Below are 288,358 nucleotides of genomic sequence, written 5' to 3' on the forward strand. Positions count from 1 at the left end.
TTGATTTAACAGCATGCCACAACGCATTTCAACAATCCATCTTTTTCAAGTGGTTTCAGCTGTCACTCTCCATTAATTGCTGTTGTCATGCTTTATATATGCATTGAGGTATTCTGGGATTAGTAGTTCATTTTTTTATTTCTTTTTTACAACTCTCAAGTTTTTATGGCCAATTTTATACTGGCCATAGAGTTGCACATTACCAGAGTGTCTTTAACACATGTAACAACCCTCTCTACCAATTAAACTGTGACTTTTATTAGACCGCCGCTGTTTTTCTGTGTGGATGCTCAACAGTTTCTCTTCAGTGACGGTGAGACAGTTTTTCTTGTCTCATTTTCGATACATGTCTAGACTCTGTTGTCATATATTTCGAACATGACTTATCTTTATATGAAATGTGTTAACACATAACTTGCTTTCCTGATTTATAATATTCGTGTACGATATTTAATATAAATTATCAGAACTTAAAACAGTAAAGTACTTTAAGTCCACTGTATAACAGAGTACTGCATGTATTTCAGCTTACTGCTCTCTCTTCGTTCACCAAACCTTCCAACTGACTCCACATGTTTTGATTCCAAAAGGTGACCATGCTGCCTGTTTGACTGTCAGAGCTTCCTACTTCTCATTCTCTGTCATTGGTGAGGTGCAAGTTTTAGTTAGCTCAGGTAACTATAACTGGTGAATTTCTATGGTTTTGAGTGAATGAAATGTGAGCCTAACTATAATTTCCCTGTAACCTTTGTTTTTTTAGTGAACTTCTAAGTTTTGTTTATTTGATTTCCTAACTATAATGTCCCAGTAACTAGGCCTGGGTGAAAAACTCAGCTCCACTTACGGAGTATGCGGAATTCAGCAACTCCCAGTTTAGCAGAGAACACGGAGTTGCCAATAGACTCTGCACTCCACAATGTAGCAGAGTTTTTTCTGTTTTTCCTAGGCTTGGGCGAAAAACTCAGCTCTGCTGGCAGAGTTTGTGGAATTCGTCAACTCCGCACTTCGCAGATAACGTGAAGTTACTGATAGACTCCGCAACGTAGTGGAGTTTTTTTCAGTTTTTCCCCCATTGGCGCGGGCTTTCTGTCATTTCACATGTGTGAGATATCAGATGAAAGACTTCTGCTCTCTCGTGATCACAAACAAGATTTTTTTACCCGCTCATGAGAGTTAGCACTGCACCAGTGACTTATGGTGTTCTTTTTTGACGTAGGCGAGCGTGAGTGAGTGCGCTCGACTGCTGCTGCAACCTGGCAAAGCTTAAGCATCTACACCTTCAAGTGAAACATCTTCCCTAATTGACTGCTCGTGTTGATAATGTTGTGCGGGGAGTACTTTTTGTTTCTCAACAACAGGAAGTGACCCAGAGACTCCAACTTCCTGTTCCTGTCCAGCAGGCTCCTCCCACTGCTTTGTCCATCTGCTGGTCACTTTTCACTTGAATTTCGAGCTGGAAGGATCACTTTTTTTGTCTCCTCAATACATCATTGGATTTAAGGGCTCAGTTTTCACAAGTAAGTTAAAAAAACACATATATAAGGGTGTTGTACAACTTGTTTGTTTGATAAGGGGCATGCATGAGGATTTATCTATACTTTTATTTGATTTTTTACATTTATTTAGGTGGGTGGCCTGCATTTGGGACCTAATTATAGTTTCACTTGTAATTTTTGTTCCACGTTTTCTCCATGTTTTGTTTTGTAAATTTGCAGTATTCCTTAAATTGAATGTTAATGTTAAGCGGCGTAGCCTGCTAACATAATAGGCCTTCCAGCTGTAGGCCCAGTACTAGTCATGGGTGCGTGATGAAAAAACAACTGTTTGTGGTGTCTGTGGAAATGAAACACCATGGATGGCATTGGATTAAAGATAACAAAAAGTAGTTTGGGGGTATTTCAATTTTTTTTTCTGAAAACAGTGTATGGAGGGGTTATAGTACTCAATGCCTTTGCATGATGTGTTTTGTTGTTCTCAAAATGTTTAGTCCCTTTAATTTTAGTTTTTGGAATTACTAATACTGACGTAATGCTGTTTTTTCTTCTGTACAAATGCCTTCTTTTTCTGGCCAGTGTGTGAGAGTGTTTGTCATAGACCATTATTTGTCCTTGTTCACCATGCCATGTGGCCAGGGGGCCTTTTTGTATAGTCAAAATGATGGTCCTATACCTATATGTGTTTTTTTATTTCTATTCATCCTGCTTATTGTTGGATGTGGCTGGTGGCCATTTTGTTTAGGCAGTCAGTAGTCCTTCCTGTGTTCCTCTTTGTTGTGGTGGCCATGACTCCTTGCTGTTTGACCATGTGGCTGGCGGACATTTTGTGTAGGCAGCCAGTGTGTTTTAGGGCTGCATGTGTTCTTCTTTGTTGCGGTGGCCATGCTTCCTTGCTGGTTGTTGTTTGACCATGTTGCCATTTTGTGTAGGCAGCCAGTGCACTTTAGGCCTGCATGTGTTCTTCTTTGTTGTGGTGGCCATACTTCCTTGCTGGTTGTTGTTTGACCATGTGGCTGGCAGCATTTTTGTGTCTTTATTCAGGCCTAGTAGGTCAATGCTTATTACTAAATGTACTGTATGAGCAGTTTTTTATATTTTATTATATACTTTATTTTTATTTTTCACCTCCACCGCTCCTTGCCTCCTAAAACCCTGTGGCATTTCATGCTAGTCCCCTTCCCCCAGTACATGAGCAATCAATTAATCAATCAAAAAATGTATAAAGCGTGCTTTTCACCCGTGAGGGTCTCAAGGCGCGGGGGCGTTTTACTGTTCGAAGAGCCATGTCTTGAGGAACTTTCGGAAAGACATGAGGTCCTGGGTCTTGCGAAGGTCGTCGGGAGGGAATTCCAGGTTTTGGTTGCGAGGTAGGAGAAGGATCTGCCTCCTGAGGAATGCGAGGAACTGTGGCGAGGGCGAGGTCGGCGGAGCGAAGGTGGGGGGTGGGAATGTGGAAGTTCACTCCTTCGTTGAGGTAGGCTGGTCCAGTGTTGTGGAGGGATTTGTGTGTGTGGATGAGGACTTTGAAGATGACCCTTTTGTCGATAGGAAGCCAGTGGAGGGATCTGAGGTGGGCAGAGATGTGTTCATGTCGTGGGAGGTTCAGGATGAGGCGAGTGGCTTTGTTTTGGATCCTCTGCTGAAGCTTGACTGTGGTGCCGGCGTAGAGGGCGTTTCTGTAGTCTAGCCGGCTGCTGATGAGTGCCTGGGTGACTGTCTTTCTAGTTTGTATGGGTATCCATTTGAAGGTTTTTCGCAGTATGCGGAGGGTGTTGAAGCAGGAGGAGGTGATCGAGTTGATTTGCTGGGTCATGGAGAGAGAAGAATCTAAGATGACTCAGAGTTTGCGTGCGTGGGTGGCGGGAGTTGGAGGAGGTCCTAGGGTGATGGGCCACCAGGAGTCATCCCATATTGATTTGTTGGGGCCGAAGATGATGATTTTGGTCTTGTTGGAGTTTATCTTGAGGTGGCTTGCGGTCATCCAGTTGGCGGTATCTAGGAGTCCGGCGTGGAGGTTGGTCTTGATGGTGGTGGGGTTCCTGGTGCGGGAGATGACGAGCTGGGTATCATCTGCGTAGGATATGATGGTGATTCCGTGTGGGCGGAGGATGTTGGCGAGCAGGGCCATGTAAATGTTGACTCTTGGGGAACTTCGCAGATGATCTTGGTTGCTGGAGATTGGAAGGGAGGGAGACGGACTCTCTGGGTCCTTTCGGCGAGGAAGGAGGCGAGCCAGTCCAGGGCCTTGTGTCGGATTCCTGCATTGTAGAGGCGTGTGCGGAGTATTTGAGTGCAGACAGTGTCGAAGGCTGCGGAGAGGTCCAGGAGAAAGAGTGCGACGGTCTCGCCTTTGTCGACTCTGGTTCTGATGTCGTCGGTGCAGGCGATGAAGGCGGTCTCAGTGCTGTGGTTCTTGCGGAACCCAGACTGGGAGGTGTTGAGTGCATTGTTTTCCTCTAGGAAGTGAGACAAGCGGGCGTTCACTAACGTCTCAGCAACCTTGGCGGGGAAGGGGAGAAGGGAGATATGGTGGTAGTTTGAAAGGTCATTAGGGTTTGCTTTGGGGTTTTTCAGGAGATCGGTTACTTCTGCTATCTATTTTTAAAAAAATCTATCCTTTTCTTCTAATTTTTTTCACAACCTTTACTTTATTTAAATTTATAATATCAGTCTATTATAATAATATTAAATATTTCGTAAACATTTTTTCTTGCTTTTTGGTTTACAATTTTTTAAATTATTATTCTTTTTTCCTATTTCCCCCATTAGCCCGATGTCTGCCACAGGCGTACAGTTGCAGTACATTACATAACATTACATTATTCAAGTATTATTATTATTCCATTTGTGACCAGCACCTCCCTGAGTGCCACATGCCAAGCTTATGCAGTCAGATAAAGCTAAAAGTTACATTCTGTATGTTGTAGTTGCTGCTCTTTCTTATCCTTCCTGACTGTACATAATAATGAAAGTTAATATTGGTTTGTTGTTTTTACGAATGGATACACTGTATTTCATAATTATTTATAAGTTTATTTAAGTAACCATTCTATGATATTGTTTGTTTCTCCTACTAACGCAACTGCAACAACAATGCCACGTTTCACTGATCCTTCTTGCAGGTTTGCTTTTAGGTGCACGAAGAGAAAAAGACATCACCCACAATACTGCCGGACAGAAGGCCTGTGCTTGGCGTGACACGCGACCACGCTCATGACCACACAGACATCTTTTCAGCTTGTGAAGCTAAGTGCTACAACCACCTGATAGCTTCAAGATGGCCCCAAAGAAAGCTGCTACTAAGAAAGCAGTCAGTGACAAGAAGGAGCTTCCCACTACTGGTATGTCGCCGAAGACCTGTTTTGGGCAAAGACGTTTGCCTGCCACACCAGCCTATGGGGAGCAAGCTGGGAGCACCACTCCCACATCAGCAGCCCCATTCCAAAGTAGGTCGAAGCCCATGTCTGCCACAGAGGCAGCTTCTCTGATCACAGGAACACCAATGAGCCTTGACGTTGAATTGGACTTCTCTCTTTCTCAAAGTAGTACCCAATCATTGCCGGAAATGCAGGCCAGTGAACAACAACAGCTGCAGCCTGCAATAGCAGTTCCTCCCAAAGTAGGAGTACATCAGGATGTTGAGCTTCACACAGAGGAAGCCAAAGAAACCCCTCTTTCACAAGATCCACTCTCTTCCGGGTCTCTGCCATCTTCTTCCTCAAGCCCCTCTTCTGATGATCAAGACTCCACTTGGATGCCACCTCAGTCTGGGACACGCCAGGGGAGGCAAGGAGTGAAAAGGAAGGTTCCTGAAAGCCTTAGAGTTATGGATAAAGAAGAAGAGGGTGACACGTCTGAAGATGAACCAGTCATCATGGATGTTAGCCCAGCCCCAGTGGAGTCAAACACTACCCCATCTTCTCAACCAGCTCGGAGAGAAGTGGCACAGATACTACCTCCTCCACTAACTTCCATATTTACAAGGCCCCGGGTGCGACCTACATCCCACCCACCTCAGTAGAAGAAGGCACTGCAGCGAGGCAAACATCATTAAAACAACATCCACCTACCTCCACTTCTTCAGACATTGGCAGTAACACCAGTCTTAGAAAGTTGACCTCCCCAGTTTGGGACTTCTTTGCATTTAGTGAAAAGGAACCAAACATTGCCAAAGGCTCCATTTGCTGAGCAAGTGTTAGTCAGGGTAAACTTGGTACAAAACATGGAACCGGAAGCCAAACTACCCATTTGAGAAAACACCACGCAATCCGCTGTGAGGTGCGGCTTAGTGGCCAAAAGGAAAAGCCTGCAAGTGGTGTTAGTGAAGGTGTTGAAAGCATGGAATCTGATCCGATCATGGTGGAAGGAGAAGGTGAAGAAGATGGTGACAATTTTGTTACACAGGAGTTAAGGCAGGAGGGGCAATATGAACGCAACCCCCCAACAGCATGTTTGTGAATCGGGAGCCTGGCTAACATGTTAGCACTGGACCTACTCCTTTTTCTTTTGTGGAAGGAGTGGGTTTTCTAGAATTTGTGTCAGCTATCTGCCCGAAATTGAAGGTTCCCAGCCGGACCTCTTTTGCCAGAGTTGCTGTTCCAGCGCTATATCACAATATGCTGGAATTGGTTTGACAAGCTTTGCAGCAAATCGATGTCCAGACAATCCACCTGACGACAGACATGTCCACCAGTTGACAAGACTCTGATTGCATGTGCATCACTGCACACTGGATCTCCTTTGTGGGGGTTAGAGAAATGGTATCTGCAGGTGTTGACACAGCTGAACTTTTTAAAGGTGCTCGGAAACATGCAACAGTAGCTATGTTTGCCATGGAGAAATTCCTTACAGCTGCAAACATCTTGGATGACTTTAACAACAAGGTCTTTGAATGGCTACAGCACACAGAGCTTAAGGTTGGATTTGTTGCCATGGACAATGTCAGTAATATAGTTAAGGCCATGTCAGATGGTGGCTATTTCAGGGTCCTGTGTTTGGCGCACTGCATAAACATCATTGAACAGGACTTCCTCTAAAAAGAGCCTCGAGTCAGTAACTTACTGTCCACATGCAGAAGAATCTACACCCATTTTAGCCATTCTTTTAAAGCCTGCAAGCTGTTGAGGATTATCCAGCATGATAAAAGAATGCCAGTTAAAACCCTCATACATGAGGTGGAGACACGTTGGAATTCTACTTATTACATGTTCCAAGTTCTGTTTGAGCAGCACAGACCAATCAATGAATATGTCATGCAAAGAGGGGATGCCACTGTGAAAGGCAAGATCTTTGAGATGGACCAATGGGGCTGGGTCAAATGCCTGACATAGATGCTACTTCCTTTTGAAATTTTTACACAGAAAGTCAGCAAGGAGGACTGTACCATGGGTCAAACTATCCCATTGGTGCATATGCTGCAGAAACAGCTAAAGGAGGTGTCTGAAACATACATAGGTGTGGATGAAAAACAGATGTGCTAGAGTTGGCGGAGAGCTTAATCCTCTGCTGAACTATTAATACAAGGCAATAAAGAGACATTGTGTCATACAAACATTATTTCTGTGCCACAATTCTTGACCCACAGTACAAACAATTACTGGCCACTTTTATTATTTTTTCAGATAGGGATGTTTTAACCTACAAGACATGGATTGATGAGAAAGCCAGAGACCTAGTAAAAGAACAGCTGGAAATTACAGGCCAACTCATGGGCAGAAGTTTTAGGGTGCAGCCTACAACTTCCATAGAGCCTGCAGACAGTGCTGAGGGCTCAGAGTAGCCACAATCAACACCAGCAACAACAATAGTGACAGGAGCAGCAGCCCCAAAATCTGCATTTGATTGGTCTCTAGTGGCAGATCTTAATTCCACTGCAGAGGCGAAGGAAAAAGAGCTTGAGCAAGATGGAGCACCAATGACTACTGAGTGGATGGTCCAGGCCTACCTGGTTGACCTATCGGAGGTCTATCTGGATCAAAACCCTTTGGTGTATTGGTATGGGAAGAGGCGCAAATGGACAGTACTCAGCAGGCTGGATAGAAAGTTCTGGCTTCCGCTGTAGCAAGCGTGTCTGCTGAGCATATGTTCAGTGCAGTAGGTGTGTTTGTGACAGTGGAAAGGACCAGTCTCTTGCCCCAAAATTTTGAGAGATTGACCACGATCAAAATGAATCAGTACTTTATATCACCAAATTGCAGCATACCTGAAGTACAACAGGAGGTGGACAAGGGTGATGATTTGTCGGACACGGGTCATGGTGGTGTGTTAGCTGACCAATTTCTAGCTGAACCACCTGAGTTTGAGGACAAACTCTACTTCCCTGACTAGACCTGGGGCACCATAGAGCTTTCTACTATGAACAGCTTTGAGGGAAAAAGAAGTAGCTAGCTGTGGGAACCTTATTATTGTGTATTGCTTGTTTCTGTCTAAATGACTAATGAGCCGCAACTGTTTAAGGCACACATATGGCTAAATTGTAATTGGACCAGTATGCACTGAAGAACCCCTAAAACCCTCCAAAATCACTTGAAGGAGATTTGAGAGACAAAGCCTGCCTCCATTCTGCACCTATCCTTTCTTTTTTCCTCTAGCAGGACTGTCCCAGATATTTGATTTATAACTTACTGGCCAATGTGTGTTTTGTTTCCTGAATCGAAGGGGATCAGCAATGTGCCACTATGCTTGATTGGAACAGGTAAGTAATATGTGCCACAACGATTGATATAAGGGATACTTGTTTCAATGTTGAGAATTGAGATACTTTGTGTGACTCATCATGTCTAGTGGTGGCAGAGAGCGACAGTGGGTGTTTATATTGTTCAAATATATTACGCTGGCTTGTGTTTGTGTTGTGATAGATTTACAATGTTGGTGGAATAACAATAATGGGTGATAATTATTTTTCCTGAAGGTGTTTTTTTCCCTTCCCCTTTCACACTCACCAAAATGTTTTGCCGACTTTTTCATACTGCTTTGTTTTCTTTTCTAGTGCTCTGCTATCTGGTTCAGATTTGTCAAAGAAGACTCGACCAGTCCATTTAGCTAACAAACAAAATTCTAGTCTAGTCCATGTGATATATGAAAATGTCAAATAATGCTGTGCTCTAGGCTAAATGTTATGATGAGCATGACAGTTTCGAGTTTGATCCTCCCGATACATGCTGACACTTGACTGTGATTGTTGGTGGAAGATTGCAAAGGTCTTTGCTCTTGCTCTGCCACCTCTGAGCTTTCTAGGTACACTACTCCTCATGAAGCTTACTTTCCATCCTTCATGATTCTACAATTTCATGATGATAATCAATTCTGTTTTATAATCCACAGGTCTTCTCTTCTCCTGCACCATAACATTCATGCTTACCTTATTGGACAGCTTCAGATAGGCACCCAATAAGATTGAAGGGACAATCCAAGAAGATTACAGATGCACCACACAATTTGGCAACACAGACTAGTATAATTTTTCTTTCAATATTCTTTTTTTTTTTTAGAACTAAGGGGCATATTTATACTCCGTCTGCGCCGATTGTGCGTCAAAATGTTTGACGCACAATCAGCGCAAACGTTGCCCCGTATTTCAATTTTGACGCCCGAGCCCGCGGATGACAAAATTCCGCCGTGTGCATAATTTTTTGGATGCCGCAACCCGCCTTGCGTTAATTATATGCAAGGTAGGCGTTCCCGTCCAAAAAATGGCTTAAAGGGCCGTGCGTCGTATTTATGCTTTCGGGCAAAAATGACGCACGGCCGGGAGGCGGAGCCAGAAAATGACGCACAGCCCAATTTGCATCCAAAATTAACGCCTGGGTCAGGGCAGGCGTTAAAATGAGGCAAACACACCTGTATTTAATCAGAACACACAGAACAAACAGCAGAGCAGCAGAGCAGCAACAGGGAGCCAGGGAGGTGATACTAATCCAGCGTGCACGCAGACGCAGAGCCCAGCAGCAACAACAGCAGCTACAATAACACCAGCAGGGACCCCAAAGGCAGTGCAGAAGGCAGGAGAGGATATTCCGCCCAAGAACCACGCTTCAGGGCCTCAGGGAACACGAAATCATACAGAGGTACCGGTTGAACTGGCAGGCCATTTAGCAGCTGCTGCGCAACATTGAACAGCAGTTGGCCCCCACTTTGGTGACACCCCGCACCATCCCAACAGAAACAAAGCTGCTTGCCGTACTTCATATGCTGGCAAGTGGCTCTTTCCAAACAACTGGTGCCCTGGTTGGCGGAATATCACAACCATCATTCTCCGCCTTTTTGCCCAAAGTACTGGATGCCATCATTCGACTGACACCCGCCACATCTGCTTCCCTAACACACTGCAGAAGCAGCAGGAAACAAAACAGGGGTTCTACCTCATCAGTGGCTTCCCACACGTCCTTGGTGCAATTGACTGCACACATGTACGCCTTGTGCCACCTGCTGCAACTGAACACCTCTACCGCAACAGGAAGCACACACATTCCATCAACGTGCAGGCCATAGTCGATCACCAGGGATTGATCACCAACATCGTGGCCAAATATCCTGGGAGTGTACATGACTCATACATCTTCCGTCACTGCACCATCAATGAACACTTCCAGGATGGACGGTATGGCAATGGACTACTTGTTGGTAAGTACAAAAACCTACTTATATACACACTGCATAGCAACCCTCTAGGACACACAACACATACACCACAACAGCAACATGTGAACAGGAACACACTGAGGTCGTGACATCGCTAGCCATGTTTCTTAAGTCACCATTGAACCTGTCACACATCGGAAATTACTGTACAGCCTAATGTTAAGACGTCAATGAGTGTGGTTGCCTAAATGTCACCTTGCAAATATCCATTGCATAAGTTTCAAGGTATGGGATGTCCAGGGTACATTGATAGGAACATGTTAACAACACTTTCAATTTTAACTGTGCATGGAACTATCATCTCACCCCATTGAAGACACACAGACACCTGTATCACAAGTCACAATGCTAGGGATGGCACACTATACTGCAAATCCCAAAACATACTGCTGACAAACGGTTAGCAGACAAACACTCGTTCGGCCAAGGAAACAACACAATGCAGATGCTACAGCCTACAAGCATAGGATGCCACATTAGTACACAAAAGAGTCACAGACAACACAAGACAACTACTGCCATGAAAGGTCTTTTCAATAGTGCCAGCTACATCAACATGATCCCATTCATTTTCTCTTGCAGCTGATCAGGGGTATGGCATCCAGCCATGGATTATGACACCATTTGGCAACCCAAGTACTGCTGCAGAGCGTGCATACGACGCCCACAGGAGGACACGCAGCATTGCCGAGTGGACCTTCAGCATCCTCAAGTCTAGGTTCCGCTGCCTCGACATCACTGGTGGTAGCCTCCTATATTCCCCCGAGATGGTCTGTAGGATCATCCTCACATGTGCAATATTGCATAATATTTGTATCAAAAGAAACATTCCCCTCCTGGAACCAGAGCCACACATGCCTGAAGAGGAGGAAGAGGAGGATGCTGGCCTGCAACAGGAGGGGGAACTACAGAACACAGCCGCTGGTATATGCAGGCGGCAACAGATTGTAAATAATTTCTTCTGAATATGATCACCTTCACCACTTTAGTTAACAAATTGAAATAAACACCTATTCTAATCACCATATCATGGTCTGGCTATTCCTTTTTGCACACCTTCATCTCTACTTATCAGAATAAGAGTGTTGCCTCATGGAGCATTGCTGAGATACTGAGTAGGACACGGAACACCCTAGAGCTAATGTGTTGCCTAACATACAATGGTCACATACACACACCCTTCCACCCACAACTGGCCCACCCCATCCCCAAACAAATGTCCATTTCCCCAACCAATGTTCCAAACAAAAAAAAAATCCATTTGACCATGTTGCATGTCCTGCCAAAAGTCCTGCCAAAACCCATTCCCACCCTCTTCACCCACAACAAGTCCCACCCACCAAAACAAATGGTAAAAAGGGGTAGAGGAGGGCACTAAAGGCAGGCCAGGATTCTCCTGAGGAGCCCCTCCACACATGCCTGACGGGCCTCTAAATGCGCCAGCCTCTGAAGGACGCTGCATTGGAACATGGTCTCCGAGGGGGTGGCAGGGATAATATGATGGCAGGTGGCTGCCCTGGCACTGCGGTGGAGGTGTTGCTGGGCTGGAGGTGCTGGGGTCTGGCTGGGACCCTGAGTACTGACAGCAACTGCTGCCACCTCATACTCTTCTTGCTCAAGGATCACAAGCTGCTGGTACTCAGCCCCTATGGCCTCCAGCTTTGTCCGCTGCAGCCGGATTACTATTTCCTGCAATGATGGTGGACCAGCAGGAATAGCTAAATCAACAAAGAGGAAAAGAGACATTGTAAACAATGCTGTGAGCATAACACTTGTTTCAAATCATGCAGTGTAGTGACACAGTAGCAGTACATTTGGTGCTAAGCTCAGGACATTCAATTTTAAGGTGATAACTATCACATCCATAATTTGCAATATGGAGTACAAGTATTCTGCTCTCTCCTGTTGTGCTAAATTAATGGTGGCATTGCTAGCTCAGCTGGAACTAGCTCATCTCTGCAGCTGGGGCAGCTTTACTACAAAATATTTTATTCCAATGGCTCTGTTCTTCTTTGCACCTGGACTACAAGGTCGATGAATACTAAGAATGAAACACGCCACATGATATAATCAATCATAGAAACATCCAGTCTGCCATAAGTAGGCGGTGGGAGAAGCAATGCACTGCAGTATAGGGAAAGGATTAAGGAATGGCATATAAATTGTATTTAGGTGCATTTGCATCCCCACAGGCTATCCCATTCAGGAAAATTAAGGCACTTACTTATGGACCACTTTACTCACTGTCCTTAAGCCCCTCCTCTACCACACATTTGTAATAACTTCTTTTTCCAAAAAAATACATTTGCTTTGCAGTAAGGAAAGGAATCTTCATAGCATACTCAGCTGTAGGGTAAGGTAAAGTGGGTTAGGATGGGTAGGTAGAGTACACACTTCACAGATCAATCAATTCCTCATCATCATCATCATCATCATGTGCCTAAGGTTTGGCTAGTAGTATGACTCACTGTGGTTAGCAAAGGTTGAAAGGGAAAAATTAGAACAGAAGTAATTCCATTATGGAAGCAATAATGAGTTATATTTATCACTTGGCTTGAAAAATGTGGTGCAAGCGAAGATTTTTCTTTACAAATTATTCAGAAGTCTGGAACAGAACTTAAGAAAGATTAAAGGAGTGAAATACTAGGAAGTAGCTGACACAGTGGGCACTGGGAGTAAAAGGAAACACACCTTGTGTGTGCATTGCCATGTACTGAAAAGTGTTTGATACATTAACTTAACTTAAGCTGACAGATGCACATTACATAGTCAACATTGCAGTGCCGATTCTGACAAATTTAACCATGCAGCTGTTAGCTCATCATGGGTGGCACCAGTGAAAGGCCATAGCAAGGGAGAGAGGCGATGATAAATGGATGCTGGGACACATAGTACCTGCCTTGCTTGAAAAATACTGTGAGTCAAGGGAATATTCTGAAATACCATCCAAACCTTTGAATCAAACTTTTGATAAAAAACATTCCAAGCAAGTAAAGTAGGTGAGAAGAAAGCCCCTATCCAGAAGAGCTCCCTTGTTTCTTCATTCCAACCTTTTATCTATTCATCATTGCAAATGTCTTCTTGTAGTATTCTTGTTCTTCACCCTTGCTTTGACACACAGCATTTAAGCTAAGCTTTACATTCTCTCATCCAGTTCGTCGCCATTCAAAACCATCCAAATTCCAAACATGGCTCTCTACTAACCTTTCCCAATAACCACCCATTCAACCTTTCACCCATCCAAGAGATCAAACCCACCCGAGGAGTCCGTCCACCCATCCAAGCATGGAATCCTTTCACCATACCCTTTTACCCACCTGGGCTGGCATCCTTCATCCTTTTTATACATGTAAGGCACCCCTAGAGTAGGCCCTAGGTAGCCCCATGGGCAGAGTGCAGTGTATGTTAAAGGTGGGACATATACTGATGTGTGTGAAATACTGCTAAATTGAGTCTTCACTGTTGCAAGGCCTATCTCTCTCATAGGTTAACCTGGGGGCTTCCTTTAAATATTATTAAAGTACAGATTCCATTTGAGAGCAGATAGACATGTGGAGTTTGAGGTCCCTGAAGTCACAATTTAAAAATTCATCTGATAGTCAAGTTGGTTTTCAGATTGTTGGTTTGAAAATGCCACTTTTAGAAAGTATGCATTTTCTTGCTTAAACCATTCTATGACTCTGCCTGTTTCTGGATTCTCTGTCTGGGTCAGTTTGACAGTTAGGCTGTTTGTGAATCCCCGCTAGACAGTGAGACAAAGGAACTGGGGTGTAGCCTGCATATCCTGATGAGCCTGTGCTAGAATGGAGGGAGGAGTGGTCACTTACACCTGAATAGGTCGTGCCTGTCCTCTCACAATGCAGTCTCAACCCCCTGGTGTGTGTCTGGGGCCTGGCCAAGGCAGGTTCTTGTGATCCTTTAAAATGTGCCTACTTCAAAGGCAGAAAGGGGTATATGTATTGGACCCAAAACCCCTGAAAATTAGATTATTTTAAGGATTCAAGAGGAACCTCTGCCTGGAGAAGAGCTGAGGAGAAGTGCTGCCCTGGCCTGTGACTGTGCTTAGTTGGGCCATCCTACAGTTGCTGCTTCTGCCTGTGCAAGGGGACAGAGACTGGACTTTGTTATGCATTCCTGCTTGAGAGGTATCTCCAAGGGCTTGGAGTAGAGCTTGCCTCCTGTTTTGACGCCTCAGGGACAGCAAAGGCTTCACCAACCAGTTCTGAGTCTGCATGCTGTGGACTCTAGCTTACCCGAGGTTGCCACTCCAGTTCCTGGGCCCCTTGAAGCGAATTTCTGGAGAAAACCTGTCTAACAACGGGCAACAACGCTGTGTGGTTTTGCTAAGGACGCGCTGCATGGAGACTGTGACGCCACCTGCCCTGAAGCCGTGGACCTCTCAGAAGCGCGACAACCCCATCAACTCCACAAGCTTTGCGTCCCCACAGCCGTTGACTCTGCACAAATTCACAAAGATCGTAGTGTTGTAAGTCCGACGTCCTTGACACCCGATGCCATCGCAGCACCTGTGGGACTGTGACATCATTGTGACGCCATGAGGTCCCCCCTCAGCAGTATAACTTCGTATCTGCTGGAACCAAGGGGCCGACACCTAGCAACTGACGCCGCCTCACCTACACTGCTCTGCAGTAAGCACCCGATGCCGCTGTGCGATGCCTCTGCTCCTCTACCCCGTAGCACCAGAACCAACGCCGCATTGGATCCAGCGATGTCTCGTTCCCAAACTCCATGCACCAGCATGTTTTCTACTTGGTTTACAAAGGTACTGTACCTGGGGGTCGTACGACTCCATAAATGGCGCCAGTGGAGTCTCATTGTAGGAAACGACTCCGTCACAATGCTACTTAATATCAAATTGCAGTATTTGTGCTTCTAGGCACTATTTTTATGTTTTTAATTGCTAAAATCATATTTTTAATGGTGTATTGTGGATTTATATTGTATTTGTTCTTGTTTATTTAGATAAAATATTTACTATTTTTCTAAACCTGTGTTGTGTCATTTTTTTAGTGGTTCACTGTATTACTGTGTGTTGGTACAAATACTTAACACATTGTCTCTGAGTTAAGCCTGTCTACTTGTGCCAAGCTACCAAGGGATTAAGCAGTGGTTAAAGAGTGTGATTCTCTTTTACCCTGACTAGAGTGAGGGTTCTTGCTTGGACAGGGGGCAACCTGACTGCCAACCACAGACCCCATTTCTAACAAGGACATATGGTCTTGGTTGGCTAATCCTCATACTTCAACCATGGTGCACGGTCATCAACTGCTAGTATATTAATATAGGTAAGTGTCCTCTTTCTTGGCATGGTTACTCCCTGTGTCTGCCTGATGCCAATGTGTTTGACTGTGTTCACTGGGATCCTGCCAACCAGGACCTCAGTGATTATGCTCTCTCTCCCAAAACTCTGTATTTCATCCACAATTGTCACACCGGTGCACCATTATAAGTCTCTAGTATATGGTACCTAGGTACCCAGGACATTGGGGTTCCAAGGGATCCCTAAGAGCTGCAGCATATATTTTTCCACCCATAAGGAGCCCAAGAAAGGGTTCTGCTGGACTGCCATTGCAGCCTGAGTGAAAAGGTGCAAGCACCCTTTCAATGCCATGTTTCCACTGCACCAGGTCACTTATAAGTCACCCCTATAGCAGACCTTCTAGACCAGAGGGCAGGGTGCAAAGTGCCTGTGTGTGAGGGTACCCCTGCACTAGCAGAGGTGCCCCCATGAAGTTCAGGCCCATTTTCCCAGACTTCGTGAGTGTAGGGACGCCATTTTACGCTTGTACTGGACATAGGTCATTACCTATGTCCAGCTATATAATTGTAATGCTGAACATAGGCATGTTTGGTATCAAACATGTTAGCATCATACCCCAATACTTTTGCAAGCAGTGGTTGTATGATTCCATGCACACTCGGGGCTCCTTAGATGATCCCCAGTGTTGCTATTACAGCCTTCTGGGGGTTTCCGGGCAGCCCAAGCTGTTGTCACCGCCCAGACAGGTTTCTGTCCTCCTGTTGCTTGAACAGCTCAAGCCCAGGAAGGCAGAACAAAGGATTTCCTTTGGGAGAGCGGTGTTACACCCTAAGTCTTTGGAAAAAGGTGTTACAGGCTTGGGAGGGGGTAATGTCCCCAAGCCACTGGCTATGCTTTAAAGGGCACAATTGGTGCCCTCCTTGCATAAACCAGTCTACACCAGTTCAGGGACCCCCAGTCCCTGCTCTGGCGCAAAACTGAAGAAAGGAATGGGGAGTGACCACTCTCCTATCCATCATCTCCCCAAGGGTGGTCCTCAGAGCTCCTCCAGAGGGTCCCTGGTTTTTGCCATCTTGGATTCAAGGTTGGCAGGGAACTCTGGGAGCATTTGAGTGGCCAGTGTCAGCAGGTGAGGTCAAAGCTCCCTCCTGATAGATGGTCACCCAGCTAGGTGACCAATCACCCTTTCAGAACTATTTTGGGTCTCTCTCTTGGGTGGTTCCTCAGATTTGAGCCCATATTTATACTTTTTTGCGCTGCATGTGTGTCATTTTTTGACGCAAAAATGGTGCAAACTTACAAAATATCATTGTATTTTGAAAGTTTGCAATGCTTTTGCATCAAAAAGGGTTGCAAATGCGGTGCAAAAAAAAGTATAAGTATGGGCCTTGGTTTGCAAGACTCCAGCAGGAATCCTCTGCAACCTCCACTTCGACTTCTAACCGAAGAAACTGCATCTGGACTCTCCAGGACCCTACAAGCTGCAACAAAGAAGGAAGTCGCCTCCTGCAACATTGTATCTCCAGCTCCTTCCATCAACTGTAACATTTCCCTGGTCATGTATCCTCTGAGAACAGCCCGTTTCAAACTGCACCAGAAAGAAGAAGGAATCTCCCTTGGAGTGAAGGAGTCTCTTCCTGCATCCGCAGGCACCAACTGCAACAACGACCGGCTGTGTTGATCCCATCTCTTGCTGAGCTGCATGGATACTGCATCATGGGTAGTAGACTGATGTGGTCCTGATGGCCCGCACTTCCAGCTGTCCAACTTGGGTGGAGGTAATCCTTTGCCTGCCCGCGCAGGACAGTACCCCCATGCACCACGTCCTTTGCAGATGCCAAGACTTGTTGGCATCTTTTCCAAGGGTTCTTCAGGCATCTTGAAGCTCCAGCCCCCAGCACTCTTTCCTGCGAAGCACAGCTTCCTGAGTGGTTATCCTGCGGCGTGGGACCCTTTTTCGTAGTGCTGCATGGGCTCCTTCTTCATCTTCTGTGTCCCCATCCTGCGGGACTCCTGTGGGTGCTGCCTGTGCTTCTGTGGGCTCTCTGTGTTGCTGAGGGTCCCCTCTAACTTCACCTCCTGGGTAGATTCCACCTGGTCCTTCCTGGTCCCGGACACCTCCACTTTCCGCTAACCACAAGTTCTGCGTGTGCCAAGACTTGTTGGCAGAACCCGAAGAAGCAAACCCAACTGCAAGCCCCCTTCCGTGTGGGACATCACCTGCATCCTCCAGGAACTTTACTATGTCTTCTTTGGTGCAGTGCTCTCTCCCCTTCTTCACCGTCAACTCACTTCTTGCACCATCAGTCTGATGGGTAGGGGCTCCAGCCCTTCCTGGACTCTGCTGTGCTTCTTGGACTTGGTCTCCTTCTTCCATAGGTCCGCTTGTCCAGGAATCCACTGTTGGTGTCTTGCAGTCTCTTCTGTGCTTTACATTATTCTTCTTTTCCTCAAAGTGGGTGTTCTGGGGAATTTACAGTGATTTACTCCTGCTTTCCTGGTTGCTGGGGTGGGTTGTGGTACTTATCTTCTGGCTTTCCTAGCACTCCCAGCTCCCCTCTACACACCCCATTTACCTAGGTGGGGGACTGACTCTTGCATTCCACTTTCTTAGTATATGGTTTGTGCTCCCTCTAGGGCTATTTCTATCTAGCACGATTTTCACTAAATGCACTGTTTCCTCACTTTTTTTATGCCTATTTCTGCATACTAGTGTATATGATTTGTGTGTTACTTATCTCCTAAGGGAGTATAGCCTCTATGGTATTTTTGGTATTTGTGTCACCAAAATAAAGTACCTTTATTTTTGTAACACTGAGTGTTTTCTTTCATGTGTGTAAATACCATGTGACTACAGTGGTATTGTATAAGCTTTGCATGTCTCCTACAAAAGCCTTGGCTGCTCATCCACAGCTACCTCTAGAGAGCCTGGCTTATAGACACTGACTATACTACACTAATAAGGGATACCTGTTATAAGGTGTAAGTATCATAAGTATCCACCACATGCCAGGCCAGCCTCCTACAACTAATAATACATGCACAGTATTGGAGGGTACACACATGACCATATTCAAAAACACCTTTTTTTATTTATTGAGCTGGAGCAATAAAAAAAGCCTTCTCAGGAAACATGTGCAAAATACCTCACATGGGCATGCAATCTTCAGTACATGTGTTCTCTGAGCCTTACCATCACTCCATAAGATAAGATACATGAGGGGAGAGAGAAAGCTCATTGACAAAGCAGAAGAAAGAAAGCTCGAGACATACTAGCATAGTCAGACAGTTTGAAGTAAAGAAACTTGAAATTGAGAAAATAAGTAAATAGGATAATGCAGGAATTAGAAGAATTTATGAAACAGATAAATTGAATGGAGCTGGAAAACAATTAGGAGACAGGCACAGTAAAAAGGTAGAAAATAATTCTAAGTGTGGAGCGGTAAAAGTTAGGGAAATAACTATTAATATTAACAACAGGAGGACCTACTGGGGCCAGCAGAGCCACCTGCCCCGGCACTTGTGGATGGGCCAACTTCAGCTACCTCGCAAACTTCAACACCAGCCCTCCTCCTGCCCCTGGATGCTGGATGATGAAAGAAAAAACAATTTTCAAGGAAAATACAAACACAATAACATTTCTACATCAATCAATCAATATTTTTAAAGTGCGGCTACTCACCCGTGAGGGTCTCAAGGCACTACGGGTGAGGGGAGGGGCCTCATCCGAACTGCCACGTCTTGAGGTTCTTCCTGAAGATGGTGAGCGACAGGCTTTGTCTGAGGTGCAGGGAGAGGTTATTTCAGCTCTTTGCTACAGTGTAGGTGAAAGATCGTCCTCTGGTGGTCGTTTTGCAGATGCGAGGGATGGTGGCCAGTGCCATCTGGTTGGACCGGAGGGATCTGGCGGCGGTGTGGAAGGAGACGCGGTGGTTCAGGTAGGCTGGACCTGCGTTGTGTATGACCCTGTACGTGTGAGTGAGAAGCTTGAAGGTGATTTGCTTCTCAACCGGTAGCCAGTGGAGGGTCCTCATGTGCTGGGAGATGTGTTCTCTGCGAGGAAGCTCCAGAATGAGTCGGGTGGCGGTGTTCTGGATGACTTGAAGTTTTTTGATGTTCCTAGTTGAGGTGCTGGCATAGAGGGTGTTGCTCTAGTCGAGCTTGTTCGTGACTAAAGTGTGGGTGACTGTCCTGCGACAGTCTGCTGGGATCCATCTAAAGATCTTCCAAAGTTTGAAGAGTGTGTGCCAGCAGGAGAAGGCGACAGAGTTTACCTGGCAGGTCATGGATAGGGATGAGTTGAGGATGATTCCTATGTTGCGGGCATGCTTGGTCGGTGCGGGGCGGGGGGTGCTGAGGGATGTGGGCCACCAGGAGTTGTTCTAAGCTGAGGTGGCGTTTCCGAAGATGATTAGCTCCGTCATGTCAGAGTTCAGCTTGAGGCAGCTTTCTCTCATCCAGGAATGGATGGCTTCCATTCCTGAGTGAAAGTTCCTTTTGGCCGTGTCCGGGTCTTCGGTGAGGGAAATGATGAGTTGTGTGTTATCGCCATATGACACGATGTTCATACCGTGACTTCTTACGATGGCAGCAAGAGGGGCCATCTATATGTTGAACAGTGTGGGACTCAGTGAGGATCCTTGGGGGACTCCGCAGTTGACTTATGTGGGGCTAGAAGTGTAGGGCAGGAGTCTGACCCTCTGCGTCCTCCTGGAGAGGAAGGAGTGGATCCATTCCAGGGCTCTTCCGTGGATTCCTATGTCGTGGAGTCTAGTGTGCAGAGTGCTGTGGGAGACAGTGCCGAATGTTGCTGAAAGGTCAAGGACCATGAGTGGTGTGGTGTGGCCACAGTCTATGAGTAATCGGATGTCATCGGTGGCTGCCAGAAGTGCCGTCTCTGTGCTGTGATTGCTGCTGAAGCCGAACTGGGAGCTGTCTAGGGAGTTGTTGGCCTCGATGAAATTCCGTAGTTGTGCATGGATTGCTTTCTCTAGTACTTTGGCAGGGTAAGGTAGCAGCGAGATGAGCTGGAAATTCTTTAGCTCTGATGGGTCGGCTGAAGGTTTCTTCAGGAGAGGACGTATTTCGGCATGTTTCCAGTCCTCAGGGAAGGTGCCCGTGCTGATGGAGCAGTTGATTGTGTTATGAAGCTCGGGGTGATTGATGCGCAGGCTCTGATGTATATGTGGTGCGGACAGGGGTCTGTGGGGCTCCAGAGTGGGTGCTGTTCATGATGTTGACTGTTTCCTCTGTGGTGAGCGTGGCCCCACTGTGGATGGTCTGGGTGGGTTCTGGGGGGGTGGGTCAGTCGTAGGTTCAGGTGCCAGGATTTTCCAGGCAGAAGCTGTCGTAGATGTCCTGGATCTTGTGGTGGAAATAGGAGTCAAGTTTGTCACAGGGGTCCTGTGACAGGAGGATGCTGGTGGCTTCGGAGGTGGGATCTGTGAACTCGTTGATGACTGATAAGAGTTCCTTTGAGATTGTGATGAGGAGTTGATGTGCTCCCAGAGTGCATCCTTCCTTGCGTTCTTCATTTTTCATCAGTGGGCTGCGGTTGAAGTTCTGAATGAAGCAAGGTCTTAGCTGGATTGGCTATTCCTCCATTTTTTCTCTAAACGTCTGCGGGTACACTTTGATTCTTGGAGTTCGGTGGTGAACCAGCTGGCTTTCTTAGGTACGCGTTTGGCCGGTGTCAGCCAGAGAGGGACTAGAGTGGCGGCGCCTAAGGTGACCCATGCGTTGAGACTGAGCGTTGCTATGTTGGTATTGTCAGAGGGGGGAGGGAGCGATTTGGTGAGGAGGAGGTAGTCAACTGATGCCAGGGTCTGGGGGTAGCCATGTCTACGACGTTGTCTATGAAAGCAGGGCGGGGGCCAGGTGGCCTGTACACCACGGTGCCACGGATGGAGGAGTCGTGGTTGGAGTGGACCAGGAAGTGAAGGTGTTCCATGGTGGTGCAGTGTTCTTCTTGGACGGCCTTGACACGTAGTGAGGACTTTTGTACGATGGCGAGTCCTCTGCCCAGGAGGGAGGGCTGGTCCCTTAAAATGCTGTAACCATCATGAATGGCAATGGTGATGTCTGGACCCAAGGTGGGGTTGGTCCAGGTCTCGGTGGGGAAGGCGATGTCCAGTTGGCTAGTGTCGAACAGGTCCCAGAGTTTGGTGGTGTGTTTGTGGAGGAAGCGGATGTTCAGGAGCAGGCAGTTGATGGGGTTGTGGAGGTTGTTGTTATCTTTGTGTGCGGAGAGTACCTTTGGTTTAATGAGGCTGGCGCTGAAGTTGCAGTTCCTGCAGGTGAAGGGTCCGTGGGTGTCCTTGGGGGGATTTGGTGCAGCAGTTGTTGAGATGTCCGATGTTGAGGCGGAGGATGGTCTCGGAGTCATAACAGAGGCAGTTCATGGGGTGGTTTAACGGAGATCCAGGGTTCCTGGTGCTGGGCATGGTCCAGGCGCTGACGGACAGAGAGAGGCTTGCCTGTGGCACGCCTCTGGCATTCCAGCTCCACAGCCACGCTGCAGCCATCATTAAGAAGGGGAAAGGTGGGGGGAGCATCAGAGGTTCAGAATGCCTATATAGTAATAATAATAATAGTATCATGGATCAGCCTATTCCAAATTTCCTAACCCTATTCCTAAACTGCATTTTGGAATTACTAATAAATTGCAATGAATGACTTCTACAGTTCTCATATCATTCTCAAGCTCTCAATGCATAGATTGGATGTATGCAAAACTACTACACATCACTGGGATCACTGGGAAATTGGTTGGCAGTTGGCACTGTATGAGCTACAAAAAAGAAAGGCACGGGGAAGTGAGAGAACATGCAAAATCACTAATACTAATATATTAATGATGACTCTCTTAGACAGGGTACAGGAGAAGTCTCTGCACTACTTCCTAATCAGACCAAGCCAGTGCCAAAAACAAGTACAATTAGGTAGCGCTGAGCACCTGTCTAGATGATGATCACATAATATGAAATTTTTTACATAAAGTTGACTTACCGGCATGTGCGCAGCATGTTTGCTATTTGAGAAAAAGCTATTAGCATAGAGCACAACTAATAATTAATTTTTACTCACGATCCCTGCAACCTCGACGCCTAGCAGGTCAAGCAGGTTCATCTCCCGATCTAGGATGTCAGCCCTCCGGAGCTTCCGCTGTTGCTGGATGCGCTGAACTTCAGAGCTGCAGCGCACAGCCTGGCACACCCTCTCCCAGTGCTGCTCGCACTCCCGGTGGCCGTATCCAGACCCGGACTTGCTGCCAAGGTGGAGGCAAGGTGGCGCTGCACATAGAACACTAAGGCAGCCACCTACACCTCGGAAAATATGGCATGGGGCTGGATCCTTTGACGTCGCCGGCACCCGCAAGGAAGGCAGCTGACGGATGGGGGCCTGGCACTGCCGCTCCTGTGCCTCAGGGTGGAGAGATAAGGAAGGATTAGGAAAAAACTAACGGAAAAAGAAGAAAGCAAAAAATAAAAAAGTTAAAAAGTCACCAAAAAAAACACAAAAATAAGGAGAAAAGTTTAAATATAAAAAGAGAAAGAGAAAAGGTAATATAATAAAAATAGGTTTTATAACAGAGGTTTGGGAGAAATATATAGGGATAGAAAAGTAGGCCCCAGCACCATAACAAGCAAAAAAAACAAGATGGCAACACCCATGCAAACCGCATGGTACCGTTTGCACCAGAATTCCAATGCGAAGAAGTACTTTGCGTTGCCGGTGATGTTAAACGTTACTCGAATGGGCACAGCAAGAAATTCTGCCCACTAGCAGAACTCCGTGTCTCTAGAAAGAGTTTTTTACTCCCCGTAGCTCTGTGTAGCTCTGCTACGTGAACTCCGACCAGGCCTACCTGTAACCTTTGGTTTTTTTCAGTGAATTTCTAGGATTTTTGGATCAGTGAAATGTGCAAGCAATTTTTAGGTTTCGCCTGCACAGCACTTGCGCTGTGCTTGTGAATCTATTGTATTAAATATATTTTAATAGGAGCTTAGATCCCTCCCTTGCTTTGCATTGGTTCCTGTGCTTGCCACTAACCTTTCCTCCATTTCTATAGGCTGTAGCATATTACCTGCCTTTACCAATGCTTGTTCCTCGTGTGTTTGCTCTGATTAGTGTCCCAAAGACCAAGTACTGTTTTCATCCACTTTGTGGGACTTTTTTTAAGCTGTTTTCTCCACAGCACTTGTTTACTTAATGTCTCTGTGGCTGCAAGCATACCCAGCACAGCGCTTGAGCTGTGCTCATTTTTATATTTACCCTGCACAGCACTTTGAATTTGCCCATGGCTGCAAGCATTTCAACATTGCGATACACGCTTGAAATGCATGCAGCCACGGGGAGGTAAACAATGCAAGCGATGTGCTTGTTTACCTAATCTCCCCATGGGAGGCACATGTCAAGCATGTCAAGCTTGAATGTTAAAGGCTATGTTGAAATGCGTGCAGCCACGGGCAGATTCAGTAAACAAGCACAGCACAAGAGCTGTTTACCTAATCTTCCCGTAGCTGCACGCATTTTATGATTGCCTTAAATATACATGCTTGAAATGCGTACCGCCACATGGAGATGAAGTAAAAAAGCACAGCACTAGTGATGCAATAGAAACAGGGATATGCTTGTTATATACTTACGGTTTGCACTGTCTAAGGAGGGTGGGCCCTATATGTGGACCTGCTGCATGTTGCTTCAGAATCCCAAGATTGTTGACTTTTTTTATTCTCACTAGCACTGTGTGAAATATTCAGCGTGTACTGTGCACATTGCATTCCAATATCTTTGCAACAGCTCTAGCTGGTGGACTCTGAGGACATTACACATTCACCACTGACTTAAAAAAGAACACGAAAATATTCTAGAACTGTCTATGGCAAGCATTCCAAACACAAAACAAAACTTATAAGGGAAACACAGGGTAGGGGGGACAATTAAGTTTAAAATTCTTTATTATGTGTTTTAATAACTATTGCAAACTATGTCCTCATACGTACTTTACAAACGAAATTAAAAAACATAAATTCAGTTTAGTATATCCCAGTATACACACCTTCATCGTTATCTATTCTGTCCTCATTACAGTTTAAATGATTCTATTTTAACTGCAATCAATGCTGAACCAAATGTTTTACATGGAGTAATATGTTTGTTCCTAAAGCTATGTTTTTCAACATAACAGCAATTAGTGACACCTTTATAGCGCACAGTTCATTTTTTTTTAAGCACTGTAAAACATGGATATGTTGTTGACTAACTCAATGGTGTTCAGTTTAGTGACCCCTGGGGTAACACCAGTCCTGCCTGTATTAGAATATGCAGGCATGAGATTACATGCTGGTGCCTAATTCACTGATCTGTCTCACAAACTTCCATTCATAAAACCATAGTGCCAGATCACACTGGGAAGCAAGTCTATTTATCTCTCTGTGTCTGTCCTGGCCCATAACCCCATCATGTTACTTTTCTTTCATGCATGTGGTTCTCCAGAGAGCACATGTATGTGGCTGCCAGCTGTGTGCTAGGTTTCTGTTTGTGATCTATTTGCAATACATACTGATCTTATAGGCTATATTGTTTCTTTTGTGCTTACCTTTGTAAACGCCAAACAAAGAGTGACTTATGAATATAAAAATATAAAAATAGCTTCCTGCAGACAGTTTCTTTTAACAGCATTGCATTAGCAAAGTGCCTAGTGTTTTAGAAACAGGCAACTGTTCTAGTCTCATTTATCATTTCTTTGTCCCACCCCAAGCTATGAAGACATTAATAATTGGCCTTTCCCCCAGCAAGCATGTTGGTCCCTCTTCTTGATTCAAACACTGTGATGGAAGCAGGATCAAAACTCCATTAAGGCAACAACAAGCCACTGTTGTATGCTGCCAACACAAGTGGGCTCAAGAGTGCAAGTTAACATTTAATTGAGGCACTTTTGCGTATGGAGGCTGAGCACAAAAATGGCAAATTGTTCTTTAGCCGAGGGCTCAAAATCGTGGCACTGATGCTGCTGTGTTTCTTTCTAGCGGAGTGTCCTTAGCTGGTCCATCAAAAACGGATATAGTATTGTTTGCTAAAAGCACATATCAGGAAACACACTCCACATTAAACACTAAAGCAGTTAAATTGATATTTGGGCTTAAAAATCTACATTGTAGCTAAAGAAGTCCCAGCATTTGCTCCAACTATCTAAGCAGATAGTGATATTGTCCAATTTTTCTTCGTACTGGGGGTCTTTTTGATGTATTTTGATGAACTGTGCCATTTTAACCTCTAAAGCGTAGTTCAGTTTATTATCTTCATGTACTAAACATGCTTTCTGATCCTCTTTCTACAGTTATGTTACCTTTCTAAATGTGAAGGATGCGGGCACAAAATAATCTAATTATTAATAATCACATAGGCGAAACCTAATGCATTTACCAATGCTTGTTAACCTCTTCCTACGAGATGTGATAAAAAATATGTTGCAACGACCACATGCTGGTAGTTGTTTCTTGACATACTTTTTTTGCATGCCCGATGACATCGCAAAAAAAAAAAAACTGCAAAAATCTAATGAATTGTACATAGTGCTTCATAATATATGTGTGCTGCTTCTAATCGCTGTAAGTTACAGGTGTTACGGTTTCACAGTTTCTCTTTACACGATGTACTGACCTCGAAAACATGAAAGGCTAACTTGGCCTCTTTGGGATTCTAATTTATGATTTACAGGCGCTACAAAGCATTTACAAAGAACGGTTGTGCCGCTGAGCAACTTTGCCAACTGGAAGAAGGGTTCTTGATATTTGTGGTTGAGAAAGGAGGTGGCGCTTGAAAGTTGCTAGTTCATGTACAATGTAATTGCTTAATATAAACCTGGCTGTAAGTAAGTCTGGGCCCAATTTTTACTACTCAGTTCATTGGATTCTGACGTCAAATAGGAGTAACGCGACTTTTACGAGTTCAATGTTATCTAGATCACATGCCAAACAGTCATCAATCCCCACTGCCAGAAAATTAATTATTAAATAATTCATCCTCGCCTTCTGGGATTCAAGCTTGCTGTCAAAATACCGAATGGCCATTTTTAGGGTTGAGCGCGTGCAAGCACTCTGGACCAGGTTGTAATCTCTCTGTGGGCTTCTAACAACGCCCAAGTCACGCCCGTCACTTTCATTAGTTTGTGGGCTTGCTTTTAGAAAATAAATTGATTCCATTTGTGAAAGACATGCATACGTCATGCCTTTTCTGGTGTTTAGCCCTCCTCGAGCGCACCAGTAAACTATTGAAAACATACGAGGTTCCTGTTTTCAGAGGGTTTCTGGACTACTTTATCTTTTCATTTCCTGTGCAGTGCAATCTCGCTGGGCAGAGGTCGAGCACTTTGCATGACATCGATACTGTTACATGGATAATTGCACTTTTGCAGGTAAGTTTCACTGCGAGCAAACTTCTGTTTCCTTTTCTGTGTCTCCTTTACGCTCATCGCAACCATTGCCTCGCAAATGTGAAACTGTTTTACTTTTCATTATTAGTTTATGTGGCAAGAAAAGTCCGGTTAGCAGTTTACAACGCTGGTAGCTCTAATGCGAGCAAATGCGAGACCCGTTGCATTGCAAATGTTGTTATGATTTTTGTTCATCACTCTCTTACTTTGCTTCATGTCCTGTTTTCCTGTGTTTCAAATCTTACCAGCTAGAATAATAAATAGCTTTTTCGTTGCGCCCGTCAATCGTTTCTAAGCACTTTAATGAAATAAAGTATTACTATTACCCAACGTAATGGCGCTACTCTTACCCAGTTTACTCCTATGCATAGAATCCAGACACGATCTTGCTCAACTTTGACCTCTTGATCCTGCGATTAGCGAATCTTTCAACGGTGCTCGTTGAACTTGCTGAGCCACCTTGAGGATTATTGTTTTTTGACGCACTTTGCCGGCGGATGACAGGGTGCGCAGGACAGCCCCTGGCTGTCGCTCAGGTTATTATTGTGTGGTTTTGCGCACCTCGAAGCCTCGCTCATGATGACAAAGTGCAGTACCATGATGACAATGGTCGGCGTGGACATTATATAAAAGTGTGGGATGGGAGGCGGCGGAAGTGAGTTTTTCACAGCGGAGAATTGTTGGGGAGGTTATTGGAGCATGTCTGGATTTTTTTTTCTTGGGATAGCTGCCATTATCTCTCGCTGACTCCCTCTGAATTCTCCCTCCTTGCTGTGCTTCTCTCTCTCACTATCATCCCTTCACCTTGAATCACACATGTATGTCCTCACAAGCAAGCACGCACACTGCGTTGTAACGTTGTGTATACTGTATACAAGTACATCGCAGGGCTAAGACTCCATGACTATCTGTGAGATCTTTCAGCGTCTGTCCATCCATCCATCCATACAACGACATCTCCTTATTACAGCCTCACTCAAAGATACAGGTGTATATTACTAACACAAAAGGATATTATCATAGGCCATGCGGACTAGAAGACAACAGCGAAAGATGCGTCCAGCCTGGCTGTGCGGAGCCCCTTTACCTCTGCTCCGCAGTATGTTGTCCACCATTTCTTGAAGGCCAAGATCACCCCGGTGGCAGCAGTCAAGCAAAGATCACACAAAGGCAATAAGCGGTGCTCCAAGACTTTTTAGCTAGGATCACGCAATAACTGAACTAGCATGCTTCTAGCTGCACACAAACACGTCATCATCCACGACTCGGGCGCTGAACCCCCTGCAGCTAGTTCACCAATGTGGCCAACGGGCTCCACTTCAATAACGACGCTTACCTGGCCATGCTCGCTGCTCCGGCACCTTGGAAACATACAAAATATGTTTTGTAATCACTGCCTTCTTGCATACCCACACTATTCCGAATGATGCGTTTATATGTTTAGCGCTTCACCCTGCACGTGTTCCGTTTCTAAGCTCTGTAAGTAACGTATTAGCGGGTGTCCCTGAGAAAGCAGTTCATATCGGGTCAAAGTCAGAAATGTGATGTGAGCTGGCCGAGCTCCTGCTTTATGTCGCCAGCCCTTTTCTCTCAGAGCTATGGAGGACTCGGCAGCACTCTGACTGTCTCATCTTGCCCTGAGCCAGTTCTTCGATTCGTCTTCGGCCAGCACTGAAAGAAATCACCCCGCAGTGACATTGTAACTCCTGGTTTTCCACATCCATGACTAATGAGGCGCTAATCTATTTTGTGTTTCCCTGAATGGTTGTTGGGTGCACTGTCTGGCTCACATCTATCACTCTAGTGGGTGCACTCCTGTTGGCGGTCTGTCCATGCTGAAGGATCCCTTTGATATGTATATCTAATATAGACATATAATTAGCAATACCCCCACCCCCCGGACCTGGCCCAACTGAGGGCTAAACTGAAAACAAGCGTGGGAGTCTCCGATTTGTTTTTTTAAAAATTGAGAGTTGCGGATCCGTCGTGATTTCTGGTGAACATTTTATAAAACAGCTTTTTTGACCTGGCGGGCCCCTCTGGAACCCCACAACCAGAGCTAAGGGGTCAGGGTATTCTTAACCTGCCTCCTTTCTTTTTTTTACATTTTTTCTGGGATTCGGCTGAAGCTAAGTCCAAAGATGACTGCCAGCACTTCCTGGTTGAAGTGCTGGTAGCCACAGTATTGGAAGGGTTCGTAGAACATTTGAGTTCCTATATATACAAATTTGATTTTTCTTTAATATCTCAAAAACTTCTGAACGGCTTTACACTAAATAACAAAAAGTGTTCTTTCTGGACCAAGAGCTAGCTTTCAGACAAATCTGGTGTAAATACGACCAGCGGTTCTGGCTGTAGTTGTGTTCAAATTCCCTATGGAAATAAAAATGGGAAAAATGTGTTTTGGAACCCCCCCTTTTTCTCAGCCCCCGCTTGACGGATCACCCCAAAACTTTCCAGACAGCAGCTGAAATGAGTATCCACATTTTTTAGAAAATTTTGTGATGATTCAACAACAGGCGCCAAAGATATAGGCGAGTCAAAAAATGCTTTTTTTAATAGAAACTAGGTCCCAATTATAACTACCTAATGGCAGTTGCCATGAGGTTGTTATATTTAGGGCCATTTTTACCACAGATGGGGCATTTTTAGTTTTGACAATAACTTTGCCACTGTTTAATGAATCTTCACAACATTTTCACAACTTTTACTTTGGTCAGTTCAGCTGCTATCTAGAAAGTTTTAGGGCGATCTGTCAAGAGGGTGCTGAAAAAAAGTGGGGTCCCAAAACACTATTTCTTCATTCAGTGTCAATGGGATTTTTCAAATTTTTTAACATGACTACAGCCCAAACCCATGAATGGAATTATACCAAATTTGGCAGAAAGCTAGCTCTTGGTCCGGAAAGCACGCTTTTTGCGGCTTGGTGTGAATCAGTTCAGTAATTCTGGAGAAATTAGAGTTAAAAAATATAGATATATAGTGACACGGATCCTCTGCATAAGCGACTTTCCCCATGCAGATATCTGATTGGCTGTAAATAATTCAACAAGTAAATGCTGGCAGCCATCTTGGAACTCGGCTTCAGTTGAGTCCCAGAAAAAAAGATTGAAAAAAGGAAAAGGGGCCAGGGTACGGACACCCTGACCCCTTGGCTCTGGTGCTGGGTTCAGAGAGGGACCACACCAGGGCTTAAACGCATTTTTTTTAAACACCCGAAAAATCTGCAGATGGGTCTGTGTATTTTTCCAATATTAAAAAAACAAACAGGTGGTATCCTGCCCTTTTAATGTAGCCCCTGGGTGGGCCTAGAACCGGGGGCATGCCAAAAACTAAGGAGGGGGCTCCCCTCCTGGGCTTGCCAAAGCCCTAGGGATTGCCACATCCCTGGGGCTAAACTAATAAGGTATGCAAGGGCCACTTGGATTTCTTGCTGCCCCAGGGACCGCCACCTCCCCAGGGCTAATGTTTAATTAAAAGTGCGGGCTGTGCAGCCTCCCTGCAGCCCCGGGAACCATTACCCCGCTATGGCTACAATAAAAGAATGAATGAGGTCTGTTGTGGACCCCTGAGGCCTGGGTACCACTACCTCCCTGGGGCTATTTACATTGGAGGAGCCACAGCCCCCCTCCCCTTTCCAGGACCAGCTCCTGCTATGTTCCGGGGTGCCCACCACCAGGACATAGCTGGTTGCAGTGGCTTGGCAGCAGCTTTGACAGCTGCTGCCAAGTCACAGCAAACACTTTGCTCGCAGTATGGGAGAGCTGTTAAACAGCTCTACCTCACTGCAAACAGATGTTTCCTCTGTTTCCCTTTTCCCTGCCCGTGAACATGCAGGTAAGGAGACAGAGGAAGCAATTGCTATCACAGAGCATTTTTTTTACCAAATGTTGCCGCAAATGTATGCGCTTGTTCTTTTTAAAGCCCCCTGGTGGGCTGGAATCCTGGGGCATGTGATAAATAAGGAGGGGGGCTCCTCCCCGGGACAAACATTAAAAAAAGAAAAGGGGTCTGTTTCGGACCCCTGCAGCCCTGGGAACTGCCACCTTCCCCGGGCAATTCGGTAACTGTATGAGAGGTGGCTGCATGGCCCCCGCAGTCCCAGAGACCACCACCTCCCCTCCCCGGGGCATTCATGTAATTGTATGCAGGGGCACACAGCCACCTCAAATCCCGGGGGCTGCCACCTTCTCAGGGAGTTCATGTAATTGTATGCAGGGCGAGCAGCCCCATCAGCCCCCTGCCAGCCCCTGGGGACCACCAGCTCTCCAGGGCAAACATTTAAAAAAGGAAGTCTGTTTGGGCCACCTCCTCAGGGAAATTTAAATTGCGGGGGGGCACGCGTCCCCCTTGAGGAGCCATAGATGGCCCTGGGAACCGCCACCCCCCAGGGCATGCTCCTGCTATGTCCAGGGGTGCCCATCCCCGGGAAATAGCTGTTTTGCTGTGGCTTGGCGGCAGCTTTGACAACTGCCGCCAAGTCACATCAAACAATCTGCTTGCAGCGATCTCGCTGGAAACATACGTTTCCTCTGTTTCCCTGCCCAAGAAGATGCAGATAGGGAGACACAAGAAACAATTGCTCTCACAGAGCATTTAAAAACAAAAAATGTTGCAGCAAATTTATGAGATTTGCGAATTCACTGCAACATTTTACAAAAAGAAAAGCGGGTTTAAAACTATAAGTGAAACAATAGCAGTCAAATGTTTGAAGAAAACTTTGTGCATGGCGAGTGCACAAGTTATAGTTATCTTAGGGCGCAAGTTATAGTTACTTGAAAGAACTATAACCGCTGAATTTCTATGGTTTTGTACGTGTAAATTCAGAACCTAACTATAATGTCCGTGTAAACTGTTTTTTCCCAGTGAATATATATATATATATATAAAATATGCATATATATTAACATATATACACACACACACACACACATATATATATATATATATATATATGTATATTACCTAAATGAGGGCGCCACTGGATAGTTCTAGTACGACCGAGTTTTGAAAGAAAGAGCTTTTTTGTTTTGCCTATAACTTTAGCGCCACTTGACAAATCTTCAAGACTTTTTTAACACTCATACTTTGATAGGATCAGCGTCTGTCTTGAAAGTTGTGAGGTGATCTGTCAAGCAGGGGCAGAGAAAAAGGGGGGGTCCCAAAACGTGTTTTCCCCATTTATTTTCCATAGGACCTTTAGGCACGCATCCAGACCGAACCACTGAACAGAATGACTCAGAATTTGGCATGAAGGTAGATTCTGTTGCACAGATAACACTTTGTGTGATTTTGTGATTTTGTAAATCTGTTCAGTAGTTTCGGAGTAATTTAAGGCCAAAAAAAATAAATATATAGGGACGCGGATCCAACGCGGGTCGGTCTGCAGATCCACGCACCACAATAAGACAATGATTAGCTGCCCGCAACCTGAAAGAAATGTTGTGAATGCCATTTTCTTTTGTCGATAAATGGTCCCCGAGGATGAAATGTGGGGGGCAATTGAGTTGATGGGGTCAGGGTATAGGTTCCCTGACCCCATAGGGTGATTTAGTTGTGGTGATGTGTCAAATAATGGCTTTGAAATGCAGGAAAAATGTTTTTTTTTTTTTTACGCCTTGCAAGATCCGCCAGTACACAAGATCTGCGGAGCCATTCCCGGATCCGAGCGAGATTTGAAAAAAAGAAGTATATAAATATAAATATATGTATATGGATAATGGATTGGCTCCGAAAAGAGCCTTTGTGCTTACGATGTGTAGGTGATTACTACACATAATAGAGGATACAGTCTCTCAAGTTATGCAGGAACAGTTTGTTGCCTTTCTCTGTTAGGTGAACTCCGTCATTTCTGTATATACCCTCCATATCAAATCGTAAGTTGTTGTGGTACATAGAAATCATGTAATGGTCCCTGAGGAATGCAGAAATAGTTTTATTGACATGTTTTCTGGATTTCTCTATTTGTGTGTAGAGCGGAGTTGACCAGTTCAACTTCTGCCTTTGGCAAATGTTTGAAAAAACTAAGGCAGTGTGTGGGAAGAGTGTCATTAATTTTCCAAAGGTATCTTTCATTAGGACTTCCAAACCAGCTCCTTTAACTACACCCAGGTCATTGTCACCACAGTTTACAATCATAAGGTCTGGATGTTGGCAATCCTTAAGAGTTTCAACCAAAGGAAGTAATTGATGCCACTTTAACCCTCTCTGGCCAATCTAAGTAATTTCCACATTAGCCAAACCTAAGCCCCTGTCAATACTACTTCTTTTTGCACTCCCTCTGGCCCAAAACACAAAGCTGTGACCCACAATCCACACTCTAAGCATCTTTGAGGTAATCTCGAGTAGCACCCAGGAGAAGGCTGCATGTAAATGCGGCTGGTTTGAAATGGAGGTAGTAGGTGCAGTCTGGAAGAACTGATTCCATTGGCTGTTGTAGATATTGTTTTGGTGAAGGTAGGTAGTGAGGTTATGTGACTTATAAGTATATGTTGGATTGGGTTTAGAATAATTGGAAAACAGTAAAAATAGCTGTGAAATGTTCACTGTGAAAGATTCAACCACACCTGCTAAAGGTGGTTTGAAAGTAAGCATGCTCTAGTCAGAAACTGTTATGAACTTGTGACCTGCTGCAACAGAATGTTGCAGACTCTGTAACCATGGTAAAAGAGCTAGAGGAGCATGAGGGGGAAGGGAATACAGAAAAAGACTACACTGTGACTTTGTTTTACCATGTATTGAGGTAGTAATGATTCATAATGATTATTTAATGTTATGATTTGGTTTTGTGTTGTAAAAAAAAAAGTGTTTATATGGATGTGTATATTTTATAAGATCAAAAAATAATTTACAAATTTCCCTGTGGATCTGTGTATCCACTTGTGAATTTACACAAGGAAGCCGCGCTGAGCGTCGCAGTGGATGCGCGGATACGGCAAAACTCACATCGTATTGGCTAACTTTTCATGAGCACTGCAAATGGTTAACTATAGAAACCAGTGGGAAGTTGTAGAACATTATATTAACATTAAAGGGAGATTGTGATTGGTTAACTGACTTAGTAACCTTCAAAGGAGAGCTGAAGAGGTTGCCATTACTGGTTGCCGGAAATGAGAGTGGACTCCCATTCTTGTAGTTGTTTTTTTGAGCATTTTTTAGTGAAAGGAAATGCTAACTGATACTGAAAGAGAAACATAGAGCACAACAAAGCGAATCATCAGGTATGTATAGTGAAATGCAGTTTATTTGACAAAGCATTAGTATATGAATAAATTAATATTAGGTGAAAGAAAGTGAGCAGTGTGTTCATAAAATGCTATAAAAGATAAATACTATGTTTGTGATTTATGTAAAGGAATTATTCAAGTAATTCAATATATAAGAAAGGTATTCAACTGAATTTGGGTTTTGTTAGCAATGGGGTCTTTGGTTGGGTCAGGTTACCCCCTGTCCAAGCAAGGACCCTCACTCTAGTCAGGGTAAAGGAGAATCTTCCGCAGCTAACCCCCGCTCACCCCCTTGGTAGCATGGCACGAGCAGGCAGGCTTAACTTCAGAGTTTTGGTGTAAAGTAGGCAGCTGTCTGAGACTGCAGGGGATGGGCTGGAGCCTCCCCTCACCACTGCCAGCACCGCCACCAGCACTGCCAGCAGCAGCCCCACTGGGCAGCTGTCCGAGGCTGCAGGAGCTGGTCTGGAGCCTCCCCCACCACTGCCGCCACCAGCACTACAACCAGATGGACAATGATGCATTGACTGAGACACCCAGGTGTACTGTGATGCATACACTATAATACCTAGGTGACAGTAATCCATACACTGACACATCCAGAGACACACTGACATATACACTGAGACACCTAGGTATGCAGTAATGCATGCAGTGGGAAACAGATACACTCTTTTCTATACACTGACAGAGCCAGGCACACACTGATGTATACACTGACACATACAGACACAGACTCTTACATATACTGAGACATGCAGGGATGCAATTATGCATGTACTGACAGATCCAGGCACACATTGGTGCACCCAGGTACACAGCCAGGCGGACACTGATGTATTCACAGAATCATCCCGATCTACACTGATGTATATACTGAGACACCCAGACAGAGAGATGGATAGTGTGACACACACATCTAGGAGCACACTGATATATACACTACCACACAGACACACCAATGCACACAGTGATACACTCAGGCAAATATATAGATATACTGAGACACTTAGGTACACAGTGATATTTAGAGGTATACGGGTAGGTACACACTAGTACATACACTGCCATACTGAGGGACATATTGATTCATACACTGAGACAGGTAGCTACACACTAATGAATAGACTGATACATCCAGGTATATAGCTATGGAGAGGCTGATATACCCAGCCATGTGTTGATGTATATAATGATGCACCCAGAATTGAATACTGTCAGATATCCTGAGAGAGATTTATAGATACAGTAAGAGAGTAAGCGAGACACATATACATAGAGTGACACAGGTGGGAGGACATTAATCCATATAGAAAAGCTTTGAAGAAGACAGTGATACATGTAGTGACGTGAACAAGGTAACACTGATGAATATTTTGAGGCAGGTAGATATACAGTGTTACATTGACTGGTAGGTGTAGGAAAAAGTCTTGTGTTCACTGATGCAGTAATACACAATCTAAGATTTAGCCTCAGAGACACCGGGAAACAGTGATGCAGTGTATGTTTGTAAAGTTACTCTGAAGTAAACTTTGTATTAGAAAATGTTGTTGTTAACTTTTTTTCCATACGTGTAAATGTATTCTTTAATTGGTTTTCATGCGGTTTTCATGTATTGATTTCTAATTAAGTAAGAAGATTGAGAATGCTCAACAAAAGAAGAACAGGGAAAAAAGAAACAACTGTACTATCTGCTCAAAACTGACAGCAAAAAACAAAATAAGGTAGAAAATGTTCAGAAGATGAAAAGGGATACTGGTAACAGTACTAAATATGGCATAAAATGTAAAATGATAGAAAGACGTTTATTAAAAGTAGAAATTTAGAATGTAGTGATGAACTGCAACGAATGGATGTTGTAAGAATTCAGAAATCCAATAAGAAGCCACAGACTTTTAGACAGCAACAATTTAAGGAGTTAAGAGTAAAGATGTTTCAAAACAGAGTATGGGAGAAGATGAAGAAGTATAGGAGGAGAAGTGCTATTATAAAACAAAAGCATCAAATTGAGAATGTATTAGCCAACGCATTTGTCGTGAAGAGGAAACTGTTTATTTTAATATTGAATAGAATGAAGACAGTAGATAAAACAGTCATGTCCACGAAGAACAGAAGTTTAAGAAAGAGAATTATTAACAAAAGCAATTTTTGCAAAGTTTTTAAAGATGAAAGGATGCACACATTTAGTACAGACAGTTTTTTTAATGAAGAGAGTTACTTCCAGGGGAATGCATTAGTAAACACAGTTGATACAACTGGCCATTGTTATGAAGTAAAAGATGGTAATCCTGTAGAAAAAAAAGAGATAGTTGCTAATAATGTAGAAAATATGAAAGCTGAAGAACTACAAGGAAGATATAAACAGGTTCCTGTGTACATGTGGAAGTGTATTAGTATTTGTAGTATCCATCAGGATTCAATTAATAAATTGAAAAACATCTTAAAAGAATTTTCATGGACATGTCTAAAACAAAAAATAAAAATGCTTCAAGAATTAGATCCTTGCAGAGTTAGAAAATATACTAACTTACAAGGGCATTCATTGGCATGTCTTTCAAATAAAGTGTGTCAAAATAATTTTCAGCACTTTAAAATGCTAGCTTTGCATTATTCAAGAATGCAAAATTTAGTAAGGAGACTATATAATGTGAAGACTCCAGCTTTATGTTTAGCAGATTTGAATAGAGATCTCTTACACAGTACAATAGCAGAGGTTTGAGAAAGTTTCAGAAGACACTCAGTTCCGTTTCTTTGGCCCTGAAGAAGAAAATAGGGAAAATGACCAGATACTGATTAAAGCTGTAAAGGAAATAGACACAGAAATTAGTTTTGAAACGTTTAGAAAAGAAATAGACAAATTCAATTCAGTGTGTTCTGAGAAACCAGTATATTTGTATCTCTTGTCGACGTGCTCACTACAAAAACCCAACTCGTTATGTAGATGTATTTTCTAAAACTGAGGAAGACGATAATGATAAGTGGCAGGAATTTGGTGCATATCTATTTGTAGAAGAACGCTTTGATTTAGGCACAAAGCAAATAATATGTAAATATTGTTATGATAAGTTACAAGAGAATAAAATGCCAGCTAGAGCAATTCATAACAAATTAGAGTTGGTACCTATGCTAGATGAACTTAATGAAATAAATGTGTATGAATCAATTTTAATACAAACTGTACATCCATTTCAAGCAATTGTTCGGATGCAGCCAAAAACAGGGAAACTGCCACCAACAGAACAACAAAAAGGTATGAAAGGAAGAGTAGTATATTTACTTCTAGATTTTTAAAAAATGGTGATACTGTGGGTGGTGAAAAAGACGTAAATGAACCACTGATTATTCTAGTAAATGGAGTTCCCACAAAAAGTAAAAACATCTGGCAAGAATTAGCAGATGTCAATAAAGTAAAAAAGCAACAATTTAAAAGAAAATATTCTTTTTTATACTAACGTTGATATTACTGGAGATGTAATCTGTGTTGAAGATGAAGTACTATGATCTAGTGTACTGATTGAAAAAGTGGACAAGCAGAAGTCAGAAGAAATATATTAACACTTTATCATACATCCCCTTCATTCCAAAGATGTAGGGGATTCTATTGATTTGTTTAAAATTAAACAAGCTAGAGGAGCTCCTTTGAGTGTCTGGGAAAAAGTTTAGAGCCTCGTTGCTTTCCACATCTATTTCGTACAGGATTAGGTGGCCGTTATAATTACCGACCTGTACAAATACCAGCAGCTGAGTACAGGTCAACAAAACTATCTTCAGAGGATCCTAGGTTTCGACAATGTATTCCTTATATAATCCATCTGTCATTTGAGTGTGATTTGTCCAGACTCTCATATGCTGTTAACAATATTCTTAAAAGCTTGGCAGGGATCACTGCTCCCACCTGATGCGTTGCTGTTCTCTTGCAGGTTCTTTGAAGCAGGAGACAAGCCGGTAGGGCTGGGGCCAAATCAGTTGTCGTCTTCCTTCTTCTCTGCTGGGGGTTTCAGCTTAGCAGTCCTTCTTCTTCTTCTCAGGTCGCAAGGAATCTGGTGAGCTGGGTTAAAGAATGCCCTTAAATCCTAGATTTAGGGGCGTTTTAGGGGTCAGAGGGCAGTAGTCAATGGCTACTGTCCCTGAGGGTGGCTACACCCTACTTGGGCCCATTCCCTTTGGGGAGCGGGACACAAACCTAATCCTATTGGTCCCTGTCCTCCAAACCAAGATGGAGGATTCTTCAGGGAGGAGGTCACCTCAGCTCTGGACACCTTAGGAGTGGTCCTGGCTGGCGTGGTCACGCCCCCTGTTTTCCCTAATTTTCCCGATGGACTTGCCACAAAAAGTGGGGCTTTGTCTGGGGGGCGGGCAACTCCACTAGCTGGAGTGCCCTGGGGCAATGTAATCCGAAGCTTGAGCCTTTGAAGCTCACCGTCAGGTGTCACAGTTCCTGTATGGAGGAGGTGTAAAGCACTTCCACCCAGGACAGGCTTTGTTTCTGACCACAGAGTGCACAAAGGCACTCACCCCAGGTGGTCAGAAACTTGTCTGAAAGTGGCAGGTTGGCACAGACCGGTCAGTCCTACACTAGCAGTTTGGCTAACATACAGGGGGTATCTCTAAGATGCCCTCTGTGTGCATTTTTCAATAAATCCCACACTGGAATCAGTGTGGGTTTATTGTGCTGAGAAGTTTGACACCAAACTTCCCAGTATTCAGTGAAGCCATTATGGAGCTGTGGAGTTCGTAATGACAAACTCCCAGACCATATACTCAATATGGCTACACTGCACTTACAAGGTCAGAGAATGGACGTAGACACTGTAGGGGCATATTGCTCATACAGCTATGCCCTCACCTGTGGTATAGTGCACCCTGTCTTAGGGCTGTAAGGCCTGCTAGAGGGGTGACTTACCTATGCCACAGGCAGTGGTTTGTGGGCATGGCACCCTGAGAGGGGTGCCATGTCAACTTTGTTGTTTTCTCCCCACCAGCACACATAGGCTTCAAGGCAATGTACATGTGCTGGGTGAGGGGTCCCCTAGGGTGGCATAATACACGCTGCAGCCTTTAGAGGCCTTCCCTGGCTACAGGGTCCTTGGTACCATGGGTACCTTTTACAAGGGACTTAACTGTGTGCTAGGGTTGTGCCAATTGTGTAAACAAAGGTACATTTTTTAGGAAAGAACACTGGTGCTGGGGCCTGGTTAGCAGGATCCCAGCACACTTTCAATCAAAGTTGGCATCAACACTGGGCAAAAGGTGGGGGTAACCATGCCAATAGTAGCATTTTCTTACATGGACATGCAGTTTATTGTTGAGAATTCTATTGCTGTTGCTCGGTATGTCACTTTATACATCACTAAGTCAGAAAAAACGGAGATAAAGGAAGCATGTGAGGACATTTCTGCAGAAAAGTCTCTATCAAAAACAAAATTGTACAGTTTCAGCTTGAAAATGCTGTCAAACAGAGAGATAAGTTCATATGAGTGTTGTGATAGGTTGGGTTCAGCTAGCTTGTTATCAAAGTCTAGAGGAATTGTTTGGGTTAGCTTATGCCTTGCGAAAACATGAAACAGATTTTTGAAATCTTTTCCAGTAATTCAGTACTTACCAGAAATTGATACAGAGAATACAGATATTGTAAAAACAAATATGTTAGACACATACTATCCAAAAAGAAGTGTACACCTTGAAAATATGTGTTTTTATGAAATTCTACTACACTATAGGTATAGAAGTAATGTTTCAGAAAACTTTGAGGAAGGCAAATATAGTGTAGCTGGTTACGATGGTCGTTTAGTTTGGCAAAGGGTAACTAAACCATAGAAAACTTACTTGTCAAACTGCTGAAAAAAGAGAATGTTTCTATTTGCACTTCTTCAGCTATTCAAACCTTGGCGATCTGAAACAGAGTTACTTGGAGAGTTTGACAGCTATGAAGACTCTTTCAATGCTGTGAAAGACACTACTCAGTGTGCAATATTTCCAAGCTATATGAAAATGTTAAATGAAGAAATTCAACAAAAAGAAACAATTGCTACTGAGAGTGCAGAGGAAAGTTCACAAAGCGTCCAAAGCTCTGCACCTCTTAGTCAAGATCCTCTTGGTCAGCCAGTAATAGAAAATGGAGCTGCCATAGCAATGAATGAAGTGGAGACAGCAATGCAACAAGTATGAGAAGAAAATGTTACGTTGGGAGATTTAGTAGACCAACTCAATAGTGAGCAGAAAGAAATATATATGGAAGTCAAAGAAAAAAAGACCACTGACTACTACATGAAAGCAATCAATGTAAGTGTTCAAGTTTTAAAACAATCCTTTTATATGTCAGTGGACAAGTAGGTACTGGAAAAAGCTTTTGAATACAAGTTCTAACAGCATAACTATAGAAGACTACAGTAACAGCCCCAACTGGGTTAGCTGCACACAATATCAAAGAAATTACCTTGCACCGTTTACTAATGCTCCCTGTAGAACACAACTATAAATTTGAATACCAAAAGTTATATGATGAAGCTTGCCATGAAGTTTCCAGAATTTTGAAGAAACAAAAGCTGTTAATTATTGATGAGGTGAGTATGGTGTCAAACTTAGGGGCATATTTAAGAGTCCTTAGTGCTTCCTTGCACCACAATTACCATTATTGTTTATGCTAATGTGGCCCAATGAGGTCAAAATCACTGCGCCATATTTACAAAGTAGCGCAATGCATGCATTGCACCATTTTGTAACCCTTTGTGCTACATTATGCCTGCGCTAGGCATAATGTATACAATTGGGGCGCTCCCCCATTAGGGGGGACAAAAAAATGGTGCAAAGAATTCTAAGATTTGTTTGCGTCATTTTTTACAGCACTTTTAGCGTGTGCTCAGAAAAGGCGTTAAAAGGAGGCGCATCATTGATTAAAATAGGCATCAATGGGCTTTGCAGGATTAGCGTCAACATTTTTTACGCTAATCCTGCAAAGCTCTGGACTAGTGTAAATAATTATGATGCTAGTCCCCTAACTACTGCCATGGTGTGCCCTATTTTAAATACGGCGCTTACATTGTGGCATTAGAGGGGCGCTACGGGGCACAAGAAAAGTGGCTCTACACTGTGTACACTTCTTAAATATGCCCCTTAATACTTGCTTTTGTGCATTTGAGAATGCAACAGATTTTAAAAACTGACAATGATGTGCTCTTTGGAGGAAAGCATGTGATTGCTTTTGGTGATTTACTACAACCTACCCCTGTGAAAGAACAACCTATATTTAAGACTCTATCACATGAAACTCATATGCTCAGATTTAAGAGGGCCTAGCGTCTCCTTGCTCCACATTAGTTTAATTTTTTATGGCACTAATGTGGCCCAATTCGCCACGCCATATTTACAAAGTGGCGCAATGCATGCTTTGCACCACTTTATAACTCCTTGCACCACAGTATGCCTGCGCCAGGCAAAATGTATGCAAGGGGGGCGTTCCCCATTAGGGGCACCTAAAAAATGGTGCAGTGGAATCTAAGAGATTCCACTGCACCATTTTTAGCAGCAATTTTTAAAACCTGAACAGAGCAGGTGTTAAAAGGAGGGTATACCATTGTTTTCAATGGGCCCCTATGTACTCTGCAGGGTTAGTGCCAAAATGTTGGTGCAAATCCTGCACAGTACATCAATAGCGTCAGACATTCTTATGCTATTAGGGACAATAGGGACCCTGCGCCATGGTGCACCATATATTCAATACGGCGCACACATGGTGGCAGTAGGGGGGCGCAAAGGGGAGCAAGAAAGTGGCGCTGCACTGGATGAAGCACCCCTTTTCTTAAATTCAGGCCATAGTGTTTTTAGGAAGTATTAGAACTGTACATATTTGGTTAAATGTTCAATACAAAGAACTGATTACAAACATACGTCAAGCATCCGATAAGCAATCCGGAAGTATTTTGAAGGATATTAGAGTCGGAATACTATAAAAAGAAGGAAACCATTGTCTAAAAATAAGACTTATAAATAACATATTTCCTTCAAAGAAAGTGCAGCAGAGTTAATGTTTGAATTTATTCAAGAAAAATAGTAAATTCTCTGCTTAATGCCTACCATTCAAGAATGCACAAATTTGAATGAACTATGGAACGAGCAAATATTAGAGTTTATATCAATTGATAAAATAGAACACCAAGGATTAACAATACTATTGAATGATAAATTACAGACAAAACTGGATGCTTTGAAAAAATCTGTTTCCAAAACTGCGGAATTAGAAAAGTGTTTGCATGTTTGTAAGAACTGTAGAGTAATTTTGTGGCATAATTTAAATATCGAAGACCAATTAAATAATGGAGCTATTGGATTTTTTTTTTTTTTATTCTTTATCCAAACAGAAATGAAGTTCAGTATCTAGCAATAAAATGTCATGATCTTGAAGATGTAAAACAGATAGCAAGATCTGGTGCACGTTTCTAACTTGTGAAAGACTTGTATATACATAGAAAGCAGTGTAGGAAGTTGGCTCTGTATGTACTATTTCAAAGTAAGAAATAGCATGCTAACTAACTAAGATGCCCTCTGTGCATTTTTTAATAAATCCAACACTGGCATCAGTGTGGGTTTATTATTCTGAGAAGTGTGATACCAAACTTCCCAGTATTCAGTGTAGCCATTATGGAGCTGTGGAGTTCGTTTTTGACAAACTCCCAGACCATATACTTAATATGGCCACAACTGTACTTACAATGTCTAAGAATAGACTTAGACACTGTAGGGGTATATTGCTCATGCAGCTATGCCCTCACCTGTGGTATAGTGCACCCTGCCTTAGGGCTGTAAGGCCTGCTAGAGGGGTGACTTACCTATGCCACAGGCAGTATTTTGTGTGCATGGCATCCTGAGGGGGATGCCATGTCAACTTTGCATTTTTCTCCCCACCAACACACACAATCTGCAATGGCAGTGTGCATGTGTTAGGTGAGGGATCCCTTAGGGTGGCACAACATATGCTGCAGCCCTTAGGGACCTTCCCTGGTCTCAGGGCCCTTGGTACCACTGGTACCTTTTACAAGGGACTTATCTGTGTGCCCGGGGTGTGCCAATTGTGGAAACAATGGTACATTTTAGGTGAAAGAACACTGGTGCTGGGGCCTGGTTAGCAGGGTTTCAGCACACTTCTCAGTCAAGTCAGCATCAGTATCAGGCAAAAAGTGGGGGGTAACTGCAACAGGGAGCCATTTCCTTACAAGCAGGTTCCAATATCTCTAGCATATGCTGTAACAATACATAAGCCTCAAGGTTTAAGTGTAGATGCAGCTTTTATTAATATTGATAGCACTGTATTAAAGGAAGGTATGCCTTATGTAGCATTATCACACATAAGAAGTTTGTCTGATTTGTAATAATAAACTTTGATGACAGTAAAGTAAATTCTGATTCCAGTTGTCTATTGGAGTACAACCGCTTAAGAATCCTGCATGCTCTCCATCTAGAGGAGTATCCAGTTTACAAAAAGTCTACTATCTTACCAAAACAAAAAGTTCAAAAGATCTGACTGATGTTCCTGAGAACAAGAAGAAAAAAGAAAATAAATTAGTGTCAGAGAAAAACAAGAGTAAAAGTGATGGTGAAATTGTAGGTTACCAGTTATCAAATTTATCTGGGGTCAATTGCTATGCTAATGTAGTTGTTAATGCACTATTCTCCTTACCTACTATGGTTCATGAACTTAAAGAGAAAATGGAAAAACAATTATGCTCTGCACTATTGACTTTGTTAGAACGGTTGACTAGTGATAGAACAAAAACATACTCTGCATATTGCATCAGAGGCATTGCAGATATGTGCTTTGGATCTGTACACTTTAGGCAAAATAGTCAATAATTTTTGATGGTCCTACTAGGTATCTTAGACGAAGAGATGGTACCTATTGATTAACTATATGGACTCAGTTACTTATGGCAGCATGACTTTGAAAATTGTTCCTTTTTTTCATGAACAGAAATAGATTCAGAATGATTAACCTACCGAACTCTACCAGATTAAAAAACTCTCAATTTTGAACAGTTATTAAAAGATGCTTCACAAAATAATACATGCATGAAGTGCAACCAGACCTCCTTTCAAGTTTGAGCATATGAAAAACTGGGAAGTATATCATCTTGATGCTACAACAATGCAAAGCAGAGGGAACTAAATTGGAAAGTCAAATCAAAAATTTTAAAGCAGGATAAATCTAAGTTTCTGGTAAAACCTATATCTGCACAGCTGTTATTTTCCATGAGAGAGGAAGCGTTACATCTGGACATTACACCATTTACACAAAGAATACAACTGGATAGAAAGAGTGTTATGATAATAAGCTTACATTTAAGCAGAGATTACCGTATAAATTACCAAATTCTTACCTTCTGTTTGTTGAACCAAAGTTCTAAGTAAGATTTCTACTGGAGGAATGGCACAGTAAATATATAGGAGTTTTAAAAGTAGAATATAAGGCATTATACGGACTAACACAAGTGACTGTTTTTCTAAGGGTTTTTAAATGTACAAATATTCTTGAATTGGATGGAAATTGGACACATACTACTAAACTGAAAATGGGCATTACAATCGGTGAACTGCAATATACATTTACTGAAGATTTTTTAAAAACTGATGATATATTATAGACTTCTTTAATGGATGTGTGGAGTTTCTGTCATCATGCGGTCTACCAAGGGTGATGTTTTCAGACACTTTTTAAACTTTAACTTTTGGTTAATATTACTAGTGAGTACCACACATAGTAATGTTAATTTGAAATAACTTGCTTTGAACTTTTTAAAGTGTTTATGACTATCCCCCCCAACTGTTCAAGGATGAGTATCTATATGCATTTATTGTGTAGTGCAAAAGTATAGTAGCTGAGAACAGTGGACAAGGAAATTTAACATACATTTGTAAATTTATATATCCTGGCACATATTTGTCATGTGTTAAAATGTGCTATATTATTTTTTATTACAGATTGAAAACTTTGAATGGATAACTTAATAGAATGAAAGTTTAACTTATATTTCTGTTCTGGGTATTTTTATACACGTAAAAAGTTGATTTTACTGCAGTAATGTAGGTAAGTAAGTACATTTGTCTCTATCCATAAATATACGCAGCTGCAGATAGGTAATCATAGTAATAGAGAAATACATTAATGTAAATACAGGTGTTTTTAGATATCTGCATATACTAACACACTCACAAAACATTGATGTTTAACTTTCGAAACCTTGAGAAAGGCTATCACATAGACGGATATATTGAAGCTTACACAGGAATAGACTCTCAAACATCTAGTCACACACTGATGCATTCATTTAGACACAGAGGTGCACTCTCATGTATACACTAAGACACCCAGGGACACTTTTATGCATAGAATGAGATACACAGGCACACAATGATCCATAGACTGACATACCCAGGCACACTCTCATGCACATACTGACACACCCAGGCAAACACTTATGCATATGCTAACACAGCTAGCTAGACTGTCATTGGTACAATGACTCACCCAGGTACATACTGGTGCATACACTAATACATACAGCCAGAGACTTATGTTAACACTAACAGAGCCACATAGACTGCCCAGCACACACTGACAAATTCAGTGACACTCTTATACATACACAAATACATGAAGGCACACAATGATCCATACACTAACACACCCAGGGACGCTCTCATTCGTACACTGACACTTCCAGGTACACAATGATCATATACTATCACACTCACCCAGATACTCATGTGTACAGTGACACACTCAGGTAAACTCTGTAGTTTACAGTATCGCACTCGTGTACACTACCATGCACATAGTTACACACCCAGGCACACACTTATGCAGATACTAACACAGCTAGCTAGACTGTCATTTGTACACTGACACACCCAGGTACATACTGATGCATACACTAAGACATCCAGCCAGAGACATATGTATACATTAAACACAACCACAGAGACTGCCCAGCACACATTGACACACCCAGGGACACTCTTATACATACACTAAAACACAAAGGCACACAATGATCCATACACTAACACCCAGGTACACTCTCATGCAGATAGAGAGACATATCGGCAGACACTTATGCATATACTAACACACCCAGATACACTCTCATTCGGACACTGACATTTCCAGATACACACTGATGCATATACTAACACACCCAGCCAGACACTTATGTATACAGTGACCCACCCAGGTACACACTGTAGTATACATTAACACTTGAGTACGCTCTCATGCACATAGTGACAACCCCAGGCACACACTTATGTATATACTAACACAGCCTACCTACACTGTCATTTGTACACTGACACACCCAGGTACATACTGATGCATACACTAAGACATCCAGCCAGAGACTTATGTATACACTAACACACCCACATAGACTGCATTGCATACATTGACACACCCAGGAACACTCTTATACATACACTAATGCACAAAGGCAAACAATGATCCATGCACTAACACACCCGGGTACACTCTCATGCAGACAGAGACACACCCAGGCAGACACTTATCCATATTCACACTGATGCACATACCAACATACCCAGCCAGACACTTATGTATACAGTGACACACCCAGGTACACTCCATAACATACAGTAACCCACCCAGGGACACTCTTACACATACACTATTACACAGAGGTACACAATAATCTATAAACTGACACACCCAGATACACTCTCATTCACATAATGATGCACTCAGATACACACTTATGCATATACTAACACACCCAGGTACACTTTCATTCATACAGTGACACACCCAAGCGCACACTATTGCATACACTGACAAACCCACATGGACACTGATGTACACATTAATACATCCAAATACGTATCAATACATATACTGACACACCCAAGCACACACTGATGCATACACTGACAGCCAGGCAGAAACTCATACATACACTAGCTCAGACTTGTACAAATGTATACAATCGCTGATACAGCCATACAGATACTACTGCACTACCCAAATGCAAAACCATGCATGCACTGACACAATCAGGCTCACATGATTGCATACACTGACACACTCAGATGCACGCTGATGTATAGATAAATACATCCAGAGACACATTAATACATACACTAACACACCCAGATACACACTGATCCCTACACTGAGAGACCCAGGCAGACACTAATGCATACACTAACAATGCCAGTGATATAGTAATGCTTCCATTCAAACATCCAGGTACACACTATCATACACACTGACACAACCAGGATCAGACATACATATACACTAACACACCCATGGACACAATTATGCATAGATTGAGACACCAAGACAGAAACTGATGAATAAACTTCTACATGGAAATGAAACGTTATACATGCTCTCACACAGGTATGGAAATACTGATGAATAATAAAGACTCAAACACAGGTCTTTGTTTGATTCAGTGGTGGTTCTAAGAAGAACAATTTTGTTTTGCAGTTTTTTATAGAACAAGTTTTTTTTTCTTCAGAAAACGTATTGGAAACTTGGGAAAAACTTAAATGCAAAACGTTTGCATTTTGAAAGCAAAACAGTGTGCAATAACAGTTTGTTTGGAGAAAAACATTGTGAAAAAAATTAGCAACAGTGGTTTTTCACCTGCAAAAAGAAATCATTGACATCTTTTGACTTTAGCAACCACAAGATTATGGCAGATGTTGCAGGATGTTACCATTCAACCTAATTTGATGCATGTGGCTAGCATACTGATATTCTGAGCAGTAGCTTGGCTAGATGATTATGTGCCAGGTTCAGCATCGAAATGTGTCAGTTATTTTTCCCTCATCATTCATCAATATGCTCGTTTGTGAATTGTGCACTGATGCTTCCACATACTTGACGTTCCGTGGCTATATTTCTTTGATGTACCACAAGACAGTTCTTTTTCACAGAGGTTGCATTTTAAAATTCTTGCATTGACTATTTTTTCTCCACTAGGTATGTGTATGAAGCGGGCTCTGGATATACTATATCAAAATGAGATATAGTGTGCACAGAGTCCAGGGGTTCCCCAGAGGCTTGACAGAGGCAAAAATAGATAATACTAATGCTCTATTTGCAGTAGTGTGGTCGAGCAGTTAGGCTTATCAGACGGTAGTGTTAAGCATTTGTTGTACACACACAGACAATATGAGAAACACACACTCAATGATTAAATTCCAGGCCAATAGGTTTTTATATAGAAAAATATTATTTAGTTACTTTATTGCTAGAACCACAAGATTCAATTCAGAAATAATTACTGTTGCAGGTAAGTACTCAACATAGGTATCAATGCAACTTTGTTTCACTTTAGCAAAGAAAACAGTTTTTAAGTAAACAGAGAATATCTATTTCAAAAGTGGACACTGCATTTTTCAGAACAGTTCCTGGGGGAAGAAAATAAAGTACAGTTTTTAAAGGTAAGTACATGATTTACAGTTCCTGTCTCTTGGGCCACAGTTGGGGGTTCCAGTTAACCCTGAACATCCACCACCAGCAACACAGGGCTAGTCGGGTGCAGAGGTCAAAGAGGAGCCAAGTTAACGTGGGACCCTAAGGAGACAGGGGGTACTCGGAATTTGGTCTGCCAGCAGGTAAGTACCTGCAGCTCGGAGGGCAGGCCAGGGGGGATTAGAGGAGCACTGGAGGGGCCCCAAGTATGTCACGACCTGAACGCTTCTTACTGATGTAATCTGCCAGTCTCTGAGCACCACCAGGTTCCTTGCTTGTTCTGGATTGACCAAGGTAGGGTCGACCTTTTCCAGTAGCCACGGTGCTGCCGATAATAGAACACCAAGCAGGCCGTAACCACCAGGAGTCCCAGAGGGAAAAAAACAAACTTGGGAAAAACCTCAGATCAAGGAACTCCTGAAAAAGATATAAAGAAAAGAAAAAGTGAGGCACAAAAAGGTCTGAAACAAAAACTGAAGACAGGGAAAATCACAGGATACAGGAGCAAGGAGCACAATCAGAACGGAAGTGTTTGCAACGCAAGGAACAGAAGACCAACTGTGCTTATATACTAACAAACAGGAAGTGACATACAGGAAGTAATGAAGACACCATCTTGGATATGGCCAAAGAAGAAACAAAAGAAAAAGAGAAAAAAGAAGAAAAACAGCAAAAAACAGCTAAGTAAAAACTAGGGGAGCAAAGGTGGGCGCAGCAGGAAACAGAGCCCAAAGGGAAAGTTTCAGGTCACGCTGTGGCCCAAAAAAACAGGTCGCAACCCGAAAAGCGGCCTGCATCAGAAATGGCCGTCCGAGATGTGGACCGCCTATCTGACCGTGGCCCGCAAGTGAGGTCCCACATCCTTAGCAGCACTGGGGCGGCTGGGTGCAGGGTGCAAACAGGGCATCGGGTTTCCAAGAAAACTCTATGAGGGGACCCCGGGGGTCACTCAGGGGCTGCAGGCGAGGTCCAGGGGGGTGTCTCGGGCACACCACCAGTTGGACCGGGAAGAGGGCTGCCTGTTAATCGCTGCTGCACTGGGTGACGACTTCTCCAAGGCCTGGGGGCTTTGGGTGCAGTGGGTCCTTTGGCCTCGGTTATCTTTGTCCAGGGCAGTCGCGGTCAGGGGGGGTCCTCGGGATTCCCTCTGCAGGCATCGTCGTGGATGGTCAACCCAGGGTGGGCACTTGGTCGTCGTCATCTTGGGGTCCTCTCTGGTCAGTTGGGCCACCTGGACTCGGGCCTTGGGCATCGGGTGGTTAGGACTCACGCTCCGGGAGTGAGGTGGGAGTCCTTTAAAAGCTGTTTTTTCTTCTTTTTTTTTTGGACAGGGCCGCTGTCCACTGTAGTTTCTTGATCCTCTGTGATGCAGGCAGTCCTCTGGAGGTTCTTCAGAGGTCGCTGGACCTGCAGGATGTATCGCTTTTCTTTTGCAGGTTCTTTGAAGCAGGAGATGGGCCGGTAGTACTGGGCCCGAGTCAGTTGTTGTCTCCTTTCCTTCTCTGCTGGGTTTTCAGCTCAGCAGTCTTTCTTCTTCTGAGGTTGGCAGGAATCTGACTAGCTTGGATCAGGGAGCCCTTAAATACAAGATTTAGGGGTGTTTTAGTGGTCAGAGGGCAGTAGCAAATGGCTACTGTCTCTAAGGGTGGCTACACCCCTCCCTGTGTCTACTCCCTTTGGGAAGGGGGGCACATTCCTATCCCTATTGGTCCCTGTCCTCCAAACCAAGATGGAGGATTCTGCAGGAAGGGGGTCACTTCAACTCTGGACACCCTAGGGGTGGTCACTCCTTGTTTTTCTCAAGTTTCCAGCCGAACTGGCCTCCCAAAGTGGGGCTCTGTCCAGGGGGGCAGGCATCTCCACTGGCTGGAGTGCCCTGGGGCACTGTAACACGAGGCCTGAACCTTTGAGGCTCACCACCAGGTGTTAAAGTTCCTGCAGGGGAAAGGTGTGAAGTACCTCCACCCAGAGCAGGCTTTGTTTCTGGCCTCAGAGGGCAAAAAGGCTCTCACCCCATGGGGTCAGAAACTTGTCACTTGGTGCACCCTGCCTTAGGGCTGTAAGGCCTGCTAGAGGGGTGACTTACTTATGCCATAGGCAGTATTTTGTGGGCATGGCATCTCAACTTTGCCTTTTTCTCTCCACCAACACACACAATCTGCAATGGCAGTGTGCATGTGTTTGGTGAGGGGTCCCTTAGGGTGGCTCAACACATGCTGCCGCCCTTAGGTACTTTCTCTGGTCACAGGGCCCTTGGTACCATTGGTACCTTTTACAAGGGACTTATCTGTGTGTCAGAAGTGTGCCAATTGTGGAAATGATGGTACATTTTTAGGGAAAGAACACTGGTGCTGGGGCCTGGTTAGTAGGATCCCAGCACACTCTCAGTCAAGTTAGCATCAATATCAGGCAAAACGTGGGGGTAACTGCAACAAGTGCCAGTTTCCTACAATATGGTAAAAAATTGCCATACATCACTGTAGATGAAGAAGGTACCTGTTGAGTATCATCTTCTTCAGGACTACCTTGAGATTGTGCAGCTGGTGGTGGAGCACTCAATTAAGCCATTCTGGAAACTTCTGTAGCAGGAGGATCACAGCTAAGATGCTTCTCCATCAACAGCTAGTAGAATAACAACTGTGTTAGGGAGTGGCCCTTCCCAAAACTAGGTGTGATTCAAAAGTAACCAATGAAATGCCAGATTACTCTTCACACGTTGTGCGGTTCCGAACTGGAGTCGCGGTTCCACAAAGATTGTAAAATAAGTTTTGTGTTATATTGTAAAGAAATCAAATATGTTTGTGAGTTGTAAATATGTCCAAACTTCAATTTATATGGTAAAGAATGGGTGCATATTGCAATTTTTTTTTTAAATATCACAAATCAGCGGATCTGAACTGCAGATTAATTCCGGTCACGTGAAATCATAGAACTTTGCCACTTTGCCTCTGAGGAACCGCAGATGGTGAAGCGGTTCCAATATTAATTAAAAAAACTAAACTACTACTTCAGAGGTTTGTAAATACTGATTAAAGTATAAAACAGTATCAGAACCACTATTTTGAAAAGGATTGGGCCTGTTCAATTCAACTTGCAACACTGTACAGTGTTGGTGTATTTCATTGTGGGAGACAGCTTAATGAAAGGATTCCCAATACCTTTTTCCCCAGACTTCTTGGTTAATATCTAAGTATGTATGAGAAAAATATTATAATTGCCTAAAGAAAGCAAACATTATACACAATATATAGTTATGAAATACACTTAAACAAACCTTAGAAATTCAATGAAAATACGAAAGGTTAAAGGGACATTATAGTTAGGAAATAGAATAAAAAACAGAGACATTTTACAAGGACATTATAGTTAGGAAATAGAATTTAAAAAACCTTAGAAATTCACTGAAAAAACAAAGGTTACAGGGACGTTATAGTTAGGAAATAGAATTTTTAAAAAAAGTAGAAATTCCTTGAAAAAAACAAAGGTTACTTGGACTTTATAGGTAGGCTCTGAATGTACTCCTACAAAACCTGAGAATTTCAGCAGTTATAGTTACCTGAGTTAACTATAGCTTGCATTCCCGTAATGCACTGCTTATGACCTCACATATTACATCACTCATGCCATAGTCAGTGACATCACTAATGACACCTCAAATGACATCACTGATGACATCATCCACACAAACACTCACAGACTCACTTATTTGCTCATACAAACTCGTGTATACCCACACACACTTCTACTCACATACTTATTCACAGATGCATTAAAGTAGTGCTATACAGACACTCATTCAGTCTGTATAGTCACTGACACAACCCCTCAGTCACCCATACAGTACTAACGGAGACTTATACATTTACTTACACTTACATTGACACACCCACTCATACAGTCACTCAGACAACCCATTATTAGATTGCTCATCTACTCACAGATTCAGTCAATCAGGTGTAAAAGCACTCATAAACCCACACACTCACCCATACAGGCACTGACACAGCTACTGACTCATCAGTACAGTCGCTTACACACCCAATCACTCAACTATGCAACCATTCACACACCCACACATTTACATGAACGGGCACTCACACACTCACTCAGTCACCCATGCAGCCACTCACACAGCCACTCACTGACCAAAACACATTCTCACACATCCACTCGCTCTTCCATATAAAAACTGACACACCCACTGACTTTAGGATACAGCCACTCATACACCCACTCACTCTCCCACAGTCACTCACACAGCCACTCAGTTATACTTTCAGCCATTCATACACTCACTGACTCATCCTTACAGTAACTGACTCACTCACAGTGACAGCCATTCATTTACCCAGAGAACCACTCTCACACCCACTCACACACCCGTACAGCCACTCACACACCCACTTACTCAACAAATTGCAGTCACTCACACAGTTGCTTGCTCACCCATACAGCTACTCACACATCCACTCACTCTCCCATACAGCAAATGATTCAACCACTCATTCACCCAAACACCCACTCACACACCCACTCACACATAGATACAAGCACTTACACTCACTGGATGATATCATCAGTGATGTCATTTAAGATGTCATCAGTGATGTCATCAGAGATGTCACTGACCATGTCATGAGTGACGTAATATGTGAGATCATAAGCAGTGCATTACAGGAGAGCAAGATATAGTTAGTTCAGGTAACCTTAACTGCTGAACTTCTACGGTTTTGTACGAGTAAATTCAGAACCTACTATAACGTCCATGTAACCTCTGTTTTTTTTCAGTGAATATATATAAAATACACAAACACACACATATATATATATATATATATATATATATATATATATATATATACTTACCTATGGATGGTCACCGGTAGGTACTTACAGTTAAGACCTAGTTTCCACATACAGAACGGTTTTGGTTTTGCTAATAACTCATGTGCCTTGAAGAATCGTCACAAAAGTTTCAAAACTCATTTGCTACTCACTTCAGCTGCTGTCTGGAAAGTTTCAGGGTGGTTTGTCAAGCAGGGGCTGAGAAACGGGGGGGGAGCAAGAGGCATTTTCCCCATGCAAATTTCTATTGGTGTTTTGAACACAACTATAGCCTGAACCGTTGAACAGAATTACACCAAATTAAGCAGAAAGCGATATCTTGGTCCAGAAAGATCTCTTTTTGTGATTTGGTGTAAATCCATTCAGTAGTTTTTGAATTATTAATGAAAATAAATATACATATCTAGGGATGCAGAGGGCCAGTGGATCCCATAGCTCTCAACATGAGACACACAGGAAGTGGCAGCAGCCATCTTGGGACTCGCACTCAGCCGAGTCCCAAGAAAATAAAATAAAAAAATGGAAGACAGGGTGGTTGGAATACCCTGACACCCACGGAACCCCACAGGGACACCACTGGGGCCAAAAAACATTTTTTTTAAAGTTTTACTGCAAATCCACAGAAGATCTGCAAATACAGGCAACAAAAAACAAGCAAGGTTCTCACACTTGTTTTTTAATTGGCCCCAGGGTGGGCCAGGTCCGGGGGGAATTTGTTGAATACATATGGTGGGAGTGGGAGCACTTTCGGGTCCAGGGACTGCCATTCCTCGGGGCACATATGCACCAAAAATGAAAAGCAACAGCAGTCCAAAAGTCAATGAACCTTTCCTGTGTTTTTAAACAATTGCACATCCAGAATTCATTCAACATTTGTATGCACACACTAGAAGCAACTGCTGCCAAGATGCAAACCTTAGAACCTGGGCATTATACAAAGTAGAGGTGCACCACAATCATGTATAAACAATGAATTCCCAATCAGATTCCAAAGTATATTCAGTCATTACTATTTTTATGTAGTCATTCTTTTAAAACATCACATGTCCACAATAAAGAAAGCCAACACATTTTGGCCCTCATTCTGACCCTGGCGGTCTTTGACCGCCAGGGCGGAGGACCGCGGGAGCACCGCCGACAAGCCGGCGGTGCTTCAATGGGGATTCCGACCGCGGCGGTAAAGCCGCGGTCGGACCGGCACCACTGGCGGGGTCCCGCCAGTGTACCGCGGCCCCATTGAATCCTCCGCGGCGGCGCAGCTTGCTGCACCGCCGCGGGGATTCTGACCCCCCCTACCGCCATCCAGATCCCGGCGGTCGGACCGCCGAGATCCGGATGGCGGTAGGGGGGGTCGCGGGGCCCCTGGGGGCCCCTGCAGTGCCCATGCCACTGGCATGGGCATTGCAGGGGCCCCCGTAAGAGGGCCCCTACATGTATTTCACTGTCTGCTGCGCAGACAGTGAAATACGCGACGGGTGCAACTGCACCCGTCGCACAGCTTCCACTCCGCCGGCTCGATTCCGAGCCGGCTTCATCGTGGAAGCCTCTTTCCCGCTGGGCTGGCTGGCGGTCTGAAGGAGACCGCCCGCCAGCCCAGCGGGAAAGTCAGAATTACCGCCGCGGTCTTTCGACCGCGGAACGGTAACCTGACGGCGGGACTTTGGCGGGCGGCCTCCGCCGCCCGCCAAGGTCAGAATGAGGGCCTTTGTCTCTATAAATGGACTTCTTCAGGGATGTAATACAATCCATATAAGCAATACATCAATTTAATTTTAAAACAATCACACAATACCCTGAAACAAGATAAAATACATGAAAACACATTTGAACCCTGTGAAGGACAGGCACAAACATTACCAAATGTTACTCCTTGCTAGATCAAAGACAAACCACTGAATTCCACAACCTCTCATTAAAATCACTAAAGCAGCACAAAAATGTGTAATACATAAAACCCAATTGTACAATCATTAAAAACGCAGCTTAAACAAATTGTGGCTCACACTAAGAAAAGCAAATATATCCCATCATTAAATTACATCATGTACTTCATCATGCTCTCCACATAATTTCCACACATGTTTTCCGTCATTCTTAATGATGGTGTTACTGAGAAGCAGTTTAAAAGAGGTTGAAAAGGAAACGTATTAATCATATTCACATCACATATCCTCCTATTACGATGCAAAGGGTCAGATATGTCATGTTGTTGAAATGTAAAAATTATCTACACCAGGGCAACGCTTAATTATACTGAGGGACATACAGTCAGGTTTACGACCCAATTATTACTGCTATAGTAAAAGAGAAATTAGGGAGAGGACAAGTGAATGAGAATTACACAATTAGGATAGTTTGTGGTTGGATTGTAGAGCCTCAATATATCAACCCAATCTCCCCATTAAACCTTAGCAACCCTAATTCATACCTAAAATTACTCCTAATGCGGACCAAGAGCCCTGCAATATTTAAATGCCTACCACAATCCATTTCACTGTTTACATTTCCTCTTCAAATTCACATAAGCAGAACCACTTGTCATCCCACGGTCATTGATGTATAAAAGGTTACTTGTGTACCCAACCATTTTTTTTACACCAAGGATAATCACCCTCATGAGGGCACATCCATAAATATAAACCCCAACAGCAAAGCTCAATGAGTAAAGAAAATATATATATTATTTACATCTTGTGTGTAATCTGTCATATCCTAAAGATAATTGGGTCTCACCTAGAGTATCACAAGATGTCTGACATTCCCACTACATCTAACAATCAAACTCCAATGGGAATATCACTATATTTGTAATCAATAATCATGGGCAATAGCCCACAGCGTACGAGCACTTGTAAATGAAAAAAAGAGGCATCATAAGGGTCAAGTCTTAGATCAGACCTCAAAAGCAAACCCCCCTCGTCGACGCATCATTGCTGCAAATATCCAGAGGCCAAAATACACCCCAAACTTATACAACCTACACCCTGTAGCAGCAGGACTTATTTATCAGACCCCCATATATGGTATGGGTGCCGACAAATAATTATAACAGCATGGCACCGAGGTCCCCATAATCCCAACTTCACAACTCATGCCACCACTCTGTTACAATCAGTACTTCTGATGTTAAATAGGTGCCAATAAAAAGTTCAACATCATGGCACAGAGGTCCCCATCCTGATTAGTCAAACCCCAACATTACATAGGTGTTAACAAGAGTGATGACACCAGGACACCTAGGTCCCCGTAATCACTGGTTCACATCCCATGGCACTACTCCATTTCCATAAATTTCCAATGTTAAATTGGGGCTGACAGTAAGTACACCATCATGGCACAAAGGTCTTCATACTTACAACCTCACATACTATGGCACCGTCCGTTTACAGTCAGAACCCTCCAATTGTAGACAGGTGCCAACAATATGAGCACCACCACGCTGGGAGGCTTTGAACTTGTTCTATTTACTTCAATTGGTGCCGGAAGCTGCAAGCCAATAGCCCACTCCTGTGTGTCCCGTGCAGGGAAGTGGAGCAAGAAACTGGGGGGCATATTTATACCCTGTTTACTCTGAATTTGCGTCATTTTTATATTTAGATGCTAAACCCATCTAATGTCAAAATTTAGAAGATAACGTCATTTTTGGATGCATGAAACCACCTTGCATCAATGAGTCCGTAGCACCTTATTTATCCTCCCGTGCAAAAAAGGTGCACGGGTGGGAGACGGGCCTAAATAATGGTGCTGAGCCTGTGTAGCACTATTATTTAATGCCTGGGTCAGACCTGGCGTTAGGGGACCTGTGGACCCATTTGCATGGTCAAACACCATGGAATGGGCCCACAGGGTCGCACCTCAAAACCCAGAAACACACCCACCCACACCAGAGGGACACCAGAGGATGACACCAGAGGATGGGGGACCCATCCCAGGTAAGTAGGGTAATAATGGGTAAGTATTTTTTAAAAAGTTAAGTGCCATTGGGGGCCCTGACATGGGCCTCCCTGGATGGCACTGGGATCAATGGCCAGGCCCAGGGGACACTGGTCCCCTGTGCTGGCCATTGGTGTGGTGGGCATGACTCCTCTCTTATATAAGATAGGAGTCATGTGGTATGGATGGTTTTGCATCAGGAAATGGCGCTAGGCTGGTTAACTGCTTTTTTATTGCCTCTAACCAGCCTAGCGTCATTGTTTGAGGCAAACCCCCCCCCCCTTCATCCGTACCGCCACCCCCACCCGCTAACATCATTTTTACTGACACTAGCCCAACCTTAGCACCGGCTTGCGGCATTCCATAAATTTGGCGCCTGGCTGGCGCTTTGGAATGACGCAAGCCTGCTCTATACTTTTTGCCGCAAAACTGCGTTTGCGCAGTTTTGCAGCAAAAGGTATAAATATGGGCCTGAGTGTTCTTCCATTTCTCCTCTTATAGTGACCCATACTCATCACAAATGCCTCACTCCTACCCACAAAAAACTCAACTAGTATATCACTTCATTCACAGGCACATCCTGGATGGGAATTGGGTTGGCCATCTTGGAATAATGCCCACATTAAGGCCATTCCATTCCGGACAAAAATCATCCAGTTAGAATCCCGTCCGCCATATTGAAATGATACTAGATCCAATGTACAATGTCCAGACAAGCAGAGACAAGCCTTCAGACATATTGAAAATGCCCTAAAAGTATCTAGGGCAAGTATAGGATGTAAACAAACATTATCCTTTTGATGCATGTTATTATTTCATTTGATAGCCCAACATCAATGTAAATGCCTCACAACTGTCTACTCAGGCACCTGATTGGGGGACTAAAGCAAATTACGGAGAAGTTGATGGTTAGAGTCACTTTGGCCATTTATGGCTAATGTGCTTAATAACACCGACCACATTTCCAGCTTGCAACATGTCAAATATGAATCTGCTATATTTGAATAGTGTCAACATTTGTTGCCACAGTGCCGAGCCATACCAGGAAATGTCGACCATATTAAGCTAGTGCCCAAAAAAACGGGGTAATATGTTTAATCGGATCAACCAATTTTCTGGCAAATAGATAAGTTAAGATGGCTAATGTGCTTAATAATATCTACTAAATTTCTGGCCCACAACCTGTTAATTATATATCCACCGTATTTGAATAGTAACAATATTTCTTGCCATAGTGTGGAACCATACCGGGAAACACTGGCCATATTAAAGTGATACCGAAATTAAGGTGGCAATGTGGTTAATACTATCAACCAGTTTTCCGGCCAGTAGTAAGTTAAATATGCATTCACAATGTTTGAACAGTATCAACATTCATTGCCATGGTGCCAAGCCATGCCGGGTGCAGGGGTCCCTAAGTTTTCCGAAATATAATAGTACTTCATATTATAGTACTGTATTCAAAACTCAATATCTAAGGTGCCCAGCCAGCACCCTTATTCCACAAAACTTAATGCATAAAGAGGTCAAGGGTGTCCTTCTGCCAACCACAAAGGCCCTAAACGTAATTGAATCCGGAAAGGTGACAATCCCAAAAGAGAAGTATATGTTTTTTTTTTATTTCCATTACCTCATTGATCAATATAATGTTGCATTATTCTGTACACAGAAACACATAGAAAGATATATTCCAAATCTAAGGGTTACCACAATAGCAAATCTAAGGGTAACAACCATAACCACTATTCAGTATCCTGACACAAATAGGAAGTGAAGAGATACTCAATTTGTTTCATGACAATAATCAGAACTACATATATGTAGAGAGTCATATTAAAAACAGATACACATCAACCTTATCATAATAGTCATAAGAAATAATGAAATTCATCATCAGTGTTATGACCCATCTCTACACTGTGTAAGCGACATATTCAAGCCGCTTCATTCTGCCTCAAAGAAAGCTCCATATCACCACCTTTTGGGTTAGGGGGGTACATGGTCAGCACCATAGAACCATGTCTCATTATTATCTGCATAGTGTTCCAACACATGAAATATCAAAAGCTATTTCATGTCCTTATTTTATATGGCCCAAACATGTTCCTGGATGTGAAGTTTAAGAGATCTCATTGTGCTTACTACATATATTAAGTTGCACCCACAGCCAATAATATAAGTCACAAAATTAATCTTACAATCAATATGGCACTGAATGTCATAAGTTCTGCGAGTACTATGGCAAAACTGCTTCATTCCATTCCTTCCAAATCTACACTTGTTACATTCCTGACACATATAGAATCCCTTGACCGGCCAGGAAGCCATGTGCTACCCTGCGCTGTAGGTATGTAGCTGAGACATATCCAATCCTTTATGGTCCTACCCCTATAAAAAGTTACCTTGGGTTTGTTTGACATGTTGCCCCTGAGCGCAAGGATAGCCGTTAATAAACCCCGGTGCTTCCTTAAAATCCTGTAAATCTCATCACTGGGCATGGTATATGGGGTGACAAAGGCCATATTACTCTGCTTCCTCCTTCTGCCCCAGTTTGGATCTTTATTCAAAGTGTCACACCTCATCACCCATCCTATTCTGTCTATCGCTTTATGCAGAATTTTCTCATCCGCATTTCATACTGCCAATATTCTTAGTAAATGAATCTACAGAGCTGCAATTTCGCTTGATGTGCATCATCTCCTCAAATGGTATATTGTTAATAACTGATTTGAGATGAGCACTGGTGGCATGTAGAATACTATTGCAGGCTGTATCCTTTCTAAATAGAGTACCCTGTACAGAGCCATTTTCCACATTGAACAGGATGTCCAAAAATGCAATCCTCTCTCTACTGAAATTCAAAGTCAGTCTGATATTATATGTATTGTCATTAAAAAAAAAATGATATTCAAAACGTTGGTCCACCGTCCCATTCTACAGAATGATAATGTCTTTAATATAGCTACCCCAAAAGACCATAAAATCCATCCAGGGAGCGGTACATAGGCCTGTGCCATGCTTCCACTCCTACCAGCCCATAAAAGTGCTAGCATAGGAGGGAGCAAACCTAGAGCCCATAGCAGTGCCCTGCTTTTGATGGTACCACTGTCCATCATGAAGAAAGTAATTTCTTGAGAGGGTGATATCAATCATGTGCACAATCACATTGTTATGCTCAAGATGGCCAGCAGTCTTGGTGTGAAGGAAGGATTCAACAGCTCTAATTCCAAATTGTTTTTATACAGGTGTCAAAACGTGTAACATCCGTCGCTACAAACATTAAATCCTGTGACCAGGTAACATCATCAAACTTGTTCAGTATGTCCTTACTATCTTTTTTGAACGCTGGTAGATCGAAAACAAACATTTGCAAAAACGTGTCCACATATTCAGACAGTCACTCTGTGGGTGAAGAAATATGATTGGTCTCCCGGGAGGAAAATCCCCCCTTATGAATTTTGGGCAATATGTATATGCATGGGGCCATTTTTGGCCCGGGGAACCCCATCCCCCGGCTGCCTGGCCATGCATTAAAATGGTGAAGGGGCTGTGCAGGGGGAAGAATAGGGGTTGTGATGATGATGTGGATGATGGAGTGGTCTGTCAATGTGAGTTTGGTGGTGTGGCTGCATTTGGTGCGGTCGCTGGAGGTGAATATGTAACCTGACTATGGCACTCATTACAACTCTGGTGGTCGGTGATAAAACAGCAGTACTACTGCCAACAGGCCGGCAGTAACCAAAATGGAATTATGACCACGGCGGAAACCGCTCAGACAGACAGCCACTTTAACACACCGACCGCCACAGCGGAATCAACAAGCACCACGATGCCAACAGCCAGGTAGAAGACAATGTACCGCCCACACTATTACGACCGGACTATCCGCCACCTTTTCCAGGGTGGTACCAACAACATCAAACGCCTGGCAGAAACACTGCACAAAGGCATCAGGTCGAAAATACACAGGCACCTCAGGGGGACGGGAAATGGGGGGGCACCTCACCCGGAAGATGGTACAACATCACTGGTCCTGGAGGGGGCTACATGCCCTGTGCGATGTCCTGGGGAGTGCAAGGCCACAGTCTCTCAAGTGGGTGGTTTGCCCACTGACTTGTCCTGGGGAGTGCAAGGCCACAGTCTCTCAAGTGGGTGGTTTGCCTACTGCTTGGTCCTGGGGAGTGCAAGGCCACAGTCTCTCAAGTGGGTGGTTTGCCCACTGCTTGGTCCTGGGGAGTGCAAGGCCACAGTCTCTTTAGTGGGTGGGTTGCCTACTGCCTTGTCCTGGGGAGTGCAAGGCCACAGTCTCTTTAATGGGTGGCTACTTCCACTGGTTCTGGAGGGGGAATTGTGCCCAGTGTGCTTCATCCTGGGAAGGATGGGGTGAGTGGATGGATTCTTCCACTGGTTCTGGAGGGGACATTGTGCCCAGTGTGCTTCATCCTGGGCAGGACGGGGTGAGTGGGTGGCTTCTCCACTGGTTCTGAAGGGGGTATTGTGGCCAGTGTGCTTCATCCTGGGAAGGATGGGGTGAGTGGATGGCTTCTCCACTGGTTCTGGAGGGGTCATTGTGCCCAGCATTGTGCCCAGTGTGTTTCATCCTGTGAAGGATGGGGTGAGTGGATGGATTCTTCCACTGGTCTGGAGGGGGCACTGTGCCCTGTCATGCAGATCTTGGGGAGTGCGAGGTCACAGTCTCTCACCTGGGTGTCAGACCCACAGGATTTGCAGGCGCCAGGCCGCACAACAGCCCATGGAGGCAGGACTACACACTGTCTGCTTGCGGTGATGGCTGCTCAGTGGTGGCAGTGCTGGTGTCGGGGCTAGCAGTGGTGGGAGGAGGCTCCAGCCTCGGACGGCTGCCCACTGGGGCTGCAGCTGCTGGCAGTGGTGCTGCTGGTTGAGCTGGTAGTGGTGGGGGGAGGCTCCAGGCCACCCCCTGCAGCCTCAGACAGCTGCCCACTGGGGCTGCTGCTGCTGGCAGTGGTGCTGGTGGCGGTGCTGGCAGTGGTGGGGGGAGGCTCCAGCCCTTCTCTTGCAGCCTCAGACGGCTGCCCACTGGGGCTGCTGCTGCTGGCAGTGGGGCTGGTGGCGGTGCTGGTGGCGGTGCTGGCAGTGGTGGGGGGAGGCTCCAGCCCTTCCCTTGCAGCCTCAGACGGCAGAACCACCATGGTTGATGGTGGGGGCTCCGAATGAGTCCCAGCACCAGACCTCCTGTCCTTCCTGCCTGCTGGTGCAGGCCCCTTTCCCTTCCTGTCAGCAGCCGGGGATTGCCCCTTGCCCTTCTCTATAGCAGCTGGTGGTGCCTCCTTGCCCTTCCTAGACGCTGCTGGTGGTGCCTCCTTGCCCTTCCTTGTAGCAGGTGGTGGTGCCTCCTTGCCCTTCCTAGATGCTGCTGGTGGTGCCTCCTTGCCCTTCCCTGTAGCAGCTGAAGGTGCCTCCTTACCCTTCCTAGACGCTGGTGGTGGTGCCTCCTTGCCCTTCCCTGTTGCAGCTGGTGGTGCCTCCTTGCCCTTCCTTGAAGCACCTGGTGCAGACACCCTTTCAGTGTGGCTGCCTGGTGCCCGGGATCCTCTCCCACCTGCAGTAGCTGTCGACACTACTGTGGCCGGGGACTACGTGGCTGAGGTGCTCGCCTGGGTTCTGACCACCCTGGCCAAATGTGAAGGACAGGGACGGGAGTAGTAGGGAAGAGGTCAACAGTGGAGAGGAAAAGCTTCTTAGGGACATTGGGGCACGAAAAGGGTGAAGATTTGGGAGTGGAGGGAGAGGAAGTGATTGTAGGAGGCGTCTGCTGATTTTGGGTGCAGGTGCATGGGCTGGATGCTGTTGTGAGATGGATGGCTGTTGGGTGTCTGAGTGCTTGCATTTGTGTACTTTAGGAGGAGGGGGCACAGACACAGTGGGAGAGGACACAGGGGACCTGTGCATGGATGTGGGGGTGGTGACTGCCAGTGAAGGGTGTGCACTGATAGGTGTGCTGGTGATGGAGGTAGTGGATGAGGATGTAGTGCATGCAGGTGTGAGTGTAGATGCTACTGGGAGGGAGGTGGATGACTAGGAGGAGGGGACACAGTGGAGGCAGTGGATGTTGGTATGTCTGCATCTGGATGGTGTTTGTGTGAGTGCCTGTGGGATGATGTGTGGTGCTTGCGTTTGCCTGAACCACTCCTATGTGTTGTCCTGGGTGCATGCTGGTCTGCCTTTGTGCGTGGGATAGTTTGGGGTTGAGGGGAATGGGATTGGGTAGAGGAAGTTGGAGGGTGTGTGCTAGAAACAGGGACAATGGCTGCCATCAGAGAGGAGGCCAGAGCCTGGATTGATCTCTGTTGGGCTGCCATGACAGAGTGAATGCCTTCCAGGAATGCATTCATTTGTTGCAAATGGGTTACCAGCCCCTGGATGGCATTCACAATGGTTGACTGCCCAACAGAGATGGATTGCAGGAGGTCAATAGCCTCCTCACTCAGGGCAGCAGGGCTAACTGGAGAAGGACCTGAGGTGCTTGGGGCAAAGCAGATGCCCATCCTCCCGGGTGAGCAGGCACAGGAAACACTCTGAGGGGCTTCAGGGAGGGCGGTGCTGGTACGGGGGTGGCAGCTGTACCTGTAGTTGGGGTGGGTACAGAGGTGTCTGCCATCATCAGGGAGCTTCCATTGGAGAAGGTATCACTGTCAGAACTGTCCCGTCTAATCTCTGTTGTGGTGCTCCCCTCGCCCTCCGTCCCACTGGTGCCCTCGCTGTCAGTGGATTTGGCCTCCTGGGCCCTGTGGGATGCAGCTCTCCCTGTCACCAGTGCCTCTGCTCCTCTGCCAGATGATGCTAATGCACATAAGGACAGGGTGACAAAACAAGAAGTGGGAGGAGAGACAAAGGATACACTTGGTCAATGGCGGCAACAACACCACTGTTGGCATACACGACACACACACAGGGAACAGCCCTATGCACTAGGCAATGCACTAACAGTCACAATGCTAGTCACCAGCCCATGGACAGGGATACCTAATGCCAACTGAAGCATACCTGAGACCCACAGACCCCTGCTCAGAAGTGGATGCCTACTACCTTGGTTGGAGGAGGTTTACATCAGACCCCGCCCAACATGGGACTTACCCTGCAATGTCCGACCTGGCCTAGGGGCACCCACCGGTCCACATCCCCCACCCGGATGCCACCCCACCACGCGCAAGTAGTATATTTGGGCACTGTACTCACCCCCTTGTGGCTGCTGTGATGCCCCCAAGCGCCCATCCAGCTCCGGATAGGCCACCGCCAGTATGCAAACCATCAGGGGGGTCAGGGTTCGACGGACTCCCCTTCCTCATTGGGAGGCCATCCCCGAATGCGCCTCCACCGTCTTCAGTGCCCAGCATCTCAGGTCCTCCCACTGTTTCCGACAGTGGGTGCTCCACCTGCAGTAGACCCCCAGGGTCCGCACGTCCTTGGTTATGGCACGCCATGTACCCTTTTTTTGATGGGCACTGACCTGCAGAGAAATACACATAGGAAAAGGTATCAGTCAGACCGTCCTGCCTGTTACACTCATGGCCCACCATAGCCCTCACATCCCCTTACGCACAGACATGGCCCACCATACATGCAGCACGCTGCCCAAGGCCCTTTCACCAACCCCCCCACATGAGGCCCTCACACACAGCACTCCATGCATTCATGCACCATGCATCTTGCTCACAGTGTACTCACCTGTTGGTCTTCAGGCCCATACAGCATTTGGTACTGGGGTATGACCCCATCCACCAGTCTCCACAGCGGTGAAGGCAGGGGCCCTTTCCCTAGTGACACGAGCCATGGCCGGTTCCAGACACAGCAGCACTTGCAGTGTAGGTCCTCTCCTGCTTAAGGTCAGGTAGCAAGTGAGCGAACAGATAGAAAATGGCAGTCACGTCCACGGCGGTGCATACTGTCACACTGGCGTACATCCCCATTGGCCACTGTAACCCATAGGGCCCAAAGGTATCCAATGAGGAGCTGCACTGCGGTTATCGACCGCCTCCAGCAATGGCGCACAACGTCAGTGGAATTACCTCATTTCCACATGTCCCTCCAGCTGCTCACCGTTTTCCCCCCTAGATTGCAACCGCCACAGATGAATAGGAGATGGATACATCCCCCGTGTACAGGCCCCTGATGGACCTGGCAACAATGGAGGACAGGCACATTATCCTCACCTATAGACTGGACAGGGCCACAATTACAGAGCTGTGTGCCCAATTGGAACCTGACCTGATATCTGCTATCCCCCCTCTTGTGCAAGTCCTATCTGTACTCCATTTCTTGGAAACTGGCTCCTTCCAAGTGACAGTGGGCTTGGCAGCAGGAATGTCTCAGCCAATGTTCCCAATAGTGCTGACCAGAGTGTTGTCTTCCCTGATTAAACACATATGCAGCTACATAGTTTTCCCCCAGGTGGAGGATTTGGCCACTGTGAAAGCTGACTTCTCATGCAATGGGACATATATCCAACATCATTGGGGCAATAGATGGAACACATATAGCATTTGTCCAACCCCCCCAGAGAAATGAACAGGTGTTCAGAAATCGAAAGAGCTTTCACTCCATGAATGTGCAGATAGTGTGCCTGGCGGACCAGCACATCTCCCATGTCAATGCAAAGTATCCTGGGTCTGTGCATGATGCCTTTATCCTGAGGAATAGCAGCATCCCATATGTGATGGCTCAACTCCAGAGGCACCGGGTGTGGCTAGTAGGTGAGAGCTGGTTCCCACCCAGTGGATGTTGGTGTATGGGTATGGTGTGGGCAGTAAGGGTTAGTGTGTGGCTAACAGTTGTCCCTCGATATTTGCAGGTGACTCTGGTTACCCCAACCTCTCATTGCTACTGACCCCTGTGAGGAATCCCAGGACAAGGGCATAGGAACGTTACAATGAGGCACATGGGCGAACAAGAAGAATCACAGGTTTCGTTGCCTCCATCAAACAGGTTGATCCTTGTACTACTCACCCAAGAAGGTCTGCCAGATAATCATGGCATGCTCTATATTGTACAACCTTGCCTTACGTCGCCAGGTGCCTTTTCTGCAGGAGGATGAGGCTGGAGATGGGCGTGTGGCAGCAGTGGACCCTGTGGACAGTGAAGATGAGGAGGCAGAGGATGAGGATGAGGACAACAGAAGTGCAATAATGCGACAATACTTCCAATGACACACAGGTCAGTCATTGTAACTTCACTTTTAATTTACAGTTTTGTGTTTGACATTGTCACTGGCAGGCTGATTTTCCCCACTTCTATGGCCACTTACTGTGCCCTTTGGAACGTCTATATGCAGATATTTGTGCCCCACTATCGCTCCTGGTGTGTTGACTGCAGCCAACTAGAGGTCATTCCTATGTATACATTACTGTACAGTTGTATTGCATTGTTTAAAGCTTGTTAAATGAATACATAGTTAAATCATTTGACAGACTCCATACTTGCATTTTTTCAAATGGTGTTTATTTCAGTGCTAATAAGTAGAGGGGTGTAGGAGGCTGGACTGGCTTGAAGTGGGTACCAAGGGGTACTTACACCTTGCACCAGGCCCAGGTATCCCTTATTAGTGTAGAGGGGTGTCTAGCAGCTTGGGCTGATAGAAAAGGGAGCTTAGCAGAGCAGCTTAGGCTGAACTAGGAGACGAGTGAAGCTCCTACAGTACCACTAGTGTCATATGCACAATATCATAAGAAAACACAATACACAGATATACAAAAAATACAGGGAGTGCAGAATTATTAGGCAAGTTGTATTTTTGAGGATTAATTTTATTATTGAACAACAACCATGTTCTCAATGAACACAAAAAAATCATTAATATCAAAGCTGAATATTTTTGGAAGTAGTTTTTAGTTTGTTTTTAGTTTTAGCTATGTCAGGGGGATATCTGTGTGTGCAGGTGACTATTACTGTGCATAATTATTAGGCAACTTAACCAAAAAAAAATATATACCCATTTCAATTATTTATTATTACCAGTGAAACCAATATAACATCTCAACATTCACAAATATACATTTCTGACATTCAAAAACAAAACAAAAACAAATCAGTGACCAATATAGCCACCTTTCTTTGCAAGGACACTCAAAAGCCTGCCATCCATGGATTCTGTCAGTGTTTTGATCTGTTCACCATCAATATTGCGTGCAGCAGCAACCACAGCCTCCCAGACACTGTTCAGAGAGGTGTACTGTTTTCCCTCCTTGTAAATCTCACATTTGATGATGGACCACAGGTTCTCAATGGGGTTCAGATCAGGTGAACAAGGAGGCCATGTCATTAGATTTCCTTCTTTTATACCCTTTCTTGCCAGCCACACTGTGGAGTACTTGGACGCGTGTGATGGAGCATTGTCCTGCATGAAAATCATGTTTTTCTTGAAGGATGCAGACTTCTTCCTGTACCACTGCTTGAAGAAGGTGTCTTCCAGGAACTGGCAGTAGGACTGGGAGTTGAGCTTGACTCCATCCTCAACCCGAAAAGGCCCCACAAGCTCATCTTTGATGATACCAGCCCAAACCAGTACTCCACCTCCACCTTGCTGGCGTCTGAGTCGGACTGGAGCTCTCTGCCCTTTACCAATCCAGCCACGGGCCCATCCATCTGGCCCATCAAGACTCACTCTCATTTCATCAGTCCATAAAACCTTAGAAAAATCAGTCTTGAGATATTTATTGGCCCAGTCTTGACGTTTCAGCTTGTGTGTCTTGTTCAGTGGTGGTCGTCTTTCAGCCTTTCTTACCTTGGCCATGTCTCTGAGTATTGCACACCTTGTGCTTTTGGGCACTCCAGTGATGTTGCAGCTCTGAAATATGGCCAAACTGGTGGCAAGTGGCATCGTGGCAGCTGCACGCTTGACTTTTCTCAGTTCATGGGCAGTTATTTTGCGCCTTGGTTTTTCCACACGCTTCTTGCGACCCTGTTGACTATTTTGAATGAAACGCTTGATTGTTCGATGATCACGCTTCAGAAGCTTTGCAATTTTAAGAGTGCTGCATCCCTCTGCAAGATATCTCACTATTTTTGACTTTTCGGAGCCTGTCAAGTCCTTCTTTTGACCCATTTTGCCAAAGGAAAGGAAGTTGCCTAATAATTATGCACACCTGATATAGGGTGTTGATGTCATTAGACCACACCCTTCTCATTACAGAGATGCACATCACCTAATATGCTTAATTGGTAGTAGGCTTTCGAGCCTATACAGCTTGGAGTAAGACAACATGCATAAAGAGGATGATGTGGTCAAAATACTAATTTGCCTAATAATTCTGCACTCCCTGTAAAGGTACTTTATTTTTATGACAATATGCCAAAGTATCTCAGTGAGTACCCTCAGTATGAGGATAGCAAATATACACAAGATATATGTACACAATACCAAAATATGCAGTAATAGCAATAGAAAACAGTGCAAACAATGTATAGTCACAATAGAATGCAATGGGGGCACATAGGGATAGGGGCAACACAAACCATATACTCTAGAAGTGGAATGCGAACCACAAATGGACCCCAAACCTATGTGACCTCGTAGAGGGTCGCTGAGACTGTAAGAAAACAGTGAGGGTTAGAAAAATAGCCCACCCCAGGACCCTGAAAAGTGGGTGCAAAGTGCACCTAAGTTCCCCAAAGAGCACAGAAGTCGTGATAGGGGAATTCTGCAAGGAAGACCAACACCAGCAATGCAACAACGATGGATTTCCAGACGAGAGTACCTGTGGAACAAGGGGACCAAGTCCAAGAGTCACGATCAAGTCGGGAGTGGGCAGATGCCCAGGAAATGCCAGCTGTGGGTGCAAAGAAGCTGCCACCAGATGGTAGAAGCTGTGGATTCTGCAAGAACGACAAGGGCTAGAAACTTCCCCTTTGGAGGATGGATGTCCCACGTCGTGAAGAGTCGTGCAGAGGTGTTTCCGTGCAGAAAGACCGCAAACAAGCCTTGCTAGCTGCATGGGTCGTGGTTAGGGTTTTTGGATGCTGCTGTGGCCCAGGAGGGACCAGGATGTCGCCAATTGCGTGAGGGGACAGAGGGGGCGCCCAGCAAGACAAGGAGCCCTCTCAGAAGCAAGCAGCACCCGCAGAAGTGCCGGAACAGGCACTACAAAGTGGAGTGAACTGGAGCCCACCCGAAGTCACAAAAGAGTGTCCCACGACGCCGGAGGACAACTCAGGAGGTCGTGCACTGCAGGTTAGAGTGCTGGGGACCCAGGCTTGGCTGTGCACAAAGGAAATCCTGGAAGAGTGCACAGGAGCCGGAGTAGCTGCAAAACATGTGGTTCCCAGCAATGCAGTCTAGCGTGGGGAGGCAAGGACTTACCTCCACCAAACTTGGACTGAAGAGTCACTGGACTGTGGGAGTCACTTGGACAGTGTTGCTGAGTTCAAGGGACCTCGCTCGTCGTGCTAAGAGGAGACCCAGAGGACCGGTGATGCAGTTCTTTGGGGCCTGCGGTTGCAGGGGGAAGTTTCCATCGACCCACAGGAGATTTCTTCTGAGCTTCTAGTGCAGAGAGGAGGCAGACTACCCCCACAGCATGCACCACCAGGAAAACAGTTGAGAAGGCGGCAGGATCAGCGTTACAAGGTCGCAGTAGTCGTCTTTGCTACTTTGTTGCTGTTTTGCAGGCTTCCAGCGCGGTCAGCAGTCGATTCCTTGGCAGAAGGTGAAGAGAGAGATGCAGAGGAACTCTGATGAGCTCTTGCATTCGTTATCTAAATAATTCCCCAAAGCAGAGACCCTAAATAGCCAGAAAAGGAGGTTTGGCTACTTAGGAGAGAGGATAGGCTAGCAACACCTGAAGGAGCCTATCAGAAGGAGTCTCTGACGTCACCTGCTGGCCCTGGCCACTCAGAGCAGTCCAGTGTGCCAGCAGCACCTCTGTTTCCAAGATGGCAGAGGTCTGGAACACACTGGAGGAGCTCTGGGCACCAGGGGAGGTGCAGGTCAGGGGAGTGGTCACTCCCCTTTCTTTGTCCAGTTTCGCGCCAGAGCAGGGCTGGGGGATCCCTGAACCGGTGTAGACTGGCTTATGCAGAGATGGGCACCATCTGTGCCCATCAAAGCATTTCCAGAGGCTGGGGGAGGCTACTCCTCCCCAGCCCTGACACATTATTCCAAAGGGAGAGGGTGTAACACCCTCTCTCTGAGGAAGTTCTTTGTTCTGCCTTCCTGGGCCAAGCCTGGCTGGACCCCAAAAGGGCAAAAACCTGTCTGAGGGGTTGGCAGCAGCAGCAGCTGCAGTGAAACCCCGGGAAAGGTAGTTTGGCAGTACCCGGGTCTGTGCTAGAGACCCGTGGGATCATGGGATTGTCTCACCAATGCCAGGATGGCATTTGGGGGGGCAATTCCATGATCTTAGACATGTTACATGGCCATATTCGGAGTTACCATTGTGAAGCTATACATAGGTAGTGACCTATGTATAGTGCACGTGTGTAATGGTGTCCCCGCACTCACAAAGTCCGGGGAATTTGCCCTGAACAATGTGGAGGCACCTTGGCTAGTGCCAGGGTGCCCACACACTAAGTAACTTAGCACCCAACCTTTACCAGGTAAAGGTTAGAAATATAGGTGACTTATAAGTTACTTACGTGCAGTGGTAAATGGCTGTGAAATAACGTGGACGTTATTTCACTCAGGCTGCAGTGGCAGGCCTGTGTAGGAATTGTCAGAGCTCCCTATGGGTGGCACAAGAAATGCTGCAGCCCATAGGGATCTCCTGGAACCCCAATACCCTGGGTACCTCAGTACCATATACTAGGGAATTATAAGGGTGTTCCAGTATGCCAATGTAAATTGGTGAAATTGGTCACTAGCCTGTTAGTGACAATTTGGAAAGAAATGAGAGAGCATAACCACTGAGGTTCTGGTTAGCAGAGCCTCAGTGAGACAGTTAGTCATAACACAGGTAACACATACAGGGCACACTTATGAGCACTAGGGCCCTGGCTGGCAGGGTCCTAGTGACACATACAACTAAAACAACATATATACAGTGAAATATGGGGGTAACATGCCAGGCAAGATGGTACTTTCCTACACAGCCCCCCCCCCCCCAAACAAAGGACAATAAGACTAGCCATGACCTGATGAGTCTTCATTGTCTAAGTGGAAATATCTGGAGAGTCCATCTGCATTGGAGTGGGTACTCCCAGGTCTATGTTCCACTGTATAGTCCATCCCCTGTAGAGATATGGACCACCTCAATAATTTAGGGTTTTCACCTTTCATTTGTTTTAGCCAAAGTAGAGGTTTGTGGTCTGTCTGAACAATGAAGTGAGTGCCAAACAGGTATGGCCTCAACTTCTTCAGTGCCCAGACCACAGCAAAGGCCTCCCTCTCTACGGCAGACCAACGCTTTTCTCTAGGGGTCAACCTCCTGCTCATAAAAGCAACAGGTTGATCCTGGCCCTCAGAATTAAGTTGTGATAAGACTGCCCCTACCCCTAATTCAGATGCATCAGTTTGGACAATGAATTTTTTGGAGTAACAGGGGCTTTTCAGGACAGGTGCAGAGCACATGGCCTGCTTCAGCTCCTCAAAAGCTTTCTGACAGCTAGCTGTCCATAATACCTTTTTAGGCATTTTCTTAGATGTGAGGTCATTAAGAGGGGCTGCAATGGAGCCATAGTTCTTTATGAACCTCCTGTAATACCCAGTGAGGCCTAAAAAGGCTTTTACTTGAGTCTGAGTTGTAGGGGGAACCCAATCTATAATAGTTTGGATTTTCCCCTGAAGTGGTGCAATCTGTTCTCCACCTACCAGGTGTCCCAGATAAACCACTTTGCCCTGTCCTATCTGGCACATTGAAGCCTTGATAGGGAGGCCTGCCTTTTGCAAGGCCTCCAAAACTTTCCATAGGTGGACCAGGTGATCATCCCAGCTGGAGCTAAAGACAGCTATATCATCTAGATATGCTGCACTAAAAGCCTCCAAACCTTGCAGGACTGTATTCACCAACCTCTGAAAAGTGTCAGGTGCATTTTTCAACCCAAAAGGCATTACTGTGAATTGGTAGTGCCCTCCAATGGTTGAAAATGCAGTTTTTGCTTTTGCATCCTCTGATAACTTGATCTGCCAATACCCTGCAGTCAAATCAAAGGTGCTTAGATACTTGGCAGATGCCAGTGTATCTATTAGCTCATTTGCCCTGGGTATAAGGTGAGCATCAGTTTTGGTTACCTGGTTGAGACCTCTATAATCTACACAAAACCGCATTTCCTTCTTTCCATCTTTGGAATGAGGTTTTGGTACAAGTACCACAGGAGAGGCCCATGGACTTTCAGAGTACTCAACCACTCCCAGTTCAAGCATTTTCTGAACCTCTTGTTTTATGCAGTCCCTGACATGGTCAGGCTGCCTATAGATCTTACTTTTGACAGGCAAGCTGTCTCCAGTATCTATAGTGTGCTCACACCAAGAAGTGGTGCCTGGCACAGTAGAAAAGAGTTCAGAAAACTGACCCAGGAGATTTATGCAGTGGTCTTTCTGCTCAGCAGTAAGACAATCTGCCAAAACTACACCTTCCACTAGAGCATCTTGTTCTGTGGAAGAGAAAAGATCAGGGAGAGGGTCACTCTCTTCTTCCTGTCCTTCATCTGTTGCCATGAGCAGGGTGAGATCAGCCCTGTCATAGTAGGGTTTCAGGCGATTGAGATGGAGCACCCCAAGGGGACTCCTGGCAGTGCCTAAGTCAACTAAGTAGGTGACTTCACCCTTTTTCTCAACAATAATGTGGGGTCCACTCCATTTGTCTTGGAGTGCTCTTGGGGCCACAGGCTCAAAGACCCACACTTTCTGCCCTGGTTGATACTGAATCAGAACAGCCTTCTGGTCATGCCATTGCTTTTGGAGCTCTTGGCTGGCCTGAAGGTTTTTACTGGCCTTTTTCATGTACTCAGCCATCCTAGATCTTAGGCCAAGTACATAGTCCACTATGTCTTGCTTAGGAGCTTTTAAAGGTTGTTCCCAACCCTCCTTCACAAGTGTTAGAGGACCTCTCACAGGGTGTCCAAATAGGAGTTCAAAGGGGCTGAAGCCCACTCCTTTTTGGGGTACCTCCCTGTAAGCAAAAAGGAGGCAAGGTAACAGGACATCCCATCTCCTGCGGAGTTTGTCAGGGAGTCCCATTATCATTCCTTTGAGAGTTTTATTAAACCTCTCAACCAGTCCATTTGTTTGTGGATGATAGGGTGTGGTGAACTTGTATGTCACACCACATCCCTTCCACATGGCCTTTAAGTAAGCAGACATGAAATTGCTTCCCCTGTCTGATACCACCTCTTTTGGGAAGCCCACTCTGGAAAAGATTCCCAGGAGGGCCTTTGCCACTGCAGGAGCTGTAGTGGTCCTTAGAGGAATTGCTTCAGGATATCTGGTGGCATGGTCCACTACCACCAAGATAAACCTATTGCCTGAAGCAGTAGGAGGGTCAAGGGGGGCAACTATGTCAACCCCTACCCTTTCAAAGGGAACCCCAGCCACAGGCAGTGGAATAAGGGGTGCCTTTGGAGTGCCACCTGTCTTGCCACTGGCTTGGCAGGTTTCACAGGACTTACAAAATTCCTTTGTGTCCTCTGACATTCTAGGCCAATGAAACAAGGGGACAAGCCTGTCCCAAGTTTTCATTTGCCCCAAATGTCCAGCTAAGGGAATGTCGTGGGCTAGAATTAGGAGTAACTTTCTGTATTCCAGAGGAATCACCAATCTCCTGGCAGCTCCAGGTTTTGGATCCCTTGCTTCAGTATACAGAAGGTTGTCCTCCCAGTAAACTCTGTGAGAGTCACTGACATCCCCATTTGCTTGTTTGACAGCTTGCTGCCTTAGACCCTCTAGTGTGGGACAGGTATGCTGTGCCACACTCAGTTCCTCCCTGGCAGGCCCCCCTTCACCCAAAAGCTCATCAGTGTCTGCTTCCAGCTCCTCTGGTGTAGGTTCTGCACAGGGTGGAAATTCTTCTTCCTCAGAAGTTGAATCCACTGTAGAGGGAGGGATAGTAGGTAGTGTTTTACCTTTACTAACCCTAGCTTTAGGGAGCACTTGGTCCATTCTTCCAGGATCCAAGTCACCCTGTCCTTTTTGCTTTTTGGCCTGAGCCCTGGTTAAAGCAAAAATATGCCCTGGAATGCCCAGCATTGCTGCATGAGCCTCCAACTCCACATCTGACCAAGCTGATGTCTCTAAATCGTTCCCTAGTAGACAGTCTACAGGTAAATCTGAGGCAACCACAACTTTCTTTGGACCAGTATCCCCCCCCAGTTGAGATTTACAACAGCCATGGGGTGGCTAAGTGTGTTGTTATGAGAATCAGTTACTTGGTACTGGTGACCAAGTAGGTGTTGTTCAGGGTGGACCAGTTTCTCTATTACCATGGTAACACTGGCACCTGTGTCCCTGTAGGCCTGAACCTCAACACCATTTATTAGGGGGAGTTGCTTGTACTTATCCATATTAAGGGGACAAGCAACCAAGGTGGCTAAATCAATAGCCTCCTCAGAGACTAACACAGCCTCTGTGGTCTCCCTAACAAGACCAACCCCAACTAAATTACCAAAAGTGAGCCCAGCTACTCCCTTGGATTGGCTATTAGTAGGTTTGCTCCCACCACCACTGCTATTACTAGGGGCACTAGGTGTAGCAGCAGGGGTTGTAGTGGTAGGAGGCTTGGTGCTTTTCTTTGGACAACTGGGATCTGATGTCCAATGGCCTTTTATTTTACATAAATAGCACCATGGTTTCTTTTCTTTGTTTTGATTTGAAGAGGATTTGGGCCCACCACCCTCACCAGAGTGTTTTTGTGGGCCTGATGAAGACTCATTTTTAGATTTGTCCCTACCCTTGTCAGAAGACTTACCATCCTTCTTCTTGCCATCCTTGTCACCCCCTGTATGAACTTTTCTGTTCACCCTTGTTCTGACCCATTTGTCTGCCTTCTTTCCCAATTCTTGGGGAGAGGTCAGATCAGAGTCTACCAGGTACTGGTGTAACAAATCAGACACACAATTATTAAGAATATGCTCTCTCAGGATTAAGTTATACAGGCTTTCATAGTCAGAAACTTTACTGCCATGTAACCACCCCTCCAAGGCCTTCACTGAATGGTCAACAAAGTCTACCCAGTCTTGTGAAGACTCCTTTTTGTTTTCTCTGAACTTCATCCTGTACTGTTCAGTGGTTAAGCCATAACCATCTAGGAGTGCATTCTTAAGAACTGTAAAATTATTGGCATCACTTTCTTTAACAGTAAGGAGCCTATCCCAACCCTTTCCACTGAAAGATAGCCATAGGATAGCAGCCCACTGCCTTTGAAGGACCTCCTGTACAACACAGGCCCTCTCAAGTGCAGCAAACCACTTGTTAATGTCATCCCCCTCCTTGGAAGGGGGAACTATCTTGTGCAGATTCCTAGAATCATGCTCTTTTGCAGGATGACTATTTGGAATACTGCTGCTGCCACCATGGGGCCCTAACCCCAACCTCTGCCTATCTTTTTCTAAGTCAAATGCTTGTCTATCTAAATCCAGCTGTTGCTTCTTAAGCTTCAGCCTGGATTCTTCCACCCTCAATTTATTGAGCTCCCTTTCTAACATTCTGTCTTCAGGGAGGGTGGGTTGGGCATGCTTTGACACAGAAGAATGGTGTGAATGGACAGAGGGAGACCTGTCCCTAACAGATGGCACTCTAACATTCTGGCCTACAGAAGTAACACTCCTACTGTGATGAGAAGTAACACTTTTACTGTGATGTGAAGTCACATTAGTACCAGCCATGGTAGGTGGCTTGCTAGGGGGCAGGCTGGGAAGGTTCCTTTCTAACTCCTTTACTAGGGGTGCCCCAGAATCAGAGTGGGAACCATCAGCTAATCTCTCAACAGAAGTGCCAACTAAGGTCTTATCTTGTTCAATGAGCATGTTAACTAACAGTTCTCTAGAGGGATTCTTCCCTACCCCTAAACCTCTTTCAATGCAGAGACTCCTTGCTCCTTTCCAGCTAAGGTGATCATAAGCAAGTTTGGTCAGATCAACAGTTTGGCCTGTACCAGACATTATAGAAAAGGTTTAAGGGACAGAAAAAGAAAGAAAAAAGTTTTCAGAACTTTTTAAAGAACAGAGAAAAAACTTTTTTAACTTTTTAAGAACTTTTTGAAAGTTTAGAGGTACTTTTCAGCACTTAGCAAAGTAGTAAGAGAGGAAAAGCACAACTTTTTGGTTAGGTGTACATACACTGAACTTGTTTTGTATATTTTTCTCTTATGAAAAGTACAATATGACAAAGTGGTAAGTAGTTGCAAGTACTTATCCCACCGCTGCACAACCAATGTAGGAGGCTGGACTGGCTTGTAGTGGGTACCAAGGGGTACTTACACCTTGCACCAGGCCCAGGTATCCCTTATTAGTGTAGAGGGGTGTCTAGCAGCTTAGGCTGATAGAAAAGGTAGCTTAGCAGAGCAGCTTAGGCTGAACTAGGAGACGAGTGAAGCTCCTACAGTACCACTAGTGTCATATGCACAATATCATAAGAAAACACAATACACAGATATACTAAAAATAAAGGTACTTTATTTTTATGACAATATGCCAAAGTATCTCAGTGAGTACCCTCAGTATGAGGATAGCAAATATACACAAGATATATGTACACAATACCAAAATATGCAGTAATAGCAATAGAAAACAGTGCAAACAATGTATGGTCACAATAGAATGCAATGGGGGCACATAGGGATAGGGGCAACACAAACCATATACTCTAGAAGTGGAATGCGAACCACGAATGGACCCCAAACCTATGTGACCTCGTAGAGGGTCGCTGGGACTGTAAGAAAACAGTGAGGGTTAGAAAAATAGCCCACCACAGGACCCTGAAAAGTGGGTGCAAAGTGCACCTAAGTTCCCCAAAGAGCACAGAAGTCGTGATAGGGGAATTCTGCAAGGAAGACCAACACCAGCAATGCAACAACAATGGATTTCCAGACGAGAGTACCTGTGGAACAAGGGGACCAAGTCCAAGAGTCACGATCAAGTCGGGAGTGGGCAGATGCCCAGGAAATGCCAGCTGTGGGTGCAAAGAAGCTGCCACCAGATGGTAGAAGCTGTGGATTCTGCAAGAACGACAAGGGCTAGAAACTTCCCCTTTGGAGGATGGATGTCCCACATCATGAAGAGTCGTGCAGAGGTGTTTCCGTGCAGAAAGACTGCAAACAAGCCTTGCTAGCTGCAAGGGTCGCGGTTAGGGTTTTTGGATGCTGCTGTGGCCCAGGTGGGACCAGGATGTCGCCAATTGCGTGAGGGGACAGAGGGGGCGCCCAGCAAGACAAGGAGCCCTCTCAGAAGCAAGCAGCACCCGCAGAAGTGCCGGAACAGGCACTACGAAGTGGAGTGAACCGGAGCTCACCCGAAGTCACAAAAGAGGGTCCCACGACGCCGGAGGACAACTCAGGAGGTCATGCACTGCAGGTTAGAGTGCTGGGGACCCAGTCTTGGCTGTGCACAAAGGAAATCCTGGAAGAGTGCACAGGAGCCGGAGTAGCTGCAAAACACACGATTCCCAGCAATGCAGTCTAGCGTGGGGAGGCAAGGACTTACCTCCACCAAACTTGGACTGAAGAGTCACTGGACTGTGGGAGTCACTTGGACAGTGTTGCTGAGTTCAAGGGACCTCGCTCGTCGTGCTGAGAAGAGACCCAGAGGACCGGTGATGCAGTTCTTTGGTACCTGCGGTTGCAGGGGGAAGATTCCGTCGACCCACGGGAGATTTCTTCAGAGCTTCTAGTGCAGAGAGGAGGCAGACTACCCCCACAGCATGCACCACCAGGAAAACAGTTGAGAAGGCGGCAGGATCAGCGTTACAAAGTCACAGTAGTCGTCTTTGCTACTTTGTTGCAGTTTTGCAGGCTTCCAGCGCGGTCAGCAGTCGATTCCTTGGCAGAAGGTGAAGAGAGAGATGCAGAGGAACTCTGATGAGCTCTTGCATTCGTTATCTAAAGAATTCCCCAAAGCAGAGACCCTAAATAGCCAGAAAAGGAGGTTTGGCTACTTAGGAGAGAGGATAGGCTAGCAACACCTGAAGGAGCCTATCAGAAGGAGTCTCTGACGTCACCTGCTGGTCCTGGCCACTCAGAGCAGTCCAGTGTGCCAGCAGCACCTCTGTTTCCAAGATGGCAGAGGTCTGGAGCACACTGGAGGAGCTCTGGGCACCTCCCAGGGAAGGTGCAGGTCAGGGGAGTGGTCACTCCCCTTTCCTTAGTCCAGTTTCACGCCAGAGCAGGGCTGGGGGATCCCTGAACCGGTGTAGACTGGCTTATGCAGAGATGGGCACCATCTGTGCCCATCAAAGCATTTCCAGAGGCTGGGGGAGGCTACTCCTCCCCAGCCCTGACACATTATTCCAAAGGGAGAGGGTGTAACACCCTCTCTCTGAGGAAGTTCTTTGTTCTGCCTTCCTGGGCCAAGCCTGGCTGGATGCCAGGAGGGCAGAAACCTGTCTGAGGGGTTGGCAGCAGCTGCAGTGAAACCCCGGGAAAGGTAGTTTGGCAGTACCCGGGTCTGTGCTAGAGACCCGTGGGATCATGGGATTGTCTCACCAATGCCAGGATGGCATTGGGGGGGCAATTCCATGATCTTAGACATGTTACATGGCCATATTCGGAGTTACCATTGTGAAGCTATACATAGGTAGTGACCTATGTATAGTGCACGCGTGTAATGGTGTCCCCGCACTCCCAAAGTCCGGGGAATTTGCCCTGAACAATGTGGGGGCACCTTGGCTAGTGCCAGGGTGCCCACACACTAAGTAACTTAGCACCCAACCTTTACCATGTAAAGGTTAGACATATAGGTGACTTATAAGTTACTTAAGTGCAGTGGTAAATGGCTGTGAAATAATGTGGACGTTATTTCACTCAGGCTGCAGTGGCAGGCCTGTGTAAGAATTGTCAGAGCTACCTATGGGTGGCACAAGAAATGCTGCAGCCCATAGGGATCTCCTGCAACCCCAAATACCCTGGGTACCTCAGTACCATATACTAGGGAATTATAAGGGTGTTCCAGTATGCCAATGTAAATTGGTGAAATTGGTCACTAGCCTGTTAGTGACAATTTGGAAAGAAATGAGAGAGCATAACCACTGAGGTTCTGGTTAGCAGAGCCTCAGTGAGACAGTTAGTCACAACACAGGTAACACATACAGGGCACACTTATGAGCACTAGGGCCCTGGCTGGCAGGGCCCTAGTGACACATACAACTAAAACAACATATATACAGTGAAATATGGGGGTAACATGCCAGGCAAGATGGTACTTTCCTACAAGGGGGATGTGCAATGGGCTGGGGTGATGATGGAGGAAAGTCCAGGATAGAGTCCAGTCTATTTGTATCACAGGTGCACTGTCCAAGGGGGCATTGGAAGGGGAACAATGGTAGTTCAAGGTGGACAGGGTGATAGAGTGGGACACAAGAGTCTTATTTCCTAGCGGGGGCCTTGGCAATAGTCTCTGGTTTCTGCCAAGATCGCATGGACCGTTTGCGGGGTGGTTCTCCTTTTGCAGGGGGAGGGGTGCTGGTGGCCTGTTGTTCCTGTGGCGGGCCTCCTGTCCACTAGCGGCAGTCCTCCCTGATCTCCAGGTACTGTCACTCCTGCAGCCACTGGTTCTCCAGCATCTTGTTCAGTATCTGGCCCATCGTCTTCTAGGAATGGTGGTATGCTCCCAGGATCTTGGTGAGTGCCTCCTGGAGAGTCGGTTCCCTGGGCCTGTCCTCCCCCTGGTGCACAGCAGTCCTCCCACCTTCCCTGTTGTCCTGTGCCTCTGTCCCCTGAACCGTGTGCCCACTGCCACTGACCCCAGGTCCCTGATCGTCCTGTGTTTGTTAGGTGGCCTGGGGTCCCTGTAGTGGTGGACACACTGCTGATTGGCGTATCCTGGGGACAGAGGTATGGGCCCGCTGGGTGGGTACTGTGCTGGTGTCTCCTGAGGGGGGGGAGGCTCGGTGGTAGTATGGGACTGTGCCAGGGTTACCGACTGTCCGGAGGTCCCTGATGGGCCAGGTTGGTCATCCAGATCCAGGCGCCCATAGCTGCTGTCATCACTGTGGGCCTTTTCCTGGAAGGGGACTGGATGTTGCTGGCACCTCCTCTACGGTGACGTTGGATGGGGAACCTGTGGGGATGTAAATGCAGTGTTATTGTTTTTGCGTGTGACATCTTGTGCATGGGTGTGTTGCCCTCTATGGTTGTTAGTGCCCTAGCAGCTTTGCCTTGTGTGAGTAGTTATTTGTTGGGCTTGTTGTTTCCCTCTAGTGTGCATGGTTTATTGATGGGTGTCCATGCAGGTCTGTGATGGGGGTCTATGCATTGGTGTTGCATACAGGGCTTGGTATTGGGAGGGGTGGGTTGTGGTGGTGGGGTGTGTGGGAGGTGGTGGAGTGATGGGAGTTAGGGTAATGGTGGGGTAGGTGATGGCATGCAGATGGGGGGGGGTGATAGTAATAGAGATATGACTTACCAGAGTCCAGTCCTCCTCCTACTCCTGCCAGGCCCTCAGGATGCATGATTGCCAAGGCTTGCTTCTCCCATGTTGTTAATTGTGGGGAGGAGGTGGGGGTCCACCACCAGTCCTCTGTACAGCTATTTGGTGTCTTGCTGCCACAGAATGCACCTTCCCCCATAGGTCGCTCCACCTCTTCCTGATGTCATCCCTTGTTTTGGGGTGCTGTCCCACGGCGTTGACTCTGTCCACGATTCTCTGCCATAACTCCATCTTCCTAGCAATGGATGTCTGCAGCACCTGTGATCCAAATAGCTGTGGCTCTACCCGGATGATTTCCTCCACCATGACCCTTAGCTCCTCCGCTGAGAACCTGGGGTGTCGTTGTGGTGCCATGGGTGTAGCGTGAGTGGTGTGGGTGAGGGTGTGTGGGGTGATGTGTTGGGGTGTGTGATGTAAGGTGCGTGGATGGTGTATAGGTGGTGGTGGTGCGTGGCAGTGATCTTGTCTGTGGTCTTGTTATCTCTCTTGTGGCACTTGTTTGTCTTCGTAAAGGGTTGTGGGTAATGTGGGTGTGTGTTTTATAGTGGTGCGGGTGTGTGGGTGTTGTGTGTGTATGGGTGTCAGGTGTTTGTTATTTTAATTGTCCAATGTAGTGTTGTTTTGTATGTGTGTGTATTTTGAGCACGGCGGTATGTACCGCCAATGGTTTACCGCCATTGAATGTCTGCCGTGGTGATTCGTGGGTCATAATGTTGTGGGCGTTGTTCTGTTGGCGTAACGGTGTGGGTTTGGATACCGCCAGTTTATCACTGACCTTTGGGCTGGGGGACTTGTGTGTGTGGCTGTATAGTGATGGATTGCTATGTGTGTCATAATATGGGTAGCGGTAATCCGCTGAGGCAGTGGTATGTTGGTGGCAGTCGGCATAGGGGTAAGCGTTACTCAACGCCAATGTCATAATTAGGGCCTATGTGTTCTGCGATGTGATTAGGGTTGTGTACAAGTTTAGTGAGGCAGATGTTGTTCAGGCTGTCGAGGAGGTTGGCAGAGTTAGAGTTGGTTTTGCCACGAAGGTGGAAGTTGAGGTCACCCAGGAACATATAGGGGGTCATTCCAATGTTGGCGGGCGGCGGAGGCCGCCCGCCAGAATTCCCCCCTCCGAAATACCGCGCCGCGGTCAAAAGACCGCGGCGGGTATTACAAGTTTTCCCCTGGGCTGGCGGGCGGTTGCTGAAAAACCGCCCGCCAGCCCAGGGGAAAACGACCTTCCCACGAGGATGCCGGCTCGTAATCGAGCCGGCGGAGTGGGAAGGTGCGACGGGTGCAGTGGCACCCGTCGCGTATTTCAGTGTCTGCAAGGCAGACACTGAAATACTTTGCGGGGCCCTCTTACGGGGGCCCCGCGACCCCCCCTACCGCCATCCTGTTCATGGCGGCTTTCCCGCCATGAACAGGATGGCGGTAGGGGGGGTCGGAATCGCTCCGCAGCCATGGAGGATTCACACGAGCAGCGGAAAGTCGGCGGGAGGCCGCTGACTTTCCGCTTCTGACCGCGGCTGAACCGCCGCGGTCAGAATGCTCGTTGGAGCACCGCCAGCCTGTTGGCGGTGCTCCCGTGGTCGGTGGCCCTGGCGGCCACCGGCCGCCAGGGTCAGAATGACCCTCATAGTCCTTTGAGTCGATGGTGAGGTGGGCAATGAAATTGATGATGAGATTTCAGAAGGTCGTTTGAGGTCCCAGAGAATGGTATGTGAGGATTCCCCTAATGGTGGATTTCTCGTTTGTTTGGTTAGTGAAGTTGAGGTGTTCCCTTGCTGGGATGGTGTCATTTGTGGCGGTAGTGCATTTGATGGAGTCTCTGTAGATAATGGCAATTACTCTGCCCGGCTTATTGATGCAGTCGAGGTGGGTGATTCTGTATCCTGGTGGTACTGTGGTGGCAATGTCTGGGCCGATGTGGGGTTGAGCCAGGTCTCGGTGGGGAAGATGATGTTGGGCTTGAGAGTGTCAATAATGTCCCAGACCTCAGTGGCGTGTTTGCTGAGTTAGCGAGTGTTGAGGAGGGTGCATGCGAGCTGATGGTGTGTAGCTGGTGTTGCTCGCTGAGTGATATGGGTGTTCCTGGAATGGGTGGGGTGTGAGAATTGTGGCATAGGGTGCAGGTGAAAGGTCTAACCGTGGAGTGTATTGAGGTGCAGTGGCAGTGTTCCTGGGGATGCCCAGGGTCGAGGGAGCAGAGGATGGTATAAGTGCAGTTGTGGGTGGCAAAAATAAATCAATTGGAATGAACGGCATACCTACCCTGACAAACAAACATGGTCAAAGTTTTCCAGAGTAAGAAAAAGCTAGATTAGAGTCATCCACTGATGTTTAAGATGTCTTTCCAGGTCTTCCCCAAAGATGCATACTGTATGAGGATTTCTCACAAGCTTTAGCTTTTAGCTCAGTTAGGGTTGTAAATTATTTCTCAGTTATTTCAACCTTTAGATTCTGTCTGTGGTTAGAGTAAGTTTACTAGTATATATGGTGTTATTTAAAGAAGCAAGATACATGTCTCAAATATGCCATTAATCTGAAGTGATCTGAAGTGCATCAATCATATTTATTCTCAAGAAAGGGTACTATCTAGTAAAAGGGACTGTAGTATCTATTGGGGAAAAAGAAAACCCATGCAAGAAATTGTGCCATCTTGAAATATGCAGTTTTTCTATAACTGTACTGAAGTAGGCGAGAAAGAATACCTGGTATTTTGCTAATTTAGTAGAATATTTCATATTTTTACGTTTGCACTGTTTGGATAAATACTTAAGAAACTTTCTCTATTTAAATTTAGATGAAAAGCCATGAAGGGGGGTGTTTTGTTCATCCTTCTTCCATTTTCTTCTTGCAGAAACTTGTAAACTCCACTGTCACTTTCCTCAGTTGTGAATAACCACACTCTTAATAGCGCATACGCACATACATGTCCAATGTAAAGATGAAGTTTAGAAATGTTCTTTGGAACTTAAGACATGCAAGTGCTGATCTTCTCTTGTGTGAGGTGTTTGTTGTATTAGTCATCCTTTCCTTTGCTCACGTAGTTGTGGATGATTGAATGCCTTGCTTGTGAAATCCAAGTAGTAGAAACATGTTGATGTTTTGGTCTCTATGTTAATTGTTGAACGAGACCATCTTTAGCGCAAACATGCTTAGAGCGGTTATTGATAACCCAATTAAAATATCAATAAAAAAGGAACTGTATGTATGTGTTATCATATATAAATTAATAATACATCTAAGGTGAATGCATACTTCAACCATAAAATCTGTGGATCTGGAATATTAGCAGTAGCAAGCAAAGTGAAAGCAATGCAAGTAAAGTAACCAAAGTGTACAATGCAACTGAGCTGATTGATTCAATCAACGGGGATGTAATGTCAAGGTAACACTGCAGGTGTGCAGGGAAAATATAAATAATTGAAAAAGGGCCTTGCTTTCAAAAATACTTGTGACTATCATTAGTTAATCATCAATTATGCTCCAAGCTGCTAAAGAGAGTTATTGTCTGATGTATAGAGGAGTCGCTAAGTAGTAAAACTCTACTCAAATTCTACCTAAGTGCTATACAATCATCTATATCGTTACTATCAACCAGCTAATACATGTCTGCTACAGAAACTTCCGCTATCAGTGTACTTTCAAAGGGAGTATGAAGCAGCATTGGTTTATCCTTCAAATAATCATATTTCAAATTGTATACATCTAAAATTCTCGGCAGCTTTAATATACCAAAAGCACATCATGAGATCTTAAAGGATAAGTAACAATGCAGTGGCTACTGCATTAAACAAGAAGGGAAATGAACCAAAAATAGAGCTAATAAAAACTTCTTGCAACAGCAGGAAATCAATGCCTAAATACATTCAACAGCCCAATATAGCAGGTTAAATACCCCCAGGCTCTAGCTTCTTTAATAGGCTGGAGGACTCAACTATTGACGTTAAAATATTTAACAACCCTAAAACAAGCTGCGCCTCTGAGCTTGCACCAGCAGGTTTTTCTAGCAGAATTTGAGAAACAAAAAGCCATGAAATTGCAAAAGGGCTACAAAGCACCAAAAGACCTCTTTATGTAGAGCTTCACAAAGCAGTAAAAGGAGATGGATCTTTTGACTCAATGGAGCATGTGAACCACCTATCTCGGGTTGGTACAAGGGCTAATAGCCCACCTTCAATCCATCTAATTCACAAAGACTTGCTATGAAATTAATCCCTTAAAGGACATATGTCCAAAGTTAAAGGGAAAGAAGTCGCAAGTGGAACGAGCCTTCCCATTTTATTAATGAATCCTCGCAATGTTTCAGTTTAAATCATGACACAAATCAGAGAAATAATTCTGTGTTAGATACTCTCAATTAATTAAGCAACAATGAGGCAATAAAGTCAAATGGCTTGCAAGATCAATTTAGGAGTATTGAGTCAGAAGGAAATGGTTAGTCCTAAAATAAAGGAGGTTTTGACAAGTACCATTATAGATACATTAGGTGCAATAGTAAAATACTAAATTTTCATTCTGAAAAAAATGGATATACAAGTGGATTACCTGAATATCCTAGCAGTATTCACTTCAAGGATCAACACAAAGCTTGAGCATTTGTACAGCCTCAGTGGAGGGTTAGGTGTGAGGTTGAAGTCAAAATAAGTGTTTGCGTCTGCTCACCATTTATAGAGAAATTAACCTCTCTCCTAACTGTACTGCAGTCCTTCCAAGATTAAAACCATAGCCTCTCAATCAACTCTACTCATCCATTCAGGGAAATGGATGGTCCATGTAACTCAAAACGTAACACCCTGGCCAGTACTCTCAAAAAAGAAGGTTTTTTTTAAAAAACAGCACTGAGAAAATTTTCAGTTTCTGCTCCAACCATAACTTTGGCAAATACACAGGAATGCACTTGAAAACTGTTACAAGCAAAGCAAACCATTTGTCAGGTTGAGCTTCATCTGGTAAAGAACACTGAGCAACGTCCTGACCAAAAAAAGCGCTTAGGCATGGAGATCTCACTTAATAATAATAAATATAATAACAATAGCAGACCTCAACATAAAAATAGTTTACCATTATTGAAACATGAGGAGAAAAGTTTGAGGAAATTCAGAAATAAAACAAAATGCCTTGTGAATCAACCAAATAATTAAGGTTCGTTAAAGTGCAATCTAAAGGCATCATCAAATAATTTAAACAAGCTCCCTCATAAAGTTTTGTGTCCAAGTTACAGAACTTTACAACCTTCAATAAATGGCATCAGTGCTTAATTTGTAAATAAAAACGTGCCGGTGCCCAAAGCTCTCCTCTCAAACACACGGCTTCTGCCATTAAATGTGTGAGCACAGAATACTGAGCCAGCATAATCTTAAAGCCATCTTGTGCCTCTTTAATCCATTTACAGCCACTCCATGCCCCTTCAGCTCACCATTACAGCTTTCTGCTTTCCCTCTTTGTGACGCTTTTTGGTTTTTCTCTTCCTCTGTCGTTTGGTCACAGTAAATGCTTTATGTAGAGAAATAAGTGCCGGCCCTCAAAAATAAGGGATAGTGCCCGCACCAGAAACCACTGGCTCAAACTAACCACTGAATGGCGTAAGTATCATCAATGCAAAACAAATAACGGCAGCCATGCAAGAATCTACTCTCAAATCCCATTCTGGGGAAGTTTAAAATATAAATCAAATGACTAAAGTTTTTTCACACAAATCTCTATTAAAAAGATTAAAGATGACAAATTAAATACCTTGGCAGTAAAACAAATTTTAGCAAGTTCAATGATGGCTAATGTTCCTCAGAATGATGGATCATTAGCATACAACTTTCGAGAGGAAACTATGGATGTAACTACAGCAAAGATTTTATTGACGCTTTTATTGATTTTATTGATAGATCATTAACATACAACCATCTGAGAAAACTATGGATGTAACTATAGCATAGCTTTTATTGATGCCAGAATATCAATCTATGGGTAGACATGAATGGATTTATTTACAAGCCTCTTGCGCCGCCGTAGTGTCAATGTTTAGTGAAGCTGCAGCGGCACAAGCAGCCCCCTACACTGCACCAAATTTACAAACTGGCGCAATGGAACCACCAGTTTGTGAAGTCCTGCGCCACATTATACCTGCGCCAGGTATAATGTATGCAGGGTGTGTGTTTCCACATTTAAAGCCAAGCACAGCTGGCGCAGTGAAATTTACTACATTTCATAGTGACATTCTGTGCCTTAACAGCGTCACTTTTTTAACGCCTGATCAGAGCAGGCGTTAAAGTGGCACTGGGCTTTTTAACAAGGATCCCTCCTTGCATTGGTGGAGTAGTGTCAGATTACCAGCGCTACTCCAGCACTGCACCACTTTTGCACCAAAAGATGTGCCAGAATTTCTGGCACATCTGTGTAATAATATGCCATGAAGCACTGTATCATAAATACAGTGCTACCATGACGTAGTTAAGGGGCCTGAGGCTGGCGCTAGATAACTCTATATGATATATAGAAAGGAGGCATCCCAACCAATGCTGGAGGTTGAGCGTCCAGCCATGCAGATGCTATACATATCCGATAAATAGCCATTGAGACAAAAATAAAATTTGAGATCTTTGGTCCTGCAGTTCCTATTATCTCAGATACTCCTAAAACCATAATCTTGGGAGTTAATTCCACATCCTGTTTTACAACCTCTTTTAAAAACTGCCTAATATCCCTTTTCAGTGTATTTAGTCTTGTACATGTAGCGAACATGTATGTGAGGTCTGCACCGAATAACTGACATCTCGGGCAGTGCGTCCCCTCCCTATTCCCACACTTTGCTATTTTATCTGGGGTAAAATATAAATTATACATTTTTTATAATGTTATAATGTTGTGTCTGGAGTGCTGATGATATCAAAATGCTACAGCCTAATTCAAGGGATTCGTAAAATTCAGCTTCTCCAATATTTAAGAGAGATTCCCACTTCTTGCAATGCTTCTCTAAATCATCAGGCTGTTCTTTGGTCAATGTTGCATACAGTGAGCTTATTGTCACCCGTGCTCCAGTTGTCAACATCTCCATAAGAGGATACTTTGCGAACCCTACCCGCCGGTTTTCCTATATAAAAAATCTCTTACTTGAAGGTATTTATAAAATTCCCTTTGTTCCAGGCCATATTTCTCCCTCAGGTCTTCAACTGTTCTCATCCCAGATCTTTCAAGAAGATCTCCTAGCTTTTGAACTCACTGTATGTTCCATTTTGCCGTATGTCTATCCCTGAACATGTCCAGGAAAGATGGGTTATTTTGTATCAGTGTATACCGGTTGAATCCACCTAATCACATTTTCTTCCACCAGGGGTTCCAGCATTTAAAAGTGGTATCTAGCGCCTTAAACCACACTTTCTTATAGTAGCTAGGCTCTCTTAATGTCAGCAATCCGCCATTAGCCATTGGACCTAATAATAATTCATAGATATCTGGCATATGTCCTACCTCTCTCATACTTCCTCTACTGGTCATCAACAGGTGCATAAATTGAAATGCGGCTGCCAACTGATACAAGTTAAAATTTGGTAGAGATCATCGCCCTTTCCTCATCAGTAAAGTTAGGTATTTACTAGCTCTTCTGATCTTACCATACAACCAAATAAATCTCATCATTAGCTGATCCATTGTTTGGAACCATGATTTTTCAAACTCCAGCGGGATTGTTCAGAATAAATACAAAACCTTGGGAATAAACAGCATTTTAACCAAATTCCATCACCCCATTATGGGCATATGCAGATTATTCCATCAACTGAAATCGTGTTTGGCTTTTTCTTTTAAATCGGAGTCAAGTTGGACTGCACTATCTGTTCCACATTAGATCTAATATCTATCCCTAAATATACTGCATGATCATCCCTTCGAGCATCACTTGTCTTTATATGCTCATTCACCAATAACTGGGTTTTATCTTTATTCAATAGATACCCAGATACCTCTCCAAAATCGTATGCTACCTTTTTGATTTCCCGTAAAGCCTCATCTGGGTTGGCTGTTACGACAGGAACGTCATCCGCATATGTTAAAATTTTAGTATCCCAGCCATAACGTCTCACTGGCATAATAACTGGATTCTTTTCTAATTGCCGAAGCAAAGGGTCACTATAAAGTGCAAACAATAAAGGGGAGCATGGACACCCCTGTCTAGTGCCTCGTTCAATTTGTATAAAATTCAACTGGCCTCCCAACATTTGTATCCGGGCATTTGGGTGCCTATATATAGCATTAATTGCCGTAACAAACCTACTTCCCAGTCCATATATCCCCAATATTTCCCACAGATAATTCCAATTGACCCTTTCAAATGCCTTTTCTGCATCCAACATTGCCATTGCCGTGGGTTCTTTAGCGAAGTTGGTGGCATCAAACAGTGTAATAACTCTTCTAATGTGGTCAGGGATATCCCTCCCTGGAACAAACCCAAGCTGATACTGTGTGACTAAAATATGAATAACAGTAGATAAGGGAGATGCAAATATTTTAGAATAAATATTAGCCTCACTATTTATTAATGTAATGGGCCTAAATGAACTAAGGCTTTGCGGATTTTTACCCTTCTTCAGAAATACTATTGTATTTGTGAATGACCAGGAGGGAGGGGATTTACCCCCTTGTTGTACTTGAGCAAAAAGTTCTAACATTACTGTCATTAACAGGGTCTTAAGGTGCTTGTATAATTCTCAAGAGATTGCATCCATCCCTACAGCTTTTCCATTAGGTAACCCTCGAATCACCTCTTCTAATTCCTCTATTGTAATCTCGTCTCCTAACCTCTTCTGTTCATCTTGGGTGATCCTACCAGCCTCTACAGTGCTCAAAAATGTATTCATTAATTGCTCCTCCATTACAGCGGTTGCTTTATAAAGTTCCGCATAATACCTGCGAAAGGCTTCTCCGATTTGCGCAGGGTCTGAGACCAGATTGCCCTGCAAATCTTTAATGTCTCTAATTATACTGGTGGCTGCCTTCTGTCGAGTTCGTACCGCCAATAGGCGCCGCACTTTTTCACTATACTCATAACATTCCTTGCATCTTGCTAGGTATTTTTTTGCCAGCCTTTCTAATGATTTTTTTTGTTAATTGCTGTTTTAACAATCGTAATCTGCTGTGGAGCTTCATTAACATCCCAGTCTCTCCCAATAGCCATGGTGAGTTGGTTTTCTACTGCTCTAAGCTTTGCATATACTTCTTGGGTCTGTTCCGATGCATGTTTCTGTCTCCTTAACTAAAACTTAAAGTTTCCCCCTTATCCCTGCCTTCATAGTATCCCATTGAATTTCTGCTGTTTATTTCAAGAAACTCTCTCAGCCATACGTTCATGTGATGCAAATATCCTGGGTCATTCAAGAGTCCTCTCTCAAATTCCTAGCTCTTTCTGCTACTTTTAATACCCTCCCTTTTAGTTTCTAAAATTAATGGATTATGGTCTGACATGATCCATGGGTATAGTTCCATACCTGTCCCTGCTAACAGTTTGTGAGAGACAAAAAAATAGTCCCATCGGGCCAGTTTCCTGTGTGAAGCTGAATAATACGTGTACCCGGGTTCAGGTCCCCTCAGTTTTGGCCAAACATCTACCACTCCTACTTTTTTTTGTAAGCTGTGAAGGGCTTTAAAAAATCTGGGTTTGCGCCCCAAAGAGCTTTTTAAATTAACGTCTATTATTTCTTTTAGTCTGTCCCAGGAACCATTAAAATTCAGATCACCACATATAATATAGGTGGCCAGCCACTCTGCTAATTCAATTGAGAGGAAATCTAACAATGCTGGATCGTCCAGCACTGGGCAATACAGAGAGCATAAGGTAAAACTCCCTTTACTCAGTTGGCACTCCACCACGACCCATCTTCGATATTGATCCACCCTACGCCGTGCAAACTCGCACCGCATGCTGCTAGCTAAAATAGCCACCCCTTTGGTTTTAACATTTTGTTCAGTACATACAACTACCTTCAACCCAAGGGTGTCTAGTATAGATTTATTACAATACTCAATATGTGTTTCTTGTACATAGTATATGTCCGCTTTTAGCATTTTTAAATCCTCTGCTATTTTCCCTCTCTTTCGGGTGCTGTTTAAACCACACATATTTATAGATGCTATCTGAAGTTTAGCCTTTTATCTGATATTGCTCAATGAGTTACCTAGAAACGTCACATTCATGCATGATCATTCTATATCTCCTGCAGCTATTCTTCATACCTGTTTCAGCTGCCTTCTTTTTGTCCCCATCCTTTGTTATTCCCTCCATCATTCTTTCCCTCATTATCCTCTGTTACTCAAATCTCAAACATCTTTTTTCTGCAAATCCAGCTATCCCCCAACCACCTTCCCTCCCAGTCCACACCCCATTCCCACCCTTCCCCTCCCTCGTAACCCCTACCTTTCCACCCCCCCACCCCAAGAGAAATTAGACCCCTCCCGTCTGAGTGATGGCTCCCTGGATGTCCCCCACAAGCCCCTCCCCCTCCGGACTACCGTACTTGAAACATAGAGACAGGGGGAGAGGCAGAAGGGAAATACTTCCAAAAAAAACTTAGAAGAAACTTGTCCAACCCATCCAAACTATTCCCCCAACCTGTCCCCAAACCCGACGATGTTAGAATCTAGTCTTTCTTTCGCCTTTGCACAGGGTCCTATGAGTTCTACGAGTTCTGCAAGCTCAGTTCATTTAGGTGCAATTTTGCCTGAATCTCAGATGTAAATACTTTAGTCCGTCCCTTAATTTTAGTTTTCAACCGTGCCTGGGCTAACAAAAAGGCTTCCCCACCAGCACTCTGGTAGGGCTTGATCAACTGTCGTAATCTCCATCTGCGGTCTACAGTAGCATAACAGTAGTCTGGTTGTGTAAAGAAAGTTATGTTATCCACTGTTTTTGGAGCATTAGGGCATGCTTTTTCAAAAACTGTTTGCCGTAGCAGGAAATTACCAAAAAAAAACAGAATAGCCCTCGGGTGTTTAGTTTCTGTGCTCTGCTTTCTTGTTTGCCTAACAGGAGGAAACTGGTGAACCCTTTGCACTTCCATCCCCCAGTCCCACTTTGTTACATCTGGAAAGGCTTTTCGTAGTAAATCAATCATAAATGTTCTAATATCGTTACCCTCATCCCCTTCTTCGATACCTAGAAAGCACAAATTATTCCTCCGCTGTCGGTTCTCATAATCTTCCATCTTCCACATTATGGGGGTGATTCTAAGTCTGGCGGGCGCAGAGGCCGCCCGCCAGACTTCCCCCCTCCAGAATACCGCACCGCGGTCGGAAGACCGCTGCGGCTATTCTGTGTTTTACACTGGGCTGGCGGGTGACCGCCAAAATGCCGCCCGCCAGCCCAGTGTAAAACTACCTTCCCACGAGGACGCCGGCTCAGAATTGAGCCGGCGGAGTGGGAAGGTGCGATGGGTGCAGTTGCACCCGTCGCGAATTTCAGTGTCTGCAAAGCAGACACTGAAATTCTTTTTGGGGCCCTCTTACGGGGGCCCCTGCAGTGCCCATGCCCTGCAGTGCCCAGTGCCCCGCGACACCCCATACCGCCATCCTGTTCCTGGCGGGAGAACCGCCAGGAACAGGATGGCGGTATGGGGTGTCAGAATCCTCCATGGTGGCGCAGCTTGCTGCACCGCCATGGAGGATTCATTTGGGCAGCGGAAAACCGGCGGGAGACTGCCGGTTTTCCACTTCTGACCGCGGCCGAACCGCCGCGGTCAGAATGCCCAGCGGGGCACCGCCAGCCTGTTGGCGGTGCCCCCGTCATTTTAGCCCTGGCGGTCTTGGACCGCCAGGGTTAGAATGACCCCCTATGTTCGTTAACTGCTCTCCTTGCGTTCCTGCCTGATCTTTCAATACCTCAATGTCTGCCCCTTTTGTGGAAGCTCTGTTCTCCACTGCATTTAGCTTATCTTCGATTTCCCCACAGGTCTTAGCTACCTGTCACACTGTGACCTGAAGCTGTTTGGTTGCCAAACTGGCCTTGCAGCTCTCGGAATTTCAGTTGGCAATTCCTTTATCATGCCATATATCAGTTGCAACATTGTTTCCTCTGTGTTACCCATAGAATCATCCCCTCTATTTCCTTCTCCAACATCGTTGAGAGGTGTGAGAGTCTCGGCCCTTCTCTTGACTACAGAGACTAATTCCTGAGTAATCCCATTTGAGGGTTCCTGCGCTGTGTCCTACTGCTGATGCCCCAGCTACTGATCCAAGTCTTGTCTTTATGCATTTGGGCTGTCGCTGCTGCTGTTTTACAGTGGGGCCAATGGCCTATGACAGCCTGGTTTCAAGATCAGATGAGATATTATCTTCTTCCTCGCTTTGTGTACAACCGCTGCTATTGGCTTCTGAGTCTTTGGTAACTGAATAAAACGTATCCCCTCCTTTCTTAGACCAGTCTGTATTTTTCCCATTCACTTCAGTCTTTCCTATTTCTTTGTCTTGTTCCTGCGTAATTGGGCTTTCCTCTATAGCTGGATTCCTACTCCTAGCCTTAACTCCATTGGGCTATCAGACTATCAACAGATTTTTGAAAGCCCTCTTTGTCACTTTTGTGCCCCAATTGCTATTTGTCTGTACTGGTGGCTGATCTAACTGATCCAGCCATATCTATCAAACTCACGGGTTCAACTGGCTGATTTTCCGCCTCCAGTTGTGCTTTAACCATATGCAACGGGCCAGTTGTCGACCTTACTCCAGTCTTCGCAAGCTCCAATGCCAAATTGGTTGAATCTACATTCTCCATTACATCAGTATTCCTACTTTCATGCTGGGAGAGTGGCCCTGCACTTCCGTTATCTTGCACCCCCTGGTGAGAAAGTTAGTGATTACTGGTTGCAGCTTACATTTCAACCTACTACTAACAGTCTGAGACACAATCTGAGCCACAAAGCCGCTGTAACTGCCACTGCCAGGTAACTCCTTAAAACTCCAACCACCAGTTTTGCTGCTTAGTTTACTCAGTCCTGTTATGGACCGCCTACCTGCAGGGCCACTGCTGCTTATGTCCTTCACAGCCCGCTTCTGTCATGCTCCTCGACTCACTGCATGGGCATTAGCGATTGCATTGTGTCCTTTCTCTGTTTTCCCAACTGAAATCTGCATCTTTTTGGGTGCTTTGTTACGGCCAAAAAAAATCTCCTGCCAATGCCTTGATCCACCGTTCACCCACTCGCAATATCCACTTGACCGGCAGAACCAGGGTGACGAAGCAGCTGTCTGGGGAGCCGCTCCTGCACCCCCAGAGACGTGTCTTCTTAACACACTCGGATCCAGCCACATTTATTTCTCTTTAAGCGGGCTCACACAATAGCATTAAGCCTCCTGGCGCCGAATTGCCTTTGCCTTTCCTGGACCGCCAATCGCAGGCCGCTTCTCATGGTGCTCCTCCATGCAATCACGTCCGTTACGACGACGTCAGTGCGTACTGCCTCGGAGGGTGGGGCCCATAGCTGACATTACGTGATCACCATCTTGTCTCAAAGCCGTTGTTCTGGTCCATCAATTCCAATGCGCCAGTTTCTAGTAAATGAGGCCCAAAGTTTTAAATCAAAGTAAAATAGTCAAGCTACAGCAAGGCTTCGAATACTTGAATTCAAATCACATAGAAGCTATTAAGTTTCTCCGACCTAGTGGCCCTTTACTTAATGAACCAACCTCGGTGACATGGGCTAATACAGATATTGCAGATCTGATTTACTCAAAAAGAGTTTCCTTTCAAAAAGGAGGCATTAAACTCAGAAAATATATAGATAATGCTTATCCAACCATTTTGGCCAGGCCATCGAAATCAAGAACCTTAAACTCTGGATTCAGAATTTAGTTTCAAGCCAGTGAAAGAGAATAATGGCCCCTACAACTCAGTTTTGAAAAATGCTAATGGTGAAAAAGCCACATTCAGAAAATGTACATCTGCGAATTTAACAATCACCTTCTCACTGTCCCTCAGCAGGCAATGCATAGAAATAGAAGACTGAGTAAGATCAACTAATGACTGGAGCTGGCTACCTGTTGATCTAATAAACGGCAAAAAGAAATGACATTGGACTCAGCTATCACTTCCTGAAATGAATCACTTCATCATCGATTCATTAAATATTTGCTAACAGAATGTTAATGGTTTAACTAATTTAGTTTGTAAAGAGGAAGCAATTGCACATTTGCAGCAATTTCAAATAATAATTGCACAGGAAATTTGGAGAATGATCCCCACACCATTGATAGGACACATTGCATATCAAAATTGCATGACAATGACAGGTCAGCCAAAGGGGGGATTGTCAATATACATTTCCTTTGTACTACAACTGAATGCTACAATGATAGATATCAGAGAGCAGTGTGCACTGGCTGTAAAAGTAGAGGATTGATCATATGACCAGCAGCTGTCTCTGATTTTCCTAAACATTTACATTTCTCCCACATTAAAGCATGGAATAGCGGCCAAATTAGAATCAGTGATTATGGATTTTAAATATGAATAAACCAATGCTCACATTTGATTAATAGGAGATTGTAGTTTCCATCTCATTTTTCTTCATCATGAAGACGTGCCGTTATCACTGCAAGATCAACTTTGGGATATTCTGTCTCAGGATATTAAAAAACCCAAATAACAACATCAACTCCGTGAATCAATCTCAAGTCAATTGGATGCAGCCAGCCTTCGAGTCCTCAATGGCAGGATCTCTAAAGACCATCTACAAGCTAGAACCTTCATCCCCACACTGTCAAACACTACTATAGACTACACTGCAGCAAATTCATCGTTGTTCAAGTATATTACTGACTATAAAATTGATCAAAGATCCGAAAGTGATCACTTACTTACCACAAGTCATAAGTCTCTCTAGCAAAAGAATTGCACAGCAAAAATCAAACAATATTGTTGGCCCAAGTACATTCTGAAAATCATACAAAATTGAAGTGGACCACACCCTCAGCAAAACCTACAATGATTGACTGCATGCTAATGCTTGAATATTGGAACTACTTAGAGGGAGATCTATTGAATGAAAAGTCAATTTACCAAAAATCTACTTGTGCAATTTTCTGATTTTACTTCAAAAAGCATCCATTCTTTAGGTCAATCATGGCCCAGGAGGATAAGACATACTATCCCTTTCAGAAATTTGAAAAGAGATTTAAACCATGAAATATGGTTACTTCAAAGGAAACCGGAGGACAAAACCCAGGAGAATAATGTTAAAGTTTCCAGGAAAAAAATATAAAAAATGAGTTGTGGTTAGGAAACAAACAGCACTTATACCGGTTTTGGGTTAATCTATTCAAAGCAAGTAGAAATAAGAACTAAAATGAATTCTTAAGTATTGTAAATAACCTAGAATAAGGTATCTTGTCAGCAAATAATGCCAATATTGCAGAATCAGCATTGATTGCTTCTTACAAAAAACAATATTCCGAAAGACAAACATTCTCACAGGAATGCACCAGATGGAGGAACAACCTTCAACCTCGGCAAGCAAATTTTTGTAAAATCTCTCTGGGGAAAATGCCATTGGAACAGACATCAGCTTGAATGCAATGAATTACAGCTTAAAAAAAATAATTCAAATGGTCTTTCTGAGGGGGCCCCCGCCCAATGGTCTTTGGCAAGCCCTATTTAAGTCAATGCCAAAGTTTTGGGCCAGTAGATTAACTCCACTTCACAACTGCGTATAATAATAAGAAGTCGTCAGTGATTCTTGAACAGGAGAGGTAGTTCACCCAATATTTGAAGAAGGGAGCATAAAAGATCCTTCAAATTATCAATGATAGCTCTTTTAGATGTTAATGCCAAATACTTTGCATGTCTTCTATTACAAGATCTACTCTCCTGGGAGAAACAACAATAAATAATTGTGAGGCACGAACTGGCTATCCGCGAAGTATGGGAACTATTTCAAACTTGATAGCCCTATCCTTAATAATGGATCAAACCCTTGCTTCATTTTATCTTTGCTTTGTGGACTTCAAAGCCACATTCAACAGAGTATCCAGAAACAACTTACGGCTAAAACTGTCTTGTGAATGGATTCCACCTACCTTGTTAATAGGTAACCTACCAATCAATGATACTTCATTTATGGCCTGGGTGCCGCATGTGGCCCTCCTGACCTTTCGATGCATCCCCCTGTTCAACAGTAGCACTGGAGAGCTGTTTACATGACTCAGAACTAACACTGAGACGTATGTTAAATAAACCGGCATGCATGTATTTACGACTTAACTGAAGTTAAACAAAGGAAGAAATTAAGGTGTCCTGCACCACTTAGCTTAATGAACACCTTCATTTTTAAAGATCTGTTGGAACAAACATGTAAACTTATGATAGCATCTCTTCAAAATTCAAAAAGTGTAGTTAATTAACATGCAGAAGCGTTTCACCTTAGTACACCAGATTACACCAGTGCGATGAGAAGTATTTTTTTTAAACTGATAGTTTGTAAACATGAATTTAGAAACATTCATGCTTCCCCCTACCCTTCAACAATGCAAATTATGAACTAAGAGGCAATTCAGTTGTTAGGTTCACCCTCTAGGTGGCCTGGGTTGCTGTTATACATGGACAACATAATAGTGTATTGTTGGAAAATGGCCCTCTCTACAGGGTCACCCCAAACCTTTTGCCTTCCTCCTACTACTACTTTTTTCTCGATTTTTGCTTGTTGGCCTTAGGACTCTATGCACTTTACCACTACTACCAGTGCTAAAGTGGTTGAGCTCTCTCCTTAAAACATGATTTAATTGGCATATTTAATTTACATGTAAGTCCCTTGTAGAGTAATATTCCATTAACCCAGGGCCTGTAAATTAAATATATTGATGCACCTATGGCACTTATTGTGGCACTCACTTAAGTAGCATCTTAACTCCTATCCCAGGCTTGCCATTGCAGCCTGAAGGCAGTGTCTCACTGCCACGTCGACCTGGCATTAAAAACCCTTTGTCAAGCATTAAACTCCACTTTAATTACATATTAGTCACCCGTAAAGTAGGCCCTAAGTAGCCCATAGGGCAGGGTGCTGTGTAATTAAGATGTAGGATGTGTACTAGTTAGTTTTACATGTCCTAGTATTGAAAAACTACCAAATTTGTTTTCTCACTACTTTAAGGCCTCCCCCTCCTATAAGGTAACATGAGGGGTTCCTTATTATAATTAATAAATTGTAATTCCTAAACCAGAGGTGGAAGATAAGTATGTTTGTTACCCATGAACCTATAATGATAAACCCCTTTTAATCATAAAGTCAGATTTATCATCACAAGTTTTAAAATGCCAATTTAAAAAGTTTGCATTTTCCTGCTCTAAGCCCTTTGCGCCTGTGACCTGACTTACGTCACATGACTGGATTCAATAGACATTTGGGGCTTTGTGAATTCACCCCAGACAGTCGCACAATAGGGGGATAAGCAGAGCCTGAATGGGCCATTAACTGACTTGATGGGAGTCGGACCTAAGCACAGCCCCACTTGCAACTAAATAGGCTGGGCTCTGCCACCACACAATAGGCTTAACAACCCTGTATTGTCAGTGCAGACAGGCTGGAGCCAGGGCAGGGGAAACAGGAAATTCCTGGAACTTCAGAGAGCCTTTCTGGAAACTTCACCCAACTTATAGGATCAGGGACCAGGGAATAAAAAGACGGCTCTCAAACCTGTTTTTTCAGTTGACTACTGGACCTGTGGAAGGACTTTTAGAGGAATGCCTGCTGCTGTGACCTGCTGTGCAGTCTGCCATAATGCTGCTGTACTTGGAAGGACTGTTTTACTGCCTGGAACCTGCTTGGGACCTTCAGAGACCAGCCCTGCTGCAGAGCCCTGCAACACGCCTACACCCAGGATTCCAGAAGTGACTCCAAGGGCTAGTTCAGCTGGTCTCCTTTTTTGAGCCACAGGGACATAACAGGCTTCCACCATATTAAACCTGCACCTGGACCCAGCCTGAGTGAGTCCCCAAGAGGTCTCCATCCACTCTTGGACCCTTGGTTGTGGTGCTAAAGGTGCCCAGGTGTCCATTTTCTAAAACTGAGGACTTGTTATATTGAACCTTAAACTTTAAAAATTCACACCCCTAGTTTTATTAATTGACCTTTGATGGTTTTGGTGTCAAATAATTTGTTAAAGTTTTCTCTATTTTTCTAAATTGGTTTAGGTTTTTTATTTGGATGTGTTTTCACTGTGTTGCAGTGTGTGTACTGAACCAATACTTAACACATTGCCTCTAAGTTTAGCCTGACTGCTTGTTGCGCCAAGCTACCCAGGGTTAAGCACAGGTTAAATGAGTGACTTTTTGTTTTTTACCCTGCAAGGGATTGTGGCTGTTGCTTGACCAGGGCTCACACCCCAGTCAACCAACAACCCGATTTCTCACATTTGTGGCAGAGGTGGGATCTGGACTTGAGTCTGTGCAGTACCATCCAGTGATTTATGCTTGCACAAAAATTCTGAGTGAATAATTTGGCATCAGGACTGACTTTTTCTAAATTCTCCTTAGTCTCTATTGGTCATTTTTGTATTTTTCAAATTTAACTGACCTTACTTTCCTATGCTGCCATGGAGGTGGATCTGATCAATGTTGACAGCCTGTCCAGGGCAGGGCTGCAAAAGCCCTGCATAGAGAGGAAACTAAAAGTGGGCAAGAAGGCTTCCAAAGTGGACCTACAGATATCCCTCTCGTCCTTTGAGGAGGTCAAGAGGCTGCAAACAGCAAAAGAGGAGGATGATCCAGAAGGGAATCTGGGACTAGCTGAGGAAGATAACCTAGGCCCCCAGAAGAACCCAGGGCTGCAGGAGGAACATCCCTAATACCACGAGGAGAATCAGGAAACCCAGGATGGGGCAGGGAGCAGTGCGTTTTCCAGAGGCCTGTCTCAAGTGGAGTTGGAGGATAGGAGGGAGGAAAGGAAGCTCAAGCTGGAGCTGACCAGACTACAGTTAGAGAGGGAAAAAGCTGAGGCTGAAAGGGCCTTGGCTGAGAGGAAACTCCTGTTGGACCATGAGAAAAACATGAAGGAGCTGGACATTAAAGCCAAGCAAGTGGAGTCCAGCAGCAATGGTGGCAACAAATCAGCAGTGTCTACTGGAGAGGTGAGAGTCCACATTCCCAAAGACCTGGTGCCCAGTTATGGGGTGGGTGATTAAATAGATAAATGGCTTTCATACTATTAGGTATCCATGAGGGCCCATACGGTTCCAGAGGAGCACTGGGGGGGTTGCTTGTGGGAGGAACACACTCCTGACTATAGAGATAGAGGACCAGACTAGGTATACCCTCATGAAGGTCATTCTTCTCTCTGAATTTGGGCTGAACCGTGAAAAATATAGATAGAGGTTCAGGGACAGTCACAAGCTTCCAAACCAGTCCAGTGGACTTCATTGACTATGCTAGCAAGACACTGAAGGGCTGGGTGAGGGGCAGCAAGGTAGATGATTTCAATGGCCTGTTCAACGTGATTTTGAGGGAGGACATGCTCAGCATGTGTTTTACAGAGCTGCACCCACACTTGTTAGATAGAAAGCTGACTGACCCCAGGAAGCTTGGTGAGGAGATAGACCTCTGGACTAAAAAGGTACCTGGGAGTGACTCCAAGAAGGGTGGTTCAGGTTCCCTCCAGCAGAAGGAGGGAGAGGTTAAGTGAGACCCAAGTCTCAGGGTAAAGGGGAAGTAAAGGGATCCCTTGTCCCTCCTAAGAAGAAGGAGGGAGGTTCTGGTGGGTGGTGGCCCAGGTCACCCCATTTCCAACCCTGATGCTTTGTTTGCTCTCAACTAGGACACAAGCAGGGGGACTCTGCCTGTCTGAAGAAACCACCTATTGGTCGGGACTCTACAGGAGTGGCCCATGTGGCCTTTGGGGGAGGTAGTCCCCGGGGACCAGAGATAGAAGATACCCTAATCTCCCTTAGTTGAGAGATAGACTCAGCGGGGGAACTTGTGATCCCTGAGGATGGGAGTTGTCACTTCCACCAGGTGAAAGTGAATGGGGTGCCTGTCACTGCTCTGAGTTTCCCCAGAGCAGTACATTGGTCATGTGTGTAGGGTAACCTAGGCCCAGGGGCAGGTCTCTTTCCACCCCAAGGTTCTGGTATCCCTGGAGTGGGATGGGAAGGTGACCCAGAGAAGGGTCATAGTTAGTCCCCAGATTCCCATAGTCTGCCTTCTGGGAAATGAGTTGTCACTGGTGACAGAAGAGCCAGGAGCAGTTGCTACCAAGAGTGGCTTGAAGGCTCAGACATCTGGGCACACCTCCCCAAACGGGGGGTACAGACGCCCGGATAGGAGGGTAAGGGGAGGAAGGACTCACCCGACTCCTGTTCAGCCTCAGGATACAGATCCTGGGCTGAATGACGAGTTTCAGGTTGCCACCCTTGGATAAAAGGTGCCTAACACCTGGGGCTACTGCCCCCTACTCTGAGAAACGTCAGAGTTCAGAGACCCCAGGGAGGACTGGGGCCTGTCACTTAACAGTGACAGCTGTCAGTTGCCTATGTTGGTTGTTGCCCTTGTGGACAGAGGTGCTCTTATATGTGAAAATTAAGAAAAAGGAGGCAAAGTGAAATAAAACAATTGCCTAGAATCAGACAATTGGGTCAAGAAGGGGAAACCATTATTAATCCTAGGGTTTCTGATTTGACAATGAACAATTCATACTTTATATGTACATGCTTTGCTTCCACTATGCTCATCTTACATTCCCCTCCCCCCACCTCTGGCATCAATGCTACCCTCGGTCACACAATAGGCCAAACCTTTTGGCCTCCTGGAAAATGTTTTCAAGTGTCCATGTGCTGTTGTATTCTAACACATGGGTGTGCATAGAAATCGACGATGGCACTGCCCTTTTACAAAAAATACCAACTAAATCTGGCTTGAAGCAGGGCTGTATCTTGGCGCCCAATTTGTTTAACATATACATACCCCACCTATCAACGTAAGGCACATCGACATTCCCCAAAGTTGGGAGGTGAGCCAACATCTTGCCTATTATATGCTGATGACAGTCTATTACTAGGTAAACCCAGAACTGCCCTTCAGAGACTTATTGTGAAATTAAATGAGTTCTCAACAGTAAAAAAAATTGGAAATTAATCAGAAAAAGCCAAAAATTCTTGTAGTTGGTAAGAAGGTGAAGAAGAATGGCAAGTGGTATATAACGATAAGTGAGTAGAAAGAGCATTGGGATACAAGTGTGTAGGAGTTATTGTTGATAATTGAGAAAATCTGCAAGCTCATAAGCAGGATACTAAATAAAAAACAAACGACTTAGGAACCTACAGTCAAAATAATAAATGTTCCGTTGATACCAACAATAACGTATGGTTATGCAACCTTTTGGAAAAGTTGCAAATGTCTTGGATATTGTTATTGAACAGACTCACAGCCAAGTATATCACCTCCCAAAAAATGCTTTACGCGTCCAAATCCACTTGGAATTTGACTTAAAGGGTCAGGCGGTCCCAACCCTAGGGGTATTTACAAAGACATGCTTTAAGTTGAAGGCTGCTAAACCAGATACAGTAGATCATGCAAACTGGTTTGAAAGAATCAGCACAAGCAACACAATGTCTATTGCAAAATATTTTGACACTGCCCAAGACACTTTACAAATGAAAGACTTGTGGGCTCTTGCAGCCTCCTTTGCGAAATGTAAAAATCAGGTACATAAAGTTATAGCGAACAAAGGATAAGGATCTTCTATCAAAACGCTCACACGCATGGATGATGCTAAACAATTACACAGTCCCACATAGACTGCCTTGTTTCAGAGTGTGCTGTTTTTTTAAAAGTAAGGTTATGCTTTACAGGGTTGGAGTTCTATCAACAAATGAACTCGCTCCACTTTGGATTAAATTGAAGCCAAGAGACAACTGCAGACTGTGCAGTCAAGCAGCAGAGACCATCATTCATATTGTCTGCTTCTGCAATAGCTAAAGGGAGATCTCTTTTTAGAAAACCACTAAACGAAAAGGGGATTGGTTCCTCTAGGCAGGCATTTATTGTGTGCCTGGACCCAAACAATTTGCCCTTAATCATTGCTTTCACGAAGTACATGATGATGGTGAAACTCAGATTAGATAAATATATGCATTAGCACACCCAATGTGGCTAATTTAGGTGGTCGCATGAGTTATTATCTTTTTAGATTATTTGCCTCAATGCTTTTAGACACTGTAATTGATGAAATGCTTAATTAAGTTATTGTAGTTTTGCTATTGCTGTAATATTTAGCTATTTATTATTGCTGTTTTACTTCAGGAATTTAATTAGCAAATTTGAGAAGGCGACCTGATATATTTATGTCTCTGCGCATCTGTTTTACTATAATGTTGCTTTAATTTGAAGTTTTTACCTAAAGCAGACACTTGGCAGTTAGACAATCGATAGTAGTTACTTAATCGCTGCAAGATTTTAGTTGATTCCTTTAATGCTTTGTAGCATCATAACAGCTTTACTAACCATATACAATAAGGGTATTCATTCATTGCCCTCCTAGCATTCGTCTCCTTGCTTAGGATCCGACTGCCCATGAATTTAACAATCTATGCAATCTCTCCCTTGTTTCTGCTACTGTCCCGAGCCTCTGGAAAGAGGCGATGGTGATACCATTCCTAAAGAAAGCTTCAGCCAGTCTTAACATTTTGGCCACCTCCAGGCCTGTTTCTCTTCTGCTTTACCTCACTAAGATTATTGGCTAATGCACTTAATCTACACCTTTCTAACTATTTTTTAAAAAAATGCTTTACTTGCATATTGTGGAATCTGCCTTACTGGCTGTATCTAATTACATTAGAATAACCATGAACCAAGGTGGATCTGCTGCCCTGGTCCTTTTGAGGTTATCCGCTGCTTTCAGTAATGTCTCTCACAATATCCCTGTATCCCATTTTTCTAATCTCGGAATCAGTGAGCTTGCCCTTAAAGGGCTCCAATTGTTTCACTCAAACCACTCTCAGACAGTATCTCTCACTACTTTTCGGTCCTCACTCAATCCTGTCACGCATGGAGTACCACGAGTTTACTCATTTAGCCCCACCCTACTCTAATGTGTATGCCTACCCCTTGCTTTCCTTGTGAGTACATACAAGTGTGATATAATTTCTTGCGCAGATCATACACAAGTATTGGTGGGAATCTCAGTTTGGGTCTCCCAGATCAAAGATAATTTCAGAAACTGCGTGACAGAAGTGGCCAAATGGATGACCTCAAACAGAATGGAGGTAAGACTGAAATACTTATGTTTGCAAAGTGCCTCTGTCTGGTCCTGTTTATGGTGGCCTGCCAAGCTCGACTCCTGTCCTAGTACTGCCTGGCTCTAAAAATCTTAGGAGCTTTATAACTCACTCTCGTTTGCTACTCAAATTAATCACGTTTCCACCATTTGCTTCAAATGCTTGAGAAGGCTGTCAAACCCTCCTGGACTGTTTCGCTCGGCACCCAACCTAATGTTCATTGTGCCATTCATTGACTGCTCGAGACAAGGAGGACGCTTCTTTTCTACCTGGCAGCCAAACAAAGGAATATGTTGTCGATTACATCCCCGCTCCTCTTCTCTTAACTATTTTCTTAGGCATTTCACCAATTCAAGAACTGTCTAATCCAACAGCATTAACTCTCTTCTGCAAGCTAGTGTCTTCAGCATAAGGAAGCCTTCTTAAGTATCAGCTGCCCTCTGTAAGACTCTTCATCGTCATCATCCATTATCAACTTCTTCATTCATGGGTATAGGGCACAGCCACATCAGCCAAGACCGTCTACACTGTGTAGCAAAAGAGATGATCTACTTCATAATGTCTCTCATTTGCAGAGTCCTGAATAGAATTCCATACAATTCCTCCTCACCGTCTCTTACCAGGTCAGGGGTAACAATCATTGATTGCAAGGCACCCCGCTCCAAGCGCTCTACTCAGGGAACACACAGGGATGGCTCCACATTCCGGCGTTGCCTCACTCTACACCTAACTAAGCTCCTCATTTGGCCCTTCTCTGTTATGCCCAGAGCCTGCCCAGTGAAAGACGAGAATGTTGTGCGTGACCCTCTCCTATAAGTGAAAGAGTGAAAGCTGTTGTTCACTTCTGTGACATCACTCCTGTGTCCAGTATTGCCTGACAGCCCTCACCTCTGTTCTTTGTGTCCCGCTATAACTTGGTTGGGATCAGGAGCATTGACAGTAACGGGTTATACAAGTACCAAATGCTTCAGAGACTCTAAATCAGGTTCCCTCTGAGGCAGAACAACCCTTCTGACATAATATATGGCTCAGAATGGCAACTCCCCTACTTCCTGTTTAACTCTAAAATATATGGCACGGAGTCATTGCAAACAACCACTTTATTAAGGTTAGATTTCAGACACCAAGAATTTAAGAATATACTTGGTCTTATGCACTTTCAAATTAGTTACAAATATGTCTGTGATGGATACACAGTGGCTTTATGTTATGAGCTCTTTAATGGTGTTAGTCATCAGCAGTCCCATCAGCACCTAGGCTTTTCATGTTAATTACCGGTCACACTGAATAATAATCCTTTCAGGTGATGTTGATTTATCAGTCAAGCACAAATATACCGATAAAGCCTCACAGAGCTACGCAGGACGGAGAAACAGTGGGGGACCTGTATGATGTGCACAACATTTAACCAGAGAAGACAAGTAATGGGACTGTTCCTCAGGCCGATATGTCCAAGATTGTCAGTAAATTGAGGGACAGATTTATGAAAAGTGGCGCTGCACCTATTGCAGAGCCACTTTTCCTGAGCCCCGTAGTGACCCCCTAACGCCACCTTGTTTGCACCATAATTACAATATGGCGAACCATGGCAGTAGTCAGGGGTACTAGCATCATAATTTTTTATGCTAGTCCAGCACTTTGCAGGATTAGCGTCAAAAATGTTGATGCTAATCCTGCAAAGCACCAAGAGGCTCATTGAAAACAATGGGAGTCTCCCTTTAACACCTGCTCTTAGCAGGCATTAAAAATGCTGATAAAAATGACACAAAGAAATCTCTTAGATTTCTTTGCGCCATTTTTTCAGACCCCTTAGCACCAGAATGCCCCCATTGCGTACATTATGCCTGGCGCAGGCATAATGTGGCACAAGGGGTTACAAAGTGACGCAATGCAAGCATTGCGCCACTTTGTAGATATGGCACAGCATTTATGGCCTTCCAACGCCACATTAGCATAAAAAAATGACTCTAATGTGGCGTTGGAATGGCACTAGGCCCACTTAAATCTGTGCTGTGTTTTACTTGCCGTTGGAGGTACTTTTCTATATGTGACAACTTTTCATGCAAACCCAACAGTGATGGAGCAAAGCCGGTCCACTACCAAACAACATGTATCTTGGTCTATATGTGTGCACGTATATGTTTGCATGTATGGGCACTTATGTAGCATTAACCTAGTTATGACTCAGTTCAGTACGGTACAGATTGAGGGGTGGTACAATGAAAGGTGCAGCAAAGCGCAATTTACTTACTTGCTGGTCACAAGATACACTTTAAGAGGTGTCCAAGGGATACAGCAAATGGGTTTAATTGCAAATGAGATATTCCTTGAAGAGGTGAGTCTTCAGTTCCTTTAAAATGTGAAGGAGGGATAAAGCTTGTTAGATCTCTGCCCAGACAGACATTCAGTTGTTTCCTTCTTTCATTTCTTGGTCTCAAGACGGGCCATGTCATTGATGGTGGTGCTCTATGATGATCACTGGAGTTATTGATCTTGCGTGTCATGTAGAGTGGCATGTAGCAGGCCATAACTTTCAGTTTTCAGTTTGACAAAGCAGACAGTGAAGTTGTTGCAGGTGAACATGGTAGCTGGTGGATTTCCTATGCATTGGAGTATCTGGATACAGATCAATGGAAAGCGATCTTTAGTGGAAATAAATGGGAATCAGTAACTCCAGCAATCATGGTGTTATGTCCATCAAGGTGGGACAGTACTGAGGCCTGAACAGTTGTCCTGAATTTGGATTCAGACAGGTATGTCTTGACTTTGGGAAACACAGAGAGCTAGAGCTGGGTTAGTCCATGTAGTCTACTTCCTCCTACTGACATGGGTCTTGTAAATTAAATTAGATTTGATATGGAATTTGAAAGACTTGGCAGTGTCTAACAGTTATGGAGTGCAGCCTTCTAGGTTCCATGGCTATTAGCCCATAATGACATATTATTATTACTGTCATTAGTGGTTACTGCAAACTTATTTTCTCCAGAGGCTGACATTGAACTTAGCATTTGACATTCAGACTTCAGTATTGTAGTGGCAGTCAAGGTTGAAGCTCGAAAAGTCCTTCAAGTAAAGCTGAGTGCAATTGGTGCATTGATGTGTGCCACTTGACTACCCATGATACTCCAGGACACTTTATGCAGAGATTGAAGATGATCGGAGCTAGAAGGAGCCTTTGCATTTGCTGAAGGTCCCATGGATATGCTCTGATCTTGAGGAGTTTATTTAGGCAAATTGCTATTTGTTTCCTGGCAGGGATGAAAAATACTGTAAGACAGAGCTCTTGTCTGCAAATTAGTTGTCGAGAAGGGATTAGGTGTCGCGCGGCCGCGGCGCGACCTTTGATAAAGACCGCGGCCGGCATGCGGGCCGCGGGGAAAGCCGTGGCCTGCATGCAGACCGCGGGGGAAGCCGCGAGTCCAGCCAGGGGTAGTGGCACTCGCCGCGCCCGCTTCTTCTGTCTTTTCAGCAAAGGCAGACGCGGCAGGAGATAAGACCCCGAGTTGGGTCTAGATCCTGCCGCGCACAGCGCATTTAGTGCGCTTTACATTTGGGCATTTAGGTACTTTTGCACTTACCAGTATGCACAGGCAAAAGCCGGATACCTGCACATGGTGGTGTTTTTATGCATGCCTTTTCCCTTTCCCAGCATGCTGCCCACTTCCTCTCTTCCCAGCATGCATTGTTTCTTTTTGTTGGACGCATGTTCTTTATTCAATGTTATACTCTTTTCCCCAATCCAAGATGGTGGTGTTTCTACTTCCTGTTTCCTACTTCCTGTCTAGGGGTATATAAGGGGACTTCAGCTGCTTGTTCATTGCATTGCAACACTCCTTTGGTGGTAGTCACGCTCCGGCTGGTTTCTTCTTGTGAATCCAGTATTTCCTGATCGGTCTTCGTCTCCAGTCTTCCTGTACCCTCGGATCTTCAGCTCTAACGCCTAGGTGTCCTCCTTCTGTTTCAGGGAGTTCCTGTTGGAGGTTTTTTACCCTATTGGGGTTTTTCCTCTGGGACTCCTTCTGGAGGGCTCGGACTGTAGTGGCTTGCTATTGTCAAACAGCACCGTGGCTACCGGAAGGGGTCGCCCCTACCTCGGCCAGAGCAGAACCTGCCGGAACCGGGGTCGTTCCCCAACCCTCATCAACTTCGACGGTAAGCCCATTGAAAACCGTGACATTAGGAGAGCATTGTCAACCACTGTAGGTAGCTGGCTCCTTGTATAGTATACCAAAATTAGGTCTACAGTGCAAAGAGTCCAGATATTCCCTTAGGAGTGGACAGGGGTTTGCTATAACAATCCCAAGGTGCTCTCATAGGGGTTAGTGTAGTCAAGCAGCCTTAGGCTTATCAGAGAGGAGGGTTAGACATGTGCTGCACGCACACAGTCAATAAATGATACACATGACTCAATAAAGAGATTCATGCCAATTTATGAAAAAATAACACTTATCTTTATATAATTTTGGACACCAAGATCATCACAATCAGGTGCGTACGTTTCAAGTTATGAGTTTTTACAGCTTTGAAAAATTAGTATATTCATTTTCTGAAGATGTAATGTTATCCTATGGAGGAAAGGCATATACTGCATATAGGTACTTTACAGCGACTTACAGGACCAGTGTTCTGGAGTCAAGGTAAGTATAGGGTAAGGTCCAAAGCAGCACCAACAGGTCACTTCAGGAGGCACTGGAGCCTCTAGGTGCAGGTGTGTTTTTCAGCTTCGGGTGTCATAATGTTATCCTATGGGACAATGAACTTATACTGCATTCCGGCACTTAGCAATGACTTACAGGACTGTTCTTCTGGAGTTAAGGTAAGTATGGGGCAAGGTCCAAAGCAGCAGTCACTTTGGGAGGCACTGGGTCATCCGGGTACAGAGGTGGTTCTCAGCCTCGGTGCCCTAATGTTATCCTATATGGAAGAAACAGTTACCTCATACAGGTACTTGACAGCGACTTACAGAACTAATCTTCTGAACTTGAGGTGAGTATGAAGCAAGGTCCAAGCCACACCAACACGTCACCTCAGGGGTGTCTGGTGCGTCCAGGGGCAGAGGTGTGTTACAGCGTCGCGTGTCCTATTCACTTCAATGGAAATTGGTTCAGTCAGAAAGAGGCTGCAAGCAGGGACTGAGGTGCCAGTCCGGGGGAACCCATAGCGGGACTCGACCCTTGAGATCCTTAGGCATGTAGGGACAATGTTGGTCCACTTCTTCTCAGGCTGTGGGGCTTGGATGCAGTGGTGTCTTTTGGCATCAGGTTCCAGGCTAGGAGATTCTAGCGGTTGGAGGAGGCCTGCAGGAAGAGGCTTCAGGCAGCGGCGGGAACTCCACAGTTGGCAAACCCAAGGTGGGCTTTGTCTCTGGAGGGTTGGGAGACCACGCTGCCACCGCTGGCCCACTTTATCTCAGCCTCGGGGGCACAGGTGCAGTGGTGCTCTCCTTTGTTGGGTTTTGTCCAGAGTCCTCGGAGTTCCTCTGGGGTGCCTGAAGGACCTCAGCTGCTGGTCTTCTGTTCTTGCTTTTGTGACTCTTTAGGGTCCATCTTCTTCTTTCAGGTCGGCAGGATCTGATTTCCTGTTGCCAGGGGCTCCGCTATACTGGCTTTAGGGGCATTAGGGGAGTGTAGGGTAGTAGCCAATGGGTTACTTAACCCTGGGGTCACTACGCTCCATATATGACCGCTACCTGTGGGAAGTAGGCATAACCCTGTCCCAGAGTTCCTAGTTCTGCCATCACCAAGATGGCAGACCTTTAAATTTTGTGTCCACATCAGGCAGCTCACCTTGAGGGGTGGAACTGACCTGAAGGTGGACACGCCTTTCTGGCTATTACTTTTCCTACCTGCCTAGGCGCCAAATGGGCCCTGGGGTGGGGGGTCAGCATCTCCTCGCTTCTGAGGGAAGCCAGATCTGCATACCAAGGGCATGGGCTCTTTGAAGCCCCCTGCCTTGGAAGGCAAATTTGCAGATCATCCTTTTGGGAGAACTTTGTTCCTGACTGCCTGAGAGTAGAGGCTTTCACCCATGAGGGTCAGAAACCTGCCTGTTTGTAGCAGGCTGGCTAAGACTAGTCAGTTAACACACCAGCATTTGGTAGGGTTTTCAGGAGGCACGTCTAAGGTGCCCTCTGGGTGCATGTATTAATAAATTCACCACTTGAATCAGTGTGGGTTTATTAATATGAGATGTTTGATACCAAACATCCCTGCCTTCAGTGAAGTCATTATGTAGCTGGGGAGCCCGTATTAACCAGTATCCAGCACATATTCTTAAAATGGCTTCCCTGATCACTTACTATGTCCAAGAATGGACAGAGACATAGCAGGGGCATATCTGCTCTTGCAGATGTGCCCACACATGTAATATAATGCACCTTGCCTTAGGGCTGGAAGGCCTGCTTAGGGATGACTTACATATGTTGCATGCAGTGTTAGTGAGCATGGCACAAAGGCTGTGTGCCATTTTGGGTTTTCACTTTTAGCTGTACCAAGACACACAGACTGCAATGGCAGTCTGCATGAGCTAGGTGATGGGTCTCTGAAGGTGGCACAATACATGCTGCAGCCCTTGGGACCCTCTTTGGTACCCATGTCCTAGGTACCTAGGGTACTATTTACTAAGAACTTACATGGGTGCCAAAGGTGTTGCCAAATGGGAGGCCAATTGTCAGTTCTGGGGAAAGAACACTGGCAAGGGGAACCTAGTTAGCAGGAACCCAGTGCACTTCATTTAACGTTACATCAAATACTAGGAAAAAAGTGGTGGGACTACTGTTAACAAAAACCCAGTTTTCTACAACAACCAGGATGGTGACCGACTCTGTGGTGCTATATTTTATGAATCCTGAGTGATGCTCCTGAAGAACAGTGCTGGCCTTGATTTGGTCATCTAACTTACGGCCTTCTCAGCGAACACGTGCCAGAAAATAAATCGTGTAATTTGGTAGTATTTAGAAAAACCTTCAAGAGTGGCTGTATTTGGCAGCTGGAAGATGTCCTGAGGAAAATACTTTGAGTGAGAAAGGCATTGATGTTGATCAAAGTGCTTCGCTGGGTAAGGATTTCACTATTGATAATAGGACAAAATCACCCTGAAAGGATGTGCCCTTTACAGTGTTCAGCAGCCTTTCAATGGTAACCGTGCATATGTTTGCAAAAACTGTACGGTGATTTGTGTGGAATGGTGACTAGCATTTAGTGTTGACAATAACCTTTATGGTCTTGTCCATTTTCTCATTGGAGATGCTGATGGCACTGCATTTCTTAATGAGTGTTCAACTAAAGAATTCTGTGTAGGGCTGATGCTGCTCGGCTCGCATTATTTTTTACTTTTCAGCAACAAATTCCCAGGGTGAGAGCTTGTTGCTGGCAAGCAAAAATCAAATATCCCTGATAAGGGAGTTTTCTCCAAACCCTTCAGGGGCATGTTAATATTTGCCTTCCCAAGACGTCCCTGCCAATATGGCAGTGATAGAAAGGAAAGTTCAGTTATGTTCACTCTGTCCTAAATAGGGTTGGACAATCAATGTGATGTACATAGGTCAAGGATTTCCACTGGCAGACCTAGCTGAACATCAGGTTTGACAGGGCGGGTGAAGGCCAGGACCACTGCCAATTTATAGCTGTGCTCCTGTCCTACCAAACTCTAAATGACCACCAATGCCAGTACCGCATGCTGTGATGGTGTCTGCAGTGTCTACTACTTGTACTTCAGAGTGTGGGTGATCACTGTGACATAGAGTGTGTATTATATGGGGCTGTTATGTACATGAGTGTTGCAAGCAGATGGTGGGCTTTTTTGGGCATGAGGTGGTTATTATGGTTCTGGCTTTTGAGATCTTACATGAGTGGAGCACTGTGTCTACCTCTTGGTTTTTTTCAAGATCTAACAGGCCCAAAGAGGAATCAGATTTCCAGGCACTCTCAAAGTCTTTCCAACAACTGATGTGAAAGGGCGGTTGTTTTTCAATGTAATGGCTGTGAGTGGGGGGAGGGTTCTTTCTTGCTAGATCCTTGTCCTGCAGTGCCTCGATGTTGGCATGATGTTCTTCACTTGTCACTGTTTCTGTTGGAGGGTGGGACTAGGCTGTGGATAAGCACAGCGTTTCTCCCTGCTGGCATCTTTATGTTGTCTTGGCATCAGACAATAATATTGACTTATTGTCTATATTTTTCCCTATTTTAAGTTGTGTCTGCCTGTATATGTGAAATGTTCTAATATGGTGCAAGCTGATTTTCTCAAGCCGATGTTTTTTGAAAATCAGACTACTATTCAAATAGGCTTTATTCTGTTTTATTATAACCACATTAGCACATACAAAACGCTATAAAACATTTCATAAATATACAACATGCAATGTAGTTAAAATACACATTACAAAAATTAGTAAAAAAGCTCAGATAAAATACCACTAAAACAACACTCAGATTACATAATTAAGGAGAGCACGAGCCAAATGCACAGTTAATCAAGCACAGAATCCCTTACTCTCAGTACAACTCCTAAAAAGCAACACACTAAAAATAATATGATCATCAGATAATAGCTGGAGAAACATCAGGGCCGGTTGTTCTTGCCTAAAGTTAAGGGACTTAAATAAAGGCCTAATAAACATTTTCCTAAGACCAGTAAAGTAACTACAGAATAACATGAAGTGAAGGGTGTCCTTTAGAGACTGGTAGTCACAGCCACAGGGACCCAAAGGGGCCTGGGGATTCCAGCTCCTCAGTGAGGCCAAAAGACAATGTATCATGTTGAATCTGTTATGTTATGTAGATTTATATAGCGTCTCGCTACCCGAAGGACTCCCAGCGCTGAGAGCTTGGACACTTGTAGTCAGTATATGGAACAAGAGAGGATTATGCTTTGAACACCCAGGTTTTCAGGGCCTTCCGGAAAGTTAATTCATGGCTGTTCACACATAAGCTCAATGGTAAGGAGTTCCATAACTTTGCCCCCTGATAGGCCAGGGATCTTCCCCCCCTTCCCCCCCAACTGGCCTTCTTCACTCTAGGGGTCACCACTAAAAATGCTGTGGCGGACCTAAGCGACCTGCTCGGTAAGTAAAAGGAGGCCAGTGTCCTAAGTAATGCCGGACCTCTATTGTTCAAAGCTCTATGAATATGACACAGCGTCTTAAATTCTATCAGTTTGGCCACAGGCAGTCAGTGGTGAGAGGAAATTCCTGCTTTTACTGATTCACGCCTAGGTATATTTAAAAGCAGGTGGGCTGACGCATTCTGAATTACCTGCAACTTTTTGATCACATATCCAGGTGCTCCAATATACAGAGCGTTTCCATAGTCCAGACGTGAACCAATCAAGGCCTGTATCATGATCCTTTTGGCTACTAAAGGTAGGATTGTAAAAACCATCCTTAAAAGCCTAAGGAGGCCAAAAGAGGTGGCGGAAACTTTATTGGCTTGATACATCATAGATAGTTGTGGGTCGAGCCATACACCCAGACTCTTAATGAGTGCTTTGGGGGGTGGCAAGTCTCCCAGACTCTCCATTAGATTTCCAAATATCATCACTTCTGTCTTATTGTCCTTAAGTTTCAACGTACTTAATGACATCCATGTTGCCACTGCTTGGATGCATGGGCCCAGTGCTGGACAATTAGCACTAGGGTCATTGGATAATTATACTACTAGCTGTGTGTCATCTGCATATGATACCAAAGTCTACCCAAAAAACTTGACTATTTCTGCAAGAGGTAGCATGTAAATATTAAATAAAGTGGGGCTAAGAGAGGACCCCTGCGGCACTCCACAGCTGTTCTTAACATGCTTTGAAAAATATGATCTGTCTAGAACTTGATACGATCTATCCTTAGTAAAGGATGTGATCCAGTCTAAGGCATGCCCTGATATTCCAGTCTCTTGTATCCTACCAAGTGGTATTTCAAGGTCCACTGTGTCAAAGGCGGCGCTGAGGTCCAGAAAGATGATAGCTTTCTCCAAACCCTGATCTATACGCCTTCTAGCCTCTTCTGTCACAGCAATTAGAGCTGCCTCGGTACCATGGAGCGGTCTGAAACCCATCTGAGTGGTGTGTAAAATATTATTGTCCTCCAGAAAACAGGAAAGTTGAGTATTGACATGCTTTTCAACCATTTTAGTGAGAAGGAAATAGGTCTATAGTTGCTAAGCTATGCGGCGTCAAGGTTGTTTTTTTTTAAAAGTGGTTTAACAATGGCATGTTTCTATTGTTCTGGTACTGTCCTCGAGGGCAGTGAAGAGTTCAGAAGGTTCGTGATAACACGTACCGTCACTGGAGCGCCTAATGTCAGCACCTGAGGAGGTGCAGGATCAAGAGGGGATCCCGAATTGATAGATGTAAGGTATTTGGTCACAGCTTCTTCGGATATCGGTAGAACATCTGAAAGAATTGCAGGGCCCAGAGACCTCAGTTCCACCAACTCCTGGGCCTGGACAGTGGCTGTAGGGAGGGTGGAATAGATGTCTTGTACCTATTGTTGGAAGTATATTGCAAGATTATTGACATGCTCTTGGGAGGCATCCAGGAGTGCCACGTCCTGCTGTGGCTGGGTAATTTCATTGAATATCCAGAAAATCTCTTTAGGAGAATTTGATGCCAACTCAATTTTTGCCAAATAATACGCAGTTTGGGCAATTTTGATTTCATTATGATAGGACCTGATGGCTTTCCTATACCCTCGTTTTAGTGTGTCATCATAGGATTTTCGCTATCTCCTTTCCAATTTTTTACATTCGCTTTTGAGATGAAGAAGGTGCGGGAGAACCAGGGGGTGCTCTGCCTACGAGACCTTTAATTTTAGTGGAGGAGGGCAGATGAACGTCTAAGCTGTTGGTGACCCAGCTATTAAAAGACTCTAACATGTCTCTAATATTATCGTTAGTAGATGGTTTTAACCTCTCCAGGGTATTAATCCAGGCACTGGCTTTAAGATTGCACCCGCGTCTGATAGGTAAAGGTAAATTATGAATAAGTTTTCTGGGACTGGATTTGGCTAATTCAAGGGTTATTAAGAAATTATCAGACCACGCCAAAGGGTGAGGAGACATAGGCGTCAGTTCTATGATATTTGAGAAAACTAAATCAATTGTGTGGCCCCTATTGTGCGTCAGACCCTTAATCAGTTGTGCCAGATTTAAAGCCTCCATGTCAGATAATAAAGCTTTCATCACGGGATTATCAACCTCCTCTGCATGAATGTTGAAGTCACCCAGCAATGTGAAGTTGGGTTTAGAACATACCAGCTCAGCAATGCTATCTGCGAGGGAGTGTAGGAACTTTTCAGGGGGACCTGGGAGATTATAGACCAAGGCACCTGACAGGGTATATTGGGGATTCAGGTTTATGGAGAAAGACATACTTTCACAACCTGATAACTGAATAGACCGTTAGATTGTCCCTATATATAATTGCAATGCCCCCACCTTTAGCACAGTCTCTGTCAAGCCTATTTATAGAGTAGCCACTGGCTAGAGCCAGGGCAATATCAGGGGCTGACCCCTCATGTAACCAGATCTCTGTTAGAAAAAGGACTGTGGATGTAAGCTGTTCCAGGAGCAGATATATATCTAGTTTATGTGCTACCAAGGAGCGACAGTTTGCTAGTAAGAGGAGACATTTATTTCCCTCCTGAGCAGCTGAGTCATCATTGTTTAAAGTAGATCGAAGAGACCAGGAGCGCTCAGTGCAGTGGTCCCTAAGATTCACCAGGTCCACACTATGAGCACAGGCGTTCTGAGGAACTGGTCTCATAGAATGGAGAAGGTTAGAGAGATACTTAATTCCTTTCCTTTTAGGAGGGACATAGGAACCTGGACCTAGGCCGTTCTGGCACGGACAGGCGCAGATGGGCTTGCCTTAGGCACTCCTTCGGCGCGCCTGCTGCCCGCATCTGCTGCGTGTATCCTGCATCTGGTCTAAATAAAGACCGAAAGACCATAAAACCAACCACTAGGCTGCCAACCCACCTAAAATGGCGACTGTAAACGTGCTTTTGGGGAAGAGGAAAAATGGAGGGCAGAAGCTAAGATTGCAGATCCCTGTCCCCAGGCCACTGAACACGGGCCACGAAGGGGGAGGAAGGAGAGGATTATCTCCTGAGGGCGAAATGTATTTAGCAGTCCCTGCCAAAACACTACAGATTTCACAATTACTAAAAATTAGGCATTACTATACAGTAAAACACTACAAGATTACAAATATTAAGAATATTAAAAATTAGGCAATATAAAACAATTACACTTTCCCAATACTGATAAAAAATAGCAGCTATCGACTTACAGGTATCGTCCGTTACGCGTAGCCTGCATCCGGTCTAAAGATAGGCCATTACGTAAGATTTAGTGAAATTAACCACGAGATCCATACTAGCCATAAAATCAACAAACTTGTCCAGTAACAGCTGAAGGTCCACTGCAGTCCTGCCATCAGGACTGCATCGTCTGTATACAGTAGAACAGGTAGCAATCTCGACCCGCTTTTGGGCAGTCAGCTCCTACGGACAGGGGGGTTTTCTTCAGCCCACTGACATATAGTGTAAACAGAAAGGGGGCAAGAATACATCTCTAATGCACCCCTCTGCTGGTGCTGAAGGGCCGTGTGCAACCCCCGCCCTGAGAATATCAGACAGATGCTGTTGTGTGGGCATGTAGATCACTCAACAAATGGACTATGTTAGGGTCCACCCCCAAAGAAAGTAATAAGCATCATAGTTTACCGTGATTGACCTTGTCAAACGTGGATTTTAAGTCCATGATGGCAAGATGGATAGATTCAGACCTAGCAACAGTCCTGCCTGAAATTGTATTGGACATCGGAAATTGTGTTGTGCTCATCTGCTCACCCCATCAGTCTGTCGAGCACCACCCAGCCCATAGTTAACCTTTACCATTGCATTATCAAGGAGATGGGCCGATAACATTCAGGGCTGCCTTTGTTCTATAACCTTTACCACTGCATCATCAATGAGATGTGCTGATAACACTGAGGGCTCTCTTTGCTCCTAATGCATGCTCTCTTTTTGTCTGCGCACATGACTGCTTCAATTGAGGCCTTCAAAAAATGTATACTGTCAATCAATCAATCAGTATTTGTAAAGCACAGCTACTCATCCATGAGGGTCTCACGGTGCTGGGGGGGAGGGGCACCATCCAAAGAGCCACGTCTTGAGGTTATTCCTGAAGATGGTGAGCAATGGGCTTTGTCTGAGGTGCAGGGGGAGGTTGTTCCAGTTCTTTGCTGCAGTGTAGGTAAAAGATCATCCTCTGGCGGTGGATTTGCGGATGTGAGTGATGGTGGCAGGGTTGTCTTGGTGGAGCAGAGGGATCTGGCGGGGTGTGAAAGGAGACGCGGTGGTTCAGGTAGGCTGGTCCTGCATTGTGTATGGCCTTGTACGTGCGGGTGAGAAGCTTGAAAGTGATTCGCTTCTCGACCGGTAGCCAGTGGAGGGTCCTCAGGTGTTGGGAGATCTGTTCTCGTGAGGGAGGTCCAAAATTAGTCTGGCGGCGCGTTCTGGATGAGTTGAAGTTTTTTGATGCTACTAGTTGAGGTGCCGGCGTAGAGGGCTTTGCCATAGTCGAACTTCCTTGTGACTAAGGCATGGGTGACTGTCCTGCGACAGTCTGCTGGTATCCACCTGAAGATCTTCTGGGGTTTGCGGAGTGTGTGCCAGCAGGAGGAGGTGACAGAGTTTACCTGGCGGGTCAAGGATAGGGAAGAGTTGAGGATGATTCCCAAGTTTGAGGCGTGCTCAGTCATCACGGGGGGCCGCTGAGGGATGTGGACCACCATGAGTCGTCCCAAGCTGAGGTGGCGTTTTCGAAGATGAGTTCAGTCTTGTCAGAGTTGAGCTTGAGGCAGCTTTCTCTCATCCAGGTGGCGACGGCTTCCATTCCTGCGTGAAAGTTCCTTTTGGCCGTGACCGGGTCTTTGGTGAGTAAATTATGAGCTGAGTGTCATCTGCATATGACACAATGTTCATACTGTGGCTTTGGAAGGGCCATGTATACGTTGAACAGTGTGGGGCTCAGTGAGGATCCTTGTGGGACTCCGCAGTTGACTCCTGTGGGTCTGGAGGTGTAGGGTGAGAGTCTGACCCTCTGCGTCCTCCCTGAGAGGAAGGAGTGGATCCACTTCAGGGCTCTTCCGTGTATTCCTATGTTGCGGAGTTTGGTGTGCAGAGAGCTGTGGAAGACCATGTCGAAAGCTGCTGAGAGGTCAAGGAGTATGAATGCTGCGGTGTGGCTGCAGTCTAGGAGTAATCGGATGTTGATGGCTGTCAGGACTGCTGTCTCCGTGCTGTGATTGCTGCGGAAGCCGAACTGGGAACCGTCCAGGGAGTTGTTGGCCTCGATGAAATTCCATAGTTGTGGGTGTATTGCTTTCTCTAGTACTTTGGTGGGGTACGGTAGCAGCGAGATGGGCTTAGAGTTATTTGTGCTCCCACAGATCAAGCAAAGGATGCCAATTTAGGGGCTTATTAACAAGCCCCTTAAGCTATTGTAGCATCACTTTTTGTAACGCTGAGGCAGCATAATCAGCACCTACACTGTGTCACATTTAAAAAGTGGTGCAATGGGTCCATTGTGCCAGTTTTTAAAGCCCTGTGTCACTTATACCCGCGCCAGGTATAATGTAGGCAGGGTGGGCATTCCCACATCAAAAGCCACGCAGAACTGGCACAGTGAAATTTACTACATTTCACTGCGCCATTCTATGCCTTCATATTGTCACATTTTTAACACCTGCTCAGAGCAGGGGTTAAAGTGACACTGGGCTTTGTACCATGGGACCCTCCTCACACTGCTGGAGTAGCATCAGATTACTGACGCTACTCCAGCACTGCGCCACTTTTGCGCCAGCAGATGCACCAGAATTTTTGGCACATATGTGTCATAAATACAGCACTACCATGGCGTCGTTAAGGGGTCCAGGGCTGGGGCAAGAAAACTGGCGCATCAATGCTGATGCGCCAGTTTCTAAGTAAGGCCCTTAATATTTGGCTTCCAACTTCAAATTCTTTCACACGTACAGACCATTTTAAAACTTTCTATTTTCAATTTAGCTTTTTCTGTATATGTATTTTATTAATCCCCTAATACTGTTCAATCTTCTAAACAGTCAAGACTCCGTAGCCGGCATAAGGGACCCCGTGTGGTCCCTGGACCACAGGTTAAGAACGTGGTTCCACAGCATCCAGCGGCAGTGTTCAGGACATCTGAAACCAAACATCCATTCAACCAAACCTGCAAATCAATGTACAAGTACTCAAAGAACCTGCCACCTGTGCAGGCTGTACCTGCTGGAGGCTGTTTACTTTGAAGTAGAAACAAAAACTGAGGTTGCCATGGAATGGTGTTTTGTTAGTACCTTTGTTAAACCGTAAGCACACCTTCACAGCGCCTAGGACTCCATCGACGGCGAGAGAGATCCAAGCCGAGTCGCCATGGCTGTACCATACTCCTATTTTGACAAAAACAATTTAAACCAAAACAGGTAGGAGCGATCTTGGAGTTGTGTGACTATAGGTGCACAGGTTAATAATTGTAAAGAACAAGGTCGCTTGGCATATTACTATTTAGTTGAGCACTGACTGGCGAATGGCGTAAAAAATAACAAGAGAAAACGTTTTATATGGAGCACGAATGCTTACAACACTCAGCGCGTGTCCGTCCTACTTGTGGAAATGAATGACAGCGCTGGCCAGACAGGCGGGTCTGAGAATTCATTTTATTTTGAGTAATGGATTATTGGATCCCTGGTAATTCATTTCTGACTGGCCGCAGATTCAAAAGGCTTGTATTCCAAGCCAGCCCCGCATCGTGGTTTCACTTTCTAACGTTCCCAAGGCAACTATACCTGTTACTTTGGTTTCTTTTTTTCTCATTGGTTAGTTCTTCCGTTTTCCCGTTTCTCTCGCTTACCCTGGCTCTCCCACTGCTATCATCCCTGCCCTGAAGAATGTAACAAGCTGCTCTGTTTTGAAATCAGTGCGCTATATTCTTCTCACGCTTTACTGACTCCATTTTTTCAGTTTCTGGAAAATCAGTAATTTGAAGCAATCTCATGCAGCATATTGAGTTGTTTATTAGAATAGCGCTTCAATCAGGTGTCGCCAAGTAGGGACATGAAACGCCCAGCCTTGAATTGGGTTCTCCATTACCCTTTCGGGGCACTTCTTCATAGGGTGTTGGATGGAGTAGAGTTTGGCCTACAATGGAGGTGCTGTGCGAGGTGTAAGAGGTTCAAAGAAGTGCTTCAAACATGGCCTGGCGGGCATCACTGAACATAATCATGAGATGCTGCGGAGAGCGCCGCACATGCTTACTTAAGGTTTACTATGTCTATAGCATCTATATGCTGGTAAAGAGGACCCACCATACCATCCCATGTTCTGAAGGACTAGACATCCCGGAACTTTGTATTTCACACAACGCTACTGAATTGTGGTTGATGTTTGTTTTCTTTTTGTTTAATGAATAACGACAAAATGAAATGTGTGTGTTGTGTCTCACTTGAGGTTAGGTGTATCTATTGCTAGGACTCGAGGACTAGATGAGGGTCAGACCTTCTAACAAATAAAATGATAGAGCCTTAACATGGTGCACTTTCTTTTTCACATCCTGTATACTCAAAGCTTATTTGATGTGCCTGCTGATCAGACATAGGTGCCAACTCATACCTCAGCTTACTATGTAGACTCTGCCCATAACGGTGGTTCCAGAACCCAACATATGTACACTGTTCATATTTATACTCGGTTAACAAAATACCTTACTCAAAAGGAAATGGATGGTCCTGATATCAGGTGGTAGGGTTTGGTACAACATTTAAGTTGAAATATTGACCTGCAGCAGTATCAACTACTAGATAATGCTTTGCACGGTATCGTGATAGTAAATACAGATGATGGTAAAATAGTCAATCCACACTTCCCGATGTATGCTTACTCTAACAAGATTGTGCAAATTAATATCATGCAGTCTATACTGTCGTAGATATATATTTTTGTATTCAGTATTTGACATAAAATGAAGGGGAGGACCTTGGCCGTCTCTCTAGTTACAGGTAACACGCTGATCCAACTATTTACAACACCACAGTCATTCCATTAATCTCCTAATCTTTGATCAATTAATTACTTTGTGAGGCATTCCCCACTCACTAATAAACCCACAACTCTCTTGCTTAATACACAGATTTTGTTTTCTTTCATCTTCACTCCAGGATTTGCTCTTATTGGGCCTACTCCACCCCTCTAAACTTACTTGCAGGGAGAGGAGACACACCTCCAGTCTGGGTCCAGGAAGTGAATCATATCTTCTTCAGATTTTGGTTCTGTTCAGTCTTCATCTGTCCCACCTGAAATAGTCAGTCTCTAGGGATGGAGACTGCAGTGTCAACACTTGGAGCTTTCTGGCGAAGCTGCATTGAGGGTCAATAATACCTGCCCCTGTCTACATACCAAGCATACTCTTATCATTGGGTTTTGTTTCAGACTTGGTCTCTATCTCATGAGGTCCCTTGTTTATTCTGTCCACCTTTCTAGATCCTAGAGTTTTGTTGGAAGGGTTCCATAAGGCAACCAGCTGTGGCTGCCGTGATGGTTTAGTGGGCTGAGATCAAGACATTCCACATGCCTAGGAACGGGGAGTAGGTGAAGATGTTCTGGATCATTTGGGGATCTGGGGCCCCTGGTTTGTTCAGAGCCCTATTTATCTGTTCTACCACAAGTGCTAGTCGTACAGGCCAGTCTTTCCGTTGGCCCAAAGATTTTGTGCCAGTTCCACTTGGATAAGGTGGTGGTTTTGGCAGCATTCTAGCGTACTATTTGTCTTGGAGGTGAGGCAGAGGGGTGTTTAGTACAGCTGTACTGGTTTACCTCACATGGTTACTCCCTTCTGGGTAAATTAAGCTTTGTTTGTCAGGTTTGGGCCAGTGAAGAAGTGGTGGAAGCCAACCACATCTTCCTCCCAAGGACATGATTCAGGACCCTCATTTACCCTGCATACTTTCTGAGTGGCTCGGTCCTGCCTCCTGTCGTTAGGTTGACTCTTGAGTTCAGCATCTGGTTTTCTTTTGCTCTTATGTCTGTTGGTGGTAGGCTTCAATGTTCACTTTTAATCAGCATTTTCAGCTTCAGGTCAGGATAAGGCAGGTATAGCTCTGAGGAGAGCCATTTTGGCAGCAGCTGAGTCATGATTTTTCATCCTTATTTAATAAAGTTTACAGGTGTTGCAGCTGATGTTATTGTGGGGTTTTATATGTTGGGACATGCCTCAACCATAGTGCTGATGATGAGGAGACATGCACTAATGCCTCTATTAGATATGTTAATCTCCATTACACCTAGTCTCCTCTAGTTTGTTACATTCCTGCATTGCAATTGCAGTGGTTTGAGGTGCTTCATGGTATAGCACAGGAAGTGTGTCTCCTCTCCTCAGAGCACATAGGCTGAGAGAGGGTGGAACTAGACCGGATGGGGAGACAATATAAAAGGGAAACAGACTTTTCTATACAGAGCCTGGGGCTTCATTAGTCTGGTGGCGAACCAGCAGGCCTCATGAGATATAAATGTAACAAGGATGAGAAGACCAGATGTAATGAAGGCCACCGTATGAAATCCAGGCACCAGGATTCTCTAAAATAGATCACCAGTCTCATTCTGCCTTAGTAATCTAAGGCTCGGAGTAATGTGTCAAATACCTTTTATTGCATAATTAATAAAAATCTTTGTGGTCAGCAGTGTACATAAAAGCGTTATTGAGTTAAAATAGGCAGCCAGAAACAACCTTCTGGGTTTCTATTTCACAAAGAGTTAAAACACTGATACCAAGATACGTATTGGAGACCTGCTTAAATAAGATTGTGTCGTTCATCTTGGGAGTAATAAGATGAACTGTCCCCTCAACTCCATGCTGTCCTTAAAGTTCTGCATCTAGGCTGAGCGTGAAGCAGCATTAACATTGTTTCTTAGTCATGAGCTAATTAGCTCCACAGTAATTGGTGCTTGCTTTAAAAGATGTTCAGCTTTTAATATGAATTTTGCCATGCATGCATGCCATGTGCTGTGGTGTCAGCCCTTTGAGACAAAATAGGATAGCTTGTCGACACTATCTAATGCCATTGGAGATAAACAAGTTTTTGAGGTACAGTTTCCGTCAGGGTAACAGTGCAGGGCATATGCACAGAAGGTGTAAGAAGTCTTCCTGATGGTATGCACATAGCCTGCATTTCCCATTGTGTGAGGGTTTGAGCCATTTTGGAACTGCGTCCTGTAAGGGGAGTTGTCCAAACCTGGCGTGCAGCATCTTTGTTTTCAGAGATTTATTTAGTATTACTCCCAGGTACGGCTGTGCTGTTTGCACCTTGTACATGTTTATCGTCTATACATGAGTGGGATCGTAACCTGAACTTGTCTTTGTCCTTACTCCATGATAGCTGCTTGATTTGTTTGTTTATTAGCTGCTTGAATGATTTATGCAGTAAGGACTTTTGCCAGAGCTCTTCTGCCTGCAGTTACTTTATTGCCAAGACGATTTTGTCAGACCATGAGTTTGAGACATTCGGCATGTTCAGGCCTGTTTCCACCCAGATAAGTGCTTTACGTATGTTTGGGGGCGCCTGTCTTAGTAGAGAGGCATATTTGAGGATAGCTCTATTCTGTACCAAGGCTTGGTTTTGTAGCCTGAATTCCAATCTGTCTTGTGCCGGTGAGGAACTGTATGGCAGGTGGAAAAGAAAGCAGAAAACTTTACTCTGGGCAGTATTCAAGAAATCATTAAACTTGCCAGGGTAAATTTCTAGACCGTATACCAGGGAGGGGAGGAACTTTGCCTTGATCACCGTGAGGAGCGGGCTCCAGGCTGGACTTTGCAGATTCATAGATAGTTCTTGAAGAGCTGCAATTTGCGATGACACTCTGGCTTTCAAGGTGTTTAAATGCAAGCAGTGAGACCACTGCTCCTGCAACCTGACCCCCAAATATGTGTAACTGCTACTTCTGCAGGTTTCCACAGAGCCACTGCTTTTTCTTAATTGCATGCTTGCCGAAGATGACTACCTTGGTTTTCTCCAGGTTTAACAGCAGTATGTTGGACTTGTGGTACTGATCTAGGGTATGTAGCAGTTTTTGGAGCCCCGTGCCTGAAAGATTCAGCAGAATGTTGTTGTCTGCGTATAGTAGTGCTGATAGGAGTTGGTGGCCCAGTTTGGTGGGGTGGGAAGTGGAAGAGTTCAATTGTGCGCACATATCTGCAGGATGTAAATTGGATAGCATCGGGGCTAGTACGCAGCCTTGCTTCACGCCTCTTTCTATAGGAATTTTAATAGACACGCTTCCATTGCTGCCAACTTTTACCCTGACCCAGTTGTCAGAATATAAAATCTGAATTCCTCTTAACAGATTTGGTGGAATATTGAGATCTACTAACTTCTTCCATAGTCTGTGCCATTCCACACAGTCAAAAGCTTTAGATCGGTCCACAAAGCAGGTGTACAAGGTCATTTACTTTTTTGTACATTTTTCTGCCAACATTGCTAGTGATGCCAGGTTGTCAGAGGTGCCGTTTGAAGGCTGTTTGAAGGACAAAAGCCTGTTTGGTTCAGTGGAATTAGATTCAGTTTGACCGCCCAGTCTTTCAGTTCCGATAACAGGCAATCCGCAAATATTTTTGCATCAGTGTCGAGAAGAGCGATCAAAAGATAGCTGTCTGGGTTCTCATAGGGGTCTTTCTTGTTGATGGGATGGAGAATTGCCCCTTTCCAGGAATCAGGGATTTTGTTTTCTGAGACGCAGGCATGAACTTGTTGCAAAGCTGGTTAGACCAAAATTCTGGATCGTTCTTTAAGACCCCCACAGGGAGGTGGTTTGGACCGGGGGCCCCATTAGTTCTACAGTGTCTAAGGTGTCCCTCAATCTTTTGTACTTTGGAGGATTGGGGATTCAGTTCTTTATTTGAGCTAGAGTTGCGTTCTGCCACTTCCTGACAACTGTATAGTTTGGAGATTTACTTGATCCACTTTACCTCTGGCACAGTGTTACTTAGGGTTGATTGACAATGGCCCACAGGGGGCAACTGTTCTTTTGTTTACACGCCTCAACAACTTTGATCCATTCCTGGTCACCGTGTGCCTGCTTTGCCTACCAGATTGCCTTCTTTAATTTCTTCCTTAATTCGTAGAAGGCCCCAATTTGGCCGGTGTCAATGTCCTTAGGGCTCTTGCTGCTTTGTTGAGCAGTTGCCTTTGTTGCTTTAGGGATTGTGTGAACCATTGATTTTTATTCCGTGGAGGACCAACACTGTGCCTCTGTATGGAAGCTAGGGGGTTCCTTAGTGATGTTAAAGTTGCTTCCCATTTGGTGATTGTGTCCAGCTGGGCCCCTAAATTGGGTAATGAGCTTGTTTTCCATGCCTCATATTTCTCCATACACATGTTTGACCATCTTATGTGGTGTAAATGGCTTCCGGGATCCTGTGACCCTATATTGTGCACCTGTGCCATATAATGGTTTTTGTTCATGATTTCCATAACTTGCGGATGATGATCACTTTCACATCTAACTTCTATGCTAAAGACATTAATGAACTTAAAGAATGCCATAGATGCAAATGTGTAATCTAGGGTGCTTGCCGATTTCTTTGATTTGTGTGTTGGGTTCATTGGGCAGTCTGTGGGGAATCGACCGTTCAAGGCCCTTAGTCCAAATGCCTCTAAATCTCTCACCAGAGGATGATCACATTTGTCCATGCCCCTGAAGTGTGATACTTGCTGCGGAATGCCCAGGCACTGATCCAAGACTCCTTCTCTGTTGTTTCTTTTCCCATGATTGGCCATGTTTAGGTTGAAGTCGCCTGTGATGAGCCAGGAGCCGACCCTGTATGAGGCTTTTAGAGATAGCAATTCATTTTCCGTGGTGTCTAATAGGCGCTATTTGTGAGTCACATAGGGGTTGATATAAATCTTTAATATTATGACCGATGTTGATGCCCCTTCCAATAGCCAGTTTTCTATGATGATAGCTAACATGCGGCCTGGAAGCTGGTCAATGCTTCTTGCCTATAAAGAATTATTTGTGGTTATGTAGGTTGAAAGACCACCCTTGGGCTGCCCTTTGGACTTTGGTTTAGCAGCTGGGCTAAATAATTCTCGGAACCCTGCTAATGGATTTTCAGCCACTCTTCAGGTTTCTTGTAGACAGATGATGTCAAAATTTCTCAAAAAGGATTCCAGGTTTCAGCCCTGAGCAAATTTGGTAGCCCCGCTATGTTCCAAGATATTACTTTTGTAATGCCCAGCACATATTTGGGCAGCTTTCTAAAGTTTGAGATTTTTTTGGTATTGCTGGGATCCCACTTCCACCTTGGGGTGCAGGAGTGCATCAGGATTGATGGGAGAATTTGTTCCAACTGATTTCCTCTTTTTGCAGGTCCACTTCCTGTCCTGGTCTTGTCACAGGATGTTCCTGTGCGATGGAGATTATGAAATCTCTTGGCCGGGTGATAAAGGTGAAGGATGCCCCCTTGGCATCCTGTAAGATTGATCTCTGGTTGACAGCCATGGGGTTTGCTGTCCGTGTTCCATCACATTTTCCCATGGCTCCTTAAGGGATGAGGAATGTTGAATACTTTCCTTTGTTTACTTCTTTAAGCTCTATACCCCAGAGTTTGAATACATCTGACTTTGATAATAGCAACTGCAATATTTCTGCGCTGCTGGAGCGGACTTCCGTGCACTCGTTTGATTCGCCCTTACTTTGTGCTAGAAAGGCTAACTACTCGAGATCTTTACTGTTTAATTGATCCAGCCCTGGGATGGCATTGCAGATTCTCATGATGTTGCCTCTGTTTTGGATGTCCCAGGGGCCCTGAGATTTATATGTTGGATGAAAGATTATGGAATGAGTGCCCCTATCCTTTGAATCCAATGGATGATAGGGTGCAGTCGTGAGGCCCTTTGTGAAGTGCAGAGCTGATGTGATTTCGGCATCTGTACTTTTCCTTTGCTCTTCCAGGGTGAGTGCTTGATATGTGGGATTTGTACTGATAAGACGGGCAGTTGTCTTTGTGATGGTCCCCGGTGGTCTTGGCACCCAAGATAAAAATCCCATTGCGGAGTGATCGTTTGATTGTTCCCTTGTTTCCTCAAGGGTGACCCCAAGACGGGAGTCATGGGGTGGGGGTCGCATATGTATCAAGTTGGACATGGTTCTTGTCGGGCTCCATCACACTGGTTAAAATGGGTTGTGCCCTGTGAAAGGTAGTGGAGCGTGGTTTCCCCGCTGGATCATCCCGGGACCCAGAAGTTGAGATCTGTATGAATGTACCAGGAGGTGCCAGCTGTGGGTGGGCATTTGATCTGGGGCAGTTTGGTTGTAGTCCTTTGGGCCGGTCAGTTGCTGCTGTATTACCAAGGACCCTCTGGTTCATACTTCCTTCTGACGCAAGTCCTTCCTCTTTCTGAGGATTGTTACCAGTCTGTGGCCTCAGTGTCCGAACTTTGGTGGCTTTCAATTGGGTGGGAGGTAAAGATTTTGTCAATTCCACTTTGCTATTTGACTCTTTTTTTAAATTCTCTCTCAAGGAGTTATCGCTGCAGTTTTTGTGCAAAGGATGGGGTTTGTTTTCCTGACCCGTAAATGATTTTCTGTGCATTTTCCTTAGACGTTTCTTGTTTTTCCTGGACAGAAGTGGAAGAAAAGGACCTTCTTCTAGGTTGTGCACTTTTTTTGGGCTTCCAACTATTACTCCTAGCATCTGTTCTAAGCTTACTTCTGCCTGTGTTGCAACATTTGGCACTTCCTTTTGTGGACTGTTTGTTGTTGCAGGGGTTTGTTGTCCCTGTGGCCACAACCTACATCTCTCCACTGTTTGGCTTCCTGTTTTAAGTTTACTACTATTGGTCGACATGATTGATGGCAATTCTTGTAGATTATCTAGGATTAGGCTGTACTAGCACTGATGAGCCTACGTAGTTGACCCCTTGTCGGCCTCCACATGTGCCTTTTTGACTAGCAAATTTAATCTGTCCAACTTATTGTCAATAGACATCGTAGTGGTTGCCAAGCTTTGAAAGATTTGAATTTGAATGTCCAGTTTATCTGTATTGAAAGTAGTGGTGTTTGTTATGGCTGTGAGGGTTTTGTTTAAAGTGTCCCATCCTGTCAGGAGATGGGTGTCCGAGTCCATATGCCCATGATTTTGCATCATTTCGGATGCATTTTGCATGTTTATGGTGGGCTGGTTATCATTCCTTTTCATGGGTGTGTGTTGGTCACCCCCTTCCCAGGAGTGCAGCTCTTCGTCTTTGTTAAAGACCTCCTCTAAATCCTCCTGCTTAAGAGAGGCCTCCCAGGGGTGGTTGGGCTGGTTCTTCCTTGGGGTTGATAATTTTAATTTTAAAGCCAAGTTTTCCCAGCTAGCTCTTTGGTTTTCTTCTATGCAAAGCCCTTTAGTTGGGAAGTCGTCAGGGACTATGCTTCTGTCCTTTACCACTATGGTGGAGGATAGTGGGATTGCCTGCTTTTGTGGCCGATAGGCAGGCACGGTGCTGTTGTGTAGGAGTTCCAAGCGAGTATGGGCACTTGGGACTGGGAGATCCGGCATTGACTCTTGTGCTGCATTGTTGGAGAGAAGTCCGCCCAGGAGTTGCCCAAAGTGATGCACTGTCACTGAATGATCTCCAGCCAGGGTATGATCTCGGGACTGGTTCTCCAGAGAGTGTCTTGTGAATGGTGATTTTCCCCAGTGGTGTAAGTATTCAGGGATACCTTTAGATCCTCCCTTCACCATCTGGTTTCTTCCTTGTGGCTGCTCCTGGAGAGCACTCCTTTGGATCTGTTGCCCCCTTTGGTGTCACCTTTGTAATGGGTTGGGGCCTAGAGGCTTGCTTCATTTTCACCCCTTTGGCGTCCCCCCCCCCCCCCCATTTGTTCGGGGCTGCCTTCCCTCTCAAATTTTGTACCCTGTCATGAGCCATTAAGAGGAGGGAGCTGCGAGTCCTCATACTCTCCCCAAACTCTTCTTCGGCTTCCCCTGTGAGTTCCAATGCCTGCGGGTGCTCCTCCTGCTCCACAGAGTATGAGAATGTGATGGGAAGCAGGAGCCCACCACCCCCCCAAGTTGAGGCAACCCGGCTGCTGCTGCTGTCCCCGAGCTACAGGAATAAAAGGAAGCTAGAGGCCAATGGCGAGCTGGTTTCACTGGTTGCCACGCAAGCTGCACCCAGACCTGGCTCGGCCACTTCTGCGGGGTGGCAGGGCGCACACTCAGCAGCAGCCACCTACTGCTGCCACACTCGTGCTTTGCTAGGCTTGGTAGCAGCACTTACGCTCGCTTGCTGCACTTGCTTGCTGCGCTGGTACCTGCGGCTGTTGCTGTGTCTGCGAAACCTGGGGTGCTGTAGAGCCAGGAGGCTAGAGCAGCCTAGAGAACTCATAGGACAGTTGTAGTCCAGGGATCCAGTGGACATGTGGCATCAAATACATCAACTGTGTCAAATGCTGGGATCCTGTAGTTGTCACACAGTCCTGGAGACCACCGACCTGCACTCTGCAATTTATGAGGTGAAACTCAGCCCCCTCGAGATGGACCACAAGTTGCTTGCTTGCTTCTTGGTAGGGGGGTGCGGTGGGTGGCTCAGCTCAACCAGTGGATTTACCGGCTATAGGATCAGCTGGGTAGTTGTTGTAGCCGTGCTGTTAATGCTGTCGGTGTCCTTAAACTGCCTTCAAACGGCCTTCAAACAGCCACAGCTCGCAGCATGCTTACGGCTCAGTGCGGTGCTCGTGGTTCCTCCTCCCGCATTTCCGCATCTGCATCTCTCTGCGTCTGCAACTTTCTTCTGAGCATCCGGAGTAATGAGGAAGCTGCACCACATTGACTGCATCACCTCTCTACTTACCCTAGGGGTATCATAGTGTGCCTTCCTTAGGCATCTGGGTACAATATGTGGTGAGGTGGTTGTGGGTAATTTTGAGAAGGTATGAGATTCAAGAGTTCAGAGTGTTATGGTTTGCTTAGAAGCCCTGGATATGAAACTTGTATCTGGAAGTTAATCTGGGTCATATCTGGGGCAGAGTCCACCCCTAGATAGTGAACAGGGTCCCATCTTTGCACTAGCACTCCTTTGGGCGACATTCTGGTCCTTCCTGGTCCTCAGCAGCACCCAAAAACCTCTACCGCAACCCTTGCAGCTAGCAAGGCTTGTTTGTGGTATTTCTGCGTGGGAACACCTCTGCAAGCTTCATCGCGACGTGAAACATCTATCTTCCAAAGGAGAAGTTCCTAGTCCTCTTCTTTCTTGCAGAACTCCAAGCTTCTTCCATCCGGAGGCAGCTTCCTTGCACCTTCATCTGGGGTTTCCTGGGCTCCTGCCCCCCCTGGACACTGTCGCGACTATTGGACTTGGTCCCCTTGCCTTGCAGGTCCTCAGGTCTGGAAATCCGTTGTCAGTGCACTGCTGGTGTTTGTTCTTCTTACAGAATCCCCCTATCACGACTATTGTGCTCTCTGGGGGTAGTAGGTGCACTTTACTCCTACTTTTCAGGGTCTTGGGGCGGGGTATCTTGGACACCCTGACTGTTTTCTTACAGTCCCAGCAACCCTCTACAGGCTCCCATAGGTCTGGGGTCCAGTCGTGATTCGCATTCCACTTTTGGAGTATATGGTTTGTGTTGCCCCTATACCTATGCTTGCCTATTGCAACCTATTGTAATTCTACACTGTTTGCATTACTTTTCTTGCTCTTGCTTACCTAATTTTGGTTTGTGTACATATAACTTGTGTATATTACTTACCTTCTCACTGAGGGTACTCACTGAGATACTTTTGGCATATTATCATAAAAATAAAGTACCTTTATTTTTAGTAACTCTGTGTATTGTGTTTTCTTGTGAGATTTTGCATATAAGTGGTATAGTAGGAGCTTTGCATGTCTCCTAGTTCAGCCTAAGCTGCTTTGCCATAGCTACCTTCTATCAGTCTAAGCTGCTAGAAACACCTCTTCTCTACTAATAAGAGATAACTGGACCTGGCACAAGGTGTAAGTACCTTTGGTACCCACTACAGGCCAGCATCCTATATTGGTTGTGCAGCGGTGGGATAAGTACTTGTAACTACTTACCACTTGGTCATTTTGTACTTTTCATAAGAGAATCATATACCAAACAGTTCATTGTATGTACACTTAAACCAAAAAGTTTGCTTTTCTTCTCTAAAACATTTTACAAAGTTCTGAAAAGTTTCTTAAAACGTATAAAAGTTTTCTAAAAAGTTAGAAAAAGTTGTTTTTTTCTCTCTACTTTCAAAAGTTCTAAAACTTTTTATTTCCTCTCCCTATCTCTAAACCTTTTACTATCATGTCTGTGGTAGATTCTGCTCCCAAAACTGTCAATGCTACTTATGACATTTTGAATTACAAGAGCTTAAGGAGTCTCTGCTTAGATAGAGGTTTAGTTATAGGAAAGAACCCTACAAAAGAGTTTCTGTTTAACATGCTTGTTGTAGATGACCAGAACCAAGCTGGCCCATCAAAGGAGAGGTTAGAACATGTAGAAACTTCCCAGTATGATTCAGGAGAGTTCCCGGAGAAGGGTGGGGAGGGTTCTGAACAGGATCTGCCCCCTAGCAGGGCACCTAGTAATGCTGGTAGTAACGGAGGCTCCCATCACAGTAGGGCTTCCTTTATTCCTAGAGGCAGGTTACCAGGGTCCAGACAGTTAGGGACAGGTCCCCCTCTGAAGTTTCCAATTTGTCATCTGTGTCAAAGCATTCCCAACCCACCCACCCTGAGGATAACTTGTTAGAAAGGGAACTCAAAAAGTTCAGGGTTGAAGAGACCAGACTGAAGCTTAAGCAGCAACAGCTGGCCTTAGAATGGTGAATCCCTAGTCATTGAGAAGGAAAGACAGATGTTGGGGTTAGGCCCCCATGGTGGCAGCAGCAGTATTCCTGATAGTAATCCTGTTAGAGAGCATGATTCCAGGAATCTGCACAAGATAGTCCCCCCTCACAAGGAGGGGGATGACATCAACAAGTGGTTTGCTGCGCTTGAGAGGGCCTGTATGGTACAGGGAGTCCCTCAAAGGCAGTGGGCTGCTATTTTGTGGCTATCTTTCAATGGAAAGGGTAGGGATAGGCTCCTTACTGTTAGGGAAATTGAAGCTAACAATTACACAGTATTGAAGGATGCACTCTTGGGTGGATTTGGCTTAACCACTGAACAATACAGGATTAAGTTCAGAGACACCAGAAAAGAGTCCTCTCAAGACTGGACAGATTTTGTGGACTGTTCAGTGAAGGCCTTGGAAGGGTGGTTATATGGCAGTAAGGTATCGGACTATGAAAGCCTGTATAATCTTATTCTGAGAGAGCATATTCTGAACAACTGTGTGTCTGACTTGTTGTACCAATACCTAGTGGACTCGGATCTGACCTCTCCCCAAGAATTGGGAAAGAAGGCAGACAAGTGGGTCAGAACAAGGGTGAACAGAAAAGTTCATACAGGGGGTGACAAGGATGGCAAGAAGAAGGATGGTAAGTCTTCTGACAAGGGTGGGGACAAAAGTAAACACACTGAGTCTTCATCAGGCCCACAAAAATCCTCTGGGGGTGGTGGGTCCAAATCCTCTTCCAAAAATCAACCTAAAAAGCCTTGGTGCTATTTGTGTAAAGTCAAAGGCCATTTGGCAACTGATTCCAGTTGTCCAAAGAAAAACACCAAACCTCCCACCACCACAACCCCTGCTGCAAACTCTAGTGCCCCTAGTAATAGCAGTGGTGGTGGGAAACCTACTAATAGCCAATCCAAGGGTGTAGCTGGGCTCACTATTGGCAATGTAGTTGGGGTTGGTCTTGTTAGGGAGACCACAGAGGCTGTTTTAGTCTCTGAAGGTGCCATTGATTTGGCCACCTTGGTTGCTTGTCCCCTTAATATGGATAAGTACAAGCAACTTCCCCTAATAAATGGTGTTGAGGTTCAGGCCTACAGGGACACAGGAGCCAGTGTAACTATGGTCATAGAGAAACTGGTCCACCCTGAACAACACCTACTTGGTCAGCAGTACCAAGTGACAGACGCTCATAACAACACTCTTAGCCACCCCATGGCTATTGTGAATCTCAACTGTGGGGGGTTACTGGTCCAAAGAAAGTTGTGGTTGCCTCAGATTTACCTGTATACTGTCTACTAGGGAATGATTTAGAGACATCAGCTTGGGCAGAAGTGGAGTTGGAGGCTCATGCAGCAATGCTGGGCATTCCTGGGCATATTTTTGCTTTAACCAGGGCTCAGGCCAAAAAGCAAAAACGACCGGGTAACTTGGATCCTGTAACAATGGACCAAGTGCTCCCTAAAGCTAGGGGTAGCAAGGGTAAATCCCTACCCACTATCCCTCCCTCTACAGAGGATTCCCCTTCTGAGGAAGAGGAATTTCCTCCCTGTGCAGAACCTTCACCAGATGAGCTGGCAGCAGACACTGCTGAGCTTTCGGGTGGAGGGGGGCCTGCCAGGGAAGAGCTGAGTGTGGCACAGCAAACCTGTCCCACATTAGAGGGTCTCAGACAGCAAGCTGTCAAACAGCAAAATGGGGATGTCAGTAAGAGCCATAGAGTTTACTGGGAGGACAACCTCTTGCACACAGAGGCAATGGACCCAAAACCTGGAGCAGCCAGGAGATTGGTCATTTCCCTGCAGTACAGAGAGTTCCTCCTAACCTTTGCACGTGACTTTCCTTTGGCTGGGCATTTGGGCCAAATCAAAACATGGGAAAGACTTGTCCCTTTGTTTCACTGGCCTAGGATGTCAGAGGACACTAAAGATTTTTTCAAATCTTGTGTGACCTGCCAAGACAGTGGCAAGACTGGTGGCACTCCAAAGACCCCCCTAATTCCACTACCTGTGGTTGGGGTGCCCTTTGAAAGTGTAGGAGTTGACATAGTTGGCCCCCTTGACCCTCCTACGGCTTCAGGCAATAGGTTTATCTTGATGGTTGTGGACCATGCCACAAGATATCCTGAAGCAATTCCTCTAAAAAGTGGTTTGTGTTGCCCCTATACCTATGCTTGCCTATTGCAACCTATTGTAATTCTACACTGTTTGCATTACTTTTCTTGCTCTTACTTACCTAATTTTTGTTTCTGTACATATAACTTGTGTATATTACTTACCTTCTTACTGAGAGTACTCACTGAGATACCTTTGGCATATTGTCATAAAAATAAAGTACCTTTATTTTTAGTAACTCTGTGGGGGCACTCAGCAACTCAGAGAGCCCTCACAGAAGCAGGCAGCACCCGCAGAAGTACCCCAACAGGCACTTAGAAGAAGAGTGAACCGGAGTCCACGCGAAGTTACAAAAGGGGGTACCACAACGTCGGAGGATAACTCAGAAGGTTGTGCACTGCAGGACGGAGTGCTGGGGACCCAGGCTGGGCTGTGCACGAAGGAAATCCTGGAAGAGTGCACAGGAGCCAGAGCAGCTGCAAATCACGCGGTACACAGCTTTGCAGTCTAGCGTGGGGAGGCAAGGACTTACCTCCACCAAACTTGGACTGAAGAGTCACTGGACTGTGGGAATCACTTGGACAGAGTTGCTGTGTTCCAGGGACCACGCTCGTCAGGATGAGAGGGGACCCAGAGGACCGGTGATGCAGTCTTTTGGTGCCTGCGTTAGCAGGGGGAAGATTCCGTCAACCCACAGGAGATTTCTTCGGAGCTTCTGGTGCAAGGTAAAGGCAGGCTACCCCCAGAGCATGCACCACCAGGAAACAGTCGAGGTAGCCGGCAGGATTAGGCGCTACAATGTTGCTGGTAGTCGTCTTGCTACTTTGATGCGGTTTTGCAGGCGTCCTGGAGCAGTCAGTGGTCGATCCTTGGTAGAAGGTGAAGAGGGAGATGCAGAGGAACTCTGGTGAGCTCTTGCATTCATTATCTGAAGAATTCCCCAAAGCAGAGACCCTAAATAGCCAGAAAAAGAGGTTTGGCTACCAAGGAAGGAGGATTGGCTACCAAGAGAGGTAAGAGCCTATCAGGAGGAGCCTCTGACGTCACCTGCTGGCACAGGCCACTCCGAGCAGTCCAGTGTGCCACAGAAACCTCTGTTTCCAAGATGGCAGAGGCCTGGGACACACAGGAGGAGCTCTGGGCACCTCCCCTGGGAGGTACTTGTCAGGGGAGTGGTCACTACCCTTTCCTTTGTCCAGTTTTGCACCAGAGCAGGGCTGGGGGATCCCTGAACCGGTGTAGACTGGCTTATGCAGAGATGGGCACCATCTGTGCCCATCAAAGCATTTCCAGAGGCTGGGGGAGGCTACTCCTCCCCAGCCCTTCACACCTATTGCCAAACGGAGAGGGTGTAACACCCTCTCTCAGAGGAAATCCTTTGTTCTGCCTTCCTGGGCCAGGGCTGCCTGGACCCCAGGAGGGCCGAAACCTGTCTGAGGGGTTGGCAGCAGCAGCAGCTGCAGTGGAGACCCCGGAAAGCAGTTTGGCAGTACCCGGGTTCTGTGCTAGAGACCCGGGGGATCATGGAATGGTCCCCCCATTACCAGAATGGTATTGGGGTGACAATTCCATGATCTTAGACATGTTACATGGCCATGTTCGGAGTTACCATTGTGACGCTGTACATAGGTAGTGACCTATGTATAGTGCACACGTGTAATGGTGTCCCCGCACTCACAAAGTCCGGGGAATTTGCCCTGAACGATGTGGGGGCACCTTGGCTAGTGCCAGGGTGCCCACACACTAAGTAACTTGGCACCCAACCTTCACTAAGTGAAGGTTAGACATATAGGTGACTTATAAGTTACTTATGTGCAGTGGTAAAAGGCTGTGAAATAACGTGGATGTTATTTCACACAGTCTGTAGTGGCTGGCCTGTGTAAGAATTGTCAGAGCTCCCTATGGGTGGCAAAAGAAATGCTGCAGCCCATAGGGATCTCCTGGAACCCCAATACTCTAGGTACCTCAGTACCATATACAAGGGAATTATATGAGTGTAACAGTATGCCAATGTGAATTGGTAAATTTAGTCACTAGCCTGTTAGTGACAAATTTGGAAAGCAGAGAGAGCATAACCACTGAGGATCTGGTTAGTAGAGCCTCAGTGAGACAGTTAGGCATCACACAGGGAGCACATACAGGGCACATACTATGAGCACTGGGGCCCTGCCTGGCAGGGTCCCAGTGACACAGACTAAAACAACATACATACAGTGAAATATGGGGGTAACGTGCCAGGCAAGATGGTACTTTCCTACATGTACTATATGCAGGATAGTGCTCTTATTTTCCATGTAATGTGTTTTGTATTTTATTATTGGGTTTAATAAGTGACTTTTGCTTCACACCACAGTGACAGTGTGGTTTCTCTGCTTGAAAAAGTATACAATATACTGTAAGCAGGAGTGAGCCAGGTCTTTTCCCTTGCTCTCCTCGAAGGCAGACTCCATGTCAGACTTCCTATTGAATCAATACTTAGGGATAATCATGATTTTTTTAGTGCCTTCAAAAGGAGCTGTTTCACTGCACCATTGGCATGGGGCCAGAGGGGTGTGATTTTTTGGTGTTTGACGTTGAGGCGGACGAGAATTGTATGACCTCTTTGCTGTTAAAGGGTGGGCCATTATTAGATTTGAAGATTTCAGGGATGCCCCACGTTGCAAAGATGTCATCAAGTCATTCTATGACTTTGTCATGGAATGTCGAAGATAGATTTTCCAACAAAGGAAAATGTGAATACTCATCTATGACTACCATGAGATGGTGTTCATTTCCTAGGGACCCAAAAAAGTAAACTGCAACTCTTACCCAAGCTTGGGCAGGAAGAGCAGACATTGTCATTGGGTACCTGACACATTCAGGGGCTGATTTAAGAGCCCCTAGCCATCCTAACAACACATTAGTGTCATTTTTTTACACTAATGTGGTGTTAGATGGCCAAAAATGCCACGCCATATTTACAAAGTGACGCAATGCATGCATCGTGCCACTTTGTAACCCTTTCCACTTCATAATGCCTGTGCCAGGCATAATGTATGCAAAGGGGGCGTTCCCCCGTTGGGGGAGAGTGGGAGGATGATGCAAGGAATTCAAAGAGATTTCCATGCGCCATTCTTTTCAGCACTTTTAACGCCTGTTAAAAAGGGGCATGCCATTGAATACAATGGCCCCCTATGTACGCTGCATAAGTAGCACCAAAATGTTGGCGCTACTCCTGCAGAGTACATCAATAGCATCAACAATAATGATGCTTTTGTCCCCTATCCTGCACCATGGTGCACCGTATTTTAAATACAGCGCACACATGGTGGCAGTAGTGGGGTGCTAAGGGGCTCAAGGAAAGTGGTGCTGCACTGGGTGCAAGGCCACTTTTCTTAAATCAGCCCCTCAATCTCTAAATGCTCTTTTGGTGGCTACAACACCATGGTTTCATTCATGAGCCAGCTCGAAGACCCGCTGTCTTAGGCTTCCAGGTATGACAATTCTCGAGCCTTGTAGTATTATTATTCATTCTTGGTGGCTGCTAACTCCTCCTGTACATTTTTGAACTTTTGGAATTGTACATCATCAGCATGAAAACAGGTACTTCTCCTCCATGATTGTGTGTAATCAGTTCTTTGATTATGTTTATGTCGTTATCTGCATTGGTGGCAGCAAAGATTTGTTCCACTAACCGAGCTGCTGGTGTGATCGATTTCACAATAAAGTTGAGATATGCTGCAGCTGACTTGGATGTCGAACTGTGATGATGCAGCGGCACTTGTGAAAAGTAATCTGCTAGGTTTTTATCCTTCCCCATTTCGTGCACAATCTCATAATTATATTCTTGTAGTCTTAACCCTCCCATCTCTCAATGGAGAGGGCATCTTAGCCTTCGGGTTTCCAAAAATGTAAGCAACACCTGGTGATCTGTGATAATGATGAATAATTTTCTGTACAGGAAAGCATGAAAATAAATGTTTGCAGGCCCACACCATAGCCAGACTCTCTTTGTCTGGCTGAGAGTAAGAACATTGCCTATCAGATAGGCTTTGATTGGCATAGGCTACAAAGTGTCTCTGAGCATTTGGATGGCCATTGTGTTAAGCAATAATTGCCCCAAGCCCTAACACACTCACCTCAACCGTTATTTCAGTATGTAACTTGGGGTCAAAGTAGGCCATTTCCGTTGCATTTTCAATTGCATGTTGTATGTCTTTGAAACTCTGGTTGTATTCGGAGACCACTGGAACGGTACATTTCACTTTGTCAAGTCTCTCAAAGGGGCACTCATGGTAGCAAAATTGTGAATGTACCTTGAGCAATAACTGGCCATGGCTAGAAAGGATCAAAGCATGGCAACATCTTGTGGGGGCGAGTGGATGACAGTGCTTGCACCTTGTTTATGTCTGGAGCTATTCCCCCAACAGAGAACATGTGCCAAAACATTTTTAGTTTGGTGTTGTGAAATTCACACTTTTTGGCATTCAGAGTGAGACCGGCATCAGCGAGTAGCTCGCACACTTGGGTAGGGGCTTGGGTGTGTTCTTTTTTAGTTCTCCCAAAAACCGGTAAGTCATCATTGTAATTGAAAGCATGTGTAACAGGTTGGATCATTTGTGAAATAACATCCTAAAATATCTCAGCAACCGAGGATATTCCAAAACTTAGGGCCAGATTTACAAGGTGCTTAGCACCACATTTACAGCAACATTTTTGCTGCAACTGTGACACTAATGGGCCACTACCATAGCGCCACCTTGTAAACCCTTTGCGCCACATCATGCATAATTAATGTATGATGTATGCAAAGGGGGCATTCCCTCTTTAGAGGGTTGCTAAAAATAACAGTGGAATCTACAAGATTCCATTGCGCCATTTCTAGCATCATTTTTAATGCCTGCATAAAGCAGGCATTAAAATGAGGTTTCCATTGATTTCAATAGGCCTCCTAACACTATACTGGGTTAGCGTCATTTTTTTTACACTAATCCAGTATACCTTTACAGTAGCGTAAAAAAATGACGAAATGACGCTATTGCCCCTAACATGCGCTATGGTGCGCTGTATTGTAAAAACGGCACTACCTTGGTGGCATTTGGGGCCGCAAGAAAAATGGAGCATCTACAGTGATGCTCCACTTTCTTGTAAATATGGCCCTTAGTCTCCTATATCTGAACAAACCAACAGGAGTTAAAAATGTAGTAATGTACCTGCAGCTCTCCTTCAACTCGAGTTGATGGTATCCTTTACTCAGATGAAGGCAGGAAAACACTTTGGCTTAGTTCAATTGCATGATCATATCCGCTATGTGTGGTCAGGTGTCTCTTCCTCTGAATGGCTTTGGTTGCCTGGCACATATCAACGCAAATGTGCACAGCTCCGCTACTGTCCTTTTTGGTACTAATACTATGGGTGAAACCCATGGTGCAGGGCTTGTGGAGCATTTGATGAAGTTATGTTTTAGGAGGGCTTCTAGCTCCTCCTCCACAGTTTCTTATATCACTGAGCAACAGCGTGAATGTTGTCATTGATCTGAAGCTGTACTTTCAGTTTCTTGGGCTTTCCCAGGATGTGAACTAGAATGGGAATTGGCTTGTGATCTCAGACTGAGCACAGAGGTTATAGGCGAGGAATATCAATCCCATGTTAGCAGCAGTGGCAAAACCGGGTATACAGGCACTCGACAAAGTCCCTTGTAGAACATGAAAGGAAGCTAGCACCAACATCTTTCTGTGATGGATTGCCACTAGGAATGACCCTTGGCTTTGCAATGGCTCAGAAGCAGCCCAGGTATATAACTTCATGCTTCATTGAGTGAGGTGAGGCACAGGGAACAGGCTGTTAAAATTTCTACTGGCATGATGTTAATTGACACAACACTATCTATGATGAAAGTTATTGAATGATCGTTCACTTTCAACTTGTTTTTGGGACAGTGTCCAAATGATGTTTCTTGCTCTGTTTGGTGGGCCTTCTTTGAACTGTGATCAGGTAGCCAACCCCAAATGTGCATGCTGTCTTTTGGCAGACATCATCAGTGCAGATTCATTCTCTTTTCTGGCACGCAATACTGACGTTGATGAACCTTTATACATTGAGTTTAGTGACGATTGATTTTGCCTTGTTTCTACGTGTCGTAGCTGATGTTGCTTTTCAGTTTTAGTGGCAAGCGTGAGCACTTCTGGAACATTCTCAAGGCCATTTTCTGTTGTCATCATGGCACACTTGACCTATATTTGGCTCGGCATGCAGGTATGAAATGGTTATCTTTCTCACAACCTTTGGAAACTTCTCCTACAGCTGGACATTCACCCTCATGGGAAAACGAAAAACCAGTTTGGAAGCATAGTTTTGTTTTCTTTGAAGACGTCGACCTATGTGCATCTTGTTTATGGTTGTTTATGGTTGTGCTTGCTTTTCACAGTCAATGAGGATTCATGGTGTGTCATTCTTGCTTTCAAGTCAGCAGCTTGTCGATCTGCTTGTTCTTCTGCTCTTGCAGCCATCAGCATTTTCTCTAGACTGTGTGTTTCTCTTAAAATGAGCTTTCTAAACGAATCTGAAAGACAGCCATCAATGATCTTGAGGCTCATGGCTTCTTCGTCAGTGAAGTTACAGAACTTGCAATGTTTAATTAGTACATCAAGTCTTTAAATAAAACTCATCCATTGTTTCACCAACCTGTTATGTCTTGGTTGAAGATATATCTTTCATAGTTGGCAATCAGCATTGGATTGAACTTTACCTCTAACGTTTCTTTTATCTTTTGGTAGGATTTTGCATCCACCTGTGAGATTTTCTTTAGCAATTCATTCACTCCATCTCCTGCAAGATATATTTTAGTATTTGATGATCTTCTTGTCACCTTCTTCCTCCAGTGCATCTATGAAGTCATTGAATGTTTCAATATACAGAGCACACCTGGCACAATTGTTTTGCTTCAAGTGTCAAAAGGCAGTGCCTGTTTTAAGTACACAGCTGCATTGTATTTTGCGCCCCCTCCTGCCGCCATTGAGAGCATGTATTGTTTAGACAGCTTTCACTGCACAGGGTGGCACCAACAACTCCTTCAAGTAGAGATTGCTGTGATAGTTTGCAGCGTCTTGTGTTTCAATCTGCCTTGACTGTAAGTTTTCTGTTTTTCATATCTTGCTGACGTGAACATTATTCTTGCTTCATCAAAATAATTGTTTTGTATTTGGTGCACAGCGCAGCATCTATGTTGACCACCTCATCAGCAGTTTTGGTGGGCATTTTCAATGTGCTCCTCTGCAGGACCTTCAATCTCTTCTGCAGCTGTGCCTGGGTTGAAGCAGGAGTTTAACTCCACGTCTCTGTCGCAGGCTGATTTATATTGATTCTGGGCACTTGTGACACACACCAGCAGTAGACCGTATCATTGCAAAGTCTCAGGGGGAGAAGTTTTGTCTTCTCGGGCACATATCCCCTACTCGTCACCAGTTGTAGTATCTTCCCCAGCCTGGAAGCATGCATATGAATTACGCCACACAGGAGCTGCACTCAAGCAATACTTTATTCTTCAGCATACACTCACTAACTGTTCATTACATCATGCTTTCCGTTAACCAGACCCTAACATCTCCCTGCAGAGGCAGATGACAAATAAAAAAGACTGTAACATGCAGGATATTCATAAATGGTTGTAAGTGAAGGAGCAGGACCTGTCACGTACAAGCCATTGGGGTGGGGCCCAAGACAGGTTTGAAGCGCATGCAATACCAGTGTACAACATACATGCATACGAGGGTAAACGAAATGCTCAGACTCCAACTTGTCTTCTCTACAGAGGTTGCTAATAATTGCTGGTCCTGTACTATTATAGGTACAGCAGCCATGTTGACAAGTGTTGATACTTCTTCTAAAACATATGGTGGACTTGCTAAGTATAGCTGATACTTGGTAACTGTAAGTAAACAGGCTTTTTCCAGGTTCACCCCCCAATTTGACCTCTAAGTACTGGCACAAGGACTCTGAAATGTCCTGAGCCCTGCTAATCTGGAGTCAGTACATGTGCTGCGGCCCTTAAAATGGTGTGTGTTTAATTGGCTTATCCCTAATTGGCATAGCCTCATTTACATGCAAGTCCCTAGTCTATGGTACCAAGGGTACCCAGTGTCTGTAAACTAGACTATCCCCTCAGGAACTGCAGTACTTGTTGTGCCACCATGAGTGGAACAAGGTAAAACATGGCTCCCAGTCTGCCACTGCAGACTGGAAAGGCAGTTTTAAACTGCTAACTCGATTTTGCCATTTAAGGATAATTGGAAAGCCCAGTCCTCCCTTTTTAATATATATAAGTTACGCCTAAAGTAGACTGGGCGAACCCTAAGGCAGGGTGCTGTATATTAAAATATAGAACACATACTTTTACATATTCCAGCAGTAAAAACCCTTAATTGTAGCTTTTACTGTGGAAAGGCTAGTAGCTACATTGACAAGTACAGAGTTATAGTCTGACATTGCACCTCTGCTAACTTCTTATAGGACTAGTAAAGTTGGTACTGTAAGGTATCAAAAGAATCAGGGCCTCATTTACAAGAACTGATGTACCCTCATGGGCAGGGTGAAGTGTATGTTTAAGGTAGGACATGTAATTTATGTTTTTCACATGTCCTGACAGTGAAATCCTGCCAAATTCTGTTTTCACTGTTGCAAGGCCTATCTCTCTCATAGGGTCACCTGGGGGCTGACTTTAAATGTTATTAAAGCGCAGATTCCCTTTGGGAGCAGATAGACATGTGGAGTTGGGGTCTCTGAACTCACAATTTAAAAATACATCTTTTAGTGAAGTTGGTTTTGAGATTGTGTGTTTGAAAATGCCACTTTTAGAAAGTAGGCATTTTCTTGCTTAAACCATTCTGTGACTCTGCTTGTTTGTGGATTCCCTGTCTGGGTCATTTTGACAGTTGGGCTGTTTGCACCTCTCCTCTAGACAGTGACACCAAGGGAGCTGGGGTGTAGCCTGCATATCCTGATGGGCATTCTGGGCTGAGGGGAGGAGTGGTCACTTACACCTCAAAGGGCTGTGCCTGCCCTCACACAATGCAGCCTCCTGTCTGCCTGGGGCCTGGCCTGGGCAAGGCAGGATCTTGCAAACAACAGAGACTTCTCTTTGAAGTAGACCTACTTCAAAGGCAGAAAGGGGTATAAGAGGAGTACCCAAAACCCCTGAAAATCAGATTACTTCTGGAACCAAGAGGACCCTCTGTCAAGGAAAAGAGCTGGAGAAGCTGGAGGAGGAGTACTGCCCCTTTGCCTGTGACTGTGCTTTGCTGGGTTGGCCTGCAGTAGCTGCTTCTGCCTGAGAGCAGACAAAGACTAACTTTTGTGTGACTTAACACTGGTGAAGAATCTCCAAGGGCTTGAACTGAGCTTGCCTCTTGTTGTTGAAGTCCAAGGGACAACAAAGACTTCTCTCTGCCAGCATTTGGGCTTTCTGCTAAGAGTCCTTCCTGCCAAGGGGCGCCCTAACCGGTCTCTGGGCCCTTGAAAGGTGCAGCTAGTGGAAAAGGACAGAAATCTGCACAAAGAACGCCGTGAGGGGAAACTCTCGACGCACCACCCGCCTCGAGGCTGAGCAACGACATGCCACCAGCCTCATGGCTAAAATCGGCACTCTACCTGCATCGCAGCTGGGAGATCAATGCAACATGGCTGGAGAAACGATGCGCAACACCCACAGCGTCTGCTGTTAATGATGTAAGCCACCCCACACAGCGCAGTTTTCTGACACCGTGCGACTGGATTTCAACGCAACATCGCTGGGTGTAGAAAATCAATGCAAAGCCTGCCCGGACCTGAGGTGCCCATCCGGTTTGATGCATCGCTCTCTTGCGGGAGAGAAGATAGGATGCACCCCGACCCAAGGAGGAAATGACGCATGTTCTCATTTGTGGGTGAGAAATAGATGCATCGCTGGCCTTCTTCGACGCACACTCCCCCGTGCTGCTTTATTTTGATGCTATCCAGGTACTCGACCGCTAACAGCATTCTCACTGTTTTCTAAAGGATTAAGCTTCTTATTCTTTATAAAATTCATATCTTGATTTGTGTATGTTGGATTTTTATCATTTTGGTCTTGTTTTGTTCAGATCAATATTACCTGTTTTTCTAAATCTGTGTTGTGTCATTTTCCAGCGTTTTCACTGAGTTACTGTGTGTGTTGGTACAAATACTTTACACATTGCTTCTGAAGTTAAGCCTGCCTGCTCGTGCCAAGCTACCAAGGGGGTGAGCAGGGGTTAACTGAGGGTGATTCTCCTTTCCCCTGACTAGAGTGAGGGTCCTTTATTGGACAGGGGGTAACCTGACTGCCAACCAAAGACCCAATTTCTAACACTCTGCATCTGTTGTAAGTGACCTTTTCTGACGGAACGCCCACCCAGCATACATTAAAATGTACGTGACGCAGCTAAATCCTGCACAGGTTTTTTTTTAATGCAGGGCCAGGAAAATTGCCACACATTAGGCCAAATGTGTCACTTTGTAAATATGGAGTTAGCACAGCACTGCCACTGTGTCAAAAAAGAAAAATGATACAATGGCACCGCAAGCATCTTTTAAATAAGCCCTCCAGGGCATTAAATGTAATTTAAAGGTTATATCAAATTCATTGTCAATGGCGGGCAAAGTATAACTTCAGAAGTTGTCAATTTGGTTGGCCAAAATTTCTAGTGCGCAGTTTATGTTTTCAGTTAAGAGTATGAGTTCAATTTTTCTTTTTGCAGTTGATGTGGTCGCAGTTTTAGTTTTCAGTAAAGACATTCTAGCTTTGTAATCAGTTGCTATGTTCAGGGTTTACGTTTAAAGAGGTTTTTGGTTTTGTTTAAGTTTTGTTATCTGTGATTGCATACATTGTTTCTTTAATATAATCCTGAACATTTATCTTTTACAGAACTATCATTCTCCAATCTATTCTGACAAAAGAGTACCCAACAGACTAGTCTATCGGTTCCACCTAACTCTAAGGGCTTCTTACAAGGGGAGGGGTATTTGGAAGTGTAATGAGTGTTGGGGTTGCTCTGTGCAACAACATTGTTAAGTAATTCAATTCAACAGCAACACAGCCTTACAATAAGGATAACATATGGATTATTTTGTCAGATTTCTTACCGTTTTAAAATACTGATTTCCACATAACTATTCAATTTGACAGTATTGTCTGATCTTTGAAATCAGTTCAATCCACTATTCATTATGTTAAACAAAATATACAAATTAAGAAAATAACAAAAACTTATATGTCCACTATTCCATTGACTGACACAAAAGGGGTTGAAGAGTGGCTTTAGCTAAACAGCCACAATGCCCAAATCCAGCAGTTTACAAACAGAGACTAATCAAAATGGCTCCTTCAAGTGTCACCATGCTCAATGTATGATTTGCCAGATGTCCCTGGGAGGTGAAAAAATTAATAGGAACAATTGCAGTTCAGTAAAAAGTATGTATGATATATATAAAGTTATTTATGAAAAGTACATTTCTCATTTAAACCATACTAAAGCATTGAGTAAAGAAAAATGGGGTAAGTCACAATTAAGGTCCTTCATTGTTTTACACAAGCAACAATAGTACCCCCATTAATATCAAAGTTGATGGGCAACCATTAAGTCTATGGGGAGTAGATGCAGTAGCAATATATAACAAAATTACAAAGTTCAAGGGTGGGACTGTCAGTGGGACTGGGACCACTGTAAAGGCTGGTCCATAAATAAAGATTGTCAGATTAAGGCAGAAGCTGATGAACAACAAACTGTTTTGTGCCATTAGTCCCAGATTGTGGTGATCATCCTCAAGCTACGCATTATGGAAATTCTTTCCCATCCATAAGGCCAGCCAGGCATCTTCTCTTGGTGTTTTTGTTACTGCTTTTGAATTGACAGATTCTGAAACGTCCTCTCTTTCTGCATAAACACGCCTTCAGACAAACACATTTCATTCAGTGACAATCTGAGTTACCACATAAGCAGCTGCCAAATTCTAACTGATATGAGCAGTGCTCACACTACACTCCTTTCTTACTATGGAGGGGGTGGGAGGTTTAAAAGCATTTTCAAGATGGCAAGTGCTTCTTGTCTTGCCACTTGTTGAGAGGTAGGGCATTTGCCATTTCACTTAAAAATGGGTATTGATGTTTGGTTATCATTCCCACAGACCATTAATAGTAATTTAGCCATTTACTCAAGGGGATTTAACCCAATCCAACACGGTTTCCTCGCAGTCTGCCTCCTTCTATCCCGGATTTTCTGGCTTGGTGTTATGGATGCAGTGGAGTTGGCACTAATGGTCTCGCGACTCTCCTGGTTTATTCTCTTGTGTCATCAGATTCTTCACTCATAGATTTCAGTCCATGCATTCAAATGTGTCCCACCACTTCTGCTACAGTCCAGGATGCCTTAGCCTTGCGAGCTCCTCTTGTGCCATTCCAGTGCCGCTCTTTTCAGACCTAAAATATGAACATTTTTTCAGCTACTTCTGTCTTGTACTTTTGAGGAACCAGATTCTATTCGGCTGATCTGGCACTTTATTTGTAAAGAAAAAGAGACTATAAAGAGAACAGGTTCAATGAAATGAATAAGCCCCCAGAAAGTTTTTATGCATTTGTGACTTTTTCCTTCTTGTGCTAGGCTCTATGCATTAATTCCCAAGGGCATTCCATCTGGCATCTACTGCTTTCCAGATAGTGTGTGGCACATGGAAGAGACCTCCTTTACTTAGGGAAGGTGAAAGGATTAACTCTGCATACAGCTCTTGATAGCAGGTTGGGTCTGATTGAGAAGAATAAGTTACTTACCTTCAGTAACGCTTTTTCTGGTGGATACATGAACTACCTGTGGATTCCTCACCTAAAGAATTCTCCCCTCGCGCCAGCTTCAACAGAAATTTCTTCTGGCTCTGCATGTCGACGTCACAATAGCCCGACTCCACGCGACGCCTTATGATGTCATCTAGGCAATAAGAAGCCCTCGTCGACGTGCAGACGTCAGTTATCACCATTTTTTACGTGCCTTAGAGGCGAACAGGTGAAAATTTGACCTTGAAGAGAACATAATCACATCCAAAGAAGTGAAACTGTAACATTTATTACACTAAAAATACCAAGAAATTAAATATGCCAGTCAAAATCAATCATGAGTAATTGAATTATCAAGACCAGAGAAAGAAATTCATATATACATGCTATAACTATATACATAAAGTAGGTATATATATATATATACACATGTACACACATACACATATATACACACACACACACACACACACACACATACACACACACATATACAAGACAATTGGCGCTCACCCAAGGATTTCGTGGAACAACCATTCAGGCAACGTGGAGGCGGGTGGTACCGTGAGTAATCCACAGGTAGTTAAAGTATCCACCAGAAAAAAACGTTACCGAAGGTAAGTAACTTATTCTTCTGATGGATACATCTACCTGTGGATTCCTCACCTAAAGAATAGAGTCCCAAAGCAGTACTACCTCCGGCGGTGGGTTCCCAAATGGTCAAACCAAGAAATCTTGCAGCACCGAGCGAGCAAAATGGCCATCCCTGTTGCGCCGCGTGGTGCGGCGCGAGCCGAGCATTCGGCTCGCGCCGCGCAGCGCGTTCTCAGGACGCGGCGTGCCCCGAGTCTTCTTTGTACAGCGCGAGGCCCCAGATATTATTTTGGGCCTCGCTCTGCCTTCTGTGGTGTCCCTGTTCTCCCCTGACCCCTCCTTACCTGTTTCTTTTTCTTTCTTCTTCTACTTTTTCTTCTTTACCTTTTCGAGGCATTTTTTGTCCTTTCTTTATGTCTTTCCCCCTTCCCATGTTACCTTTTTCTTCCCAGCATTCCTTGGTCCCTATTTTCTATGGTTCCTGTTCTATTCTATCCTATGTACTTTTTCCCTATCTAAAATGGTGTCTTTTTACTTCCTGTTGGTCACTTCCTGTTTCTTGGTATATAAGGGCTCTGTTTTCTCCCTTTCCTTGCGCTGCATCACTTTCTGCTCAGATTGTGTCTTCGCTCCTGATTCTTAGCCTTCGGTTCTGAATCTTTTCGATTTTGCATTTACCTGCATTTTGTTCCTGTTTGATTCCTGGTTTTGTTTTCGTTTCAGGAATCCATTTTTTGGAGGTTTTTTCCCCTTTATTGGGGTTTTTTCCCTCTGGCACTAATTCTAAAGGGCACGGTCTGTTCTTGGCGTTTCCACTGCCTGCAGCACCGTGGCTACTAGAAAGAGTCGCCCCTTTCTGGGCCAAAGCCGAACCCTCAAGACCTACGCCACTAGATCTGCGGTTTCCAGGCGCCAGCAGCACGTGAGTCGTGACAGAATGCAGCGCCAAACCATTCCGACATCTTCTGATACTATGGATGACACAGTGGCGGCGGCTGCAGATCCTGATTCATCTTTTTTGACTACTATTCAACAACAAGCTCAGGAATTGCAACAATTGCGCAACGAGAATGCGGTCTTACGACAGGCTTTGGCCCTCCGCAGTGGCGATGTTCCGACTATCTCCGCCTCAACGCCTCGCTTCTCTGGTGAACCAACTAAACTGCGTGAATTCCTGGATGCATTAACGGTTTACTTCGCCTTCAGACCTAGCCAATTCTCTCATGACAGGACAAAGGTGGGATATCTTATTAGTGCATTATCCGGTCCTGCCTTGGCCTGGGCAACCCCGATGGTGTCATCCAACGATCCAGTATTGTCGGACTATTCTGCCTTCGTGACCCGCTTCAAACAGATGTTTAGTCGCCCAGGATTGGAAGCCTCGGCAGAGGAAGCATTATGTGATATCCAGCAAGGTTCCCAGGATGTCCTCCGATATATTACACGTTTCCGTCAATTAGCGGCAGAGACCACTTGGGTGGAGCGTACCCTGGTAACTTTGTTTCGCAGAGGACTTAAGGAAGAAATTAAGGATGAATTAGTACATTCCACCAGAGTTGAAGATCTTCGTGGCCTCATGGATCAAGCACTTTCCATCGAGTATCGTCTTCAAGAACGACGAATGGAGAAGAGAAGGAGTAGAGGAGCGTCTCAGCCAAGCTCTTCACGGATGTATCCACCTCATCCTGAGGAATCTCGTCCTCCTGCTAAAGATATAGAAGGGGAACCCATGCAAGTGGATACTGCTCGAGGGCCACTCTCTGCTAGTGAGAAGGAAGACAGACGGAAGAAGGGATTGTGCCTCTACTGTGGTTCTGCTGGTCACCTGCTTCGTACATGTCCTGTACGTCCACCTAGACCCTTGGGAAACGCCACCTCCCGTCCTCTGTAAGAAGGGAGGGGACGGGATCATCGGCTATACCTTCTATCAGCTCATTCAACGACAATACAACTTACTTGTTCGTGTTACCAGTCATATTACAACTACCTGATGGCCGCCAAGAAAGAACTATGGCATTATTGGATTGTGGTGCTAGTGGTATATACATGGATAAGACATGGGCCACTAATCTGCAAATTCCCACTCAACCCAAAGACATTCCTGAACAAGTACACACCGTGGATGGATCTTTAATATCCTCAGGTCCAGTCGATACTACGACCTTGATGTTAAATTTACAGTTTGGTAATCATCAAGAACACCTCTCTTTTGATCTCATTTCATCTCCCAACCATACCATTATTCTCGGAATTCCATGGTTAACTAGACATAACCCATATGTGAACTGGGTAACCCGGACAATTTCTTTATCCTCACAGTTTTGTCAAGAAAATTGCTTTGCTTCCGATAAATATTGGTCACCAAACAGATTAACACCTATGAAGAGTACTACGGAGTATTCCATCAACACTGTCCAAGGGGTTCCTAAACATTATTTAGAGTTCCAAGACGTGTTTCAAAAACCATCCAGACCTGTATTACCTCCACATCGAGAGTACGATTGTGCTATTCCTTTGGAACCTGGAACAGTCGTTCCCTTTGGGAGGATGTATTCTCTCACGGAACCTGAAAAGGAAGTTCTTAAGGAGTATCTGGAGGAAAATGTACAGGGTGGTCTCATTGTTCCATCATCTTCTCCAGCAGTGGCTCCTCTCTTTTTTGTACCCAAGAAGACCAAAGATCTTCGTCCTTGCATAGACTTTCGAGGCCTAAACAAGATAACTATAAAGGATCGTTATCCTTTGCCCCTCATTAAGGATATTTTAGAGGCAGTCAGAGGGGCTCAACGTTTTACCAAGTTGGATCTTCGGGGAGCTTACCACCTTTTACGTATAAAAGAAGGAGACGAGTGGAAAACAGCATTCAGGACACCGTTCGGTCATTTTGAATATAAAGTCATGCCCTTTGGTCTTACGAACGCTCCTGCTATATTTCAAAGGTTTATGGACTCAATATTTTCCGATCTCTTGAACCAGACACTCGTAATCTACTTGGACGACATCCTTATTTTTTCCAGACGCCCCGAACTCCATTCTTCTCATGTGAAACAAGTCCTTCACAGACTCCGAGCACATCAACTATTCTGTAAACCCGAAAAGTGCGAGTTCGATAAGACGGAAGTCAAATATCTGGGTTATCATTTAAGTTCCACCGGCATAGCTATGGACCTAGAAAAGGTACAAGCAATTCTAGAGTGGCCTTCTCCCTCTTCTATCAAAGAAACACAATGTTTCCTAGGATTAGCAAATTTTTACCGACAGTTCATTCAAGACTTTGCCAAACAGACCAGCCATATAACCCATACCTTAAAGAAGGAAAATCTAAAACAGGGGTTTGTCTGGACCAAGGCGGCTGAAACAGCTTTTCAAGAATTAAAGAAGGCATTCACTCAAGCTCCCATCTTGAGACATCCAGATACCAATAAACAGTTTATCGTAGTTACCGATGCTTCCGAAAAAGCTATTGGAGCAGTCTTGCTTCAACTTCAAGAAGATGATGGTCTTGAACATCCTGTTTTCTATTTGTCCCATATTCTCTCTTCAGCTGAACAACATTACTCTGTACTAGAAAGAGAGTTGTTAGCTCTGAAGACAGCCTGCATCGAATGGAGACAGTTTCTGATGGGATCCAAGGAGCCTTTCGAGGCGAGAACAGATCACCGTAATCTGCAATGTCTACGTAATTTTGTATGCCAAAATAGTCGCCAGGCGCGTTGGGCCTTTTTCTTTAGTCAGTATGACTTTTACATCACCTATATTCCTGGATCTCAAAACATTCTGGCTGATGCTCTGTCTCGACGCTATCCAGATTGTACTCCTTCCCCATCTCAGTTTCTACTGGAGCCTAGTAAGATCATTGGAGTTGCTCAATCTTTTCTGGATGAGGTACGACTGGAGTATTCCAGCCTGTCTAATAGCGAAATAGAGAACTTAAGAACCTTTTTATGCAAGAAAGAAGGATTCTTTTTTCATCAGAAGCTGTTATTCCTCCCTACTAACAGAGTGCGAGACAAAGCATTACAGATGTGCCATGATTCACCGGTTGCTGGACATAGAGGTATTAAGGCCACACAAGAACTTCTTTCGCGATCTTTCTGGTGGCCTACCTGGAAATCAGATGTCGAAAGATATGTTCAGGCTTGTCCCATATGTGCCCAAGTCAAGATTCCCCGTAGCAGACCTGCAGGATTACTACAGCCTTTGCCAGTTCCACCAACGCCATGGCATACTATTTCCACTGACTTTATGTGTTCACTTCCGCCATCAGCTGGAAACCAGGTTATCATGGTCACTGTTGATTCTTTCACTAAGATGGCCCACTTTACTGCTCTAAAGAAATTACCAACATCCCAAGAATTGAGCCAGATATTTATCAACCATATTTTCCGTCTCCATGGACTTCCACATACCATTGTGTCTGACAGGGTCCCCAGTATATTTCCCGGTTTTGGAAACATTTTTGCAAGACACTGAATATCAATATAGCACTATCATCCGGTTTCCATCCTCAGACCAATGGACAAACTGAGCGTTTGAATCAAGGACTAGAACAATACCTTCGTTGTTTTTGTAATTCCACCCAAAGCAACTGGAACACTTATCTTCCTATTGCTCAATATTCCTACAACAATTCTGTCCATAGTGCCTCCAAGGTCACTCCCTTTTTCTGTTCCTATGGCTATCATCCGACCTCTTTTCCTATTGCTCCCCAATCTACCTCTCCTCTGCCTGCCATTACATCTTTTTCCAAACGTCTCCTGCAACTCCATAAGCTCATTAGATCTAATTTATTGCACACTAAGAGGTATATGAAGAAGATCGCTGATAAGAAACGTGGACCCACTCCCGATTATCACCCTCAGGATAAAGTCTGGCTTTCTTCCAAATTCTTGCCCTCTCGTCTTTCTCTGAATAAGTTCACGCCTCGCTATTATGGGCCTTTTCGTATTCTTCAGTTGCTCAATCCTGTCACTGTTCGTCTTCGCTTGCCTCATACTTGGAAAATTCATCCGGTCTTTCATGTATCCCAACTCAAACCTTATGTCCCTGATCCTTTCTCTCGTCAGTTTCCTTGTCCTCCTCCTGTGTTGGTGAATGATGTCCCTGAATATGAGGTTCAAGAAATTTGTGACTCCCGCCTTTTTCACCGGCGTCTTCAGTATTTGATTCACTGGAAGGGTTATCCTCCTAGTGAATGCTCTTGGGAAGATGCTTCTTCTGTTCACGCCCCTCTTTTGATTTCTCGTTTTCATCGTTTGTTTCCCTTCAAACCTGGACCTTCGGGGGGGGGACCTACTGTTGCACCGCGTGGTGCGGCGCGAGCCGAGCATTCGGCTCGCGCCGCGCAGCGCGTTCTCAGGACGCGGCGCGCCCCGAGTCTTCTTTGTACAGCGCGAGGCCCCAGATATTATTTTGGGCCTCGCTCTGCCTTCTGTGGTGTCCCTGTTCTCCCCTGACCCCTCCTTACCTGTTTCTTTTTCTTTCTTCTTCTACTTTTTCTTCTTTACCTTTTCGAGGCATTTTTTGTCCTTTCTTTATGTCTTTCCCCCTTCCCATGTTACCTTTTACTTCCCAGCATTCCTTGGTCCCTATTTTCTATGGTTCCTGTTCTATTCTATCCTATGTACTTTTTCCCTATCTAAAATGGTGTCTTTTTACTTCCTGTTGGTCACTTCCTGTTTCTTGGTATATAAGGGCTCTGTTTTCTCCCTTTCCTTGCGCTGCATCACTTTCTGCTCAGATTGTGTCTTCGCTCCTGATTCTTAGCCTTCGGTTCTGAATCTTTTCGATTTTGCATTTACCTGCATTTTGTTCCTGTTTGATTCCTGGTTTTGTTTTCGTTTCAGGAATCCATTTTTTGGAGGTTTTTTCCCCTTTATTGGGGTTTTTTCCCTCTGGCACTAATTCTAAAGGGCACGGTCTGTTCTTGGCGTTTCCACTGCCTGCAGCACCGTGGCTACTAGAAAGAGTCGCCCCTTTCTGGGCCAAAGCCGAACCCTCAAGACCTACGCCACTAGATCTGCGGTTTCCAGGCACCAGCAGCACGTGAGTCGTGACAATCCCTCCTAACCTCAGAATCAAAACAATAATGTTTGACAAAAGTATGGAGGGATGCCCAAGTTGCCGCCCTGCAGATGTCAATCACAGGAACACTTCTAGCCAAAGCCGAAGAGGCAGCCTTAGCTCTGGTGGAATGAGCACGAAGCCCCACAGGTTGTTCTTTCTTAGCTAAGGAATAACAAAGCTTAATACAGAGAATGACCCACATGGATATCGTTCTCTTGTGGACTGCTCTGCCTTTCCTCTTCCACACGTATCCAACGAAGAGCTGATCATCTTGCCTGAACTCCCTCGTCCTGTTGACAAAGAAGCTCAATGCCCTTTGTGGATCCAGTCGGTGGAGCCTCTCTTCCTCCTTGGATGGATGAGGCGGAGGGTAAAAGGAAGAGAGAGTAATAGACTGCCCCAAGTGAAAGGGTGTAACAACCTTCAGGAGGAAAGCCGCCTTGGTCCTTAACACCACTTTGTCCCTAAAGAAGGAAAGGTATGGAGACTCTATACTAAGAGCCTGAAGCTCACTGACTCTTCTGGCCGATGTTATGGCTACCAGGAATACAGTCTTAAAAACCAGCAAACGCAAAGCACAAAAATGCATTGGTTCAAATAGCGATCCCATTAGAAATGCTAATACTAAATTAAGGTCCCACTGAGGCATAACAAATGGTGAGGGCGGAAACTTATTAGTGAGCCCCTTAACAAACCTCAAAACAATTGGAGATTTAAACAAGGAAGGTTGATTAGGGAGGCAAAGAAAAGCCGACAGTGCTGATAAATAGCCCTTAACTGTGGCAACTGCACAACCCTTCTGTGCCAAGGAAAGAGCAAATGATAATATATCAGACAAGTGAGCCTTTAAGGGATCAATACGGTTCTCTCCACACCAACGTACAAATTTAGCCCATCGACTTGCATAGATCGATTTGGTGGAGTGTCGCCTAGCCGATAAAATAACATCCACCACTTCCGGTGGGAGAGAAAAAGCACTCAGATTGCCCGGTTCAATCTCCAGGCATGAAGGTGCAGACTCTGGAGGTGGGGGTGTAGAATCTGCCCCTGCGACTGCAAGAGGCGGTCCACCCTGCTTGTTTATATACCACATCGCGGTAGTGTTGTCCGTCAGAATCTGGACTGACTGACCGCGAATGGAAGGGAGGAAGGCCTTGAGAGCCAGACGTACTGCCCGCAATTCCAACAGATTGATGTGAAATCTGTTCCACTGGAGACCAAAGGCCTTTGACCTCCAGCTCGCCCCAGATGAGCTCCCCACCCTAGAGTGGAAGCATCCGTTACAACTGTGGCCACCGGCGGAGGCAGCGAGAACGGCCTTCCTTGCGACAGGTTGCCGATCGCTGCCCACCACTGAAGATCCACTGCAGTGTCTCTGGTGATCGTGATCGAATCTTTGAGATCCCCTTTGTGCTGAAACCACTGCCTGCGGACGCACCACTGAAGAGCCCTCATGTGCCAGCGTGCATGAGTGACCAGCAGTATGCAAGAAGCAAACAGATCGAGCAGACGAAGGACCTTGAGAACTGGAACTACCGCTCCATTTCGAAACATCGGAATCGACGCCTGAATGTCCTGAACCCGCTGGGGCGGAGGAAAGGCCCGATTCAATGTCGTGTCTAGTACTGCCCCTATGAACAGGTGGCGTTGAGAGGGCTCCAGGTGAGATTTGGACACATTGATTGAAAAACCCAGGTCGTACAACAAATGAGTTGTCGACTGCAGGTGACGCCACACGAGCTCCGGAGTCTTGGCTTTGATCAACCAATCGTCCAGATAGGGAAACACCGCTATCCCTCTTCTTCTGAGCTCTGCCGCTACCAGCGCCATCACATTTGTGAAGACTCGAGGTGCTGAAGTAAGACCAAACGGGAGGACCGCAAACTGATAATGCTGCGATCCCACCACAAACCGGAGATACTTCCTGTGCGATTTGAGGATCGGAATATGGAAGTACGCATCCTGCAAATCGACAGACACCATCCAATCTCCTTCGTTCAACGCCAAAAGAACCTGTGAAAGGGTTAGCATTTTGAACTTTTCCTGCTGAGAAACAAATTCAAAATTCTCAAGTCCAGAATTGGTCTCAACCGACCATCCTTTTTGGGGATCAGGAAGTATCTTGAATAACAGCCCTGACCCCTCTCCTGCTCGGGAACCAACTCTACTGCACCTTTTGCCAATAGGGATAACATCTCCTGTTGCAGTAACAGAAGATGGCCTTCCGAACAGAAGGATGGGCGGGGAGGGAAGGGAGGAGGGAACTCCCGAAAGGGAAGAGCGTACCCTCTCTTCACAATGTCGATGACCCAAGAGTCCGATGTTATAAACTCCCACATTGGAAGAAATTGGGCAAGTCTCCCCCCTACCAGAGACAAGTGAACAGGGAGTGGTGGAGGACTAAGGCTGCTTTCCCTGCTGCACCCCTCCAGAGGAAGAGGAAGAGGCAGAGTGCTGCTGGGTTGCTCCTCTTGTACGTACTCTGCCCCTGCCCTTGAAGGATCTGTAAGGCAGGGAGCTTGCAGATTGTTGTGGTGCCTGGAATCTGCTACGAAAGGAGAAGCCACGTCCAAAACCCCTAAACTTCCTATATGACCTAAAGGTAGAGGAAGTGGCTGCCTGAAGTCCTAATGACCTCGCTGTGGCTCTGCTCTCTTTGAAACGTTCAAGAGCAGAATCTGCCTTTGTCCCAAAGACTTTTTCTCCATCAAAAGGCAGATCCAGGAGAGTCGCTTGCACATCCTTAGAGAAGCATGATGAGCGCAGCCAAGCCTGATGCCTCGATACTATGGATGTGCCCATAGCCCTTGCCACAGAGTCTGAGGTGTCCAACCCAGACTGGATCACCTGGGTCGCCGCCGCCTAAGCGTCCGCTAGCAAATGCAACACCTCTTGTGGCAAGTTTGGTTGACCTTTTGCTTCCTCCATAAGGGCATGAATATAACGTCCCAAAATGCAGGTTAGCATTGGTCGACTTCAAGGCCATACTGCATGATGAAAAGGCCTTCTTTGCAGCGTGGTCCATTTTCTTTGATTCCCTGTCCGCAGGGGTCCCGGGGAACAAACCAGGGGATGACTGGGAGGAGCACGAAGCTTGAACAACCAAACTCTCTGGAGTTGGGTGTTTGGAGAGGAAGTCCGGGTCACCTGGAGCTGCACAATAGCGCCTTGTTACCGCCCTGTTGACAGCTGTAGAAGTCACAGGTTTCCTCCAAATATCCTTGATGGGGTCCAGGAGAGCCTCATTGAAAGGCAAGAGATGCTCCGCCACCACCGAGGCCGGATGCAGCACTTCCGTCAAAAGGTTCCTTTTCACCTCAGCAGCTGGAAGAGGAAGATCTAAAAAGTCTGCAGCCTTCCTTATTACTGCATGAAAAGATGCAGCCTCTTCGGTATACTCCCCAGGGGAAGCCAAATCCCATTCAGGGGAAGTATCAATACCGCTTGCAGTTTCCAAGCCCTGAAAAACACCGAAGGCTCCAAGATTTCGCCTTCCTCCAGATGTTGCCTACTGTATTCCTCTTCCTCCAGGAGGCGCAAAGCTAGACGTCTGGACCGGAGTCTGGATTCGAGACCCGGCATCTATAAGGCATCGGCTGAGCCGAAGATCTTCGCCGGCGCCGTTCTTCGGATCCATCCGACGCCAGACCCTCTGGCGCCACAGACCTTGATAGTGGACTGGATCCGTGGAGAATCCACTGGCGCTGGAGTCGCAGACGTTGTAGGCGTCACTGGTCTCCTTGGCGACGCCAAGGGCATCGGCACCGCAGCGGCTCCAGGCGGCAAAAATGGCATGAAGGGCGTCGGCTTGTAAGGAGCTGGAGCTCCCAAATTAAAAACTAAAGGGCCCGACGGACCCGCATGCCCTCCACCAGGAGCCAGGGTGGAAAAGATATTGAACATGGCATTTAAAAATGCCGCAGGATCCGTACCCGGTGCCGGGAAAGCTGGGTATGTTTGCGGTGTCGGTGCCGGCATAGAAGCCGATGATGGGCCGGGCAACTCCTGCTCAGGAGAGGCCGCCGGTTCTTGAAGAGGCTCGACTTCAAACACTGACAAAGGTGAAGTCGGAGTCGTAGGAGGCGGAGGAGTGACGGTTCGGCTAATCTCCCACGTCGGACGGGGCCAAGCTGATGGAGATGCAGATCTGACCTGGACCTGGACCGACCTCTACTCGATCGGCGCCGGGAGTCGTGACGGCACCGAGAGTCTCCATGGCGACGATGAGTCCTTGAAGAGGACTCTCTCCGATGCCACCTTTCCTTCCTCTTCTTGGAACGGGCCAGGAACAATTTAGCCTCTCTTTCCTTAAGCGCCTTAGGGTTCATGCGCTGGCAGGAACCGCATGACTCGACCTCATGGTCAGAACTAAGGCACCAGAAACAATTTTCAAGGGGGTCAGTGACCGACATCCGACCCCCACACTGGTTACAAGGCTTAAAACCAGATTTTCTTGGCTGCAACATTGTAACTACAGGTGCGCCACTGTAGCTCCCTGTTAGCTTAGAAGAAAAGCCATTATTTGAAGGCACGGAAAAAAGAGAACTGACGTCTGCACGTCAACGAGGGCTTCTTATTGCCTAGATGACGTCATACGGCGTCGCGTGGAGTCGGGCTATTGTGACGTCATCGTCGACGTGCAGAGCTAGAAAAAAATTCTGTTGAAGCTGGCGCGAGGGGAGAATTCTTTAGGTGAGGAATCCACAGGTAGATGTATCCATCAGAACATTAACATTAATATATATGACAAACATAATTCAAGCAGGGACTGTAGCAGTAAACAATGCATGAATGACATGTCACTAAATACACAACAAATCTACGCATAGAAGCATAAAATGTACTAAACTGAAGTAAACCAGTTAGACTGTTATGGTTTAAAGCTATTTTTTTGTATAGCATCATTTAAAGCTAAACGGAAAACCATTGACTCTCTAATTTATACAAATGTTGATTTTCAGGCTCTTCCGAAGCTCTCAATGTACATTTTAAATTATCCTTATGAATAACAAAGTCAAGTTTATATTAATGTTTGTTGTGATTGTGAAAACTATGCATATTGTGTATATGTCTTTAGGGGAAACATTTTAAATTTTAATAAGTATGTTCTTTCTCAAAATGTGGCTCAATCACACTAATGAATAGGAGCATGAATATGTACTTAGCAGATTTCTGTGCTGGTTAATAAATGTCAGCACATTTACAGGTGCAAGTAATTACAAAATGCCACAAAGACCGCGGTCTAAAACCAGGATGTTCAAAGTAGTCAAAAACATAGATTTGTTCTTTCACAACATTTTTTTACGCATCATGTGATTAGTATATTTAACTTGGTTATTTCAACAGGAATCCAAACATCTACAAAGATGACATCCTGTTGATCTCATTGACAAAGCAGTGAGCTTTGAAATGCACTCTTTCTTTGTCCAATGATATATGAAGAGATCTGGACCAGCCCAATTCCACTTTACTCCCACTTTGTGGACTGAAAACACATTTTTTCTTGTATAACCCCCCACGTTGTTTCTCTTATCTTCAATCAATACAATTTCTGTCTTTTAATAGTTTATTTTGGCTATATAAAACTACCAATATTAATATATGTATGCATGTATTCGCAGAACATTACCTACAACATAAAAATTGCCAATATTTTACACAGTATTGTAATAAATTTAATATTGTTCAAATTCTCCTCTGAAAAGGTTCAACGTTGAATCAAAAGAATCTTCAAAAATATTTCTCTGGGCAGTTTCGTAAACTGGTAACAGTGAACCTTGATATGTCGCTAGAGTTCTATTGCTCCAGTGCTCCAAAATCTACAATCTAATGCATACATACATACATACATGCATGCATCCTACCTTTTAAAATGTACAGTAATCTAGATGTCCACAAACAAAAACAGGCAACCTAATCTCGTTATCGATTTAATACAAAATGATATAAAACTGTGTTTAAATTGTATTGCTTCCTTACTTGAAGGTATAGATCAAGGGGTCATATAGATTCACCTACTAAGGAAATTTTAAAGCAGCTCGAAAATTGATCGAAGGGTGTCAGTTCTACTGCCAAGCACACTTTCCCCCCTCCCCCCTCTTGAGCAGCATTTATCCAGCTTGTCCCAAAGGCCAAATTCAACTTTGGTTTCTCACTCAAAAGTTTATTCTTCGTAAAAAAAAAAAAATTACCTCCACCCATCCTACTACTTTGTGACTAACGCTAACTGTATATATCGATATCTACGAGCCACACTGAGACCCTGGAGGGTCACGCCAATGTAAGTACAACCTTTTCTCCTTGTTGATGTGTGATATATTTTCTAAGCTCATATCTTAAGATTTCTTAACCACTATCCCTGCTTCCCATGGCTTTTATCAAACATGCCCACTTCAACAGCAGATGCTGACATTCGTTGTGCGTCTTCCTATCCTATAGGGTTTCTCTGGGAAAATCTGGCACTTTTTTGGTGTAAAATGTGTTTGATTCATTTCTTACTTTAAACAGTCAGATACATTCTGTAGTAGTTCCTGTGATTTCCAACTTTAGACTATGAAATGGATCTCATAAAGTTCAAATTCGAATGCTTTTCTTGCAGTTTGTATTGATTTTTTGAATGCACTTCAGTTTCTGCTTGTGTTTTTCAAAAACTACAATTGGTGAATAATTCAGCTGCCAGACTGATGTTAGGTTTAAAGAAATCTGACCATGTTTCAGCACCCTCAGCCTCCCTGCAAAAGCTGCCCATGAAGAAGAATGTTTTGCTAAAATTGCTTAGTCTGGTACTATCTTATTACACTGGTATGCTTGGTATAAACCTAGTCATTTGTTTAGATCTAAAGATGCATTTCTCATTCAAATGCATAAATTTAGGTTAAAGTGCTTTTTTGTGGTGGCTGCCTCTAAGTGGAACATGTTTCCTTCATCTCTACATTCAGAATTCTCCTTTTTGAATTTTAGGGAGCCTCTAAAAACCTGGCTGTTTCTTCTCTGACTGGATGAAATAGTGGCACCATTTTGGCTTAACTGTCCTGCAAGCATTGGTTCCTAGCACCAAGATACTCTAGTGTTGAGATGGTGCACTTTAGAAAACTTAAATAAATAAAACAATAAAAAGAAATTGTGAGGACCATATTTTATAGCGTCTTCAAAAACGATTGTACAAGTTAACTTATTTTCGAGAGATACAGTTTTTGTCAATCTCTGCAAAATCCAAGTTATCTTAATGTATTCTGTGGCCTGGCTACATCATTTAAATGTTCTTCCTCCCCATATTTATTTTTGAAAGCGTGGTACCTTTTCTAATCTGCTCTTGTAAGATACTGCCTTATGTGATGTACCGCGTAGACTCAAAAGTCCATCTCACAGTAACTCAGTGCCTGCCCTGATTCTTAGTCTCCTTTCAAGTGCTCTACCAGAGTACCCCATGTGGAATAAAAATGCAGTTGCCCCATGATTTAGACCCATTTCGGGCTCTGAAGATCACTCGGATTGCCTGTTACAAAGGCTATATAGTCTTGATTCTACCTCTTGTTTCTTTCTTCCACCACTTCACACTACTTGTTGCTTTATTTCACTATTTCTCTATTATAGGTTTTCTTATTGTTTTCTTATCTTTCTTCTTCTTTCACCCTCATCTACCTTTCTCTTTCTTATTCCGAGTCATAACCTGATGATGAAAAATAATTCTCGGTCCTCAAAAATGAGTGCCATCACCAACTAGAGGCACATAGTAAGCACTGCTTCTGGCATAGAAAGACAGACTGTAGGAGAGTTCAAACAAAGCAGTACAGAACTTTTCACAGGTGTGTGCCTTTAGTAGCGCAGCACAACACAACAGGGAACTCAACTGTCCTGGAAATAGGGTTCACCCTGGCCCAATATTCGACACTGATGAAAACTGTAACCCTATCAAGGCCATAACATGACTAATGGCTGCTGCAGCTAATAACCATTGGGTACAGGTTTTTCAGACTATGCCACAAGTTAGGGTGTCTGTCAAATGACATTTTATGGCAAATCAGTTTAGCCTGTCATGACCGAGACTTCCCCCCACCCATTTTATGTGTGTGTGTGTGTCCATTTTGTTTGCGTGTGTATCCATTTTGTGTGTGTGTGTGTGTGTGTGCGCTTGTGTGTGTTGTATCTTAAGTACATGAGAGGTTGAGGTGCTGCAGGATAGGGTTACCTGAAGCATGAGTAGCCCCAAGAAGGTTGGTTGTCATGTCACACAGTACAAGCCTTGAGACAGATGTTCTTCCTGTCCCTTCCAGGTCTATGTGCTGATCTTTTCTCTCCCCAAGTCCTGCACAGGCCACTGTAGCTAGGTTGCTATGTGTCTGTTTGGAATCAACAAAGGGTTTGATGGTACAGGGAAGTGACCATAACATGGCATCGCCTTAGGAAGAACTATTACCAAGGTCACGGCACATGCTATTGCCTGAACTGAAGAGAAGGGATGAATGTCTATTCATAGCCTCCGTACTTATCTATGGCTAAAGACTGCAAAAGCATAGCAACAGTCCTTCACTGGCTAGAGCAATCTCCAAAGGAAATACATATGCCACTGTGGTGTGAGTGGATGTCTGCCATGATGATTGAGTCAGTGAGCCTAGAAAATTATTATGGGCTATTCGTTACCTCCAGACTAACTATACCTGGAGAAGGATGAACAGTAACCTGTTATTTTTCAGCAACCTTTCCAGTAATGCACCAATTGTGAGTGGCTAGTTGGGCTGATCCTATCTGCTGCTGTTTGAGAATAAAGGCTGTCCCTGTGTGCCAGATATTTACTGTCACTCTTACCTTAGGGCAGGGGGCTGTACACCAGCTCAGAGAAAGGACCGGACTCAGGCTGTGAAATTTAGATGTCCCTCACATAGTCAGGAACAGACTATGAAGGAGGAGTGTGGAAAAGATAATTCCTTTCAATCATGCATACCCAAACATAAGGATGTTTCAAATATGTTTATTAGTCAGAGAGATTCATCTCAGCCATCAGCTCTGCCATCTGCTGCCCCTTTGAACAAATACATTCTTTCCTCAATCGCTTAGATGTTACAAAGACATCACTGCATTCGCGTGGATGTCTTGGTAACTAACAATGCTACAGTTACCCCATGCCTCCCTTTTTATAATAATTAACAATCTGATAATATACATCTAGATTTCAAGCTAAGAATTCACATAAGAAATAGCAATCAACAAACGTTCAACACATAAGAGAATGTGTCCAACAAAGTATCAAAATGAATATAAGTATGACCTAAAGATGACACTACATTACCACGCAAGGGTAAAATTAGCATAAAGTCAAAGCATAAATTATACATAGCAAGATTACAGTGATTAACATGATATGCTAAATCTCTAAAAGAGACTTTACAGGAGACGACAATCACTCCTCCAAGTATTTAACTGCTTTAGTATTTCTCCTTCTCACCCCCACTCTGTTTTTGTTCCCTTCACTTCTTTTGTCCTCACTCACATCAAATGCAGTCCCCCACAATTCCATCAGCTCTCTTGCATTATTAAAACAACTTAATCACCTTTATGGGACATGAATATTTTCTAACTGATGCAATCCCGGTCTTCTGATTCTCACCCAATCACCTACTGTCCCCTTAGTCACTTTCACCTGTATACTCTTAGTAAACCACCTCTCTCCCCTCCATCCTCCTCACCTCTCTTTCATGCTAACCTTCTTTATGTCCATCCTCATTTTTAACCTTAGCATTTACCCATAGGGAGATATTATAGTATTAGGTTTCCGTCCTCTGAAAAACTCGAATTGGGATTTCCCTCTCACTGAGTGTGGAGTTAACGAGAATACTTCCATCCTCCTACACACTTCATCCTCATCCTTCCAATCCATTCCCGAATTCCTAGCTGTCTGAATAGTTTCTTTTAACACTCCATTAAAGCACCCAACCACACACTCAAGCACACCATTGATGGTACAATACACACCTTTTGTGTTTAATCCCATGCTTTTTTTTCAACAACAACTCATTTTCTTTCTAAACAAATTGAACACCGTTGTTCATTAATAATACATCAGGTATGTCCTCGCTCTGCATGAGACTCTTAAGAATCGCCACAACATATTTGGTTTCAATCCCACAAGAGAAAGTTATTTCTGGCCACCTTGAAAACAAATCCATTAAAACGAACACGAAAATGATTCCGTTCTTCAACTGTAGGGACCTATAACATCCAACACTACTTTCTGTCACTGTCTGTCCATCAACTTCGTCATGACCATTGGTTGTCTTTGCGGTTTCAATTCTTTTTCACTAATGCAACTTTTAACACAATCCCTTTCATATCTCTATGAGATGCATTCCAGGCCCCCAATACACTAATTGCAATCTTTCCTTAGTTTTGGATATCCCTAAATGACCTCCGTTAGCTCGGATTAATAGTTCACCTCTCAAACTATACAGAGGGCACTCGTTTTGCTCCCCTAAACACCAGTCCTTGCTTAACAATTAACCCTTAACCCCATCAGTGTTTTCCACACTCATCAGGCACATCATTCTTCCTTCTCTGTCTACCATTTATAAGTTTAAACATGTTCTGAAACAGTTCATAAGTCCCAACCATTGCACTCCATCTATCTTCAGAAATTACTCCTCTGTCAATTTCACTCACAGCAGTATCTTCCTCTTCTTTCCTTGCACTTTTGTCTCCATACTCCTCTTCCTCACAATTCACCAGTCTAGACAAGGAATCCGCCATGATATTCCTTACACCAGGAATAAACTCTACAGAGAACCTGTAATCTTGAAGAGCTATCACCCATTTGGTGATCGTGCTAGATGTGGCATCAATTCCTTTATTACGAAAAATGTATTTCAACAGTTTATAATCAGTCTTAATGGTGAACTCACAGCCCTCAAAAATGTTTGCATCTTTCTTACAGCCCAAAAAATGGCCAACGCCTCCCTTTCAATCACGAGTAGTGCTTTTCAGGGCCTCTTAAACTTCACAAAGCAATAGAATTGTTCTTTCTGCTTGTCCCTCACTTTGAATCAGCACAGCCCAGAATTCCTTCAAACTTGCATCAGTGTTTAAAGGATACTTTAGGGTGGGATCAAAACTACTCTGGTTAGGAGCTGCAGTCAATTCAGATTTTATTTCCCTGAATTCTTGCTCACATTTCTCACCCAACAAAAAGCCTTTCCCATTCCTTAACCCCTTCGCTGCCAGGCCTTTTCCCCCTCCTGTGCCGAGCCTTTTTTTGGCTATTTGGGGCAGTTCGCGCTTAGGCCCTCATAACTTTTTGTTCACATAAGCTACCCATGCCAAATTTGCGTCCTTTTTTTCCAACATCCTAGGGATTCTAGAGGTACCCAGAAATTGTGGGTTCCCCAGAAGGAGGCCAAGAAATTAGCCAAAATACAGTGAAAATTTTGTTTAAAAAAAAAACTGGGAAAAAGGGGCTGCAGAAGAAGGCTTGTGTTTTTTCCCCTGAAAATGGCATCAACAAAGGGTTTGCGGTGCTACAATCACCAGCTTCCCAGCTTTCAGGAACAGGCAGACTTGAAACAGAAAACCCAAATTATTCAACACAATTTTGGCATTTTACTGGGACATACCCCATTTTTACGATTTTTTGTGCTTTCAGCCTTCTTCCAGTCAGTGACAGAAATGGGCATGAAACCAATGCTGGATCCCAGAAAGCTAAACATTTCTGAAAAGTAGACAGAATTCTGAATTCAGCAAGGGGTAATTTGTGTAGATCCTACAAGGGTTTCCTACAGAAAACAACAACTGAAAAAAAACAATATTTAAATTGAGGTGAAAAAAAACTGCAATTTGTCTCTACGTTTTACTCTGTAACTTTTTACTGCAATGTCAGATTTTTTAAAGCAATATACTGTTACGTCTGCTGGACTCTTCTGGTTGCGGGGATATATAGGGCTTGTAGGTTCATCAAGAACTCTAGGTACCCAAAGCCAATAAATGACCTGCACCCTGCAGTGGGTTTTCATTCTATACCGGGTATACAGCAATTCATTTGCTGAAATATAAAAAGTAAAAAATAGCTATCAAGAAAACGTTTGTATTTCCAAAATGGGCACAAGATAAGGTGTTGAGGGGCAGTGATTATTTGCACATCTCTGAATTCCGGGGTGCCCATACTAGCATGTGAATTACAGGGCATTTCTCAAATAGACGTCTTTTTTACACACTCTCTTATATTTGGAAGGAAAAAATTTAGGGAAAGACAAGGGGCAATAACATTTGTTTTGCTATTCTATGTTCCCCCAAGTCTCCCGATAAAAATGATACCTCACTTGTGTGGGTAGGCCTAGCGCCCGCAACAGGAAATGCCCCAAAACACAACGTGGACACATCCCATTTTTTGACAGAAAACAGAGGTGTTTTTTGCAAAGTGCCTACCTGTAGATTTTGGCCTCTAGCTCAGCCGTCACCTAGGGAAACCTACCAAACCTGTGCATTTTTTAAAACTAGAGACCTAGGGGAATCCAAGATGGGGTGACTTGTGGGGCTCTGACCAGGTTCTGTTACCCAGAATCCTTTGCAAACCTCAAAATTTGGCCAAAAAAAAAACAAATTTTCCTCACATTTCGGTGACAGAAAGTTCTGGAATCTGAGAGGAGCCACAAATTTCCTTCCACCCAGCGTTCCCCCAAGTCTCCCAATAAAAATGATACCTCACTTGTGTGGGTAGGCCTAGCGCCTGCGACAGGAAATGCCCCAAAACATAACGTGGACACATCCCATTTTTTGACAGAAAACAGAGGTGTTTTTTGCAAATAACCTACCTGTAGATTTTGGCCTCTAGCTCAGCAGGCACCTAGGGAAACCTACCAAACCTGTGCATTTTTGAAAACTAGAGACCTAGGGGAATCCAAGATGGGGTGACTTGTGGGTACCCAGAATCCTTTGCAAACCTCAAAATTTGGCCAAAAAAAAAACAAACAAACATTTTCCTCACATTTCGGTGACAGAAAGTTCACTAAAGGAAATGGCCCAAAACGCAACATGGACACATCACATTTTTTCACAGAAAACAGTACCTACCTGTGGATTTTGGCCTCTAGCTCAGCCGGCACCTGGGGAAACCTAGCAAACCAGCACATTTCTGAAAACTAGACACCTAGGGGAATCCAAGATAGGGTGACTTTTGGGGCTCTGACCAGGTTCTGTTACCCAGAATCCTTTGCAAACCTCAAAATTTGGCCAAAAACACTTTTTCCTCATTTCGGTGACAGAAAGTTCTGGAATCTGAGAGGAGCCACAAATGTCCTTCCACCCAGCGTTCCAAGTCTCCTGATAAAAATGGTACCTCACTTGTGTGGGTGGGCCTAGCGCCCACGAAAGGAAATGGCCCAAAACACAACGTGGACACATCACATTTTTTCACAGAAAACAGAGGTGTTTTTTGCGAAGTGCCTACCTGTGGATTTTGGCCTCTAGCTCAGCTGGCGCCAAGGGGGGGCCAGAAATGGCCTAAAAAGAAATTATTCCCCCCAAACCCCCCCCCCCCCGGGGAGCAACCCTTGCCTACGGGGTCACTCCCCTTGCGTGGCGGCGCAAAAAAAAAAAAAAAAAAAAAAGATCCCTGGTGCCTAGTGGTTTCTGGGCTAAAATAAATATGCCCCCTATGGGAGCGACCCTTGCCTAAGGGGGTCACTCCCCACCTCTAAAACAAAAAACTAAACAAAAACGAAACAAAAAAATAAAAAAATTATCCCCGGTGCCTAGAGGTTTCTGCACCCCTGGCAGAAAAGGCCTTCAAATAAAATGCCCCCCCTGGGAGCGACCCTTGCCCAAGGGGTCGCTCCCTCATGCCAGTTTCCTTTTTTAAATAAAATCCCTCGTGTCTAGTGGGCATTTTGACAGCCGGATTGCTTTCAATCCGGCTGCCAAAACGCAGAGAGAGACTTCAAAGGGAAGGAAATAACTTTCCTTCCCTTTGAAGCCTCTCTCGGCCTCCCCCACGTGATCGGAAGAGATATGCAAAGCATTTCTCTTCCGATCGCGCTGGAAGCTGAGCTTCCAGCGCGATGGGAGGAGGGCCTGTGAACAACAGCGCGCGACGTCACGGGGGGGTGGGGGGGGGTCAGGGGTGGAAGGGGAAGGGCTTCCCCTTCCATCCCTGCCTTGGGGGGGTGGGGGGGAACCCCCCAGAGGGAGCACTAGCGCTCACTCTGGGCTGTGTGCCCAGGACGTAATGGTTACGTCTTGGGCACAGCAGCACTGTGCCTCAGGACGTAACCATTACGTCCTGGGCACAGAAGGGGTTAACAATTCTCACATTCTTTCACATTTCCGTGCAAAATTAAATATAAATGTGCATGTAATATTCAACCATACACAGGAATTGCAATAATTTTTTTGTTTGTGGAAGAAAGTAATCCATTAATGGCATCAAACAAGCATGCTTTACGCTTAATTGCTTCCGCTGAAATCTCATGTCCCAAATATCCAATCAGAGACTGCTTAAACTTGCATTTTTCATTTTTCACCCTTTATGGTCAAATTCACATCTTCAGATCTCTCCAGCAACACTCTCACTCACCTATCATGTTGTTCCTCATCACACCCAAATATTAACACATCGTCCTGATACACCTTGATTCCTTCCATCCCTTTCAACACTTGCTTCATAGCTCATTGGAATACTGAAGCCACAGAGACCAAACCAAATGACATTCTTTTATATCTGAAAGTGCCAAAAGATAAGGTCCTTTTATTTCTCCTCTAGCACAATCTGATGGTACGCAGATTTCAAATCAATGGACGAAAACGTCACAGTACCATTCGAAGAAGCAAACATGTCTGCAATCTTGGGAATAGGATACTTATCCACTACCACTCATTGGTTTAAGTGCCTCTAATCTATGCACAGGCATAATTCTCCATTAGCCTTCTTTGCCGCAACAACAGGCGCCAACCACTCAGTTCCTTCAACTTCTTCTATGATACCCTCATGTTGCAGTTTTTCTAATTCTATCTGCAACTCCTCTAACACCAAGAAAGGTATATTGCACATCTTACAGCAGACCAGTTGTGCATCCTTCTTAATTTTAATTCTGTGGATGTATCCTTTCAAACATCCAAGTTCTTGTCTAAGCAATAGGGGAAATTTACGCATCATTTCTGACAAACATTTCACTCACAGCATCATCCCAATCACCTGCGCACTACGATCTACTTCTCTCAGGATTTTGGTAGGATAACTATTTAGCTCTTGTATCATTCCCAAATCATTCTGATGGGACTAGGTCAACATACTATCTCTGTGTGAAGAAACATATATATTTTCCCAGACACATATTGTGCATTATATTCAATCAAACTTATAAAAAAACTCTAAAGTTTTATATGCTCCCCCCTATATGCATAAGGTTTGATATCAGGTTTATGCAATCCTACTTTTCAATACAGATGCTCCTTAAAAATCTATTGGATACAATGGTTATTTTAGCACCTGGGTCAAACAAGACTACTGTGCTTTTCTAGCCAACTAAGATTTTGTCAAGAGAACTTTTCTTCCCCCCTTTAAGTTGTAAAATAATCTGACTGCACTCCCATCCGTCTTCACTCTCATCTCCCACACATACTTCTTTAACTCTATCCGTCATTTTCTTGCCCTTGTATTAATTTTGAGAATGGCTCTTTTACACCCTGTTTTCACCCCAAGATTCTCCTTACTCTTGCACTCACTCTGAAAACGGCCCCTTTTACCACAGTTCCTGCATTCTGCTTTTATTGCAGGACACTCTTCATGATATGCAAAGTGATAGCTGCTTCTGCATCTAAAACAATTCCTTTGGGTGTTTACTTTCTTTTCCTTCGCACTGGAATTCATTTTGACCACGCCCACACCTTGTTCGGAGTCATTTTTTACTACTTCCACACACTTAATTGAATGTTCAATCTTCTTTGCTAATGCCAACACTTCATCCATTGTAGAGTCGTCTTTTAACCACAATCCATCTGTGACTTTGTCCATGTTAAACCCTCATATGAACTGGTCCCTAATTCTTGACTTTGCCATTCCCAAAAACCTACATGTAGAAACTAGTTCTCTTAAATCTGTGGCATAATCTTCAATCGTCTCACCATCCCTTTGCAACCGCTTTCTAAATTGATACCTCTCAAGAATAGTATATATTTTCAGTAGATAGTGATGGTCCGTTTTCCTAATGCATAGTTTGTATTAAATCAGATTTAATGCATCACGATCTGCCAAGTCCAGTAAATGGTTGAAAAACTCCTATCCCTCATGACCTAGGCAATGTTATAATAAAACAGTCTTGCTTTCTGAGCTTAGTTATGACCCACATACTCCAGAGGAATGCTCAAAAACATACGTTCACTTTCCCCACTTAGTATTCAGTTCACATGGAATTGGCAAGACAAATGAAGGTGCAGGGACATTCTGCAAGATAACTATGTAAGCTTACACATAAACCCTAAACATAAATGAATATATGGTCTTTACACCGGCACACGAATACAAGCATGACTTTCCACTTGCAAAACAAATTATCACAACAAACAAAGCTGAAAAAAATCAAAACAATAATAAAATCATTATTATATATATACTGTACAATATATATGTATATATATACACAGTATATATATATATATATATATAACAATAAAGGTACTTCAAAATATGTGTGTGAAGTTCAAGGAAGGTGTGTCTTTCACTGTAAAATTCAACAGGCAGCAAGGGGCACACAGTTATAAACAGTTGTGCCTGCCCCTGTCAAAACCAATAGGCAGAAAGCAGCACTAATCCTACATTGTTGTAGGTATCAAAGCTTTTATTTTATATAATTTTTTGATGGTGTGCCTTGCACCAAAATCGAAAGCCTCTTTTCTGTGTGTGAACACCAGGGGTGAGCCCGGACAACATCCTGGCAATTATAGATAAATCTAATCAAGACTGGTGGGCCAACTTCTTTGAAAAAATTTCTTTAATGGATTTTTGAAGGGGAAATTTCCAGAGATTTAGAAGGGTGCTATAATAAAGCTAATCTTTGAAAAACAATGATAAAAATTATCCACAAAATTACAGTCAGATCAGTTTAATTGATGTAGGGGCCAAAATGTTTGCTGAACAAATCCTCCTCTTCCTGCAGAACTGGACCGATGACAATAGCTTAATCCCAGTTGAACAAGGTTTATTTAAGGGCTAACACTCCACTATAGATCATTGTTTCAGTCTTTGAGCCATGGGTCAAAAAGCAATAGAAACAAGAAGTAACCTGATCTGTTTATGTATGTACTTATTTTATTTATTGTGTTTTATAAAGCACGAAAATTACCATCACGGTATTAAAGCGATGTACAAGAGAGAGCTGAAGAGGGATGGAGTACATTAAAAGCAACTGTCACATAATACATTTTATACAAAGAATTAGAGGAACAAGGTATAAAGCAATCTGTTTTGTTGATTTCTTCTCGGCCTTTGACCTAGTTAATAGGAATGGGCTTTGGCAAAAATTAACAGGGATGGGCATTTCTAAGTGTCTTCTTGTTTTAGTAAAATAATTAGATCATGATAATTAGGCAACGGTGGGGTTAGAAATTAATTTGACCCTTTCACATAAAATCCCTATTTCAAATGGGCTTTGGCAGTGATGTGCCCCAGTTTCTATGTTTTCCAGTTATTTCTCCAGAGATGGGTGGTCATCATATCTCATGCTGATTTTATGCTGATGACCCAGGTATTCTAGATGTAACCCTGGTGGGTTTGCAAAGGAAACTGCAAGCTTTAAATATTTATTGTAAATTAAATGAATTGGTAATAGAACAGAGATAAAACAAATATATAAGAAATGGGGAGGAAAACTAAAATATATAAATGGTATATTGAAGATATGTTAGTAGAAGAGACCTCCACTTAAAAGTAGCTGAGAATGATGTTTTCGAATAACCTTCAGTGGAAAGCTCAATTAGACTCTGAAAATTAGAGCTTATATATATGCTGGGGGTTTAAAGAAGTTTAAGAGAGGGAGAATGTGGTGGCCCATCTTTAATCCGAGTGATCCTGGCTTATAGAGTTATAGTACTTCCCCAAATGTTCTAGGGTACAGAACGTTTAAGTTTCACTCTGTGATGTGATTGGAATAAAATGGAAGGTAGATGTTTTTAAAATCTCTTCAGTCTTCCTCATCTTGTGACGATACAAGCCATTTGTGTAGAACTTGGTTTAACCTCCTGAAATAATATCTCAGCTAACATAACTAAACTTTTTTTGGCAAAGATTGCTAGCATCTTCAATAGACAAAGGCCCTCATTACGATCCTGGCGGTAGGCAGGAAATACTGCCAACAGGCTGGCGGTACTTTCTGCCATATTATGACATTGGCAGGTTGGCTGAAGCCAACCCGCCAATGTACCACTCCGACCGCCACGGCGCTAACAGCCGTCAATGTACCACCTGCGGGATTATGATCCTGCCTACCGCCATGGTTTTTGTGGCTACCTTGCCACCATGAAAACCATGGCAGTAGGCACTATCAGTGACAGGGAATACCTTCCCTGTCACTGATAGGGGTCTCCACCCTCCCTCTCCAGTTACCCCTCCCACCCCACCCACCTCTCCAAAGCTCCCCCACCCCCTTACATTCACGCCCCCTTCACACGCACACACCCTTTTACCCACAAACATCCACGCATGCATAAATCCACTCACACAGACCCGCAAACATACACGCAGACATGCAGTCACGAAACACAACATACATGCACTCACACCCCCATACATGCACACTCGCATCCAACACTACACACAAACACACACCCCCACACAACCCATCCCCTTCCCCTGTCGGAGACCAAAATTACATGCGTTCAGGGGGTCCTCCGGCAGGAGACAGGACAGGGCGCTGCTGCCACCAGCAGCGTCCACCACCAGAATACCGCCAGGCTGTATTATGGGTCATAATACTCTGGCGGCAGTCTACTGGCGTGGCAGTGGTGCCACTTTACCACCATCCACCGGCATGGCCACAGCCGGATTTCCGACATCCTTCTGGCGGAAATCTGGTTGTGGTCATAATACGGCGGACGGCTGGTAGCAGCGGTGACGGTCTTTTAGCAGCCGTCGCAGTAGGTGGTTTTTACCGCAATTGTCAAAATGAGGGCCAAGTATCTTTGCTCTGCATGAAAGAAATATGCAGCAGTGAATTATGCTAGTCAAGAGTTAAAGGATGGGTTCTCATGTTAAACCTAAAGAATTTTAGTATTGTAAATTAAATACCTATAGCAAAAATGAATTAAAGGAAAAGGCTTATATAGAGTCCAGAATTAAGGACCTAACCTACCTCAACACAAATAACTCAACAGAAAAAAGAGCTTTCAAAAGTACTACAGCGAGTGGGAGTGGGACTCTGCTCAGATGTTAATTTCTTTGACTAAAGATTTTGATTGGGTAGTAGTTGAATGCTTCCGCTTAAGAGTGCTTATCTGGCACTTCTCACCTTGTGAGAAAGCTTATGCTCAGTAAGACTGGGCTGGTTATGGCAACAAGCTACTAAACAAAGCAATGGAGTTAATTTCTTAATTAATAAAAGGTTAGTGTAAATTCAATAGCCCTGATCTATTTAATGTGAAAAGTGTTAGACCTGACAGCCTAAAGGTGGTTCCCCCCCAACAATTTTTACATTCCCCCCTCTATTTTCGGACCTCATTTTTGCTGACTTTGATAAAACTTGTTAAGCCATTAATGCAGTTGTTTAGTTATAAATTCTCTTTGATGATTATTGAAGGAAAGTTAACTAATTATACAAGGAAAACTTGTAGGTGATGTAGGTGAGTGGTCAGACTCATGGGAAAGTGCAGCAGGTAACCCTAAAAAACTAGTTCCGGAGTCCAGATTGTCAGTCTTGCATTTTCAGACCCCATCGGCTCAGCCCTCACTCCAATCCTGAATGACTATCAATACAGCCACCTGCCCAAATACTTGGAAACATGCTAAAGTTCTCCTCATCCTAAAGAAACACCCTGCTGGCCCATCTCCCTGCTACCCTTCTCTGTGAAAGTCACATAGACGATCCTCGATATTATTCAATCCAACTTCAGACTCAGCACAAGCACTGAAACCACCCTCATCACCACCGCAGATGACATCCAACTGGTCATGGACAGATGAGACACACTGCCCTCATCGTTCTGGACCTATTCACCTCATTCATTATCTTCACCCAATTCTCATTCAACGAGTCCATGATGCTGGTATTTATGGACCAGCACTCCGCTGGATTTGCTTTTTCCTCACCCAATTGGTCAGCTGACTCCTTTCACTTTGGACGCTGCCAAACCCAGTCCCATGCTGTTGAACATCTACAAGGTCCCAGTGACTAACATTATTCGTACCCAACATTATATCCTGTGTAGATGACACCCAGCTCCTCCTCTCGCTCTCTGACAAAAAAAAAAAAAAAAAAAAAAAAAAACAACAGGACCAGCTTCTCTGCCTGCAAGTCTGTAGTTTCCAAATGGATGAAAACCAACTCTCTCAAGCTCAACACAGAGAAGACGAAGTAGTCATCTTTGGCAAAAATACCTCGTTATGGGACTCCACCTGGTGGCCTGCTTATCTCAGATTCACACCCAACCCAACTACCCATGCAAAGAACTACAGATGACAACCACCTCACTACGGCAGACCAGGTGAAAGCAATCCCCGCCTCCTCTTTACATACACTCATGATGCTCAAGAAGGTTTTCAAGTGGCTTGCCTGCAGAACAGACACACAGGTCCTCATCATCAGCAATTTGGACAAGAGCAAACCACTCTACATAGAAACTGAAGAGAAGACTCCAGATAATACAAAACTCAGCTGCCAGACTCACACCAGACTTCCCACAGCACCCACATAACCCCACACAAAAAGACACCCACTGGCTCCCCATCCACAAATGGCACTATTTGAACTCCTCATGCATACATACAGTGCGTTGCACAACATCAGCTCTGCCTACCTCAACAACTGCATTAATTCCACATACCTACCTAACCACTCTGCTCAACCAGACTCCTAATTGCACACATCCCCTGCATACGCAGAAACAGATTCTGTAGGCATGCCTTCTCCTACCTCGCTCCGAAAGTTTGGAATGACCCACCTCTGCATATCAGAGCCACCTCCTCAGTTCGTGAATTTCAAAAGAAACTTAAGACACCATTCCTCAACTAGTCTCGGCCCTGGCTCAGCCCATGCTGCCCCTGCTTTTCAGCACCAGGTACCCTCCCTGGTGAGTATTGCACTCTACAAGTACCCCATAGCATAAAGTTTTATAGGAAATGACCATTGTTTGCATGATGTACCCCCACGTTTGCCTTTACCGTTTGCTGGCCGTAGAACTAGCATTTTACCCCTGCTAACCAGTGGTACAGCACCTGTGCACATGATGAAATTGGCACACCCCTAACTACCATATTTAACCTACCTATACGCCCCTAGTACGTGGTGCCAAAGTGTAATCAGGGCATGTAAGTTAAATGCCACAGCTGGACTTCAGCATCTATTGTGCCATCCAATACAGTGACAGTGTAAACATGACAGTAGGCCTACCATGTGTAGCCTGCTGTGCAGCTATAAAATGCAAATTCAACCTGTCACAATAACCTCTTAACACAGGCCTAAACCTTCCTTTTAAATGTTAGTAAGTCACATTTAAAAAGGTCTTACTCATCAGAAAGCAGGATGCAGGATATTTAAAAGTAGGGCATGTAAATGTTCAATGGTCAACACATCTGTTCAGTGAGAAAGCATAGAAAGCTATTTTCACTTTAGCAGGATTGGCTGTTTCACTGGAAAGCATTGGGATACAATATTAAATTGAATATGGTTATCTCCAGCTAAGAAAAACCTATAATTAATTTTTAGACTTTATGAAATACTTATTACAAGCCCAGTTCACTGGGCTTGAGTTGCAATAAATATTTTGGAAAAGTTACAATTGGAAAGTTACCCTTTCCCAGCCTGAAGCCTCAGGATGCTCATTTGCATTAACTTCAACTGCCACCTGGCTGCTAAATAGTCCTCTAGATGAAGTGTGAAAATGGTGGACAAAGGCTTGGATGTGACCATCTGGCTATGCTCAGGAAGTTGATTAACTTTAAAGAGGCTGTAGGAAAATGCCACTGTTGGCATGGTCACCCCACTGTTTGCCTAGTGTTGATGCCAGCTTAGATTGGAAGTGTGCTGGGACCCTGCTAACCAGGCCCCAGCACCAGTGTTCTTTCCCTAAAACTGTACCTTTGCTTTCACAATTGGCACAGCCCTGGCACACAGTTAAGTCCCTTGTAAAAGGTACTCCTGGTACCAAGGGCCCTTTGGCCAGGAAAGGTCCCCAAGGGCTGCAGCATGTATTATGCCACCCTAAGGGAACCCTCACCCAGTACATGCACACTGCCTTGCAGCTTGTGTGTGCTAATGGGGAGAAAAGACAAAGTCGACATGGCACTCCCCTCAGAGAGCTATGCCCACCGACCACTGCCTGTGGCATAGGTAAGTCACCCCTCTAGCAGGCCTTACAGCCCCAAGGCAGAGTGCACTATACCACAGGTGAGGGCATAGCTGCATGAGCACTATGTCCCTACAGTGTCTAAGTCAATTCTTAGATATTGTAAGTGCAGGTTAGCCATTCTGAGTATATGGTCTGGGAATTTGTCATTACGAACTCCACAGCACCAAAATGGCTACCCTGAATACTGGGAAGTTTGGTATTAAACTTCTCAGGACAATAAACCCACACTGATGCCAGTGTGGGATTTATTGAAAAATGCACACAGAGAGCACCTTAGAGATGCCCCCTGTATGTTAACCCTACTGCTAGTGTAAGGCTAAATCGGTCTATGCCAGCCTGCCACTTCCAGATGAGTTTCTGACCACATGGGGTGAGTGCCTTTGTGCACTGTGGTCAGAAACAAAGGCTGCCCTGGGTGGAGGTGCTTCACACCTCCCCCTGCAGCAACTGTAACACTTGGTGGTGAGCCTCAAAGGCTCAGGCCTGGTGTTACAGTGCCCCAAGGCACTCTAGCCAGTAGAGATGCCTGCCCCCAGATGAGCCCCCACTTTTGGCAACAAGTCCAGAGGGATAATGAGAAAAACAAGGAGTCACCCCCTCAGCCAGGACCACCTCTAAGGTGTCCAGAGCTAAAGTGACCCCCTCCTTTAGAAGTCCTCCATCTTGCGTTGGATGATTAGGACCAATAGGGATAGGATGTGCCCCCCTCCCCAGAGGGAGTGGGCACAAGGAGGGTGTGGCCACCCTCAGGGACAGTAGCCATTGGCTACTGACCCTAAACACACCCCTAAATTTACTACTGAGGGGCGACCCTGAACCTAGCTCTTCAGATTCCTGATGACCTCAAGTAAGAAGAAGGACTGCTGAGCTGAAAACCCTGCAGAGAAGAGAAGGAGACAACAACTGACTCTGCCCAAGCCCTACCGGCCCGTCTCCTGCTTCAAAAAGCTGTAAAAGAAGAAGCAATGTGTTCTGCAGGACCTGTGACCCCTGAAAAGCCTCCAGGAGACTGTCTGCATCACCGAGGACCAAGAAACTCCAGTGGACAGCGGACCTGCCCAACAAGAAGACAAAGAAATCATCTTTAAAAAAGGACTCCCACCTCACTCCAGAAGCTTGAGTTCCAACTACTGTGCACGCAACGCCCCCAACCCGTGTCCAGAGAAACCAACTAGCCAGAGAGGATCCCCAGGCGATTCAGACTACGTGTCCACCCTGGGCGGACCTCTCCAGACCCCCACGACGAGGTCTGGAGAGGAAATCCCAAGCACCACCACTGACTCCGACTGCCAGGGACGAAGATATCCGTCACCTAGAGAAGCACTGCACCCGCAGCCCCTATGCCCGAGAGAAACCGACCACCGGTGCAACAATGACCAGCAGGCTGCCCTCACCCTCGCCCAGTCAGTGGCTTGCCCAAGAAGCCCCCCCCGTTCCCTGCTTGCAGCGCCTAAGTGACCCCCAGGTCCCTCCATAGAGTTCTATTGAGAACCTGATCCCCTGTTTGCACACTGCACCCGGACACCCGTGTGCCGCTGAGGGCGTGATTTTTGTGCCTACTTGGGGCCCTTCCAGTGCTCCTGCAAACACCACTGGTCTGCCCTCCAACACAGGTACTTACCTGCAAGCAGACCGGAACCGTAGTACTCCCTGTCTCCATAGGGGCCCACGTTATTTTGGCTCTTGTTTGACCTCTGCACCTAACCTGCCCTGTGTTGCTGGTGCTCAGTGTGTGGGGTGATCTTGAATCCCCAACGGTGGGCTACCTATGCCCTGGAGACGGAACCCGTAAGTTTGTTACTTACCCCAAAAACTGTACTTGACTTACCTCCCCCAGCAACTGTTGAAAATTGCAGTGTCCACTTTTAAAATAGCTTTTTGTCATTTTAAAGAAAACTGTGTACATTGTTGATTCCATTCAAAGTTCTACGTGTTACTATGAAAAGTACCTTTCATTTTATGTACTTGTCTGCTAAATTAATCTTGTGGTTCTAGAAATAAATTAACAAAATAATATTTTTCTATATAAAAAGCTATTGGTCTGGAGTTAAGTCATTGAGTGTGCGTTTTCACTTATTGCTTGTGTGTGTGTACACAACAAATGCTTAACACTACCCTCTGATAAGCCTAACTGCTCGACCACACTACCACAAATAGAGCATTAGTATTATCTAGTATTGCCTCTGTCAAGCCTCTTGGGGAACCCCTGGACTCTGTGCACACTATATCTCATTTTGATATAGTATAGACAGAGCCAGCTTTCTACAGAGGCCTACTGTCACAGGCAAATGTTAGCTGATAACTGGGCATGGCCCTTATTTCTTCCCCCAGTCAAGCAGGCACCAATCCCAGTGGGAGAAGAGCTGCCCTCAGAATGGGATTAGCATCATCACAGAGGAGAGGTTGCTTATTTCCCTGCCCGCATCTCTGAGTGGGCATGCAGACTCTGCATTAGGGGAGTGGGATGTGTTTCACCATCTTGGATTTAGGCATAGAAAGGCACTGTCGGATTTTCTGCAGAAGGACACACAAAAAGTGCTTCAAAAGTGGGCAGAGTTGCCCTACTGGCTAGGGAGGGGCCAAACCCACCCCCCATCCATAGGCTGGTGCCATGTATAAATGTGGCACCCACTATACCCTCCTCAGAACACTTTCAGGCCCTGTGGAAGAACAGACGAGGACAGCTCCTACTGTCTGTGCCCTAAGAAGAGCCTATTAGACTGGACCTGCTCCCCCTCTTGTACCCATGACAAAAAAGTGGACTGCAAGGGTCATAAGGATGACCTCCAGTTTAAGCTTTAGGGACACAATAAGTTATATGAGGCTTTTTCTGTAACTGCCCAACTGACCAGTTCCAACTAGATTTCCCTGGACTCTGCTGCTGGCCTCTGTTAGAGTGAAATACATGTGCAAGCTATAAATCACAAATTACTGTAGTCACAGACCACACAGTATATCATAGTGGAATCAGCTTACGAATAGTCCACAAAACGGTGATCACGTTCAACAGAAAATTAGCTTATTTCATGATTGTTCTTTTGGTTGTGTGGTTATAAACACATTTCTTTCTTTAAAAATACAGTTGTTTGTAGAAAACATTAATCCCTTGTCCAGTGCATTTTGTACTAGGTTGTCTTTCATCAAGGACAATATTTCAATAAACAGCAGTATATCTAAAACAAAAATATAACAATGCAATATTTAAGGCGTAACACTATGTTACTAACAATTCATTATATAAACACTTCTTGACTCAGGTGAGACAGAATCCCAGGTCACCTTATCACGATGGTACATGCAATGATCCTGTCAGAAGGTCCAAAATGTCTAAAGGTTCTCCATGTAGAAAACATGACTGTTGTGGCTAGCATACATAAGCATCCAAGAAACAAACCCTGGTGACCACAGAAATTAGGAAAAGATACTATAAAACCTAATAAATGTGCACAAACATAAACATCCTGAAGGTATTACCAAAATGAAAACAAACATGTCACTGCTTGAGGAAACCAAAACAGACATAGCTAAAACACAACAGCAAAGGTACCACCAGTGTAAGCTCTTAAATGGCAAAAACACTGCAATAGACACAGCAGCATCCGGTTATAAAACCAATTAAAATAGTTCTGCATGTTAAAGTAAAAAAGTCTCTGGTGAAACATTAGGTGAAAAACGTGACCAAGAAGACAATTACTATGGTGACCATGTTAAAGAGGGGTGATATATTAAATGTTGTAAGAAGACTAAGGGCCGGATTTAGATCTTGGCAGAGGAGAATATTCCGTCACAAACGTGACAGATATCCTGTCCACCATATTGCAATCCCGTTCTATCCTATGGTGATCGTAACACGGCAGACTATACATCTGTCATGTTTGTGACATAGTATTTCATCCGCTGAGATCTAACTCAGGCCCTAAGATTTTAGTGGTCTGCGAGCGGATATGAAAACGACACAGCAAACCAATAACAAAATGTAACAGTATACTTTAAGGCACAGATGCATTGGCATTTTCATAGTAGACACATCGGCATTAAGGCATGTAAGTGGACAAATTCACTTTCTTATGTGCAATACAAGGGGTCTAAGTGTCTTACAGTGACAAACCAATGAAGAATGCTATAGGCTTGATTTGGTTCCTTGGGAAAAGTTAAGTCAGATGCAGGAGGTCTGACGTGTTTATTATGAAAACTTATGAGAAAGGTAATTGACCTGGCTTGTTTATTTTTAGAATACATTTAATAAAGTCAATAAGCCTTTCAGGGTAGATTGTTATTACACTGTGTTAAAGAATGTAGGCTGGTATCTTGTTTCATAAAATCTCACAGATGGGGTGAGCAAGGGTTTTGGTGTTGGTACCCGTCAGATAAACCATCTGGAGAAGGTTAGTGTTGTGGTAGTCATTGTTAGACCTTCGTAAGTGGGGTAGTGTCTGCCAGCCTTTGAAGAAAAAAAAAAATACATAAATATATGGAGAGTCTTAGGGCTTGTTTGCCAATTCTCTCCTGTCTGTTCTAGTGTCAATCTCATTCTGCTTCCATGACAGCACACTGCATTGGCAACACAGTTGGCCCATTTCAGCTGTTGGCTCAATTGCCCTGGGAGTTCAGGCATGTATCCTTATCTAATTTGAACATCCACCAGAAAATAAGTGAGCTTCATTGTCTGGGATGGTGGTCAGTCCTTTAGTTATCCATGCTTTCCTCTTATAGGTCCCATTGAATTTCTTTTGCTCTCCTTTTTAGGTCGAGCCTGCCATACAGTGTAAATTGCCTGTTTGCAAAAGACCCACTGTCAGCTTATCTAATCTTACAGTGGGCTTAAAGCCCATCAATGATTTACCATTGGTTGACATTGCTGTCCTTTCATATGGTTGTTTCTTATTTGATGTTTTGCTTTGTACATTTCGTGTTTCTTCCTCTCATGGAGCATAGCCTCTTTATTGTGCCCACCCAAAGCTCACTTATAGAGAACTACGTTTTGCTTAAGCACTACATAAGAATGCATGCGTTTTCCAGCTGTCTATGCTCCTCATCTCACTCCATGCTGCTCTCTCGTCCATGTACATTTTGCTCCCATGCTGCTTTCTTTCATTTTTATTTTTTTATTTTTTCATAAGCAACCCACCACAAGTGGATGCATGATCCAGATGTATTCTTTGTGTGCTTCCCCTACCTCTCCTGTTCTGTGTTGCTCTCTTTCGTCTGGGTGTTTCTCTCCCTCTGTGATGCCATGCTTCACCCGAGTGTTTCTCTCCCCCACTCTGCGTTGCTCTTTCTAGCCCATTATGTCCTCTCCCAGTACAACTTCCCCCTCTGTTATCCGTGTTTTGCTTTTTCCCTTCCTCCCCACACACGCTACTCTGTTACTTCCCTCCACTGTACCCAACAGTGGTGTTTTTTTTTTTTTTAACTGAATGGTTTCATGTTAAAAAAAAAAAAAGTTATTTTTTTAGTTATTGATCCAAGTCACATCCACCATATTGGATTGGTAAATAAAATATTACTTCGCTGGCACACCTGTACATTCCGACGCATGCACACACTGTTTTTTTTGGGGGGGAGGGTTCCATTTTTTATTTAGAGGGTCCTGCATAGCATCTGGGTGCTGCATAGCTCCAGCATGCCAATGCTTGTTTTATTTTATTTTTTAAGAGTCCTGCAGGTCCCTAGACTGTTTGCTTGCCCATCACTTTATTTGCAATGTGCTGCCTCCAGCGTGGTCAGTATTTATTTATTCATTACTTTTTAGTATCAGTAGTGATTACACTGAAACATTACAAAACCACATTTCAACAAAATAAAAAGTGATATGTTAATACAATAAAATATTTGAAATTAAAATAGAATTCATCAAATAGCCGTCACCAATCACAAAATTAAAACATGTTGGGAACTACATAGTCAAATAATAAATTACAGTTTAAGGAATGGGCCAATAAATTTAAATCAAACTGTTACATTCACAGTAGGCAAATTTAACAGTAGATGAAGTGTTTCCTTGTTCGTTTCTTCTGGTTATTTAAAAAATAGGTCTAATTAATTTGTATGTGCAGATGCTTCAGACTAGGACAACAAAACATGATTCACGACCTACATCATAGATTCACAGTATTGACAGGAGGGATGAAATTGAATTCCATCTCTATTAATCCATAAATTGTCTCCAACAGGGATATGTCTGAATTAATTTCATGAAAAACCTACAAACAGATGGACCAATTTTAACTTTCAGGCAGAATTGAATTACACCACATCTTACGAAAAGACAACATGGCTGCAGTCTTTAAACCGTAGACAGTGTTGTAAATCAACCTGTTTAGCCACAATTTCAGACAATTAAAATTTCTGTGTGACAACATTACTTCATAATTAAAACCCATCTATTTCAGGCAATAAGATTAGGAACATTTTTATTAGTACCATTTCTAAACTTGAAAGACATCTTGAAATGGATTTGTCTATAGTGTATCATTGTTTTGCTATTCTACGATGGCCACCACAGTCAGAAATAGTATATTTGCCAGCTTGGTTTAGTACAACAGTGATTCACTATTTGCTTCAACATTGAAAGATGTCTTCTCAGTGTGATGTTTACAGAGCGGCTATCTTGGAATAATACTGCGCATAAAGTATTATTGTTTTCATACCAGTCCAAGATGGCCAATACATTGCTTCCAATTATTGCAGCTATATTTAGACTGTAAAACAATGACAGATTATGTACAATACCACCCCAATACCACTGCAAAATAGCCAGCTACTACTATGCTTAATTTTAATTTTCTTATCCCAAAGTGTAGGTGGCAGCATGGTTTTCACTTTTTTTGTTTTATTCTTTTCATTTATCTTCTATATGTTTGTGGGAGGTTGGGCATTTATTTTTATTGAGGAGTGGTCAGTAGATAAATGCTACAATACATCAGTAGGTGGATGAACGGACATATTCCCTCCACATTTAATGATATGCTTTTAATTTACCTTCAAAATGCATTTGAGAGTTGTTGTCTCTATTTTATGATTGATAGGTAAATATTAGAATGAGACAGTAGGTGGATGAATGGGTGTATGAGTACAAGAACGAGTGAAAGAGGGCATGCATGATGACTTACTGAGTGTGTAAACTCATCAGGGACCGAAGAGAAACTTTCAGTTGTATGTGCTATTTTTTTTTATTACACAAATTCACCTATTGCTGAATTTGCTACCTACCCTACTTTTTAGGCGCTGCTCTTAAACTTTTTAAGTGGTTGTCAGAGTTCCTAAGTTTCCCACTTTCTTGTCTAGCACATCAAGATCTGTTTTTAGGTCTGGTTTGATGGTGCTGTTCTCTTTCCAGCCTACGGTTTGCAAAGTACATAGTGTTGGATTTTAGTCTGTTCTCTTCAATCTTCGACTTGTTTGACACAACTGCCCAGCCATTGGTTGAGTCTGTTTCAATCACAAACTTAAAATCAGTCCAGGTGAAGTCGCATATCTCACTTCATGTTACTGACTTTTTGGCATATCATTCTGCCTCCTGGTAATCATAGATGAAGGACAATTTTACCTCTGAAATGTACACTCTGTTGTAAAAAATGTTGCCTCGCTCAATTTTTTTTTCTCATACATGCACTGCATACAAGACACAATTCTTTGTATTTTTTACTGCAAGACACATTGGTTCAGTTTATGCCAAAATAAATGAATTGTTACAGATTCCAAAGGATCTAATGGTTAAAGGACTGGTCCTCTGGCGTACCTAGCATCCACAACTAGCCATGTTCAGCCGCTAGCTGTTAATAAGATTCAGTGTGCCTGGCAGTTTGCCCGCTCCTGCTACCGGGCTGCTGACGAAATACAAATTTAGGGTGCAAAGCCAGCCGTGCTTAATTTGTGCTTGCTGTTTCCAGTGCTGAGCACCGGCACTTATTTTTGCGGGCCGGGGCTTATTCTTCTGCTTCAAGCATTTGCTGCGAGCAAAAGACACATATGGGAAAGATGGTGGAAAGGAAAAAAAACGAAAAAGCATCACAAAGGGAGAAAGTAGAAAGCTGCTAGAGTGAGCTGAAGGGGGAGGGGGTGGCTTTATATGGATTGAAGAGGCCCCAGATGGCTTCAGGATTACGCCACCTCAGTATTCAGTGTTCCTACGTTTAGTTGCAGCAGCTGCTTTTTTAAGAGGAGGGCTTTGGGCACCAGCACGTTTTTATTTACAAATTAAGCACTGAAAGCCAGTATGTCCTACTGAAAATGCAAGCTGCACCAAATTGCTTTGCTTGGATACAGCTAGTTTTCCTTGCATTCTGGTAGCCAGTAATCCCAGTAAACATTCAAGGATATAAACTAGCTAGCATCCTTGGGCATTTGTACAAGACAAACTTTGCCAATCGCTTAGCCTGCCCATTTAGTGTGAGTAGTGTGGTCTGTGATGTTTATCCCTGAGGTCTTTGTCATAAGCAGTGCTGTAGGAAACTGGCAGTTGTTGCAGTTACCCCCCCACTTTTTGCCTGATATTGATGCTGACTTGACAGAGTGTGCTGTGATCCTGCTAACCAGGCCAAGCACCAGTGTTCTTTCCATAAAAATGACCATTGTTTCCACAATTGGCACACCTCTGGCACACGGATAAGTCCATTGTAAAAGATACCAGTGGTACCAAGGGCCCTGTGGCCAGGGAAGGTCGCTAAGGGTTGCAGCATTTGTTGTACCACCCTAAGGGACCCCTCAACAAACACACGCACACTGCCATTGCAGATTGTGTGTGTTGGTGGGGGGAAAAAAAGGCAAAGTCAACATGGCATCCCCCTCAGGGTGCCATGCCCACAAAACACTGCCTGAGGCATAGGTAAGTCACCCCTCTAGCAGGCCTTACAGCTTTAAGGCAGGGTGCCCTATACCACAGGTGAGGGCATAGCTGCATGAGCAATATGCCCCTACAGTGTCTAAATCCATTCTTAGACAGTGTAAGTGTACTGTAGCCATATTAAGTATATTGCCTAGGAGTTTGTCACTACGAACTCCACAATTCTATAATGGCTTCAATGAATACTGGGAAGTTTGGTGTTGTGCTGGGAAGTGTGATAAGCCCACATCAGATGCATCTTAGAGATGCCCCCTGAATTTTACTCAATTCTCTAGGGTAGGACTTACTGGTCTGTGCCAGCCTGCCACTAGCAGACACAATCTGACCTCATGGGGTGAGGGCCCTTGTGCTCTCTGGAGCACAAAACAAAGCCTACTCTAGGTGGAGGTGCATCACACCTCCACCCTGCAAGAACTGTAACACCTCACAGTGTGCCTCAAAGGCTTAGGCCTCGTGTTACAGTGCCCAAGGGCACTCCAGCTAGTGGAGATGCCCGCTCTCCAGACAAAGCACCACTTTTGGCAGAAAACTTAGGGAAAACAGGGAGGAGTGACCACCCCAGCCACGACTACCCCTAAGGTGTCCAGAGCTGAGGTGACCCCCTCCGTGCAGATTCCTCCATCTTGGTTTGGAGGGCAGGGACCAATAGGATTAGGTTTGTGCCCCCTCCCCAAAGGGAGTGGGCACAAGGAGGGTGTAGCTACCCTCGGGGACAGTAGCCATTGGCTACTGCCCTCTGACCCCTAAAACGCCCTTAAATCTAGGATTTAAGGGCCTCCCTAAACCAAGCTCACCAAATTCCTTGTGACCTGACAAGAAGAAGAAGAAGGACTGGTTAGCAGAGCCCCCCAGCAAAGAAGGAAGACGACAACTGATTTGGCCCCAGCCCTACGGTCCTGTCTCCTGCTTCAGAGAACAGTGATGCATCCAGCGGGACCAGTGATCTCTGACAAGCTCCAGAGGACTGCCCTGCACCCAAAAGGATCAAGAACTCCTGTGGACAGCAGCCCTGTCCAAGAAGAAACCAACGACTATGGACTCCCACCATTCCGAATGAGTAAGTCCTAACCACTCTGCACCTGACGCCATGGCCCGTGCCCAAGTGGTCAAACCAGCTAGAGAGGATATCCAGGCGATTCCGAGCACGTGCCCACCCTAGGTTGACCTCTTCATGATGATGCCTGCAGAGGGAATCCCGAGGAACCCCCTGACCTTGAAAGCTCTGGACGAAGATATCCGACACCAAAGGACCCACTGTACCTGTCCCCACGGCTTAGAGAAACCGACACCCGGTGCAGCCACGTTCAGCAGGCAGCCCTCCTCCTTGTCCCACCGGTAGGGTGCCCGAGACGCCCCCCTGGATCTTGCTTGCAGCCAATAAGTGACCCCCAGGGTTCCCTCATAGAGAATCATTGGAGACCCAACATCTTGTTTGCACCCTGCACCCTGCCGCCCCAGTGTCACTAAAGGTGTATGTTTGGTGCCTACTTGTGGCCCCCCCAGTGCTCCTCTAAACCCCTCTGGTCTGCCCTCCGAAATTGCGGGTACTTTACCAGCCTGCAGATCTGAAATTGAGTGCCCCATTCCCCATTGAAGCCCATATTAATTTTGCCTAGACTTTGACCTCTGCACCCTGCCAGCCCCTTGTCGCTGGTGGTGGGTGTTTGGGTGGACTTGAACCCCAAACTGTGGACATTCTAACCCTGGAGACTGGTACTGTAAGTGTTGTACTTACCTGTAAAACCATCTAACTTTTCTTCCCCCCAGCACTGTTTCTGAAAATTGCAGTGTCCATTTTTAGAACAGATTATTGCCAATATTTCAATAACTGTATAACTTATTGATTTCAAACAAAGTACTGTTGCTACATGTGTGAAATACGAATCTATTGAAGTACTTACCTGCTACTTGAATCTTGTGGTTCTATAAATAAACTAAGAAAAATATATATTTGCTATATAAAAACCATTGGTCTGCAGTTAAGTCATTGAGTGTGTGCTTCTTCTATTGTCTGTGTGTGTACAACAAATGCTTTGTACTACCCTCTGATAAACCTAACTGCTCGACCACACTACCACAAAAGAGAGCATTAGTATTATGTACTCTAGCCTACGGGGAACCCCTGGACTCGGTGCACACTATATCTAATTTTGATATAGTATACACAGCCAGCTTCCTACAAGGGGTAAGTCATTCTGAAGCTGCATGCCGAATGTGGAGTATGTAGTAGGATGTCTGTGCCTGGTGTTTCACAGCATGGGTTCATGTCTTGGACCATTCAGACGTACCCAAATCAGTGGCCACCCCCTCACAAGTTTAATACTTACTGACCCCTTTTGGATGGCTGGTTTTGCATTCTTCTAAGGGAAATGTGTTCTATAGCAAGAAACTATATACTATGCTGGTTTTAAATCCAGGTATTGCCTGCTTAGGGGTCATGTTGACGGGAGTTCTGAGGACAATATGTTTATTTGGTAGTTATATTCAGGCTAGCAGTTGAGATTGAGTGCCTCGTGTTACACCCCCCGGCCCCCAGGTGAAATCCTGTCCCTTGTCTTCAATTCTCATAAGTCCCTTCCCCTAGTGCGCCCCTCATATCTTGGCTATGTGTTTTGTACTTTGGGGTCCTGTGGTCGTTCCAAACCGGGAGTTCAGAATAGCCTAACAAAGGGTTAATGGCTTGACCAAGGTATTAATCCAATACACGGGTTGGCCAGGGTTTTAGGCCACAGTAGTTAAAGGGGAGAGGTTGTTAGGTTGCTGCTTAGCCCTATGTATGGAGCTGCCCTCGCTGGTATGAAGAGTTCTTGTGGAGTTGGGTATATTTTAAGATGTGCATACGACAGAATGCACACAGAAATCCTGGCCCCGGGTGCATAGACAGCAATGTATCATTATTTGTTATTTCTCAATCAACGTGGATTTTCCAAACGTACAATGGTAGTATATATTTGCCTTTAAGAGCTAAAGATGTACATTTGCCGCCCCCACTCTACAGTTCTTCCCTGCTTTTAAGCTGTGAATAGCGCAAACCCAGCAGTAACGCTAGCTCAGTATTTTTTTCTCTCGAGCTTGCAACAAACATTTAATGTCTCTAGTTAGTCTGATACAGAATTTCAGTGTTCAATTGGGCCGGTATGGTTATTTTTCATTGAGTCTGGAATAAGTTAGTACAAAACGAACGTGTGCCTTAAACTCTCTAACTCTTCCTCTAGGTTAGAGACTGCAACTCTGACACAGTCCCCAGGGTAGGTTTGCACCTTAGTTCTTGGAAGGGTAATTGCCCCCGTCTGAGATCCGTAAATAGTAACACTCGGCCTCTCTTCCGGTTTCCATCATCTCAATATTCATGAAGCAGCCCTACACCGGCGACAGCGAGCCGGGTTTCCAATGGAGACAGTAAACATACTCCGAGGGGAGCCCGGGGGCCCTGCCTTCTTTGTGGTACTGCAGCCAGCTGCGCAACGTGGAAACAAATCTAAACATGAAATCATCGCTGGCAGGCGGGTCCTGCAGTGTCCTCGGAGGGCACAGCAACGCCTGGCAGCGGGGGGGCGACGGGAAGTTTACAGTCAACAAGGGGGGTGCAAGGGTCCACTATATACTGCCAGCAAGAATGGTCCTAAGTTTGCATTGATATCACTTGTGCAAGGTGTACATTCAAACCCCTGTTTTGCTAATTTAAACAAATAGATCCCCCGGAAGTTTGGATCGTCCAAGTGGTACTTGCGAGCCGCCGGGGTGGGCTGCAGTGCACGCGTAACTTCTCACATCGAAGCATGATGAGCAGAGCGGACGGCATGCGGAGGGCCACCTCGGCCGGCTACCGCCTGCCGGACCAGACTCTTAAACCCAAACTGGACTCAGCCTCCTATGCTTCTTTCAGCTCGCTGACCCGAGGCCGAGAGGCGGCGTCCCAGAGCCAGCAGAAGGGGGCCCGGGCCCCGCAGCAGAAGGATGAGGCTGCGCGCCGGGAGGACCAGGTGCGGCAGGATCACACCTGGAGGGAGTTCGTGAACGCCGAGCGGAGGGCCGGCCGGCGCTGGTGAGTACCACTTCCGCTTACCTTACCGCCGCTAACTCTTTGTATTAACAGATTCTTGCTGTATGATGCATCTGTGCACTTACCTGGGCAAACGCAGAATTGCCTAATGGCGTGACCCACATTGGCAGTGAATGTAGGAAAACCTCTAAGCTTGATTCCGGGCAAAAGTCTTAAAGAAATTAGTAGGGGTACTAATTAGCATTTATAATGACGTCACGTGCAGAGACGTCGGGAAGTGATGTCACACCACTATGATGGCTTTCATGCAAAAAAGAACAGGCACATTCTGTTGTCAAAGCTGAGGTACAGCCTCTGCTACATATATACAAATGTGAAAGCATGTATGCAATGCGCATTTTCAAATCTATACTAAACGTACATGTACTTGAACTTTCTGATGCAAAGCAACGAATATTTAAATTATAAACATTAAAAGTATAAACCATGCATTTGGACTTACCCTTCTAAGCTGGTTGGGCTGATTGCCATAAAGTAGATGTTAGTATTATCTGTTATTTAGAGAATTTAGGAATGGCATGAGTGTGGTATTAGCACTGTACGAAACACAACGTATGTGCTGCTTCCAATCTGGCTTCCATCAACATCCCTTTGAAGAATCATGCATTTGCTTTGCATTTTTGGCACTTTTTTCTCCTCAAAAATACATACCTTTGTTTGGACGTAGTTTTGACTTCCAGTAACTGTATACAGTATACTTTACTGCTAAACTGCTGCTGAAACCCTTTATAAGTTTAAAACATTAAATTAACTGTTAACAGGAATCATTTAAATCTTCCCTTAAAATCCGCACTTGCAGTGGGACTTTCCCCATGCAGCAACCGATCCATGCCAAATTTTTGGTATAGTAAAAGGCGAGATAATTTTTTTTTTTTTAAGTTCACTGGGTGTATACATTTACAACATGCAGGCTTATTGAAAACCAGTCATGGCTCAGACTCTTATGGACCCTGGACGCTTATGGTTTATTCAATGTCAAAAATGTGATAAAGGAAATGAGATGCAAACAGGAATCCGTCCAGGGTCACACAAAGGGGAAACTAAAACATAAATGTAGGTCTCCTGACTGCAGAGTCAACAGTTTAGCAGCTCGGCCACCACCCATCCCCATACCTGTGAGGGCACTGTTTCTCAGGGGTGTCCTGAACATTGTGAAATAATGAAGTTGAAGCCAGTTAGTTGTGATGCATTTGAAGTGTGACATCGTGCTCAGGTTTGTATTCTGAAGCGGGCTCCTAGCTGCACGTGTGCTTTACAAAAACACAGAAACATTGCATCCCCACAAAATTGTGAAAAAAACACTTTAAGTACGTTTTACCTTTTTATAAGTGGAATGCATGATTTCTATTTATCAGTGTTTAAAATTATAAATGGATGAAAATGACAAAGTGTGGGTCGTGGGAATTACGTTTTTGAATGGTTGTCAAAGTAAATAATATTTGTTTGGTGGCCTTTTTTTAATTTAGTGTTTTTTAGAGTTACCACCTGCTTTTAATTCTACATTTTTACCCTGTTAAGCCTTGGAATGGTTCACTGTGCACAGTTAGGAGAAATGGAAATAATATCCTGCTGGGTCCTTCCGTATGACAAAAGACGCTGCAAGTGGGAGGGAGAGTTGAAAACACAGTAAGATCATGTTTCGTGGCATGCCATCCGCTGCTTAAAAAAGCGCTGACGTAGTGGCGGAACAAAAGGTGACACCACAAGGGCCTCTTGACCTGCCTCGGGCTAACGGGGACGGAGTTCCCTCTGTAACAACAGTGGGTGGACTTCGTACTCCTACATCCACCCCGATTTATGCCCTTGCCTCACTGTTAGAATGTAAAAAAAATGTTGTATAGTGCTTCATAACACGTTTCAAATCACTATAAACAAGTGTTACCACTACCCATTCTAATGGTACACAAATTACAGACCTCGGAGGAATCAAGGACTGCGTCAGCATGCCAGGAGTTGAGCTCGAGACTAGAGCTAGCACCACCAGCAGGCGGTCACTCTTGTCCGTGGTGGCAGTGGCTCGGGAGAGCCCGGCAGTACATTACAGGAGTCGATAATTTGGTGGTGCCACCTGTTCATCTGCTTTTTAATCTTAAACATGGGCTCCATGTTCAGGGTTAAAAAACACAGTGTTTGATACCAAACACGATGAGATTCGGCTGGGCCATTGCAGAGCTGGACATCTGAGCAGTGGTCAGATGTAAGCCCATTTTATCCAATGGACGGCCAGGTTACTTGGGCAAATATCACGTTTTAAATGCCAGCACGGGGACATTTGTGCTCCTGCACACATGTCCTCACTCATGGGACAGTGCACCCTGCCCCCTGGGTGAGAGGGGGCCTGCCTTAGGTGTGGCTGACCGGTCCATGGGAAGTAACGGGGACGCCTGCACCTGGTGTGGGCAGAGTCTCACTCGAGCAGCAGGCTGCTCGTGCAGGCTGACATGGCAGCTCTACAGTCTCTCTTTTACTTGGGGTACTCAGAATGGCACAATCACTCCTGCAGCCCTGGTGACCCCCTTTACTACCCTTACCCTGGGTACAATTTACTAGGGACTTACAGGAGCAGTAAGGTTCATGTCAGTTGGCCTATGCAATACAACATACAATCTAAGGGAAAGAGCATTGGAACTGGGGCCTGGTTAGCAGGCCTCAGTACACTGACAGGTAAAAAATTACAGAATCTGACAGCAAAACGCAGGGGTGACCACCCAAAAAGGGGCTCTTTACGACAGTTGCTAGTTACAATTATTACAAAAGGCACAAAGTGGCTGGTCGAAACATATATACAGATACTTGAGCAGCATGCTTAAATAATTGATTTCCATATGCACGTTCAAATGGATTCTAAAATGAACTGAGGAGGAAATGCATTAGGACTTCAAAAGGTTACTTTTTTGTAATCTAGTTGCATTTACTTTGTTTTTGCACTAATCACACGGGATTAGATTCTTTAAAAATAAGTGTCTTAGACTTAGACCTATGATTATGTAGATTTATGCATTTTACGGATTGAGTCTCACCCTCAGGAGTGCAATCGTAAATCATTGCACACCATACTTTTTCAAATGTACTTCTTTCTATGGTCATATTGCTAGTTCTAAGTCTATGGGAGATGTGTATCTGCTCAATCCCACCACTGCCATTTCTAGGTCTTGCCTACTAGACAGCACAACAGCACATGCAAGGCATATTGTCAGCCTACAGTGGGCTTAAGGCCTGCCCGCTGCTCACCACTGGTTGGTGTTGGAAATGGCTCTTTTTACAGGGTTATCCTCAAACCTTTTGCCTCTGGCCTCCTATTTTTGACTGAGTGCTGCATTTAGGCTTTGCTGGCTTTAGGACTCTGGGTACTTTACCACTGCTGACCAGTGCTAAGGTACAAGTGCTCTCTGTCTAAGTTGTATTGGTGATTGGTTTATCCACGATTGGCCTAGTTGAATTACTAGTAAGTCCCTGGTATAGTGCACCATGTGTGCAAAAGGCCTGTAAATCAAATGCTACTAGTGGGCCTGCAGCACTGATTGTGCCACCCACAGGAGTAGCTCTGCAAACATCTCAGACTTGCAGCTGCAGTGTCAGTGTGTGGAGTTTAAAACTGCTATTTCGACTTTGCATGTGCACCCACTTGACATGCCCAAACTGTCCCTTTTATTACATGTAAGTCACCTCTAAGGTAGGTCCAAAGTAGCCCCATGGGCAGGGTGCAGTGTATTTAAAAGGTAGGGCATCCACTGGTGTGTTTTACATGTCATGATAGTGAAATACTGCTAAATTTGTTTTTCACTACTGCAAGGACTATCTCCCTCATAGGGTAACATAGGGACTGCCTTGAAATATCTTTTAAGTGTAATTTCCCATTGGGAGCAGGTCCCATCTTTCGAAAGTCTTTGAAGCCAAAAATTCCAAGGTTTTAGAAAAATTTAGGAGGAGTACACCTTTAGAAAAGTCAGTGGTCCAGGGCCTTGGCGACAGCACGTGGAATCAAGACTTGCTCCAGCAGGGACCAGTAGCAACATCCAGGGCAGGTCAAGTTTGAAATGGTCAGCTGGTAAGTTGCAGAATAGTGTAGATAGTACCAAGTTCAAAGAATGCAGTCAAGTAATCCAACTATTTATTATGCACAGCTTCAAAATATCATATGTGTTGTCCTGGTGTGTTCTCTGTCCAGTGAACACTTAGGGGGTCATTATGACCCTGACGGAAGGCAGAGAACCGGCAGTAAGACCGCCAACAGGCTGGCGGTCTTACTTTGTGGAATTATGACCATGGCCGTTACCGCCATGGTCATCCGCCGGTTCTCCATTCCGCCCGCCAGGGCGGAGACGACTGCTGGGCTGGAGACCTGGGTCTCCAGCCCGGCGGGCGTCACTATACCGCCAGCGGTATTTGGACCCGGCTTACCGCTGTGGATTTCCAGCGGTTTGAACCGCCATGAAATCCATGGCGGTAAGCACTATCAGTGCCAGGGAATTCCTTCCCTGGCACTGATAGGGGTCTCCCCCACCCCCACCCGACTCCCTCCCCTACACCCCCACCACCCCTACCACCACCCAAAGGTGGCAGGGCCCCCCTCCCCACCCCAACCCCCAACATCACATCACCCATACCCACACGACACGCACGCAGGCACCACCTACACACTTACACGCTCACATGCCGACATACATGCCTACATCCACACACACAGTCAGACACGCACACCCACATTCAAACATACACGCACACATCCATACAGACATACCCACAGACATACACGCACTCATTCCCATACACACAACACTCCGCAAGCATACACGCACTCACACACCCCCTCCACATACACAGACGCACACCCCCATGCACCCACACAACACACAACACCCCCCCAGGACGTGATTCGCTGGGCGGTGTTCTGTTGGCGTGGTGGTGGAGGTGGAGCAACCTCCACTTCCACGCCTCCCGCCAGTATGGCTGTTGGCGGCTTTCCGTCCATAAAAGGACAGAGAGCTGCCAACGGTCTTAATAGGCCGAGCGGCAAACCGCTACCACTGGCGGTCTTCCGCACGGCGGTCCCTCGGCGGTCTTCAAAAAAGACCGCTGAGGTCAAAATGACCACCCTAAATGTACTGAAAAAGTTGCTGATTCCAAAGCAATGCAGATCAGTCTCAAGTCGCACTGTTCGACAAGCTGCCCACAGGCTGAATCAAAATAAACTGTCCAGTGCAGTATTGTTCCCAAACTTCTTTAGTGGTAGATCAGCAATCATCTATTTGAATATTCACGTGATCTGCAAGCACTTGTACTGTTGCAGAACCAACAATTTTTATTGATAATTCTTAAAAAATTATATATTTTCACAACTTTCCATTAAGGAACACATCACAATTTCCTATTCCTAATGCATTTCGGGCCTTATAGATCCTTCATCAGGGGCATGCTGTAATAAAAAGAAACACATATATATATGAGTATATGAGTATCGGCAACACCAGAATCTTTCAATGGAAAACGAATAAAATGAAGTTGATAATACCTGTCCCACTTATTTAGCCAATTTTCATAAGGGTAATCAAAAGCTCAGTCATGCTTAAATTACAAACATGCAGCTATCATGATGGATATCTTGTGTACAGCTATCTAAATGTGCTGTATCTTTTTTAATACCTCAACAATTGGTATACTTGCCAGCTGTGGCAAGATCATGCCCTCTTGCATCGAACAGCCAGTCTAATGGTCATCAGACAGAGCCTCCCACAGCATGAATCATCACATCCGAGATGTCACAGGATAGATGTCACATAGGTTGCAATCCAGGCCAACACCATAGTATAGTCAGAATGACAGAGAGCACTATTAGGATGGAAGGCATGGTGGCACACAATGTACTAATACAGGTAACAGAAGTCATGGCCATGGTAACCCCCCTACAAAGCAGGGGCACCCAGAATAGAGCTACATATTACCACGTACAGACTCTTCACATACACATAACATAGCTACATGCTCTCATATCACATGGTACACACATATGACATCAGAAAGGACCCAGTATGTTAACCAAACACAAACAAAGGGCGATACCGGGAGTAATGTTCTCACTGATCTGTCACTTTACAGTCATCTGCACCTTGTACAGCAGCGTCAGATTACAAACACAGCTAGGCCCCATGGTCATCACACACTGTTCCATCCACTGTGTAGCCAGAGGCCATGATCTATTCTTCAAACAAGTGTCACATACTTCATCTGACATGAAAAATGCCACTTCACTTCCACCCAACCCCACTGGTAATATGTAAGGACGAAGCTGTAATATTTCCACATGTGTAGGAGGCTGGACTGGCTTGTAGTGGGTACCAAGAGGTACTTACACCTTTCACCAGGCCCAGGTATCCCTTATTAGTGTAGAGGGGAGTCTAGCAGCTTATGCTGATAGAAAAGGTAGCTTAGCAGAGCAGCTTAGGCTGAACTAGGAGACGAGTGAAGCTCATACAGTACCACTAGTGTCATATGCACAATATCATAAGAAAACACAATACACAGATATACTAAAAATAAAGGTACTTTATTTTTATGACAATATGCCAAAGTATCTCAGTGAGTACCCTCAGTATGAGGATAGCAAATATACACAAGATATATGTACACAATACCAAAATATGCAGTAATAGCAATAGAAAACAGTGCAAACAATGTATAGTCACAATAGAATGCAATGGGAGCACATAGGGATAGGGGCAACACAAACCATATACTCTAGAAGTGGAATGCGAACCACGAATGGACCCCAAACCTATGTGAGCTCGTAGAGGGTAGCTGGTACTGTAAGAAAACAGTGAGGGTTAGAAAAATAGCCCACCCTAAGACCCAGAAAAGTGGGTGCAAAGTGCACCTAAGTTCCCCAGAGAGCACAGAAGTCGTGATAGGGGAATTCTGCAAGGAAGACCAACACCAGCAATGCAACAACTATGGATTTCCTGACGAGAGTACCTGTGGAACAAGGGGACCAAGTCCAAAAGTCACGATCAAGTCGGGAGTGGGCAGATGCCCAGGAAATGCCAGCTGTGGGTGCAAAGAAGCTGCCACCGGATGGTAGAAGCTGTGGATTCTGCAAGAACGACAAGGGCTTGAAACGTCCCCTTTGGAGGATGGATGTCCCACGTCGTGAAGAGTCGTGCAGAGGTGTTTCCATGCAGAAAGACCGCAAACAAGCCTTGCTAGCTGCAAGGGTCGCGGTTAGGGTTTTTGGATGCTGCTGTGGCCCAGGAGGGACCAGGATGTCGCCAATTGTGTGAGGGGACAGAGGGGGCGCCCAGCAAGACAAGGAGCCCTCTCAGAAGCAAGCAGCACCCGCAGAAGTGCCGGAACAGGCACTACGAAGTGGAGTGAACCGGAGCTCACCCGAACTCACAAAAGAGGGTCCCACGACGCCAGAGGACAACTCAGGAGGTCGTGCACTGCAGGTTGGAGTGCCGGGGACCCAGGCTTGGCTGTGCACAAAGGAAATCCTGGAAGAGTGTACAGGAGCCGGAGTAGCTGCAAAACACGCGGTTCCCAGCAATGCAGTCTAGCGTGGGGAGGCAAGGACTTACCTCCACCAAACTTGGACTGAAGAGTCACTGGACTGTGGGAGTCACTTGGACAGAGTTGCTGAGTTCAAGGGACCTCGCTCGTTGTGCTGAGAGGAGACTCAGAGGACCGGTGAAGCAGTTCTTTGGTGCCTGCGGTTGCAGGGGGAAGATTCCGTCGACCCACGGGAGATTTCTTCAGAGCTTCTAGTGCAGAGAGGAGGCAGACTACCCCCACAGCATGCACCACCAGGAAAACAGTCGAGAAGGTGGCAGGATCAGCGTTACAAGGTCGCAGTAGTCGTCTTTGCTACTTTGTTGCAGTTTTGCAGGCTTCCAGCGCGGTCAGCAGTCGATTCCTTGGCAGAAGGTGAAGAGAGAGATGCAGAGGAACTCTGATGAGCTCTTGCATTCGTTATCTAAAGAATTCCCCAAAGCAAAGACCCTAAATAGCCAGAAAAGGAGGTTTGGCTACATAGGAGAGAGGATAGGCTAGCAACACCTGAAGGAGCCTATCAGAAGGAGTCTCTGACGTCACCTGCTGGCCCTGGCCACTCAGAGCAGTCCAGTGTGCCAGCAGCACCTCTGTTTCCAAGATGGCAGAGGTCTGGAACACACTGGAGGAGCTCTGGGCATCTCCTAGGGGAGGTGCAGGTCAGGGGAGTGGTCACTCCCCTTTCCTTTGTCCAGTTTCGCGCCAGAGCAGGGCTGGGGGATCCCTGAACCGGTGTAGACTGGCTTATTCAGAGATGGGCACCATCTGTGCCCATCAAAGCATTTCCAGAGGCTGGGGGAGGCTACTCCTCCCCAGCCCTGACACCTTATTCCAAAGCGGGAGAGGGTGTAACACCCTCTCTCTGAGGAAGTCCTTTGTTCTGCCTTCCTGGGCCAAGCCTGGCTGAACCCCAGGAGGGCAGAAACCTGTCTGAGGGGTTGGCAGCAGCAGCAGCTGCAGTGAAACCCCGGGAAAGGCAGTTTGGCAGTACCCGGGTCTGTGCTAGAGACCCGGGGGATCATGGGATTGTCCCACCACTGCCAGGATGGCATTGGGGGGGCAATTCCATGATCATAGACATGTTACATGGCCATATTCGGAGTTACCATTGTGAAGCTATACATAGGTATTGACCTATGTATAGTGCACGCGTGTAATGGTGTCCCCGCACTCACAAAGTCCGGGGAATTGGCCCTGAACAATGTGGGGGCACCTTGGCTAGTGCCAGGGTGCCCACACACTAAGTAACTTAGCACCCAACCTTTACCAGGTAAAGGTTAGACATATAGGTGACTTATAAGTTACTTAAGTGCAGTGTAAAATGGCTGTGAAATAACATGGACGTTATTTCACTCAGGCTGCAGTGGCAGGACTGTGTAAGAATTGTCAGAGCTCCCTATGGGTGGCACAAGAAATGCTGCAGCCCATAGGGATCTCCTGGAACCCCAATACCCTGGGTACCTCAATACTATATACTAGGGAATTATAAGGGTGTTCCAGTATGCCAATGTAAATTGGTGAAATTGGTCACTAGCCTGTTAGTGACAATTTGGAAAGAAATGAGAGAGCATAACCACTGAGGTTCTGGATAGCAGAGCCTCAGTGAGACAGTTAGTCATAACACAGGTAACACATACCGGACACACTTATGAGCACTGGGGCCCTGGCTGGCAGGGTCCCAGTGACACATACACTAAAACAACATATATACAGTGAAATATGGGGGTAACATGCCAGGCAAGATGGTACTTTCCTACAACATGTATAAATGGCGTACAAACTAGTTAACTTCCCGCTGTAACTATTTCCAATACACCTACTACCTGTCATTAACAACTCTCATATCTGTCATTTACTAACATTGACTATTGACAAAGAATACCTCAAGCCATAGGTTGCATAGCCAAACAGGAAAATGCTATTTAAGTGAGTGGAAGGAAAAGAGGATAGGAGAATCCAAGAAACACAGCTCAAGACTGGGTAGTCTAGTTCAAGAAGTGAAAATTAGGATCAGATGTACCAATACATGTATGAGCTGACCCCCTGTTACTGTACACCTTACAATCTATCAGTCAGCTTCTCCAACTCACATATATGCTTTGGAGCTCATTACACCACCACTGATGAATTTAGTCAAGAGGTGGTATGGCACCTATCCACATCAACATGTGCACATGCAACACTTGTAAAGGTCTACTTCACATACCTGCATGTCAGTGGAAGTATAGATTGATGAGCTCTGTCCTAGAGTCAGCTGCTCCTTCGTCCTCTTGCTCTTCATCACTTTCTGTATCTGCATCACCAGCCACTGATCCTGCTGCCTCCCCATCATCTGCTATCAATGGTATCTGATACCTCAGGGCCAGATTGTGGAGCATGGAGGAGGCAACGATTATCTGACATATCTTGTGAGGCTAGTAGAGGAGGTCAGCCCCAGATAGGTCCAGGCACCTGAAACATGTGTGCCGTCAATGGTTCCTACCACATGAGGGATGTGTCCCATCCAGTTAAAATGTCTTGCTTCACAAATGCCAAATCCGCTCTTTGGGGGGACCTGATGTGGCTGTCTAGGTGCTTCATTAAGGTACACAGCACATCCTTCAACACCATACTGAACATGGGCTGAGACATCACTGATGTTAAGGCAACCGTATTCTGAAAGGACCCTGGTGCAAGGAAGTGTAGCACTGACAAGACTTGAACAATGGGAGGTATGCAATTGGGATTGCAAATGGCTGCCATCAGATCTGGCTCCAACTGTGTGCGTAGTTCCATGATGCTGGTTTGATTCAGACGATATGTCTGGATGACATGCAAGTCCTCCATGGTTGCCAGGTCCTCTAGTGGACGGCGCACTGGTGGATGTCTCACTCTCCTTATGGCAGAATAACTAGGTTGAGAGGAGAATATATACTATGAGTTATTCAGTATGTACACATCACCAACACATATATTACCTGACAACTAACATCTGTAGACATATATAATAATACAGAACGCAAATATGTACTATATTAACCCTCATTGCAGCAAATTGCCTTACATGTAAATTGGAATGTACATATGAAACGTGTGGGTGACTTTGCTGTCATGGACTCATTACACATATGTATCAGTATCTAACCATAGCTAGCCGTGGCTTAGGTACCACAGAGTCGCTTTACATATTTCTTAACAAATAGGCAGCCTGAACAAGTCATTGTGTAAAGATAGTCACAATATGTTGCACAATCATGAAGGCCCAACATACGTTTACACTGCAAATAGGGAGAGTAAGTGAGTGACACAGATTATTTTGCACGTCCATTGATTACATGTGGCCAAAATGGCAGGCACCTGACCTACTGTATTGGACAGTTGGAAGTGACCTAAGTCTGCCAGGGGAAGTCTTCATGGCGGTAGGCGGCCACAACCGCAGTGCTACTTGTCATTGGTTAACATTGCTGCCTTTGGTGGACTGGGGCTACGGGGCATGACTGCCAGTGGTGACGGTTCTGTACGTGGTGTCCGCAACCATTATTTTCTGCAATATTGCTCACTTGACTCCTGACACTGTTGCTAGGAAGACCTCCGTGACATGAGCTGCTGTGTACTGCCTCTGGAAGCCATCATGCCACGTCCTGCATGTGATGGGGCCCCTGCTTTCCCCCCTGAAGAGCTCGGAAGCTAGTGGAGGATGTCCTACCCCTGTATGGACAGCTATATGGGGCACCAGAGGAACAGGTGAGTACAGCGGCCCAGCAATGTGTGATATGTGTTGTGTGTGACGTTTATTCGGGCATGTGAACTGGTGAGTGTGTAGATACATGCAAATGCCATGTTGTGAATGCGTGTTGGCAGAGAGTATGTGTATGTGTGCCTACTTGCAGTGACAGTTGTATAGTGACTAAACCTATTGGCATGGTGCATCTATACATGACTTTCTCCTTTTGTCTGTGTCATCCATGCAGGTAAACGCCTCATCAGAAGAAGGAGCTATGGCGTGCCATCGCAAAGCAAGTGTGGACCCTGGGGGTCCATAGCCGGCGGAGCTCCCATTGTCACAAGCAGTGGGAGGACCTAATCGCTGGGCCCAGAAGATCACTGAAGCCCAGTTGGGGATGTCCTCCCGACGAGGGAGGGGTGCCCGTCTGACCTTGACTCCCCTAATGGCCTGCATCTTGGCGGTGGCCTACCCTGAGGTGGATGGGCGTTTGAGGGCAGCACAACAGCCATAAGGGGGTAAGTACTGACTGTATCCTTGTACTCAGCTGTAGTTGTATGGTGTTTACAGTCACAGTGGAGCAGCTGTGACAGTGGTGTAGGTGCTACATGTATGTAGATTAGCGGGAATACGTAGTACCGACATTGCCTGTCTATTAGATGTAGATCTGGCATCCATGGTTTGCTATATTTATGTTTATTTTACCTGGGTCAAGACATATCATTGAATGCTTGTGCAGATGCTTAGATGACAATGCTACATATGTGAGTCCACCCAGCCATTTAATATTTTTAAACTGAAGTTTCATCCTACCCATAGAGTATGTCCATGTCCATCCTGCAGCAAATGTGCTCTAGTTGCTCTTAGGTGTCTGTGCACTCCCATCTGTCTTGATCACCTGTATTGGCAACTGGGTGCCTGACATTATTTGTACAGGGGCTATGTAAAATTTCTCATGGTACTGGTATTGATTCCATGCGAGGCAGGCCTCTCCACCACTGCACAGATATGGCCAGGATAAGACAGTACATATGGGTCTATAAATGAGGTGTCATACTATGGGGTTTGTGAAGATAGTAAAGGAAGGCTATTCAACTGTGGGTGTCTGATTTTGTCTATTTTTCCTTTACATGCATGTCCATGACATTGACATCTGGGAAACTCACATTTATCCCAAAGGCTTTGTTCCCTAGGTGATATGTCGCTAGACAGAGCTACCCTATCACTATATGCAATGTTCATGCACTGTGTGCCAATGTCCTACCAATTACAGTGACACATATGTTATTATCTGCCTACATCATGTCACAACGGTTACTTGGGGTCACAGGTAAAAGAGTGGGTCAATCATTACTACCCTCTGCCTAGATGATGTGGACAGTTTGGACAGGATTTGTCACGAAATGACTTCTAATTTCATTGTATGATGTTTTAGCTGTACTACACTTTCTAAGACAGGTGTTACTGTGGGATATGTTGTCAGTCGTGTAATTCCATGTGTACATCATGTGTTCATATCTCTTCAGTGGGATATGTGTGTTGTCTGCACTTGGGTACAGCTACTCACATGTCAGGAAAGGTGTGAGGGGTGCTGCTTTAATCGTGTGGTCATGGTGTGGAACTGTAACAGCATGTCAGGTGGTATGTTTGGTGGCCTATGAATTTTTCGTGGCTGGCTAATATTTTGGTGTCCTTACATTGCAATCAGTGATTGTCAGTGGATGTCTCTTGTGTTCTATGTAACCCACTGTAGCTGCACATGCATGTATGAAGTGATGTGGTGTATCTGTGCCCAATGTCTGCAGAGGTTCCTCTGGAATTTGGTGCATGTAGTCACATAACTGTTCTCCATACATGTATTATACACATCATATGTCACCTGTGTGGTAGTGCCTCATGTTGTGGCTATATCAGTTTCTATTTCCATTATGGCATATATGTACAGGGGTTTCAGTCAGGCATGTGATTTGAATGGCAAGTGCTGTGTGGTCTGTGAATTGAGTTTATTTACCATCATGGGACATTACTTAATGGACATGAACTGGCCAATTTGTAGATTCAATAAATGCATGTTATGTTGTGATTAGTAAACTTTTACCTACAGGTTATAGGAGTATGGAGAGTTTTGATCCTGATTTGGACTGATTTTCTGCTTCAGGCAGGGCATGATGCGCATGCTGACATAACTTTTCAGGTGTTTCATAAAATGCTGTAGTCATGCTACCACATTTGGATTATGATGTGTTTGAGAGGGTAGCCATGAAGGGATGGATAGGAGTAACATGTTGGGACATGATGGAGGTTATGTGGGTTACTAGATGACATAGCCTAGCCAGGAGATGTACGACTACAGTTTTCCTTGTTCTAATGTGTATGTGAAGAATGTGATGACCCTCTCTCTCCCTCTCTATCTATCCCACCTCTATCTCTGTTTGTGTGCATCGCCATCAGCAGGCAAAGGAGATGGGGCACAGGCGAGTGGAGATGCTGCTGGCCACGGGACTCAGAGTGCTGATAGCACCATCAGCGAGGGACCAAGTGGCCTGGAGGGCGAAGGGTGTGCCACAGGGGAGACCGGCTCTTCCGCTTCATCATCCTTTGAATCCTCATCCAGTGGACACTCACTGGTGGTGGCAAACCCTTCTGGGACCACCCCAACACCATCTTTTTCCGCCACCCTCCTACTACCGCCGTCCTCCCTGTAGCTCCCCACCCAGTAGTCCGTGCCCGCTCCCCCAGGTGGGTGGGAGTCTCCTTCGATGAAGGCACCTCTGCCCCTGCCAGCCCTGCTGCCCTCAGTGAGGAGACTATTGACCTCCTGAGGTCGATCTCTCTGGGTCAGTCGACCATCGTGAATGCCATCCAGGGACTGGCAACTCAAGTCCAGCAGAGTAATGCATTCCTGGAGGGCATTCATGGTGAACTTGGATGGCCTACAGAGATTCTTTCAGGATCTGGCTTCCACACTGTTGCAGCCAGTCAATCTTTGTCTTCGTCCCACCTCCACCTTCCTCTTCCCAATCGCAAGCCCCTCTTCCCTGTCCCAGCCAAAGCACACAGACAGACAAGCATGCATTCACCTCAACATCCAAGGGTACCGCAGAAAAACACAAGCACCACAAGACCCACCACCAGCATGCAAACAGACAACACCCACCAGCAGACGTACCAACACTCGCTACCTGCACTAACTCTCCCACCATCCCTAATTTCACAGACACTACTCTGGAAATACCTGCAGACACCACACCAACATTCACCAATACAGTCACAGCTCCTATCCTACCCACAGTCACCACAACAGCAGACCCTCAGACCCCGCCAAAAAGTTGACCCCTCCCAAGATTTCCCAGCCCTCCCCTAAGCCTCGACCTAAGCCTCCCCCTTCCAAGCCCAAGGATCAACCTCCCAAACCCAACCCTCCCTCCACCCCCTCGACTAACCCCTGAGGTGCCTGCCTGCCCCCTTGATGCCCCTACCTGTGGAGGTTGTATGGCAGTCAGGAGTCAAGTAGGGGCACTGAAATTTGCCATCTGTGCATGATGCACATATTTGATTGGACTGGCTGGTGGCCCACTCATCTTGTCATAGTTATGTATATATTTATTTATTGCCTAGTTATGTATATATATATTTATTTATTGACATACATCTGGGCAAACCAGTTGTTGGTTCCAAAGTATCATCTTTGTCCTGCCTTTCATTCCTTATGGCTGTCTTGGGCTCGGCTGCTTTAGTTTGTGTGTGAGTACGTTTTGTGTGTGTGTGTTGATAGTGCTACCAGTTGTGTCTGGCAGGCATGTGTGGGTGTGTGCATTGCATTTGTCCCGCTGTAATGGCTGTATATTGTGTGATGGGCATGTATGAGTTAGGGACTGGATTAATGTTGATATTGTGTGTAGTGATTGTGTTGACGTGTTATTTCGAGTGTTGTGTGCCCTTGTATGGTTGTAATGTGTGTGTGTGTTGATTGTTATGTCAGATCTGTTGTAATGTGTGTTGGCAGGGTATGAGGTATGCCTTGTTGTATGGATATTTGATTGTGTGTGTTGGTTCTCTGATGTTGTTAGGTTGTGCTGTATGTATGATTTGCCAAGTGGAGGTGTGTACTGTCGATGTATGACTGTGAATTTGAGGTGTTGCTGTATTGTTGTGTTATTTGGTTGTGTTGTGTGTTGTAGTGTTATACTGTACTGGTGCTGGGTATCTGGGTGTTGGTGTGTGTTTTGAAAGTGTGTGTGTTGATCATATGTTGTGTACTATGTATGTGCGTGTGTGTATTTGACTGTGTGTGGGATGTGCGTGTCATTGTGAGGGTATGTGTGTGCGTCACTATCACCACCCATTCAGGATGTGTAGGTTGTGTGCGCATGTATACATTGACATTGTGCAACAGTGTCAGTTAAGTGTGTGTACTTATGGTTGCTGTCGTCATCGCTGGTTCCCGAGTCATTAGGCCAGCAGGAGCAGCGAGAAGACGTGTAGCTCAGGTTCCAGGGCGGCTCAAGATGGGTATGTATTCTTGAAGGTGAGTGTCCTCTTTTATAGAGTTGGTTTCCGCCAGGGTTTCCGTGGTGGTGCAACTGCGGCAGAAACCTTGGCAGTGTGCAGCCTCGTAATCTGTCCGGCAGGAACATTTTCTCTGCTGGCCTGAGGGTGACTGCCGTCATCCGTGGCGGTCTGTCCGCACTGGCGGTTGACTGGCTATATTCTGTTGGGAAGACCCCCATGGTCATAATTTGGCAGTCTCCTCCGCCAGTATGTTGGTGGTACAACCGCTATTGCCAACATGACGGTCATGAGACTGCCGAACTCGTAATGACCCCCTTAGTGTCCAAATCACATTTGTTGTCCGGAAATGGACTATAAGAAAGGGAGCTCAAGGCCCCCATATTTATCATCCATCAAGCAGCTGGCCGGGCTGTGAAGGAGGAGAAGCTCTGCAAGGCGTCTGCCTGTGACCAGGACTGGGGCCAAGTTCAGCTAGTCTCCCAGCTGGATGAGGGGACATCAGCCAGAGAATCCAGTACCATTTGCCCCTGGAGCCTAGAGTACCAGGCCCGCTTGCCAAGATCGTGGTGCCCCGTGAGGAAGAGAAGAGTGTTGGAGGGAGCAAGGTCCTGGTGATTGGATCTCTGAAGTGTGAGGAGATGGCTGCTGCATCAATTGGGTCGTTACCTATGTGCAGATTTAAAGTCGGCGACCCTGTATGCCAGGTGGGGCCGCCATGAAGATTTATGCTGTGCTGATCGGGCCATAGCCCATGTGCTTAATGCAGTTGGTGAACCTGTTTGCTACCATGAAGATTGCTGTTGTGCCAATTGGGCCATGTAGAGAGTGAGGACAGTTACCCCATATTGCAGAGTGGGGCCACCGGAGCAAGAGAGTGAGCACAATCGGACAGAGACCGTGGAACGGGGTAAGAGATCATCGTGGTGTTCCATGCAAGCCAAAGCACTTACTGAGGACCAGTACCAGAAGTGTCTGTTTATCTTGCATCCCCCTTGTGGGGAGGACCCAATGAAACGTACCAGCCTCTGAGGAGTGTCTACAACCCCATGGCTGCTGCCTCCATAGGACCAAATGTGAGGAACTTACCAGAGATAGCCGGTGCAGCTTCAGCACCTGTGAACGGGGCACGCTTGAAGGCTCCTGCAGTGCAGATCATGCTAGTGCACGTAAGACTGATTTACGGGCCGGACTGCCCTGGGGGAACTTGCCTGCCATATTTCACTTCGGTGCTGGAGCACTTTTAACTTAACCAAGAGTTAGAGTGGGGCTCCTGAGACTTCGACTAGTAGTGGGGCTTAACCTGAATGTCGCCTATAGTGAATGGCAAATAACCACTACTGCTAGAGAGAGATAGTGGAGTGGGACTCAGAAACCTGTCTTTTGATACATTAGAGCCCTGACCTCAGGGGACTGTGTATATTGTTTGGGAATGTCATGTTTTACTTTATGTTGGTATATAAACTTCCTTTTTTCATAAAAGCAAATATTTGACTGCACAATCACCATTACTGCTGCCGAGGATCGTTTTTTTAGTTGTGACCTGTGTTCATCCCGCCTATGTCCACTTGCACCCAAGAAGCCTTTGACTGCTTAACCCACACAACCACAAAGAGTCAAGTGCTCAAGGGTTACTTGGGCCAGTTGCTCAGGAGCAATAGTAGGTCTGGCCATGGTCATCAGGAGTACAAAGTCTCAACCCCCACAGTTGGGCCCAGTAGCTCCTGCTTGCCCCGTGACCCTCTCAGCGAAGTTCTGACAAAACTTTACTGCTAATATGGAGAAAAGCAACATGTTTGTATTTATTAATTATGTTTATAACAACATTCTTCTTATCATTATGAATACTTTCTCTTGTGCAATAGAGATGGCCCTGCTAGTTGTTGACATTGTCTGAGATATCACTGCAAGTTGTAAACGTGGTGCTAGGCTCATTGCAACTCTGTGCTCTTAATGGCGCACAGGGATACCTCTACTCCTTTTCTAAAACAAGAAGTTGAACTTTAACATTACAATGTAAATTTAGTTGATCACAAAACAACTACGATCTGGTGAAAGTGTTCAAGTCAGTCTCCGCTATGATCTAAAATTAAGTACAGCAATTAAACAAATTTCCAGGTTCAAGAGACCATAGATGAGTCAAGACTTTCACCACTGGTGCCTTTTCTTTAAAATAGAGGTTGTAATATTAATATGTTTAAACTCTTACTGTTAATGCAATCTGTGATCATGTATTGATTTAAATATGAAATTGTTATGGTTTCTTCAATCTTTTTCTTAATTTGTGTTGCTGTATGGACTACATATTGTTAGTGACATTTCAAAGTACTGTTCATTGCCACGGGTTTTTAGAATTATTTGTGTTATTAATATTAGTGACAGAGAAAAATCATATTTAAATCCACTAGACATGTAGTACATGGTGACAAGAACATTACATGGCCTCAGCACGTGTTCAAGTCTGAACAACTAGATATTTAATAGAACTTCATTTTAATATTGCTTTGTATTAGTCCTATTGGCAAGTCTTTAACATCAGACATAGGTTTCTTCAAATACTTGTCCATGTTGAGCAAATTTGAGTTGTGAGACATTGTAAGGATACAAGCCCATGGGTTCTCTAGAACCTCATCGTTAGTCCTCCAGCCACTTAGTGCTGCAGCTTATTGACGAATAAGGATTGTTTCTTATATGTGTGTCTCTCTTGATTACTCACAGTGCAAATTCCTAGTCCCTCTGTGGCTGAGGAGAGGGTTACAGATACTATGAAGATTCATGAATCCTTCCTCCTATGGCTTGTCAACCTTTGTTTGTAGCACTAGAAAGACACATTATACCTGTCGTGTAATTAAAATCACAATTATTCTTAAAATGGTAGTCATATAATGAAATACTCCTTTTTTCATAAAAGCAAGCATTTGATGGGGCAATCAAATTTCTGCACAAAAGATTGCAAAACGAATGCTTGTCAAGTTATAGCATACGCATGTTGATTGTAAAACAATTTTAAAAATGAGCTAAAAGGATTAATTGTTAATTGAATTCTTTTTTCTTAGGGAGGAACACTGGGGTTTTCTGAAGGCTTATGACTCAATGGTAAGACCAACTGCAGCATTACTAACAAAACTGAAGGCAAAGCTTCAGCCTAACTGCAGTTGAACTAATGCAAAGCACTGTGATGATGTCTTAGCACAACTGAACTACTTACTTTTGCATGATCAAATTCATGTTTGGTTGAGATTAGACAAGGGAGTTTGTTTTGTAATGAGTCATTATGTTTATGTTCCTAGATTGCAAATATCAAAATAAGGGAGGTGGGGATTCATTATCATTTAAGGTCTTATCAGGGTACCCATCAAGTCTTATCACCTACACCAAAAGTGGAGAGCTGTGTTGCCTATACAACCTCCCTACATTTATCTCTTCAAGGCAGAGCTGCAAGTGGAAAATGTTTACCCTGGGATCCAATAAATTGGTTGCAGCGGGAAATGGATGTAGTGATGAGGGGCAGACTCATGAGGAGTGGGTTAATGAGCTATGGAGCTAGTGACCGTCAGTGTATCTGTTATTTGTTTTGACAAACTGCTCTCCAGGAACCAGGTGGCAATGAAAGCATTTTAATAGGGATGTTCTGGTTTACTTACTTGGTCGCATACTGATTGCATTTTAAGATAGTTACAGGGGTTAAGCACTGCTTTATATGTGCTGAAAAAGTTAGGAATCTCTAAAGAATAACAAGAAATCATTTAGAAGCAATGTGGCCTCTGTAATTAAGAACTTATGCATAAACAAGTGGACCAGAATCATAATAGCCTCTTTGACCTGGTTTTCATCATCCTCCGCCTCTGTTTCTTCAGCTCTTACAAATTATCCTCCTTATCATCATCCTGCTTGTCCTCCTTGTACAGAACCTTTTCCATCATTACCCTTCTGGTCCTCTAACTCATGATCATTCTCCAACTCCTAACCCTGTTCTCCATCTCTACCTCCTACTCTTGGTCTGCTGCTGCCTCCTCCTCACCCCCCCCTCTTAGTTTTTATCCTGATACCTCTCCTCATCCTGTTTTTTTATCAGGGTCATAGACATTTTTTCCTGGTCCTGTTTTCAGCATACTCCAAGTCTTTCTCTGAGCCCTAGTCTTAGTCCCCTAGTTCTCATCCTCCTCCTATTTCCAGTACTTGTCCTGTTCCCCCTCCTGATTCTGGTCCTAATTCTGGTTCTTCTGTCCCAGATCCTGCTCTTTTGTGGTCCTAGTGCTTCTAGTCATGGTCCTTCTCCAGGTCCTGATCTGTTTCTGGTTCCTAATGCTTCTGGCCTTGCTACTGAACCCTCTGATTCCTAGGCCTAGTATTCATGGCCATGGTCATCCTGGTCCCCTGGTGTTTCTAGTCCTGACCCTCCTGTTCAGACCCATGTGATCCTGGTCCTCCTGGCCATCTTGGTACCCCTAGTCTAGGTAATCTTCCCCACTCTTCTGGTCTTTCTCCTGGTCCTCCTCCTCCTTCAGTTCCTTCTTATACTCCTCCTTCTTCTGATCCTCGTTCTATGCCACACCCTCCTGTTCTTCCTCTATCTTCTGATCCCAAACCAACCTTGATTCTGCTCCCCCTATTCTTTCACCTCTCATCTGCTTTTCTCTCAAGGTCCTTTGTTTCTTTTTCCTCCTACTTCAACTCCTCTTGGTCCTTCTACTGAGCCTCCTGGCACTCCTCCTTCTACACGTTCTCCTGCTACTCCCCTCCTCCTTCCCACTGTCTGATAGCCCTTCACGCTGCTTGACCCTGGTCATCACTGTCCTTCTGATCCTGAACTATGCCTGGTCCTGTCCCAGTGGTTCTTCCTATAATCATCTTCCTCCTGGTCATCCCGCTCATAGTCTAGGTCCTCCCTATCATTCCATTCTGCTTCCTTGTCCCCCTACTCCCCTTTCAGGCCTCCTCCTGGTCCTTATTCATATCCTTAGCCATCTGTCTTCTTTATCCTAGTCTTCACCCTCTTCTGGTCTTGGCCCTAAACATACCCTCTAGTCTGGTTCCCTGCTCCCCCTGTTCCTGATCCTCTAGATCTGGATGCCCCTGCATTTCTTGACCTTTCGTCTTCTCGTCTTAGTCTCCACCAGGTCCTGTTCCTTCTGGCCCTTGTGGTTTTCATCTTTCTGGATCCAGTCCCCCAGATCACCTTCTACACAATCATTAGTCAGGATTCTAACCCTCCAGAGGCAGTGAAACCATAATGGTCAACATTGAAGAGAAAAGTCTTATAGCACTTGTGTCTGACCTTAGAAATGGGTATGAAACATAGGGATGGCCCTATATTGGACCCGCCTCTTCATCAGTGATTACTGCTATAAATTATGAATTGAGTTTGTAACATCACTTGCTCAGAAAGAGTCATGGTTCCCAACCTGTGGTCCGGGGACCCCTGGGGGTCCATGAAGCCTCTTCAGGGGTTCCGTGACCGCTTAGAAAATTAAACAATATTAACAGATTAGGTCCCCAGCTTTCAGTAATGACTCAGTGGTGGGTCCCCGGATTCCAATAATGATTAAGTGGGGGTCCCCGGGTTCCAGTAATGATAAAGTGGGGGTCCACAGATGTCAAAAGGTTGGGAACCGCTGATCTAGAGTTCCTCAAGGCTCAGCACTCTCTTCACTAATATTCAAATTATTCTTGCCCCCTACCCCTCAGGCCAGGCCCTTTCAAATGTAAGTCAACTCTACCTAGATACACAACCAACTGTATAAAGAAAAGCCGGCATGCTTTCCCAAAGTGCTTTAAACACACATACAACTAAATAAAAATAAAAAAATCCCATATTTGAATAAAGCAAAATTTGAAATCAGTTTGCTTGGCAGAATAGGCCAGAACTCCTTCTCTTTCAAATGACTTCAGAATCTGGGAAGCCCACCCTTTACATTGAGGAACGTTAAAATCGTAAGAGTTGTACTTTAAAGCAATGTGCCACATACCTGTCCATCTTTTTTCTGACTACCATGCCATCTTGTTCTGATCTGTTCCTGTTGGAGCACAGTCAGGACTGAGGTGCATATGGCTGGGTCCAATCTGAGGTGGTATGGTGTGAAAAATAACAATGGACTGGGATGTGGCCCAGGTAATTACCAGTGGCTGAGATTAATTCAAGCATTCCTCCCATCACTTTTTTGTATACTTCAGTGCGACAGGTGTCCCATTTGCATGTCCATGCTCACCGTACGACTAGACCCAAGCAGCACCTCACTGATGAGCCCTAACTAGGACGCTGAATACGCCAGAAGCACAAATACAGAGTATTATAAAACATAATATGGGAATACAAAATGGATCACAGTAAAAAATTTGACTTTTCATTAAGTGCAGTATAAACTGACAAAAATCATTATAAATGTAAAACAAGTGCGTAATTCCACCATTTTGTCTATTCCATGTACATAACTAAAGCATAGTTTAGCCATCTGTTCATTTTAATAGCAAATTGTCTTTTATGTTGTTTTCCAGGATCACCTGCACAAGAACGTACATGATTAAAGCCATGTTCAACAATCATTAATGGAAAGGGAGAGGTAGAGCCTTATTAGCTACGAAATACATAATTTACACGCTTAACTGTATGACAATATAAAAAGGCCACCAACAGAACGAGAATCACTAGTATTATTGCAAAGACCTCCATTCTTACACTCCAAAAATGCCCTTTAATCAGGACCACATTCCTCCTGCATCTAAGTGTCATGAATTTTGTTCATTTCACTGACACTATCCTTAATGGCGCTTATTTGTAAGTATGGCACTCCAAACCAATTATGAAACAGACACCACCTTTGCCACTATGTCACATCCAAAGCCATTCAGTTTTGCAAAATTACAATTTGTTCATCCCCTTCTGCATCCATAGAAAACCGAAATCATGGAATACTCCAAAAGTATACTTTGCGCCTGTGAACACAGCAGCTAACATGCATTGCATGAGTTAGGGCAACATGTTCTATGTCCTATGCTGAATACTCGAGTCAAATGTCCGCTTTCAACAATTTGGTGTAAAGTATGTAAAGGTACATATAGGTAACTAGCAACAAGTGTTTCATGATCATTTCTAAGGCATCAGCCATCCAAAGCATAAATGGGATCACTGTTGAATATTGGTGAACCGGGGCCTAGTTAGGTGCTCTTAACTTGGTGGCAGTCATGGGATTGGCTTATTCAGAAGTAGGCATTACCAAGGCTGGATCCAAGACGGGACAACAAACTATGGTAATGTGAGTTGAGGACAGTAATAGGATCTCACAAGTGGACAGGCTACTTAAGGTGGTAAAATGCTGTGCCTTAGTGATAAACAAAAAGGGCATGAACACAATGAGGAATGGCAACAGTCTGGGTGGAACCAAGCATACTATTTTCTGAGGTTCTAAGAGGTGGAGATTTGCTGTGACAGGGTGTAGGCAAGGAGGCAGCCAAGTGGCTACTGGATGAACAGTAGATGCATGATAGGCAAATAACTTGTTCTGATCTCCATGGCCTTGCAGCAATAGTCCAAGGGCAAATTAGTTGCGTTCATGACAGAGTTTGTAGAGCAGTAATTCTGTCTTTTTCCAGTGATTAACTCTGAATATTTTTAGTTAAATTGTAAATACATTGGGGAATTTCTTAGTTTTATTTTTTTAATGGAGGTTTCTGTTAAGAGTTGTTTTGCCAAATTGAATTGGATGGGTGTTTCAAGAAATTTGTGTTTAATGTAATTTTTCTGCAGTTTCTGCCACTTTTGCTCCTGCTTAGTGCCACTCTGTAAGTTGTCATTTTGAATGGGCACTCTAGTGGCTTTCTAGAGGTTGACTCCCCTCTCTATTCTTGCCCATAAAATGGCGGCAGGAGCACAGATGCACAGTGGATGCACGCATATCGGGAACCCCACTTGCGCAGCAATGACAAGCCTATCTGCACCCAACTGTGTCCTGAACGCATCCAGAGCCAGCCACTATGCCCAAATAATGCCTTCTCTGGATAGGACATGCAAAGTTTACAGTAAGGAGGCTCTATTGTCGTTGCAAACTCAAAACTGTATGGGCCCTCATCTCTTTTGGGGGAAACCGCCAATACCTGGGTTTGTCAATCCTGCCAGTTAACGCGAGCCCCAAATTTTCAGTCAACCCATCAAGATATTTGCAAGATTCAGGGCAAGGTACACATTACCTCCATGAGGTAAGAAGCATCTATAAATTGTCACCTAAGAGCATGCCTAGTTAATGCCAGGTCCCTAGTTATACCCAAACTGGACATTTGGGCGTTGGCAGCTGAAAATTATTAGGATGTGCTTTTTGTTACAGAGATCTTGATGAATGATACCAATGGCCCAGACCTTGCGCTTGCACTAATAGATGGTTACTCCATAGTCTCTTGAAATCGAGAAACCAAAGTTGGGGGTGGTGTGGTGGTGATCCACTGTTAGCATTTTAACTTCACAACTAAAAAGCTGGAAGACCTTGGAAATGCCTGTCTTTCTTTCTGAAAATCACCAATAACCTTTCCATTTCTGGTGCCTTATTATATCAGCCGAAGACTGCCTTGCAAATTTTGGTGAATTATTGGCAAAAGTGATTGCCTCTTTATAATTTACTATATCGGAATTTCACTTTGTGAAGGGACTTTAATGTCCGTATGGATACGCCTAACAATGAATGGTCCCTACAGTTGAGGGAAGAGATGGAAGACTTACATCTTCCCATAAAAGTTAGTGGCCATATTCTTATTAAAGAGCATACCCTGAATTAAATTTTTATTAACTTGGTCAACTTGGCTTGTTCTTTACCATACCCTGAGATCTGGTCAGATTATTATTTAGTCCCTTTTTTATTGGAACACACCAGCTTCTGTCAAACCTGCCGTCAAAGTAGTTAGAGGAGCTAGATCCTGGCATAAGATCACGTAGGCCAATGTAATCACTATCAATGATTTGAATACAGGCCTTGACTTAGATGCTGATGTTGAGAATTTTAACAGGTCCCTCTGTAAGGCACTGGATGACGCTGCACCTACAAACAAGCATTTGCAATGCAATGGGTCTCGCGTTTGCTCGTGTTAGAGCCATTAACGTTGTAAATTCCTAACTGGACTTTTCTTGACACTTAAATTGAAAATGAAAAGTAAAACAGTTGACATAAGCAAGCTGATTTAATGCTTCGTGGTCGCCATGAGCGCGAAGGAGAGACACAAAAGGAAAAATAAGTTTGCTCACAGTCAAACGTATTGGCACATGTGCAATTATCCATGTAAGAGGGTCAGTGTCCAAGACGGTAACAACAAAACTGCCCCAAGGAGGGACAAACATAAAGCATTTACCAAAGATAACAAAGGGTTTTTAAATGGCAAGCCCACGAATAAATGATAGTGATGGGGGTGCGGTGGGCATGGTTCATAGCCCACAGATATATTACAACAGGCCAGAGCGCTTGTGTGCTTGACCTAAAGAAACGGCACCTCAGATTCATGCATTATAAAGCAACATTTTGAAAATGCCTTTCTATTGTCCTGTACTCGTTTACAGTTCATCAGTCTGCAACAGAATGAACTGGCATAACCACAAGTTGATTTGCAAGATGCAAAATGCACTATCTTCATGATTACAAAATACGGAAAGACCATTTGATTGAGATAAACATTGCAAATGGTTAGATCGTAAGAATAGAAACCACTGAAAAGGGTACCATCAATCAGCATCAACAACACACAGACAGAAACACTACAAATCTTATTTAGCACATGAAGTACTTCAGCACACTTTCCAAATACGAAAAAAACAGTTGCAGTAAATCTGTCCACATGTCCACATGTCCTTTATAGTTTGTCTCATGAACCAAGGACCTGAGACCAGCTGAGGACAGAATATTATGAAACAGTTGTTGTAGTTTGTTGTATTGAATTCGATCGCAGAGTTATGAAGGTCCTCTACGTTAAAACTTGTAACAAGCACCATAGGGCAACGAAACCACAAATAAAATGCACATATCTCTCCGCTTGACCTTTGCTCTACACACTGAAGGTAAACTCCAACTAATTGTCAGCCATTATATGAAACATCATGAAGCTGATGGCAGATTGCAATAGAAGCTATACACAGCATGAGCGTGAAGGAGCACACAGGAGGAAACAGAAATACGCTCGCAGTCAAACGTATTGGCAAATATGCAATTATCTATTTAACAGGGTTGATGTAGTGCAAAGCGCTCGACTACTGCCCAGCGAGATCGCACTGCATAGGAAATAAAAATAAAAAGTAGCCCATAAGCCATGCGGAAAACATGGAGCCTCATATGTTTTCAGTAGTTTACCGGTGCTCTCGAGAAGGGCTAAACACAGGAAAATTAAATCAATTGAATTTTAAAAGACAAGCCCATGAACCAATAAAACTGATGGACGTGACATGGGCGTGGTTAAAAGCCCACAGAGAGATTACAACAGGGGCCAGGATGATTGCACGCTCGACCCTAAAAAGGGTACCTTGAAACATAAATCATCTTAAGCAGCCTTGTTCAGGCTGGCAGTGCTTGAAGAAAGAAGGTGCTGCAAATATTTAGAAAGAAACTTGAGGAAAGGTTATGATCTTAGTAACAGGGTCACTTATAAAGCCGCCCTTAAGGATTTCTGAAAGCTAACACTGAAAATCTAGGCAGCCGCTATCACAGAACAAATAGACAATTCAGAAAAAGAAGGCAATGCAACTAAAGCTATCTTTCAGATAGTTAAGTCATTCCTCTATCCAGCCAGCACTAAACAAAATGTTGAGGTCTCCCAGGCCCTATGTAATGACCTCTCAGACTATTTTCAGGAGAAGATGACTAACATCTATTCTAATTTGGCCATTGACAAAGGTGCTCACAATCTTTCTCTCTTTGTGGAAGTCTCAATACTGCCAGATAGACTAGAACTATCAGATTTTAATAAGACTTCCTTGGCTCAGTCTGAAAAAGCCCTCCTGACAGATAAGACGGGATTGCCACTTGATCCCTGCCCACTAAAGATTCTAAAATTGATGGCATCAAAGATTAACAAACAGATACATATACTGTTTCATCAATCCCTAACAACAGATACTTTTCCTTAAGCGTGGAAGAAGCCATTGGTCCTTCCTCTGTTAACAAAAGCAAACTCTGATCTCTTCTGTATGAGCAACTACAGACCAATTCCTCTCTTTCCAGTTCTGGGGGAAATGTTAGAGCAGCTAGTCGATGCTCATATCTCCCAATTTATAGAAAGTAATGCCTCCCTAAACTACAACTAGTCAGGTTTCCACAGAGGGTTCAGTACCAGGGCAGCCCTCTTAGAGGTGACAGAAGTTGTCAAATCTAAGATGGACACAGGCAAAAAAGCAGTAGTCATTCTGGTGGACCAAGCAGTACATCTTCCACTGTTCACTTCAAGCCCAAATGGAGGTTGTGGGGTACCTCAAGGCTCGGCACTGAGCCCCATATTATTCAACATCTACTTGCTATCTTTGAGGAAGATAGTAGAGAGCTGGGGTTTCAATCTTCTTTCATATGCTAGTGACACACAGTTGATGTTACCTTTTCTGAAACTAGGAAGCTCAGTGGAGGACAATGCTCACAGCTGTTCGACTGCTGTAGTGAAGTGGATGAAACAGTTATCTGAAGCTGATAGCAGATAAATCTTAAATGTTGTTTTTTTGGCACCTCTGGCTCTCCTCATGCCAGGTTATTGTGGCCCAATGATATGGGACCTCCACCAGTTCCTAAGTTAGAGGTAAGGCATTTGTGCATAAAATTTGGCAGGCACCTGCCATTCATACCATAGCTAAGAGCCGGAACAGCTGCACATTTTGCCCTTCTAAAATCATCTTCTGATTTTTACCTGGCTACACACATAAAATTGTGGTTCTTGGTTCATGATATGATTGCTGAGAGGCTGGATTATTCAAACCGTCTTTACCTTGAACTGCCAGCAGGGCTTCCGAACAAGCTACAACTGATTCAAAATGCTGCTGCGTGATTAATTCTGAACTGTACGAGAAAACAGCCAATGAGGATTAGACTCAAGACTATACACTGGCTCATGATTAAACAGAGGGTTTTGTTCAATGCTCGGATAATCATAATCACTCCTATGGCTCTGCATCAAGTTGAACCTCTACTTACAAATGAGATTTAAGAAACATCCTAGTCCTCAAACTAGAGGGTGGTGTGCATCCCTGTCATATATAGAAGGAAAGGTCAGGAGGTTGATCTTTCCTCTATTTGGCAGCTAAAAGCTGGGACTTACTCCCTAAAGCTTTGAGAGATCTAGATGCTGAGAAGCCCTTTAAGGCAGCACTAAAACACATATGTTAGGGGAATGTTAGAGGTTCTTTCTGCTATGCTCCACAGGCCTACTTAGCACTGGGACGCTTCCTGGGAGGCAACTGCACACTTTATAAATTACATTAATTCATTTATTCACACTGCATAACTGTTTTGCGATAGTTGGGAAGTCCCAGTACAGGTGCAAATGTTAACATCTGATTCACCTGCATGAAGGTTTGCTGCACCTTTCTAAACATATGACCGGAGTGGGTGAATCATGGCAGTTAGGATTCCTGGGGTCTTTGTCTGGAGTGCCAAGCAGCTCTCTTCCCTCTTTCATCTGAGAGTGAGCAGCTCCCGGCCCAGGGCACCAATTTCAGTGTACAAAGATCAATGGCTGCCTGCCTTATTGAAGTGTAAAACATGTTTATTAAAAAAAATATAAAAAAATAAGTCCCCAGCGAGACCATGCTTCACCCCCCTGGGGCCATGAGCATGAGATGCTAACCCCTCCCACAATTCAACACTTTTTATCCCTTATTTTTATACAGTTTGGTCTATAATACCAAATAAAAATCAATATTTGTAAACTTTATTTCCAATTCAAAACAAGACAAAATAAACTTACTCCAAAAACATTCTACAAATATTTATTTACAAAATCAGTGACAACTTGCCTCTTATGTGATTAATTACACAACTCACAAGTAGCTCCCATCTCATTTCAGACACATTCTTACATCTTAGAATTTTTAGTTAGGAGCATATAGCATTATTGGACTAGTAGCTTAAATTGGTATTGGTTATATGAGCTCACAAATACCTTCATACAGTGCTTTTGGCTGAAATGTCAGGACTGAAGGTGCCACACACAAAAAACGTTTTAAGGAACACAGGTTGACAGGCTGTAAAGGATGGTGATGAGCATAAAGGAGAATAATGGTAAATTGTATCATGTACATGATCTGGACCTATCCAGGAGTTGTCCTGATGTATCACACAGAGCACCCAGAGTTCTGTGATACTCACAAAAAGTAGCCTTGCAATCTTCTAACATCCAGGATTGCATTACTGTAACACTCTAGTCTAACCAGGAGTCTTGCCCCAGCTTGGAGTCTGTGAATTTCATAATGAAGCTGTTCGGAAAGTCAGTGTACATCCCATTTACCTACTCAAAGTGTAAAACCAATTCTGGTATTTTGTGCTCATTGTGGGAAATGACAGTGGTGGGTAGACCTGTTTCAGCTGCCCTAAATGAAAAATAACTTAAAACTACAGTGATCAGAGTCTCCATGTTTAAGCTTTAAAAGCACCTTCAGAAGTGTCCGGTCAAGTATTAGCAAAGATCCTGATTAACCGATCCTCAGCCTTTGGCTTGTTTATCCTCTGATTGTGCAGGTTCATCTCGTTGTAAATATGATGTAAGCATTCTGTGAACATTGATCTAGCAGATTGGTTGGAGGGCCTGTACAAGTAATTGGGTGACTGTGTCATAATTATAAAACAATTTGCACAGAGACTGAATAATCTTGGTCAGTGGAACAAGGTAAATATGATTGATTGAAGGCCAGGGCCACGTATTAAGGATTGATATTCACAGGAAAAGTGAACTGTACTCTTGACTATAAGAATCGTTCAGCCCACTTAAAGGCTAACTGTTAGACACCATTGTCTTGGAGGTGAAGGAGGATAATGCTGTGCGTAACTCTGAGAGACCGAGTGCAACAATCAGCCTCTTATTACACTGTAGGAAGTGTCCATTTTGGCATGGTTACCCCCCTACGTTTTGTCTGATATCGATGCTGACTTGACTGAGAGTGTGCTGGGATTCTGCTAACCAGGCCCCAGCACTAGTGTTCTTTCCCAAAACTGTTCCATTGTTTCCACTATTGGCACACCCCTGGCACACAGCGAAGTCCCTTGTAAAAGGTACCAGTACTACCAAGGGCTCTGTGACCAGGGAGGGTCCCTAAGGGCTGCAGAATGTATTGTGTCACCCTAAAGGACCCCTCACCAAACACAAGCACACTTCTATTGCAGTTTGTGTGTGTTGGTGTGGAGAAAAAGGTTGTCAACATGGCATCCCTCTCAGGGTGCAATGCCTAGCAGCCACTGCCTGTGGCATAGGTAAGTCACCCCTCTAGCAGGCCTTCCAGCTCTAAGGCAGGGTGCACTACACCACAGGTGAGGGCATAGCTGCATGAGCAATATGCCCCTACAGTGTCTATGTCCATTCTTAGACATAGTAAGTGCAGTGTGGCCATATTGAGTACATGGGCTGGGAGTTTGTCATTACGAATTCCACAGCTCCATGACTGCTCCGAGTAAGACTGGGAAGTTTGGTATCAAACTTCTCAGAACAATGAACCCATACTGATTCCAGTGTTGGATTTGTTGGATTGTAAAATCCACACAGAGGGCAACTTAGAGATGCCCCTTGTATTTTACACAGCCCTTTAGTGCATGACTGACCAGTTTGTGCCTGCCTGTCACTAACAGACAAGTTTCTGACCCCATGGGGTGAGAGCCTTTGTGTTCTCTGGGGTCAAAAACAAAGTCCGTTCTCAGTGGAGGTGCTTCACGCCTCCCCCTGCAGGAATTGTAACACTACTTGGTGAGCCTCAAAGGTTCAGGCCTCCTGTTACAATGCCCCAGGGTATTCCAGCTTGTGGAAATGCCCACTCCCCGGACCAAGCACCACTTTTGTAAGCAGGTCCAGCTGGAAAATTGGGTACAACAGGGAGGAGCGGTCCTAAAGTGCCCAGAGCTGAGGTCACCCTCCTCCCTGCAGAATTCTCCATCTTGTTGTGGAGGGTAGAGACCAGTAGGGTTAGGAATGCCCCCCCCTCCCCAAAGGGAATGTGCACCTGAAGGGTGTAGCCACCCTCAGGAACTGTAGCCACTGGCTGCTGCCCGATGACCCCTGTAATGGCCCTAAATCTAGTATTTAGAGGCTCCCCTGAACTTCACTCACCAGATTCCTGGCAAACTCAGAACAAAGATGAAGGATTGCTAAGCCGACCCCACTCCAGATGACAACTGACTTGGCCCCAGCCGTACCAGTCTGTCTGCAGCTTCAAAGACCCTTGCTCCAGGAAGGCGACGTATCCTGCAGGACCAGCAACCTCTACAAACCCCCAGAGGACTGCCTGTTCAGCAGAGGATCAAGAATTCCAGAGGACAGTGGCCCTGTCCAGAAGAAATCACCAAAAGGACTCTAGAATTGCCCCGGATCCGCAAGCCCTGCCCACTCTGCACCCGATCCCCACGGCAGAGTCCAGGTGGCCCACCGGTCCAGAGAAGGTTACCAGGCAATTCTGACCTTGAGTCCATTCTGGGTTGACTCCTTCTGGCCCACACGACGACGCCTGCAGCCTGACTCCAGAGGCTCCTCCTGACCGCAACCTGATCCGATGAAAATTCCCGACACCTAAAGGTACCCCTGCATCCGCTGCCCCCTGGCCTTGGGGAATCTGACCAACCGTCCAGCAACATCCAGCGGGTGCCTCTCCTTCCTGTCCAGCCTTTGGTTTCCCAGAACCGACCCCTGGACCCAGCCTGCAGCATCTTTGTGACCCCTGGGGTACCCTCATTGAAAAGTATTGGGGCCCGATGCTGTGTTTGCACCCCGCACCTGGCCTCCCCTGTGCTGCTGCGGGTGTGTGTTTGGTGCTGACCTGTGCCCCCGTGCTGATCTAAACCCCAAGGCCTATGTCCTGAAACCATCCGTACTTATCTGCAATATCTTTTCTACTAAGTCCTCCCAGTCCTCATAGGATTCCATTGCAAAACCAATGCCAAATTTGACCTCTGCAACCAGCTGGCCCCATGTTGCTGGTGGTGCACTTTTGGGATCAACTTAAACTTTGAGCTGTGGACATCATACTCCCTGAAGACTTGAATCGTAAGTCGTGTACTTACACCCTATCTGTGCTAACATTTCTCCTCCCCCCCAGGACTCTGTTGACTCCTATGAAAAATTGCACTGTCAACCTTTGAAATTGAAAGTGTTACTTACTTGTAAACTGCTTTATCTGCAAAGACTGTGCCTGGTAAATACTGATATTAGAGGAAGTGATATTTAACAGGGAGAGAATCACCTTCCCATTCTCTGCAGCTCAAAATGGGAGATAGTGCTGCAATACCTTGCATGGTTCCACCGTTCTGTTCTGCAAGGCTTAGAATATTGTTTTTACCATTTGATCTAATGAAAGTTATTAGGAACACAAAGTGTTAATACCACACCATTTGTAATCCCATTTCGGGTGCAAATTTATTTTAGGATTACCAGCTCGCACTTTACGTAGGCCTCATTCTGCAATGCAAGTATTTTGAATATTGCATCATTATGACTTGGTAACTCTACCTATAATTTTGCTTTGATAAGATATCCCGTAATCAGTCAGAGCTGCAAGATGAAGGAGATGAATTCTCTGCGATATGTTCCACTGTTGTTACTTCATTATTTGATTGATTCACTGTTAACCTTGACGTGGTGGAATTTGCATTGTTGACATGAATGAAGGAAAGGCTTGTCATGAGCCTAAAATAAAATTGACACAATTTTCATATAGAGGAAAACGCCACTGCAGAATATTTTCTATAGGTTGCACTAAACATGCTAAATGTTTTTTTTGAAATTAACTTAATATTTAATAGCAAAACGAATAACCTTGATATTGTTTAATTTGTGTCTCGCAGGGCAATGAGAAGGAACAAGAGCAGTTACCAGAGTACATACCAGTGTTTTCTGACAAAGTTCCCAACACGACAAATCAAGTTATTGGCAGCAGAATGGACACCGACTTTGGTAAAGCGCTCATGAATATGGAGTACATTCTCCTGAGTGGAAACCAGAAGAAGAAACTGGGAACCGAACTCGTGCCCTGCTAGGATTTAAACTGCTGATGAGAGAGACAGAGTTAGACTTCCAATGTTTCTAGATCATGCAAGACTTTTTAAAGTGTTGTCATTGATTCACGTGTCAAATTAACCTGCCTGTTGACCTTGTACAAGAGGACGATTCACTTCTGTGGGACATTTGGTCCCCACACAGACTAAGGTGTGCTGCAGGTGCAGACTGTATGGGTTTAGGTGTTGAGTTATAAAAGGTAGTAGTAAATGCTTTTCAAACCGATATACTGCATCACAATATTCATTTTGACTCACTTGATTTGTGTCATTATACTACGTCTGTCCACTGGCGCTGCGTTGTAATTAGGACAGGGCAGCAGGAGCATTTTAGCATCTTCTTGTGCTATGAATCGAGCACAACGTTTACCGAAAAGTGATGGTCCTTGTTCTGTTCGTGTTTGAAAGAGCGTATTCTATGGGCATTTGTCTATTATGCACTAAGCTAGCATTTCCAGCTCTTTCATCCATTGCATAAGTAATGTATTAACTGCAGTGGAACACCAGAGGATGAAGAAGTATAATGCAATTCTTGAAGATCACATAGGGTAGAAGAAATAGCACATATCATCCAGAGGTATCTCCTCGGCCTGCAGCAAATGAGAGTACAGTGTAGAGTCTCAAGAAATAAGAAAGTATGTTTTCATGTAAAAACTGCTGACTGTTTACATGTACATGTAAGTAAGGGGCACATTTACTAGCAAGCAACGCAACGCAATGCAGCAAGACACTTGCTCCGCTGCGTTGGGTAACAGGGAGAGGACAGAAATGCAACATATCTAATAAGATGTGGTGCATTGCTGCTCTTTCCCGGTGCTGGGGTACTGAGTGCAGCCTACAGCCATTGCAGGCATTCTTGGGTGTTACAGCCAGCATTGGTTTTGTGCAGGAAGGGAAAATCCTCTGAGGCTTTTTAATCTTTCTATGTGTTTTGTAGAATGAAGCACATGTAGAAAGAGGAAAAACAAGAGGAAATATATATATATATTTCTCTTTGTTACACCTCACCTGAGAAGGCATAGCATTTTAATGCATTCACAGGTTTACTAGTGTTAGTAAATCTGGGAATGTGCCAAAACCCTTGGTTGGGTGCGTGGGAGCTACTATATGCAACCCATGGAACGCCTTCCCAGCGCAGAGTAACTCAAGGCAGCGCAAGGCGCTGCCTTGCATTACTCCAGATTTACTATGCCACACACAGCCACGCCAGATGGTTCCACATGGCACTGCAAATCTGATTTACAGGCTTGCGTCGCCTTGTGTGACACAAACCCTTAGTAAATCTGGGCCTAGCTGTCCGGTTAGAAACAAATGAAATAAATGAATGGAGAAAATTGCAAACAGTGATAATTGCAGCCAAAATGTGAGAGTAATGCAAAGACACATGATCATCTGAGATGTTCTGAGAAGGTCAGAAAGTGGATAGACTGAATGCTGTCATTTTATATCAAATTTTGTTTCGGTGTAATTGAAACAAATGTATTGTTTGATCAATAATGCTGTATGTCTAGAACTGCCAATAATGGTATACAGTGGTGCTGTATTTCTATTCCCTAATGCAGTGGTTCCCAAACTTTTTCGACCCGCGGCTCCCTACATCTATATTTGCCATTGCCCGCGGCTCCCCATTATGTTACTTTTTTTTTTCTTCGGGTGGGCGATGTAAGCCCATCCTCAGGAGTACTTTAATTATATCAACGAGCATAACATGGATGTTTTGTATGTTTCCTCCTCCATGCTAGACCACATCTCCTCCAATTCAACCTCTCATTCTTAAACGTCTAAACAATGTAGCCACATCTCCCCCCTGTGTCACAATTGCTGTCCTCCATGCACGTGTTTTCTTCTCTGTTTACAACGTCATTACATTGCCTTGACCACACACACATATCACACCTCACCTTTGGTGCACACATTCTGCCTTCAATCTGGACACTTTCTCCTCTAAAACTACTTAACAGTACTTGATCATTCACCAGTGCTTAATTTGTGCTTGTTGTTTCCGGTGCTAAGCAAGGAAGAGAAAAACGAAATAGTGTCACAATGGGAGAAAACAGCTGCAAGAGTGAGCTGAAGGGGCAGGGAGTGGCTTTAAAATCATTGAAGAGGCCTGAGATGGCTTCAGTATTACACTGCCTCAGTATTCAATTTTCACACATTTAATTGCAGCAGCCACATGGTTAAAAGGAGGACTTTGGGCACCAGCACGTTTTTATTTACAAATTAAGCACTGCCGTTCACACTCCCACTCTGCAGTTTCTTGAGAATTTAGGAGGCACCGCTGCCTTAAATTATTTCAAAGGCTTCAGCTTTTGATAACTGTGCTTTCCAAGTTCCACTTGGTCTGTACCTCCCATAGCCGTTTTTCTGGCATCCCAACGAAAATTGCCTTCCCCTGGCAGTAAGACTCAGTAAGTAATCTGATTTGGGCATGCAAGTGAGGGAGGACTGTGGTCCTATAATTTATTTTTAACAATTTACTAGCATTTAGTAAACACAAATGGGGAAAAAAGGAAAGGTGTGCTTAGTAATAAGAAAAGGGTGGAAGGTTAATCTTTCACAAAGCAGAAATGCTGCAATTTTCCCCTGGACTTGTCATCAACAAGGAACTAATAATTCTAATAATGTCTTCTAACCTAAATAAACAAACTCAACCTCCGTGTGTGTGCTGAATCAAGCTGTTAGCAGTTTTCTTCTGTCCCGAAACTACACAGGGGCCTCGTGCTCGCCCCTGGGAAATATCCATCTGTTTTAAAAACAGAACATTAGTTATTAATAATACTATAATTACTATATCGGTTCTGCTTAGGAGAATTTCCTGCACATTCCTGTGATCTCCGGTCCTGCGGTGCCCTCTCTCTCACCCTAGATTAGAAATCCTAATAATAATAACTATAATTACCTGATTATTGTAAATTCAACAAGGAACACGTCCGATGTGCACTTCAAGAGGATCCCACGGGAGCAATAACATTCCAGTGCTCTCTTCTGAATTTCGGCTTTTATTTAAGAACTAATCACGTTTGGTGAAACCATGCTGCAGAGGGCAAGACCTTGACAGGTGGGGCTTATGTAACTCTCCCACATAAAATGCTAAAGAGTTACTCGGCCGCAAAATACTTTAAACTTGTCGTAAACAGGTCATTTATAAACTGCGCACATAAATCTTTTTAAAATGTTCAATTCATGTTTCCAAAATGTGCGTGGCGCCCCTGGCAACTTTTAACGGCGCACCAGGGTGCCGCGGCGCACAGTTTGGGAACCACTGCCCTAATGGCTTAAAGTATACAATACGGCGTATTACAAAATCCAACAGGACTAGTTGGATTTGTGCTCCTAATCCAGCAGACCCTACCTTTCAACTGACAGTTTGTTTATTATAAGTGGCAAGAAGGTACCGGAACACAGGTGATCGTGTTATACAGTGTCACTGCTATCGTCCAGTACTACGAGTGTCAACAGCTATTGCCACGCTTTATTTCTAACTAGATTTGGTTCCAGTTTGTGTTTAAACAGCGCCACCTACTGGCACCATACAATACCACAGGTGTGAACAGTGATTGCCACGCTTTGTTTCTAACTGGTTTCAGTGTGTTTACTACATAATAGTTCTCTTCAGTGCTGCACGTGTCAACATCGATTGGCATGCTTCTGTTGCTTAATCCAACAAACCTCTAGGTGTCAACAGCGATTGGCATGCTCAACATTTTTATTTTTGTTTTGGTTTTCTTTTTCTTCCTCTTATTCTCTTGTTTTGCATCCTCTAGTATTTATTAGGTCGTGCATAGCAGCACTCATGCGCTGCTTTTCCGACGTGTTGGTATGTATTTGGGCTTTTAACAACGCCCACCTCATGCCCATCACTATCACTCGTTCGTGGGCTTGTCCTTCAAAAATCCTTTGATGACATTGGTAAATGGTTTGTTTGTCCCTCCTTGGGGAGGTTTTGTTACCACCTTGGATATCGCCCATGTTACATGGCTAATGGCTAATTGCACTTTTGCCGATAGGTTTGACTGTGAGCGAACTTCTTCTTCCTTTTGTGTCTCTCCTTATTGTTGATGCACATGGCGGCCTTGGCGCTTTGAATCAGCTTGCTTATGTGAAACTGTTTTACTTTTGATTTTTAAGTTATGTGGCAAGAAAAGTCCTGTTAGGAGTTTACAACGCTTATAGCTCTAACTCAAGCAAATGCGAGACCCATTGCATTGCAAATGCTTGTTTTTTTATGGTTCAGCAGCAACATTTCAGTATGTGTTAAAATATTTTTGAGGATAAGTTGTACTGTATTTATCAACTTCTTGACAGTGCAAAGTGTTACCCACACCATTCCTTCAGGAACCTGGAGAACCTCCATTAAGATGGCATTTAGTAAATATTTAGAAGTTTAAAGCTGACAGAAAGAGACATTCTTTACCTTATTACTTAGTAGTTGAGTGTCCAAATGTATTCAGTTAATTGCCTGAATACTCATACCATGATGAAGAAGAAGAAATGGATAAGTTTTAAGGTTCGGTGAAACAACTTAACACTCATTTTGAAGGAAAAGTACATTTGGTTGTACATAGGCACAAATTCTTTATTCGTGTACAAAAGCAGATGAGTCCATTGATTGTATGTCACTGCTTTGAAATGTTTTGTGTTCTATTGCAAATTTGAAAACGTTACTCTTCAGCTAATTAATGACCAAATTGTGTAGGTGCTACAGTAAGAAAATTCAACAGAGACTACTTACGTGCAAAAACCCTTCATTAGTTGAAACAACTGATATTGCGAAAAGCATTGAGTGTTCACAAAAAGATACAAAACAGACTTAGTAGTGTCTCTAGTTGCAGTGGCACATATTAATGCACAAAGCAAAAGTAAAAATCACATTCCATAATTGAAAGTATCTACAAATGAAGACAACAGTAAAAGTAAAAGCTTATATAGAACACCCACAAATGTGTTATAGGTGTATATCCAGTACTCACATTTCAAGTTTCAAGAATTGTCCAGCGGTCATGCAGGAGTGCTGGAAATGTAAAAGAAATTGGTCACTTTGGGAAAGTTTCTAGGAGTGGTAGACGTATGTCGGTCAGAATTTTCATGACACATGTTCCAATCTTGAGGAGGAGTTGGACCGAAAAGTAGAGGAGTTAGTGCTATTTATAGAATGCTTAAAAATTAATAGTGTTGCCAACGAAAATAACTATGGTTATCTGTTGGTTACAGTAAAATTGAGAGTATTGAGACCCCTTTACTCATTGACTCAGGAGTAAGAATTACCATAATTTCTTTTGACAGGTACAAGGAGAATTGGACTGCTAAAATGCTTTCACCACCTGATGTGATGACTATTGCCTTCGAAGGGAGCAGAATTGACCTTATGGGTTATTTTTGGGCAGATTATCATTTGAGAACAAAACTATTAAAAGGAAAGTTATGTTACCTATAAAGGCATGAATGTGTTAGGACGGTGGCATCAAGCGGACTTTCACACGATCATTAGACCTGGTCAGAAATGTCCTGTTTCTCTATTGGATCTGCGTCCAGTCAATTATGGAAATAATTTGCAGAAGTGTTAAGGCTGATCTGATCAAACATTTCACACATACCATTAAAGTTAAGGACCGAGAACTACCTGTGAAACAGACTTCTCAATGTTCCACATAGTGTACTGCATGAATTAAGAAGAATCTTAAAAGAAATGCAAGATGATGGAATTATTGAACTTGTAGATGCCAGGTTATGGCTGTCAACTATTGTTTTGGCCAAGAAAAAGTCAGGAGATCTACTCTTAAGTGTGGACCTTAGATCCCTCAACAAGTCTATAGGGGCTGAGCATTATACTTTGCAGAGAATTGAAGATCTCATAACACAAGTTGGTCATTCCAAATGGTTTACTAAACTAGATCTTCATGCAGCATACCATCAGGTGTTGCTGTATGAAAAATCACATTATCTCACTGCTTTTGTGACACCTAATGGTACTTTTCAGTTTTTGCCATATGGCATTTGGACTGGCTTCAGCAGCTTCTGTGTTTCAGAAGATTATTCCTAGACTGTTTAAGGGCATGAAAAATATTGTTGTGTTTCAGGACAACATTTTGATATATGCCATGACACAAGAAGCACATGATAAAGCTATAGAGAATGTGCTTTGAATGTTAAAGACCAATGGTGTCACACTTAGAGAGGATAAATGCATCTTTGGTGTGAATGAAATTTATTGTCTGGGGCATGTGCAGTGTGGTGAAGGTGTCAAACCTAGTATGGTAGATGGGATTCTGAAAGCACCTCACCCTAATGACAAGGATCAGTTACTCTTATTTTTAGGCTTATTTGAGTTTTACTCAAAGTTCATCTGAACATTTTCAGAATTTACCGAATGTTTTAGACTATTGTTGAAGAGAGATACAGAATTTGTATGGACCTCCACCCGTCAGAACAACTTTGAGCTTATTAGGAATATGTGGTTGAAGCACCTGCTCTGAAAGCTCATGCTGAAGGTCATGATACATTTATTAATGTAGATACTAGTTCTTATGGCATGGGAGATGTGCTATCACAGATTGAGAGTGCAAAAGAGTTTACATTTGGGTTTACCTCAAGAAGGATAAAAGATGTTGAAACAAGGTATTCTGTTATAGAAAAAGAAATGCTAGTTTGTGTATGGGGCATAGAAAAATGTAAACCATACTTGTGGGGAAGGAAGTTTTGCCTAAGAACTGACCATCAACCACTGGTACATATCATTTCAAGCAATATGATAAAACAACTGCAAGACTAGCTAGATTAGCAACTAAGATGCTGGAATTTAATTTCACAGTAGTTCACATTGCAGGAGGAAAGAACATCAAAGCAGACTTTTGTCAAGAATGCCCGTTCCTGAAGATGTTTGTGAAGAACTGGTACAAGATAAGGTTGAAGAATACATTATTGCTACTGTGGAAGATTGTATTATTTGTCAAGATATGAATGAATGGCGTGAGGCACTCAAAAGTGATGATATGTTGATTCAGGTCATAAAAACGGTGATTTTAGGTTGGCCGAAAGAAAGATTTTTGGATTTTTCATTGCAGTCATTTTGCAAAGTGGCAGATGAGTTATCCATTGAGAGTGATTTATTAATGAGAGGAGACAAATTGATTCCTCCAGATTCTTTCAAATGAAGAATATTGGAATGTGCCCTTACTGGTCATTTGGAAGTAACTGCCACCAAACGCAGAGTAAGACATAATTATTGGATCGAGAAGTGGAAATGGTTGTGAAAGAATGTGTGCAGTGTTGTTACAGTGATAAAAGCCTGGTTACTTCAATATCTCCTATTCCAGTCAAATCTCCGGGTAAAGTCTGGCAAAGAGTTGCTGTGTTTTTTTTTGGGTCCATTTCATGTTCTGCCCAACAACATGAAGGGGCATATTTAAGAGCCCATAGCGCCATTCCAACACCACATTAGTGTAATTTCTTTATGCTAATGTGGCGTTAGAAGGGCAAAAACACTGCGCCATATCTACAAATTGGTACAATGCACGCATTGCACTAATTTGTAGTCCTTTGTGCTACATTATGCCTGGGCCAAGCATAATGTTTTCAAAGGGGGCATTCCCCCATTGCGGGTGTCGAAAAAATGGCGCAAGGAAATCTAACAGATTTCCTTGAATCATTTTCTTCTGCACTTTTAATGCCTGCTCAGAGCAGGTGTTAAAAGGGGGCATAACATTGAATACAGTGGGCCCCTATGTTCTAAGCAGAAGTAGTGCCAATAAATTGGCTCTAGTCGCTATTGCCTCCTATCCGGCACCATGGTGCACAGTAATATAAATACAGCTCATGCATGGTGGCGGTAAGGGGGGGGTCTAAAGGGCACAAGAAAAGTGGCACTGCACTGGGTGCAACAACAATTTTCTTAAATATGCCCCGAAATATTTTATTTTGTTGGTTGATCATCTTTCCAGGTGAGTAGACGTGAAAGGAGTACCTGAACAGATTGGGTATAAAACATTTATACATCTTCTGCTTTTAGGTAACCTTCCTACCATACCTACCCTCCTGGGCTTATTCATGACAACCAGTAGATTAGCGTGCCACAGTCCCTATTAGGTAACTACTGCAGTCAGTATTGTAGGACCTAAATAGGCCCTAGACATGAGGAAACCTTATAAAGCATGTATTTATGGTTTTGAATGACGCAGCATTTATAGGAATCAAATATATTTAAAATAAATGGCACACTGTAATAATTACCATCAATCTCATGAACATAAACAGTTTTGGTGACTGTGCTAGTGGTAACCTTCTAGGAATATTCACTGGGTGTGTCAGAATTTGAGGCACATGTGACCAACTTGAAAGTTTTCTGAGGCAGAGTCTTACTGTCTTGTGAACTTCACACAACCCGTTTGACAATTCCTGCAGATGAAGGTGTGCAGCGGTACAAAGCAAAGCTTCCATGGCAAAAAGTGAACATAGCAAGCACAGTGAGAATCAATGCCTTGCCTTGCCTTGTGGGATCCCAGAACTGAGAGGGGGATGGGTGCATTAAATAATATGACGTGGAAGAGTTGAACTCCAGATTGCACACCTCATGTGATCTTGGCCACAGCATGAGATGGGTTTCACGAGGCTTTGCAGACACAACGGCAGCAGCACTAGTCAAGTCTTTGTTTCAGGTACACCACCAGGACAAAACTAACCACCCCTGGAACCAGGCTTTTCTCAAAGTAAGGCCATCAGCAGACAAGAGAGTCCCAGGGAAAGACTAGCTTTACAATCTAATCGCATTTAGGTTCTGCACCTGCGCTCCCTCCTCCTTTCGAGAAGACCAGGGTGAGGTTGGTGGATCATGTGCCTCCAGGGTGGTCTGCCTCTAGTGTCACTCGGTTCTGTAAGAATTTCATACTCTTCTGTAAGACACCGTGACTCCAGTGGCTACTTCAGAACTGGCAACCAGTCCTTCTCTGTCCATGCCTCCCTTGGGTTTAGCATTTTCTGTGTCACATATTCTGGCAGTTCCCGAATCCTCTTTGAAGACAGGTTTATTTTTCTAGAGCTCAGTGGATCAGGCCTAAAGTGCCACTAGCATGGAGCTAACTCCAGTGTAGTAGACAGATGCCTGGCCAGTGGTGGCAGAGGGGGTAAGTGGAAGTGCCTATGCTTGGGAGTAGTACCAACAACCCCCCCCCCCCCGGCTTGCCCAGATCCAGAGATCTGATCCATAAAGTATTTATTCTCTGCACTGTGGCGTTTGGTCTGTGGTTCCCAGCGCTCTTCAGGGTGTGGGGGAGGCAGCCAGGTAATGAATGGGTCATATAAACGATGCACCAAAATTACTTACGATGATTGCTACAACATGTTTATCAATTACCTTGTTATATATATATATATATATATATATATATATATATATATATATATATATATATGCAAAAAACAAGAGAGAACTCTGGGAAGTTCCCAAATTTAGGTGGAGAGCAGCTCTAGTAAGGAGCACCCTGCAACACCAGCGACACTCTAGATTTGCTTGGATGGTATTTGACCAGTCCAAAGCTGTAATACTGTGCCTGAAGTGGTAAATGGCTTTTGTCATTTTACAGCTCGGCGAGGATGACACTGTGTCAATCCTATGCTTAAAGATTTTGCTGTACAAATGGCAAAAGACTTTGTCACTATCTAGCTCGGCGTGGATAGCACTGTGCTGATCCTATGCTTAAAAACTTTGCTAGATAAGCAGACATTTGAGGTGAGCAAATCTAGAGTGTCGCTGGTGTTGCAGGGTGCTCCTTACTAGAGCTGCTCTCCACCTAAATTTGGGAACTTCCCAGAGTTCTCTCTTGTTTTTTGCATAATTTATGCGTCACTCTAACCCTGAAAGGGCTTTGTTTTGATATATATATATATATATATATATATAACGTTGGTGAGTGTTTAAATAATGTAACGTTTATACGTGTAGTTTGTATGGTGTAATGTATTTTGCATGCATAAATTAATACTTCATGGTATTTAATGTACTGCAGAAGTAGGTACACACATGGCTTTTCTGGATTTGCAAGTATTTATGTTGCATGTGCACTGGGGTGATGTGCACATGAGATTTCTCAATGGTTTTGCCTAAGTCTAATGTTGATTCCAGGTACTTGGATATGTTTAAAAGTCACTGGTTGATGGTCTCTAGTGAAGGGGTGTCAACAAGCACCGGAGTTGCTTTTTGCTGCAAGGTAAGGGTTTGCCACCTCTTGAAAGTTAAAGAGTCTTTAAACAGGCTGTTATAAACACATTCCTTTACGGTACAATTTAAAATGTGTTTCTACAACTTTATACCCCCAGACTGCATGCTACGTAAAAATCTCCCTGTTATAATCATAAAACTCTGTATAAAAAAAATAACCGTGACTTAAACTTTCAATTTTTTCTCTTACATTTATTTTGAATGCCCCACTCCCTCCTGTCTATCTTCTGCATGCCGCCTGTACATATAAACTACTTCAAATCGCGTGCCTAGCTTAGTATCTCTTTATTTAAAACCATAAATGCAACCTTATATATATATATATATATATATATTTATTCCATCAACCATTTGCATTTTAATGATCACACCTAAGTCTTGCAAGGAATAGGTTCTTTGAGCGTATAAGACTAATTCCAATAACCAATGACTGACAACTAACTTTGAGTTCTTGAGTAGCTACTTGCTGTAGAGCGCTTCAACGCTTCGTCAAGGGTAGCAAGCGCTTTATAAATGCAATTTTAACAAACTTCAATAAGCCTCTAAAATCCCCTCATAACAGGCCAACTGCAGTCAGTAGTGGTTACATAAAATTACAGTACAGTGTTGTTTCAGTCATTGGTTCTTCGTAGTCACATATTTTTGTCTTATTCACTGTGAACCACCCCGAAGGTTTAAGGCATTTTACAATTTCTGCAATTATCAAGCATACATATTCAAGGCCATGGGTTAATGATTAAGTTAATTAGCGCCTGAAAAACCAACAATATAATAAATACTTATCAGAATCCGCACAGCAACTTGGTAAACCTATGGTGATGGTAAACCCAGGCTAGAAGTAAGATCTTGCTTGTGCACTGTACATTGATAGCGTCGTGCATGTTTTCAATCGAAAACTTCAAACGGTCTTATTTTAGAATCTTACAGATTATGGCCACCAGATGGCAATACACAACAAGCTACGCGTGAAGGAAACGTTCTGTTTGCAAGAGATGAAACTGTTAAGGACGCATGCCTAACCTTTAGTTCACCATACCAGTGGTTCCCAAACATTTTCAAGCCATGGCTCCCTTGACCTGTTGGCCGTTGGCTGTGGCTCCCCATTATGTTACTTTTTTGTGGCTGGTGGGGGGATGTAAGCCCAGCCTACGCAGTACTTCCATTTTTCTCCCTGAAAATAATTGGGATGAAGCCAATGAAGGTATTGTAATTATAGATATAACCAAATACAAATGGAACAGTTGTTTAATAGAAAACTTTTATTGGCTGAGTCAGAAACAGTAATCTTCAGCACTGGGGTCTACATGCCATATGGAATTTTTTTTAACTATTTTTTGTTTAAAAAAAAATGCTTTTGGTGCACTGCAGAGTATGCAATTTGCAGGAGGCCTCCCCATTTTAAATAACTGCCACCCCCACCCACTGTTACTACTGTTGTATCAAAACATATTCTGTTGTGTTGTGTTTCTGTAGTGAATAATGAAAAAATAATTGATTGGAACAGCCAGTCTTTTCTTGCACTTTGAATATCTTTTAAGCCACATTCTGCCACTTTTTCTTTTCTGTTTTGCCACCACTGTTGCATAACATAACACTGTCCATTAAGATTATGGCCAATAGTATTTGTGTGGTGTATATGATGCTAAAGGAAATCATCACCAGTTAGAAAGGCTTTCTCTGGCTATGTTATTATTGCATTGAAAGTTTAAAAGACATTCACCTGCCCTTTATAAGGATTATACTTACAATGACATTGTGCCATTCTTTTGCATTCAAGAAGGACGGTATGTTGGATTTTGTTTTAATGTTATTATAGCATGCCATCACTATTGATGGCTTCAGAGATCAGTGTTAGGTAGACCGACAGAATGATGAACTTTAAAGAATTTCCGTTGACTGTCACCGAACACATTTTCCTTTCCATCCAGCAGTAAATGGAGATGTCTTCAGTGAAGACTGATTACACCTGCAGCTGTCTTACAGAGTACAATGAATTCTTTTAAGAAATTCACAAATATAATTGCAAAGTAAAACTGCTACTGCCTCTAAATTACATTACTTTGCATTGAGAAATTTCACTGTAATGTGTGTGCTTTGTTGTAACTGTTTTGTATTTCACTTAGTAAATAGTCCGTGTGAAACAATACAGTAATCCACCCTGTGACCCTTTGGATAAGTGAGTAGGTGAAGAAGAAGCCTCCCTGCTACCATGCACCATGAAGATTTCGATGTGATATTCCTCCCAGAGAGGAGATCACTCACCTGTCTGACCCGCGCCCCTTAGCCATCGCTCTCACACCTTCCATGCAGGGCTGGGAAATCTAGAGAGACATGTGTTAGTGACATTCTTTGGTACAGCTAGAAAGTGAGGCTTTCGTGCTGAGTAGCAAAATGTATTTGAAAAAATACTTTATTTTCTTATCAGTTTGAGACACATCATGTTTATTGAGCTAGTACAGCGTTAATGTGAACTGCTGCTATGCAGAACAAAATATGAACATCAAAAGGTGACTGGGATCCTAGAAAAAAAGGCATTTCATTCATTAAGGTAAATACTTTAAGAAGATCTTTCACTGTGAAGAATGTGGCTTGATGGCAGAAATTGTTAAGCAATTACCAACAAACAGGATGAAAACCCTGCCTAAGTAATTATTATTTGAACTTTGAAGCTGGTTCCTCACTATATTTGGACTAATGCAGTGGTTCCCAGATGAGGCCGACCGCCAAGGTTGTACCGCCAGACGGCCGCCCATCCGGCCGCCCATCCGGCCTGAAACCCGCCGGCCGCATTTGGACCTCCCTGCTGGGCCAGCAGGCAGAAACAGAGGGGATGAAGACTATAACATTGCAGCCGGCTCCTAATGGAGCTTGTGGCAATGTGGTGGTTCGGCGGGTGCAGCAGCACCCGTCGGGCTTTTCACTGTCTGTCAGGCAGACAGTGAAAATCGCGACGGGGCTGTGCCTGGTGGCCCCTGCACTGCCCATGCTAAGTGCATGGGCAGTGCAGGGGCCCCCAGGGACGTTACATTTTAAGCGGGTGACTTTTGAGAGTAATATGGCGCTCTCAATTTCCCTATCTATATATGTATCACAACACAAAATTCTATTATGCACGGTGCTCAGAACATAGGTTCCACCCCCAACACTAACCTCCCTCAATAACAAAAATTGTTTTGTTATCTATCACATATACATTAAGTTGTGGCACACGTGAAAATCTCTTAACATTCTGTAAAGAAAAAGTAACAATTATAATGTTATTGTCCATGTAGGTTACTGATTAGTCTTCCTGTGGATTGCATAATAATCCCCATAGATCACAGATCAAATGCGTCACAGGTCAAAGGTCACAGATCAAGTAGATCACAGGTCAACACGTGTTTTATCCGGGGTGTACCCCTTGACTTCCTCAGGACCTCCTACAATAATATTGCCTGTCGTTAACCAATCAGTAACTCAATGATAATATCAGAAACAAATATAAATAAAAATATTATTTAAAGTGTCATACCCTATCTCAAATGTTGGGAACCATGCATGTGATCTTTATATAACATCGAACAATATCCCCTAAATAATGTAAATAGTACCAACTTAGAAAAATATACCGTGGATAATATCACACCATACACTTGTGACAGATTATCTTAATTCCCCTAATATTTACATGCTTCTAATAATGTGATTTATATGGCATAAGAATGCCAGCCATTCCAATGAGTCCCCCATAATCTCATTTTCCCAAGTGCTCAGACCTATATCATATGTGTGCATTAATATGTGCAATTAATTGATACCTCCAAAGTTGGCTCTGTATGTGCTATTTCAAAGTAAGGAATAGCATGCACAGAGTCCAAGGGTTCTTCTTAGAGGTAAGATAGTGGCAAAAAGAGATAATACTAATGCTCTATTTTGTGGTAGTGTGGTCGAGCAGTAGGCTTATCAAAGGAGTAGTGTTAAGCATTTGTTGTACATACACACAGGCAATAAATGAGGAACACACACTCAGAGACAAATCCAGCCAATAGGTTTTGTTATAGAAAAATATATTTTCTTAGTTTATTTTAAGAACCACAGGTTCAAATTCTACATGTAATATCTCATTTGAAAGGTATTGCAGGTAAGTACTTTAGGAACTTTGAATAATTACAGTAGCATATATACTTTTCACATAAAACACAAATAGCTGTTTTAAAAGTGGACACAGTGCAATTTTCACAGTTCCTGGGGGAGGTAAAGTATTGTTATTTTTAGCAGGTAAGTAAATCACTTTCAGGTCTCAGTTTTGGGTCCAAGGTAGCCCACCGTTGGGGGTTCAGAGCAACCCCAAAGTTACCACACCAGCAGCTCAGGGCCGGTCAGGTGCAGAGGTCAAAGAGGTGCCCAAAACACATAGGCTTCAATGGAGAGAAGGGGGTGCCCCGGTTCCAGTCTGCCAGCAAGTAAGTACCCGCGTCTTCGGAGGGCAGACCAGGGGGGTTTTGTAGGGCACTGTGGGGGACACAAGTCCACACAGAAAGTACACCCTCAGCAGCGCGGGGGCGGCCGGGTGCAGTGTGCAAACAAGCGTCGGGTTCTCTGTAGATTTCAACGGGAGACCAAGGGGTCTTTCAGCGGTGCAGGCAGGCAAGGGGGGGGCTCCTCGGGATAGCCACCACCTAGGCAAGGGAGAGGGCCTCCTGGGGGTCACTCCTGCACAGAAGTTCCGTTCCTTCAGGTGCTGGGGGCTGCGGGTGCAGGGTCTTTTCCAGCCGTCGGGACTTTAGGATCAGGCAGTCGCGGTCAGGGGGCGCCTCGGGATTGCCTCTGCAGGCGTCGCTGTGGGGGATCAGGGGGGACAACTTTGGTTACTCACAGTCTCGGAGTCGCCGGAGGGTCCTCCCTGAGGTGTTGGTTCTCCACCAGTCGAGTCGGGGTCGCCGGGTGCAGTGTTGCAAGTCTCACGCTTCTTGCGGGGATTTGCAGGGGTCTTTAAATCTGCTCCTCTGTAACAAAGTTGCAGTTCTTTTGGAGCAGTGCCGCTGTCCTCTGGAGTTTCTTGTCTTTCTTGAAGCAGGGCAGTCCTCAGAGGATTCAGAGGTCGCTGGTCCCTTGGAAAGGGTCGCTGGAGCAGGTTTCTTTAGAAGGCAGGAGATAGGCCGGTAGGACTGGGGCCAAAGCAGTTGGTGTCTTCTGTTCTTCTTCTGCAGGGGTTTTTCAGCTCAGCAGTCCTCTTCTTCTTGTAGTTTCAGGAATCTAAATTCTTAGGTTCAGGGGAGCCCTTAAATACTAAATTTAAGGGTGTGTTTAGGTCTGGGGGGTTAGTAGCCAATGGCTACTAGCCCTGAGGGTGGGTACACCCTCTTTGTGCCTCCTCCCAAGGGGAGGGGGTCACATCCCTAATCCTATTGGGGGAATCCTCCATCTGCAAGATGGAGGATTTCTAAAAGTCAGAGTCACCTCAGCTCAGGACACCTTAGGGGCTGTCCTGAGTGGCCAGTGGCTCCTCCTTGTTTTTCTCATTATCTCTCCTGGACTTGCCGCCAAAAGTGGGGGCTGTGTCCAGGGGGCGGGCATCTCCACTAGCTGGAGTGCCCTGGGGCATTGTAACACGAAGCTTGAGCCTTTGAAGCTCACCGCTAGGTGTTACAGTTCCTGCAGGGGGGAGGTGTGAAGCACCTCCACCCAGAGCAGGCTTTGTTTCTGTCCTCAGAGAGCACAAAGGCTCTCACCGCATGAGGTCAGAAACTCGTCTCTCAGCAGCAGGCTGGCAGAGACCAGTCAGTCCTGCACTGAACAATTGGGTAAAATACAGGGGGTATCTCTAAGATGCCCTCTGTGTGCATTTTTTAATAAATCCAACACTGGCATCAGTGTGAGTTTATTATTCTGAGAAGTTTGATACTAAACTTCCCAGTATTCAGTGTAGCCATTATGGAGCTGTGGAGTTCGTTTTTGACAGACTCCCAGCCCATATACTCTTATGGCTACCCTGCACTTACAATGTCTAAGGTTTTGCTTAGACACTGTAGGGGCATAGTGCTCATGCACATATGCCCTCACCTGTGGTATAGTGCACCCTGCCTTAGGGCTGTAAGGCCTGCTAGAGGGGTGACTTACCTATGCCACAGGCAGTGTGAGGTTGGCATGGCACCCTGAGGGGAGTGCCATGTCGACTTAGTCATTTTCTCCCCACCAGCACACACAAGCTGGCAAGCAGTGTGTCTGTGCTGAGTGAGGGGTCCCTAGGGTGGCATAAGACATGCTGCAGCCCTTAGAGACCTTCCCTGGCATCAGGGCCCTTGGTACCAGGGGTACCAGTTACAAGGGACTTACCTGGGGGCCAGGGTTGTGCCAATTGTTGAGACAATGGTACATTTTAGGTGAAAGAACACAGATGCTGGGGCCTGGTTAGCAGGGTCCCAGCAAACATCTCAGTCAAGTCAGCATCAGTATCAGGCAAAAAGTGGGGGGTAACTGCAACAGGGAGCCATTTCTTTACACAAGCCCCCCCCCAGCCCACAGGCCAGGAGACTCAGCCAAAGCTGGGAGAGTCTTCCTAGTCTGTCAGGCGAGGAAGAGTAGAGGAAATAGGCTGGTTTGTTGCAGGGCCTACTCTGCCTTACATCCTCCTGCTCAGGTCATTCCCTCTGGGGAACTGACCCACTTCCACAGTAATAGGACCTAGTCTGAATTGCCTCTTGTCTGTGTCTTTAATGTCTCCACCCATTCTCTCTATTTTGGGGTTAGAGGTATCCACCTCTGCTAATCTTATCTTAGCCAGGGTCACCCCTAGCTTACCCAAAGAGGTTACCCAGAGCTGGAGTAACCCCACGATGACCAACAGGGTCAGGGGGCCTAACTTGCTATTTGGCATGGGGTCAGACCACCATGCCAAGGATAGTGCAGCCATAAAGGCTAACACCCAGCAGAGGCCACTGGCAGCTGTCAGTGCCCAGAACCACACCTTTAGCTCTTCACCTACAAGGGAAGGGGCTAAGTTACAGGCTTCTTTGGGTTCAGGGTGCCTGTCTGCTGTATTAGAGTGGGGGGTTACCACATCTTGTAGTAAACACCCTTCTTCCACTCTTTCTTCTGTTAGCTGAGGAGCCACACACTCAGGCTTAACAGTTGCCTGACTAGCCAGGACTTCTTGTGGGTCAGGTTGGACTGTACCAGTGCCACTTTTGGAGTTCTCCCCTACTGGAGCAGAATCTCCTTGGCTTGCTGGAACCTTGGCTAAAGGTTGCCCACCTTTCCTATTCTGTTTTCTTTTCTTTTTCTTCTGGGGCCTACTTGCAGTTACTGCAGGGGCAGGACCTCCAGAATCCTTGGGAGAGGACTGGCACTGGACCAGTTCTTCTCTTGGGCTCTGACTAACCTCTGGGTAGTCATTTCCAAGGAGACAATCAAGGGGGAGGTCTGTACTGACTACCACCCTTCTCCAGCTAAAAGTCCCACCCACTTCTATGGGCACAAAAGCCACAGGCCTATCAGTGACCCTGTCTGGGCTAACTCTTACTCTGGCCATCTCACCTGGGATGTATTGGTTTGAGAACACCAGCCTGTCATGCACAATAGTGTGACTGGCACAAGTGTCTCTCAGGGCAGTGGCTGGGATTCCATTCACCTGTAGGTGGTGGAAGTGTCTACTTCCCTCTGGAATCTCCAACTCACCTGTTGGGCCCTTTTTCCAGTTGAAAGCTATGAAGACCTCCTCATCTGAGGAGTCATCCCCAATGGCTACACTGGTTACCCCTGGGGTTTGTTTTTGGGACAAGAAGTGTCCTTGGTGTGGTGCCCTGTCTGTCTACAGTTATGGCACCATGCCTTAGTGGCATCCCAGTTCTTACCCTGGTACCCACCTTTGTTTTGGGTTGTGTCTTGGGGCCCACCCACCTGTTCTGGTTTTTGGGGGCCTACAGAGGACTCTTTTTCTTTGTTTCTAGTGTCACCCACTTTCTCCTGGGGAGGCTTTGTAACCCCTTTCTTTTGGTCACCCCAGTGGAAGTTTTGGTTACCCTAGTCTTGACCCAGTGGTCTGCCTTCTTTCCCAATTCTTGGGGAGAAATTGGACCTAGGTCTACCAGATACTGATGCAACTTTTCATTGAAGCAGTTACTTAAAATGTGTTCTTTCATAAACAAATTATAAAGCCCCACATAGTCATGCACTTCATTTCCAGTTACCCAACCATCCAGTGTTTTCACTGAGTAGTCTACAAAATCAACCCAGGTCTGGCTCGAGGATCTTTGAGCCCCCCTGAATCTAATTCTATACTCCTCAGTGGAGAATCCAAAGCCCTCAATCAGGGTACCCTTCATGAGGTCATAAGATTCTGCATCTTTTCCAGAGAGTGTGAGGAGTCTATCCCTACACTTTCCAGTGAACATTTCCCAAAGGAGAGCACCCCAGTGAGATTTGTTCACTTTTCTGGTTACACAAGCCCTCTCAAAAGCTGTGAACCATTTGGTGATGTCATCACCATCTTCATATTTAGTTACAATCCCTTTGGGGATTTTCAACATGTCAGGAGAATCTCTGACCCTAGTTATGTTGCTGCCACCATTGATGGGTCCTAGGCCCATCTCTTGTCTTTCCCTTTCTATGGCTAGGATCTGTCTTTCCAAAGCCAATCTTTTGGCCATCCTGGCTAGCAGGAGGTCATCTTCACTGAGGCTATCCTTAGTGATTCCAGAGGTGCTGGTCCCTCCTGTGAGGGAAGCAGCATCTCTGACTATTATGTTTGGAGTCGGGGATTGAGGGTCCATGATCTCCCTAATTAGGACTGGAAGGGGGGAATTCTCCTCCAAGTCACTAACATTATCCTCTGGGTTGTCATCCTCAGAGGGGTTGGCCTTTTCAAACTCTGCCAACAGCTCCTGGAGCTGCAGTTTGGAAGGTCTGGGGCCCATTGCTATTTTCTTTATTTTACAGAGTGACCTTAGCTCCCTCATCTTAAGATGGAGGTAAGGTGTGGTGTCGAGTTCCACCACATTCACATCTGTACTAGACATTATGCTTCTAAAAGTTGGAATACTTTTTAAGAATCTAAAAACTAGTTCTAGAATCTAATTCAAACTTTTAAACTCTAAAAGAAATGCTAACAGGGACTAACACAAGGCCCTAGCAGGACTTTAAAAAAATTAGAAAAATAGTTCAAATTGCAAAAATCTATTTCTAATGACAATTTTTGGAATTTGTCGTGTGATCAGGTATTGGCTGAGTAGTCCAGCAAATGCAAAGTCTTGTACCCCACCGCTGATCCACCAATGTAGGAAGTTGCCTCTGTATGTGCTATTTCAAAGTAAGGAATAGCATGCACAGAGTCCAAGGGTTCCCCTTAGAGGTAAGATAGTGGCAAAAAGAGATAATACTAATGCTCTATTTTGTGGTAGTGTGGTCGAGCAGTAGGATTATCAAAGGAGTAGTGTTAAGCATTTGTTGTACATACACACAGGCAATAAATGAGGAACACACACTCAGAGACAAATCCAGCCAATAGGTTTTGTTATAGAAAAATATATTTTCTTAGTTTATTTTAAGAACCACAGGTTCAAATTCTACATGTAATATCTCATTTGAAAGGTATTGCAGGTAAGTACTTTAGGAACTTTGAATAATTACAGTAGCATATATACTTTTCACATAAAACACAAATAGCTGTTTTAAAAGTGGACACAGTGCAATTTTCACAGTTCCTGGGGGAGGTAAAGTATTGTTATTTTTAGCAGGTAAGTAAATCACTTACAGGTCTCAGTTTTGGGTCCAAGGTAGCCCACCGTTGGGGGTTCAGAGCAACCCCAAAGTTACCACACCAGCAGCTCAGGGCCGGTCAGGTGCAGAGGTCAAAGAGGTGCCCAAAACACATAGGCTTCAATGGAGAGAAGGGGGTGCCCCGGTTCCAGTCTGCCAGCAGGTAAGTACCCGCGTCTTCGGAGGGCAGACCAGGGGGGTTTTGTAGGGCACCGGGGGGGACACAAGTCCACACAGAAAGTACACCCTCAGCAGCGCGGGGGCGGCCGGGTGCAGTGTGCAAACAAGCGTCGGGTTCTCTGTAGATTTCAATGGGAGACCAAGGGGTCTCTTCAGCGGTGCAGGCAGGCAAGGGGGGGGCTACTCGGGGTAGCCACCACCTAGGCAAGGGAGAGGGCCTCCTGGGGGTCACTCCTGCACAGAAGTTCCGTTCCTTCAGGTGCTGGGGGCTGTTGGTGCAGGGTCTTTTCCAGCCGTCGGGACTTTAGGATCAGGCAGTCGCGGTCAGGGGGAGCCTCGGGATTCCCTCTGCAGGCGTCGCTGTGGGGGCTCAGGGGGGACAACTTTGGTTACTCACAGTCTCGGAGTCGCAGGAGGGTCCTCCCTGAGGTGTTGGTTCTCCACCAGTCGAGTCGGGGTCGCCGGGTGCAGTGTTGCAAGTCTCACGCTTCTTGCGGGGATTTGCAGGGGTCTTTAAATCTGCTCCTCTGTAACAAAGTTGCAGTTCTTTTGGAGCAGTGCCGCTGTCCTCGGGAGTTTCTTGTCTTTCTTGAAGCAGGGCAGTCCTCAGATGATTCAGAGGTCGCTGGTCCCTTGGAAAGCGTCGCTGGAGCAGGTTTCTTTAGAAGGCAGGAGACAGGCCGGTAGGACTGGGGCCAAAGCAGATGGTGTCTTCTGTTCATCTTCTGCAGGGGGTTTTCAGCTCAGCAGTCCTCTTCTTCTTGTAGTTTCAGGAATCTAAATTCTTAGGTTCAGGGGAGCCCTTAAATACTAAATTTAAGGGCGTGTTTAGGTCTGGGGGGTTAGTAGCCAATGGCTACTAGCCCTGAGGGTGGGTACACCCTCTTTGTGCCTCCTCCCAAGGGGAGGGGGTCACATCCCTAATCCTATTGGGGGAATCCTCCATCTGCAAGATGGAGGATTTCTAAAAGTCAGAGTCACCTCAGCTCAGGACACATTAGGGGCTGTCCTGAGTGGCCAGTGGCTCCTCCTTGTTTTTCTCATTATCTCTCCTGGACTTGCCGCCAAAAGTGTGGGCTGTGTCCAGGGGGGCGGGCATCTCCACTAGCTGGAGTGCCCTGGGGCATTGTAACACGAAGCTTGAGCCTTTTAAGCTCACCGCTAGGTGTTACAGTTCCTGCAGGGGGGAGGTGTGAAGCACCTCCACCCAAAGCTGGCTTTGTTTCTGTCCTCAGAGAGCACAAAGGCTCTCACCGCATGAGGTCAGAAACTCGTCTCACTAAACGAGTGGTTAATAGGGAATCGGGTTCAGTAGGAGCGTCAACGTACTCGCGACGTAACAGACAGATAACGGTAAGAGATTCTAGCGAACACAGAATAGGCAGTTCGCTTTCGACAGTAGTAGACGAAACTTAAAGAATTTTTGTCATATTGTCATTAATTTAGGATCGTACGCGGACCAGGGGGAATATAATTGCCCGCACGAACTGATAATAAGGAAGGGTGAGTGATAATGGAATAGGCGAAGTAAAAAGAATGGTTTAAACTAGTGGTTTTAGATTTTTAACTATCTGATTTATCTACATGGTTGTAGTATATATATCCGTACGGATGTGATATATGATGGCATAACAGAAATGGAGAAGATCACAAAGAAATTGAGAAATGTGAAGATTTGGAGGTATCAATTAATTGCACATAATAATGCACACATATGATATAGGTCTGAGCACTTGGGAAAATGAGATTATGGGGGACTCACTGGAATGGCTGGCATTCTTATGCCATATAATCACATTATTAGAAGCATGTAAATAGTAGGGAAATTAAGATAATCTGTCACAAGTGTATGGTGTGATATTATCCACGGTATATTTTTCTAAGTTGGTACTATTTACATTATTTAGGGGATATTGTTCGATGTTATATAAAGATCACATGCATGGTTCCCAACATTTGAGATAGGGTATGACACTTTGAATAATATTTTTATTTATATTTGTTTATGATATTATCATTGAGTTACTGATTGGTTAACGACAGGCAATATTATTGTAGGAGGTCCTGAGGAAGTCAAGGGGTACACCCCGGATGAAACACGTGTTGACCTGTGATCTACTTGATCTGTGACCTTTGACCTGTGACGCATTTGATCTGTGAAATATGGGGATTATTATGCAATCCACAGGAAGACTAATCAGTAACCTACATGGACAATAACATTATAATTGTTACTTTTTCTTTACAGAATGTTAAGAGATTTTCACGTGTGCCACAACTTAATGTACAGGGGCCCCCAGGGGCCCGATACTCCACTTCCCGCCAGCCTTTCCATGGTGGGAAGGGGAGTCAAAATCCCCAGGGCAGCGCTGCCCTGGCGGATTCAAATCGCCGGGACAACAATGGCGGAAAACCGACGGTCCCGGCGGTGTGACCGACATGGCGAATTGTACTGCCAGCCTGTTGGCGGTACGATCGCCACTTCAAGACCACCAGGGTTGTAATGAGGGACTGTGTGTGGTGGCCCTTGCTAGTTTAGATGGCGCACCAGGGAGCCATGGCGCACAGATTGGGAACCACTGCATCATACTATTGGCAGAGGTGTAGCTTCAGGCGGGATGTTAAGGTTGTGACACTCCCTGATAAATGCATTTTTGGCTTGTTAGTCGGGCCAAGTGGTCCTGAATCGGGTCTGCATTCCCTGTGTCGATCTTTCTGGTTGTGAGCCAAGAAAGAATGACAAAACAGTGAATGTTGAAGTAAACAGGAGGGAGAGAGAGAGAGATACCTGTCTCGTGGCTAAATTTCAAAATGTGAAGCCAGCTAACCTGGAATCAATACCAGCTTCCCTGCTTGTCCAACATGAGTGATACTAGGAAAATATTTTATTTTCCAGAACCCCCTTTTTTATTATTGTCAAATCTGAGTCTACTATTAAATACTTGAGTTGAGAATGTGTGCTATTCAAGCACCTCTTATCTTTGATGTAATAAATTGTAATGTTGCCCTATCTACAATAAGAATCTAAGTCACGTTTAGGTTTACATGACTACTGATTTACATTTGCCTCTAGTTCACTAATGGCATTGTCATTAGAGTGTGAGCCGTGAATGTTTCTAAAAACTATCACTAGAAATAAATGTCTGTGCACGCAGTAATATAATATGATGTACTAAGGTGAAATGCTTCTGCATGTTTAAAGAAATACACTTTTTTGAATGTTTAAGAGATTGTATCATTTTTTATTTTTTCTTGTTTCATAATATACTTCCCAAATATTATGGTTCAGATCGTGCACGGATTATTAGAGCCACGCTAGACCCATTAATGTTCCATTAATTTGCCTGCACGTCCTCCTCTATTTGCGACTCGGACTTAGTACATGAGGCTGTCAGTCACTTGATAAAATGATCTATGAAAGGTGAGTACTAAAAACATGGAGCTCCATCAATACTTCTAGTAGTACAGATGAAAAAGAGAGCGTGTAGTGATAATGCATTCAAAATATGTGAATCCACGGCAGGACCTGCAGGCTGTTGTGGTGTACATGATTGTCATGAGTTCCCAGGGAGACCTACCAGGCAGGATAGGTAGGGGTGTAGCTTCCAATGGATTGTTTGGGGCGCAATAGCCCTCAAAAGCATTCTTGGTTTAGTAGTTAGCTCTGGGTGTCTTAGTGAAGTTCTGCAATGTCTGTGTCAGCTTTTATTGTAATTCTCATTTCAATAAGAGGTTTTAGCTTTTTCATGTTTTGGATCAGGATCCTAAATAAATATAGTGACTGGTTTAGGAAAAAGTAGCAAATCTGAACCACAGAAGTGCTTCTTTAATGGGTGCAAATTTACCACTTTTTGTATTTCACAAACATTGGCAGTAGTAGGCTAGGATAGTTGTGCCACTCTCAAGTTTCCATGCATACTACTGGCAACCGAACACCCAAATGGTGATGAAATTATTGCTTGCAAATAGTCTAACCAGTGGCAAACGTTGGGGTACCATTGTCAACCCATCATCTTTTGCTTACTATGCCACTCTCGACAGAGTCCTACCAAATGCTAATGCTAATCAGTACTGACCCTGTTAATAATGGAAACAGCCCATCCTGAATGTTGAACCTTGATTATTTCACCTCTCCACCCTGCAGCCCACTTTTTTTTATTTGGGAAGGTTAAGATTCACACCCCTGAATCTCAAAGACTAAGCTACGGGCCTGACCACTGGGCAGATTTACTAACATATAATGCAACTCGGCAGAGTGCTGCACAAGGGGGAGATAGCAGTTTAGAGCCTTACATATTAAATATGGCCTAATGCTGTTCTTCTCCCTTGCACTGGCGCACAAACAGGGTGTCTATAGCCCAACACACACGTGCACCATGGCATAAGTGCTGGAAGTAGGGGAGGTAGCTGTAGCACCCCCAAAAATAACCATGCTGAAATTCAGAAGGTGAATGAGCAGTAAAGATTGCTTTAAATTGTGTGCTTATCTTGTCATGTGCTGTGGATTCAAAACTAAAGGTCAACCATCCGTCTATTTGTGCTACCAGATACATTTCTGCTTATTTGGAAACTGGTGTTTACTTTTATTTCTCTGAAAGGTTTTTGAAAGAGTGACATAGGTGCCAATTTTGCTGGGGGAGGTAGTGCCTAATTTATATATGAATGAGTGCCGGTGCCCAGAAGCCCACGGCAGGTGCAATTAAATGAAAGTGCACAAAATACCAAAGCTGTTTAGTCTTCGATTCACCTTAGCCCTCGTTAATCCACTACTAGACATTTCCTCCCCCTTTTATATCACTCTTGCAGGTTTCTGCTTTCTCCCTTTGTGATGGGTTTCTGCTTTGTGTTTTCTCCTCTCTTGCTCTCAGGAAATATCTGATGAGAAAAAATAAGTGCCAGTCCCTAAAAATAAGTACAGGCGGCCCTCACCAGCAACCACCATCTCAAATTAAGCACTGGCTACAGAAAATAAAAGGAAAGGCTGTATAATGACATTTTTTCTAATGCACAACAACATTTGAATACCTGTAAAGGAACTATACATATATTTTAAAATATAGCAGCAATTAGGCAAGCACAAATGAAGTATGTTTGTTTGTAATACTGAATTCTTTACTTGATGATGTGCAAATGATAAATATTCACAGAAAACCGATTTCCACATATTATCAGTTGTGCACTATGCAGTTTTACAAGTAACACTGCATGTCTATCAGTGACAGTTGGTGACATTTCAAAGTGGTGAGGCGTAAAAGTTGGACATGAGTGTTATGTTGAAAGCAAGTGAAACGAGTGAGCCTTAACGACATAAGGGGAGTTTGGTGGGGCTGAATTACTCTACCCAAGAAAACTTTGGAAACTAGAGTAGGGAAATGGTGCATTCTAAAGCAAACCTGAGAAAGCCACAGGGTTTATAAAGCAAACGTGGATGTTTAATCCTGATTATTATTTTAAATACACAATTTATTGCATTTTGTAGGGTACATCTCATTATAACGAGAAATAAAATATATACATTGAAAGCAACCAAGAAGCCAAGGTGCATAGACGACAATCCACCCCTCCTTCCACCACCCCTTCCCCCACAAGGCTAATATATATGAACCCAAATTTAAGAAAAGTGGAGCTGCATTATATGCAGCACCACTTTTCTTGCACCCCCCTCAAGGCCACCATGTGTGTGCCGTATTTAACATACAGCGCACTATGGCGCAGTTTAGGGACAATAGCATCATCATTTAATACGCTATTGAAGTATATTGCAGGATTAGCACCAATTGTTTTGGCGCTGATCCTGCAAAGTACACAGGGGCCCATTAAGAATAATGGTGTGCCCCCTTTTAACACCTGCTCTGTACAGGCATTAAAAATTGCCACTAAAATGGCGCAGTGGAATCCAGGGTGCCATTTTTTAGGTCCCCCTACCGGGGGAACACCCCCCCTTTGGCGCAAGGGGTTTGTAAATCTCACGCAGCAAATTTGGCCTTGCTGAGCCACATTAGTGTCATTAAAAATTACGCTAATGTGGCGAAAGGAGGCCCTTCTTGAATCTGGGCCATGGTTTCCCTCTGACCCAGGCCCATCAGCCCCACCCCTATCCCACCCTGCCAATCCTCATTTAGCATTCTTGTGAATTTCTGATTCCAGGAGATCCATACTAGCAGGAGTAGGTCAATCCCTTTGTATAGCACCCAATATCCTTATGTCTTTATGTACTTCTGGGGGCATTCTCTGGACTCATATGCTGGTCTTTCCATTTTCATGCAATGATCTAGCCAACTCTTCCACTCTCCAATTACCGGGGGCCTCACCTCTCTCCACTTGTGTGTGATGTCTCATAGGGCCACTGTTAGCCAAAGCAGTGTTAGCTTGTGCCTAGTCACATCTAACTCTGGGTTTATTTGTAGTAGAACCATTTTGGGGTCCTGTGGTATCATCTATCCCAGGACCGACCCCACACGAGAGTACCTGTGTCCAGTAATGTGATAGGTGTGGGCAACTCTAAGTTGTATGTATGAGATCAACGCTGGGTGCCATACACCTGAGACAGACAGAAGAGGCAAGCACCCCCCGTCTTCCACAGTGTTTGTCTAGTAAGATAGGCTCTACAGAGGAGCTTTAGTTGTATGAGGCACAGTCTAGAAGAAATCTCTGAGTGTAATGGGGCTGCCCTGGCCTTCGCATACTGTTTGTCCGTGACCGAGCCCAGGTAAAGCTCCCAGACAGCTCAAGGTGGGCCAAACAAGCCCCTAGTATTGTAAATTATTTTGCAATAGATCTGTGTCAACTTATGCTCCCCCAATTCCCCTAGGAGCAACTTTGCCTTGAGTGGTTTAATCTTTGGGAGAAATGCCAGGGGACAGGGCATGACTGAGCGGCAGATACTGGTAGAATTGGCTATGATACAGCTGAAATTCCTCCAGCAGTGTCTAGTAGGGCCTGATGATCATCCCCTCCATCACATCTCCTAATCTTGAAATATTTAAACACATTAAAAACTGACCCATATCCTACTGCATTGAATATGTTCAACAATTACTGCAGTGTGCAAATTTTACGGTGCAACAAGGTTTGTAATTATCTTACCTGCTCACATGACTGCCTCTGCATTACATCTGGTTGGCAAAACTGAAAGATCTGCATGCCATATTGATGATCTCATAATAAGCGTGGTCAGTACAATATTAAAATATAAATATGTTCTGATCAAAAATGACAACATTAAGGGGCACTGGCCAGTAAGATGGCCGACCGGGTGTGCTAAACTGATGCCCCCGGCCCACTTGCAATATCCTAGATAATCCTCCCACCTGTTGGTGCCTGCGACCCTAGGACTGCTTCCACATCTGCACAAGGTGTCCCTTCCTACACAAAAACAATCCTGCACGCAACACAAGTACCCTTGCTCAATGGTGCAAGGGTGCCTGTGTTGGCTCTAGGAAGCCAAAAGGGCACCAGCGCAGGGAGAAAGGACAGAAATGCACAGTATTTTCTAAATACGGTGCATCCTGTCCTTTCCCTGTGGCGCCCAGCGCAGTAAGGTGACTTGCTAAGCTGCCGTGCACCACCATTTAAGTAAATATGCCCCTAAATGACTCTTCCCTCCCCCCTATTATTCACCGTCCCTGTGATCAGCCCATGCTCAGTTGCCCATGCTCAGCCTGCGAGGTCTGGAGCTGCCTGGCCAGCTGGGTGGGGGCCAAGGACATCAGGGTCATGGTGTGCTTCTAATGGTTAAGAGGGGTAAGCTGTGATGGACACTGACAAGATGGCCTGAGACGCAGTAATGGTAACTGTATTTGTCCTACTGTGGGGATGTTGGTTGTTTGCACAACATGTGGGGCAATTGAGGCTGGGAAGAGAGTCTGCAGTCTGGACTTTGGTACCTCTGATCTCCCCCCATAACATCTTTTCTTGTTAACTGTTTGTTCTTCTTTGAGGCATATTCTCTTCTTTCTTGTTTCCTTCATCTTACTTTTACTCTACTTCGGGTGGGGGTGGAGGTCTCTTTTTCCAGGTAATCCCAGTCTGCAGTAGTTAAGTTACCAGTTGAGTGACTGGGGGTTCACAGGTGGGCGACACACCTCTCATGCCTCATATACGAGTCGATTTTCAACTGGCATGCTTTCCTATGCTCGTGGGCGGGTGGGGTAGGGGGTGGATGGTGTGCTAAATTGGGAGGCTTACTTAGATCTAGTTCATCTACTGGGGAGGGGACACATGGGCACACCCCGTGTGCCAGGGGGTCAGAAGGGGTGGCTGGCGCTGTGCAACTGCTACAGTATGACACAGGGTAAGATATCAGGCACCCCGCTAAACACCACAATGTCCTGGGATGTTAATTAATTGAGAAGTAAAGAGTAGTGAGTCTTAGTGATACGCTAAATACGATGTCTGCAACCAGATGCCCTAGTCCAAAAGACCCACCTAAAGGGGACTCAGTGCAGCTTTTTGGGTAGAGGGGTCTACACGGTCCTGGCACACGCGGGGTACACCTCCGGTTTCAGGGGAGTAGCAAAAAGAAGCACCTCCCGTTTCAGGTGTCTAGCATGTGGACAGATCAGGGCGGAAGAGATGTGAGAATCCAGGAACAATAGGGCAGGATGTTTTTTTCATTGATTAGTGTATACGCACCCCCTCACTTCCAACAGCCAGTACTCGAACAGGTGGCAGCGATACCTTTAGAGGCCAACTCAGCTTTCCATGTGGAGGGAGGGGATTTTAACAACATCATGCCCCCAACCTTGGATCACACAAGTTTGGCAACTGCCCCAGCAGGAGACATACCCTTGGGGAAATCTGCACACCCCATAGGTCTCTGCAATCAGTGGAGATGGGAACATCACAGTCTACTCCTATTTTTCCAGGACACACAAGGTTTTCTCCTCGCTAGACTATATTTTTGTGCCAGTGGGAGAGGTGTCGGTGGTTCTACGAGGAAACTGTCTAACCCGAGGCCTGTCGGACTACTTCCCCCTCAGGAATACTATGAAGGGCAGAGGGTGTCCCCAGGGAGTGGGGTGGCAGTTAAACATTTGGTGGAGACACGGAGGTCGCAAACAAACTAAGGGACATATTTAAGAAAAGTGTAGCTGCACACAGTGCAGCACCACTTTTCTTGCGCCCCTTAGCACCCCCTAACTCCACAATGTGTGTGCCATATGTAAAATACGGCCCACCATGGTGGTAGTTAGGGGACTAGCATCTGAAATTTTGACTCAAGTCTGGAGTTTTGCAGGATTAGCGTAACAAATTCTGAAGCTAATCCTCCAAAGCACCCAGAGGCCCATTGTAAACAATGGAAGCCTCCTTTTAATGCCTGCTCCGAGCAGGCGTTAAAAGTGCCAAAAAAAATGGTGCAAGGAAATATCTTATTTCCTTTGCATACATTGGGGCATATTTATATGCCACTAGCGCCACCTTGAGCCACATTAACGTAATTTATTTTACACTGCACCACTCTGTAACCCTTTGCACTGCATTATGCCTGCACCAAGCATAATGTATGCAAAGGGGGCGTTACCCCATTAGGTGAGCCAAAAAAAAAATGACGTAAGGAAATCTATGAGATTTCCTTACACCATTTTTGACGGCACTTTTAATGCCTGCTCAAGAGCAGGCATTAAAAGAGGCCTTCCATTCTTTATAATGGGGCCCTATGTACTCTGCAGGAGTAGCGCCAATGTTTTGGCACTACTCCTGCAGAGTATATCAATAGCGTCATAAAAGATGACGCTATTGCCCCCTACCCTGCGCCATGGTGTGCCATATTTTAAATACGGCGCACTCAGGGTGGCAGTAGGGGGGTGCTAAGGGGTGCAGGAAAAGTGGTGCTGCACTTGGTACAGCGCCACTTTCCATAAATCTGCCCCATTATGCCTGACGCAGACATAATGTATCGCAAATTGTTACAAAGTGATGCAATGCATGCATTGTGCCACTTTGTAAATATGGCACGGCGTCTTTGGTCTTCTAATGCCACATTAGCATTAAAAAATGACGCTAATGTAGCGTTGGAATGGGGCTAGGGGCTCTTTACTATGCCCCCAAGAATAGATCTGGAGCTTTATTGCAAGAAGAACTAGGGGTCAGTCTGGTCCGGGGTGGTCTTATAGGAGGCCTACAAGGTTGTGCTGAGGGATAAAGCACTAAAATATCCTGGCATTCAAAAAACAGGGAGAGGTAGCAGAGATCACAAGCCTGGAATCGCGGATCTGGGCCCTTGAGGACTCCCCTGGAGCTTGTACTGATCTCCAGGCCCTATGCTCCCTTGAGATACTCCGGAGGGAGTACCGAGATTTGGCTACACGTAAAGTCCACAGTCAATTATTGTCTACATAATATCATCTTTATGACATAGGGCACAATGCAGGCAAGTTGCTGGCCTGCCTTGGTAGATGGGAAGCAGTGTTCCCATGGATTCACACCATTATAGATGGAAACTGAGTGCCCCAATCAACCGACAATGCTATTGCAGAGGCCTTTGCCACCTACTACACCTCGTTTTATAAGAACTTCCAGTTGGCTGACTCCCATAGCATAACAGAATACTTGACCAAGGTGATACCTTCCAAAGATCAAGTGGCACCTGATACCGACATCACATTGGAAGAAGTTACTGCAGGCACTGTTAAACTGAAAACTGGAAAGACACTGGGACCTAACGACCTCCAGGCGATGTTTTTCAAAAGATACTAGAACTTATTGGCCCCCTATCTGCTCAAGCTGTTTAAAGAGCCCAGAGACAGAGGAGCATTACCTCGGGACCTACAATGTGCAACCACTGTTGTGGTCCACAAGCAAGGTAAGCCTAAAACTGACTGTGCCTCCTACCAGCCCATCTCCTTGCTAAACATTGAGGTGAAAGTACTAGCCACTATTCTTGTCAAACGACTTCTGACAGTAATCCTCCCAATCACCCACAGAGACCAGCCTGACTTTATACAAGGTAGGTCCATGAGGATCAACCTCCAACGCCTCCACAATTGGATGTCGGAGGTGGTGCTAAGTGATGACCCCCATATCTTCCCAGCATTAGACAAGGAGAGGGCATTTGATGCCATACATTGGCCTTTTCTCCACCAAACAGTTTGCAGGTTTGGCTTCAGCAGCCGCTTCTGGCAATACATCTCTCTAAATCAGTCCCCCGTGGCGGCAGTGCAAGTAAATGGGGTCCTGTCCTCAGCATTCTTGACAGACCATGGCACTAGACAGGGGTGCCCCCTATTCCCCCATTATTTGTCCTCACCATAGAACTATTGGCAGCGATGATCCATTTCCACCAAGACATCTGTGAGTTCAAGAACTCAGCAATGCCTGAAGAGGAGGAAAAGATCTCTCTCTATGGCGACAATATCCTGTTGTATGTCATCAACCCCAGAACCATTATACCTACAAGGCTCATCGGGCTATCATAATAATTGAAACAAGTCAGTGCTCTGCTATCCCCACACCCCTTTGGACTCTGCCAGTCTCCCGCTTGTGCTCCAGGTGGTGACCAAGGGTTTCCAATATCTGGTCATGTATGTGACGCCTCGTCTGAAGCAATGTTTTAATAGAAATCTTGGGAGGGTGATTTGTGCTTTCCAGGAGAATGCAGACCGGTGGCGTGCACTGCCCCTTACTCTACTGGGAAGAGCTGCCATGGTCAAAATGCTTACCCTCTCAGCTCCTGTTTGCCATACAGAATACCTATTACCTGTTAGGCATGGTATAATGATGCCATCTTTGCTAAGTTGGAAGGCAATATGCACTCCCTGTTTTGGTGCAGTAAACACCCTAGAATAGACCTTTCCACCCTCCAATGCAACCCCTACAATGGGGGTATAGCACTCCCAGATGTTAGGGCCTACTACTGGACAGCGCACCTTTGGGATTTAGACGACTGGGTGACATTCAGCCCTTAAGACCATTCGACTTACAAGTTGGAACCCAACCAATTTACTAGCCGCTATTATCTTCACTTTTTATATGGAGAAAGGGGCTCCGATCACTGTTGCCAGCCACCCAGGTGGCAATAGTAGTCTGGCGGAGAGAAACAGGCTGTTTGGGATAGGCAAACAAGTTGACATGTGAGATGCCACTCTTGGAGGGGAAATGGTTCAAAGAGATTGGGAAATTAAGGGGCTTTGGAGCTTGGGACTTGCTGGGGATCTCACATGTGGTGGATTACCTTGATGGAGGCGAGTTGGTGTAGTTTGCATCCCTCCGACGAGAGTACCCTATGCATACCAATCAGTTCTTGAAATATGCCCAGCACACCTGGCGGGCAGAGGGACTAGAGACGCTGGACTTGCCTGAATTTCTCCCCCTTGGAGGGTAGGATACTGCAGGAAGATTTATCCTCCAAGGCGATAACCCTCACATAAAACATTTAACAGTAAGATGCCAGACAAACAGGCCAGGCTGAGGGAAATGGTGGTGCTTCACGGTGGGAGAATTAGAGGATGTGGACTAGGAGGCAGCCTTGATTCACCTGAGGGAGGTTGCCATAAAATTCTGCCTGTATTTGATCCAACTGTCCAACTGAAAATCCTACACAGAGTTTACTATAATAGGGACCAGCTACCCAGCCTGTCTCAGTTGTGGTGATGAGAAAAGTTCCTACATACATACAAACACTCTGCAGCTGCCCTGCTATACAGCATTATTGGACACAGGTGGCGGGAGAGTTGGTAAGGGTGGTGGGTGCAAGTATTCCTCTCAACCGCAAGTACATCCTGTTGGGAGTGCTGGGAGATGTTGATGACCCCAGGGCGCAGCTTCTTTTCTGTAATTTGGGGTTGGTGGTAGCCAAAGGGGATGTGGCACAACATTGGGGGTGCAGGAACCCCCGACATTGCTGAAATTGAGTAGAGGAATGGACCTATATATGGCTACCGAAAGGGTCACTTACATAAACAGAGGAAACCTGTGCAAATTCCACACAGTATGGGGAAGATGGTTGAACTACTATGATGTCCAGCTTTTGTTGAGAGCTGCAACTTCCTCGACATAATCAAATTGAGGGGTGCTATGTGGGGTGCATAACAGTGTTCGTCATTGTGATTTTTTTCTGTATTTGAAACTGCTATGTGAATGCCCCTTGTGTTTGGTTTGGCGGCTGTGGGCGTGCGCGTGCCTCCCTTACTATTTCTTGTATTTTATTGTCCACTGCAAGGTTGGTGCCTGATTGTACTGTTTGCTGTGTTACTTACGAAATGCTGAACAACCTAAAAAACAAATAAAAATATATATTTTTTAAATTAGTATCATTATGTAGTCCTTACCTATGCAAGTACATATATATTGCATGGTGAGAGCCTCCATTCTCTATAAGAACGTGTCTCAGATTTTCTTCTTGCAGTTATGACATCAATAAAGATATGTAAAATAATGATGTAATTGCTCCATTCTGTAACCAGAGAACATCATAACTGACTTGAGATAACAATGCTTAGTACCGCACAGATTTCTTTATTCAAATACGTTTACATCTGAAATCAACTAAGAAAATACAAGGTCTAGTTATTGTGATTTGTTTGACTGAACACAATGACGAGAAAGTAAACCTAAAACTTGGAGGCATGCTATATGCTGCTGCACGTCTTATGCAGGGCCTGAAGAAATATGATCACTTCACCCCCATCTCGATGGAACTCAAGTGGCCCCCCTTGCCAGCCCACACAATCTTCAAAACCAGCAGCATCATTTACGAACTCTGTAAATGATGCAGCTGGCCTGGTTTTAATGATGTTGTTGACCAGCAAAGACATCGTGACCAGCAACATCTCTTCCTGTCTTGTAAACAAGCTCACCATCTCAGCACTAAAGATCCAGGAGTAGATTTATCAAAATGTCACGCAATGCAGCACAGCAAGACACCTTGCTGCGCTCTGACTAACGCGGCTATCACAGAGGCCTTTGCCGGCTACTACGCCTCATTCTATAAGACCTGCCCGTTGGCTGACAGCCCTAGCATAGTGTAATACTTGACCAGGGTGGACCTTCCCGTGGTACCCTCTGAAGATCAGGTGGCACTTGATACGACATCATCCTGGAAGAAGTTACTTCTGCCATTGCTAAACTGAAAATGAGAAAGACACTGGGACCTAACGGTCTCCTGGCAGAGTTTTTCAAAAGATACTTATTGGCCCCCCGTCTGCTCAACCTGTTTGAAGAGGGGAGCGCAGGAATGTTCCATATTTAGCATGAAATGGTGCATTCCTGTCTTATCTGTGCTTTGGCACATTATGTGCTGCCTAGCACCAGTGCAGACACACTAGCATTATAGTGCAAGGGTGCCTGTTTGCAGGCAGGATTCTTGTTGTGCTAAAAGGGACAACTTAGTGCACAAAAACAATCTTTTGTGGCTTTTCTTCATTCTATGTGTGCTGCATTCTGCAGCACAAGTAAAAAAAGGCAAAGACGAGAAATACAGATACTTCTCCCCATTATGCCTCCCCTGAGAAGGCATAAGATCGTGACACACTCCTATTTCTACCACTGGTAAATCTGGGAATGCGCCAAAATACATCGGTGGATGCATTGTGCCCATGCTGCACCCATGGAATACCTGCTGGGGGCAGACTAACGCAAGGCAGTGACTTGCACTGTCTTACATTACTCCAGATTTACCAAGTCACAAAGGTTAAAAAAATGATGCAGAATTGGCTCAAAGGGCTTGTAAATGAGGCCCTCTGTGTCTTGTTTTGCAAAGCGCTACACTTGCCCGTGCACCAGGACAGAGATTCTGCACCTAATCCAAAGAGACCCAAGATTTAGGGTTAAAGTCTACAACCACCACCTTACCAGTGTGCCTAGGTCAAGTAACTAACCACAGGTCTTTCATTTTTGCACCCATCCGATAACATAATAGGAAAATAAATTCAAATCGTCTTTGAAGCAAGAGATGCTTCCTGGGCCAAGTAGTGAGTTTGCACTGCAGTTTTAATATAAATGTCACACACTGCATGTTTAAGTGACTCACACTTTGGATACCTGCTGGGACCATATAAAACACAAGCAGCCTATGTGCCCAGAAGGGTCCTTCTAGGAACAGGGCGACTGACAACTTACTTGCAAAAGCCACTGGGATTCAGAAACATTCAGTCATTCACATGACTGGCCCTGCCCCAGCTCCACCGGACTTAAAAAGGTGATCATGCCTTGTCAGAAACTTTCTCCAACATATCAACCGCAATGTGCTTGAGACATGAGCCTCGTGACTTGAGGGCAGATTTATGAAAAGTGGCACTGCACCTAGTGCAGCACCACTTTTCTAGCACCCCCCTAACACTTTAATATACGGCACACCATGGTGGTAATTAGGGCACTAATGTCAGAATTTTTAATGCTAGTTTGGCGCTTTGCAGGATTAGTGTAAAAAATGTTGATGCTAATCATGCAAAGCACCCAGAAGCCCTTGAAACCAATTGGAGCCTCCCTTTAACACCTGTTCTGAGCAGGAATTAAAAGTGCTGAAAACATTTACGGAAAGAAATCTTTTAGATTTCTCTGTGCCATTTTTTCACCACCACCCCTTAACGGGGAATCAGGCATAATGTAGCGCAAAGGGTTACAAAATGGCACAATGCATGCATTGTGTCACTTTGTAAATTTGGTGTAGTGATTTTGTCCTTGTTAGGCCACATTAGCATAAAAAATGATGCTAATGTGGCGTAAGGAAGCGCTAGTGGCTTTTAAATCGGCCCCTTAGTGCTTGTGGTCTGAGGTATCTTGCATCAAATATGATGCCTGTCCACTTGATCACCCCCTGTGGTCGTGGGTAAATCACTGTTGATTTTTTCAAATATATATAGCGTGCAATAATTTCGAGGTTATTGGAGCGCTTTACACAACAGTTATATTTGTTTTTTAAACACAAGGATATTAAGAGATTTCCACATTTCCATTATCGGTATCTCTGGCCATAACACTGCATCCTCTCCTAACCTAGCCTTGGTGTATCCAAATTGGGGACACCAAGGCCCATATTTATACTTTTTGACGCACAACTGCGCCAACGCAGGTGTGCGTCAAAAATTTTACCGCCGGCTAACGCCATTCCAACGCGGCATGCGAGCGCCTTATTAAGGGAATGACGTTAGCCGGCACTGCGGACTGGTGTGCGTCAAAAAAAATGACTCACACCAGGCAGTACCGGCGTATGGGAAAATGGGGGTTGTGCGTCAAAAAACGGTGCAAGTCAGGTCTGAGGCAAAATTCATGCCTCAAACCGGATTTGAGCCATTTTTTTTGGCGCCCAGCCTCCATTGACATGACTCCCGTCTTAGCAAAGACAGGAGTCATGCCCCCTTGCCCAATGGCCATGCCCAGGGGACTTATGTCCCCTGGGCATGGTCATTGGGCATAGTGGCATGTAGAGGGGCCCAAATCAGGCCTCCCTATGCCACAAAAAAAAAATCAGAAAAAAATACTTACCCGAACTTACCTTTCCTTCCCTGGGATGGGTCCCTCCATCCTTGGGTGTCCTCCTGGGGTGGGCATGGGTGGCAGGGGGTGTCCCTGGGGGCAGGGGAGGGCACCTCTGGGCTCCTTCCAAGCCCACAGGTCCCTTAACGCCTGCCCTGACCCAGGCATTAAAAATCTGCGCCCATCAGGCTGTGCGCCGTTTTTTAAGGCCCACCCCCTCCTGTGCGTCAAAATGACGCCAGAGTATAAATAAGGGGCAAAGGCCTTAAAGTCATTTTTTGGAAGGGAACGCCTACCTTGCATATAATTAACGCAAGGCTGTTTCCCCCTTCCAAAAAATGACGCACATGGTGGAATTTTGACGCCCGCGGGGTCGGACGTCAAAGTATAAATATGGGGCAGGGTTTGCGCTGATTGTGCGTCAATAATTTTGACGCACATTCGGCGCAAACGGAGTATAAATATGCCCCCTAGAATGTGCAATATTGTGCAAAAAAAGATAAGGAACGGAACCAGACCAACTTCATGTTAAGAGTCAGAACAATTTTCCTTGTTGTACAAAGGAGTGAACTTGCTAGTAGCACAGCACATTCCTAGTGGCGTATTCTTCACAATGAACAGCCTGGTACTTCCTCATCTAATACACCAAATGGAAACAGCACAAGGGCTTAGAGGATTTGGAACAGAAGCAAGGCCAAGTAAACGGAAGCTGCATTTTCTGCGCAAATGTGAATTTGCCCGCTCACCACACAACATCTGAGGCATAATTTGCAAATGTTAACAAAGGTATTTCTAGCACAGACGGTTTGTTATTAAAAGATTTCTACATAGCACACTCGGTGTAATGCACGCCAGGCACATCACAGATAAAAACAAAAAATATTTAATAGCAAGGCACCCCTTGCTAAGGAAAGGACTCGGAGTTTGCCTGGCTAGAGAGGTTTAATTATTTTCTCTTTAATTAAAACAATATGCTTTTTAGGTTGAGCGTGCAAGGGCTCTGACATGTTGTATTCTATCTGTGGGCTTTTAACCACACCCACCACACGCCCATCACTATCACTCGTTCATCGGCTTGCCTTTCAAAACTCCTTTATCATCATTGGTAAATGCTTTACGTTTGTCCCTCCTTGGGGTGGTTTTGTCACCGCCTTGGCCATCAACCTTCTTACATGGATAATTGCTTGATGCCAATACGTTTGAATGCAAGCAAACTTCTTTTTCCTTTTGAGTCTTTCCTTCGCTCTCATGGTGGCCGTGACGCTTTGAATCGGCTTCCTTATGTCAACTGTTTTACTTTTCATTTTCAATTGATGTGTCAAGAAAAGTCCAGTTAGGAATTTACAAAGCTAATAGCTCTAACTTGAGCAAACGTGAGACCCATTGCATTGCAAATGCTTGTTTCTTTACCTACTTCGCTCAAGAGACAAGAACTGGAGGGGGTGTTGGGAGGAGGAGGGGGTAGAAACAGGCTCAAAACTAGCCTGTTGTGCCATTCTCTACACTCCCAGTGCACACTGTTCTCACTGTCTCACTCAGCAGTGGTGTCTTTCACTAAGCAGTACTGTCAGTTTGCACTCTGTCCAAGCAGGGACCCCATTCTAGTCAGGGCAATATAGATACACACTTAGGTAACTCCTGCTCATCCCCTCAGGAGCTTGGCACAAGCAGCCAGGCTTACCGCAAAGGCAATATGTAAAGTATTTGTACCAACAGTAACACAGTGAAAACACTACAAAATGGATACCATCCAGTTTAGAAAAATAGCCAATATTTATCTAAATTAAACAAGACCAAAATGACAAAAATCCAACATATGGAAGTCGAGATATGAATTGTTAAAAGAATAGATTCTTATTCCATGGAAAACAATGGAAATGTTGTTTTTCCACAAAGTACCTGGGTTGTGTCAAAAATAAAACCGCACAGATGAGCGTGCATCGGAAAAGTCACGATGCGTTGATTCCTAACTCGCAAGTGATGCCGTGTGTCGTTTCTTCTCCTGTCAGGTAGGCGATGCGTTGTTTTTCTCTCCCACAAGAGAACGATGCATCGATTTCCGGATGGGGCACCTCGGATCCATGCAGGTTCACAATGACTTTGACGCCCAGCGACGATCCATCATAAATCCTGATCACACGGTAATGGAAAACCGTGCTTTGTGGGGTTTGCGTTGCTTTCAGCAGACGTAAGCGGGAGTTGCATTGTTTCTCCAGCCGCAATACAGGTGATGTGTTGAAATCAGCAATGAGGCGGGTGATGCGTCATTTTTCAGCCACGCTGCAGCTGGTGCGTCTAAATTTTCCCCGCACAACAACTCCCTGTGCATGGATTTCAGTCCTTGTTATACCAGCTTCACCTTCAAGGGCCCAGGGACAGGATATGGTACTACTTGGAAGGGCAGGAGTCTCAGCAGAGTCCCAGTGCTGGCAGAGGAAGTCTTCAATGGCCTGAGACTTCAAAACAGGAGGCAAGCTTAGTCCAAGCCCTTGGAGATTCTTCACAAGTAGGACTATACCACAAAGTCCAGTCTTTGTCCCCTTTCACAGGCAGAAGCAGCAACTGCAGGATAGCCCAACAAATCACAGTCACAGATAGTAACAGCACTTCTCCCTAGCTCTTCAGCTCTTCACCTTGGCAGAGGTTCCTATTGGTTCCAGAAGCAAATCTAAGGATCTAGGATTTTGGGTCCACTACTTATACTCCTTTCTGACTTTGAAGTAGGCCAACTTCAAAGGAAGGTCTCTGTGGTTCACAGGATCCTGCCTTGTCCAGGCCTGGCCCCAGACACACACTGTCAGAAGATTGCCCATTAAATCAAACTTCCACAGGAGCAGATGCTTTTTACCCAACTTCCTCCAACAGATGCGTGCTCAGACTTTAACTGATTATCTGAACCCTGCATCTGCTAGTGGGAAAGGGGAATGGGAATAGAAAAAGAGAGACCGTCTCCAGATCCAGTTCCAGCCTGTGTTTTCCACTTGAAGATAGGATATTTAGTGTGTGCCTCTGAAAACCTGCACCTTTCTTCTTATTGGGATATCTTTAAAGGATGGACCTGCAGTCGGGTGACAAGAGCATAGATAAGTACATTCCTAATGCGCATTCAACTGTTCAGCCATTCATATTCACCCAATTCTATCGTTCTCCTAACCTGGATCTTTTGAGAGACTAGCCTTTCTCTAAGAGAGCAATGTTAACTTAATATCTTCTTTTCTCCAGGAGTCAGAGGTTTCTAAGGTTCTCTGGAGAACAGTTCAAAAGTTCACAAATATACAAACTACTAATGTAATTTACAGGAAACGAAAACTCCTTCTCAAGGTTCAGATTTCTCAATCACATTCTCTAGGAATTAGTCTGAGCACTGAGGTTTGTTTCTAAGACGGACAAGTCTGCAAAGCAAAGAGCTTTTGAATATATATGTACATTTATATATTGACAAGTCTGGAAATCATACAAAAGGATTCCAGTTGCTTGAAGTTCTGTAAAGCTGAGAGAGCGTAGCTCATATAATCTATATTAAAATGAAATGTTTATGTACTAATGTGTAATAATGCTGCATAGAAACTGTATTAATGTACTTTGCTAAAACGTGCACTTGAAATGTGGCCACCAATATATACGGGGACTAATAAAATTGACTAATAATGTTAAAGTGATATGATATGATTTTACACTAATAATAATAAGTATATGTTAAGATTTTGCTAATTAATCACCAGGCATTTAGTTAGCATGAGTCGAGGCCTAGCTGCCTGGCTCTCATATTAAATGTGTTTTTCTAACGTGCAATGTGCTGACTTGCTGAAGGACATGAACTCTTGTTTTTTCTCTAAACTAGAAGCTGAATGTAACTGTAGTAGATCCGTTCTCATGAAATTCGTCTTGCTTATAGAAACATTTTATCTGAATGCAACACTGTAGACGAGTCGTAGGTACAAGGTCACCTGAACCGGTACAGACAATGGAGCCACTGACCGAAGATGTGCAAAGGACCACAAGACTATGAAATCATACCGGACATTCCACCCGCTAAAGACGTCAATCATAAGGACCAATAAAATACGTGAGAACTGTTATGGGGTGACAAATTCAATGACCTAATGTGAAGTTAATTGGTTAAAGATAGTGGGGTGCAACCTCTTGTCCAATAACATTTTTGGGGAATGTACAACAAAAAGGGGATAAAAACTCTTGACAACAGGAAGTAAATTAGAACTAGGGAGTAGGAGACTAGGAGAGGGGGAAATGCTGATGCGTTTTGCTATGATCCAGAGACTTTGTCACTTTGCTTAGTGACTTGCTAATTTTACTTAGAACCATCCTTGCCCTTAGATTGCCCATTTACACTTTACCTCCTTCTGAGGGAAGTGCCCCCTTTTACCCGATTGCTGAATTCCTCATGGCGAATCAACTGATGTCCTGAGGACGAAGACCGAACCTGAGTGCTGACCCCAAACGGGGGGTAACTATATGACAATAAAATTGTGATTGTCTGTTTGCTTTTCCTTTCTAGGTACCAACTGCTTCTTTTGACAGAGACCATAGTTAGATGTTTTTCCAAATTAATGTTACTAAATTGTTTTGCATGAAGCCCAACATGCCAATGCTAATTAGAGGTTAGTTGAGAGGGGTTCACTAAAACCGACGCAAATAGACAAATGACCGAATCTATGCTTTGTTGAATAACGTGATGAGGATACTCTGCTAGAATAACCTATGCTGATGTCGTGTTATATTCTGAAGTTTGTGATTCTTGCTTTGATGAAATCTTATCAGAGTTGCCATATTGTGACTTTGCTAATGTGTTTCTTGGTTTTTAGACTAATAAACTTACTAGTAGAATTGTAATCAATAGGGAATAAATATCCACAAAACTCATCATTCTAGTGTGGTTATTCATGACTGAAAGGTCAATGTATTTCTGAGTTTCATTAAATGTCACTGACTAAGGTGAATTGCATTGTTTTAATGAATATTGATGACATTATTGACGTATTGATTGAAATGTTGATTAGCTATCTCGTCGTAAGGTGTCTTCAATCAGGGTCAAAAGATTCATTGGCCTAAAACGAGTCCCAAAGTGAGTAAATTAATCATAAAGCGACACGTTAACAAAGCCTAAACGAATTCTCCTAAGAAAGCCGATAGCCAGTTGTTGGAAGAGGGAAAAAATTCAGGCCCATATTTATACTTTTTTAGCGCCGCATTTTGTGCCGCTTTTTGATGCAAAAACGGCACAAACTTACAAAATACAATTGTATTTCGTAAGTTTGCGCCGTTTTTGCGTCAAAGAGCAGCGCAAATACGGCGCTAAAAAAGTATAAATATGGGCCTCGGCTTCTTCAAAAAGGAAAAAGTAGCTGGTGTGCAAATCGTAAGAAGAAAAATAATTAATTACTGGAAGAATTATCTATGAAACGTAACGCCTCAGGAACACTGCTCATTCTCCTCAGGATGACAGTTGAAGTGCAGGGCTCCCAGAGAGAAACAGCTAGAGGAAGGCTTCAGCAAGAGACTAAGGTAGAAACACTAGAGCACTGACCTCACAAGGATTTGCGCCACCATCTTGAGTGGCAGATAAACCTGAAGAAGCTAGTTCTAAGAACAGCCTCCGCAAGAGCCACCGGGAGTGAGGACGCCACTGCAACCAATGTGTGTACAAGGAAAAGGGGAATCGTTTTTGCTGAGGGAAGAACTTAACAATGCTGGCAATAGTTTTCCTGACACACACCTGGGGGTTGGAGACTGCATAGGTGAGGGCAGGCACAGTCCATTCAGGTGTAAGTGACCACTCCTCCATCCACTCTAGCTCAGATGGCTCATCAGGATATGCGGGCTACACCCCAGCTCCCTTTGTGTCACTGTCTAAAAGGGATTCATAAACAGCCTGTCAGTCTGACCCAGACAGGGAATACACAAGCAGGCAGAGTCACAGAATGGTTTAAGCAAGAAAATGCCCACTTTCTAAAAGTGGCATTTTCAAACAGACAGTTTAATAAACAACCTCCCCAAAAGATGCATTTTTAAAATGTGAGTTCAGAGACTCCAAACTCCGCATCTCTATCTGCTCTCAAAGGGAAACTACACTTTAAGGATATTTATAGGTAGTCCTCACGTTAACCTATGAGAGAAGTAGGCCTTGCAACAGTGAGAACCAAATTTGCCAATATTTCACTATTAGGACATGTCAAACACATCAGTACATGTCCCACCTTTAACATACACTGCACCCTGCCCATAGGGCTACCTTGGGCCTAACTTAGGGATGCCATATATGTATAAAAAGGGAAGGTTTGGGCCTGGCAAGTGGGTATACTTGCCAGATCAAATTGGCAATTTAAAAGTGTGCACACAAACACTACAGTAGCACGTCTGAGCCATGTTACAGGGCTACTAATGTGGGTGTCACAACCAGTACTGCAGGCCCACTAGTAGCATTTGATTTACAGGCCCTGGGCACCTCTGGTGGACTTTACTAGGGACTTACTAGTAAATTAAATATGCCAATCATGGAAAGCCAATTGCACATATGATTTACACAAGAGCATTTGCACTTTAGCATTGATCAGAAGTGGTAAAGTACCAAAAACAGCAAAAACAGAGTCCAGCACACAGTCAAAACATGGGAAGCAGAGGCAAAAAATGACAGGGAAGTCTACGCCAAGGATGCCAGGTCTAAAAAGTACGGAAAGAAAGGAACTCAAGTCTGCGCAGTTTGTCTTCAAAATTTTTAATCAAGTAATGCGGACACTCAATTTCCCTGCTTCCAGCCTGAAGCCTGTTTTCAACCCTTACCCAATTTGCCTCAGGGTAGAGGTGCGTTCAACATACCTGCCAAGGATTCAGATTGTTCTGTGTGACATTTTCATAATTTCAGTGTAAATTATGAGTGACATTTTAACAACTATGAGTGACACTTTCTCGCAAGCAAAATTGAAATTCTAATTGTAACCGTTATTTGTATAGTGCTTACCACCCCTGATGAGGCGTTGACGTGCTTTTTGCGAGTAGCCTACAGGCATTAGAGCACTTTATTACAGAGCAGGAAATGCCTTTTGTTGGTTAACAGTCATAATGAAACAGTTGCAGTGTACCAACAGAGTAGAGAGAGTAAACATTTCACAACAGGATAGACAGATCAAGTCAGCAGAGGACAAAATGTGGGCAGAGATCCCTACTTTAATCAAAGTGTCTCTCAAATAACATGATTCTGAGGTCCTTTTTCAATGTGACCAGACAAGGTGTTGTGCAAAGGGCTGGTGGTAGGAACTTATGGGTTCTTGTTGCATACCAGAGAATGCATACCCCATGCAGTATTCTGAATGTTGGAAGTTCAATAAGAAGGGATTCAGCTGTTGTCGATCCTTACTGGGCTCCAGAGACTTTCAGTTTTGTAACCATTGGAAATAGTGGTGTGGAGGACTTCATGGATAAACCATGCAGTCTTAAATCGGGCTGTAGCATCGATGGGGAGCAATCACATGGTTCAAAGAATAGAAGAGATATGGTTGAATTTTCTGTGGCCTGCCACAAAGTGGGCATCTGTGTGAAATTCTGTTTTCAGAGGAGGTAAATGTGATTTATGGTGACCGGAAAGGAGTGAGTTTCCATAATCCATTCTGGAAACAACCACTGCCTGAACCACAAGTTTAAAGTCTTGCTCAGGAATTAACCGTTTTATGCCCCAGAGCAGTCTTAGCTAGTGGTGTGGACCTTTGGCCGTGGCTGGAATTTGCCTCTGTAGATGTAGATCTAGATGTTTGGCCAGGACAAAGCTCAGCAATTTGGCATTCTCCGCTATGGCTAACTTGCAGTTTAGGGGAGAGGATTCAAGCTACTTCTGAATCAGGAGGATTGCTTTTTTTAGTTAGATTAGTAACAATGTAGTTCTTGTAACTGTGGTTAGCCATTCATTTTTACTCCTGTCAAGGGTGGAAAAAAGCAGACCTATACCTTGAGAGGGTGCTATCTTCAGGAGTATCTGGTTATCCGCATATTGATAAAGACTTCCAGAATTTCTCACAACCTTGCAAATTGGTTCAAGATACAGATTATAAAGGGTTTGAGAGAGGATGGTGCCCTTTTGAACCCCACATTTCAGATTGGTTTTGCATGAGACAGAGCTCCCTATTTTCACTATTTGTGACAGGATAGACAAATAGAAATCAAACCACTTTTTAGGACTGTCCCTCCGATGTCCAAGTATTCCTTCAGAATGTTAGTCAGTGTGGGGGTTGACCCTAGTTGTCTCTTGAGCTTGTTGACAGCCCTGGAATGAAGATAGAATTGCAGTCATCAAGAGGTGATAATACACAGGCACTGCCCATAGTGGCAGTCAGATCTGGGAGCAGAAAAGGTATTACTTGTGAGAGAGGTCTGGTTATTTACAAGTGTCCTTCTCAGGCTCCCTGGCTTTGTTTAGAGTGATGCTTCGCACAACCAGTAGCACTAGGGGTGGCCCAATGAGATCTAGGACCTGGTTGCCATTAACCTTTCTTACGCAGTCGTTAGGGACAAAGGGCAGGCAGGCTTAGAGACTTCCTCAACTTGAACAACAGAAGCTACAGTCCCACCTGTCATACTTACCATCTACCAAACAGCTCAGGAAGAAACTATTTAGCACCCCTTGCTAACAAAATTAATGGAATTGCTAGGAGTAATCCTACATCCAGCTCACCTCATTGTCTGGGTCTCCACCCTCCAGGCACAGGATTTGAGGCAACATACTTACAATGTCTAGGAAGTTTCCCTCACTCCCATCCTGTGCCATGCAACAACCAAAGGGTTCCAAAATTGATCAACTTCTCTTTTGTAGTTGATACTGTAAGCAAAATTTTAGGACTGAATTTTAGAAGACATGCATTCCAGCATTTGAAAAATATCCTTTTTGATGTTTGCATTGTTTATCCCATATACCCTATCACCTTGCTATTATGAGGTTACTGCTGCATTTCAGTGCCTCTTAAACCTCCCAATATTTTCCAACATGAGTCCTGCCCTAAAGCTGACCAGCTGTTCTTGCTAAAAAGATGTTCGAGTGGTACCCTTTCAGGGGATACAATTGTTACCTGATTGAGGTTCTTATCTAAGTCCCTAATATAGATATATATATATATATACAAATAATGTTGTTCCTTTCTACAGTTTTGCATCCTCAGATTTCACGCAATCTCAAAACAAGAACCTACATTTTCTTCCTTTGGTCACGCACATACCACTGTCGTTTCTGGTGGGCGGAGTCTGGAGCTCGGAGCACTGGCTTGGCGGCGCAGTTCGGGGCTGTTCTTGGCAGCTGCAGCCTCCACTGCTTTGTGGTTGGGGCAAGGCGCCTGAAAACCAGCCTCCACCACAGGGCATTGTGTGAGGTACAATGCGCGACCACAGGGGGGGGACAAAATGCTGACATCTTCCCCTCTGTACCTTGCAGAGTCTGCTTATTGCGGCTCTGAGTAGTGCAGAGCAAGCCTGGAGGCTGTAGTCAGCCAACACAGAGAGAGCCCGGGGGACCTGCAGAAGCGGTCCAACTAGGTCTGGTGTGGCTTGCAGGGAAGTCCAGTGTGCTCCCGCTTGGCTCCTACAATTAGGCCCTGGCATTCTTTTGGAACTTCCCTGCACCCTGCAAACGCCTGCTGGCTGCAGAGGAGGCAGTACCCTTTCGGGCACAGTGGCTTTAACCACTTGTAACAACAGAGCAGAGACAAAACAGCAGTGAAGCAGTGTAGTATTTGTTTCTTAAGATAGTGTTTATTTATTAAGTGTACTGGTAATGGTATGTTCCATCCTCCCCTGCCCTGGCACAATGTTATATCTTGGAATGTGAAAGGATTCTTGAGAGAGCAGTTGGAGTAGAGAGGTGGCTGTGCCAGGTGTGGCTGGAGTTCCTGGATACTATTCCTGTAAATAAATAAGTGAGTTATTTCTACAGGATTTCTGATCTTCTTATTTTTATGATACAAAGAATACTACAATTTGGCGACGACCTGGGGATCTTTGGACTCTTTGTTGCCCAGGAACTTCAACACATCGTTTGATTTTAAAACAGTTCGTTTTTTGGATAAGAAAGGTACTGTTACTTTTGGTTTATTCCTTGTTCCGTCTCTCTCATCTTGTTCGCGAAGTTAAACACTTCGTATATGTTTTGTTTGGATTAAAAATACCTCTTCGGAGACGGACACGGACTCAGTTGTTCTGTTGCCAAGCAACGTATAAGAACCTCGAGCTGCCTCGCGTCTGTGATTTCCTTGTGTTTACACTTGGAAATCGGACTCAGCTGTTGTATTGCCAAGTAACGTACTGTGCCATTGAAGCCTTGAGCTGCCTCGCGCTTTTGATTTTCTCGTGTTTCACGTGGAATGTCATAGCGTTTCGTTGTAACATTATTTCTTTGATCTTGGCCCAGCTTGGCTCGCGTTTCTTGCTTGGAAAGTAAAGCGTTTTACGCTAATCTACTTGTCTTGGTGCTGGTATTTTTCTTTTCCTCACGCTTCTTATTTAGCAATTATAGAGCGTTTTGAGAATCTCACTCCAAGGAATACTGTTGCCCTAGAAATTGTTTTTTTTTACATTTCAAGTACTACAGTGCCATGGAATATCATTTGGTTCGTGCTGTACATTTCAAGTGCATCAAGCATTAGAAATTGTTTTTCATCAAGATTTTCATTGTTGGCACTTTATTGAACCATTTTTGGGGCACAATAGAAAGTTAAATTTGCTATTCAATTAATAAAGAAAATTTTAAGGACAGATTTCTTCAGTTATGCAAAATATTTCTCCTCCTCCGTTTTTTCTATCGGTCCCTGGAGAACCACCAATTCCATGGAACAAATGGAAAAAAATGTTTTTAACCTACCTCCGTGTTTGTGGCAGCAATTTATCAGCGGAGAGGAAAGCATCTCTTCTTCAACACTGTCTTGGAGCGGAAGGGCAAGAGATTTTAGAAACTTTACCTTCAATCTCTTCTTCTGATGGCGCAGAAGGAGATTCTACTGGTAATGAATTGGAGATCTGCTTGCTTAAATTGGATAAACATTATTTATCTAAGGTTTCTATTGTTCTACAGAGATATTACTTTGGAAAGTGCAAGCAGAATGACGATGAAACTGTTGAAGAATTTGTGACGAATTTACGAAAGTTAGCAGCTCAGTGCAATTTTGCTGGAACACTTGAAGAACGTATTTGTGATCAACTAATGCTGGAATGCAAGAGTGACAAGATTAGGGAAGCATTATGGTCGAAAAATGATCCTACTTTGGAGGAAGTTTTGGCAATTGCAAAACAGGTTGAGCACTCAGAAATGTGCATGGATGATCTAAAGAAATCTAAGGGGATGTTAACTACTGTTCAATCTCTGACTTATAAGACTAAAGAACTTAAGAAATCCAAGTTAAATTGTTTTAGGTGTGGGTCTGTTTCTCATTTGGCCAACTGCAAAGAATGTCCAGCTGTTGGTGTGATATGCAACAAATGCAAGAAGAAGGGACACTTTGCTAAGTATTGTAGGTCTGGTACTAAACTTAAAATGAAAGTTAGTGAAGTTGAATGTGATGATAATAACCATGACTTCATTTTACAGGTGATCAATGATGTCAATTGTGTTTCTAAGGGGTTTTCTGATTATCCATCTGATTTTGTGGATGTGAATGGTGTGAGGATACAAATGATGATGGACTCGGGAGCAAAACTAACTTTAGTTTCTGTCACAGATTTTGAAAATTTATTTCAAGGAAATGTGTCTCTAGAAAGTCCTGATGTTACGCCTTATGGTTACGGTGGAAAACCTATTGATTTAAAGGGATATTTTAATGCTTCAATAGTGTTTAAAGGAAACAAAATTGATGGGAAGGTTTATGTTCCAGTTGTAGGAGACACTATCTTAAGTTGGCCGCATCAGAAATTATTAGGTATCACTCTTAATCCAAATGGGGTACCTCAAGTTCAAGTACAAAAAGTGTGTGATTTTGGGGAAGTGTTGATGAATGAATTTCCAAATGTTTTTAGTTCTAATGTGGGATGTATTAAAGGTTATAAGCATCGCATAGTGTTAAGAGATGGAGCTTTACCTGTTGCATGTAAAGCTAGGAACATTCCTTTTAGTTTGAGAGATAAAGTTAAGAGTGAGATTCAGAATTTGAAGTCTCAAGGAATAATTGAAGATGAGAAGCTGCCCAATGGATTGCGCCTATAGTCGTAGCTTTAAAAAAAAATGGTGATATCAGGTTGTGTGTGGATTTGCGCAATTTGAACAAAGCGGTTATTGAGGATAGATTTCCATTACCTAACATCACAGAAATGGTAGGGTCTTTAGGTAAGGCAAAGTATTTTACTACTCTAGATTTAAGTTCTGCCTATCATCAGGTGCAGTTATGTGAGCAATCCAAATTGTTAACATCTTTTATAACCCTTTTTGGGGTGTATAAGTTTAACCGGATGCCTTTTGGTCTTTGCTCAGCAGCATCTGTTTTTCAAAGAATCATGTCTGATATATTGGGAAATACGGCTAATGTGAAGTTTTTCCAGGATGATTTGCTAATCTATACGGACACATTGGAACAACACAAAGAGAGAGTGAGAGCAGTTTTGAAGATTTTTGAAACTAAAGGAATAACTCTTAAAAGTGATAACACTTACGTATATACGATATTACGTATCTAGGTCATATAATTTCTGGTAGTGGTGTGAAACCTAAGGATGATTTGGTGAAGACTATAATCAATTTGTCTACACCTAAGAAGAGAGAAGATGTTCAAGTCTTTCTTGGGATGGCTGAGTATTATGCAAGATTTATTCCCAACTTTGCTAGGAGATCTGACTCCATTAGAAGGTTACTTAGAAAAGGTGTGATGTTTGATTGGTCTGAACACTGTCAAAATGAATTTTTGGATCTTAAACAGGGTTTATCTTCTGCTCAATCTTTAAGTAGTTTTCTTCCGAGTTTGCCGTGTTGCATTATAACTGATGCTTCAGACAAAGGCTTAGGTTGTGTTCTTAAACAGGTGGTTGATGGAAAAGAGAGTATAATTGCTTTTGCTTCACGTGGATTGCGAGATGCTGAACATAGGTACTCTACCATAGAGAAAGAAGCTTTGGCAATATATTGGGCTATTAAGAAATTTAAACAGTTTCTTTGGGGAAGAAGTTTCACATGTCAAACTGATCATAAACCCTTGCGAGAAATTTTTGAGAAAAAAGGTTTAGACAATGTTTCTTCTAGAATCTGTAAGTGGGTTGTAGGATTACAAGATTTTCACTTCTCAATTAAGTATGTCCCTGGATGTGAAAACAAAACTGCTGATTGTCTATCCAGATTGGGAGTTGAGAATTTGGATGTTGGAGAGAAAGATGATTCTTCGTGGATTGATGATGAGGTCAGGGTATGTAGTGTGACGGATGGTTGTATATCTGAAGATGAATGGTTGCATGAATTGAACGAGGATAAAGAATTATTAGAGATCAGGGATTTGTTGTTGTCTGGGATGAGTTGGATAGATTCAGAAAGTAAAAATATGTCATTTAAGAAAATTTGGGATGAACTTTCTGTTCAGAATGGAGTAGTTTTGAGAGGTTCCAAATTGATTCCTCCTCTTAAGCTTCGACAACGTTTAGTTGACCTGGCTCATTCTGGTCACCATGGAATATGTAAGACTAAAGAAAGAATGCGTGGTGTATATTGGTGGCCTGGTATGGATCTAGTGTTGGAGAGAAAGGTCAGAGACTGTGTTGAGTGTAAAATTACAGACAAGTCCTTGAAGGTCAGGACACAACCCATGGAGTTGAAAGAGATTCCTAAGGAAGTTTGGGAAGAGGTTTGCATTGATATAATGGGGCCTATTAGTTGCGGAAGTGTTGCTAAATATGTTGTGGTATTATATTATCGTATACGTATAGCGTAGTATTTGTTTCTTAAGATAGTGTTTATTTATTAAGTGTACTGGTAATGGTATGTTCCATCCTCCCCTGCCCTGGCACAATGTTATATCTTGGAATGTGAAGGGATTCTTGAGAGAGCAGTTGGAGTAGAGAGGTGGCTGTGCCAGGTGTGGCTGGAGTTCCTGGATACTATTCCTGTAAATAAATAAGTGAGTTATTTCTACAGGATTTCTGATCTTCTTATTTTTATGATACAAAGAATACTACAATTTGGCGACGACCTGGGGATCTTTGGACTCTTTGTTGCCCAGGAACTTCAACACATCGTTTGATTTTAAAACGGTTCGTTTTTTGGATAAGAAAGGTACTGTTACTTTTGGTTTATTCCTTGTTCCGTCTCTCTCATCTTGTTCGCGAAGTTAAACACTTCGTATATGTTTTGTTTGGATTAAAAATACCTCTTCGGAGACGGACACGGACTCAGTTGTTCTGTTGCCAAGCAACGTATAAGAACCTCGAGCTGCCTCGCGTCTGTGATTTCCTTGTGTTTACACTTGGAAATCGGACTCAGCTGTTGTATTGCCAAGTAACGTACTGTGCCATTGAAGCCTTGAGCTGCCTCGCGCTTTTGATTTTCTCGTGTTTCACGTGGAATGTCATAGCGTTTCGTTGTAACATTATTTCTTTGATCTTGGCCCAGCTTGGCTCGCGTTTCTTGCTTGGAATGTAAAGCGTTTTACGCTAATCTACTTGTCTTGGTGCTGGGTTTTTTCTTTTCCTCACGCTTCTTATTTAGCAATTATAGAGCTTTTTGAGAATCTCACTCCAAGGAATACTGTTGCCCTAGAAATTGTTTTTTTTACATTTCAAGTACTACAGTGCCATGGAATATCATTTGGTTCGTGCTGTACATTTCAAGTGCATCAAGCATTAGAAATTGTTTTTCATCAAGATTTTCATTGTTGGCACTTTATTGAACCATTTTTGGGGCACAATAGAAAGTTAAATTTGCTATTCAATTAATAAAGAAAATTTTAAGGACAGATTTCTTCAGTTATGCAAAATATTTCTCCTCCTCCGTTTTTTCTATCGGTCCCTGGAGAACCACCAATTCCATGGAACAAATGGAAAAAAGTGTTTTTAACCTACCTCCGTGTTTGTGGCAGCAATTTATCAGCGGAGAGGAAAGCATCTCTTCTTCAACACTGTCTTGGAGCGGAAGGGCAAGAGATTTTAGAAACTTTACCTTCAATCTCTTCTTCTGATGGCGCAGAAGGAGATTCTACTGGTAATGAATTGGAGATCTGCTTGCTTAAATTGGATAAACATTATTTACCTAAGGTTTCTATTGTTCTACAGAGATATTACTTTGGAAAGTGCAAGCAGAATGACGATGAAACTGTTGAAGAATTTGTGACGAATTTACGAAAGTTAGCAGCTCAGTGCAATTTTGCTGGAACACTTGAAGAACGTATTCGTGATCAACTAATGCTGGAATGCAAGAGTGACAAGATTAGGGAAGCATTATGGTCGAAAAATGATCCTACTTTGGAGGAAGTTTTGGCAATTGCAAAACAGGTTGAGCACTCAGAAATGTGCATGGATGATCTAAAGAAATCTAAGGGGATGTTAACTACTGTTCAATCTCTGACTTATAAGACTAAAGAACTTAAGAAATCCAAGTTAAATTGTTTTAGGTGTGGGTCTGTTTCTGATTTGGCCAACTGCAAAGAATGTCCAGCTGTTGGTGTGATATGCAACAAATGCAAGAAGAAGGGACACTTTGCTAAGTATTGTAGGTCTGGGACTAAACTTAAAATGAAAGTTAGTGAAGTTGAATGTGATGATAATAACCATGACTTCATTTTACAGGTGATCAATGATGTCAATTGTGTTTCTAAGGGGTTTTGTGATTATCCATCTGATTTTGTGGATGTGAATGGTGTGAGGATACAAATGATAATGGACTCGGGAGCAAAACTAACTTTAGTTTCTGTCACAGATTTTGAAAATTTATTTCAAGGAAATGTGTCTCTAGAAAGTCCTGATGTTACGCCTTATGGTTACGGTGGAAAACCTATTGATTTAAAGGGATGTTTTAATGCTTCAATAGTGTTTAAAGGAAACAAAATTGATGGGAAGGTTTATGTTCCAGTTGTAGGAGACACTATCTTAAGTTGGCCGCATCAGAAATTATTAGGTATCACTCTTAATCCAAATGGGGTACCTCAAGTTCAAGTACAAAAAGTGTGTGATTTTGGGGAAGTGTTGATGAATGAATTTCCAAATGTTTTTAGTTCTAATGTGGGATGTATTAAAGGTTATAAGCATCGCATAGTGTTAAGAGATGGAGCTTTACCTGTTGCATGTAAAGCTAGGAACATTCCTTTTAGTTTGAGAGATAAAGTTAAGAGTGAGATTCAGAATTTGAAGTCTCAAGGAATAATTGAAGATGTGGAAGCTGCCCAATGGATTGCGCCTATAGTCGTAGCTTTAAAAAAAAATGGTGATATCAGGTTGTGTGTGGATTTGCGCAATTTGAACAAAGCGGTTATTGAGGATAGATTTCCATTACCTAACATCACAGAAATGGTAGGGTCTTTAGGTAAGGCAAAGTATTTTACTACTCTAGATTTAAGTTCTGCCTATCATCAGGTGCAGTTATGTGAGCAATCCAAATTGTTAACATCTTTTATAACCCCTTTTGGGGTGTATAAGTTTAACCGGATGCCTTTTGGTCTTTGCTCAGCAGCATCTGTTTTTCAAAGAATCATGTCTGATATATTGGGAAATACGGCTAATGTGAAGTTTTTCCAGGATGATGTGCTAATCTATACGGACACATTGGAACAACACAAAGAGAGAGTGAGAGCAGTTTTGAAGATTTTTGAAACTAAAGGAATAACTCTTAAAAGTGATAAATGTAAATTTTTTAGGTCTGATATTACGTATCTAGGTCATATAATTTCTGGTAGTGGTGTGAAACCTAAGGATGATTTGGTGAAGACTATAATCAATTTGTCTACACCTAAGAAGAGAGAAGATGTTCAAGTCTTTCTTGGGATGGCTGAGTATTATGCAAGATTTATTCCCAACTTTGCTAGGAGATCTGACTCCATTAGAAGGTTACTTAGAAAAGGTGTGATGTTTGATTGGTCTGAACACTGTCAAAATGAATTTTTGGATCTTAAACAGGGTTTATCTTCTGCTCAATCTTTAAGTAGTTTTCTTCCGAGTTTGCCGTGTTGCATTATAACTGATGCTTCAGACAAAGGCTTAGGTTGTGTTCTTAAACAGGTGGTTGATGGAAAAGAGAGTATAATTGCTTTTGCTTCACGTGGATTGCGAGATGCTGAACATAGGTACTCTACCATAGAGAAAGAAGCTTTGGCAATATATTGGGCTATTAAGAAATTTAAACAGTTTCTTTGGGGAAGAAGTTTCACATGTCAAACTGATCATAAACCCTTGCGAGAAATTTTTGAGAAAAAAGGTTTAGACAATGTTTCTTCTAGAATCTGTAAGTGGGTTGTAGGATTACAAGATTTTCACTTCTCAATTAAGTATGTCCCTGGATGTGAAAACAAAACTGCTGATTGTCTATCCTGATTGGGAGTTGAGAATTTGGATGTTGGAGAGAAAGATGATTCTTGGTGGATTGATGATGAGGTCAGGGTATGTAGTGTGACGGATGGTTGTATATCTGAAGATGAATGGTTGCATGAATTGAACGAGGATAAAGAATTATTAGAGATCAGGGATTTGTTGTTGTCTGGGATGAGTTGGATAGATTCAGAAAGTAAAAATATGTCATTTAAGAAAATTTGGGATGAACTTTCTGTTCAGAATGGAGTAGTTTTGAGAGGTTCCAAGTTGATTCCTCCTCTTAAGCTTCGACAACGTTTAGTTGACCTGGCTCATTCTGGTCACCATGGAATATGTAAGACTAAAGAAAGAATGCGTGGTGTATATTGGTGGCCTGGTATGGATCTAGTGTTGGAGAGAAAGGTCAGAGACTGTGTTGAGTGTAAAATTACAGACAAGTCCTTGAAGGTCAGGACACAACCCATGGAGTTGAAAGAGATTCCTAAGGAAGTTTGGGAAGAGGTTTGCATTGATATAATGGGGCCTATTAGTTGCGGAAGTGTTGCTAAATATGTTGTGGTACTGATGGATGGTTTGTCACGTTGGCCAGAAGTGTTAATAACTTCAGAAATAACGTCTTTGGTTGTCATTAAATTTCTTTCTAAAGTATTTGCTATGGAAGGAAATCCTAAATTTATTCTGTCAGACAATGGGGTCCAATTTACCTCTAAGTTGATGAAAGAATTTTTTAAATCTAGAGGGATTGTGCATAAAAATACAGCATTATGTCATCCTGAGTCTAATGGAATGGTTGAACGTTTCAACAGAACTCTAAAGGATACCATTCAGTTAGCTAAACATTTGGGTACAAATTGGGAGAAGTCAGTGTTGTCTAAAGTTGTAGACTATAGGCTTACGCCTCATTCTAGCACGGGTCTATCACCGTTTGTATTGTTCAAAAAACGGATACCTCACACAATGATTTACCCTCCTTGGGTCAAAGAATATGTTGCAGAACAGTTCAATTATGAAGAGCAGAAAGATGTTGCTCTGAAGAAGAATGCGTATCTTCAAAAGAGAAGAAAAAGAGTGTTTGATACTCGCAATTCTGTCAAACATATAGCTGTAAAAGTGGGTGATTCTGTCAAAGTGAGATTACCTGGTAAGTTTCATAGTGGACAATCTCATTACAGTAATGTATTCAAAGTGATTAAGGTTTTCAGAAAAGCTGTAAAGCTAGATGATGGTCGTATTTGGAATGTAAGTAGAATTGTCAAAATATCATAATGTATAAATGTATTTATTCCTTTTGTTTTATTTGTTAGAAGGGAGATAGTGTAGTATTTGTTTCTTAAGATAGTGTTTATTTATTAAGTGTACTGGTAATGGTATGTTCCATCCTCCCCTGCCCTGGCACAATGTTATATCTTGGAATGTGAAGGGATTCTTGAGAGAGCAGTTGGAGTAGAGAGGTGGCTGTGCCAGGTGTGGCTGGAGTTCCTGGATACTATTCCTGTAAATAAATAAGTGAGTTATTTCTACAGGATTTCTGATCTTCTTATTTTTATGATACAAAGAATACTACAAGCAGTAAGCACAGACATCAAGCACGGTTAGCAGGTGGGACCCCCCAAATATAATAAAATAAGGGGAATTAGCTATCCAAAGAAAAATGCAATGAACTGCTACAATTTTACATCACTGCTGTAAGAAATCTCCTGCTGTCTGTGGGCAGCCGCATGCCTTAAGTCTCAGCACTAATGTCCTAATAACCACAAAAGTGTGTAGATAAAATCTGTGGTGCAGCCCCATCCTCCTAGTGAGCTTAGGAGCACAGCACTGTCCGCCGGCATCAATCGCTGTCTAGTCACATGCTTAACGTTTGAACGGAGTTCGCACAGATGCATGATAATTGGAGCCATTGTTCCCCTGACATAAAGAACCCAGTGGCGCTCCCATCTATCCGAAATTATATCCATACTTAAATTGTGCCCAGTGGTTAGGATCAAAGAAAAGACAATCACACAAAATCTCAGTACATCAAAAGCACAATAAAGTACGATAAACTAAAAAAGTTTGCTTTTCCTCGCCTCCTTTTATAGCTTCCACAAGCAAACACCACAGCTCAATCAAAATGAGAACCTGCAGTACCCTTTCGCTAAAGGCTCACAACAGAACACAGAACTTATTCAAGAAAAAGAAACTAGCACAGAAAGAATCTTCTACCCTTAACATGCAGAAGCACAGGAACAGGAGTCCACCATCAACTATAACCCACAACGCAAGTCGAAAGAGGGAACAATTAGACCAACCCAAAGACAAAGCAGTGGCCCCAATGACCAAACAGAGTCCAACAAAAATGGAAAAAACAATTGGGTAAGCTTCTGCCCTAATAGAAACAAGCAGGTCCACCAAAAGGCCACAGTTAAGTACGCTATGGAGTTAAGTGCAGCCCGTCAAGTCATAAGGCCCCTAAGTGACAGTGCAATCACGCAGAATTGACCTGGTGCCTTGATAACAAGGATCTCTGTCCGAACTAGAAGCTATTAATGACTCTAATGGCTTGGAGCCTCTTTTGCCCCCCTCGCTCCCTAAGCCAAGGATACCCACTATACCCAGAAATTAGGCTAATAAAACATCCATGGCAAAAAAGCTCCCCTCCTGGATCAGCCGACCTCCACATGGGAGAACTACAGCACAAATTGCCCCTTCAGCCAAATCACTCAAAGGACAGCGCTCCACACATGGGCGTTTTCTCCCTTACCCCTCCCCTTCACGCTCGTATTAATGTTCACACTCAACACCACAGTCCAGGGCAAGAAAGGCAAGCAGGTTCTCAAAAGCAATAGCGCAGAAGTACAGACAATGGCAAAAGAGATGCCATCCAACAGATCAAAACCCACTCAGGCTGACTGGGCATGGCACCAAATCATGCCAGTATCTCAGGGATCTACAAAAAAAGCCTGTCCCTCGACGAACAAAGTGGGTCTGAGGCGCAGAGGCAAAACGGGAAGTTTAACGTTAGTGGACCAGACTAAAGCAGCACCCATTTATTTCAGACAATGCTCAAAATTCTGAAATTCACACAGAGAAGCCTGGTCTTTGACAAAAAAAAGTGAACTCGAAATGCAGAGTCCACCCAAGAAAAGGAACGGTAAATAAGCGGACTGGAACACTTTTTAGAGTCTTCTGACAGCTATTACAACAGCAACAACAATGAACACCAACAAGATGGATGTGCAGATATCAGTTCTGCAAACACTGGCGTCGTATACTATGGCAATTGAAGCAAAAATGGGAAAATTGAGCTCCTTCATGACAAGAGCACAGACCTGTGTGGAGGAAGGAACACAGTACTATAGCTGTAGTCCAGCTGTTGAAATACTGTTATAACTATCAGACGTTATGAAAGACATGATAGTAGGAATAAAAAAAATCAGTCTCTGCCCAGGTCAAACTGGTTACATTGCCAACTGACGGGCACTCTCATCAGGGGGAGGATGGCACCCAGGGCAAACCTGATACATCACCAATCGACGGGCACTCTCATCAGGGGGAGGATGGCGCCCCCAAAGATAACCTTCAGCCACCAACTCGTCGAGACTCACTCCTCCCCCTCTGCCAGGAACCAGCGAGGCAGGCACACATAGGAGAAGTAGGATTAAAAGACAACGTGGCTTTGTAGAAAATACAATCCAAGAAAACCCAACCGCATACCCAAAGGAAAATGGGCTAGAGAACCCTGAATTCCCCCAATTTGAACCGGTGCTTTCAAGAAAGAAAAAAAAAGGCTAAAAAAAACTCATTTAGACCTTCTGAGGTCAGGTCACCGAAGAGCCAGGAAGGCCTGCTAGTGTACCCCCTCTTCAGACACGCCCAAATCATTAAGACCAATGTTTGCCTAGCACACCAGAAGAGGCAACATTTACAGCACAATACACAACTCAGGGCAGATAGTGGCACAACTAGCCAAGCCTCAAACTCAGCATAACAAGACCCTCAGACCTTTGTCTCGCATGAACTCTGGGACAGACAGGGCATCACCAACTATGATGCGAATCTGCAAGCATTTATCAAGCTATGAGCACCAAAACAGAAGACAGAAGAATTTCCTATACTGCCACTTAAAGAGCAGGCAATTAAACCTGCAAAAAACTTGGAAACACAGCCTAATGATCAATTAGCCCTAATGCCTCCAGAAATCTGACAAAATGGAAGAACGGCTCTGATGCTGGGAACAAGAACTCAGGAAATCAGGGCTGCCACTACAGTACAAATAGCTACAGATCAAGCCACGCTCCCTGACAAGGTGACCACACCTTGAAAGCACATCTCAGGAAGACTCAGCAGGAGGGAAGTGGCCAAAACCTGCAATACACTAATTCTGAGGCAGGCTTTAGGAAAACAGAACAGTCCTGCCAGCCTCCTACATGGTCTGCTTACTCACGATTGCCCCACAAAAATGTACCTAGAGAGGCGCTCCATTCAAGCACCAAAGCTATTACTGCCACACACAGCTACTTCCTCATTCTTAAGTAAAGCACAGGGGCACTACAAAACAAAAAACTGAGACAGGCACATCGTCTGTTTCTTTGGCCACCCTATAATTTTGGGGTCCCTGGGATATTTTAAGCAGGTCAAATGTGCTGAAAATCTGCTCGACCCTCCCAGGCATTGACAAAATAAATAGCAAGGTCTTGGACCATGTAGCTTTTCTGCCGCCTGAATCAGGAGGGAGTAGGGAATCCTCTGAAATACGATTTCATGATGCCAAAATCAAGGACCTTATGCTACAGCAGAATTCCCTACTGGAAGAGTGGGGAATCTATGTGAGCTCGTTGACACCAGAGAAATATCCTCACTTTTTATCCCAGTGCACTCGGGATAACCATGGTGTTATGAGAACCAGCCAATATGTGTTTTTAAGGTGCAAAAGGCCCAGTTAGGGACTTGTTACAAATAAAACAAAACCTCAAAACCACATTATGAACAGTATATGGAACTAGAGGGAAAGGTTCAACACCGCCTGGCAACATAAGTCTTGATTGTCTTACGACTGCCCTTAATGGATGTTCCTAGCACACAGGTGCCACAAGAAAACTGGACACTCCCTCTAAGAGCAAGAGTAAGTTCACTTTAACCTCATGGAACATGACAGGTGCAAATAAAATTGCACTGGGCCCCGAACTAGAAACCTACTTATGTACATTTGATATAATATGCCTCCAGGAGACTTGGAGCATTGACGGAACACCCCTCCGAGGATAGGCGCATTTCCATAAATCTGCAGAAAAAACAACGGCGTCAAAGGTAGGCCAGAAAGAGGGCTGGGCATTTATGTGACTCTTGACAAAATTATAGACTTAACTGAACTTGAAATAAACTCTCCTCATATGTAAGCGCTATTAGTTAATAACTGGAAATCCGAGTCTCAGGAAATTAAAGTTACTGGTAATGACCGTTTACCTTAATCTTAAGGGCTCCCGCAGCCAAAAGGCAATGGCAGCCTTGACACACACTTTGGGGCATATTTATACTCCATCTGCGCCGATTCTGAGTCAAAAATTTTGCCGCACAATCAGCGCAAACGTTGCCCCGTATTTAAACTTTGACGCCCGAGCCCGCAGACGACAAAATTCCGCCGTGTGCGTCATTTTTTGGATGCGGCAACCCGCCTTGCGTTAATTATATGCAAGGTAGGCGTTCCCGTCCAAAAAATGGCTCAAACGGCCGTGTGTCGTATTTATGTTTTCGGGCAAAAATGACGCACGGCCGGGAGGCGGAGCCAGAAAATGACGCACAGCCCGATTTGCGTAAAAAATTAACACCTGGGTCAAGGCAGGCGTTAAAATAGGGCAAACACACCTGTATTTAATCAGAACACACAGAACAAACAGCAGAGCAGCAACAGGGAGCCATGGAGGTGATACTAATCGAGCATGCACGCAGACGCAGAGCCCAGCAACAACAACAGCAGCTACAACAACACCAGCAGGGACCCCAAAGGCAGCACAGAAGGCAGGAGAGGATATTCCGCCCAAGAACAACCCTTCAGGGCCTCAGGGAACACAACGTCATACAGAGGTACCGGTTGAACTGGCAGGCCATTCAGCAGCTGCTGCGAAACATTGAACAGCAGTTGGCCCCCACTTTGGTGACACCCCGCACCATCCCAACAGAAACAAAGCTGCTTGCCGTACTTCATATGCTGGCAAGTGGCTCTTTTCAAACAACTGGTGCCCTGGTTGGCGGAATATCACAACCATCATTCTCCGCCTTTTTGCCCAAAGTACTGGACGCCATCATTCGACTGACACCCTGCCACATCTGCTTCCCTAACACACTGCAGAAGCAGCAGGAAACAAAATAGGGGTTCTACCTCATTAGTGGCTTCCCACACGTCCTTGGTGCAATCGACTGCACACATGTACGCCTTGTGCCACCTGCTGCAACTGAACACCTCTACCGCAACAGGAAGCACACACATTCCATCAACGTGCAGGCCATAGTCGATCACCAAGGACTGATCACCAACATCGTGGCTAAATATCCTGGGAGTGTACATGACTCATACATCTTCCGTCACTGCACCATCAATCAACACTTCCAGGATGGACGGTATGGCAATGGTCTACTCGTTGGTAAGTACAAAAACCTACATATATATACACTGCACAGCAACCCTCTAGGACACACAACACATACACCACAACAGCAACATGTCAGCAGGAACACAGTGAGGTCGTGACATCGCTAGCCATGTTTCTTAAGTCACCATTGAACCTGCCACACATCGGAATTTACTGTACAGCCTAATGTGAAGACGTCAATGAGTGTGGTTGCCTAAATGTCACCTTGCAAATTGTAAGTGTCCCAATGACCTTTACATTAATACATTGCCTAAGTCTAAAGGTATGGGATGTCTAGGGTACTTTCATATGAACGTGTTAACAACACTTTCAATTTTAACTGTGCATGGAACTATCATCTCACCCCCAGTGAAGACACACGGACACCTGTATCACAAGTCACAATGCTAGGGAGGGCATACTGTACTGAAAATCCCAAAACATACTGCTGACATAGTTAGCAGACAAACACTTGTTCAGCCAAGGAAACAACACAATGCAGATGGTATAGCCTACAAGCATAGGATGTCACATTAGTACACAAAAGAGTCACAGACAACACAAAACAACTACTGCCATTAAAGGTCTTTTCAATAGTGCCATCTACATCAACATTATCCCATTCATTTTCTCTTGCAGCTGATCAGGGGTATGGCATCCAGCCATGGATTATGACACCATTTGGCAACCCGAGTACAGCTGCAGAGCGTGCATACAACGAGGCCCATAGGAGGACACGCAGCATTGTCGAGCGGACCTTCGGCATCCTCAAGTCAAGGTTCCGCTGCCTCGACATCACTGGTGGTAGCCTCCTATATTCCCTGGAGATGGTCTGTAGGATCATCCTCACATGTGCAATATTGCACAACATTTGTATCAAAAGAAACATTCCCCTCCTGGAACCAGAGCCACACATGCCTGAAGAGGACGAAGAGGAGGATGCTGGCCTGCAACAGGAGGGGGAACTACAGAACACAGCTGCTGGTATACGCAGGCGGCAACAGATTGTAAATAATTTCTTCTGAATATGATCACCTTCACCACTTTAGTTAACTAATGTAAATAAACACCTATTATAATCACCATATCATGGTCTGGCTATTCCTTTTTACACACCTTCATCTCTACTTATCAGAATAAGAGTGTTGCCTCATGGAGCATTGCTGAGATACTGAGTAGGACACGGAACATCCCAGAGCTTATGTGATGCCTAACATACAATGGTCACATACACACACACTCTTAATGACATATATCATGTACATATCTCCTTTGAAGGCCTATAGCAGAGGACCACAACTATTTCACACATACATGTTGAAAGCAAGGTCCAACGCAGAATATGGCACACAACTATTGTAGTGTGGTCAGTTTTATGTATCCTTTGCGCGTTAGCTTCAGGCTTTAGGCCTTTGTGCACTTTGCCCTGGATGTATTTTATTCCTTTGCTCGCAGCTTAGAGCCTCTGTGCACTTTGCTCTAAATGCTTTTTATTCGGCTTCGTACTGTTATTTTTCAAATAACCAGTTCTACGGTCTTGGTTTATTCTTTATATCACACTGTTTAGCCTACTTCAGCACTGGAGTTCTCAATAACACATTCTTGTTCACTCTGTGCTTCAGTCAAGGATACAGTCTGGTACATTGCCGATAGATGTGGTAGGAGTTTAGTCTTTGGCATTTCTTGCGTAGGGACATTTTGTGATCACACTGGCATGTTAGTTATAAAAACACTTCCTTGTCCCAATACACGCAAGAGGGAGATTCCGACCAGGGAACCAGAACTAGACGCTGACTGCCTCGTTGCAGATGCTGAACCAGATCACAGGCCTTTGCTCAGGTATGAGGGTTGATGGCTTCCCAGGGATTCTGAAAGGCAAGTTAGAAGCTTAACATGCTGTGCTCGAAATAGAACTAGCTGAGAGAGAGTAGAAATTGTTAACACCATGATAGCGTTATTCTTATGTTTCACTCTCCTCATGACTATTTCAATCCTACTGTGTTGTATGGTTCTGGTTATTGCGGCTCACGCCTTAATTTCTAAAATGCAGTTGTTTTATTAGAACAATATATAAAACTTAAACTGCCTTTGTCATTTGTATATGAGATCATACTGTAAATGAGAGAGCTGATTTGGATCTGAGTGACCACGACTTCCCTGAGAAGTTCCAAAGATGTCATGCGCTCGGCTGCCCAATCATCCCTTCCCCTTGGGAGAGATGAGGCACTGCAAGTTAGCCGGAGCAAAACCGGATTTAGGGAGGCAGAGGTCCTTCCAAGTGGGTCAGACTCAGTCCCCCACACCGTGAACGATCCTGCTACCTAGAAATCCAGTAGTCTCATTTAGGATAATGAGAGCCAACGCGACACTATGACACCATCACTCAATAAGGGGAAAACAAGCCTCATACATGAGGCAGTCAATGTGCTTTGGCATCACTAACAGGAATGTCTGACAAGACCCTTGACAGCAGTTAGTCCAACTGCATCCAATATTTGCAAGGAATATCTGTGACTAGAGTTCCATAGAAGCAGAACATAGACAGCACAAGTGCCACACATATGACATGCATTGCGCACATGACATTCCATGTACATGTCAGGCCATTTCCTAACTCCTGACACACCCATGCACCTGGTCACAAGCCACCTGTCGGAAGAGGTCCCTGGAATACTAAGATGTGTACCCTGATAATACCTCCTCTACAAACACAGACCAACATTAGCAACCCAGTGTGCTACACCCTTTCCTAAGGTATGCCATTGTCAAAGAACATCTGACTGCAAGGACGTCAGGTCAATTTATACACTGTCTTCTAGTTTCAAAGCCCTGTTAGCACATGTAGATTGCTTCCCCTTGTGAAAATGTCTGTTGGCCCTTAGAATGAAAGTCTCACCTACAGGACTGGTGAGAAACAGATGCAGCCCACACCTGTGATCACCTCCATACACACCACCCATTACAAAAAGCACTGCCCCTGATGATGCCTGGAACAGCATAGGAGTTGCCATTATGTCAAATACATCGTCAACCATTGATAGTAATTAAGCCGTGTAACACAGCCCTTGGGTTCATTTGTCACCTTCAAAAACACAGGACATACACAGATTGACATGTCAACTCTCTAGTTTGTCCTCCAAACAGTCTCAGTCAGACCACTGATTATGTAACTTGTCCAGTAGCTGGCTCCTGAATCATCTTGCATTCTGTCAGCCTGACTGGCAACTGTCTGTGCGTCACACTAAAGTATCCCTGTGTCTACATATGTACCACACTTGCGTTATCAAACCTGCCATTCATCAGGGGGCATTGGGCATGGGCTTCTACCATGCATACACAAATACATTGTATAGCATCATCTGCCTTTTAACTGTACCATTTGAGTTAAATTCTCTTGGAAATGCAAAATTCATGGCCCATCCCTTTTCTGGGTTGCATTTATGCATGAATTACAAAGTGTGACAGTGTCCCAGGGTCATAGGCAGGGCTTGGGTATGGGTCTTTCAGCACAACCAGCAACCTCTGATAATGTACATGACTAATACACAAATGTCAGAACCATGACAGTTCACACACAGCATCACAGTGCGCACAACATAGTGATGGACCGTGTGTGGTGAATAGCTGCGAGAATAAACAGCACAGAGGCTATGATGTTCCCAGATGCAGTGGGAAGTGCAGAGGCCAACCTGTGTACAAATGTTGTAATGACACCTGCCGGAACATGACAATTGAGACATTATCTCACTCAGCACACCAAGGTTGCCCTGTTGACTGTCTCATTACACGTCTTTAGTGACAGGGTGGGACCATCCACATGGTGGTTCACATGTCCACATCTACTTTACTCACATTGATCAACAAAGGATACTCAGTAGTTACAGGAATAGCTGCCACTGACTCATGATGAGTCCTGGTCTGAACTGTGACAAATTACATCCCAAAACATCTACAGGATCATCACTGGACCACACACATGAACAAGACACCTATGTGCAAATGATCACTGGAAATATGTGGACACGTGCTGTCTTGTATGCTGGTCCACCACAGCCACTTGATAGTTGGGGCTAACTTCTATGGCCTCAACTGTGGTGTCATCATACATATGAGATTGACCCTTGTCTGTCTGTGCAAACAACATGGTACCCACTTCCTCAATGCATGTGTATGACTCACTGTGGGATTCATCAACTAGTGCCTAGGAAGCTCTTACCAATACTCTAGGACATAGGATGTAGAAATTGTGGACCTTTGACATGAACATGTGTCTGCCATCCATCTGGTGCATGCTATGTCACATGTGGTGTCTACGTGACCCTAAAACTTGGAAGTATACTTTGCGGGTGTTGTTACATGTATGACTAACACATGCCCTTGCTTATTCCAATTTTTACTTGCATCTTAGGGTTGGACACCTGGACGTCACATTCATACAACCAAATGTACAATAATGCTTCATGTGATATACATACACACCTGGTCAACCAACAAATTAGTTGTCAAAGCACACACTTTGAGCCAAAGGCAATTAGGTATTGTACATATGTGTGTCACATTGCTATCCTCTCCTTATGGCAAAAATGCACAATTTGTGCCACACATATATGTAGGCCACACTTATGACCATCTATGACGTCAGCCAACTGTAAACATACTGTGAAGGGTGTAGTGGATGATGTTCCGCTGCAGTATGATGTCACACATGTGAACATACACCATCAACACCATACTGTCTTCAATTAGCCAATCTCTGATGTGTTCCAAATGTAAAATAACCAAAAAACAAGTAAAAATGCCCCAAACAAGTTAATGCACTGTAATGTTGAAGTCCCTAGCGGTGTGCGTCATTTTTTGTTGCACAAAACTGTATTTGCATCATTTTTTTTTACGCACAGGAGTGAAATATAGCCCGCATCCAGATATTTGTACAGTCCATGTATCATTATGTAGATGCGGGTTAATATTCACGTCTGTGCGTAAAAAAAAATGATGCAAATACAGTTTTGTGCAACAAAAAATGACGCATAACGCGAAAAAGGCGGGACTTTTCATTCAGGAAGTGATGTAATAGGATATCATGTTTACAGATCATGTACAGTGGGTGTACATTCACTTTCACTTTGCAGTCTATGATCCTTATAGACTGTGTGGCTGTGTAGAGACTGTTGTCCAGAGATTTTGTGCTGTATTTGTCCTGTGTGCTATCTGTAAAGTCCTTTTGTGAAATAAATTTTGTTTGTGTATACTGTAGTACTGTGTTTTGTCTACATTTGTCCATTTATCTTGTCGATTTATTGTTTGTGGGAGTCTGTTGTGGGTAGTGTTAATTTGGGAATAGTTGGGCTCTTCTAGTGTTTAGGTTTACTTTTTTTCTGTCTTTTTACCCCTACTTTCACCCATTTCCCCTTTATATTTCTTTTACCCCTATTCCTTCTTTTCAATTATAAGTATGTCTGGTAGGCCACGTCTTGGCAGGATGGGGGAAGAGGAGTTGGGGGGCTTCATCTGGCTGGTGACACATTTCTTGCCGCTCATGATCCAGGCAGGGGGCAGGGTCATACAGGGGTACCTGACAAAGGCACGCAGAATCCGGTGGGGAAAGGTGCTGCATCACCTACAGCATGTGTATGCCAGCCAGAGGAGTGACCACCAGCTGTAGCACCGGTGGGCTGACCTCATCACCAGGGTGCAGGATCTCTTGGACCACCTGGGAATCATGATTGGTGGCACTGTTGGTGAGTACGACTATTGTTATTGTGCACA

At 44.4% G+C, this 288,358-nt stretch overlaps 1 protein-coding gene across 2 annotated transcripts; it reads left to right on the forward strand.

Annotated features, from left to right (window-relative positions):
* Nucleotides 1–119,473: 119,473 nt before the first annotated feature.
* On the forward strand, nt 119,474–222,194 carry CIMIP5 (ciliary microtubule inner protein 5). 2 transcript variants are annotated; one of them, XM_069235937.1, is made up of 4 exons: nt 119,474–119,614; nt 188,843–189,001; nt 207,830–207,869; nt 221,759–222,194. In XM_069235937.1, the coding sequence occupies exons 1-4, from the start codon at nt 119,565–119,567 to the stop codon at nt 221,948–221,950; spliced, it is 441 nt and encodes a 146-aa protein (XP_069092038.1). In that variant the 5' UTR covers nt 119,474–119,564; the 3' UTR covers nt 221,951–222,194. The 2 variants fall into 2 exon arrangements, with proteins under 2 accessions (XP_069092038.1, XP_069092037.1); XM_069235936.1 differs by lacking the exon at nt 119,474–119,614 and having other exon boundaries at nt 188,407–189,001.
* The last annotated feature ends 66,164 nt before the right edge of the window (nt 222,195–288,358 follow it).

The sequence above is a fragment of the Pleurodeles waltl genome, chromosome 5 (genome assembly GCF_031143425.1).
Source record: "Pleurodeles waltl isolate 20211129_DDA chromosome 5, aPleWal1.hap1.20221129, whole genome shotgun sequence".
NCBI classification, from domain to species: Eukaryota; Metazoa; Chordata; class Amphibia; order Caudata; family Salamandridae; genus Pleurodeles; species Pleurodeles waltl.

Excerpts from the sequence above, each read along its gene's own strand:
- CIMIP5 (XM_069235936.1), top strand. The coding sequence starts at position 188,736 with ATGATGAGCAGAGCGGACGGCATGCGGAGGGCCACCTCGGCCGGCTAC. Across the intron at positions 189,002-207,829 it reads CGGAGGGCCGGCCGGCGCTG|GGAGGAACACTGGGGTTTTC; the intron begins GTGAGTACCACT and ends CTTTTTTCTTAG. Across the intron at positions 207,870-221,758 it reads TGAAGGCTTATGACTCAATG|GGCAATGAGAAGGAACAAGA; the intron begins GTAAGACCAACT and ends TGTGTCTCGCAG.